The sequence below is a fragment of the Pelophylax lessonae genome (assembly GCF_965119305.1).
Source record: "Pelophylax lessonae genome assembly, chromosome: 3".
Classification (NCBI taxonomy): Eukaryota; Metazoa; Chordata; class Amphibia; order Anura; family Ranidae; genus Pelophylax; species Pelophylax lessonae.
The window spans coordinates 468,244,536-468,503,359 of NC_138770.1; the positions used below are offsets into that span (position 1 = coordinate 468,244,536).

Genomic DNA, 258,824 nt, shown 5'->3' on the forward strand with positions numbered 1-258,824 from the left:
GTAATTTTCATCTTGTTCTGTTTAGTTATACTGACTATTTTCATTTACCTATTAGTCATGACATAAAGTGAAGATCCTGCAAAGGACAGAAGAGTGTAACAGTAGCTCAGGTGTTTACAGTTGAAGAGCTGGCTATCAATCAATTTTTACAAACAGGTCCTTAAAATTAATTTTGGGTGTACAGATGTGTCCACACAGGCAGGGCAGGGCAACTTGTTCTAGAATGAAGGAAAATCCCTGCGCATGCTGGGAGCTTATATAGAGCCCAAAACCACCATACCTTCTTTAGCCAGCCCAAACAACCTCAGCAACCTCACCTAATCAAAACAAATAAAATGTTCCTCATACTGATGGAATCTGGGAAATACATACCTCCCTTCCTTTTATTGGCTCCTTGTCACATCCCCTGCTTCTTGTTTCGACCTTGGAATTGGAACACAGGTTGCCAGGCATGCATGAACCCAGAAGAAGGCATTTGCATTACCAATCGTAACACCATGGCACAGCTGAAGTCTTGGAGGGCCAGGGACCATCTATTAATCTTCCTATTGGTCTTTTCTGTTTTGGGCCATCCACTTTAATGGAACATGAACAGTTATCAGATTCTTTACCCAACAGTTAAATTGTCTACCAAACAGATAAATAGGGCCCTTTTCACAGCTATACACTTTTATGGTGGCATAATATAAGTCCTAGGACTTCAGCTGAACTGAGGTAAACGACAGGGTGTTTTCCCCATTCCAAACCTGAGACAACACATCCAGCATCTGATGCATAGGTCTGAAATACAAAGTCCCTAGAAAAATGTGAAGAAAACAACACTGGCTGACCACACAAGGCCCATTTTAAAAACTCAAAGGCCATTTCTATTTCAGAATTTTTTTTATTCATGACAGACCTTCTCTTTTGTCAAGTTGGTCAAGGAGCATTTTTTGCGGAAATATGGGTTATTATCCACCGGTCATAGCCAGCGATCTTTACCAATGCTTGAAATTTCTTTCTGTTGCTCGGGTATGGACAATTTTAGATGTGTTCAACTTGATCAGGGGTTTTATTATATGCCCATCCAAGATATATTCAGCAAACTGCCAGAATCTGGGACATATAGTTTATGCCTCCCATCCTTGATATAGCTAGATGTTTTTATTTGTCATCATCCAAGACATAACCTGCCTACTCCTGTCTCTGGATATTGGATGGTACTATCAGTGTGACACATTTAGGAACAAAATTTTGTCTGAACGTTTGCACCTAAAATGATATGGTTCCATGCCACCACACATCATTGTACAATGGATGAAAAATGGACCAGGGCAAAAGAAGAGCTGAAATATGCCTACTGTAAATGCCGTACCATTCACAACAGACGTGTCACAATGTTAAAGATTAAAATTGGCAATTACATTGCTTTGACATTAAAAGATTTAACTACTTTTTGGCAATCAATACATTAGCAGCACATTTATTTTACTGTGCTTTAAATTAGGTTACTGCCAACAAGCAGTAAAATCTCTGAAAAAAATTGATTTCTAATCACCAATGTAGTTCCAGTCTAAATCTGCTTTAACATGAAAGGATGAATCACATTAAGGTAAAACATGGTTTTATTAATTTTGTAAAGGAGTCAATGTTTCATTTTTAAAATGCTGACAATATAATTGAAAAGATTCCAAATTTGAACATTTAGTGGTTTATGTAAAATAGCACTTATTTACAGTATTAAACATTACATGTTAAAACATTTTGTGTATTTGTTTGTGATGGTGTGCAGTTTTGCAAAAATCACTAAATAACAGCAAAAGAATAGTGCAAATATACAATGCAGTGTGACACTCCATATTTGTCAAGCCTTGACGGACTGTTCCATAGATAAATACACTGCCAGTAGTACTTGGTCTTTAAAGCAAGTCTCAACCCAAAAAACAAAAATATAATATATTGCAGCTTACCAGTCATGATGGTAAGGTGGCTACATTGTTTTTTTTTTTTTAAGCATTTGTTCCTTTATTTTCACCTGTTAATCCTGTGAAACACACTTTTTGTCCTAAAGTTGCTGGACTCACTCAGTTCACTGCATCTATGAAGGGAGCCATGGTTGTCAACCAGGCTCGACTTGCTTCAAAGTGTATATCTGGCCTAGACTACCTTTTAAATTATGAACAGTGAAACCATAAAATTACAGACTAAAAACGAAATGGGACCTGAGCCGTGACTAACCACTGAAAAGGCCCTAAGGACCGCTGCACATTAGTGAAAATGTCTAGAGATTACCAGAAGATTTTGTATGTAAATAAAGGCATACAGTACTTGCAAACAGGCAAAATAAAATCTGGACATTTACAGAGTTAATTTTTTTTGCTCAAATTTTGCCCAAAGTTGGTTTCCAATTTCATATTCTACCAAAATAATATTAGACGCAGAGACTCCAATCTACAGTAGTTTATGTAATTTGGACTAGTGAGAGAAAATCACAACATACTAAGGCTTTGTGGATATAGTTTAGCTGGGAGAAATACAAAATTAAAGAAAAGATCATTACAAGAAATAACTAAGATTGTGAACGACCTTTGCATCCTGAAGAGGGAAAAGCTGCAGCATGCCGTGGCAAATAATGCTCTTCTCCACATCGCACTGTGGAAAAGTGAGTGCAGTGGACATGATTATATAGAGCCTAATCATTGTATACACTGAAAACAAAGTCCACAGTCCTTGTAAATACAAAATATACCTTAATAACTGTGCTACAAGCAACAGGTCTACAGGCACACATAAACCTTAAGAAAAAGGATTTTAAAAAATCCTAGTCCTACGCAGCAACTAGCATTGGTTGGGACAATACCGTCTTTGATCAGGAGTATGTAATGTACAGCACAGTTTACAAAATGCAAAAGTCACAACTGCTACAATATACAGCACAGCTTATATAGAGTATAGCAGTCAGTGCAATGATATGTATGTGATATGCACTGTGCAGAGTGGTCAGTATAGTGCTCCCTTACATTGGTGGTCAGTGGTGTAGTGACCTATTAAATTCGTGGTCAGTGGTTTAGGGCTCCTTCTGTTGGTGGTAAGTGAAGAAGTACCCACTGATGTAACCATTCCATACAAGTAAAAAAAAGTTACAGATACATCCTGGGTTCTATAGATTTGGATATACATTTTCTTTTACAGGGGGGGCTCAAACCTTTTTCCATATGTGCAGTATTACCTGATTTTTGTTTTACGTTGGTGAAGCCTAACATAATTATAGATGTTTAGTCCTTCTTGCACTGTTTCCCATCTAAGCATATTACTTATGGCTGGAACGTAACTTCCAGTTCAAGGGCTTTCTGGCAGACATAGTTTTTTCTATATATAAAGGGGTTCTTTGTATTGGAATCCTGAGCGAAATACCCACCTATTTCACTGCTATTATATCGTTCACTTTGAAAACAGATCTGTATTAACTTCTTCACACTGACCGCCTCCTGGCCCAGCCCTTTAAGAGTTCTAAAAGCCGGGGTATGGAGGTAAGCATTCGGGTCATGTGATCGGAAAGCTCCCAATCACAAGTGTGCATCAGGAACTTACCAATCCCCACCGCCTACCATGCTGGGAGCAAGCAGCAGGGAGTGCGCTCTCAGCATGGTAAGAAGTTTACACAAGGTCGCATACATGCGGCCGCTCTGCGTTAACGCCCACCCACCGAGAACCCGCAAATATGCACATGGACACGTGAAGTGGTTAACAGGCAAATACATACATTTCAAATAATACATTACAGCTTTTGTGTGTGTAAAAATTGTGGAGAGGGGGGGGGGGGTGTTGAAACATGACTTCTTAACATTCTCTCACATAGCCTTCTGTTCTTCATAAACACCCCTCCCCACACACAATGGGCTGATCTACACCTGGGCAATGGGCTGATCTACACCTTTGTTGCTTCAGAAAAAAGGGGGTGGTGTAAACATAACATTTATATATTTGTTACTTCTGTCTATGTAAATTAAACTTCATTAAAGTGAATATTTGATTCTGGTAAAAAAGTGTAAGCATTCCTAACAGGGTGATCTTGCTTGCTCTCATGTCTAGCAGTGGGAATTCTTTACAGCCTAAAGTCCTAGCAATAAATAGCTTTGGGAGACCAATATGCCTGGCCTCCTGAGCTCAAACGTAGGGGAGCATTACTTTTTGGCTTAACAGGTATGGAGTCCAACACACCCATTTACAAGTTCAAGTTCGTAAGGAGTAGGCAAGCTGCACATTAACCCCCTAGTATTATCTTCAGCTCATAAGGTGTTAAGGTGTAGAAGAATTTGATTCCAACCCATATCAACGCACCAGTCTCTGTATTTGAATCTCAAATTTGGTAAATTTGTTTTTCTGTGTTTAGAATAACTAAAAACATAATGTTATCTTCAATATAATGGCATTTCAGAGTGTGTATATAAATTATTCTGTTATAGAAAAACACTTGCAATTAATGTTAGCTGTAAGCAAAAAACGCATACAGGAAATACAAAAGCACTTAACTTTAAGAGAGCAAATTTTCCAAGGATGAGGGCTGCTCTCCAGGATTTAGGCTGGGAGGGAATATTGGCATCGATGAGCACAGAACAGATATGGGAATTTTTCAAAAAGACTTTATGCAAACTCACTGCAAAGTATATTCCCATGGGTAATACGTTTAAAAGGTTAAAAATAAAACCTATGTGGCTCACAGCAAAAGTTAAAAAAGCTATAGATAAAAAGAAAAGAGCTTTTAAAAAATATAAAAATGAGGGAACACTATCATTGTTTAATTGTTACAAAGAATATAACAGAATATGTAAAAAGGAAATCAGGGACGCAAAAATTCAAAATGAACAACAGATTGCAAAAGATAGTAGGACAAACCCCCAAAAATTCTTCAAATATATTAACAGTAAAAAGGTTAGGTCTGAGCATGTAGGCCTTTTACAAAATAACCAGGAGTGAGTGACTGGGGACAAAGAGAAGGCAAATGTATTAAATACTTTCTTCAGCTCTGTATATACAAAGGAGCATGGGGGAGCTCATGACCATAATGAGGACAGTATTGACACAGCCCCAAATGATCCACAATGGCTCAAAAGTGATATGGTCCAGAAATATTTAGACAGAATAAGGGTGGATAAAGTGCCAGGACCAGATGGCATCCACCCACGCATCCTAAAAGAATTGAGAGCTGTAATTTCTAAGACTTTGTTTCTAATTTTTAGGGACTCGTTAAGGACTGGAATAGTACCACTGGATTGGCGTAGGGCCCATGTGGTACCTATATTTAAAAAGGGATCAAAGTCTTTTGCCAAGTAACTATAGACCTGTTAGTTTAACTTCTATAGTCAGGAAGATATTGGAGAGTTTAATAAAAGACCACATAGATGAGTTCTTGGTGGAAAAAAATATTTTAAGCAACAGACAGCATGGATTCATGAGAGACAGAAGTTGTCAAACAAACCTGATTTCTTTTTATGAGGTGGTAAGTAAAACCTTGGACAGAGGGGTGGCTGTGGACGTAGTATACTTGGATTTTGCAAAAGCGTTTGACACAGTTCCCCACACACGGCTAATGTGTAAGGTAAGGTCTACAGGCTTGGAAAGATCGGTTTGTAATTGGATAGAAAATTGGCTAAAAGATAGAATTCAGAGAGTAGTGTTTAATGATTCTTACTCTGAATGGTCTAAAGTTATCAGTGGTGTACCCCAAGGTTCAGTGTTGGGACCCTTACTTTTTAATATCTTTATAAATGTTATAGGGTCTGGGATTAAAAGTACAATTTCAGTCTTTGCAGATGACACCAAGCTTTGGAGTGGAATAACTTCTTTCCAGGATGTCTCCAACTTACAATCTGACCTCAATGCACTGTTTCATTGGGCAACTATGTGGCAAATGAGGTTTAATGTTGATAAATGTAAAGTTATGCCCTTAGGGGATAAGAATATGCATGCATCATACATACTAGGTGGAGAAGAACTGGGGGAATCCATAGCGGAGAAGGATCTGGGTGTTCTGGTAGATCATAAGCTTAATAATAGCATGCAATGCCAAGCTGCTGTTTCCAAAGCAAGTAAAGTCCTTTCTTGTATTAACAGAGGCATGGACTCTAGAGAGAGAGATATCATTTTGCCCCTGTACAAATCATTAGTAAGACCTCATCTGGAATATGGAGTTCAGTTTTGGGCACCAGTTCTTAAAAAAAATATTGGGGAACTGGAGAAAATGCAGAGAAGGGCAACCAAACTGATAAGAGGCATGGAGGAACTCAGCTATGAGAAAAGATTAGAGGAACTGAATTTATTCTCTCTTGGGAAGAGGAGATTAAGGGGGGATATGATCAACATTTATAAATACATAAGGGGTCCATATAGTGAACTTGGGTTTGAGTTGCTCACTTTAAGGTCAACACAGAGGACAAGGGGGCACTCTTTACGTCTAGAGGAAAACAGATTTCGTCTCCAAATACGGAAAGGTTTCTTCACCATAAGAGCTGTGAAAATGTGGAATAGACTCCCTCCAGAGGTGGTTCTGGCTAGCTCACTAGATTGCTTTGAAAAAGGCCTGGATTCTTTCCTAGGTGTAATATAAATGGGTACTAAATTTTTTTTCAGGTAAAGTTGATCCAGGGATTATCTGATTGCCTCTCGGGGGATCAGGAAGGAATTTTTTTCCCCTGCTGTAGCAAATTGGATCATGCTTTGCTGGGGTTTATTTTCACCTTCCTCTGGATCAACAGCGGGTATAGGATTGTATATATGGGATTGTATGGTAGGGTTTTCAATACTGTTTTTTTTTTTTTTTTTATTGTTGTACCGGATGGACTTGTGTCTTTTTTCAACCTGACTAACTATGTAACTATGTAATCCTGAAAGTAGTAGTCAATAATGGTGCACTAATATCCTTTGTGGCTACAAGAAAAATGAATATTGCCTAACAAAATAGCCTTCTTGAAGTTATGATATCTATTTAACATATAATAGTTAATATATAGCAAAGTGCAGTAGCCCCCCAAAAATCATCTTTTAATAATCCTTGTTGAAATACATGGGTTGCTAACTATTCCTTTTTTCAGCATTATTAAATAAAGGCTTGAGCCTTTCCTTGAATATCAGTGTAATATATTTAATGTAATGTCATTTATTATTTATTTCATCTTAAGCTCATCACATACATAGTCCACATCAAACAAAGAATATCCTTATTTTTCCAGGGTTTTTTTTTTTTTCATTAATACCAACTTGCACATAATCTTGACCTGCATTACAGGTACAATAGCAAATAAAATGAGTGTACGCACAGTTCCAAAAACCTGCGGTCTTCACATTGATAAATTATCCTTTTTGTTTTAGTAAAACAATACCATTTACAGCTATAACTTGAAACATACATATTGCATTTAATATTTGTTTCTATCCAATGGCAGTATTAATCTATTTTTTATGCCAGCACACAGAATTTATAAACAGTTTCATAATACCCATGCTGAACTGACTCTTACCTAACATTTTGTGATCAAAGTAATTGGTATTGTCTATTAAATTGTATTGGTAAACATTACTGTAATCAAAACCCTTTACTATAGTCAAAGCCTTTGATCTAATTCGTTTCCTAAGCTTTCCTGTGAATGAAAATATTCCATGACCTTCCCCTAAGCATTTCAAAAGACTAATAAATCAGAATTTAATCTGTCCTTCTGTATTTAAAGGTGTCAGGCATGACAATAGAAAATGCTATAGCAAGAATTTCTACTACTGCCAACTGGGGCTATCAACCAGCTGAAGGGAATGGAAAAAAACAATGAAAAAAAAGTCTGTAGTCTTCATACAAATATTATTGCATTCAAGTAGAACATTTCAGTCTACTAAATTTTGCACCTCTACACACATCTGGTTAAAATCAAGCCATCTGGTACCACCCATATTTACCCAAATATAGTATTTGAATAGTACTGCGCTATGTAATGGTATTTTCCATATATCACTGCAAGAATGTGTTTACTGCAAAATTATTATGGATTTGCTTCATTGTAATTGTAAATTGTATTGGAACTTTCTTTAACTTTACATCATGTTTTTTTTTTTTTTTTTTTTTACTGAAACAATTAGTTCTTCAAGGCTCATATTCTGCCCATTGTATCCAAAAAGCAATACATTTGAATTATGGATTGACTTAGAATTCAAGGACAAACTGATACACATACTGTGGTCACCCTTCATTGGATGATCTAGTCTAATATCTGTGATATATCATATTCATATTATAAAACCAACAAATATAATGTGTTATCCCTGAAAGCTGGCACATTCTTCCTTAATGAGTATAACTGTGAAACCACCTTTATATAATCTCATAATAATATCCACTATATAACTGTATATTTCTTGTAAACACCATATATAATATAAAATAAAATACGCAGGATATTTAAACTAAGTAGGAATGGAGCAAGTAATGACTCATCCTGTCTTGTGACCTACTGCCTACTGATCTAGCAATCAGCAGTTTAGAATGTGTGAAGTACTAATATATAACCTTCAGCTGCATGGTATGTCATTGGACATTGTAAACCATACTAGTATTGTACTTGACTGGCAACTAGGTCCATTTTACGCTGGCAACATGGTTTGCTGTTTACATTTCTAATCGTTTTGTATCCAGCTTGCATTTGGAATTGGTTTTATATGGGGATTTATTACCCAGATAAAATGTTTTATTATGTATTTTAATAGTACCCATATTTAGGTCAAATATGGTTGAAGCGATCGGTAGATGTTGTGTGACCGATATCGCTAAGTGTGGAGTAATGCAGAGGGGATAGTATGAACGTTCTCGGTCTGCCTCTGCTGACAGTTCTCGGTGTGGAGAAGGATACGAGCCGATGACTATTTCCGGTACACGCGCAACTTCCGGTTTTTCCGGAGGTGGGCGGGTGACGGAGCTCCCTACTTAATAGGACTGCCGTGCCGTATAGCCATGCCCCCGTGAGGAAGTCGGAAATGACGAAACGCCGCGTCGGGGCGTGGCTATACGGCGTCCACTGAACAATTGTACACTGAGGGTGAAGGAGTTTTCGGATAGCGATACAGCATACCAGACTCTGGACTCATTTGTTTTCTGCCTATTTTGATCTACGCTTATGTGAGTGTGATGGTTTATGGTTATTTCAATAAATTGTTATAAACGTTATCACGCTATGGGAGTGCTTTTTATCTCTTTATCCATATGCCAATGAGAGGAGTTATCCGTACAAGAACCAGGATTGCCAGGAGAGAGTTGGTTTTACCCTCATTTAAACCTATGCTGTCTTTGCCTAGTCCATGAGAGTGGTCAGGCATTGTGTTCTGGTGAGTGAGTTTTCTAGCCATATCCCAGCACTGGTGGTGGTGTTACCCTAAGGTGGTCCTATATCAGCACCCTTCAAGGATCCCTCACATTTTATGGACAATTAGAGACTGTTTGGATATGTTTACATATCATTCATCAATGGATGTTTGAAGCACTTCTTTGCACTTTTTTCATATAAGGTTTATCATCCTTTTACTGCGCTACTAAGAGTTCTTTAGAAACTCCTTTGGACTTATTTCTATATTGAACTTTTATTTATTTATAGTATTGTACTTGGCTTTATTAATATATGGTTTTTTTTTATTTATTTTTTAGTCCCAATTGTCATTTAAGAAAATTAAATCTATCAAAATACCAACATTTTAATAGTTTATATGTTTAAACAAAAATGAAATCGAAAACAATTAAATCTAATGGCAAAATTTATGTTCCAAACTTATAGACTTGCGATTTAATGTAAAAGAGTGTAATTTCAATGATACGCCATTCATGTTGTATATCCTCTCCAGTTATGAATTTCATGATTTAAAATGCATGTATTTCCAGGTATTATTAGAAAAGGGAGACACAAAGCTCACTGAACAATGTTTAATAGTTTGTCCAAATTTTTAGTCTTCGGTTTATCGCAGTATTTAGTTGGTTGGCATATTTGAGAGTGAAATCCCTGAATACCAATCCAGAGTAGTGGCTTTATGTCCTTTTTGAAGGAATTTAGCTGAAGATTAAGACAAGCCTAGGATCAATCTTGAGGTGAAGTTTCCTCCAATCCAAGTAACTCTCTCACAAGTCTCTCCCCAAATTGAGCCCGGCTGTACCTTTTTACATAGTAAGCATCAGACATTTTATAGAGGATGTAAGCATTGTTAATAGCAATGCTTATGGCAAACCAAAACACCTGCTGCCAAGTCTTGTTTGGTTTGTGTGAAATAAAATACCTGGAATAAAAAGAAAAATACAGTTTAGGAATATCTATGTAATTAAAACATTCACATAACATTACATTTTTAATACATGGTTTAAAATTCAAGGGGTTGTTTAGACCTTAAATGCAGTCAATATTCCCCCTGCACCATACATGCACAGACCCTTAGCAACATTTTTATGCACCTAGAGCATAATGGTCATTTGAGAAGTGCCAAACTGCAGATTGGACAGCCTCTGTGTGCCTAGTTCATACACAACAGCATTATAGGGTGGAAGAAAAGAGAAAAACAATGTGAGTCACTGTTGAAGGAACAAGTTGCCTCTTTTCCTTTGGGGAGTGGTGCTGGTATTAAGGGCTAGGATAGTATACCTACCTGACCCTCACCTTAATGATAGCCACTGGTCTCCGGGTAAGCTCATACCCTAAGGATATGAGCTGTAGGTTTGTTGTCATAATAAATGCCTGGAAGTACTGGCTAGGACATTAGTATTAATACACTCTCAGTGGCCATCCACACATCCATCTGCAGACATTGAAGCAGCAAATGGACCTACAGTCAGGTCCATAAATATTGGGACATCAACACAATTCTCATCTTTTTGGCTCTATACACCACCACAATGGAGTTTAAATGAAACAAACAAGATGTGCTTTAAATGCAGACTTTCAGCTTTAATTTGAGGGTATGTACATCCAAATAAGGTGAACGGTGTAGGAATTACAACAGTTTTTATATGTGCCTCCCACTTTTTAAGGGACCAAAAGTAATGGGACAATTGGCTAATCAGCTCTTCCATGGCCAGGGGTGTGTTATTGCCTCATTATCCTATTTACAAGGAGCAGATAAAAGGTCCAGAGTTCATTTCAAGTGTGCTATTTGCATTTGGAATCTGTCGCTGTCAACTCTCAATATCAGATCCAAAGAGCTGTCACTATCAGTGAAGCAAGCCATCATTAGGCTGAAAAAACAAAACAAACCCATCAGAGAGATAACATTAGGTGTGGCCAAATCAACTGTTTGGAACATCCTTAAAAAGAAAAAAATGCACCGGTGAGCTCAGCAACACCAAAAGACCCAGAAGACCACGGAAAACAACTGTGGTGGATGACTGAAGAATTCTTTCCCTGGTGAAGAAAAGACCCTTCACAACAGTTGGCCAGATCTAGAACACTCTCCAGGAGGTAGGTGTGTGTCAAAGTCAACAATCAAGCGAAGACTTCACCAGAGTGAATACAGATGGTTCACCACAAGATGTAAACCATTGGTGAGCCTCAAAAACAGGAAGGCCAGATTAGAGTTTTCCAAACAACATCTAAAAAAGCCTTCACAGTTCTGGAACAACATCCTAAGGACAGATGAGACCAAGATCAACTTGTACCAGAGTGATGGGAAGAGAAGAGTATGGAGAAGGAAAGGAACTGCTCATGATCCAAAGCATACCACCTCATCAGTGAAGCATGGTGGTGGTAGTGTCATGGCGTGGGCATGTATGGCTGCCAATGGAACTGGTTCTCTTGTATTTATTGATGATGTGACTGCTGACAAAAGCAGCAGGATGAATTCTGAAGTGTTTCAGGCAATATTATCTGCTCATATTCAGCCAAATGCTGCAGAACTCATTGGACGGCGCTTCACAGTGCAGATGGACAATGACCCGAAGCATACTGCGAAAGCAACCAAAGAGTTTTTTAAGGGAAAGAAGTGGAATGTTATGCAATGCCCAAGTCAATCACGTGACCTGAATCCGATTGAGCATGCATTTCACTTGCTGAAGACAAAACTGAAGGGAAAATGCCCCAAGAACAAGCAGGAACTGAAGACAGTTGCAGTAGAGTCCTGGCAGAGCATCACCAGGGATGAAACCCAGCGTCTGGTGATGTCTATGCATTCCAGACTTCAGGCTGTATTTGACTGCAAAGGATTTGCAACCAAATATTAAAAAGTGAAAGTTTGATTTATGATGGTTAATCTGTCCCATTACTTTTGGTCCCTTAAAAAGTGGGAGGCACATATACAAACTGTTGTAATTCCTACACCGTTCACCTGATTTGGATGTAAATACCCTCAAATTAAAGCTGAAAGTATGCAGTTAGAGCACATCTTGTTTGTTTCATTTCAAATCCATTGTGGTGGTGTATAGAGCCAAAAAGATTAGAATTGTGTTGATGTCCCAATATATATGGACCTGACTGTATATGCTATTGTGAGCTAGGATTAACCCCTCAGAAAAAGTAATTACCAATAGATTTGTAATAGACAAATTACTTAAGGAACTGTAAACTTAAGCAGAACACCGAACTTCACTCCAGCATTTACACATAACAGGTTAATGTATAACAATCATTAAACATATAGCCGCCCTTAACGTATAGCAGCCATCAATGTTTAGCTGCCAAAAGCAGGCATTAAACGCATAGCAGCCATAACACATAGCAGTTATTAATACTGAAGTATTACTATATTATAAGCAGCACAAGGAAGGGATAATATACCACAGACCAATAGCCCTGGCAGGATAACCTACACTAGGCCACTGGTCTGCAAAGGTTAAAAACAGCAAACCCAGGTATTAGAGCATAAACAGTAATCCAAACCTGCAGAGCCAGGCATTGCTGAGTTAATAGGAAAGACTCAACTTTGCACGGCAACACCTGTATATCAGGCCATGCATTAGCAGTACTGCAGACAAAACAACACCGGTGAGGCATCAATGAAACAACTATAGAACTATAAACAGCAAATTAACCTACTTTGGCAGCCTGACATATTAACTGAATAATAATCATGACAGCCTATGGTTTAGCTTACCTACCTGTGCAGCACACATCTCTGACTCTAATGTGATGGGAGAGGCTCTATTCCCAAACAGGTGGCCACCAATACACCCCAGACAGCCGCCCGGGTCGCTAGTACCATGAGCTGGAAATTATCTCAACACCATCTTGCTGCTTCCTGTCAACCGCAAGTCTGCTGGGCACCATCCCCATCCACACATCCATCTAGAAAGGGCAGCCCGCAGTACAGCCACAGAAAGTAGGCAAGGATCCATCTTGGAAGGGGGCAGCCGCCCAAACAACAATGCCAACATTTTGCAAGGGAAACAAAACATGCACAGAGCGCCAGATTAACCAATAGTGTATGGGGCCACAACTCACAAGGGAGGAGAGACTGGATCTGTCCCAACAAACAACAAGGCAGAACTGTTTTACCTGCATCCAGAGACCAGTATCCTGAACCCCAGTGTCTGGACCTGTGGGAGGCGGTGTACACCCGAACGGAGGGAGCTTCGTCACAGGGGAGGCTGAACCTGTGCGGCTGGCCAGACGAATTCCGGCAAGGTGACGGCAAAAATAAAAATCTTCTTTCCATAGTAATAACTAGTTGAGCATTTGAGGAACAAAAAGAGAATGCCACCTTAGGGGAGGCACTAATTTATACAGTATAACCAGTCCAGATTGGGCAAGGGGTGGCGCCTATACCCATACATGTATGCTGTCATGCTTGTGTCAGGAAAATATTCTTGCCATGGGCTCATATACTTTATTTAGATTTACCTTTTTATAATTTTAAATAACTTCAAACGTTACCAGTTTCATTCTTTATGTCATGTTCTTAAAAATAGGAAAATGTTCCAAAAGGAATGAATTATTCAGGCAAGGTACTTAGACTACTTGGACATGCCAAAACATTTCAGTCATAAGACATAGCCATAGTCACTTCAGATGCTGAAAAGGCTTTTGAAAATATAAATCTAAAATGGCTGTTCCAAGTTATGGAAGCACTGGGATTCACTAGATAACTAACACAGTTCTTTTTAAAACATGCATGATTCCCCAACTGCCAGCATTAGCACTCTAGGATGTCTGTCATTTCAATTTATTTTACACAAAGGTACATGCAGGGGTGCCCAATATCTCTAATGCTTTTCAATTTAGCTGTAGAACCACTCTCCAAATACCTGAACTCCATTCCCATACCAGTTATTCACATAGGCACTGTAGAACGTGTTTGCTGTTTTACAAAAGATATCATTTTGTTCCCATCGAGACCCCACAGCTATACAGTAAATCGAAAATATGCAAACTATTTTTGTAGACTACAATAAATTTGAAGGCATATGCATTAACTTTGCAAAGAGTGAAATACTACCTATTAAATGGTAATAGAATCAAAATACTAAAGTGTATCTATGGTCAAAATTTTAAATTATATCTTCATTTCCACACTGAATTTTATATATTTATAGCCTACTTCTTTTAATCTGAATGACTTTGAAGTCTGTAAACTTACTTTGTAAAAAAAACACGTTTAAAATATAACTGAAACGCAAAACATTTTTTTTGTTTTGGATAGATTACAGAGGGATTATAATGCTTGTCAGTTTTTATTGCAGTCTGCGCCCCTGGTAAGGAAATTCTCCCTTTATGTTTGCCCGGTTTATCATTATCATTGACTATTATCATTGAAAGTGAAATAAAAGAAAATCCCCACATTTTGAGTTGTCCCCAGAAAAGTAATAGTGGAAATATAGCAATGTGGACACTAGTTCTGGTGACCTGGGGGTCCCCAAGGAAATCCCTTAATTTGCAGGGATTTCCTCTCACTTCCTGCTTGGCTATGAGATAGGAAGTGAAGGGAAATCTCTGCAATGGGACACAGCTGGCAAAGAAAAATCTGACAGAGGTTATTACCTTCTCTTGCTCGATCCAAAATGAACAAAAAAGGTTTGCCTATAGTTCTACTTTAATTCCTTGCATGCAGCAACACATTCATTATGCCCCGTGAAAGTGCACTGGTGTGTCCCACATTTCACAAAGTCTGCTGTCTGAACAACAGAAAATGCTGAGAGTAGGAGTTTCAGGAGGTGCCTTCAGTACAGCAAAAGTTAGGGACATGCAGTCCTTAGAATTTGAAAGTAAATAACATAAATCAGCAGAGAAGAAGCCGCAGGGAGATTTTTCAAGTAAGTTTATATTAGATTGCAAAAATAATTACGGCTTGAGCATATAGCAATGCTGATGTTAAAAAATTAAAATATATGCTCTAAATTTAGATCTCTTTAAAATTCATTATTGTAACAGAACGCATAACATACCTAGGAGTGAAAATTGGTGAAGGTTTTAGGCTCCATTCTCACAAGTACGACTTGTCTGGCGACTTGTGCGCCCTCAAGTCACCCCAAGTCGCTTGTCATAACAAATGCAATGTAAATGAATGAGAGCCGTCATAATATGCACTACTGAAGTCGCTCCGACTTCAGAAAAGGGTCCTGTACTACTCCAAGGCGACTTGTATCCGACTTGTGCCAATAGACTTCAATGGGAGTCATCTCCAAGTCGGATCCTTATCTTTTGTCAAGCGACTGTGATCTGACTTTCCAGGAAGAAGAAGGAAAATTAGCCAAGCATTCCCCACATTGCAGCCATGCCTACAGTCCCTATATACCATTATCTCTGCCTGGTCTGTGTGAGTGGCACTGGTGGACACAGATAAGTGGCATTGGTGGGCAGTGGCACTGGTAGACACTGATACGTGGCACTGATACATGGCACTGATACATGGCACTGGTGGACACTGATACGTGGCACTGATATGTGGCATTGATACATGGTACTGGTGGACACTGATACGTGGCACTGATACGTGGCACTGGTGGACACTGATATGCGGCACTGGTGGACACTGATTCGTGGCACTGGTGGACACTGATTCGTGGCACTGATATGTGGCACTGGTGGACACTGATTCGTGGCACTGATATGTGCCACTGGTGGACACTGATTTGTGGCACTGATATGTAGCACTGGTGGACACTGATTCGTGGCACTGATACGTGGCACTGGTGGACACTGATTCGTGGCACTGATACGTGGCACTGATATGTGGCACTGGTGGACACTGATTCATGGCACTGATATGCGGCACTGATACGTGGCACTGGTGGACACTGATTCATGGCACTGATAAGTGGCACTGGTGGGCAGTAGCACTGGTGGACACTGATACGTGGAACTGGTGGGCAGTGGCACTGGTGGGCCCATATGTGGCACTGGTGGGCAGGGGCACTGGTGGACACATACGTGGCACTGGTGGGCAGTGGCACTGGTGGACACTGATACGTGGCACTGGTGGGCAGTGGCACTGGTGGACACATACGTGGCACTGATGGATACTGATACGTGGCACTGGTGGGCAATGAGGAAATGAGTAAAAAAAAAAACAGAAAGGGGGAATTAGGTCACAACACATCATATTCTGATTGGCCAAATACAAAGTCTTCTATCATATAAGTCGCTTTAAATAATTCACAAGTCACTCTGAAGTCGCGGTAAAGTCGCTGTAAAAAGTCACTCCGTCATGGGGCGACTTATGGTCGCGGTAGTGTGAACCGAGTCTTACTGTCTAAATCTACACATCTGATATATAAAGTGCTAGAGGTATAGGCTAGGAGAAACCCCTAAATTAATATGACAAGCTTTGCTTGACAATAGAGTTTCCACCAAACAATTTCAATGCTTCTGAAACACAAAGATGCCAATCAACTAAATGACACAATTTTTGTGAATCAAAAAAATAAAAAAAGAATATCTCTTCAAAAACGTGTCAAAGAATGAAAAACCTGAATTTACCTAATCCACCAGTGAATAACCTGGTTTGTTTGCACAGGCATGCAGTGGATTGGAATTCTGAATGAGCAAAGTACCAACCATGGTCATAAAAAAACTTTAACTTCTCCATGGAGCCTGACATCTTTTTTGCTTAGCAAGGTGTCTGGTATGCCACAGAGTTTGGTATACCAAAGGCAATTTGGCTGTTCACTTTGCAAGGCCATTTTCTCTTAGCTAAACTGAACGAGGTGAAGCTTTGCTGACTTCCATCAGGTGATAAATGGTCCTAAAATGGTACAGAAGCAATCAGGTGATAAATGGTCCTCAAATGGTACACAAGCAATCAGGTGACTGGAGTCAATATTGCTGGCAATCAGTTAAAGCGGTTGTATCCTCATCGAAAAAAAAATAAAAAAAACAAACCCTGCAGGACAAAGGCATAATGAGCTAGTATGCATCGCATACTAGCTCATTATGAAATACTTACCTTAAAACGAAGCCCCGACATGGTCCCCCGGACACCACTGAGGGAGCTGTCATGTTCCCTCCGTGTCTCTTCCGGGTTCAGCGGCTCCGGCGCTGTGAGTGGCCATGGCCCCGATGACGTCACTCCCGCGCATGCGCGCAGCAGATCACTTTCTGGCAAGGGCCCGGCAAAGAGCTCTGAAGGTCTACTGGTTTCAGCGGCTGCATGCAGGGCGAATATCTCCTAAACCTTGCAGGTTTAGGAGATATTAATTGTACCTACAGGTAAGCCTTATTATAGGCTGACCTGTAGGTAAAAGGTGATGGATACTTCCGCTTTAAGTTAGAAGTTTTACTCTGACCTCTCCCTGAAGAGGGATAACATATTGTTTCTTATTGCGGCCAGTGCCATCTTAAGAGCATTGAAGGGCCCTGGGCAATGCAGTGCACTGGGGCCCTGCCTACACAATCACACATGAGAATAAAAATGCAAATTATCGATAAGGCGATATTTATTGGTACAGCAGTGCCAGGCTAATGACAGCTTCTAAATTCGGCAGCTGGGTCCGGTGAACACATACACGGACGCAAGTCAGACTCCACTGTCCTGTGTGTGCCTGTTCAGGTGGAGGCGGACAGGCATTCCTGCAGTTGTGGGCTCCCCCTCCATGGCCCAAGTGGCCTGACAGCAGCGCAGGGCCGATAAGCACTTGCCACCTGCTAAGTTCGGTGGCGGGATGCACAAGGGAATCGGAACTAAGGCTTGGCTGGGTCGCTGGGCAGGTGCAGCCCCCTGGGCAACTGCCCAATGTGCCCATTCGGTAAGATGGCCCTGATTGCGGCCTATGATCACTAAGCAAACATGAAATAGGGGTCCCAGGCAGGCAGAAACATTTAGAAATCTAATCATGTAGCTCAAAACTATTAGCCCTGCTTATATCCCTTGATTTAAACTGCAGTTCTAAGAGAATCCAATTGTATTTACTATTCGGTAATTCTTTATATGGCAACAGCAGGGCACAAATTTTATTTCAGTATGAGATCTCTTAAAGTGAAACTCCAGGTAAAATATTTTTATTTTTTTGCTTTGGATGCAGTGAACGTTAAACATCAGTCAATTTTTTACTTAATTTACCATTTATAATATTAATCAATCAGTGTCAAATCAGGGGCAATGCAACTACCATAGATATTTTACACCAAAAACTGTTTTTCTAAATCTCTATATCATTTCTAAACAAGCTGAAAATTAATGGTCCCAAGACTGAATCCTGGCTAAGAATAAGATTATTCTTATATAGTTGGACCATTCAGAGAATGAATCATTGATCACAACTCTCTGGATTTAGTCTTTCATTTACATAATTGATTTTCTAAATCAATACATTTTTATTTGTACATTCAGTATCTCAGGGGAACAGTTACAAAAGCTTGAACAAATGTCAAATACAGTAAATACATGACCATCCCCCTGACAACGTATTGTTTGTCAACAATATCTGTATATAACTTATCAAACACATTACAATTCGACTGATCAATCATAGTGTGGTGCAGAAACCTGCCTGACTAGATACAAATTAGAAGGATACTTTAGGTTGATTCTCATATTAGATAACTTGGGTAAATCTAAAATTAATTTACAGAGACTGTTACGGTCAGATTACAACCCGTATAGTGAGCTTGTTATAAATGCATGGTGCCTACTGTTTCTAACATTTTCTAGCACGCTTATGGTATTTTTGTCATGTCTTTTGTCATGTATGACATTTTTCTATGTATGTTAGTATATTTTCTATATTTCTGAATTTATGAAGGACATAATTAAATGAATATGAAATATTACATGAGTATTTCTCATTTCCAGCCAGTAGGTAGGACTTTCAGGCTGTTCTAAACCGCTGTTTAAAAAAAAAAAACCCAGTGGATGCTTTTACTTATAGTAACTTGGGAAATGACATTTATAAATAAGCCTCATGTGCTTTGTACCAATCCACTGCTACCGAACAGTCTAAAAATTACAATAAATGTCTTAGAAATAACTGACCCCAGCTCTTTGAGCACGTCAGTGTAAACCATTTAGTTATAATGGTTTAGACATATTTATTTGATTAAATTGTTTTGGATTGTGTTACCAACTTCTGAACTGGAAGATTTTCCCCCTTAATGACCAGGCCATTTTTTGCGATTTGGTACTGCGTTACTTTAACGGACAATTGCGCGGTCATGCGACGCTGTATCCAAATAAAATTGATGTCCTTTTTTCCCACAAATAGAGCTTTCCTTTGGAGGTATTTGATCACCTCTGAAATTTTTATTTTTTGCACTATAATCAAAAAAAAAGCGACAATTCTGTGAAAAAATATATATATATATTTTTCACTTTCTGCTATATAATATTCCCATTAAAAAAAAAAATTAAAAAATTAAATTTTTTCATAATTTTAGGCCAATTTGTATTCTGCAACAAATTGTTGGTAAAAAGAATCCCAATAAGCAAATTTTAATTGGTTTGCCCAAAAGTTATCGCATCTACAAACTAGGGGAAAGATTTATGTCATATTTTATTTTTTTTAACTAGTAATGGCAGCGATCTGCGATTTTTAGCAGGACTTCGACATTGCAGCGGACAGATCGGACCCCTAACTGACATTTTTGACACTTTTGGGGGGACCAGTAACATTACTACAGTAATCAGTGCTAAAAGTATGCACTGTAATAATGACACTGGCAGGGAAGGGGTTAACCCAGGGGCGATCAAAGGGATAAATGTGAGCCTAGGGGGTGTTTTATAACTGTGGGGGGGATAGGCTTGTGAAATCAACACAGAGACCTGTGTTCCTAAATAGGAGGTACACAGGAGTTCCGTGTTTATAGCTGAGAGAATAATGGTCTGCTGTGTTTACAACAGCAGACCACCGTTCTCTCTTCACGGGGAGCGATCGCGGGTGCCCAGCGGCAATCGCGGCCACGCCCCCAGGATCGCTCCTGCGAATTGTCATACAGGTACGGCAATTCGTGGGGATCTGCTGCCATATAACTTGGGCGTCTGGTTGGCAAGTGGTTAAAATTGACTTTTTACTGACTTCTCAAGAGATTAAGATGTATGTCAGAAGGGGGCTCTTGAAAAAGTCAGATGATGTAATGAATCAATGTGTGCCTTTACTGCAAATTGTATTTATTTATTTTTTTAAATTAACACTGCTACATGAGAACCTCACTTGACACAGCCTTCAACAATTGAGCTGTAGTTGAGGAAGGTTGAGGAGCTAAACCAGATGGAGGACCTGGTTTTGACCACCCTGGAGAAATGAGAGGCCTACATGCACACCTGGACATTATGAAACACGTTTATCTATTCTGGGGTAGGGAAGTCTCTCATTGAGGTGAATTCTATTGGTTGATGGTGTCCTCACATCTGAATGCAGACAGACTAACTCAGAGCCTACTTTTCTGCCCTAAACACCCCCCCCCCCCCCAAGAACCCTCCCCCTCTCTCTCTCCTCTCTGGTATTCTTCTCCCTGTCTTTTCATATATTTGTAAAAATTTGGCAGTTTTCTATCACTTATAGAGTAATCTTGGAAGTTTACCCGTTTTGGGATTACCTCCTGGAATTATTCTATAACATGCCAGCCTGTAAGCTCTAGAGCAGTGTTTCTCAACTCCGGTCCTCAAGGCACACTAACAGGCCAGATTTTAAGTATTGCCTTGGGGAGATGCAGACTAGAATACTGCAATCACTGAGCAGCAAATGATATTACCTGTGATGTGATTCAGATATCTTGCAAACCTGGCCTGTTAGTGTACCCTGAGGACCGGAGTTGAGAAACACTGCTCTAGAGGACATTTACCCCTGCTCCCTTTACCGGTCCCGTTTTACATTAAAGCTGATATTTATCAGGACCTCTACTTTTTGATGGTTAGTTCAGGTCCTCTTCTTTGTCCTCTTTGACATGAATCCATTGCAATTGTAACTCACTGTCATAGGATCCTTTTTATACTTCCTATTTTTTATATGTATGTATACTTGGAATCTGCCTTTCCTACCCTCTACTATAAATATTTCTAAAAAAAAAAAAAAAAAAAAAAAAAGGTAATCTAATAGAAAAAATTAAATAAATAAATAGACCAGAGGAAGGTAGAAAAAACTCCTATGGTCTAATTTGGTCCAGCGGGAGAAAAAAAGTCCTTCCTGATCCCCCACGAGGCAATCAGATATTCCCTCGATCAATTACCCCTGGTGTCAGTATCTCTAAAAATGAGTATACTGTTATATTTTGCATCCAGGTCATCTTTAAAAACAATCTGGCCAGATCTAGTTCTTGGTTCCATATTGTTACAGCTTTTATAGTAAAGTAGGCTTTCCGTATAGAGGTTTACTTTCCTCCAGACGTAAAGAGTGCTACCTTGTCCTTTGTAATGACCTGAATGACTCTACATCATTTTTACTATATGGACCGCCTACCATTAACTCTCACAGTTATTCTCCTAAAATGTATTATGCATGCATGCTTTTAGCCACCAGGTGCATAACTTTACATTTATCAACATTGAACCTAATTTGCCACATATTTGTCAATTATCATGTATATATGGTTGTTAAAACTTACTGTTAACATATGTTTGGCACGTGGACATCTTGTGTCATAAAATACTTTGGGCTGCTAGCTAATTTCAATTGTAGTGTTATAGTTAAAATAAATGAATAAAAGTATACTGACCTTAAAGTTACTACTTGTTGTCTTTAGGTTTCGTAGAGAAAATATTGCCATTTAGTCACGTTATATGTTCCATGTATAATCATGTTCTGTGTACATCGTATACATCCTATGCGATTGTAGCCATTCAAAGGTGACAACTGCTTTTCTTGATGGCTTGCATTGTGAAGCCAAGGTATTGGATCTGTTTGTGAGTGCAGCAAAGGAGGTTCTTGCCCTCCTGGAACTTTCCAAACAGTAAATCACAGTGCAGATTTATATGGTATCTGCTGAGCTGAGTCTGTTTAAGCACAGTCAAAATTCCTAAACCTTAAACAAAAGGAAGAGGGGCGTGTTTTGCCCAAAACAGGTTAAATTTTTTTCTGTTATGAATTAATTTTATCATTTACTTATTTTGGACTCTTTGATGTTTGTTTGGCACTCTCATTTTATTATATGTCTGCAAATGACATTTGACTGTGTGCTTTATTTGCTTACTGTTTGAAATTGAATCACCAAAATTGGTGGAGAATGAGGGCGCAAACTTGAACCTCGAAGCCACATTATCTATAGAAACAGTGAAATGTTTGTTGCAGACTGTATACCAGTGACATTTAAAGGGTTGGTATACTACTCCAGTGAGCTATGAACAACTAAAATGACCATGTTTGTTTGTGGAGGATATGTTAAAAGCTTCACTCTAGTCCACAACAGCACAAGTGGCTATCAGAGGACATAAAAAGACTAAATGAGCACAACAATAGACTAATGCAGATGGCCCAGCTGAAAATGTAATTACACTACAGACAAACTGCTGGCTGCCTAGGTAGTGGGCAACAAGGAATGAATGGATGTCAAATGGTAGGAAGTGGGGCAGACTGACAACCAGCTGATAGAGATTTATGAATTTTGACTGACCTGGTACAGCAGCTTGTGGCTGGAATGAGGATTGGTCAGTTGTCACCCATAGCAACTCAGTAACAATTAGGTAAGCCACTTCTTTCAAAAAAGTATGTCCCATTATGTGGAGGTCTCTGCATAGCTTGGTGAATAAGCCAGGAGTGGTGAAATGCTTCTAGGAATTATAGTTTGAGATATTAAGAAATATTAAGATTGTGTGTAGATATTTACAAACTGACAGCTTTTGACGGACTACCCACACCAGTAAGCAGACTGAACAGTGGCGGCCGGTGCATAGGGGGCGCCAGGGCGCCGCCCCCCCTAGAAAAAAGAAAAAAAAAATGACAAAACGAGCAATAAAGTTTGAAAAAAAAAATTGCGTTCGCCGCCGCCGCCGGCCGATGTGGAGGCGGGGGGGGGGGGGGTGGGGTTACCACCCAGAAGAGGCGCCGATTGGCTGCCTTCTGGGGGGCGTGGGGGCGTAACCTGGGCACAAGGCACATTGCTTGGAAACCCCCACTTCGTGGATTCCTGGCTGTGATTGGTCCAGCCTCCAGCCTGGACCAATCACAACATCCAGGACATCCGACGCTGACCCCGCTGAGCGCCGCTGACGTCACTCGCGTGCGTCATTCTCAGCAGTGGACCAGACCCGGACGGACGATGGAGTCGGGTGGACACCGGACGGGAGTGACGGCGGCACCGGAGAGGAGACCACCAGCATCTGATCCAGACGACCGGACCAGTCACCTCACCAGGCCGCAGCTCGAGGAGCGGAGGTCATCTGCTGGAAGAAGAGAAGACATCACCACCGGTAAGTGAGTCCTCGTGGTCCTCCTGTCCTGTCAGTCCTCCACTCCAGGCTGAGGCTAGTAGTACTGTTATGCAGTTGCACACTACTAACAATTTATCTACTTGGAAACAATAACTTTAAAAAAAAAAAAACGAATAAACAATAGATGCCTAGCTGGCAAATTGCTAAGGATATCAAAGAAGAAGCATATAAATTTGCTGTATCATGACCATCCATCCATCCAGCCTTTCCACCGCCATCCCCCTCTGCTCTGCCTCATCCCATGACCATCCATCCATCCAGCTTTTCCACCGCCATCCCCCTCTGCTCTGCCTCATCCCATGACCATCCATCCATCCAGCCTTTCCACCGCCATCCCCCTCTGCTCTGCCAAATCCCATGACCATCCCTCCCACTGCCATCCCTCTCTGCCTCATGCCCTCATCCCTCCCACCGCCATCCCTTTGCCTGATCCCATCTCTCCCACCACCATCCCTCTGCCTGATCCCATCTCTCCCACTGCCATCCCTCTGCCTGATCCCATCTCTCCCACCGCCATCCCTCTGCCTGATCCCATCTCTCTCACCTCCATCCCTCTGCCTGATCTCATCCCTCCCACCGCCTGATCCCATCCCGCCCACCTCCATCCCACCGCCTGATCCAATCTCTCCCACCTCCATCCCTCTGCCTGATCCCATCTCTCCCACCTCCATCCCTCTGCCTGATCCCATCTCTCCCACCACCATCCCTCTGCCTGATCCCATCTCTCCCACCACCATCCCTCTGCCTGATCCCATCTCTCCCACTGCCATACCTCTGCAGGGGGCCTGTACGCTTGTCACTGCATTGAAAGGGGGCCTGTATGCTGGTCACTACATTGAAAGGGGGCATGTACGCTGGTCACTACATTTAAAGGGGGCCTGTATACTGGTCACTACATTGAAAGGGGGCCTGTATACTGGTCACTACATTGAAAGGGGGCATGTACGCTGGTCACTACATTGAAAGGGGGCCTGTATACTGGTCACTACATTGAAAGGGGGCATGTACGCTGGTCACTACATTGAAAGGGGGCATGTACGCTGGTCACTACATTGAAAGGGGGCATGTACGCTGGTCACTACATTGAAAGGGGGCATGCACGCTGGTCACTACATTGAAAGGGGGCATGTACGCTAGTCACTACATTGAAAGGGGGCATGTACTGTGTGGTCTGTGCTAGGGGGTCTGTACTGTGGGGTTTGTGCTAGGGGGGTCTGTACTGTGGGGTTTGTGCTAGGGGGTCTGTACTGTGGGGTTTGTGCTAGGGGGTCTGTACTGTGGGGTTTGTGCTAGGGGGTCTGTACTGTGGGGTTTGTGCTAGGGGGTCTGTACTGTGGGATTAGTGCTAGGGGTCTGTACTGTGGGATTAGTGCTATGGGGTCTGTACTGTGGGATTAGTGCTAGGGAGCCTGTACTGTGGGGTTTGTGCTAGGGGGCTTGTACTGTGGGGTTTGTGCTAGGGGGCCTGTACTGTGGGGTTTGTGCTAGGGGGCCTGTACTGTGGGGTTTGTGCTAGGGAACCTGTACTGTGGGGTTTGTGCTAGGGGGTCTGTACTGTGGGGTTTGTGCTAGTGAGTCTGTACTGTGGGGTTTGTACAAGGGGCCTGTACTGTGGGGTTTGTGCCACTCTCAGTCAGTGTATCCCATAATAGGATGTCTCTCACAGTATATCCCATAATAGGGCCCCTGCTCCCTTTTATGGGATATACTAGTACTGATGGAGCCCTTAATATGTGATATATTGGGAGAATTGGTTCACGCAAGCAAAATACAGGGGACAAAATGGGTGGGGTCTATAAGGGGTGTGGCTTCTGAGAAATGGGAGGGGTCAAAATAGAAGGGCGGGGTCTTGCGCCCCCCCATCTTAAAACTTCACCAGCCGCCACTGAGACTGAATCTTGCATTGTGATGACATTAAAAATACTATTTGTACACCAAACTCTATTTCAGATCGGTTTACCTACTACATATCAGAATGTGCAATATTTTCTCTTTCACCATTTTGCTTTCTATTTTGCCGGCTAGTAGCAAATGCTTGTACTGTTCATTTGTTCTAAAGTTCCATGAAGCTTCAGTCACTCAGATCTGTGGCTAGAGACATCAGAGACTGATGACGTCACACATCATTTCACCAACAGATCAAATAGGAAAGCAATGATAAAATCAGAAGCACACGGGGGAAAAGCCAGGATCATTATACTACTGCAAAACACTGAGTATTTAGGCTGTAGGGCTGCCAACTGTCTGGAAATTGACAGACATTTTGTAAAAATCAAAAGATTTGCTCCTAATCTTGGATGTCTGATGAAGTGAGCCAGTGTTTGTAAAAATGACCGACTCTCGCCATCTTTATAGGCATATGAGGATGTGGAGGGATGCTGAGATATGCAATGTACTAGGAATCCGCTTTCTTCTTCCCAGTTCTAGAGAAAACCAGAACTTCAAGCCTCATTCTGGGACTCTCAGGCCTACTGCTGGTTTCCTTTAGAACTAGGAAGAAGAAGAAGAAGAGAGGATTCCTAGAACAGACTAAATGGGGAGCTTTTATAGGTATTATTTGTTTGAGTAAAAATATATGCTGTATACACCATGGGACACAATAAATCAGTACAGAATATTAAAAAAACAAGGTCCCTTAGCTATTTCCTGTACACATACAGTATAGTGGGTCCTCTTCTGTGAGGCTGCATATACCTGTACATGTGATTCAACTGAGAATCCTGGTTCCTGATCACCTAATCGCTGTAAAAAAGCTGTAAAGTCATTAAACACGTGACTTTATTTTGACCCTTGATAAAGTCACGTGTTTTAGTGACGCAATGCGTTGGGAGAAGCCAGGTGACGTAACTTCCGGTCTACGGCCGAGACCGGAAGTATCGGAGGTATACAGCATCGGCGGCTACTGAATTTTTTTTACTTCAACTGTAAGTTTTATATGTTTGTTTTTAAATAAACACCCTTGATATACTTCACTATGAGTACCCATTCATTTCTCTGAGTGTACTGGAGCAGGAGGATAAACACCCAGTAATAAACGAGGCGGACAACATCTATTAAAAGGACATCCTAGAGACCCTAATAGAAGTCCCCACCAGTGGAGGAGGATTAGATATCCTGGTCCAGTGATTATTATCACTAAACGCCTTTAATGGTGTTTTTGGAGGTCTAAGGATATAGCTCACTTCTAGTGACACGTTTTTCAGGAGTTTCACGAAAGTCACTTTCATTTCTGTGAAGAGTCACGAAATTCACCTTTCCTTTCAAGCATTATTTTGCATTTTCCTGCACATGGACTATTTTTAATTATCACCCCACAATTACTAGTATATTATTCATTTATTGATTATCATTTTATTATTGTGGATATTTTTGTCAGCATTATATTGCATCAATCAACATTTTATCGTATATATTTTATGCACCTATGAACATTTTTATTCTTCACTTAAGTCACAAAACTTGTCACTCAAGTCACATATTTGATTTGTATCCACTTACATGCATAGTTACATAGTAGGTGAGGTTGAATAAAGACCATAGTCCATCCAGTTCAACCTGTGTAGGTGTGTGTGGCCGTAATCATCTCTCATACCCTTGAATGTTTTTCTCCTTGAGATGTAAGTCTAAGAGTCTTTTGAAAGCCACCTCTTGTGGTAGAGAATTCCACAATCTTGTAGCCCTAACAGTAAAGAACCCTCCATGTTGCCTGAGGTTAAAACGCTTCTCCTCCAATCGCATTGTATGCCCCTGAGTCCTCATGCAGTCCTTTCGACTGAATAGCTTTTTTTCTATGCTGAGATCACCATTGAGATATTTATAAATTGCTATCATATCCCCTCTCAGGTGTCTCTTCTCCAGGGAGAATAAATCAAGCGATTGCAGACGCTCTTCATAATTAAGGTCCTCCAAACCCCTAATTAGTTTAGTTGCCCTTCTCTGGACTCTCTCCAGCTCCAACACATCCCTCCTGAGGACTGGTGACCAGAACTGGACAGAGTACTCCAGATGTGGTCAGACCAGAGTTTTATAAAGTGGAAGGATTATAGTTTTATCTCTGGAATACATCCTTTTTTTTATGCATGCTAATATTCTGCCGGCTTTGGCCGCTGCTGCTTGACATTGCATGCTATTGCCTAGACTATCCTCTACCAAGACTCCCAGATCTTTCTCCATTTTTGATTCCCCCAAAGGTTCCCCCCCCTATAGTGTATTGTGCTTTTATGTTTTTAGCCCCCAAGTGCAAAACCTTACACTTCTCCACATTAAACCTCATTTGCCATGTCGTAGCCCACTCTGTTATTTTGTCCAGGTCATTCTGTAGGATATCTGCTTCATGCTGTTCAGTTATTGCCCTGCCTAATTTTGTGTCATCTGCAAAACTGACATAGAACTACTGATCCCGTCCTCAATGCTGTTTATGAATAAATTGAACAAAGTTGGTCCCAGGACTGAACCTTGGGGGACCCCACTTACCACCTCAGACCAGTCTGAGTATGCGCTATTTATTACCACCTTTTGGACATGCCCTTTTAGCCAGTTCCGTATCCAAGAGCAAACCCTGCCTGCAGACCTTATTTTATAAATGAAGTGCTTGTGGGGAACTGTATCAAACGCTTTAGCGAAATCCAGGTACACCACATCCACTGGTCTCCCCCTATCTAGCTCACAGCTCACCTCCTCATAGAATGTTAAGAGATTGGTTTGACAAGAACGCCAATTTGTGCTGATTACTGCTGATGATGTTGTTGTCTTTAGCAAACTCTACGATATAGTCCCTTATCATCCCCTCCAGAAGTTTACATACTATCGATGTCAGACTGACAAGCCTATAGATTCCCGGGACATGCCTCTGCCCTTTTTTGAATATCGGTACCACGTTTGCTTTCCTCCAATCCCCTGTCATAATACTGTCAGCAAAGATCGCAAACAGTGGTCTATATATAACCTTACTAAGTTCTTTGAGTACTCTTGGATGTACGCCATCTGGGCCTGGTGATTTATTTGTGTTAATTTTATCCAGCCTTTTCCTCATTTCACCCTCTGTTAGCCATAGTGGCAAGTCCTGTGAATTACTACTAACCATACAGTCATGGTCAGTGTACCCCTCCATTTCATGTGTAAAGACTGACGAGAAAAAAACGTTCAGCACAGTTGCTTTTTCAGTGTCCTCTGTAGCCATCCTCCCATCATCGTTAATTATGTGTGCAACATGCTCTGCCCTAGTTTTTTTGCTGTTGATATATTTAAAGAATTTCTTTGGGTTCTTTTTACTATCCTCCCCTATTTGTCTCTCAAAGTTGATTTTAGCCATTTTGATTTTGTATTTACTTTTCTTATTTGCCTCCTTGTATTGCTCGAAAGCCGATACTGTGCCCTCTGATTTATATTTCTTGAAGGCCATTTTTTTTCCCCTAATAAGTTTTTTAACATTACGGTTTAGCCAGCCAGGTTTGGCTTTGTCTCTTCTGAATGTATTTCCCATAAGAATGCACTGCAAGATGCATTTGTTTAATATGTTCCTAAAGCATTCACATTTTTCCTCCGTGGTCAGTGTTCCCAGGGTTTGGTCCCAGTTTACCCTTTCCATCATTGAGCATAATTTGGGAAAGTTTGCCCTTCTGAAGTTTAGGGTTTTTATGTTCCCCTCTTGCCTTGTTATATTGTTATTTACGCTAAATGTGATCATCCTGTGATCGCTAGAGCCCAGGTTGTCCTGGACTCCAACCTCCGAGATTAGGTCTGGGTCATTGGTGATCAATAGATCCAGGACTGCATTTTCTCTAGTAGAGAATCCGCCAACTGAGACATGTAGTTGTCCTGTAATGTTTCCATGAATAGACGGGCCTTCTGTGAGTGTGTAGTCCCCTCTTCCCAGTCAATGTTGGGATAATTGAAGTCCCCCAATAAGATGACTGATCCCAGTTTTGCCCCTTCATTATTTTGTTTCACCACATTTACACATTGGCACATATATCATAGTGCAACCAAGTTTTTGTGTTATATTTAGCTTTAGGAACCTATTTCTTGGGCCATCATTTAGCAAAACAAGCGCCGATTACCCCCTTCTTCTTCAGAATTCATTTGGAAACACTAAGAAGGTGCAAAGACATGTACAGTTTTACGAACGCATGTCAAAGTTGCAAAAACTGTGTTTAGGCATTAGGATTTGTGTTATTAAAGCGTTACTAAACCCACAACAGTAAAATCAATGTGTATATGCAGTAAAGCATGCTTGTTATACTCACTGTAGAACCTAAGGGGTAAATCCTCTGCATTGTGTAAAAAGGCTGTTTGATCCTGTATGCACAGATCCTCCCTTCCTTCCATTGTTCCCTGATAATTTCCTGATAACAGAGAGCCCAGGAAGGCAGGTTGCACATGTTCAGTTTGGTGTGTATTGCTAGAGAGGTTTTTTTTTTTCCTTGGAAGGTGTGCATGTGATCAGCACAGGACCAATCTGCACTGTTCAGACAGAGGGTCAGGGCTCATAGGATTGTCATAAAACTTCTCCTAAAAGCTTTAACCAGTGCTTCAACCACTGATAGAAGTCATGGGACTGCTCTAACTGCTGATGAGAAAAGGTATTTAGCAGTTTATACTTACAGTCAGTCCCTGGGTTACAAACATCCAACTTACAAAGGACTCCTACTTACAAATGGAGGGAGACAACAGGAAGTGAGGAGAAATCTAGCCCTAGGAAGGGAAATTCCCTCCTGTAAGAGTTCTCATGGGAATAAGGTGGGTCCACTGAAGCTTTATCACTAATCCTTGTCTTCACAACAACCCAAAATCTTCAAAATCCAGTTGTCATAGGGACAGTAAGTGAGGTGAAATCTTCTGAACAGGGGTACAGACAGCAAAATAAATGGTACAGGGGTAGTAACCCTTCCCTATGCTATCCAAAAAACTTAAAAATTATTATTTTGGCTGGGGCTTCACTTAAAAAATTTACCTGTTCCCACTTACAAACAAATTAGACTTAATGAACAAGCCTACAGTCCCTATCTTGTTTGTAACCCGGGGACCGCCTGTACTAAAATAATTGCATTTCCATGTTCTGTGTACTGTGGGAGACCAGATATAGTGAATGCAGGATCCTGAGTTTAGTATCACTTTACCATGTTAGATACACAATCCACTAAAAACATGATGAATAAATGAATACATGCATAAAACACAATTATGCAAAACATGTGAGAAGGTGTGTATCAATTTAAGATAAAGTGCTCAGTAGTATATGGAAATTCACAAAGTCGATTACACTACAAACATAAAAGGAGTATTTCAGTGCTTCCAATAAAGTGCATATACCACCAAAGTGTGTATCCCTTGTGTGTGCCATCGTGCAATAAACTCTATAAATAACTCTGTGGACACAGAATGTGTATTCAAGTGCTTCTACCGTGTATTACACCACCAGCTATGCAGACCTCTTACCAGATACATTTGATCTCCAAATCATTTGATTTTAAGAGCGCTTAACATAGTGAGACTCAACATGGCAATCATATCCATCAGCACATCACTACACCTCAAGAATCACAAAAAAATCTCACATAACGTAGGGTGAAATAGAGATGAACTACATAGAGTAATATTAAAAACCTTTGAAACTTTATTCATGTATAGGTTATACTCACAAAATATAAAAGAACAGCAAGCAAAATAGAAACACTACACCGCTTGGCAGTCACAGGTGTGATGACTTCGTGGACCAGGCCCCACCCAACACATTTCACCCAGCATAGGATGTCATCGGGGAAACGGGATCTTAGGATTTGTTTTACCCTCATCATGAAAGGGTTATGCTGGTCAAAGATGATTAGGTTTTTTTATTCAACCTCTGGGCTGAACAAAAAATGTAATATATTCCTCCATACACAAATGAGGTGAATGAAGGAATCCCCCCTGCCGGGACATTGTATTCTAACAGCAAGACCTGCTGCCATCACAATACACTGGTCAGCGCCTGCAGCCAATTAGCTGCAGCCGCTGATTGACAAAAGTTTTCCAGCATGTCGTTTTGACAGAAGTCAATCAACACTTGACTTATGCTGAGCAGGGATGGCCAAACAGTGCTCGAAATTCAACTGGGTCCTGCTGAGGGGGTACAATTTCAGTTTTACTGTAATGTGCACCAGCTGCTGGAGTTTTCGATTTACACTCTGGTTTTTGAGAAATTCAATTTACAGAGCATGTTATATAAAGCTTTTCTTCCTTCATTTATAAAATAAGTCCTATAAAATAACTTCATTGTGCCAAACATTTCAAAGATTACAGATGAAACAAAGGTGAAACCATGTTCATTGTACACTGCTTTCTTTGTGACTCATACTGCTCTGTCCTGATCATACTCACCTAGAAATCAGCTAGAGAAGGTTTTAAGAAAATAACTCTGCAACAGTCATAGAGTATGAGCACTGCAATGCAGGTTATTTCTAATACTAATAATAGTGATTATAACATGTTTAAATAGTCCATTTTCTCCCTCCATCTCTCTCCCACTCTATTCCTCACTGGTGCCAATTGGCCATTTAATCCCGTTCCACTGACAACACCAACAATGCGGCATTTTTTTTTCCTCCACCACTGTTAGCTCAATATTTCACTGCAGCACACTATATGCTCCACTAGCAAACCCTCCTGTGTACTGCAATGCAACAAGCAAGCCACAACCACTGCCTCCACTTTGACACATCACATGCAATACAATTAATACCCCCATTTCATTGGCCCCCTCTTCCACTCCCAGTCTCACACTCATTGACTTTTAAACTTGCCTTGTATGATAACCAGTGATGCAAAGTGAAGATAAAAATGGCAGACTAGACATCAGTTTTCAGTAATGCATTCAAACCAACCAGTTAACCCTTTATTATTGATTATGATTAAGAATGAATGGATGAAACACTTTTGAGGGGCAGTCCTTCAGGTGGAGGCATACAAGATGTACCATTTGTGCAGTAAAGCTTGGTGATGAAATTATACTACTAGTGAAGAGCCCTTTGCTCTTTAAATAATGTGTCTTGTTAGCCTATATCAAACTGGAAAGATACTTTGGAATTCCACTCCACAATGGCTTATTTTACAGTATAGCAAAAATGTATTTTTATGCATGAACTGATTGAAGTTTACTTACTTGCTATATTTATCATCATATTTACAGATATAGCTGAGATGGGCAGCAAATGCTTCTACTGCCAGAGGACAAGGAATCTCCCCACTTTTCCTTTTTATAATGACTCCTGTAAAGAGAAAGGAAGATAAAGAAAAAAAAAAACAATGACCATTGTAATAAAGGCAAACAAAGAAAGAACTACCCCATAATTTAAATACTTTTCTTCATTTTCCTAAAATAAATCACCTGGCAGCTAAAGAGTTTAGCACATCTCAGAGTGGTAAAATTTGTTGAAAATTTTTTTCCGGTTGGGAAATCACCCTGAAAGTGTCCCAATTTTAATATTGGCCCACCTGGTCAAATGCAATTTGTCACAAAAACAACAGAACTTTTGTAGCCTTTTGGGTCCTCAAGACCCTTACTAGTGTCTCTGGCAATGTTATTCAAGCTATAAATCACTGTTATTTGGAGATTTGCAGCTGTGTCAGTGTGACAATGTGACATGCCAGTATGCTGTGGAGGTGGCCTGTCTAACTGTTGCAATGATTGGATGTGACATGTCAGTGGGTTGACTCATCTATGTGTAGCAGAGTGGTTCTGCAGTAGATGTGCTATTTGCAGGGCCGGAAAGAGGGGTGGGTGGAAGGGACAACTGCCCTGGGTGCAGAGTTGTATAGTAACGAAGTAGAACTACTTCACTACTGTACTTAAGTTTTAAAAGGCGGTATCTGTACTTTACTAGAGTATCATTTTTTTTCTCCTACTTCCACTTTTACTTCAGTACATATTTTCAATGAGTTTATTACTTTTACTCCGATATTTTTTTATGTGCTGCATCATTACTCATTACAATTATAAAAATGTTACGAATCATTCCATTCCAAACCCGCACCACCGCTGACTTTTTTTACTCGAGTCTCACATTCTCTGAGACTCACAAGTCACGACCAATCCCCGACCCGATGCAATGGCTTAGGGGCAGAGCCTCGCCGCCTCTGTCCTCCCTCGGCTCGGCCCGAGTCCCGCCTCCCGCTCGGCTCTCAAGTGCAGTGGTGGTGGCGAGAGAGGAGAGACACCTGCCCGCGGAGTGATCTCTCTGGGCCCTGGCTGGGGGAGGGACTGTGAGTTACTAGAGTCTAGACTACTAGACTGTCTCTGGGCACTGTGCAGCACGGCCGCCCAGCGCAGGAGAACTGGATGGAGGTAGAAATATATTGTTCTTTCAGCAGGGGGGACAGGACTGGGGACTGTGGAGAGAGAGACTGGAGGACTCGAGACAGCCTAAGGTAGGAGAAGTAAGAACTGTCTTGAAGTCAAGTCACTCACTAAGGGGATCAGATCTATTCAATGGGGGGAGGGACCTGCCCTGGCCTGCCCTACTCTAAGGGGGATCTATAATGGGAGGGGGACCCTGGCCTTCTCTAAGGGGGCTCTATAATGGGAGGGGGACCCTGGCCTGCTCTAAGGGGAATCTATAATGGGAGGGGGACACTGGCCTGCTCTAAGGGGAATCTATAATGGGAGGGGGACACTGGCCTGCTCTAAGGGGAATCTATAATGGGAAGGCGACCCTAGCCTGCTTTAAGGGGGCTCTATAATGGGAGGGGGAACCTGGCCTGCTCTAAGGGGAATCTATAATGGGAGGGGGACCCTGGCCTGCTCTAAGGGGGATCTATAATGGGAGGGGGACCCTGGCCTGCTCTAGGGGGATATATAATGGGAGGGGGACCCTGGCCTGCTCTAAGTGGGATCTATAATGGGAGGGGGACCCTGGCCTGCTCTAAGTGGGATCTATAATGGGGGGGGTCCCTGGCCTGCTCTAAGGGGGATCTATAATGGGAGGGGGGCCCTGGCCTACTCTAAGGGGAATCTGTAATGGGAGGGGGACCCTGGCCTGCTCTAAGGGGATCTATAATGGGAGGGGGACCCTGGCCTGCTCTAAGGGGATCTATAATGGGAGGGGGACCCTGGCCTGCTCTAAGGGGGATCTAAAATGGGAGGGGGGCCCTGGCCTTTTGACTACTTTCTTTAATAACTACATAACACAATACTTGTACTTTTACTTTCAGTACTTGAGTAGTAAATTTTAAAATAAACTATTGCAATACTTAAGTACAAAAATGTTGAATACTTTAGTACTTCTACTTAAGTGTGGTGCTTAAAGAGCACTTCAACTTCTGCTCAAGTCACTTTTTTGATAGAGCACTTGTACTTTTACTCAAGTCTGGGTCTCTAGTACTTTATACATCTCTGCCTGGGTGGAATCTTAATTGGGGGGGTGCCTGATGCACTATGCTCATTACATGCGATTAAAATGGCCTGGCTGTCACGCCACCCCATGCCCTAAACTCTGCTACAGCCCTCGCACTGAGCTGAGGTTGCGCCTGTGCACACTGGATGCCTCCTCTATGTAGCTGCAGCCATACCAGTGTTCATATAGGAAAAGGACAATCCCTACCAGGTTTGGCTGCTGTCAAAACTTGCCTGGCTGGATCAGGGCTTGCCCAGTCTGAGTAGCAGTAGAGGAGGGTGAAGCAGGCAGAGAAAGTTCATTACACTGAACAGCAGCTGCACCGATCACTGTCCAGCCTAGCAGAAACCAGAGCTCTCCCCATGCCAGAGTTCTGTCAGAATAGGCAACCAGTCATATTAGGTCACGGAAGTGATTCTGACAGAAAAAAGTGCACAAATTCTTGATTCAAGCCATGGAACCTGCCATTAAGGTGAAGTGCTAAAATGTATTTGTAGAACAAGTTGGGTCAGTGTCAGCAATACCAAATTTGTGTGTCATTCTGTATTCAATGCTTGCAGATTACTGTTTAGTGTCAGTATCCTGCAACTTTGATGCGATCACAGATCAGGACAACTTCACTACTTCCCAAGCTCATTAGAAATCTTTACCGGACATTTACTAAAGGTTATGTGTTTTGCTTGCAAAGGAGGTGATGGTCTGCTAGAGTTAATTTTCATGCCTGTGACCAGTTATTTATTCTTTAATGACAGATTTGTATAAAAAAAAACTCTCTGCAGTGACTCAGTATTAATCATTTTGAGATATCTGTATGTAGCTGCTAATATGTTACCAGAAATCTGGATTTTAGGCTGACTATAGAACACAACATTTAGCCCCAGAGCTTCCCTCTCCCTCTGATAGCCACCATTCACCCTTCAGAGCCACACAGAGCCCCTTAAGCTGGGCACACACAGATCAAAAATTGGCCAGTTCAGTAGGGACTGGCTAAATTTCGATCTGTGTGGAGTGCTACCAGTTTAACAAAAGCTAATTGTTAGATTGACTTCTGTCACACAATCCTGTTGGAAAACCTCCTTCAGTCACATTATAAACACATTATAAAATTATGCCTTCCATAATAAAACCAGCAGTCAGTGTGCCCGCTTTCCCTGAATGAGCAGGATTTCATCTCACTACCGGGCGGTATAGCTTGATACTGTGAAAGTGGGTACACTGACGGCTAATTTTATTTTTGAAGGCATCATTTTATAATGTGTTTGAGTATTTTATATGGTTTTAATAAAATTTGAAGATATAGAGATATTGCACTATTGCTGGCCTTTCTTTTTTTATGGGTGACTGTTGGAAGGAGAGTGTCTTAGAAGATACCATATCCTGAAGCGAGAGTACCATAGGATAAGTTTGGAGTCGTTATTAACCATTTGAGCTTTGCATGCCAATAATCTTGGATGTGAGGCATAGATCGCTGGTGAGTCATGGAATCTGCACAGTGGGAGTGGTGATCACGAGCACTGCATGAAGAGCAATATTATGTGGATCATATATGGACACTATTGGTGATCTATAACATACACTAATGTGAAGGACTTTCTTTAGGACTTTTTTTTTATTTCATTATATATACTTTGTGTATATATAGATATATATCTATATATACACACACTTTTTCTGTGTCATTGCTGTTAATTGTGGTTATAAAAAATGTATTACACATTTATCTCATTTGAAACACTACAGACTGCTGACTGTTATCAATCACATTATTCCCTAAACGACTACAGAATCATGCCCCTCTATATTATGGACAATAGGAAGGGGGCGGGGTTTCATAGTAATATTTTATCGGTGTTGTCCTGATATAGAAGAATAAATGAGTCAGTTCATTTGACTGGAAGTGTGTTACTGGCAGAATCACCAACGGAAAATATAGGAAAATAAAATGAAAACAAATGAAGTCACCTCATCCAATGACTGATAAGCTACAATGTTTTAAATGTTAGTTTTTGGGTTCAGATAAACTTTAACAGGAAAAAAGGGAGCAATTTAAAGGACTTGAATATGTGGGTTTACATATGGTTTACTAGTTATTGATGAATATTGATTATTTAAAAAAATGATTTATTTTGTCTTTTGCAGAACTAAATGTCAACCATCCACATATCTTTTAATTCCAGCTTATTTACCCAACAAAAATTTCTTGTTTTATGGGAACACATTCAGATGCTGGTTTATTTGCTGAAAAATGACTTACCTTTCTGAAATGGAGAGTAAGCATTACTCAGAAAGCGGAAATGCCCTTTATTGTACCAGCAAATAAGGGACATATTTCCTTTCATTCTTATTTCATAGTGTCCTCGTGATTTTGGTACCTCTGTGTTAGTCATCATTGACTGAGGTAGGCCAGTACAGTCACTTTTACGAGAGCTGAGCAATCCACAACAGTAAATTCCTGTTAAAAAATTGAATTATTTTAGAAGATTATGCTAAAATGTACATGATATAGCAGGGTATAGCTTTAGGTATTTCTAAAAAAAAAAAAACACACTACTCCAAAAATTCATAGTAGACTATAATTTTTAAATGTAATAATTTTTGATTTTAAGAAATTTTAGTTTGTTAATAATTATGCAATATCCATTACTATTTCTTACAACTCCAATCGTCATTCTTACCATCACTTCCGTCTCTTTGCCCAAGTCTATAACAATGACCCTCAAAGTTCTTTGCTGTATAAATTACATGTATTGTAAAATCTGATTTCTTAGCCCAGGGTCTGATTTATTAAGCTACATTGGGATCTTTAACTAAAACTGGTATATTTCAGTATTACAAAAGTAAAAAAAAAGAATAAATATATAACATAGAGGGATAACTACAAATGAATGTAAGAAAATATGCATAAGACAACAAAATAAAGAACAAAGGTGTTTAAGAGGTTCATTTCACATGCAAGCAAATGGATAGGTCCAGTTGATAAAAACATTAATACAATGAGGGCTTGTCACCTAAAATGCCTAATAAATGCCTTGCATGATCATGAAAATGTTAAAGTATGCATGCAAAAAACAAACAAAACCAGTTCAGTGTTCAAAAACAGCAACGCAGAAAATGACTTAGCCACACTCCCACTGAAAATGCATTATGCAGCTCCAAACCTCTTTGGTGTGAAAAATTCAGCATTTTTCAAATGGTTTAATTACATTTTTGCATGTTTTTGCTTGCATGATCTAAATTAGAACAAACCAAAATCTCTATGTGAACACAACCTGATATAACTACTATTACCTCATTAGCAAAGAAATCGGTTTTCTTGTAGTCCTCCAAAGCCTCACATTGAAAATGTATGCAACGGCTGTAAATTTGCCAAGAACAGTGCATCCACCAAAAAATTACTGATCATGCAAGAAGCAAATAAATGAGAAAGGCCATCAAGAGTCATATGACATATCTGAATAAGTTACAATCTTCAGTGGGTCTAAGTGGAGGGACTAGGGATACAGTGGCAAAAAGGAAGCTACCATTCCTAACTAAAACCTATCTAACACTTGCCAGAAGACCCATGAAAGACCCTTAAAGTGTATTTCCACTTTTGCAGATTTGAGAAAACCCCAATATATGTTTGTTATGTGTTCTCATTCATACAGCGTGCTTTTTCTTTTTTCATAACTCTTTATACGTTTCCTGGTGAGTATGTCCATATGTTCATTTAGCTTTGTAAATACAGAACATACCCAATTGTGTGTAAGAGAATTTAAAAAACATAAAAATAGGATTTTTTTGTTTGGACATGACTTGATGATTGAAGAGAACACAGTTTCACCTTATTCACTGAGTTAAGTGAAAATCCAGTCTGCAAATCAAATACAGGGCTTTTGTTTCAATAAATCAACCCCAATGACTTTGAACATAGAGTAACTTTATTCCTAGCATGTGCCAGACATCCCTCTACAAAGGGCCTGCCTCAGGAAGTATTTTATTAAGCCTGAATGCCATATTTAACCAGTTGCAGACTCTGGGCATGACACGGCCAAACAAATGTCACCAGTGTACACAGGGCGTGTCTAGTACATCGACTCCTTCTGCCCTGTCCCAGTACTTGGCAATTCAGCTCTAATCTTAATCACAGCTGCATTGCCGAGTACACAGAGTAGGTTGGCAGCAGGAGTTGTAAAAAAAAAAAGCAGTCAGGCAATGTTTAGCAACAATGCTCAGCCGTGAATACAGAAATGAAACATGTTTTCATTTTGCAACTTTCTGTTTATTCATTTATAGATTAAAGGGATGAACTTTGATCTGTAGATTAAGTTAAAACAACCTGACAAGTAACAAAAAAAAATTAAAATAATTAAATGTTTTTTTTTCTGTTGAACCTCTTATTAACCCCTAGTTTACTCTAATCAGCCCTAATTAACTCCTTATTCTCCTTCTCCATTCAATTATAATTTTCCTGGTGATTTTTTTTTTCTATTTTGTTAACTAATATTTAAACTTTTTGTCTGCTTTTGTTTGCTTTGTTCATTAATATGTTTACACTTTTTACAAATATTTACACGTATCGCACTGAAAAAAGAGCAAAATTGAAAAAACCTACTTTACTTCATTTGTAAATATCTTTGCAATGCTTTGTACAAAAATCATAATTTTAGTGTTGCTTTAAACAGGATAAATTACAGAATAAAATACACATTTTTATGTGCAGTAACACTATTTGTTTTTAAACTGACACTGCTCAAAAAAAGAAAAAGCGCCTTTTGTTTAATTTTATTATGTTTAATTGTCCAAGGATTGCAAAAAAAAAAATAAAATACAATTGCTGCAGGACAATATTCACTAAAAGAAAGCCTTATTTTTCCTTAAAAAAAAAAAACAGTATATGTATTACAATGTTATCTTAAGTAGTGACCGATTTGTCACTGAATTTGGGCTCATAGCAGAAATTTGAAAATTGCTCTGGTCCATAAGAGGTGAACAGGTGTCAGAGCCAAAGTGGTTAAATAGCTTTGAAATAGATTTAAATAAGTAAACCTAAAATAAGCTTTTTCCTCTAGTGCTGTATGAACAGCTGTAGGCATCCTGGTACAGGTACGTCGATTCGCGGGAAGTGGTTAAACAGACCTATATGTTGGAACTGGTAAAATGTATTTCTTTAGATCTGTAACACTTAACCACAATATGTGCACAAAAATCAACCTATCAGGCTGATGATAGCCTATCAATAGTACCCATCAGATCTGCCTTGACAGAGACACTGAGGATGATGTACCAAAGCAGGGGTATTGAATTACATTTTATGGAGGTCCGGTTAGTAACATTTTTTTCCAGCAGAGGTCCGAATCGTACGTTTTTGCGAAGACACCTGTACTTCACAGCCCCCCTTATATCACAATCTCGTTCCTACATCAGTTTCCTCAGTCCTTCGCACATCACAGTCCCCCACTTCACTTCACAGTTTTCCCTTCAATGTAGTGTTCTCAAACCCCCTTCACATCACCCCCACCCTTTTCCCAGTAGTGTACTGAATCCCCTTTACATTAAATTTATTCAAAGTAGTTCTCAACCCCCCCTATTAAATCATCACCCCCACAGTACCGTCCTTGCCCCCCCGCACAGCACTGCCGCATTCATATTACCTACGCCCCCTCACATCACAAACCCCCTCTCTACACAGTAGTGTGCTCTGCCCCCTTCACATCATCTGCCCCACCACAGCACTGCTCCCCTTCACATCACCTGCCTCCTCAGCATTGCTCCCCTTCACATTACCCCCCCCCCACACCACTGCCCCTCTTCCCATCACCCACCTCTCCTCACATCACAAATCCCCCCCTCTACACAGTAGTGTGCTCTGCCCCCTTCATATCATCTGCCCTCTTAACATCACCTGCCCCCCTACCCTCCACATTACCCCCCCCCCACAGCACTGCTCCCCTTCACATCACCCACCCCCTATACATCATCCCTCCCCCCAAAGCACTGCTCCCCTTCACATCACCTGCCCCCACACCCCTCCACATGATTGCCACCCTTCATATCACCTGTCCTCACCCCACTTTACATCACCCCTCCCCACAGCACTGCCCCTCTTCACATCACTGGCTCCCTACACATTAACCCCCCCCCACACACACACACACCACTGCCTCTTTCACATCACTCCCCCCCACAGCACTGCCCCCCCAGGATGCAGGGCGGTCCTAACCATCAATCACTTGCTGGTTAATATGAAAAGCAGCCGGCAGCTCTCGCTCTCCTCTAATGCAGAGCTATGCCTCCCAAAGTCAGCTTAATACCAGCACTCAGCCTATTACCGGCCCCCAATGCAGAGCTGTACCTCCCTCGCTCGGCATATTAGTGCCTCGCGACATGCAGAGAATTACAGCAGCCTTGGCTGAATAACAGAAGTGGCTCCTAAATGGCGTGACCGCAGGTCCAGATGGGACAGTGGCTCGGTCTGGATCCGGCCCACGGTCCGCCATTTAGTGATGCTTATAAAGGAATTGAGAATGTTCACACAATAAATGATGTATGGTTCATTTTAGTTAAACAGTCATTGAAAGATAAAAAAAAGTAAATAGGAATTTTCCTTTCACCTGACTGAATAGTTGAAGAGAATCTTCACATAGTTTACTGTGTGAACATTCCCAACTCCTTTGGAGCTCATGCACACTGTATATCAAAGAAGCTGTTACTACAGGCGTTTGAGCTCTGTTTTTTTCCTGCCTGGAAACTCCCTTCAATGTTGGTCAATGTGTCCATGCACACTATGGCTTTTTCAGGAATTTATAGGCATATGCTCTTACAAGCAGAAACCCCCCACTCCTGCTTCAATAACCAATTCATGTATTAGGAAGGTTGTTTTCTTGTATTTAGGGTAGTTTAGTTTATTTTATTGTAGTGTTCTTTGTATTGGTGTTTTTGTTAATTTGTGTACTGTCACCTAAAGTGATTGTAAAGTCTTTTTTTTTTTTTACTTAAAAATAATAGGCATGTTATACTTATCTGCCCTGTGTAGTGTTTTTTGCACAGAGCAGCCCTGATCCTCCTTTTACCAGGTTCCTGGCTTGAACTCCTGGCCCCTTCCTCCTGTTGAGTGCCCCCACAGCAAGCAGCTTGCTATGGAACAAGGAACTGCAGCCTGGCCTCACTCCACCCCCTTTCTCCTCTCATTGGCTGACTGATTTTGACTGAAATCAGTGGGAGCCAATGGCGCCACGCTGCTGTTTCAGCCAATGAAGAGGGGAGTTCCGGTCAGCCAAGACACTTCTGCAACATCACTGGATTCAGATGTGGATCAGGTAAGTATTAGGGGGCTGTTGCATACAGAAGATTTTTTATCTTATTGCATAGAATGCATTAGGATAAAAAAAAAAACCTTCCGCCTTTACAACCCCTTTAAAAAATAATTATTTTACTTCGATATTGAAAATTGATGTTTGTTTTGAATAGAAAACGTACCAACATCCCGATTGAAACTAAATAAAGAAAGATAGTCTGTGTAGGATCTGGGTAAGGGTCCAAACACTGAGACTATATTTCACAAATGAAGAAGGGTTGGGGAGAGAGAGTGTAAAGATAAAAGAGGGAGAAAAGAGAGAAAAGGGAGAGGAAAGGGCAAGGAAAGAGACCAGGAAACACAGGAATGTGGAGAAGAGGGGGGGGGGGGGGGGGAGGAGAAAGGAAATGGGAGAAAAAAAGGAAGGATATAAGGGGGAAAGAAAAAAAGGGGGGAGAGGGCTAGTGGGATTTTTGAGCGGTACTGTAACTCTAGAAGGTAAACAACTGGTTTGTAAAAAATATAAATTTTATTTATACATGATTAAAATCACAAAAAACATACATTTAAGACATAAAGTGAAAATGCAGAAAATATATCAATACATCAAGTTTTGACATACAGGCAATAGTAGGCAGTCAAGCATACAACAAAAACCGGTGATCAATTGAGCACCTGGTATCTACCCAACATGTTTCACGGACAATGGAATCCGCTTCTTCAGGGGTTTTGATATAAGGTATGTTTATTGTTTAGCCTTGAGATTCCTGTATGATAGAAATATACATAAGACATACTGCACATAGATTAATACACAGGGGAGTCTTAGCAAGTGCATGCACACCAGTGTTCCGTGCCTCCTCCACCCCACACACGCAAACGGCCACCACCCAGTGAACGCCTCACCAACGGATGTGGAGGGGATATAGGCATGCATTGAGCAGTAGATAGTGACTAGATAAGATTGTTCGAATTAGGAGGAACAGAGAAGAGAGAGTTTCCTCAAGTGGTAAAAAATACCTGTATAAACATGATGATGGTAAATATTTGCTGCCAGGGATGTCTATAGTGCTGTAGCCAATTGGCATGGCATGGAAAATATCACTCTCTGTGAAGCAGAGGGATTCAAGATTAATAATTGTAATAATAAAGGAGACAGGCCTCCAAGGTTAGGGAGAGATAAAGAAATTGTAGGACTGGGCTTACTAAGCCTTGTGGAGATATCTGTCCTATCATGCCAGACTAGAGGGACACACAGGGGCTGGGGCTCAATTGAAGTGCCGGAAGCCTATGTGAGGGGCTTCAACGTTAGAAGGATAGAATGAACTACTTTCCTGTGGAGGGGAAACCTTCCCCTATCGTCACCAGCATTAAAGCATCTGGGTCAATGAAGAAAAGACAGGGTCAAAGATAGAACTACGGTCAATGTCTGAGTCTGAATAATCGGGCTCCGCACTGCTTACCTGTGTGTGGGTCTGATGGCGGGGACAGCGGCATCTACAATGATGATGCCTGTGTACTGCTTTAAATGCCTCCCCTCAACCCGGCGCGGTGACGCACATCCGGGCGGATGTGACGTCAGTACGTCGAGCCAGGTCCCTAACGGTGCAGTCCGAGGAACGGAGCATGCGCCGTGCTGTGCAATATTCAGCCGCAACAACAGCTGTGCACAGCCACAGACCAGACATGGGCGGGAACATGTTCCCGATGTCTCGGCCAGCCCAGGGACCACACATCCGTTGTGACTGCCAACGTTATCCTTCTAACGTTGAAGCCCCTCACATAGGCTTCCGGCACTTCAATTGAGCCCCAGCCCCTGTGTGTCCCTTTAGTCTGGCATGATAGGACAGATATCTCCACAAGGCTTGGTAAGCCCAGTCCTACAATTTCTTTATCTCTCCCTAACCTTGGAGGCCTGTCTCCTTATTATTACAATTATTAATCTTGAATCTCTCTGCTTCACAAAAAGTGATATTTTCCATGCCATGCCAATTGTCTACAGCACTATAGGCATCCCTGGCAGCAAATATTTACCATCATCACGTTTATACAGGTATTTTTTACCACTTGAGGAAACTCTCTCTTCTCTGTTCCTCCTAATTCGAACAATCTTATCTAGTCACTACCTACTGCTCAATGCATGCCTATATCCCCTCCACATCCGTTGGTGAGGCGTTCACTGGGTGGTGGCCGTTTGCGTGTGTGGGGTGGAGGAGGCACGGAACACTGGTGTGCATGCACTTGCTAAGACTCCCCTGTGTATTAATCTATGTGCAGTATGTCTTATGTATATTTCTATCATACAGGAATCTCAAGGCTAAACAATAAACATACCTTATATCAAAACCCCTGAAGAAGCGGATTCCATTGTCCGTGAAACATGTTGGGTAGATACCAGGTGCTCAATTGATCACCGGTTTTTGTTGTATGCTTGACTGCCTACTATTGCCTGTATGTCAAAACTTGATGTATTGATATATTTTCTGCATTTTCACTTTATGTCTTAAATGTATGTTTTTTGTGATTTTAATCATGTATAAATAAAATTTATATTTTTTACAAACCAGTTGTTTACCTTCTAGAGTTACAGTACCGCTCAAAAATCCCACTAGCCCTCTCCCCCCTTTTCTTCTTTCCCCCTTATATCCTTCCTTTTTTTCTCCCATTTCCTTTCTCCTCCCCCCCCCCCCCTCTTCTCCACGTTCCTGTGTTTCCTGGTCTCTTTCCTTGCCCTTTCCTCTCCCTTTTCTCTCTTTTCTCCCTCTTTTATCTTTACACTCTCTCTCCCCAACCCTTCTTCATTTGTGAAATATAGTCTCAGTGTTTGGACCCTTACCCAGATCCTACACAGACTATCTTTCTTTATTTAATTATTTTACTTCTTTACACAGCCTGTTTTTTTCTGCAAAAGAAAACGTGTAATATAATGATGATAATTTGGTAGATTTTAGCACAAGAACAGGTCCAAAATAGTGGAAAGGAACATAATCCACAAGAACCATTTAAAGCCCATTATATTGTTATTATATTGTTGAAAACTACCAAAAGGAATATTAGTAATTCTTCCTAAATCTGATGTTTGAAAAAATTGTAGGGAAATTACAAAAATTCACTCATCCCAATTTACAGATTTTACAGCACACCAGAAGCATAATGCTTCATAAATGTGATAGAGAACAGCTGGTAAATAGACACTCAAACAGAGACATACAGGTTTCAGTATGCCATTTCCTAAATATGTTTATAAATAGGTCCCTTTCTGAATCGATTTCAGTTTGTAATAAACAATTATTAATGTCTAAACTGAAGTTTAATCAGTTAACCTTTATGATTCTGTAATTTGTATTACGATATTTTAACCCCTTGGCGCCGGCCACATGCAAATATGCGGCCTCTTGGCGCCAAGCAGCCACATAATTGTGTTCATTAGTGCAAATGCAGCTGTGCCGAGAGCGTGCGCCCTGCGCACTTCCGGCACAATTACCAGCAGCTAACGGAAAGCTCACGATCGTTGCTTGCGATCGGAATCTTTCTGATTATATAACACCCATGACAGCCTATCACGGCGGTCACATGTTCATAAACCGCACCCCGCCATCCTAAACACCTTAAAGGGCCAGGAGGTGCTGGCGGCAAGAGATTAAATAATGTGGACTTAAACGGGGTTTCTCTTTTCAGAATAAAAGGAAGCATTTTCCAATGCCATTTCTAGCCCATCCATCCCACTGTGCTTTTCTCTCACGTCCCTTATTCACAGGAGGTTTAAAATCTCATCAGTTTATTTGAATATTTGAAATGATTTTCAGATTCCATTATTTCCTGTAGATGGGTTCAGCATTCACTTCCAGTAGGCCATCTCCCAGAAGCCTTCACTTCCTTGTTGCATCACAGAAGAGTTTGTGATAGGGTGTGTTTACCAATCTGGACCACACCTCCCTCATTACAATACCACCTTCCACCTACTTTCTATACAATCTGATTGTACAATCTGCTTTGGATCTCCCATCAGCTATGTAGTATAATGACCTGTCTGATTTGATACAAATTTAATGGGTTGTTCAGGTGTGTCTTCCTATTCCATAGTTCAGGTAACTCTAAAGAAAATTGTACAATCAGAATGAATAGTGAATGGCCATCTACAAGTACATAGGAGGGAGTGGGAGGAGATACTCTGTTGTCAGGCCTCGTTCATATCGCTAAGTAGCGAAAACTCACATTCCCACATGCGTTTGTTTTGAGTGTTTTGGAGCATTTTCACTCGTCCGCATAGGGCAGCCCATTCACTTGATCACAACAATCGCTCCAGAGAAGCTCAAGAACTTTTCTTGGAGCGGAGCATGGTGCGTTACCGCAGTTCTTGATGCGTTTGCCGCACTTGGGGAGCCTTAAACATGCAATGACAATACAAACACTGCATTTATGAAACGCATGGCAAAACACGCATTTTCTGTGCAGTTTGTCATGCATTCGGAAACACACAGATGTAAATGGAGCCTCATTGTTCTTGTGTAAATGCACCAATTTTACTATCAGGCCCCATTCAGACCTAGAATAGTGGGGGGGGGCTGGGAGCGCATGTTTTTTGGCTCATTTTTACAGTGGCACACATAGGGCAGCCTGTTCATTTCAATGGGCTGCACTACATGTGGCAAATCAGCTCATGGGATAGTTTGGCATGATATGGGTTGCATGTTTTTTTACTGCTTGTTTTGTTGTATTTGTCACTGTTTTTTTTCATGTGGCAAAATATGTGTTTGCTTCTGTGTTTGGTGTGCTGTTAACAATTAGGCCCCATGCACACGGGGCGTTAGAAAAAACGTGCGTCAAAGTTAGTTCTGACGCCGGAAAAAGCAGCTGTAAAAACGTGCTTTCAGTAGCTTTTTCCATTGGCGTTATTGCACGTTTTGCCACGTTGCTTTTAGCAGCGTTTTGTTCTGCCTCCATTCAAAATCAATGGTTCCCTATGGGAGCCTATTGATTTGAATGGAAGTCGCACTGCAAGTCAGATCCGACTTGCGGTGCGACTTGCTGAGAATCTTGAGGGGGAACTCCATGCCAAAATGGGAAAAAAACGGCGTGGGGGTCCCCCCCAGGTTCCAAACCAGGCCCTTCAGGTCTGGTATGGAGTTTGAGGGTAGCCCCACGCCGAAAAAATGGCGTGGGGTCCCCCCCAAATCCATACCAGACCCTTATCCGAGCATGCAGCCCGGCAGGCCAGGAAAGGGGAGGGGACGAGCGAGAAGCCCCACCCCCCTGGACCACACCAGGCCACATGCCCTAAACATGGGGGTTGTTGGTGCTTTGGGGCAGGGGGGGGCTCTGCACCCCCCACCTCAAAGCACCTTGCCCCCATGTTGATGGGGACAAGGGCCTCTTCCCGACAACCCTGGCCGGTGGTTGTGGGGGTCTGCGGGCAGAGGGGGCTCATCGGAATCTGGAAGCCCCCTTTAACAAGGGGGGCCCCCCAGATCCCGGACCCCCTCCCTATGTGAATGGGTATGGGGTACACTGTACCCCTACCCATTCACCCCATAAGAAGCAGTGTATGTAAATAACGACAGAAGTTTTTTAAAGTTTATCAAAAATCTTCATCTGTTCTTCTCTTCTCTAGTCTTCTCCCTCTCCTGGTCTTCTCCCTCTCCTGGTCTTCTGCTCTTTTGCTGTCCGCTCTTCAGCTCTTTTGCTCTCGGCTCTTCTCTTCTCTTCTTTTTCTTCTTCTTCTTCTTCCTTCTTCCTCCGGTCCTCCTCCGACGATGTCTCCGATGATTATGCCGGTCTCCGGTCTCTGCAGCTTGTTATATAGCCATTGTGGGCGTGGCCCCCGATGATGTCACTGGGAGGCCCCGCCCCTTACTCCACAGATGACGTCATCTGTGACATAAGGGGGCGGGGCCTTCCGGTGATGTCACCGAGCGGTCACGCCCCTAATCCGACTTGCGGTGCGACTTCCATTCAAATCAATAGGCTCCCATAGGGAACCATTGATTTTGAATGGAAGAAAAAAAACGTATAACGTGGCTTAACGCACGTTATAAAGAAAGAAAGCTTTTATTTTTTAGAAAAACAAAAGGTGAACTTAGCTAAGGTAAGGCCTTGTTTTGAAAATCAAAGAAAGCTTTTATTTTTTTTAGAAAAACAAAAGGTGAACTTAGCCTTTAAAAATGTGTTTGACAGATTTTTAGGTTTTATTTTCTAGCTTTCCATGCATTCATTTTCTTTACTTTTTTTTACTTTTTTGATCACCTGTTCCAATCTCAACTTGTGTTCTAGATTGCACTTTTGCCTGCTCTCCTTCATTTTACAATTAGTTGCAACAATCTGCTGTTGCTTGTGAAGTGAAACTGGAGCCTTAAGTGGGGTACACACTATAAGAAAATCGGAACGACCGTCTGATTTACCTCGTTGTTTCACGGCAAATCAGAACCGATGAACGAAACAAAGACTTTTTCTTGTTGTTTATTGTTTCTGATTATGCGCAGTTGTTTTTTCTGATTTTTCTTGTACAAAAAAAAATAAAAAATTGTACGAAAACAGTACACATTAAACAAAACTCGTTAGTTTTTTCCATACGAGAAAAATTTTGGAGTTTGCCCCTTTGAGAATTTTCATACAAAAATTCAGAATCAGCTGTGGAAAGTTGTGTACACACTATACGAAAATTCTTTGGACGAAAATGTTTGCCCGATTTTCTTATAGTGTATACTAGCCTTTAGACTGTGAGGAGTCTTGGCAGAAAACAAAACACCCAAACCCCAATGACTACAATTGTCTCCAAATGAATTTGTACAATATCACTGTGGCAAACCAAACAAATAATTGGTAGGACATTTTTTTTTTGTCATTTTTTAAAAAGTTTATTTTTTTTACAGTATGTATATTTTTTGGAACATCAGCAAAAGTGATTACAACATGTATTAAGCATAACGTATTACAATACAAAAGAAGTAACTAGAACTCACAAAATACAAAACAGTCATGATACATACAATATTTTTATATTTTTTGAAATCCAAGCACCTTGAGGCCCCCATCCCCTAATCTGTCTGTTCTGAAAAATCACCAGAACTATTAACGGTGTGTTTTATGTTTGGATTATTCTACCATACTACCATTTTACTGCATCACAGAAGACCTCTTTCCATATTGATATACTTACCGTATAAGCTTTACAAAATATAGAATTTATCAACATATTGCCATACTATTGGATAGTCAGGATCCCATGTGAATATTGTACGCAGGCAAGCCTGGAATAATCCGCGGTAATTCCTCAGTTCACCTTGGCCTTGTTATACAAGGTAATTAGGAATTAGCTTGGAATTTTAGTTATCAGAATCAGTAAGCTTAGGTACCTTTAATTTAGCATAGCTCTAAATTTTCACTACATATTTCATGACAAGTCCAACAAGATCTCTCCACTAGTAACCAATAAATTAACTAAAACTATTTTATCAATCATTTTTAATACATGCAAGGGTCAGAAAAGAACTTGAAACATTTTAATCTTGAAATATTTTTTTTTTTAGATATAATGTAAAAAGTACCTGAGATCTGCCTAAAGGGATATTAAAGTCAACTTTTTAAAAGATTTTTCACATGATGGGAAAATCACTTACAATGAATGCTGCTCCTTGATGCTCTCAGGTTTTTCCTACCTGAAATAATGGGTCCACTGAATGCTGGAACTAATATTTGGTTCTAGTGTGGCTCCCTTCCTTTGCAGGATCCCTCTAGAGTAGTGATCGACCGATATCAGTTTTTCGTTGCCGATACCGATATTTTGGCCAATGCATATTGGTATCGGTCAATATGGGCCGATATTTTCGTACAAAAAAAAAACTTTTTTTTTTAATTTGATAGGTACCTTTGTGGAGGGATCTGGGGGTCTAAAATACCCCAAACCCCTCCCCTGCATGTAAAAGCATTCAAAACGCCAAGTTTAGCTGTTTTAAATGCTGTAATTTTTTTTAACCTGGGTCCAGGCAGTACCCGGAAGTGATGTCACTCATAACATCACTTCCAGGTTTTGCATGGAGACCCGATCAGAGCCGAATGCGGCTTTGATCAGGTCTTTGGCGGCCATGCAGGCTGGTTGCCCGGGTCTCCCGGTGGGATGGGAGACCCGGGCAAGCCGCAGAAGGCGGCGGAGGGGGGGGACGTCCCCTCCCGCTCCTTGTAATGACAGCTGAGCGTCTTCTCAGCTGCATCGGTTGTCATTACAAGACAGCTGACCGTCGACTATGGATGCCGGTACCGGGGTGATGCCTCTAGCTGCAGGCATCACTCCGGTACAAGCACTTTCCCGAAATATTGGCAATATTGGTCATCTTGTTGGCCGATTCCGATATATAGGGGAAAAGTGCATATCGGCCCTCGATATATCGGCTTTGCCGATAATCGGTCGATCTCTAGAGCCACCCTTTCATGCATGCTCCCATGATTGGCATAGAGGTTGATGTGTTGACAGCCCAAGATAAGAAAAAAGAACACAAGGGACTGCCAAACCTTTATGAATACCTCGGCATGTATGCTTGCCAGAGCAAGGCATGATGAGACATACAGTTCCAAAAATGTACTGCATGGAATACAGATTGTTATTTATGTTCGCTCACCTTTTAAAAGTTGGGGAAGATGACAGAGCAAGCTTAATGCCAAAGGTTCAGAAATAGCTGATTTGCACCTATGAACTTTTTAAAAGAAAATATTTTATGTCCTATGGGCAACTGAGCAAAACATATGTAATTAGGCTTTTGCAATGCTTTAAAGCTAAATGCATGCCAAGTACAATAAACAATTATTACAGCAACCACTCACTCCTGCTCATGCTAGGCAACAAATTGTAGTAAATAGAGGCTAGGGATAGATTACAGGCATCAATTTCAGGCAATACGTGAGCTACTAATGTAAGTCAGTACACTGTACAACTGTATTAAAGTCAGGAAGTTTGCTCTGGTATGCCTAATCTTAGCGCTGTGTAATCCCCAGCAGAATAAACTCACACTCCTCTATACAGGACTAATAGAATCTCACTAAATCTGGTGTTCTAAAATCTCCTGCACCATTAAACACAATTTTAAAGTGGTTCTAAAGGTTGAAAGTTTTTTTACTTTCATGCATTCTATGTATGAAGGTAAAAAACCTTCTGTATGCAACTCCCCCTGCAGCCCCCTCTAATACTTACCCGAGCCCAATCCCGACCCAGCAGTGTGCAAGAGAGATACTGCTGTTCCGGGTCTCTGCCCTCTCATTGATTATTGGCTCCGGCTGCTATTATTCACAGCAAGTGAGGAGGGAGAGAGGACCGGGCCAAGCCCCATTCTGTGTGTCTAATGGACAGCAGAGAGGAGCTGATTGCTATGGGGGCACTTGAAGAAGAGGAGGAGCAAGGAGCACCGGCGGGGAACCCAGGAAGAGGAGGATTGGGGCTGCTCTGTGCAAAAACATTGCATAGGATGTTTGTTATTTAAAAAAAAAAGTGAATGCTGCCGATGCTGTGCCTCAGCCAATCAGGAGGAAGAGTCTCAGATGGCTGAGACACTCGTGGATATCACTGGAAAAAGAAGGACTTCAGTTAAGTGCACAGCGTGCAGATCCGTTACCACAGGTGTCGCTTCATTGCCATGCCAATGTTCTGAAATGCAAAGTATCAGTTTATGGTTTTCCTATGACAAGTAGGTCTGTGTTAGCAGCATAGATCCTTGGAACTTTTCTGGACCTTGTGAGGTTAGGTTCTTAAAGGGACCAGATCCGGGCAGGTTATAGCCTATACACACAGGGACACCATCCAGAGCTGACCAGACCACCCAGGGAAACCGAGGGCTGGGACCTGAGGAGTGGGAGAGCCAAGTATTACACACAGGCTTGTTACCCCTGTAGGGGTAGTCACCTCTGGTAAGTGTGGTCCTGGGAGTGCAGGGAGCACCGTTTGACCACCTCATTAAGCACCCCTATGGATTTTTAAAGGCACCTGCACTGAAGTCACCTTGAATATAGCATTTTCGGCACTTTAAGAACTGATTTTAGGATTTAAAAATACCCTAAGGATATTCATTGGATTGTCACGTATATATTGGACAATTTTTTCCCTGCTGAACTTTTGTTATGGCACTTTAGGTCCCCCGCATTACATATATTTTGGAATTTTTCCCTGCTGATTTTATACTGTGAATCCTGTAGGATTTCCTTCTATCCATTAGAGGATTTGTACTAAGAACGAATGTCTTGAATACCTGTGTTTAATATTTTATGCAATTTTTATAGCATTTAGCATTTTATTATATCTTCATTCATTTTCCCTGTCACCTTATTATTTTATCACATATATATTTTATATTTGTGGAAACTATTGAGCACTTTATCACTTTTTGCACAGTTTAAGCACTCTGTCAGTGTTTTGATGTGTATGCGATTTTGGTGAATCGCATTATATCCAATAGTATTCTTTTTCAATCTTTTTTGCACACTTTATTGGATTCATTGCCTAGTATTCTAATTTGTGTAATACCTTTTATGTGGTTTATCTCACCACAATGGATTCTGCACTACTTCACCACTTTATCTACAGGCACTGTCTAGCTTGAGCTATATTTATAACTCTTTTCACTTTTTAAGAAAGCTGAGCCCTAGTTTTGGGGCTATTTTTTTTCTTTCTCTTTTGCACAGTCACTTTCAGCTTTTTAGCCCATTTTCAGGAAATTCTAATTCCTTCTAATTTATCACTTAGTCACTTTCAGGGTCTTAACCCCCTGGTTCAGCACGTGTTTACCTCATTTTATTGATATTTTTAAGATATATCCTGCTATTTGATTCATATTTATTGCATATATTGGTTTTATAGGCAGCGCCATCTACCTCCCCTCCGTCCTTATCAGATGAGCTTTTAACCACCTGACAATCGCCCACAATATATATATACATCATTACTTTGTCCTTAAATACTATTGTTATGGCAGCAAGCTAGCAGCCATAACCTTGATATTTTTTATACTGTGGGCGATTCTGTGCCTACTAAAAGTGGTCCCGGTGGCAGATTTGCAGCGGGATCACTTTTAGAGGCAGCGGGAGAGGTGCCGCCACCGATTCTCGGTTAGCCTGTAACCGATCCGATCCATTCCATGGCTGGGCATGAAGCCGAGCAAGCCCCCACTCAAAGCAAGATAGCCCCCACTTGGCTCTATGCCCTAGGAGAACCTGAGCAACATCCGACATCACTTCCACCTTTTGGCTTTAAAAGGATGATTTTTTCTCTTCTCTTAAAGGCAAAATTACTTTTTTTTCTGGATTTAAAAGTAAATGAGACATCTGAAGTCTTTTTGATGCCAGATCTCTCAATAAAAAGGACCTGTCATGCTTATTTCTATTACAAGGGATATTAACATTCCTTGTAATAGGAATAAAAGTGATACAAATAAAATAAATAAAAAAAATGTGAAGCGCCCTGTGCTTCCGTGGTCGCGCGCAGAAGCGAATGCATACGTAATTGTCAAAAGTATTGACTTGGTATGCTGACACCTTAAGAGTTCCCTTCACACAGATGAGGCTTTATTGATGGGCATTAATGGGGACTGATCAGGCTGCATTGATGGGAACAGGTGAGGTTGCATTCATAGGCACAGGTGAGGTTGCATTGATAGGCACTGGTAAGGGGGCATTGTTGGGCACTGATGAGGCTGCATTGTTGGGCACAGGTGAGGTTTCATTGATGGGCACTGGTGAAGCTGCATTCATGGGCACTGGTGAGGCTGCATTCATAGGCACTGATCAGGCTGTACTGATGGGCACTGGTGAAGTTTCACTGATGGGCACTGATGAGGCAGCACGGATAAGCTTCACTGATGATGCTGCACTGATGGGCACTGATAGGCTACATTGATGGGCACTGATAAGGCTGCACTGATAAAGTTGTTATTAATATTTTTTTTTGTAACTTCTGCATTCATGCAAAAACATTTAACAGTGTCATTTTATGAGATCATTTATGAGGGTGTATTTAGGGGCAGAATTTGGGGCAGGGTAGGGCAACTGATGGCGAAAAACCCTTAACGCCTGTCTAGTAGCTCAGGACTTGAAGTTCTGAGCCCTGTATTTGTACACTGAACAAAATTATAAACTTAACACTTTTGTTTTTGCCCCCAATTTTCATGAACTGAACTCAAAGATCTAAGACTTTTTCTATGTACACAAAAGGCCTAATCCTCTCAAATATTTTTCACAAATCTGTCTAAATCTGTGTTAGTGAGCACTTCTCCTTTGCCGAGATAATCCATCCACCTCACAGGTGTGACATATCAAGATGCTGGTAAGACAGCATGATTATTGCACAGGTGTGCTTTAGGCTGGCCACAATAAAAGGCCACTCTAAAATGTGCAGTGTATTTACTGTCTCCACAAGAAATCTATCTCCTCTAGTCCTCCCACCTCCTCCTCGGCCAATGGCATGGTTTTTGCCTTTTGGCCAATCAGGAAGCGGGTCTCGGACCCTCTTCCTGATTGGCCAGGAGGATGATCCGAGTGACAATAGCGAATTTTCATTCGCTATTGTCACACAATGGGTCGGCTCGGGGCGCACTGCTCTGCGCCCGGGGTCCTCCCTTTTCTGAAGCCTATTAGAGCCTCTGGCTCTAATCAGGTGACTCATAAAAAAAACCCCCATTGAACTCCATGCGTCTGGCGCCCCGCATGTAGATTAAGGGGCCGGACGCATTGATACGGGGGGGGCACACCTGCGCACCGGTCGCCAATGGATGAATACCTTCTACCGAGCACATCTGCAGCAATCATGCACTCTAACAATCTTTGCACCAACCCTTTATTAATTTATTTTACTGTGTGTTGTGTTCCTGGCCCCTTGCTGTCACTATCAATTTTCTTGAGCAGTTTCTTCAAGTTTCTTGATTTTCCGATTCTTATACCTATTGTAAGGGATTAGCTCGGTGGTAGGCGTATGGGTGACCCCTTTGGGGGGGGTCGGCACACAGGGAGATAGCCGAGGAGTGGTTGAAAACAATAGTTTGGTTTATTAGGTCAATTTCTTCAAACAAGTGCATGCAGCAAAAACAGCAAAATAAAATAAAAGACAAAATAAATCCTTGCCTCTGTGGGCGGCTACCTACTCACTCTGGAACCTACCTAAGAAGTCCTCCCAACCTACTGTTGGGCCGACACTGCTGATCCTACAGCAGACACTCAAATGTCCATTTGTTTTCTTTTCACATATAAACATTGTCCATTGAACATGTCCCTTTGTTTTCTTTCACACAGAAACACTTCGTCTTCTCACCTTTGAGACGTCTTCACTCGTTTTTACCCTCCTGAGCGCACACCGCTTCAGGAGGTCTTCCCCATGCTCACTCAGCTTTCAGGGGGCACACAGGACTGTCCTCTACCCACATGGCGTCAGGATGCAGCCGTTTGTCTGCCTTCCTCTCCCAGCCCACACGGCGACAGGAGGCAGCAATCAATAGGACTTTCTCTGAACAAATTATAGAGCCTTAACTCCCTCATTCTGAACAGGTGAAGGCCTTTCAACTTCCTGCTGGCTAGCTCTGTAGCCAACACCCTATAGTATCAGTGAACTTTCTAAATCAGGTGGAAATGTATCTCCTTCCTGTGACTACATTCCCAGATTTACCTGACTTCCTGTCACATACCCCCCCCTCTTGTTTCAACCCTAGGGTTGGGACACAGATTTCCAGGCACGCATGTGTCAAGCACTGCTGACTCACTAATAAGCCTCCTATTATCCTCAAGCTTCCGGATGAAACTGTTTTGTCATCTTCATTGACGGATTTCTCATAAATGCCACACAGTTTGTCTCTCATCTCATATACACATTCTTCAACTGCATTTTTGGCATCATTTTGCTCCTCGTTTCTGTCATCTTCATTGACAGCTTTCTCATAAATGTCAGACAGCTTGTCCCTCATAACCGTCTGTCCAATCCACCATGGAGGACCGTGATCCATAGGTAACTCAATTTTGCTAGTCTTAAAGTCTTCAACATTCTTAAGACGCCTCTCTCTGCAATCAACAAATGATTTCCACAACACTTTGAGAACCTCTGCTTCACTTAGCTTTGTTCCAAGAACTGTCTGTACTTTATCAACTTTCCTTCCATCATCATATGGGTCAAAGGCAACAACACAGTTGAACCCAGCGATCTGGGTGGTATCCATTATAGACCTCCTCTCTGCATCAGTGAAGAAGCATGGAACTGCAACACATTCTTTTACAGGTTTCTTCAATGCACTTTCTGCTGAACTATTTGACCGCTCAAAGTCACCTAGTTCCTTTTCCTATCTGAATTCCACATGGAATGCATCTCAAGATCACGATCAAACTTCTGCCACCCGTCTTTCACCAGTTCCATTTTGGAAACACTCCCTGAAAGGCACTTATTCATTTGCTTCACGTTTTCACCAACAGCCTTAGTTTTCTCCACTAGGTGGCGTTTGCTTTTTTCTCCCAGATTTATATCACTTGCTTTAGTTTTCTCCGCTTTAGTTTTCTCCACTAGGTTTTCAGCCTGAACTGAGAAATCATCACATTTCTTACACAACTCTTTTGTTTGCTGAAGCTCTAATGATACATTTTCCAATGCTTGAAGTTTTTGAAGGAACGGTTTATTCCAAAGGGGTGATTCAAGCCACGTGTCATCACATTTCTGAGGCTCACTCAGGACAGACCCCAAAACACTGATCCTTTTAAAAACTGCATCAGGCACACTATCCCCTCTTTGGGACAGATCCTCTGTTGCCTGGAATTCCTCTTCCAGTTCCTGCAACGGAATCTTCATCTCTTCTACTTGCTGTTCTAAGGCTCGCTTAGACTTTTCTAGCTCCTGAACGCTTTTCACAACATCATCCTTGGAGCTGACCAATTCTTCCATTTCTGTACGCAGCTGTTTGTTAACACTTTCTAGTTCAGCCTTACACTCTAGAGCTTCCTCCAAAGAGCGAGCCAAGAACAGGGCTTTGCTCTCGTTATCACGCACCTCCGTTTCTGCACGGGCGCGTTCTTCTGCATATTTTGCAGACACAGTCTTCTCTTCACCAAGCATCTGATCAAACTTCTTTTTCACATCTTCAACACACTGTAATGAACCAACGCTTTCTTCCATGCGTTTTTTCATATCCGCTATCTGAGCTTGCAATGTTGCGACTTGCTCTGATAGGTTTTTCTTTGCTTCCGCCTCCTCTTTTAATTGTTCCAGGAAGCCATTTTTCTCATCTTCCATTTGTTTGAGCTTTGTGCTAAAACTCAGCCTTTGACACCTCTCTTCCTGTAAGAGTTCCTGCGTGTCTTGCAGCTGCGATTCCAAGATAGAAAAATCTTCCGCAATTTCTCTAGATTTGCTGTCTGCTTGAGAAAGCCGATTTGTGACACTGTCCAACTCAACCTGCAATCGGTTTGCCTTCTCTGACAGCTTAGCACACAATCGGTCACCTTCTGACACCTTGACTTGCGATTCCAGAAGCTGTGCCTCTACTTTTTCCCTCTTATGTTCACAATCTCCTTTTACCTGCATAAGAGCCTTCACCTCATTGGCTAGTTTCTGGGAATGAGACTGTAATTCTGCCACACAGGCTTCTTTCTCCTTTAACTGCTGCTGGAAACGTTGGGCTTCACCTTTCCAACTTTCACAGTCTGCACGTAATTCGTCTACCACATTGCTCAAAGTGGTGAGCTCATACACAGTACTCAGTAATTTAGCCTCTCTTTCACTTTTCTCGTTGTCGCTGAGAGACAATGTCGTTTTCAGAGCGACATTCTGTTCCTGCGACTCCTGCAGGTCTATTTTTGTAACTTCCAAACACTGAAGACTTTTTTCCAGCTGATTACGCAACTCCAACATTTCACACATGCTTTGCTTCTGCAAAGTCTGAATTTCACTTTCCTTTTCCATGAGGATGGTATCTTTCTCCATTATAGTCTCTCTGCGTTTTTGCAACTCGACCAAAAGAAGAGCAGTGGATTCTTCCCACTGTGACACATGAGACTTGAGTAGTTCATTCGTTTCCTGCAAGTTTCTATGCTCCATCTTAACCACTCTACTACCGCTCACAGTAATACTACTGCGGCAGAGTGGCTCGTTCCCGTCCAGTCACGTAGTATTAACGTGACTGGACTCCTCCCCTTCTGGGCGGTGCTTGCGCGCCGCCGGAGGCTCGCTCCCGCTGTTTTCATTCACAGCGGGAGTCGGGCCAGGGGAGGAGCAGCGGCGATCGCCGCTGCTCTTACCCGATCGTCGGGGATCGAGTCTGGAGATCCGCCCGCTGTGTGTAAACACAGCGGGCGGATCTCCATAGTGACAGGGAGTGACAGATCGGACTGTTCAGCATAGCTGGACATCCGATCTGTCCATGAATCACATAGTCACCTCCCCCCCTACACGTCAGTAAGCACCAGGCATACATTAACCCCTCCCTCTCCAATAAAATTAACCCCTTCCCTGCCAGTGTCATTTTTACAGTAACAGTGCATATATATAGCACTGATTACTGCAGTAATGTCACTGGTACCCCCAAAAGTGTCAAAAATGTCAGTCAGGGGTCCGGTCTGTCCGCCGCAATGTCGCAGTCCCGCAAAAAAAATCGCAGATCGCCGCCATTACGCGTTAAAAAAAAAACACCAAAAATGACAGAAATCTTTCCCTTTGTTAGTAAACGCAATAACTTTTGCGCAAACCAATCAAAATACGCTTATTGCGATTTTTTTTACCAAACATATGTAGCATAAAACAAATTGGCCAAAAACTTTTAAAAAAATTGGTTTTTACATCTTTTTTGGGGGGAATTTCATATAAAAAAATGTGAAAAATATTGTTATTTTTTCAAAATAAACGCTCTTTTTTTGTTTATAGCGCAAAAAGTAAAAATCGCACAGGTGATCAAATACCACCAAAAGAAAGCTCTGTTTGTGGGAAAAAAAGGACGTAAATTTCGTTTGGGTACGGCGTCGTACGACCGCGCAATTGTCAGTTGAAGTCGCACAGCGCCGAATCGCAAAAAGTGGCCTGGACGGAAGACAGCAAAATCCTCCGGTTGTAAAGTGGTTAAGCAATTCCACGGCTTGTTCCTTTTCTTCCATTTTCCGTTGCAAGGCATCCAACTCAGCCCTGCACACATACTCGGTTTTCTCCAAACCGATGGTCTCCATTGGCTGCTGGCGTCTCTGTTTCCAGCCTGCCATGCTCTCTTGATGAGCCTTTTGTTGAGCTGCAAAGCTCCGCTGAAAATCTGCATTTGCCTGCTGTTGAGCTGCATTTGCCTGTTGTTGAGCTGTATTTGATATAATCAGTTGTTTCAACATCTCCTCCATTTTGATTTTACTTTTCATCTGAGCACACTGCGTCTCCATAGCAGTTTCATCAGTGTTGCTAGGGACAACACCCTTCCTCTTTAGTAGACTCTCTTTAGGCATGGATGGGGCTGGTTCAGACGGTAACATCCCCTCCATCCACAGAATCCGGTCTCTCATTTCATCTATCTTTGCATTCTTCAGGCGTTTTGAACGCCCCATCTTCAATAACTCCACAAACAAATTTTTCACAGTCCAGCAAACAATTTTCAGACCACTGTCTCTTCAACACATGTAGTTTTTCTCTCTCTTGCAAGATCTCTTTTCCTGCACACACAGTTTGTGCAGTCACTTGCACCAGACACAACAAAGTTCATCAAATAATTTTGAGACCGCTGTCTCTTTAAAACACTTTTTTTTTTCTGTCAGGATCTTCTCTCCTGCACACATAGATTGTGCAATCTCATGCACCAGATAAAGTTCATCAAACATTTGCACTTCCTTGCAGGGATCTCTGCTTATGCCCACTGCATACCTCCACCATATGTAAGGGATTAGCTCGGTGGTAGGCGTATGGGTGACCCCTTTGGGGGGGGTCGGCACACAGGGAGATAGCCGAGGAGTGGTTGAAAACAATAGTTTGGTTTATTAGGTCAATTTCTTCAAACAAGTGCATGCAGCAAAAACAGCAAAATAAAATAAAAGACAAAATAAATCCTTGCCTCTGTGGGCGGCTACCTACTCACTCTGGAACCTACCTAAGAAGTCCTCCCAACCTACTGTTGGGCCGACACTGCTGATCCTACAGCAGACACTCAAATGTCCATTTGTTTTCTTTTCACATATAAACATTGTCCATTGAACATGTCCCTTTGTTTTCTTTCACACAGAAACACTTCGTCTTCTCACCTTTGAGACGTCTTCACTCGTTTTTACCCTCCTGAGCGCACACCGCTTCAGGAGGTCTTCCCCATGCTCACTCAGCTTTCAGGGGGCACACAGGACTGTCCTCTACCCACATGGCGTCAGGATGCAGCCGTTTGTCTGCCTTCCTCTCCCAGCCCACACGGCGACAGGAGGCAGCAATCAATAGGACTTTCTCTGAACAAATTATAGAGCCTTAACTCCCTCATTCTGAACAGGTGAAGGCATTTCAACTTCCTGCTGGCTAGCTCTGTAGCCAACACCCTATAGTATCAGTGAACTTTCTAAATCAGGTGGAAATGTATCTCCTTCCTGTGACTACATTCCCAGATTTACCTGACTTCCTGTCACACTATCTATAGGAGCTCCAATGTCACAGGAGTCAATGTGTTCACCCGTGCATGATTTCCAAAGGGACTAACAGCATTATGAGCCACTTCCTCTGTCTAAAGAACTATTACATGAGACAGCAAGGTAACAAAACAGCATGTGAAGCGCAGAATCAAAAATGAAGTCCAACCTGGGAATGATTCAAAATCTGTATCAGAAAGTAAACATACAAAACACAGGGAGTGATACACAGCAATGCTGAACAATGAACCTGTGAAAGGAAGGAGCTGTCCTTTTAGACATTTTTTTTAGATGAGACATAGATGAGGACAAGACTTATGGTACAATGTCATAAGCACTCCAAATAAATGCATTTCACGTTATTATGAAGACGGCGTCAGGAGTCATAAGAAACAGTAAGGGCCAATCTTCGTATTACACAAGAAATTGTGAGATTGGTGGATTGAAGACAATGCCATCTACCACAGAATTAAGAAAATTAGCAAAGTCCTGGATTACATCTTGGGCACCTGTCCAAATCACAAAGATCTCATCTATATAGCAAATCCAAGTATCGCATTCAAAAAATATCGTCAAGGAAGACGTAGTTTTCCCTAATGATATCCAATGGACAGATTCACATAGAGGGCTGCTTACTGTTGTACTCCTTATTTGGATACAATATTGTTTCTTGGAGTAAAGTGGTTTTTGTCTATGACCAAAGATTGATTGCCATACTCCATTTCTGATGATTACTTGCTGTTTTTTGGCAGCATTATTGCATCATTAAGATAAAAGGGTGTTACACAGGTTGCTATGGGTCTTACCAGGGTATACATGTGCATACTTATTGTTACTATGTCACCTTAAGGAAGGGACCCTGTGAGGCCCTGGAACATCAGTTTCCTATGACTTACGGGACACTGTCTTCAAAATAAATATGTGATATGCACAGTGCTGTATCTTGGCCTAGGCCAAAAAGGCCCAGGCCTAGGGCAGCACTTTTCAGGGGGGGCAGCAAAAAAGCTGCCCCCCCGCACGCAAAAAACAGCCCTGATCCCGGGTTCCACGCGAAAAGGGTCCCCGCCAGCTTGTGCTACACTTTTAGTATAGTGCCAGTCTTATGGGGCGAATTGGGCAGGGTCCAGGAGGCAAGTCCGTCTGGCACTCCCCAAAAAGTGGTCACACTGCTACCTGCCAGTATGATAATACCGGCCGGTGAGGACATTCAGACAGACCGCAGCCCGTCAACCACACTTAATACAAATGGCCTGATGGCTGCCAATGATAATAAGTGTGGCACTGCAGCCTAATGCTCCACTGATGGGACTGTACTGAAAGCCACTGATGAGGCCACACTGATATGCTGCACTAATGAGGCTGCACTGATGGGCAGTAATGAGACTGCACTGATGAGCACTGATAAGGCTGCACTGATAGGCAGTAATGAGGCTGCAATGATGAGCACTGAGAAGGCTGCATTCATGGTCACTGATGAATCTGAACTTATGGGAACTGATGAGGCTGCACTTATGGGCACTGATAGACTGTGGTTGTGGTCTGTGGTTTACAGGTGACAGGATGGGTGTGGCCTTTACAGGAAGGGGTGGGTCATATTTAAATTAGGGGGTACCCAAGCTTAGTCAGGCCTAGGGCAGCACAAAACCTAAATACATCACTGGATATGCATTTAATTTGAGTAGCGGTGAGTTGGTATCTTCACATCTAGTTCTGGCATATCACAATCCATACCAATAACTTTGAGCATCCACCAGTTATTTAAAGCGGAGTTCCACTGGTTTTTGTGTTTATTAAAAGTTAGTAGCTACAAAAAGTGTAGCTACTGAGTTTTAATAAACACGCACTCACCTGTCCCACAGTCCAGCGATGCGCCCGGCGGGAGCCTCGGTTCTCTCCCTCTTCTCCCTGCGGCACCGAAATCACTACTGTGGGCACCCAGCTGTGACAGCTTGCGGCTTCACAGCCAGGTGCGCACTGCACATGCGCGAGTCGCACTAAGCGTCCTGAGTGGACAGGCAATCTTCTAGGACCTGTGACGTGTCCCAGAAGATTGCAGGGAGGGAGAGAGGAGAACTTCCGCTCGAGCCGCCTAGACGGCCCAAGCAGAAGTGGGAGCGGGTACCTGTCAAAACTGATGTAGCACCCTCCTAGAAAGGTGCTAGGAAAAAGCATTTATGTGCTCCATCTGCTTATCAGGGGAGCCTGATCTATTAGTTATGCCTGTTACATGTGTCGAGGTGTGAGTCACTTGGTCTGAGGGATTGTCCCCACTGTATCATGTTGGACAGTGGAGGAAACCTATCCTGTGACACACAGGCTTTTGTGGCAGTCCCAGTGGGAGGGCACCACAGCAGTGCATCCTAGGATTGACCATGAAAACTGCGAGCACATGTGACAGGGCATCTTTGGCAGGAAGCAGAATCCCAGGAGGAGGGCGACGGATGTCTTTCCTCCTGCATGCTGAGGAAAGTGGACACAGGCAGTCGGCCTAGTGAGTCAGGTGTGGAGCTGAGCCCTAGAGGTCCTGGAGAAGCTGACAGTGGAGTTGCAGGAAGAGCCACCTGGAAAAAACTGTGTCCGTGAGTACCAGGGGGCTTGCCAAGGGGTCTGCCCAGGAAGGGGGACCACTCCAGTGAGGTCAGTGGACAGAGGGTCAGCACACACAGTAAGAGTGTAAAGGGGGTGCCAAGTAGAACCCTGCAGAGTGTAAAGGGGTTGACAAGTAGAGCCCTGAAGAGTAATCTACCAAGTAGTTCATCTTTCAAATACTTCACTTCAGTGGCAAGGTGAAGCAGCGGCCTTGCCGCATTCAACATAGCTAGAAGTCCTCAAGTTTGTGCATAATTTACCAAGTTGGAGTATCCCACTCATCCCTTCTCCCATCGCATCATAAAATAAAAACAAAAACCAAATCCCCTGGACTGTTTACTGACTGAGCCAAGGATCTAGAGTCTTAAGAATTCACAAGTTGTTGCTATGGGTAACCCAGGGGAACCCATTTTCAGCAGCTCCCATGGGAGTAGTGCTACACTATGTACACCCACCCCCCCACCCCCCCAAAAAAAAACAAATGATATGCCAAATGTGGCATGTCAGGGGGCGAGGAGGCTTTAAAGCGGAAGTTCTACTTTTTGAAGGTCAAGTTTTATGAGGAGTGTAGCGGCTATGTGAACTTCACATGACAAAAGAGGGCAGAAACAAACACAGACAGGTGATAATGAAGGTTTAGAAGCAGGTAAGAAGCAGTTAAAACAAGGTTGTGAATTGAGACCCTGGTTTATTTATAGTCTAGTCACAAGCAACCATTCTATGTCAGAATATCTAGCAAAGCAACACTACAGAGAACTGGAAAGCGGCACTGAGCTGAGAAAATTTATGTTATCCATGGACTTAAAATACATTCAAGGTCACATTATTAAAATAACACATGCATAGGAGCCATCTTAAATTACCCTTATAATCAGAGTGCTACAAACCTTGTTTTTCAAATTCTTCAAACAAATTGAGGCTTGTGATGCTTGGTCCAGTAAATATGATATAGTTTTTTCCAGGAGCACTTTGACACAAGTTTTTGGCTACCATGCTGTGCAGTTGTGGTTTAAACTTTAATGTGTCAATGCCATCACTACCACTTCCTTCTCTCAGATGAACATAAATCTGTAGATGAAAATGAAATGCATTACTATTTTTACCAATGTTCATGTGACAGCAAATTACGATCACAATAAAATACTAATTCTTCTAAAAAATAAAACGTACTTTGCGCTTATGTTATTAATTTCATAAAGTAAAGCATAAAAAATATTCTTCCCATACTCTTCAAAGCTTTAACTATTAAAAAGCCTACACAAAAAGTGTTTAAGTACAGCAAAAAAAAAAAAAGAATTTTTGTACTTACCGTAAAATCCATTTCTCTGAGTTCATTGACGGACACAACTCTCTATTATTCACAACCACAGGGTTATACTGCCCCCTAAAGGAGTAGGACATTAGGCAAAATAAAGACGCTACGCCTATAAGCAGTCCTAGGTGGTATACATCCCCCCTCTGCTATAGGCCTTCAGTGTAGTAACAAGTAGTGTCAGAAGTATTAAAACTCCATAGAGGGTTGGTTGCTGTGTCCATCAATGTCCATTTTACGGTAAGTACAAACATCCTATTGTCTCTTTCCTTTATTGAAGGACACAGCTTCATTTTTTCTGAACAACAGGGATGTCCCCAAGTAGTACCAAACATGAGGGGTGGGACAACAAATAAATCCAAAGGCTAAACAAAATAGCCAACCAGGTAAATAGGAGCTCATCAAAAAACAACTGGAGCCCAACCTGAACAATACACCCCCAAAAAGGGAACAGACCCCTATAAACTTTGCAGCCAAATAAAGCTGCCGCAGATGCCAACAAATACACCTTGTAGAATTTAGTGAATTTAGTGAAAGTTCTATGTAAATGATTACCCAACAACAAATGATTTAAGTAAAAAAATGCAAAGCAGATAGATTTGCAAAGACCTTGACATAACAGTGTATCTCAGTTAAACTGCTTTACACAATCCTCATTACTTGTACAAACAGTCCTAAATTAGGAAAGTAACCTTACATAGGAACTATTTAAGTACTTGGCTGTAAGGATGCCTTACGTAGCCTTAAATATATTCAAACATTTTTACAAATGGCAAATGTTAAAGCAAAACAGCAAAATACACTGAGGAAAAATGCATATGTTAAACCCAACTGCAGCTTGCAGCTTCTTACATCACAGTCCTTCCACCCTATTTTATTTTTAAAAAAATCCCTAAATACACTTCTTGTTCACCATAAATGGTTGGCAGTCCTTAGTGCAGCACTGAAGGATGTCATGTGATGATGTACAAGCGGTGTTCAGTGCAGCAGTACTATGACCTAAGGCCATTGTGATGTCACACATGTAATTCTTAGTGACTATAGAACTATGTTATCTACATTTAGAGACCAAAGATGGATAGCAAAATCATCTCAGACCCTAGTAATTTGTAAAAACAAATTCTTCCATTCTTCCAAGACTTTAGGTGGATTTAAAGATCTTTAACCAGTTCAACTCTAGAGCAAATTCTTTTTTTTTTTTTTTTGTACACATGTAAAAATCTTAATTTTTGGCAAAAAATGGCTGCACCGTGCCATCTGCTCTATTAAAGTGATTGGCGGCTATACAGTCTCTGCATCACTTTCACTTTGACGTTGGCTAAAGAAAATCCACACAAACTGATGGCTACTACTGCCATCAAACTTGTGATTAAGGCTTCACTGTTTGGACGTAGGTAGACTAAAATTTGTATTTGAAATGTATGCGCCATTGTAATGAGAAAATGATAGGGAACTGAGGGTAAATATATAATCTCTGGAGGAAGGTTCATGGGGTGGGGCTGGGTCGCAGAGTGGCATGCTGCACCTGCTGTAAACTCATCTTTTGCCAGAGCTGTGGACGAGCGGTTACAGCGGTAAGTTGTGGAAGGAAAGGGGTGTGCAGAGAGGAGCTGTAGACAAGGGGTGCAGAGGTAGACTGTGGAGGGAAGGACAAAGGTAAGCTGTGGATGGTTGGGTGCAGAGGTAAGCTGTGGACAGGGGTTCCACATGTGAGTAATATAAATTGCTTTTTTGGAGAGTTTGCTAGAGAAAAGTTTTTTTACTGAGGAAGATTTTTACTTAGTGGGGCGGGACAGCACAGCATACAGAGTTCAGTGGTCAACAGTATGTAATGCCATGGTTGGGATTTTGTAACATACCATGTACATTACATACTTCTGTACATTTCCACCCATACTGCTTCAGACTCCTCACACTCTCCATCAACTAGATCCTCTTTAACATTCACTTTGAGATCACTTCTCACATAGAGACAGACACCACCACCCCTCTGTTTTTCCCTGTCTTTCCAAAAGATAGTATAGCCAAGAATATTAATAGCCCAGTCATGTGAAGAATGAAGCCAAGATTCAGCAATACCAAATGAATCAGTTTTCCTTGTGCACCAGAGCTTCCAACTCACCTATTTAGCTTGGCAGACTTCTGGCATTGGTGAACAAACAATTGAATTCATTGTCACATTTTGCACACTTATTTTGCATATTTTTTATTTTGGTACAAATAGTACCATTTCCAATGGTTGTTTGTAACATGGGAACCTTCTTATCCTCTGCCTAACTCTCCCCCCATCTTTCCCCATTCCGCCCACCAATAGAGGCTGACCCCGTCTGACCTGTCTGCCCCATTATAATCTAATAAACCCTCCCCCCTCCTCCTAGTTTAAATACTCCTCCAGCCTTCCCATAAACCTCTCCCCTAGTACAACAGATCCCCTTCTATTTAGGGGAAAACCATCTCTAGCATATAGGTTACACCCCAATGAAAAGTGAGCCCAGTGCTCTAAAAACCCAAACCCTCTTTCTTACACCAGGTCTTTAGACATTGCATTCAGCTCTCTAATCTCCCCCTGACTTTCCTGTGTTGCGCAATTTTTCAGAGAATATCACCTTGGAGGTCCTTCCTTCAACTTGCAGCCTAGTTCAATAAATTGGTTCTTAAGGTACAGCCAGTGTATACCTCATTGTCTCTTCCACGTTCGGGAGTGCTGGTACTGCGGAGTACCGTTAATTGGAGCTGGGTATTACAGGCTGTACTGGACAAAGGTGGCCAATATGGGAATTCTGTGATGCCGTTCTTGTTGGTCGTGTTGAAAATTGTCTCACAATGCATTGACAGGTTGTCTCCTACTATTGTTCTGTATGAGAGTCACTCTGGAGTACTGTTGGACACGACAGAAGTCTGTGTAGAAGTGCCAGAGGGCACAAGTATATGTGATGTGGTAGGGGTTCTCAATCCAAAGGAGAAATTATGCAAGGATGGTTTAGTGTCAGGACAGTTGCTAGGAGGAGGACATATGCCAGTGAAGTGGGTGGATAGTGAAGTTGCTATGGTAGACAACCACTCTGCTTTGTGCGATTCCTCTCCAGGCACTGCCTTGCATAACACTGGTGAAATGAGTTGTGATAACTGTGTGGATAGTTCTGACAATGAAAAGTGCAAGGCACTGGTAAATGTTGTTGATTTAGTTACCTTGGGGAAACAAGCGGGGCTAATGTTAGAAGGTAAAAAAGTGGCCGTATATAGAACACAGAGAGGGACTAACATAACCCAAATAAAAGTGCCCACACTTATGGTTAAAAAGGTGTTTAAAAATATGACCTCTTCAGAGGTAAAGAGAAAAGTCCTTGGTAAGTTCCCTAGGGCTAAGGTGTTTAGTGTGGTCCCAAAGAAAAGGTGTCACTTTTGGCTGCCAACAGGAAGGCAAGGTCTTGTCCTGCAACGCCACCTTTCTCTTGTACCTCATCAGGGAGCCAGCTATTTCTTCCAGGTTCTTGCAGCCAACCCCCTGATGATACACCCTGTGCATGCACGTGTTCTAGATTGCCCAAAGCCCGGTCAGAAGCCTGAATTGAGAAGGATGGAAGCGCAGACTTCTTTAACAAAAAGCATGACGGTTCCTTGTGCCATTAGGGGTTGAGCCACAGACACTGATTCCCCGGAGATTATATGACAAATGTCTGAGAAATTATGAGTCTAATGGAAGCTGCCCTCACACAGCCGTTCCTCCCTGTCCTATGATTTCAACTACATGCTCCATGCCTATGGAGGTCTGGTAAGCAGCCTTTTTAGAGCACATAGTTGGGTGTTGTGTGCCATCATCTCACATGATCTTCGGTGACGGAATCTTTTGTTTATGGTCTTTTGACTGTTTTCAGATACCAATTCACTCAGTGCTGCTTGTTTGGACTTATATTATATTTTTTCTGCCATCAACAGAATGTTGCTAGCTGCTTAAGAGTGATATATTGTAGTTCCTAAAGACATAGCGTGGATGCCATTTGTGTTTTTGGAAACACACTCATAAAAAGTCATGGGGATACAGGGAAAGTCACCTGATAAGACAGGGTTTGGCCCTTGTGGGTGATAGCTGGCACAGAGGTGCCAAGTTAAAGAAGGTAGGCTGGTGTGTTACGCCCCCCTCGGGGGTTCGAAATAGGGAGGAGGATATGTGGCAGAGCGTTTCCCTGTCAGGGTTTAGGTAGGAGGAGGTTGTGACCCAGAATTCTCAACCAAACGGGTTGAGGGGCTCCAGGAAGCTTGTGACATGAAGAGGAAATTGGCTTTTCAGTTTTCTGGGTTATTTTGGGACCTGGGGCCTGGAGATTTCTAAGTGATCTGGGTGGGATGAAATCTTCAATCCTGGGTCCAGGTATTCAGAACAGCCAGCAAAATAAATTGGTCAGGTGTGTGCTGGGCTTCTGGTAGTAATCGGACCATGGTTCTGAGCTCCACCCTAGCAGACAGGAGGTCTGGCCCAGGAGTCAGGAGGGCTCTATATGAGAGTCAGTGCAGCCAGAGGCTGTTAGCTGTGTGCACCAAGTTGGTCAGTAAACAGTCTGTAGGAGACAGGCAATGGCCTGGAATGTAAGGCCAGAGCAGCAGTACTGCAAGTGCAAGCCAGAATGACTGAATGTTGTTTCTGTTGAAGAAAGGCTGAAAACCCCTGCGAGGGAAACTTATTTTGTGGTTCTGAATTTTCTTTTAATAAAATGGGCAATAAAAGCCCTTAAAAAGAAGACAAACGAGTGGCAGTGTCCTTAAATGCTCTACCTTTGATGCTAGTTCTCACATTAGGAAAAAGCTTTTTTTCACTGAAATAAATCAGATTGAGGTGGTGTACTGTATACAAGCTACTTCTAAAATAAAAAAATTCCATAGCCGAATATTTGCTGTCAGAGAATACTGTTTTAGTAGCTGTCCTTTAATATTGTGCTGTTCCTTAATGCTGAGTATAGATTTAACACATTATCCAAACCTGTAATTGTAAATGTTTTAAATAGGACAGGATTTGGAACATTTGAGGTGCTAGCTATACTTTATCTCTTTTTTAGGAACAGCCTGGATTTTGAAGAGTTCACATGTTCATGACTGTGCTAGCACCGAAGGTGAAAGAAGCAGTGCTTCCATGTGAAGATTTTCTGGGACTTTGAAGGAGGCAAAAAGACATGACCCAAAGCAGGATTTTTTGGGTGGTGAAGCTCTAATGCATCTCTCTGGCATTCACTCATAGCCACTACCCTTCCCTTTACACAGAAGTGACATTCAAAATGATGTTTGCATCTGCTTCAATCAAATACTGAATTTAAATATTTAAAAATAAAATACTGAATATCTAAAGTATAACAGAACTAGAAAAATTCTTGTGAATCTAGGGTAAGCAGATGGCAGAAGGGCTGGGGAAATCATTGAAAAGCTTAGAAAGCATGATTAGGAAGTTAAGCTTTATAAAACCCATTCCACATTACAGGAACATACGACTTCATTTCCTAATATCATGAATTCTCATCATTTAGCGCAAACTATATCAGGTTTATATAACCTTTCACTTTTCAATGTATCTAAAATAATCTCTTTTGTTTTCTGCTGCACTGACCTACATACCAAAACATGACAAAGTCATTTAAATAAAAGAGCTTACAGAATTGCGTATTCTGCTGCAAAGCAACATAAGAGCTCCTGAGTACTATCAGATATATTTTAAATAGGGCACATTTTCTCTGACCAGTATATGTGCCTGAAAACAGGACATATGTATGAAACTATAAAAATAAAATATTTTACCAGTCATAGTTCAGGGGTAGGAAGATTGTATTGATTATGGCTAAATCAACAAGACACAACAACAACACAGCTGTACATTTTTACATATGTGAAATTAGAGGTCTTCATAAACAATTTCTTCATTTAAATAAAAACTTGCTTCAGTAACATTGAAGATTTTAATTGTGTCAGATTGTATTTTGTGTTTGTTTGTGCTACATGCTCATTCCCAAAAAGCCACTTCACAGAGTATGTACAGGTGCATCTCAAAAAATTAGAATATCATCACAAAGGTCATTTATTTTAGTCATCAATTCAAAAACTGAAACTTTCTTCTGGACAACTGTCAAGTCTCTTCTGGACAACTGTCAAGTCAGTAGTCTTCCCCACTATTATGTAACCTACTGAACCAACACTCAGGAGTTCCCACGATGTCAGCAATCTCCTGCAGGATGATGCCATTCGGTGAAATGCACTGAGGTTAAGTACAGTGGCATCACTTCCTGTTTTGTCACGTCCGGCTTGAGGAACACAGGTGGAACCCATGCTGGCACGGAGCGGCGATTCCAAACAAAACAGGTGATTCTGGTGGGTGCCGCTAATAAGCACAAGCACATGTGAGTTTTTACTGATTGTTTTTACCTTTTAGCTCAATAAAAAACGATATTACGTGATTATTCGTTTGTATTTTATATTTTCAGAATTCTGGGAGTTAAACCTCTGCTGCTGATTGGACACCCATCCATGCTGCCATCAAACCCAGGAGGCAATATAGTGTTTTTGGCTGATTCACACTGAAGGGCATTTAAGTTGGCCTTGGAGAAAAGGGAGTCTATTAAAAGTGGTGGGGGTCCTGGTAGCCCTCAGCTATCTGGTGAGTGGCCCATTTGAAAATAGGTGGAGGAGCACTTATAAGGAGCACCTACTGTATATATAAGAGGAATACAGAGCACATATAACACGGGGTGATTGGAAGAATTTGGATTGCTATGGACAATGTTGAAAATTGAAACTGAGCATTATGTTTTTTTGGAATTATTTTGAGTTTGTATATCAATTTTTTGAGTTCACCTAATTTTTTCTTGCACCAAAACATAGCATAATAGGAGTTCATGGTTGATCTAAATCCATTCTTAACAGCGCCTCAACCACTACTCCTACACCTAAGATATTCCTATTGGTTTGTTTGGATGAGGAACTATTTTTACCTGAGACACTAGTACCTATCAATAGATTAGTGGTTATAGCGCATAAGCTTATTGGCAAAGTCATTGTCACCCACTCCTCCGTCATTTGAGGAATGGCGTCTTCAGGTAAATTATACCCTCCTGAAAGAACAACAGTTTTACCGAGATAGGGACACACCGCATACATTTTACAAACTGTGGGAGCCATGGCTAGCGGCGCCTGGTCTAGCTCCATTTTCACTGGTCTCTTTCAGATTGCTGCAAAGTGGATAATCCTGTTGGTGTGATGCAAATAATTTAGGCGTATATTGTTGGGTATTAGCTCAACTTTAAAAGACTCTAAAGATACACACGATAAGAAATTCGGAAGGGAAAATTCGTCCGACGACCAATCTGCCGATTTTCGGATTGTTAGTATGGTGCTTTCGACAGCCGACTCCGACTTTTCGGCTGACAAAATCCTGATGTGCAGGCTATAAAATTTTTGTCCTCCGTCAACACATGTCCAATTTTCGTCTCATTAGTACAGATTTAGATGGGGAAAAATCTTATGAGCAAAACTAGGCATGCTCAGAGACGAAAGAACACATACAAAGCAATCCAACACATGACATCACTTCTGAAGTAGAATTCTGTCATACGGGAAAATTCATATGAAAATAAACTCTTCACTTTCAACATCAGACTAGCATGCCACAAAAAACGGACAACAGATCGTTCGATAATCTGATTGTGTGTACGGGGCTTTACTCAGCAGTTAGGTAGAAGTAAGCTGCCTAATACAATCAATAGATGACTGCTCAAACGCTGAGATGGGACATCCTGGTTTATATAGCCAGTGGAGTTAGAGATACTTGAAGCATTATAGTCATGGTGTGACAGTCATGATGTTAACTAACATATGCTAGTATGCAACCCTATACATATACTCTCTATACTAGTCTATATTCGATTGTATGAGTAGGATTATGCTAATGTAGGGTTGGAAGTCTACATGTCTGTACAATGTATTAGCATGTGAATTGTCAGTTGGTGTATTTTACACCATTATTCTCTTGTTTTATTTGTTTGTTTTTCTTTATGTTTGTTTGGTTGTATGTATGCAAAAAAAAATTCAATAAAAACTATTGTTTAAAAAAAAAAAAAAAACCTACTGAACCAGACAGAGACCCAGTTAAAGGCTCAAGAAACCTTTACATGTGTTCAAAGTTAAATAGCTGATTAGAGTGTGACGCCATGGGGTTTATTTACTAAAGCTAGAGAGGGAAAAATTAGTCACAATTCTGCAGAGAAACCAATCAGCTTTTAATCGCAGCTTGTTTAATTAAGCTTTAGCAATAAAACCTGGCAGCTTATTGGTTTCTCTGCAGAATTGTGACTAATTTTGCCCTCTCTAGCTTTAGTAAATAAACCCCATGAGTCTACAATATTTAACTTTTTCACAATATTCAAATTTTCGGAGAAACTGACATTTGGGTTTTCACTAGCTGTAAGCCATAATCATCAAGATTAAAGAAGAAGAAATGCTTGAAATATATCACTCTGTGTGTAATGAATCTACAGTATATAATATATGGGTTTCCCTTTTTGAATTTAATTACTGAAATAAATTAACTTTTTGATGATATTCTAATTTTTTGAGATGCACCCGTATGAAGTGCACACTGCTGTTATTGAAGCAGTACTCCAGCCAAAAAAAAAAACTTAATAAAAATGAATAGCCCATTCAAAGATAGAATAAGAAAACCAGTTTTCGCTGCAATATTCACCTTCATCAAGGCATTTACCCTGAGTACTTTTTTCTTCCACAAGATACCCTCAGTCCGAAGGCCTGTACACCAAACCAAATCTGTAGAGGAGCCTAGGGTCATCGTTGGACAGGGAGTATGTCATAGGACAGATAATCGGGTAAAAATAGATTTAAAAAATCCCCTCCCCCTTCCCAGGAAGACTGCAGCCTCCCACACCTAAAGGCTGGAAAGCTACACAATATTACGTTTTTGTTTTGGGGTTTAGATACATTTGAGGTTGATTTTCTTAAACTGAAGAGTGCAAAATCTGGTGCAGCTCTGCATGGTAGCTAATCAGCCTTTAACATCAGCTTGTTCAATTAGGCTTTGATAAAAAAAACCAAAAAAAAAAAAAAAAAAAAAACCTGGAAGCTGATTGGTTTCTATACAGAGATGCAACAGATTTTGCACTCCCCAATTTTAGTAAATCAACCCCTTTAGGTTTATGTCTAACAATTGTCTAAACGTGTATTGCTGGTCAGTGTTTTTACCCCCCTTACATTACTGGTCAGTGCTTAAACCCCTCCCTTTGCATTGCTTTACCCCTTTCCAACCCCAAATTGCTGATAACCCACCCTCCCTATGGCTGGCCAATGCTGTTAACTGCTCCACCTCAGCGGGTCTGTTACATGCATTGATCGCCTGCCAAACTGAGGCCAAACAACCATGAATGCAGTGTAACAGAAGTGAAGATGTGCTCCACAACAGTGCCAAACATAGGCCATGCTTCAGCAAAATGTTAAACATAAAGTTGGCTAAGAGTTATACAAACAGGAACCTTGATGGATTTGGCACTGCATCAGAGGTTAAATAATGAAACAGAAGTAGACAAGTCCTTAAAGAGAACATGTGAGGACAAAGATATGGCAGATGATTTGCTTTTAAAATGTCGGGATCTAGAACTCTCATCCTCACTTCACCGCCTAGTAAAGCTGGATACACACTATCCAACTTTTGTGGTTAGATTTCCTTCAGATTTACCTTTTCTTTGTAGTGCAAGGACCTGCCAGATTGCATACAAATTGAAAGTGTTTAGGTTTGACCTCATATTATATGGTTTTGGTAAGTCTAAAGGAAAAAGTCTTCAGAAAATCTTATAGTGTGTATGGCCCTTAAGTCAGCGATCTCGAACTGCCATGCAGCATTGAAGATCAGACTTTCCTAAATTCACTGATTTGTTGCTTGGTTTAGGTTATTGAGTCACTGGGTATTACAACAAATATCTGGACAACATCCCTAGAACCCACACAAATAAGTCAGAATGGCAAATTCCAGATTTCTATCCTGAAAGGATCATTTTGAAAGCAGCCAACTACCGCATTTAAAGGTGTCAAATGTAGCAGTGCCTATGAATCATTCAAGATATGAATTTTATTATTTTAGAAGTAATGTTTATATTCATAATATATGTTTCAATGTGCTACAAAATATCATACAGTGAGGGAAAAAAGTATTTAATCCCTTGCTGATTTTTGATTTTGTTTGCCCTCTGATAAAGAAATGATCAGTCTATAATTTTAATGGTAGGTTTATTTTAACAGTGAGGGACTGAATAACAACAAAAAAATCCAGAAAAACTCATTTAAAAAAGTCATAAATTGATTTTCAAAACATGACTTAGTACTTGGTGGCAAAACACAGAGGTCAGACGTTTCTTGTAGTTGGCCATAAGGTTTGCACACATCTCAGGAGGGATTTGTCCCACTCTTCTTTGCAGATCCTCTCCAAGTAATTAAGGTTTTGAGGCTGACGTTTGGTAACTCGAACCTTCAGCTCCCTCCGCATATTTTCTATGGGATTAAGGTCTGGAGACTCCTTTGTTGCCTTGGCTGCCTGTTTTGGGTCATTGTCATACGGAAATACCAACCCACAACCCATTTTCAATGCCCTGGATGAGGGAAGGAGGTTCTCACCCAAGATTTGACAGGACATGGCCCTGTTCATCGTCTCTTTGATGCGGTGAAGTTGTCCTGTCCCCTTAGCAGAAAAACACCCCCAAAGCATAATGTTTCCACCTCCAGGTTTGACAGTGGGGATGGTGTTCTTGGGGTCATAGGCAGCATTGCTCTACCTCCAAACACGGCAAGTTGAGTTGATTCCAAAGAGCTAGATTTTGGTCTCATCTTACCACAACACTTAAATCCAGTTCTTCTATAAATCATTCAAATGTTCATTAGCAAACTTCAGACAGGCCTGTACATGTGCTTTCTTGAGCAGGGGGGCCTTGCGGGCGCTGCAGGATTTCAGTCCTTCAAGGCCTAATGTGTTACCAATTGTTTTCTTGGTAACTATGGTCCCAGCTGCCTTGAGAATATTGACAAGATTCTTCCTTGTAGTTCTGGGCTGATTCCTCACCATTCTCATAATCATTTAAACTCCACGAGGTGAGATCTTTCATGGAGCATCAGACCGCGGGAGATTGACAGTTATTTCATGTTTCCTCCATTTGCGAATAATCGCAATAACTGTTGTTACTCTCTTACCAAGCTGCTTGACAATGGTCTTGTAGCCCATTCCAGCCTTGTGTAGGTCTACAATCTTGTCCCTGACATCCTTGGACAGCTCTTTGGTCTTGGCCATGGTGGAAAGACTGCAATCTGATTTATTGATTGCTTCTGTGGACAGGTGTCTTTTATACAGGTGACACGCTGGTCTTAAGAGCACTCCCTTCAAGAGAGTGCTATAAGGGCTCTTTCACACGGTCCGCCTCCGCAGGCGGATCCGTGTTGCTCAGCGGGGATCGATCCGCGATCCCCGCTGAGCCGGGCGGATGACAGCTCCGTCTCCGCTTGCAGAGCGGAGAGGGAGGTGTCTCAGCACCCGCTGCCCTCTATGGGGGATCGGAGGAGAGCGGACCGCTTGTCCGCTCTCATCAGATCCCCTCCGATCCGATTACTGAACGGATGGAAAAATAGGGTTTCCATCCGTCCAGATTTCAGCACAGGATCGGATGCGGATGGCAGCGGGTGTCAGCGGAGGTGACCTCCGCTGACACCCGCTGCCCCATAGAGCTGCATGGAGGATCCGATCAGATCCGCCTAAAAAACTGATAGGCGGATCTGATCGGACCGCCCGTGTGAAAGAGCCCTTAATCTCAGCTCGTTACCTGTATAGAAGACACCTGTGAGTCAGAAATCTTGCTGATTGATAGGGGATCGAATACTTGTTTTACTTATTAAATTTCAAACCAATTTATAACTTTTTTGAGTTTAATTTTTCTGGATATTTTAGTTGTTATTCTGTCTCTCACTGTTAAAAAAAAACCTACCAAAAAATTATAGACTGATAATTTTTTTTGTCAGTGAGCAAACGTAGCTTATCAGCAGGGGATTTTTCCCTCACTGTATACATTATTATTATTATTATATCCCGTAGAAGAAAAAAGGATGGGTGTAAAACTAAAAAATTAAACATAATGTAAGTTTGTTTAATGGAGAAGTCCACCCTAACGCTAAAATCTCTAAATCTACAAGCATTAACCACTTAAGACTAACCTATCTAGCCCTGTAAAGAAGAAATCGGTATACATACCTTTTTTGAAGCCGCTCTGGTCCGGTCTCTAGCGGCGGAAGCTCTGCAGAGGAGACAGCCGACAATGGCTGGGTAATGAATGGGAAGTGATGTCACACACAGAGTTACTATTGGGCTTCCGTTGTACACAGCAATCGGTACAGCATGCGAGGAGAGGAGAGAAAATGCAGCTGCACACCTCCTCTGCCTCATCTGTGCCCTATCAGTGCCTCATCTGTGCCCTATCAGTGCCTCATCTGTGCCCTATCAGTGCCTCATCTGTGCCCCATCTGTGCCCTATCAGTGCCTCATCAGTGCCTCATCAGTGCCCCCTCAGTGCCTCATCAGTGCCTAATCAGTGCCTCATCAGTGCCTCATCCGTGCCCCATCAGTGCCTCATCAGTGCCTCATCCATGCCCCATCCATGCCTAATCTGTGCCCCATTCATGCCTAATCTGTGCTACCCATGCCAACTCAGTGCTCATCCGTGCCTCATCTGTGCCACATCCATGCCACATCTGTGCCTGCCCATGCCACCTCAGTGCTCATTCATGCCACGTCCATGCTCATCCATCCCATGTCAGTGCTCATCCATGCCATGTCAGTGCTCATCCGTGCCACATCCATGCCACGTCAGTGCTCATCCATGCCACACCCATGCCACTTCAGTGCTCATCCGTGCCACGTTAGTGGTCATCCGTGCCACATCAATGCCACGTCAGTGCTCATCCATGCCACATCCATGCCACGTCAGTGCTCATCCATGCCACATCAGTGCTCATCCGTGCCACATCAATGCCACGTCAGTGCTCATCCGTGCCACATCCATGCCACGTCAGTGCCACATCCGTGCCACGTCAGTGCCATATCCATGCCACGTCAGTGCCACATCCGTGCCACATCAGTGCCATGTCAGTGCTTATCCATGCCACATCCATGCCACGTCAGTGCTCATCCATGCCACATCCATGCCACGTCAGTGCTCATCCATGCCACGTCAGTGCCACATCAATGCCACATCCATGCCATGTCAGTGCTCATCTGTGCCACATCCATGCCACGTCAGGGTGCTCATCTGTGCCTCATCCATGCCACGTCAGGGCTAATCCATGCCACATCAGTGCTCATCAGTGCTACATCCGTGCCACGTCAGTGCTCATCAGTGCCTCATCCGTGCCACATCAGTGCTCATCAGTTCCACATCCATGCCACGTCAGTGCTCATCAGTGCCACATCCATGCCACATCAGTGCTCATCCATGCCACATCCATGCCAGGTCAGTGCTCATCCATGCCACATCAGTGCCACATCAATGCCATGTCAGTGCTCATCCGTGACACATCCATGCCATGTCAGTGCTCATCCATGCCACATCAATGCCACATCTGTGCCATGTCAGTGCTCATCTGTGCCACATCAATGCCACATCAGGGTGCTCATCTGTGCCTCATCCATGCCACGTCAGTGCTCATCCATGCCACATCCATGCCACGTCAGGGCTAATCCATGCCACATCAGTGCTCATCAGTGCCACATCCATCCCATGTCAGTGCTCATCAGTGCCACATCTATGCCACGTCAGTGCTCATCAGTGCCACATCCATGCCACGTCAGTGCTCATCCGTGCCACATCAGTGCCACATCCATGCCACGTCAGTGCTCATCAGTGCTCATCCGGGCCACATCCATGCCACATCAGTGCCACTACAATGCTTATCAGTGCCCTACAGTGCCTCACAAAATTGTAATGGGAAGTCAGGAAATGACGGTGCTCCCTGCATGTTGGGCCTCTGTATTTGGTCAGGCTGTGGAAAAGTGTCACGCATGTGGTATCGCCATACTCAGGAGGAGTGGCAGAATGTATTTTGGGGTGTCATTTTTTGCTATGTACATGCTATGTGTTAGAAATGTCTTATAAATGGACAACTTTGTGTAAAAAAAATGCGTTTTGGTTTTCTTTCCACATTTTCCAAAAACCTGTGGAAAAAAATGACATGTTCAAAAGACTCATTATGCCTCCTAGATTATCATTTTATGGGGGTTTCCATTGTCCTGGTGCTCCAGGACTTTCAAAAGTGTGATAGGTCATCAGAAAATTATATGTGTAATTTTTGCTTCTAGAACGCCTGACGGTGCTCCTTGGATGTTGGGCCTCTGTATGTGGTCAGGCTGTGGAAAAGTGTCACACATGTGGTATCATCATACTCAGGAGGAGTAGCAGAATGTATTTTGGGGTATAGTTGCAAGTATGCCTATACAGTGTGTAAGAAATAACTTCGTAATATGACCATTTTGTGAAAAATATATATATTTTTTTAAAAAATCTTCATTTTGCAAAGAATTGTGGGGAAAAATTACAACTTCAAAAAACTCACCATGCCTCTTACTAAATACCCTGGAATGTCTACTTTCCAAAAAGGGGTCATTTGGGGGGTATTTGTACTGTCCTGACTTGTTAGGGTCTCAAGAATTAGATAGGCCGTCAGTACTTTAGGTGTGATCAATATTCAATGATTGGTACCATAGCTTGTAGACTCTATAATCTTCACAAATACCAAAAAAGGTATACTTATTTGGGTTATTTTTACTAAAGATATGTAGCAGTATAAATTTTGGCCAAAACTTATGAAGAAAAATGACTAAATTTGCAAAATTTAAAACTGAAACAAAGAAAATTGCATTTTTTTACAAAATTTTCGGTCTTTTTTAATTTATAGCGCAAAAAATTAAAAACCCAATTATGATTAAATACCACCAAAAGAAAGCTCTGTTTGTGTGAAAAAAAGGACGGAAATTTCATATGGGGACAGTGTTGCATGACTGAGTAATTGTCATTCAAAATGTGAGAGCATTGAAATCTGAAAATTGGTCTGGTTAGGAATGGGGTTTAAGTGCCCAGTGGGCAAGTGGTTAATTAATAAATGGTGCCACAAAACATATTAGAAGGTAAATTATAGCAGAAGTAATACAATTTACCAAACAAGATGTGCCCATAATTTTACCATTGCTAAATGTTGTAGGAGCATTACAAATAAGTTAAAGTACTAAGGATAAACAGGATATGACATAAAAGTATCCTTGCCCTTTCTTTTGTTTGTAATTCTGTACAGCCAGTTTTGTTACTTAGGTACACTTTCCATACAGTAAATACCACTAGGCTGGCGAGACACTAAGAATTGATTTACTCAAGGAGTAGAGCATGTTCACTCATTTACCTTTGTTAAATATACAATACCCAATGTGCATGTGCAAGAAATATAAAAAAAACAAAAAACAAAAAAATTGATTTTTGCTTGAACATTGAAAGATTGAAGTCAGCAGATTTTTTAAAAATATACATACATCATATCTGATTTTTTTAAGTGTTTGTGGTATAATTGAAGACACTCTATGCTCTGAAGAACTATTGATACTTTGAAAATGAAATATTTATACTGAGAATACTCCTTTGGCTTATACCTTTAACAAGGGAGCCCCCAGATCCTGGCCCCCCAACCATGTGAATGAGTATGGGATACATTGTACCCCTACTCATTCACCAAAAAGTGTCAAAAATAAATCAACACAGAGACAGTTTTTGACAATTGCTTTATTTTAAAAAAAAAAGTCCCTGAAGTAAATCCAACGTCAATCACGATGAACGCAGCAGCCAACCTCAAAAAAAAAGGTAGACGTCTGCACCAGTTGCTGGCTTCCCGCCAGCTCTTATATAGCTATGGTGCGGAGCCACCCGATGATGTAACTGGGTTGACCCTGCCCCTTTGTGATGTCATAGACCCAGCATGCATTGGTTGATCCATCACAAAAGGCAGGGCCTTGCCCTTTAGGTATTTCATTGTCAAACAGTGGGATTTACACTGGCGGACACTGTTTTTGTTTGGAGACAAGGGCCCCCACACCAGCCAGGGTTGTGGGCAAGAGGCCATTGTTTCAAACAATATGGAGACAAGGTGCTTTGAAGGGGAGGGGGGCAATTCGTGGGTGATGTGACAGCAATTTTTTGGTTTACATTCAGCTGTCAGCAGGGAATCTGTTGAGATCTGATGAGTCATCGGTCATTAAGGATACCGCTGCCAACATCCTGGCCCGCTCCTTAACAACCAGCTATTGTTAAAGCTGCTTAAGAAATTTGTAGCCCATTCTCCATTCATAGAGACTATTTCATTCATAGAAGTTGTAACTCCTCTTCTATGATTGGAGCAGTTGGACAGAAAGGGGGCATAGCCTGGTTCTCTTGTTGAAAGCCTGTGCTAGCTTGTTAGCTGTATTAGCCCCAATTGTACTGGAAGATTACGACAGCAACAATGGGGGGGAGGGTAGGACGTAGGAAGATTTTAAAGAGAAGAGGCATTGTTGTATAATGGTATCAGCCAAATGATCAGACCAGTGGTGATATGCAATTTCTACTTTACTAAATAATGGAGGTCAACATAACATTGCATAGGGGATATCATATGAACAGGGGAGTGCAGTAGAGAACATTATTAACAGTAGGGAAAACAGGAACGGTAGAAATGAAAACAATTCTACAAATGACCAATAGATGGCAGTAGAGTTCCTGAGTTCAGTTCAGCTTCTGAGAGAGAAAGAAGACAGTATCCCTCACATATCCACCCTATGAATGAAGGTTCTGGAAAAGTAATGGCTGGATGCTTTTGTGACTGGCACAGGCATCACACTGGCACTGCTGCCGTTGTCTTTGGTCGGGAGGTTCTGGTGACTGAAGATAGGGCCACCCCACTGTATGGACAGCCTCTCTAAATGGACTGTAGCAAAGTCCTCTTCATTGACTTGGGCTTAGATAGATGCTGCGTGCTCTTGTACTTACTGCAGGTGGCCTGCACACCAGACTTAACGGGGGTGAACCCAGCACCTAGAAACAGTTCACTTGCCCAGTCACCACTGTCCCATCAGGCCGGGTTTCTTTGAGCAAAGGAAGCAGGGAGGAACTGGAATTTATATCCCCTGGGTGTGTCCAAGAGCTCAGGGGATGCTGGGAGCCTGGAGTATTGTGGGAGTTTAAATTAAAAAAGACCTGCAACTGACTGTGGATAAAGGGGCACTCCACCACACTCCCCCCCCCACTTGAACTTGTTATTCCAGGCAAGTTTATAGACCAGTCCTCTTTCGCAAAGTGCTCAGGTGGTTTCCCAAAGTTAGGCCTCTGGGAGCATCTTAAGTGTTGAGTTCCAGGCTTTGCTCCGCTAACAGGTGATGGCACATCCTCACTTTCAGGCATTAAGCCTCTGGGGCATCTCAAGGTTTGAGGTTCAGGTTGTTCTTCAGGACCAAAGGCACATGCTCACTTTCAGGAATTTTTAGCAGACAGTGAGCCAGAGGGCTCCACAGTGGGAGTAAGAACCTGAGCTGGGCAAGCATTGGCCAGCATAGGTGATAAACCATGTGTTAACGTCACCTGCGGGATCAAGTGATGGGGAGCGTACCGCGGAGGTTGTGAACCTAACGGCTGATTGCAGAGGGTCGATGGCTCAGAGAAGCAGCTACACCAGGCCGAAGCCACGATCCTGGACAAGGAGTTAGAGCCTAAGATTCCCCAGGGTGCGGAGTCTAGGAGCCAGCAGGTTTTCAACAGAGCCTCTGATGGTGAGGATGGACTTGGCTGCAGCTGACTCCAGTTCATGGTCTCCAAGCTCACGCTCACGGCTAGCTCTGGTGGATGGGGAGGAAGCAGCAGTCTAGGGCAACAAGGGATAGTTGGGAGAACAAGCCATAGGTCGAGGCAACAAGCAGACTGGGATAGTCAGAAGGATGAGCCGAAGGTCAGGGCAACAAGCAGACAGGGATGGTCAGGCGAACAAGCCAAAGTCGGTACATGGAGATCAGACGTAGAGCACATGGCAAGAAACACTCAGGGAAGCCTTCGCTCAATTGTTGCTCGGGCAAGGTTGGCTTGCAGTGCGTGGGTTAATATAGTGTTTCCTGTTAGAGGCTGGGGTGGAGCCATGGTGAGAGAAGATTACTTAAACACAGGTGTGAGAGCATGGCCCCTAAAGCTGATATAAAGACCATAGAGCAGGGATATGCAAACTGTGGTCCTCCAGCTGTTGCAAAACTACAACTCCCACCATGCCTCTGCCTATGGATGTCATGGGTGTGGCTGTCAGAGTCTCGCTTTGCCTCATGGGACTTGTAGTTCTGCAACATCTGGAGGGCCACAGTTTGCATATCTCTGCCATAGAGATAAGCAGACAATCAGGGCATAAAACATTACTGCAGATTCATGACAGTACCCCCCCCCCCCCCCAATAAGGCCTCTCCGCTTGAGCCCAGGCTTGGAGGGGGACCTTAAATGAAACCTCCTCAAAAGACGAGGCGCAAAGACATCAGATGCAGGGATCCAAGACCTCTCCTCAGGATCAAAACCTTTCCAATGCACAAGGTACTGAAGAATGCCTTTACATAGCCGGAAATCCAGAATTTGCCTAACCTCGTACTCCTGATTATCTTTTGAGACTGGAACCAAAGTAGGCAGAGGACGAGAGAACTTTTTGAGAAGCGTTCAGAAAGGAAACATGAAAGGAGTTTGATATATTGAGGTTTTTAGGGATCTGAAGTTTAAAAAAAACGGGTTTAATTTAGAAATAATACTGTACCGGCCAATGAATCCTGAGGCGAATTTCAGAGAAGGAACCCAGAGCTTAATATTCCTGGTGGAAAGCCAGACTTTGTCTCCTGGCTGTAGAGAAGGCAGCTTACAACTGCGAAGGTCGGCAAAACCTTTGAATTTGTTGGCAGCTGCCCAGAGGGAATCATGAACATCACCCTAAATAGAATTGAATGATTCCTGAACCAAAGCCAAAGCTGGAATGTCCAGAGGACAGGTCATAGGAAGAGGGAGCTGAGGGTGTCTTCCATAAACTGTGAGATGAGGTGTCTTCTGAGAACTGATGGTAGCATTAATATTGTGAGAGAATTCTGCCCTTGGGAATAGAGAGGACCAATCATCATGATGAACAGAGATTAAAGTGCGGAGAAAGACCTCTAACTCCTGATTAACCCTGTCAGTCTGACCATTGCATTGGGGGTGAAAAGAAGAGGAAAAATCCAAGATAATATTGAGGGATTTGCAAAAGGCTCTCCAAAAGCGAGATGTGAATTGAACACCCGTCAGAAACAATATGGGAAGGAACCCAATGGAGGCAGAAGATTTATTAAACAAAAATGGGAACAAGAGCGGGAGCAGAGGAGAGTCCAGGAAGAGGAACGAAATGCGCCATCTTGGAGAAACGATCAATTACTGCCCAAATGACTGTATTATTCTCAGACTATGGAAGATAGATGATAAAGTCCATGGCAATGTGAGACCAGGGCTCCTTAGTACAGGACCAGGGCATGAGAAGACCAGCAAGAGCTTGTGTGCAGACATCACAAACCTAACGTAGTCTTAGACATGCGAACGGAGAGTAGGCCAATCGAGAACCATGTTCCCATCTAAGATCTTTGCTCAGTGGGGATGAAGGTCTTTCCAGGAGGAATACTCCAAAGTGGGAGAATGGCCAAAAATGCATGAGGCAGGAATGATTGGTTCAGGTTCAGAGGTGGGCTCCCCATCCAGGGTGTCAAATGACCTAGAGAGTGCATCAGCCCAACTGTTGCAGGAACCAAGTTTGTACGTAATAGTGAAATTAAAATGGGAAAAGAAAAGACTCCACCCAGCCTGTCTGGGATTCAGATGTTTGGAATTCTGTAAGTACTGCAGATTTTTATAATCAGTGAAATTTGTTATAAAGTGAGAGGAACCCTTCAAGAGATGACATCACTCCTCTAACGCCAATTTAATTGCAAGAAGTTCCCGATCACCAATAGCATCATTTTTCTCTGCCTGAGAAAATCTTTGGGGAAAAAACGCACATGGTTGACATTTTTCCTCAAAGGATTGAAGAAGCACAGATCCCACCCCCATTCAAGAAGCATTCACTTCAATAAAGATTGGCTCCCCAGTATTAGGTCTCCTCGAGGGAGGTCGAGAAACAAAGGCCTATTTTAACTCATGAAATGCAGGGACAGCTTCTGAAGGCCACTCCTTGCCATTCGCACCCTTCATGGTCAAGGCGATAATTGGCGCAGCAATGGAAGAGTAATTCCTAATAAACTGCCTGTAATAGTTTGTGAACCCAAGAAAGCGTTGTGTCGCCTTGAGGATGGCAGGGAGAGGCCAGTTAGTAATGGCCAAAACCTTTCCAGGATCCATACGAAGACCCAAACTAGAGATAAAACAGCCTTAAAACATGACAACAGAATTCCACTTTAATGTTACCTGCTGCATTACACATATGAGCGGTGGCAAAAGGATGGCTTTCATTTTTTGCTGGGCAGCTGATGTTTCTGTGCTGAAAGCACATTCCCAGAACAGAGACCATGCTGTCAAAGACAGTTCTCCGTTCCCACTAAAGATCGGAAGCCAGTGGGACCAGCTCCCGATCATATGATTATTGTGACAGCCAATCACAAGGGTCACTTGATCGTTGATGCTTCAGGCCCCCCCAGCATTGAGATGCTGGGGTTGGTGGGAAGGGGTTAAATCATCCATGTGGAAGGAAAAAGGACAATTAACAAAAATACAAACAAATATATATCCACTGCACATGCCAAAGACATTAAAAGGGGCAACATCATTGTTGGTGTAATACACAATGCATTTGTTTCAGTTTGACCATACAGATGTTACAAAGTTTAAACCATAAGAAAAATGTATTTATAGTTTTGATTTAATCCTTTTAACCACTTTGGTCCTGGAGGATTTGACTGCTCAATAACCAGGCCCTATTTTGAGATTGCGTGACTTTAACAGACAATTGGGTGGTCGTGCGACGCTGTACCCAAACGAAATTGATGTCCTTTTCCCACAAACGGAGCTTTCTTTTGGTGGCATTTGATCACCTTTGTGATTTTTATTTTTTGCGTTATAAACAAAAAAAGAGCGACAATTTTGAAAAAAATTATATTTTGCAAATTTTTTTATATGAAATTCTCAAAAAAAAAAAGTAAAAATCAAAATCTTTAAACATTTTAGGCCAATTTGTTTTCTGCTACATGTTTATGGTAAAAAAAAAAATCGCAATAAGCGTATTTTGATTGGTTTGCGCAAAAGTTATTTTTTTCGGGACTGCGACATTGCGGTGGACAGATCGGACCCCTAACTGACATTTTAGATACTTTTGGGGGTACCAGTGACATTACTACAGTAATCAGTGCTAAAAATGTGCACTGTCACTGTCAAAATGAAACTGGCAGGGAAGGGGTTGACTTTATTGGTGATCAAGGGGATAAGTGTGTCCCTAGGGGCGTGATTCTAACTGTGGGGGGGCGTGGCTTGTGATGTAATCACAGAGACATAAGATCCTACATAGCAGGATCGTATAGCCTCTGTGCTTACATCAGGGAGAATGACAGACGGCTGTGTTTACATCAGTCATCTGTCTTTCTCCTTCTGCAGTGGGAGATCGCGACTGACCGGCGGACATCCGACCCGCCGGTCACTCGCGCGGGGATCTCAGTGAACGAGTGGGGGCGGGAGCGCTTCTCCGGCGGTGCGCGCTCGCCCCCCCACAGGCAGCTGAGCGAGTGAAGTACCCCTACATCACTTTGCAGTGGCTGCCTGCCGCAGTATATCTGCGGTGGGCGGTCGTTATGTGGTTAACTGACAATTGCGCAGTCGTGCGACACTATACCCAAATAAAATTGATGACTTTTTTCCCCACAAATAGAGCTTTCTTTTTGTGGTATTTGATCACCTCTGCAGTTTTTATTTTTTGCGCTATTAACAACGAAAGACCCACAATTTTGAAAAGTTACATTACTTTCTGCTATATAGCATACCCAAAGAGAGCTTGCAATCGGTTCAGGGACAAGAGAACAAAACTTGATCTTGTAGCCAGACCGTTTCGCTTGTCTTGCACCAAGGAGGTCAACGGCCCCGGAAACCAGTGCAGACATCCCCCTACCCCAGGCACTGGAAAGGGCGCACCTTCATACAGAGGGAGCCTTGTCCACAGGTCTGGAGAATCTCGCTCTCAGTTTGTCAGATCAAGGTCGCTTGGACCCTTGTCAGCTAACCCTGAGGGATTAAAAAACTTTTTGTGAGCTGAGAAATATGGGCCACATCTATGACGAGGTTCCTTACCCTCACCAGCCTGCAGAAGAAAAGTACTCTCCCCCTGTGAGATTCTTAATGATGTCATCCAGAGTAGGTCCAAACAGGCGACCTCCCTGAAAAGGAAGATCAGTTAAGGCTTTTTTAGAGGTGTGGTCCGCAGACCAACACTTGAGCCACAAAACACGCCTAAGGACCATTGCCGAAACACAGTCTAGAAACCAGGGGAGCTGCATCCAAAGAGGCATCACAGATAAACTACAGCTTCTGGACCAGTTGGTTGGCCAGCTTAGCAAAGGCAGGGGGGAGCTACTCACCCTCCAGGTAACGGGATAAAAGTTTAGCCCACTCTGTCAGAGTTTGCGACACCAGGGCAATGGTGAAGACTAGCCTAAGTGCCGAACCTGCAACAGTGAACATATTGCGGACCACAGCCTCTGCCTTTCTATCAGCCGGATTCTTAAAGGCTGGCAATTCTTCAACCGGGATCATGGTTGCCTTATTTAACCTGGAAACTGGGGGATCCACCACCGGTGGAACAGTCCACTTTTTAAGGAGGGACTCTTCAAAGGGGTACCTCATTGCAAATCGCTTAGGGACCACAAATCAATGGCAGTTCCCACTCTTTAGCGACAAACCTGTGAAAATAGGAAGGGAAAGGAAACACCTTCACCACAACCGATATCTCGACTGTAGCTTCAGCTGTGTCCTCCATTTTTAAAGTCTCATCTGCAGGCCCAATCAGTGCATCCACCAGCGCCTTTTTGTGTGCGGCTACAGGTGTGGAGGAATTATCCTCACTATCTGAAAAATCAGGGTGCGTGGCCTCAGACCTCTCAGAGTGGGCCATGTCCGCAGCAGCCGAAGCAGATTCAGGATCTGAGGAGACAGATGAGGCAGGGGAAGGTAGAGGGTGCTTTTTACCAGCCCTCCACCCAAAAGCCACCTCCACCTGGGACACAAGGGACTCAAAGACCGCCGTCAGTGTATCAATGGATATTTGGGACCCGGAGGAGCCCACAGCTTCTGAGAGGGGGTCAGGTGGTGAAACGTGCCCCAAAGACTCAATGTGGAATAGGAGGACCCCCACAAAACGTGCAAAAACACTGCTAAGGGACACCTCCACCGCGCTTGTAACACCACCTGGTCACCAGCAACAGAACACCCTGCGATCCTGCAGCAGAGAGAGGAGGACCCCCCCCCCCCAGACTTACCACCCTACGAGACAGTCACTGGCAGCACCAGGATAAAATGTATTCCATGTGATATGTCCAGGAAGGGAAGAGACCCAGGAGTCAGCACCAGGAAACAAGGAGAGGCTCCCAAAGCTGAAATTGCCACCCCACTGTAATGGCCACCACTAATTTCAATGCAAAATGGCCGCTGGACTACACAAACATGGCCGCTGGCCTATGCACAATACAGGCCACAACAAATTGGCGGCTGCACAAGGCTCCCAGGGAACCAGGAGGGATCCCTGGGGCCCAGGCAAGGCATAAAAAAGAAGGGGGGAACCGGGTAGAACCCCTTACCAGGTAAAGTCCCCCCCCCATCTGATTGCCCAGTCCCCAGCAGCGCACCCCCCTGCCCCCGTCACAAGCACAGCATCCTGCTCGAGCCCCAGAAAGCAGCCCAGACTGCCACACTACCCTATGATAGAAGGGGAGAAGAGATGGAGAACTAGATGACCCACATGGAGCAACAAGGCACAGGGGAGGGGTGCCTAACGGGAAGGAGGGGAACCTGGGGGTCCGACCGTCCCAGGGAGGGGCCTGCGTCTACACCAAAACCGTCCAGGGGGAAAGAGGGGACAGCTACTCACTACAGTATACCAGGAACGAGGTGGGCACCTCTCCAGACAGAACCTCCTCACCATCTAAATGGGGGGGGGGGGCACTGTCGGCCAGGAGGAATGCTGCAACGCAGGCCAAGACCCGGTCATATGCAACCTATGTCACCGCCAACCTAGCGCGAAGCTGTGGTCTGCATGCACTCACTGGCCAGACTGAGGTAACCACTGGATCTAGAATAGCTAGCCCATTGTCCAGTCCGGCAGTTGATTGTAGGTCTCACAGGAAAAAAAACAGGAGAAAAAAATCTATACTAAAAATAAAAAAATTGCCAGAACAAGAAATCCCAGCAAGGAACTAGGTCCTTACTCCTGACTAGGAAGAAAACTTACGTACTTATAGTAGAGAGGGAGAGTATACCTCCTGGGACTGCCCATAGACATAATCAAGTTTTTTTTTTTCTGCCTAGTGTCCTACTCCTGTAGGGGGCAGTATAACCCACTGGTCAAGATTTTTTAGGAGCTGTGTCCATCAATGAACGAAAGAGAAACACTTTTTAATTCATTTTTATTATTCCAAGCAAACAAACCCATCCATGTCTCCATGCTTTATTTTGCTGAGAAATCAGTTTGAAAAACACCACCTAGCATTTTTAGAAATGGCTATTTTGAGTAAGGGCAGATGATTAATGTAGCCTTTACTTCCTGGAATCCATTCTCCCTTAGCTCAAGCATGCATGTAAGAGGGTGTGCTTAGCTGTACAAGCCCCTTCTTCCCTGTTCCAGATGAAAGAAAAAAAGTGTCCATGAAGACTCCTGGGATTGGCCTAAACCAAAAACCAGGAAGAAATTTAAAAAAAGACTTTAAAACAAGTAAATATAATATACTGATCTATCTATTTACTAAGGCTAGTAGCATAAGGAATAAAATAAGTTAAGGTTGATTAGTTCCCCTTTAAGCACGCTTAAAATTAAAAGCAAATTAGCACAATGGAAAGCGCATCTAGATTACAAGTCTGAATCTTATCCATAATGTGCCCTGAACAACTATTGTAAACATCCGTTATCTGAATTTGCCTTCAGGTTTCTGAGAACTAGTATTCAATAATGACCTAGGGTCATTGTTGAGTACTAAATTACCCAAGTCAAACATCAAAAGTAAGCAGATGAATTTGCTATGCACAATTTGACATATTCATCGGTCATTAGCTGCTGCAATAAGTTTACTTAGATGCTATAATAGCATTCTGTCATAAAAATTGGGAGAAAATAGGAATATGTTTAACTCGCAGGCAGTGCTGGGGCCTTTTGGTTCAAGTAAAACATTAGAGATACAGGAATGGGATTATTTGACCATGTTACCAGTCAGAGGTGTTAGTTAAAGTAACTGCAAAGGGATATATATATATATAAATTATATATATATATATATATATATATATATATATATATGATATATATATATATGATATATAATATATATATATATATACACGCACACACACATATTATATATATATATATATATATATATATACACACACAAACAGTATCTCACAAAAGTGAGTACACCCCAAAGTTAAAATGCCCGAATTAGGCCCAAAGTGTCAATATTTTGTGTGGCCACCATTATTTTCCAACACTGCCTTAACCTTCTTGGTCACAAGAGCTTCACAGGTTGCCACCGGAGTCCTTTTCCACGCCTCAATGATGACATCACAGAGCTGGTGGATGTTAGAGACCTTGCGCTCCCCCACCTCTCGTTTGAAGATGCCTCACAGATGCTCAATAGGGTTTAGGTCTAGAGACATGCTTGGCCAGTCCATCACTTTTACCATCAGCTTCTTTAGCAAGGCAGTGGTCGTCTTGGATGTGTATTTGGGGTCGTTATGTTGGAATATTGCGGGCCCAGTCTCTGAAGGGAGGGGATCATGCTCTGCTTCAATATGTCACAGTACATGTTGGCATTCATGGTTCCCCCAATGAACTGTAGCTTCCCAGTGCCAGCTGCACTCATGCAGCCCCAGACCATGACACTCCCACCACCATGCTTGACTGTAGGCAAGACACCCTTGTCTTTGCACTCCTCACCTGGTTGCCACCACACACGCTTGACACCATCTGAACCAAATAGGTTTATCTTGGTCTCATCAGACCACAGGACATGGTTCCAGTAATCCATGTTCTAAGTCTGCTTGTCTTCAGCAAACTGTTTGCGGGCATTCTTGTGCATCATCTTTTAGAAGAGGCTTCCTTCTGGGACGACAGCCATGCAGATTAATTTGATGCAATGTGCGGAATATGGTCTGAGCACTGACAGGCTGACCCCCCACCCCTTCAACCTCTGCAGAAATGCTGGCAGCACTCATACGTCTATTTACGTCCAAAGACAACCTCTGGATATGATGCTGAGCATGTGCACTCAACTTCTTTGGTCGACCATGGCAAGGCCTGTTCTGAGTGGAATCTGTCCTGTTAAACCTCTTTATGGTCTTGGCCACCGTGCTACAGCTCAGTTTCAGGGTCTTGGCAATCTTTTTGTAGCCTAGGCCATCTTTATGTAGAGCAACAATTCCTATTTTCAGATCCTCAGAGAGTTCTTTGCCATGAGGTGCCATGTTGAACTTTCAGTGACCAGTATGAGAGAGTGAGAGCGATAACACTAAATTTAACACACCTGCTCCCCATTCACATTCGAGGCCTTGTAACACCAACGAGTCACATGACACCAGGGAGGGAACATGGCAAATTGGGCCCGATTAGGACATTTTAGATTAGGGGTGTACCCACTTTTGTTGCTAGGGGATTAGACATTAATGGCTGTGTGTTGAGTTATTTTGAGGGGACAGCAAATTTACACTGTTATACAAGCTGTACACTTGCTACTTTACATTGCAGCAAAGTGTCATTTCTTCAGTGTTGTCACATGAAAAGATATAATAAAATATTTACAAAAATGTGTGAGGTGTACTCACTTTTGGTGAGCCACCACAGTAAGCGGCTTCCTATGGTGGTGCACCTGCAGGCTCACGTCTAAGCCAGGCTGTGTGCATTTATTGACACACACAGCGTGGCACAGCCCAATGCCCCACTCCCTCCTCACAGCAGCAACAGCCAATGGCTTCCGCTGCTGACTCTGAGCCTGTGAGAGGGGAGAGAGAACCAGTGTTGCTCCAGATGGACACAGTGCTGGATCATCCAAGGTTTGTATTTGGGTGGGGGAATGGTGGGGAGGCAATAACTAGTGGAAGGTTTTTTACCATAAAACGTAACTCCACTTTTATTGAGAAAAAAAAAAAAAAAAGATTCCCTTCTGGATGATCTATGTACTGTAAGTTACAAGGATTTTCACAAACTTTGTTGCAGATTCCTACATCTTGTTATTCTGAAGAAATCCCTGTGTGTTTGTCTGTATCCATGTGGGAAAGTGAATCTAATGGGAGTAGATTCATAATTATCAGTCAGCTGTGCACCTGCAGGGCTCTAATGAGGAAAGCTGCTGGACCTACATCCCTTTAGCCGTGATTTCCTATTGGAAGTATCTCACCAAAAAGTAAATTTTTGTTGCAGGGGATGCCTGAAATCTGAGCCAATCACACAAGCAGGAAATTATGTTTCTGGGGGCGTTCAGTACACATTCTGTATACAGAACACCTACAGGTAGCCATATTGCATTGCATTTTCAAAATATTACAGAGCTACAGAGTTACCCTTTAATGCAGGTAATGGTAGGGTAAAACAACATCCCAGCTTCAGAACCACTTTAAAGTTGACAGTTTTACATTTTCTGCACTGCCTTTGAGGACTAAAAGTTACTACTATAGTATTTTCATAATATGCACACTGTATCTAAAATGCATTTCCATAGTAATCTTCACTATACTGGCTGTCTGCCCAACATAGCACAGCAAAACTTTAAAATGTTGTCACTCCTGCACCACATTCCTGTTGCATTTAGGGTCCAATTTACATTTGCCACAATCAGGGGCAGACTGGCAACTTTCAGCCCAGGGGGCAAGTACAAACCAGAGGCCCATGGGGCAGCAACTTGGTCCCCCTCCCACTCTCCCTCCCCCTATCCTTCTCCTGACCCCCCATTCCAAGCTGAAGCCCTTTTTACAGGTACTCTCTACTCACCGGCTGAACCTGGGTTCCCAACCTGGCCAGCAGGGGGCTGTTGGGGGGAGCTGGGACAGCTTGGTCGGGCTGGCAAGGGGGGGGGGGGGGGGGGAAGGGAAGTCTCAAGTGGGGCATGGAACCGGCTTCTGCTCAGACACAGTTTACACCATCCATGCTGGGGAGGGAGGCTGCGCTCTGTCCTTGTCTTCATCCCGCACTCAGTATGTCAGTGGCAGAGACTTTACTTCTTTTTACCGGGAATCCTTTAGGCATGTCTGTGGCAGAAGTGGTGCAGCCTATTTACAGGACATCAGTGAGGCCCAAGGGACAATTGCCCCCCTGCCCCCTGGCCCAGTCCTCCCCTGGCCACAGTAGAAGTTTATGGGGCTGCCACTGCGATCTCTAATTTAGGGCCTGTTCACAATAGTGCGATGCCAGATATCACATGTGATTTGCACCGCATTGCTGTGCAGATCACATGCAATGTCTGTGTGATGCAATTTCAGTCATACAAACTGTATGGCTATAATCTTATCCCATTAACACTAAAATGGTGCCGGCTGGTTTCCGGCTTTGTACACACACTGCTCAGCAGTCCTGGGAGACTGACCTCCTCGCACTCGTGTTGCTTGCTGCCAGGTGCCCTTGTCCACTCCAGCCCAGGGGGAATATAAGCATTTTATGTACTTTGTTTTTCGGTTATCATTACCAATAAACTGTTAACCCTTTCTATACTGGATGTTCACCTGACTTCCTTATCCATTGCATCCCGGTGTGGTTCATGCGCTGCCTTCCTCATGTACTTTCATCGACTGCCTCCGCCTGGGGATGTGGAAGGCAGGAGAAAAATCTAGGAAGTTTGGTATTCTAAGGCGTAGCAAAAATATCCACCTGAGGATATTCCCAGTGATTGGCGATCTGCTGGAATATGTGTGGGTGCAGGGTCCATTCGTTGTTATAAAAAACTGCTGCTCTGTTGTCCAGGCGTGGAATGACTTTCTGACCTTTGATGTAGGGAGCCAGAGAGGTTAGAGCTAAGAATGCCCCTCTCATCTCTAGTACGTTTGAGACCAGACCCTTGGTGTGGAAGGACCACCTTCCTTGGACCTTGGCTTCCCCACAATTGGCTCCCCACCCTCTTCCGCTGGCATCGGAAGTAATTGTGGTCCAGGAGAGGGAACCTAATTGACGAGGTTTGGAGAGATTCTGGAGTTTTGTCCACCAACGGAGACTTCTGCGCATGCATGTTGTTAGGGAGATGGTCTGCGAGAAGCAATGTTTCTTCCAGAAAGCTTGACTGGAAATACCGAAGATGACAGTTTGACCATGAGACCAAGGGTATGCAGGCTGACATTGTGCCTATTAGGCACAAGCATAGTGCAGCTGTTAAACGATAATTCTCCATGATCCTGGTCATCTTCTGAATGATGGCTTTGGCCTTCAGTGGAGGTAATGATACTGTACCCTGTAGGGTGTTGAACATTGCTCCCAGCTAAATCATCTGTTAAGTTGGTATAAGTTGGCTCTTCTGGTAATTTACGAGCCACCCAACCTGAGTCAAGAATTGTAAAAGAATACTTCTGTGCGAGATGAGTTGGTTCTGGTTGTTAACAAGGAGAAGAAAATTGTCCAGGTAGTGGTATAACCTTAGTCCCTTCTCCCTTAGCGAGGCTAGGGTAGAAACTAGGACTTTTGTGAATATCCAGGGAGACGTGCATAGACCGAATCGTAGGCACTGAAACTGAAGATGGAGGTGACCCACTGCAAATCTCAGGTACTTCTGGAAGGACGGGAGAATTGGAATATGCAGATAGGTATCCTGAAGATCTATTGAAAGTAACCAGTCTCCTGGCTGTACTGCTTGGATTATCGTCTGCAAGGATTCCATCTTGAAACTTTCCGGATAGATCTATGGTTTGAGCTTCTTCAGGTCTATCACCGGCCTCCAAACCGCCTGTTTTCTTTGGGACCAGGAATACAGTAGAAACCGGTGAAATGCTCTGAAGGGGGAACTGCAGTGGTTGCACCCTGCAGTTGGAGTGAAGTTACAAAATGCATTAAAGCTTGTGCCTTCTGCATGGACGCTGGAATTTCTGTTCTTTTGAAGTGTCCTTGAGGAGGCTGATGAGAGAAAGTCAAGAAATGCCCATCTGTTTGCCCAAACTGGTGCAAAATGTTTGAGCCTGCCTCCTACCAGGAGTGTTTGAGCCGGCCTTGTATCAGAAGGACTTTGTAGCATCCTGGGGAGCGGAGAAGGCCTTTTTTTTCTGGCCCTCAGAAAAGAAGACTGGGTACCCTTCCAGGTTTTTCTGGACGTTCGGGTTTTGGCAAGATTGCCTAAAATCTCTGGCTCTAGACTTTTGAAACTTAGAGGAGAAGGTTCTAGATTTTCTTACCCTTCTGTCCCGAGGAAGCAAGCCTGACTTGCCCCCAGTGACTCTGGAGATTGCCTTATTGAGTTTTTCTCCAAACAGTGTGTCGTGATCTGGAGTCAGGCTTGAATACCAATAGCTATAGCAGCTTACACAGGAACCGGCTAGATAGAAACACAGGCAGGTCACTCTGGCAGATGACGAAGGCTCATCTGAGGTTCGACATTGAAGTACTAACCGGTGTTCACCAGTGCTCCTGATGGTGGAGATGGATTTTGCTGTGTGTTAGTACCAGGTCACGGTCTTCAGGATCGCCCCACCAGGTGATCAAACCAGGGTCCAGTAGCAGATATAGCAGGTTGGGATCAAGCAGAAACATAGTCTAGGAGTAGCCAAAGGTCGGTAACGAGAAGTTGCAGGTTGGGATTAGGCAGAAGCACAATCGAGTGACAAGCCAAGTGTAGATAACGAACGGTAGCGAAGATACGGGCGGCTGCAGGAAAGACGAGCAAAATATTGGCTAGTGAAGGCACAATATTTTTGCAAACAGGAAGTGCAGAGACATGGCTTAAATCAGGAAGTTCATGTGAGGAGCAAAGGGTCACAAGGTTCAAGGCAATTAAGATTCACGGCTGGATCATTCAAGGATTTGTCTAGGGAGCTGTCCAGCATTCCAGATGGCTCAATAAGCAGAGTCATTGCCAGGCACAGTGGAGGTCCCAGGTTCAAGTTTAAGCCATAAGGCTCTTTTGGCCATAATTGAATGCAACATTGATCTTGCCGAACAACAAATGGTGTAGATCGCTGCTTCCCCAACGAAGTCTGCGGACATTAACTCATCTAGAGCCTTAATATTGTCTTCTTTTGCACATCTTGACGAATAGCTGGCTTAATATTTTCTGTCCAGGACTTAATTGCAGTAGTAATGTATGCGCCTCTCCAGGAGGTCTTTGAAAGAGGCAGAATCTTCAATAGGAAGAGTAATGTTCTTCGCTAGATGAACTACCGCCACGTCCAGAACTTCTGAGTACGATGGAGCCAGCGGATAAAGCTTGCCAAACTTCGCCAATGTGAACTTTTTTTCTTTCTTCTTCTACTCTTCCTCAATCACTTCTTTGATTTTGGACATCAAAGAAAAGATTGCTTGTTTTTTTTTCGATGTGGGAAATTCCTGCTTGACTTCTGGGAAGGTCCTTCAGGGTCTGCCCATGCGTTCGCGGATTTAACCGCCTCGATAAAAGGCTGAATAAGGGAAAAGCTAAACCCTGCAAACTCTGTTTTCCTAGGAATCATCAGAAGGCTCTTCCTGTGGAGAATCTCTATTCACCTGACGGGAAGATGGAATCGGAGTATTGGCCGCAGAAGGGCCTGTAGTCTTAGGGACAATATTTGTTACGCGAGTCTCCCAAGCTACTGGATGTGCAGGCATCATGGCTGCCAATTCCGAAAATTAATCCTTCATTGTCCTGTTGAATAAATCCACGACTTGCTAGCTTTCATGTTCTTGGTCAGCCGCATATCCCCTGAAGCAGTCCGTACAGACTAATTTATCGGGTAGAGGGGTAAACAGGCCTAGCACCTCTTCCTCACCGAATGTGCAGGGGGAGAAGGAGAACAATAACACCTATGTGATCTTGATCGATCTGAGGATCTATGCCTTGAAGAATGGGACCTGTGGCCTGTACTGCGATCACGTGGGTTGTCTTGGTGCCTGGACGACTTCCTCTACTTTTTTGAGTGAACAGTGCTGAAAAATACAGAAAAATGGCCTAGTAGGCCACAGGCCGTGGCCTAAATTTCTGTGGGTGCCCAGCCGCTTGGAGGCGAGCCCCCACGTAGTTTCCGAATAGTAGGCCGCAAAGTTGCAGCCTAAATTTTCAGCCAGATCCGGCAGCATGAGGCGCTACCTACGGATGCTAAACTATTCGCTCCCCCAGCCCAGAGGACATCCCTGCCCTAGTCACTAAACCCCCCACCCCCCCCCCCCCCATTGCGCACCAGGAAAACACGGTCATCAGCAACTCCAACCAGCCCCCCATTAAGAGCTAGCTCATAACCACCTCACCAAGGAAGGGTGGGCACTTCTCCGGACAGACCACCGCTCCATCGTAATGTGGGTGCTTTTTGCCAGGATGAAATGCTGGGAAGTCAGTTCGTATGCATGTACTATGATAACGATAAGCCCATCATCACAGTAGGATAGGGTAACATGCATAAGTTCTAATGGTTTCAAAACTGAATTATCTATCAGGATGGAGGCAGGTGCCTTGGCCATATCCCTCATCCACCCCCCCCCCCCCCAATGTTTGGCAAATTTACACGACAGCAATGGCAGATTGCAAGGCAGGGCATCCCAAAGAGAATAAGGAGAATTACAGTCTCTTGTCCTTCGGATCCTTAAACACTGGGGTGTTTTTGACAGGAATAGTCAGTGTTTTGTAAAAGCAAGAAATTACTGGGTCCACAAATAATAAAAACCTCCTCAATAGGATATTGCTCAGCAAAACGCTTGAGAGGGGAAAATAGTCTGTCAGGAATAGACCAGTCTCCATACAAAAGAGTATGCAATATCATGTTTGCTGGGAAATGTGTATAGATTATATTTGGAGAATAAGGATATTGTTTAGTGACACTTTAAAATACACCAGGCAAACCACTCACCTGACATATGAAGCCTGTGGAAGAACACTGTCGAACCCAAAGGCTAAATTTCCTCTTTTTCCTTTTACGAAGTTCCCGTTCAGTACAAGTAGCAATAAATACTGGATCTTCATCAATTAAAGGTTCATGAAGCACCTGAAAAACACCAAAAGTGTAATAACATGGACATTAAACTTTAAAAATTGTTTATTAATTCTACAGCATAAACAATACAGTATTACAGTGGTCACCAGCTCAAATAAAGTGTTTTCTTTCAACAGAGGCAAAGACAGCAATTAACAAAAAGCATTAATGTAACAAATAGTTAATGTAATATTTCCTTAAAGTTTTAATAGTGTTATGATTGTTGTACCATATTATTTTTACTTGAAAGTGCTTGTAAACCTCTGAACAAAGCATATCTTTCTATAGTAGGTACTTGCTTCAATCTAAAGCACCGTGTCTTCTCTCTATGCAGTCTCTTCCCTCTGCTATCTAAATGAGTCAGTGATAATAGCTCCCCCCCCCCATCCCCCCCATCCTGCACACAGCAGGCGACTGACAGCGTCAGCTGTGTATATTTCCCTATGATTCTGTGGTTGGTGGGGTATGTCCATTCCCACAATTCAGGTTTCAGGTCTCACTGAACTCTGTGCTCTATCTTTGCAGTGTGTATGACATCAGATACCTGTGCTCTGCCTTCTACTGCTGAGAAAAAGCCTTTCATCTGTGTGTTTTAAGAGGATGTAGAGAAAAAGAGGACTGCATATAAACAGGTACAACTTATGTAGGAGGATTTGTTTCATCCCTGTGTATCATCTGAGACTATTAATTTAGTGAGTATATGTAAGGATTTATGTTTAGGCTTTAAGTTCCTTTATACCCTCTATAAACCACAGCATTTTTTTAATTTCCAAGAACTTTGCTTTACTTAAACCAGAACTCTACCCAAAAGGGGAATTTTGGCTTTAAGTCCTCCTCCTCTCCTTTTCTGCCACATTTGGCATATCATTTTTTGGGAGGGGGAGCAGGTACCTGATTTTTATAACTGGCTGCTCCCACTTCCGCTCAGATTGCCTAGGCAATCCAAGTTGAAGTTCTCCCCCTCCCTCCCCACAGTCTTCTGGGACACGTCAAAGGTCCCAGAAGACTGGGGGATCATTCACAAAGCACAGCACAACTCGGCATGTGCAGTGGGCATGTTTAATCCACAGTTAGGATGCCCGCCCTAGGAAATCGAAGGCTAGTGATGAAGTAGCCCAGGTGAGGATGGTGCTGAATCCCTGGACAGTTAGGTGTTCTTTTATTAAAAGTCAGCAGCTACAGGGTTTGTAGCTGCTGACTTAACTTTTTTTCTTCTTCAAAGAACCTTCTCTTTAAAGTGGTATTAAAGTCTGTTTTTTTGGTTTATTTTTGTTAAAATAAAAAAGAGGTTATACTTACCTGCAATCTGCAACAATATTGCAGAGATGTCCCTTACCTCCTCTTCTGGCGGTTTCCCAACAGCCCTGTCCATTCCTCCCTCCTTAGCAAGCCCATTGCTAAGGGAGTAACCATACGCATGTGCTCCTGACCCAGGCCATGTGCTTCATAAAACCCACACAGCGCCGGTAAGCTAAGCCCTCGCTCCCTCACAGAAGATTGACGGACAGCAGCAGAAGCCAATGCTGCCCTCAGTGTCTCCTGCGAGACCAGGAATTGAGGGGAGCCATGCTGCAGCTGAGACAGAGCTGGAGCAATGACAGGAGGCAGGTAAGTGTTTGGAGAGAGGCGGTACATAGTAAAGGTAGTTTTTTTTTTTTTTTTATCTTAGAATAGATTAGGGATGATTTAAGGTAAAAAAATTTTGGGGGCATTCATTAAAAAAAAAAAACATTTGAGTTTAGAACCACTTTAACCACTTGCCTTCTGTGCACTTAAACACCCTTCCCATCCAGGCCAATTTTCAGCTTTCAGCGCTGTCACATTTTGAATGACAATTGCGCGGTCATGCTACACTGTACCCATTTGAAATTTTTATCATTTTTTTCACACAAATAGAGCTTTCTTTTGGTGGTATTTAATCATCTCTGGGTTTTTTATTTTTTACAAAAAAAAAGAATAAAGGCAAAAAATTTTGAAAAAAAAAAAAGTTTTTCTTATTTTATGCGAGTAAATTTTGAAAATAAATTTTTCTCCTTCACTGATGTGCGCTGATGAGGCGGCACTGATGGGCACTGATAGGCTGCACTGATGGGCACTGATGAGGTGGCACTTATGGGCACTGATGAGGTGGCACTTATGGGCACTGATGAGGAGGTACTAATATGCCGCACTGATGAGCACTGATAGGCGGCACTGATAGGCGGCACTGAGAGGCGGCACTGAGAGGCGGCACTGATGAGCACTGATAGGCGGCACTGCTGGGCAATGATAGGCGGCACTGCTGGGCACTGATAGGCGGCACTGCTGGGCACTGAGAGGTGGCACTGCTGGGCACTGACAGGTGGCACTGCTGGGCACTGAGAGGCGGCACTGAGAGGCGGCACTGATGGGCACTGATAGGCGGCACTGATGGGCACTGGCGGATGGCACTGGACACTGACGGGTGGCACTGATGAGCGGCACTGATGGGCAGCACCATCAGTGCCCACACTCAGTGCCCATAGTGCTGCCAGTCAGTGCTCATCAGTGCCTAGATGAGCAGGCACTGATGGGCACTGACTAGCAGCACTATGGGCACTGATTGTGGGCATTGATGGGGGGCACTGATGGTGGGCACTGTGGGCACTGATGGGGGGGCACCGTGTTTGTGTTTTTACCTTGTGTAATCAGGGCACTGGTGATCGGTGCCCTGATTACATTCTCCTGTGTCCCCGGCGCTGTGAGGCTCCCCCTCCTTCCTCACACTGCAGGCTCCGTGTGAGGAAAGAGCGCCGGCGATGAGAGATGATCTCATATGTTTACATATGAGATCATCGCTCATTGGACGGCCAGATCACGTGGTGAATGGCCGCTGTGATTGGCCATTCACCACGATCTGTGATCGGCCGTGTCCAAGGGACACGGCCGACACAGATTTTCCCCGCAGCGCGCTCGCGGGAGCGCGCTGGGGGCGTGTCACTGGGAGGCCGTTTAAAAACGGCCTCCCGAAAATTTGAGTCCGCGCTGCAGCCGTATATAGGCTGTAGCGCGGATGGGGGGTGGTTAAGATACATACTTCTCCACTTTATTTATTTATTTTTTGACAAAAAGTCGTAAAAATGCATGTTTTCTGTTTATACCAAGGTTACTTTACCAATTGCCAACCGCCCGCCCATATACTGCAGCAGGCTGGCTCAGCTGCCCGAATCGATGTATGGGTACATCGGTTCATGGGAGCGGTGCTGGGGGGCGAGCCTCGATTGTTGCCAGGCACCTGCTATCTCTCCCCGCTGAAAGAGAAGGACGGTCAGCTGTTGTAAACACAGCTGACCATTGTTCTCTTTGAAATGATCACAGAGCGCCTAGGATCCTTCTATATAGTCCCTCCCCCATACAGTTAGAAAACACTTCCCTAGGCTCACACTTAATCCTTTGATCACCACCGAGTTAACCCCTTCCCTGCCAGGGTCATTATTACAGTAACAGTGCATATTTTTAGCAGTGATTACTGTAGTAATGTCACTGGTCCCCCCAAAAGTGTCAAAAATGTCTGTCTGCCGCAATGTCACAGTTTTGCTAAAAATCACAGATCGCCGCCACTACTAGTAAAAAATAAATAAATAAATAAATACATAAAATTACATAAATCTTTCCCCTAGTTTGTAGACGCGATAACTTTTGCAGAAAGCAATTAAAATATTTTTATTGCGATTTTATTTACCAAAAATATGTAGCAGAATACCCATTGGCCTAAAAGGATGAAAAATTTAGATTTTTAATTTTTTTTTTCAGAATTGTCACTCTTTATGGTTTATAGCGCAAAAAATAAAAATCGTACAGGTGATCAAATACCACCAAAAAAAGCTCTATTTGTGGGGAAAAAAAGGACATCAATTTTATTTGGGTACAGCGTCGCACGACTGTACAATTGTCAGTTAAACTAACGCAGTGCCAAATCGCAAAAAATGGCCTGGTCTTTAAGGGGGCAATTCCTTCCGGTCCAGAAGTGGTTAAAAAAATACTTTTGTTGTAAATAAAAAGCATTCATTTTATTTAACTTGTCCTCTTTAAAAAAAATCACACTAAAATTAGGTTTCTGATAAAAAAAAAAAAAAAATGGGATTTTTGGCTTACCATAAAATCCATTTATCTGATGTTCATTGACGGACACAGCTCCTGATCTTCTTAACCATTGGGATATACTGCCCCCTACAAGAGTAGGACACTAGGCAGAGAAAAAGACTGACTTTGCCTATGGGCAGTCCAAGGAGGTATACTCCCCCTCTCTGCTATAGGTTCTCAGTTTTGTTACAAGCAGTGTCAGAAGAATTACAACTCCACAGAGGGGTGGGTGCTGTGTCCGCCCAATGAACATCAGAGAAATAGATTTTACGGTAAGTCAAAAATTTAATTTTATCTTTCGTTCATTGACACACCTCCTGATCTTCCTAACCATTGGGACTCCTGAGAATCTTGACCAGTGGGACGTCCCAAAGCAGTGTCAAACCTGAGGGGTGGCAAATCCACTTTCTAAAATTATGTGAAAGTGCGCACTGACGACCAGATGGCCGCCTTGCAAACCTGCGTCACTGACACCTGATGATCGAAGACCTAGGAGGCACTGAGTGCCCGAATAGAGTGCGCCTTGACAGGGAACGAAGGAACCTGACCCTTGATTGAATAGGCCTGAGTCACCGTCTGTCTGATCCATCTGGAAATGGTCGCAGAGGAAGCAGACAGTCCTTTTCGGAGGCCCATCCGTGAGCACAAATAGTGAGTCTGACTTCCTAAAAGACTCCATAGCTGCCAGGTACACCCAAATTGCCTGAACCACATCAAGGGCATGCAACGCAATTTCCTTAGGATGTTTTGTCCTGGGACACAGGGAAGACAGCACAATGTCTTCATTCAAATGGAAATCAGAGACAACCTTTGGAAGGAACGACGGACAGGGGCGAAGAACCACCTCATCTCTGTGAACCACCCAGTAAGTTGAGCGACAAGATAACGTTGCCAATTCCGCCACCCTGCCCGCAGAGGTGATTGCCACCAAAAAGGCCACCTTCTACGTTTTTCACTTACGATGGTAGATCTTCCTAGAAGTAGACTTCCTAGCTTTCAACAGCGTTGGAATCACCAACTCAGACAAACCTCTATCCTTCAGCACCTGGCTTTCAACAGCGAAGCTGTCAAAACCAGCGACTGTAAAGCAGGATGAAAGATCGGCCCTTGGGACAGCAGATCCTCCCTAAAAAGTAGTCTCCTTTCTGGGGACCGTAAACAGGTTTCAATAAAACCCTTGAAAACGGTACTCTTTCCCCCGTGAGACTCTTAATGATGTCATCCAGGGTAGCTCCAAACAGGCGTTCTATTTGAAAATGTAGATCAGTTAAAGCTTTTTTAGAAGTCTGGTCCGCAGACCAGCATTTGAGCCAAAAGACAAGCCTTAGGACCACTGCCGAAACAGACAGTCTAGCAAGCAGGGGAACTGCATCCAAAGAGGCATCACAGATAAACTGCAGCCCCTGGACCAACTTGTCTGCCAACTCAGCAAAGGTAGGGGGGAGCTGCTCCCCCTCCAGGTTACGGCGTAAAAGTTAAGCCCACTCGGTCAGAGTTTGCAACGCCAGGGCAATGACAAAGACCAGCCTAGGTGCCAAACCAGCAACAGTAAACATATTGTGGGCCACAGCGTCCACCTTCCTGTCAGCCGGATCCCTAAAGGCCAGAGACTCTTCAACCAGAATCATCATTGCCTTATTCAACCTGGAAAGGGGGGGGGGATCTACCATGGGTGGAACAGTCCATTTTTAAGAAGAGACTCAAAGGAGTACCGCATTGCAAATCGCTTAGGGACCACAATGGGCCATCTGCACTCTTTTCCGACAATTCTGTGAAAATAGCAGGGGAAGGAAACACCTTTGCCACTGTAGATGGCTTGCGAGCGCCAAAGGGAACCAATGTCTTCGCCGCAGCTTCGGCTGCGTCCTCTGTTTTTAAAGTCTCACGCGCAGACACAATTAGTGCGTCCGCCGACACCTTTTCGTGCGCAGCTAAAGGAGTGGAGGAATCATCCTCAATATCTGAAAATTCAGGACGCTTGGTCGCAGACCCCGCAGGGTGAGCCACGTCTGCAGTGGCTGAATCAGATTCAGGATCTGAGGAGACAGATGAGGCAGGGAAAGGCAGGGGACGCTTTTTGCAAGCCTGCCACCAAAAAACCACCCCCACCTGGGACACAAAGGTCTCCAGGACCACCGTCAGTGTATCAATAGATGGTTGGGACCCAGAGGGCCACACGCCCTCTTAGAGGGGGTCAGGTGGGGAAATGTGCTCCAAAGACTCCATGAGGAATAAGGGGACCCCGCAAAAAACACTGCTAAGGGACACCCCCGCTGGGAACACTGCCTAATCGCCAGCAACAGAGCACCCTATGAGCCTGCAGCAGAGAGAGGGAGGACCTCACCAGACTCATCACCCCACCAGACAGTTACCGGCAGCACCAGGATAGCACTCCACGTGCGCCATCCAGGAAGGAAAGAGACCCAGGAGTCAGCACCAGGTGATGCGGAGGGGCTCCTACAGCCAAAATTGCCACCCAGAAGACTCCTCTGTAATGACTGCAGTGGATTTAAATGCCGGACTACACAAACAGGGCCACCGGCCTATAGACAATACAGGCTATAACAAAATGGCGGCACCACGTGGCTCCCAGGGACCCAGGAGTGATCCCTGGGGCCCAGGCAAGGCACAAAAAGGAAAGGGGGAACTGGGCAGGAACCCCCCACCAAGTACAGTCCCCCCCCCCCCAGCTGATCACCCAGTTGCCGACGGTGCACGCCCCTCCCATCACCAGTAGAACGGAACGCCCTGCCCCAGCCCCAGAAAACAGCTCAGACACACTACCCCAAGATAGGTACCCCGTGTCCACCTCAAAACCCTCCACGGGAAGAGGGGGGACTGCTACTCACTATACCAGGAACTGGGCGGGCACTGCTCCAGACAGAACCCCTTCGAAATGGGGGGCTGTCGGCCAGAAGGAACGCTGCGACGTGGGCTGAAAATCGGTCGTATGCGACCTCGCAAGACATTTAACTCACAGGCCAGCCTTAATCCGGTGGGGCTACGTTGCAGCTGACCTAGCGCAGAGCTGTGGTCTGCACCTGCTCGCTGGCCAGACTGGGGTGACCACTGGATCTAGATTATCCAGCTCCTTGCCCAGTCCGGCAGCTGATTGTAAAACTCACAGGAAAAAAAAACAGGAGAAAAAAGTCTATTTAAAAGAAAAAAAAGTGCCAGGACCAGAGCTCCAAGCAAGAAACTTGGTCCTTACTCCTGACTAGGTAGAAAAAACTGAGTACCTATAGCACAGAGTACCTCCTGGGACTGCCCATAGGCATAGTTGAGCCTTTTTTTTTTCTGCCTAGTGTCCTACTCCTGTAGAGGGCAGTGTAACCCACTGGTCAAGATTCTAAGGAGCTGTGTCCGTCAATGAACGAAAGAGAAATATCATTTAGTGATAACTTTGTGTACAAAAAAAAAAAAAAAAACTTGTGGCAAAACTCAAAATATTCCATGGACTCAACATGCCTCTCAGCAAATAGCTGGGGGTGTCTACTTTCCAAAAAGGGGTCATTTGGGGGGGGGGGGGTTGTGCTATCTTGGCATTTCAGGGCCTCCGAAACTGTGATAGGTAGTGAGGAAGTGAAATGAGCAATTTACACCCTTAGAAAGCCTGAAGGCGGTGATTGGTTTTTGGGGACCTGTACGCAGATAGACTGCCAAAAAGTTTCACACATGGGGTATCCCCATACTCAGGAGAAGCAACAGAATGTATTATGAGGTGTAATTCCACATATACCTTTGGCATGTGTGAGCAATATATCATTTTAATGACAACTTTGTGTAAAAAAAACTTTTTTTTTTTTGTCATTTGCAAACACTCGTGACAAAAAAAAATTAATATTCAATGGGCTTAACATGCCTCTCAGCAAATTCCTTGGGGTGTTGACTTTCCAAAAAGGGGTAATTTGGGGGAGGGGAGGGGTTGTACTGCCCTGCCATTTTAGCCATTCAAGAAATGAGATAGGCAGTCAGAAAGTAAAAGCTGCATAAATTCCAGTATATACACCATAGTTTGTAGACGCTTTTGCGCAAACCAATAAATATACACTTATTGAGATTTTTTTTATCAAAGACTTATAGCTAAATACATTTTGGCCCAAATGTATGACAAAAATTGAGTTTATTGGATATTTTTTATAAGAAAATCGCAAAAAAATAAAAATCCCAGTGGTTATCAAATACCACCAAAAGAAAGCTCTATTTCAGGGCAAAAAGGACATACATTTAGTTTGGGTACAGCATTGCATTACTGCGCAATTACCAGTTAAAGTTGCGCAGTGCCAAATTGCAAAAAATGGCCTGGTCATTAAGGGGGTAAAACCTTCTGGTCCTTAAGTGTTTAAAGAAAGTGTCTTATAAAAACTGGGAGTAGGTTTTAGAGTTGATTTTCAGTCCATTGCCAACCCAAAAAGGTCCAACTAGCTCATCTTTAACCACTTAAGCCCCGGAAGATTTTACCCCCTTTCTGACCAGGGCCTATTTTGCGATTCGGGACTGCGATGGACAATTACGCGGTCGTGCGACACTGTACCTAAACGAATTTGACGTCCTTTTTTTCCCACAAACAGAGCTTTCTTTTGGTGGTATTTGATCACCTGTGCGATTTTTTGATCATGCGCTATAAACAAAAAAAGAGCGTAAATTTTGCAAAAATAACAATATTTTTCACATTTTTTTATATGAAATTCCCCAAAAAAATGTAAAAATCAAAATTTTTTAACATTTTAGGCCAATTTTTTTTTTTTTACCATATGTTTGGTAAAAAAAAAAAACGCAAAAAGCGTATTTTGATTGGTTTGCGCAGAAGTTATTGTGTTTACTAACAAAGGGAAACATTTTTGTAATTTTTGTTGTTATTTTTTAACGCGTAATGTCGGCGATCTGCGATTTTTTTTTGCGGGACTGCGACATTGGGGCGGACAGATCGGACCCTTGACTGACATTTTTGACACTTTTGGGGTTACCAGTGACATTAGTACAGTAATCAGTGCTATACATATGCACTGTTACTGTAAAAATGACACTGGCAGTGAAGGGGTTAACTTTTTTTGAGAGGGAGGGGTTAAGTGTGTCCCTAGGGGCGTGTTTCTAACTTTGATTGGCTGTGGCTTGATGTCTAAGAACAGTGATCAACGGTCCTACATAGCAGAACCGTTTGATCATCATTCTTACACAGGGAGAACTGACAAGCGGCTTTGTTTACATTAGCCGCCTGACTTTCTCCCGGTGTAACGGACGATCGCGAGTGCCCGGCGGACATCGGGTCCGCCAGGCACACGCGCGGGAGAGCCCCGTGACCGCGCGGGAGCGCACCTCCAGCGGCGCACGGGAGCTCCCTAGAGCCTCACAGGCTAGCGACGTAGCCCTACGTCGCTTTGCCTGTGAGGGGCTGACCGCCGCCGTAAATAGTCGTGCGGCGGTCGGCAAGTGGTTAATAACACCAGCCCATACGAGTATCCCACCTCCAATTTGTTGGCGTCTGAGTCAAAGTGGAGCTTTGTGCCCGTTGCTGATCCAGCCATAGGCCTATCCATCTGGTCCGTCAAGAGTCAGTCTCATCTCATCAGTCCAAAAAACCTTGGGAAAATGTCATTAGATATTTCTTGGTCCAGTCTTGACATTTTAACTTTTGTGTCTTGTTCAGTGGTTTGGGTTTTAGACTTCCTTACCTTGGCCATGTCTCTGAGTATTAAGCACCTTGTATTTCTGGGCAATGTAGATTGCAGTTCTGGAATATGACAGCTCTGGAGGATAATGGGTTCCTGGTAGCTTCACGTTTGATTCTTCTCAATTAAATCTGTTAACTATTTGCATCAAAACGTTTGATGGTTCTGTGATCATGCCCCAATATCTTAGCAATTTCAAGAGTGCATTCCTCTGAAAGTTATGAAATATATACTCCAAAAGGTGTATATTCTTCGCGCCTATGGATGACCTACTTAGCACGCCCGGAAGCCAGGTGGAACGCAAGCCGGTAGTTACCGCTCTCCACGCTACAGGCACCAATACAGCGGGCGCGATCCTCTAGATTTTAACTTTTCTTGTACTGTTTGATTAGCAACATTTAATAAAACCCTTCTTAATGGTACTGCACTATTTGGTGCAATTATTTTTTCCCTAACCGGACCCTGAGGACTCAGCATATCCAGGAAGGGGATCACGGATTGCAGGGGACTACAAAGCCCAGCAGTTGCCATCTCTCAGGCCGAGGAGGCCATCAGGCTCTATAGGTCTTTTCGCCATAAGGTAATTAAGACCCACATTCTCTGGTGAGTTTACATCTTTACTATTTCCTGAAGCCATTTCTTATTATTGGCGGTTGGACCACTGGAGGACCCAGCACATAGCACTTGCACTTTTTTCCTTTTTTGGCACTGAAGTTTACTTTTCTGCACTTAAGTCACATATGAACTTTGATTGGACTCAATCCGGCACTTATTTTGCACATTAATGGCACTTATGTGATTTGAATTATTTATAGTCTGACATTTTATGAATATTTATTGATTTTACACTGCAATATTGTGTGATACACTATTATCCATTTTATGATTTTAGTCACAAATCAACGGTTTTATATATTTATATGTATATTGACTTCACATAATGTATTTAGATTATTGTGAACCCTGGTCCCCAACAGCAAGCGCTATAATAATCCCAATCACTTTGGGTTTTTTTTTTCATTTATTCCTCTGAAAGACTTTTTACAATTTGTGGATTTTTAGAGTCAGTAAAATCTCTTTTTTGCCCATTTTGCCTGAGGAAAATAAGCTACCTAATAATTATGAGGGAACACTGGGAATCGATACTTGTCGATCTGGGCACTGATTTGATCACACAGGCTGTCTTTGATCCTTGTAATGGGGGTCATTGCAATTTGGTAAGAGGCCATTTATTATCTTGGTGGCGGTTCCTGCACTCGGGGCTTTTTCCAAGTTTGAAGTGGTGGACAGTTTCCCTTCTTTATTGGAGCACTCTCTGATGAACTTTTGTTTACTGCACTTTTGTATTTGATCCATTTGAACATTTGTATGGACTGTGGATTCAATTGTGTTAGCGCTGCACCAATCCCATTCTATATTGCTATTTAGATCTGGTATTTCTGATTCTAGATCAGGTGCTGGCTGCTTTCATTTGGTCTGTTGACTTTTTATTCATGTATGTTTTTATCTTTACATTTTAGCGCAGCAATATCCCCATTTTTATAATAATTATGTACACCTTGATGTAAGGTGTTTATGTCCGTAGGCCACACCCTACCTCATTGCACAAATACACATCACCTGATATGATTAAATCCAAAAAGCATTAAAGTTTATACAGCTTGGAGTTGGACAATATGCATAAAAACTATTATTGGTCTAAATACTCAGTCGCCTAATAATTGTGCACACAGTGTACTGAGAGCCGCATGAGGAACTGCTGCTACAATTTGCAAGGGTGCAATTGAATCCCCCTAGATCTGGCTAAGCAGCATTTACTTACCTGGCAGCCCAAGAATTTCTTTAAATGTGCATTTGCCTGGCTTGTCAATGTAGACTGCCATGGCATGTTTTGTTTGCACGGCATCCCGGCGTCCCTACATACGTGCAGACGGGTTTATCGTGGTTTGGAAACCCTCCCCTCTTTTGCTCCATTAGGGCACCATGATCAAATAAAATACATGATACTTCTTGGTGTACTCATGCTTGGTTTATTATACTTACATAGTTAGTTAATCTGATAGAAAAAAGACAAAAGGCCATTCTGTTCCACCCCCCCCCCCCACAAAAAAAATGTGGGGTTAATTGGGGTTCTCAGCCCTTTGTAGGCTCTGAATGCTGGTTTGGAGCTTACACAGTGCTTTTTCTACCCTCCTGGTGTTCAAATTGATCAGCAGAGGAAAAAACGAAGGTGATTCTGTTTTGCTCAGAAGGGGGGCATTAAAGTGAATCTGATGCTTTGTTCTGCAAACAAAAACACCCTACAAAACAGTTGTACACATACACATACCTCCCAACAGTCCCGGATTCCGCGGGACTGTCCCGCAATTTTAAGTAAGTCCCGGGGTCCCGCAGAGCTGGGCAGAAGTCCCGGAACCCAGTGCTGGAACAAGTTCCAACACTGGGTTCCACTCTGGGTTCCACACTGGGTTCCACTCAGTAGTAGTATACTCAGTGGTTGTGTGTGCTCTCACACACAGCATCAAGCAAGGATTACTACATGCAAAGCTTTCTCTTTGTCCCCCCTGCCCCCCTCCTCAGTGCAGACATTAGTTGCTAGGACCGCTGGCGTCCTGGCAACTGATGACACAATGTTCAGGGCGTCCAAGCTCCGCCCCCCGCCTTCCTCTTCCGCTCGGCTCCCACTTTGTGCCTATCAACTCCCTGGTCCGCACTCCGCAGCTCTGCCTCGGGTAAGAAGTCCCTGTAGTTTCTGTCTATGTAAGGGAGCGCCTGGCACCCAGGGCATGATTTGCCCCACGTTTGCTGGTGGGTGCCCTTGGTCCTGGCACCACAACTGCCTGCATTGTTTTGTTTTTTTTCGTTCCGTAGGCTTCTCTCCCTGCCTGTCAGGGCTGTAGCAGGGAGCCGAGTGAAGTGCTGTTAAACTCCTCCTCGGCTCCCTGCTACAGCCCTGACAGTCGGAGTTGAGTGGCACTGCACTGTCACTTCTCTATTCACTGATTGCCGGTCTGATTCTCCTCTCCTTCTCTCTATACAATATCCTGAAGCCAGGCTGTATCTCTTCTCTTCTATGTTCACTGATGATCAGTGAGAGGGGATACAGCCTGGCTTCAGGATATTGTATAGAGAGAAGGAAAGGAGAATCAGATCGGCAATCAGTGAATAGAGAAGTGAGGGGATACAGCTGTGCTCCTGGTCAGTGAATAGGGAGAAGAAGAGATTCACACTGCTGTGGTGAAAAGAGAAGAGAGGGGTGCACTGCAGGCTTCTGACCACTGTAACACCCCCATTGCATGTGTCAGAGGAGGTGGGTCTATTACTGAGTGCTGGTTACTGAGCACAGTCTAATGCTGATGCCTATTGGGATGTCCAGTCATATTTGTACACCCTGTACACTTGTTGTACCAGGACAGTGGAGGCAAGACTACAAAAAATGGAGATTGTTATTCTATCTGGATGTAAAGTAACACTTAAAAGAAGTGTACTCCCCGCGCCTGGCGTTTAAATTAAATAGATAATAATAAAAGGTGAATAATGATAAAAATAATAATAACAGCAGCAGCAGCAGTAGTAAAAAAGTTGTATGAAAGAAATAGACCTATTTGGGCTATCTACAGCGCATGCTAAATTATTGTGCAAACAATATGAAAATATATAATATATGATAGATATTAAATAAATACATGATCCCAATGCTTGATTAATAAAGTGCGAATAATAAAAATTAAAATTTTTAAGCTGAGGGGGGGGGGGAGTGTAGCTGGGGAAGGGATGGAGCTAGGGGGGTGTATGGAGCTAGGGTGGGCATTTGGGGTGTATAGAGCCGGTGAGGGGGTGGATGGAGCTGGGGTGGGCATTTGGGGCGTATAGAGCTGGGGGGGTGGATGGAGCTGGGATGGGCATTTGGGGTTAATAGAGCTGGGGGGGGTGGATGGAGCTGGGGTGGGCATTTGGGGTGTATAGAGCCAGTGAGGGGGTGGATGGAGCTGGGGTGGGCATTTGGGGCGTATAGAGCTGGGGGGGGTGGATGGAGCTGGGATGGGCATTTGGGGTTAATAGAGCTGGGGGGGGGTGGATGGAGCTGGGGTGGGCATTTGGGGTGTATAGAGCTGGGGGGGTGTATGGAGCTGGGGTGGGCATTTGGGATGTATAGAGCTGGGGGGTGGATGGAGCTGGGGTGGCCATTTGGGGTGGATAGAGCTGGGGGGTGGATGGAGCTGGGGTGGGCATTTGGGGTGTATAGAGCTGGGGGGGTGGATGGAGCTGGGATGGGCATTTGGGGTGGATAGAGCTGGGGGTTGGATGGTGGAGAGTCCGACCCCTGCATTCTGTACATTACATACTCCTGTCTCCTGCATTTTGTACATTACACTCTCCTGTACTATATACACAATACTGTACATTATATACTTCTCACCAAAGTCTTCATTGTCTCAACAGTTGCTGGTTGCTATGCAGTCTCTGACTATTTTAATGAAGTTCTTCTTTAAGGTAGGCTGAGCAATCAAAGCATATTTTATAAGTACTAGGAAGTCTGGGTTTTGTTTACCATATACCTTAAGCCCCTCCCACTGCTAAGCAATTGGCCACACCGACAATTTGCAATTTGCAGGTTTTTTCCTCTTTCAGTGTCCCTCATTGCCCAGTTCAAAAGTTGGGAGGTATGCATACATCCTTTTTTAATTTTTTTGCTTTCTAGTTTTCAGTTAAATACTTTAAAATGTTGCAAAGGAAGATTGTATCATAAAAAGATAATAATATAAAAACTAGTTTTACCTGTGTTTGTGAAGGCCTGAAAGTCGAGTCAAAGCCATTCTGCAAAGCATTAAGGAAGGGCTGAATTTTGTACAGCCCATGGGTTGTTTGGCTGGAGCGAAAGGCCACAATGTGGAAGAACTTCAGGATTTTCTCAAATCTTGATTGCGTCATTATAAGAGCAATACTCTTGTTGCTATAAAACCCACCACTCCATATACTGAGCACTGACTCGCAGTGATGAGTGCTGGTTGATATCATATAGCCCAGAAAAGCTTTCATTTCTGCAAGAGTGACATCCACCCAAGCATCATCAGATCCAAACCTCTCCTGGTATTTCTTGGCATACATATTTGTTTGTGTCACCATATTTTTAATGACATTGTCAGGGACAAAGAGCTGAAAAAAATCCATTGCGCTGGAAGCAGGTGGCATTTTACGTGTAGGTCCTGCAAATAAACAGAAATATATATTTCAGAGTTCTTATCCTGGTAATTAAAATAATGAATAAATGTATATACAGTAAAAGAGATAAAAAAGTAAATAACTTCATTTCTGCTTTTGGTTGTTATTTTAAAGCCTAATTGCAGGTTTACTTTTATATTAAATAGATCATTTGATAAATACAAGGCTTAGTCTGACTGGTTAAGGTGGAAAGGCGGGCAGATAGTGTCACAATCTACACCTCAGCCAATCATAAGAAGCCTGGTATTTATTGATAAAATGCCTTTAAAAAACTGGTTTTATATATCCTAAAGCTGAACTTTAGGAATTACCTTACACCAGGGATCCTCAAACTACAGCTCTCCTGTTGCGGAACTACACATCCCATTAGGCATTGTAAAACTCTGACATGTCTCACAGACATGACTAGGCATGGTGGGAATTGTAGTTCCTGAACAACTGGAGGGCCATAGTTTAAAGACCCCTACCTTGGTTACATCTAACTTATTCATATATCACAGGGCTGTTAGGAATTACCTTAGACTGGCCCAGCTTGGTTGCATCTAACTATTCATACATCACAGGGCTGCTGGGGATGTAGAAAATCACTGTAGTAGCCTATGATACATACAATTTGCATTGGTCTCTTCCAAGTGCTGCTTGAGCAATTTGCATTTGTATACTGAACACACAGGGTTGCTCGCTTGGCCATTACAAGGAGTCATCCCCAGGAAGTTTATTTGATGACTTTATTCCCTCATATTGGTGAAGTGTGATTGTATTACCTTGCTCAAGCACCTTACTCTGTGGACTGCATGTACAGTGCCTTGCAAAAGTATTCGCCCCCCTTGAACTTTTCGACCTTTTGCCACATTTCAGGCTTCAAACATAAAGATATAAAACTTTAATTTTTTGTGAAAAATCAACAACAAGTGGGACACAATCATGAAGTGGAACGAAATTTATTGGATATTTCAAACTTTGTTAGCAAATAAAAAACTGAAAAATTGGGCATGCAAAATTATTCAGCCCCTTTACTTTCAGTGCAGCAAACTCTCTCCAGAAGTTCAGTGAGGATCTCTGAATGATCCAACGTTGACCTAAATGACTAATGATGATAAATAGAATCCACCTGTGTGTAATCAAGTCTCCGTATAAATGCACCTGCACTGTGATAGTCTCAGAGGTCCGTTTAAAGCGCAGAGAGCATCATGAAGATCTAGGAACACACCAGGCAGGTCCGAGATACTGTTGTGGAGAAGTTTAAAGCCGGATTTGGATACAAAAAGATTTGCCAAGCTTTAAACATCCCAAGGAGCGCTGTGCAAGCGATAATATTGAAATGGAAGGAGTATCAGACCACTGCAAATCTACGAAGACCTGGCCATCCCTCTAAACTTTCAGCTCATACAAGGAGAAGACTGATCAGAGATGCAACCAAGAGGCCCATGATCACTCTGGATGAACTGCAGAGATCTAAAGCTGAGGTGGGAGACTCTGTCCATAGGACAACAAACAGTCGTATACAGCACAAGTCTGGCCTTTATGGAAGAGTGGCAAGAAGAAAGCCATTTCTTAAAGATATCCATAAAAAGTGTCGTTTAAAGTTTGCCACAAGCCACCTGGGAGACACACCAAACATGTGGAAGAAGGTGCTCTGGTCAGATGAAACCAAAATCGAACTTTTTGGCAACAATGCAAAACGTTATGTTTGGCGTAAAAGGAACACAGCTCATCACCCTGAACACACCATCCCCACTGTCAATCATGGTTTGGGCCTGATTTTCTTCAGCAAGGACAGGGAAGATGGTTAAAATTGATGGGAAGATGGATGGAGCCAAATACAGGACCATTCTGGAAGAAAACCTGATGGAGTCTGCAAAAGACCTGAGACTGGGACGGAGATTTGTCTTCCAACAAGACAATGATCCAAAGCATAAAGCAAAATCTACAATGGAATGGTTCACAAATAAACATATCCAGGTGTTAGAATGGCCAAGACCTGAATCCAATCGAGAATCTGTGGAAAGAACTGAAAACTGCTGTTCACAAACACTCTCCATCCAACCTCACTGAGCTCGAGCTGTTTTGCAAGGAGGAATGGGCAAAAATATCAGTCTCTCGATGTGCAAAACTGATAGAGACATACCCCAAGCGACTTACAGCTGTAATCGCAGCAAAAGGTGGTGCTACAAAGTGTTAACTTAAGGGGGCTGAATAATTTTGAACGCCCCATTTTTTAGTTTTTTATTTGTTAAAAAAGTTTGAAATATCCAATAAATTTCGTTCCACTTCATGATTGTGTCCCACTTGTTGTTGATTCTTCACAAAAGATTACAGTTTTATATCTTTATGTTTGAAGCCCGAAATGTGGCAAAAGGTCGAAAAGTTCAAGGGGGCCGAATACTTTCGCAAGGCACTGTATATCCTTTACTTGCTTAAAGATATACTGCATATTTGAATAAAACAGTTGCCATCTCTAGCACTATCATTGGCATTTAAATTGGTGAACTTACAAATATGTACTATTGTCTGAGAATTTTACCACTGAATGCCTGTATGCATTTCCATCAGTGGAAGATATGCTATTTTTGGGATTTAAAAACCTGTTACCATCAGTGTTGCTGTAACCTTTATCTTTGGACCGCGATACGGGCATTGCATTTTTTCTGAAGATGACCATTAGGTTCCACCATGAGATGTAGACAGGTGCGTGCCATGTTAACTTTCTTGGAATTAAAGCATTTCAGCATATGTATAACCCTTAGATCAGCTCAATATGCATGTGCCTTAGTTTCAAAGATATACTGAGGATTCAGATACTACACTTACTGAGAAAAGCTTTTGCCTTGCTACTTGTGCTTTGCACATGATCCAAAATGTGATCCTAATAATTGTGCTATTATACAACGTACAAGCCTTACCTATACACGCGTTGCTGGATTCATGGATAATATTCTGACTAATTCTCTTTGCTGAGTTTTGCATGATTGTGTCACATCCATCTTTACTTTTCACGTGCTCTGCAATGTGTTATTGACTAAGCAGCTCTATACAAGGGTGTGAGACAATTAATGCAGGCTTTTTTTGTTTAGTGATTGGAATGTTATCACCTTAAAGAGATGTATACTTACCCCCTAGCCATTACTACAAGTGATCGATGGATTGATTAATGAAGATAAGTAATAATCCACAATTGTAGTTTATATTGAGCTGCATTATCTTTAAAGGATGCAGTTAGAATGGCTATGGAGGGTCTTCTCTCTTTTTTGATTGTTTGTTGTTGTTGTGTTGTTTTTAATGATTTATTTTATCTTTGAATCTATATTTCTGCTATTTGTTGGTTGAACTGGATAGACTTGTATCTTTTTTCAACAGGATTAACTCTGTAACTATTTCCAATGAACTTTGATTATGTAGGGATCTGCTGCCCTCTACTGTCTGAATTTTTAAATGCCTTTAAATACTGTACATCATGTATGCACTTCCTGTTCATGGATTGTTGGCTTTGAAACCCTGGAAGGAGGAAGTGGAGAGAAAGTCTCAGCCACATGTCCTGTCCATGCTGCTAAACCCCAAGCCAGAAGGGGACATTATGCAAGTATTCCAATGTTCTAATAGTTTAACTGCAGCTTCTGAGTGCATATCTAAACCCTTGTGGCAGACACAGTATCTCTGTTCTGTTCTTTTTATGATTTCACATGTACCAGATAGCAAGGTCTGTGCTACTGTTTATGTAGTGGTCACTATGGGCTCGGGCATGTATTGATCGAGCCCACCAGAAAGCACTGTACATCACCAATCATAGGCAGCATGTGTATGTGCAGCTGATGGTCAGGAAAAGGCCTCACTGCCTATGATTGGCAGTGTGCAATGACGGATTCCTGGCAGGCTCGATCCGAACACGCCCGACCCCTCGCCAGTGGTCACCATGCAGTATATTGTTAGGTGGAGCTGGTTTTTAAATAAATGGCCTTTCTGGTCTGGAATTCTTTAGCTTAGTTTTAGCTTAAGGCTCAAACAGCATAGGCTAGCACCAGGTTAGGTTTCCATTGGCCACTTTGGGATCATTAGCTTAGAGGTTCGGTCGCATGTCAGATTAGTAACTATTAGGGAGGGACTAAAGCAAAGAGTAGATAGGCTGGCTCTAAGTTCCAGTGCCACATCACAGTTCCTGCCAGTGAGAAGCTGCATTCCAGGCTGCTTGGACAACAGTTGGATGATCTCCCCAGGTCTCTGACACAAAGACAGGCACTGTATCATCCTCAGAGGACCTTGCAACTGGATTTTGCTGCAACATTTATCTGGAGATATCTCTGTTAATAAATATATATATACCCGGGTATAAGTATACAATTTCACCGGGACTCCTATTGGCCCCTTTGCTGATAATACCTGTTTGTACATTGCATGTAGCTTGTATTATTTCCATACTGGTGTGCATCTATATACTTATGGTTAATGTTATATGTTGGTTGCAGTAGTTCCAAATTACTTTATTTCGATTACTGAATAATTTGCGAGAAGGGAATGCCCTCTGTTTACAGGGTGGAGGCAATGTCAACTTTATTATCAAACCCACTTTCTCACAAAACGAAGGTTCTGGTTCTCTTATTTACATAAAGGTTTAGGGCAATATCCTGTTTGGGGAGGGCCATGTCTCATATCCCCCTCATAGCCTTTAATAAAGTTTGTATCTACGTGTATTGAAAATGTTGGCTTGCTCACGGCAACACCCTGAGCATTGCTCTGCTAATCTAACTCATATAATTGAGTTCGATTAGATTTTATTTTACCCATGACAGCCCCATATTTTCTTTGGTGACCTAAAGGTAAACATAATGTTCATTTGCCATTTATATACTAATACACACATTGTTGTGCAACACTCGGTTATTAGTACCATATCCAGGTTTTTTGGGGACTGGTATTCATAAATGAATGATATGCTCAGCTTTACTTTGTAAATAGCCAACACAGAAAATATCTGTGCCCATTTCAATACAAGACAGTATTTAGCCCACTTTAGAAGTTTGTGAATTGCATGCCTTTGCTGAGCATTTGATCTATAAACCTACACAAATCTTTTCCCTTTGCAGATTCCCCGACAAGATTACGATTACCTGCCACATGCACAGGTGCCAGATACACAACCTACATACAGTTTCCGCATAAAAATTCTGCATTTTTCTGACACAGAGCACCACAATGCATTGTAGTGTGTTACCATGTGTGAGGGTGCCCTGCAACACGTGCTTTGGACCTGCGATGTAATGGGCACTGGGGTAACATGCAAAATGAATGGCACTGCAGCTTGCTGATGTGCATTAATGCGCATTGCAGTATTCAGCTAAGCTCAGTGTAGCACCTTTCAGGTACTGTGAGAACTGACATATGAATGATACTAACCTGGACATGCAGAACTGCTTCACTGTACCTCAATACTGTATGAGCACTGCCAGAGGTAAAATTCAAAGTAGTGAAGGAAGACATTTAAACTGGCTTCTGCTATTTAAAAGCCTTGGATTTATTTTGTCACACTTTTTTATGTCTTCTTTGCTGTCTAATCCTTTTCTTTTTTATCTCTGATCTTTAAAATGTATCTAAACTGATCCGAGCAGTTAGAAATACAAATATAAGAGCATTGCTTTGTAAAGGGATTACAATGTCAGTGATCTACTGCAGCTTGTCTACAACGTCTTACTGTCTCCTGCTAAATTTCTACAATCTCTGAATGTTCAATGAATTATATCCAGTCTATAACAATATTTTAGCATTATGATCCCATTAAGAGGGAGGCCAGTTCTAACCGTGGGGCCACCGTTGTAAAGAGCAGGGCTTGTGCACAGGGCTGCTGTTAGAAATCACGGGGCCCCATACAGCCTACTTGACAGGACCCCTTCCCCTGGTCGAAACTGACTGATGAAATAGATTTATCAGTCCCTTTCTCTGTAGCCTCTGCTGCACAGATGAATAAATAGGAAAGGCTCAGAATCTTCCTGCATATTCAGAGCCCAAAGTAGTTGACATATAGTTGACAGTTTACTATGCTTCAGTGATAGTTGGAACAGGAGTGATTGGTACATATCGCTCACTGTGTTCATTCAGGAAAGGAAAGGGCAAGTAAATTATGTATTTTCTGGCATGTATTGGAAAAATTTCTTCATGTACTGGAAAAATGCTAATAAAACGCTAATGCTCGTATAATGCTACTAAAACGATACTACAAGCTGGCACAAAAATGCTATTATCAGTTTTTCATCCAGCATATAAATATAAACATTGGCTTATAAAAAAACGCTAGTGTGCATGGAGTCTAAGAGTCGGTTCACACCACGGTGACACAAAGTCGCCCCGACTTTGAGTCGCCCGTGCAGCACGACTTCATCTTGGCTTGCAAACGACTTCTCATAATAGAAGTCAATGCAAGTTGCTCCGACTTCGCCCAAAAGTAGTGCAGGAAACTTTTTCTAAGTCGGGGGGGCTTGAGTCGCTCTGATTAGAACGGTTCCATTGCACAGCCGCCTGACAAGTCAGAGTAGTGTGAACCGGCTCTAAAACTTCTTTCCTTCTATTTAATACATAACTCTTAGGCTTCATGCACACTGGTTTCTTGTAAGTGCTGTTTATCCTGACAGGAGAAAATCAGCATCATAAACTCACCTAAGCTGCAATTTTTCAAAACAGTTTAGGCGAGTTTAGCAGAGTTTAAAGAGGAAGTAAATTCAAAGACATAATTTGTACCTATAGATAAGCCTATAATAAGGCTTACCTATAGGTACCGTAAATATCTCCTAAACGTGTACTGTTTAGGAGATATTTACATTACATGTAGCCGATGATGTAATTGGCGCACGCACTCTGAAGGAACAGCCACCCTTGCTGTTCCTTCAGATACCTGTGCCGTAAGTGACAGCTCCCCCGCGCATGCCTGGGAGTGACGTCATAGCGGCTCTGGCCTGTCACACAGCTGAAGTCCACGGACCCAGAAGAAACACCGGATAAAGGTGGACCCTGCCTCTAGAGATTACCATTGCATTGCTAGAGGGCTTCATTTTCAGCTAAGTTTCATATAATGTGCTAGTATGCGATGCATACTAGCACATTATGCCTTTACCTTGCAGATCCGGAAAAAAATAAGAAAACAACCAGCGGTTTACAACACCTTTAACAGAGTTTGGAGATTTTAATTAATTCTGGTTATTGAAATACATAAATGCTAAAGTGCTAAATGCGCCTAGCGTTTAGGCACGTTTATGAACGTTTAACAGCGTTCAGCGTTTTTTGCGGTCAAAATTGTCTCTCCTAAATGTGATTTTAGGGCATTTAGAAAACATCCTTTAAACGTCCCTGCTACTAAACTGCTAAAAATGTTCACGTGTGCATGGACACATAGGGTAGCATTAGGGGAGTTTTAGGGCAGAAAAAGAAACACCTAAACTCACAAAAACGTGAATTTAACAGCACCAGTGTGCATGAGGCCTTACAGTGAAAAATAATTCAATAAATTGTTTGCAGCATCAAGCATGATCAAGCTATTTAGTGCTTTGCACGGCAATGTATTAAAAGAAGAGCAGAGGACGTCAAGCTAATGCATGTCCAATTCTTCCAAATTAAATATAAATCAGTGCTACATGGGCAATTGTCTGGATCAAACAGGTTGCAACAAAAAAAGGTTAAAAGTCTGTCAATGATTCCCAGCAATCTCATGCCACAATATAAAATCTAGTTTAAAATGTTGACTTGATCAAAAAAACATAATGTGCTTAATACACTATAATTAATAATTATAATTATAATTATAATTAATATAATTAATATACTCATGATTTAGTGTAATCTAAACCCTTATGTCAAATTATAATACATTCAGCCAAGTAAATTCAAAGTAGAACAAAAGGCAAAATATTTCTGTAAAATAAGGGATAAATATAACCCCTGTCAGTTTTTTTTTTTTTTTTGCCACCTTTGTCCCATTTGGGAGACTTCCCCTCACTTCCTGTTCTATATAGCTCAAACAGGAAGTCAAAAGAAATCCCTCCAAAGTGATGGAATTCTACCAGACTTATCAGAACTAGTGTGCCCTATTGGAAGATTTCCCCTCCATTTTCTGTTCTGGTGATAATCCAAAATTTGGGATTTTCTTTCACTTTCAATCTTGGCAATAAAGGTAAGCAGGATAAATCGAGAGGGGGGAATCTCCATAATAGGGGTACAGACATAAATAGAAACCTGACAGCTGTTCTAATCCCTCTCTACACTATCCAAACTAAGACTGGGTTCACACAGGTTCGGCTGCAGTTTGCTGTCCAGTGTCCTGTTCGTTTGTGTCCACCGAGTCAGGTGCAATTCCGGTGCAAATTTTTCCATGAATTTGCACCTGAACCGGACCCAAAAACGCACAGGACCCTTTTCAAACTCCCACCACAACCCCTTCAGACATGTGTGAACCAGCTCCATTGAACAGTGCTAATTTTGGCAGCAAATTTCAATTTAGTCTTAGTCTTAGGACTAAAATGGCATTTTAGTTTTAGTCCCATTTTAGTCTTCTGCAAGTGTTTTAGTTTTAGTCGTATTTAGTCGACTAAAACGTCCTACATTTTAGTCGACTAAAACGTCCTACATTTTAGTCGACTAAAACTAATTTTAGTCATCTATAATCAAATGGGTGTAGTTCAATTGTAATTTGTAATGCATTATTTAAGCATTTCTCTACAATTTCCAAACTCATTATATACTACTGCTGGTCCTGGAGTGAAAAATCTAATATGTTATTATTTATGGTATTAAGCTTGCATGCACCAATTTTGGCAGCAAATTTCGATTTAGTTTTAGTTATAGTCTTTTGACTAAAATGCCATTTTAGTTTTAGTCATATTTTAGTCATCTGAATTGTTTTAGTTTTAGTCGTATTTTAGTCGATTAAAATTGTGTTAATTTAGTAGACGAAAACGTTTTAGTCGGTTTTAGTCGACGAAATTAACACTGCCATTGAAAGCCGGTCACACACATGTTATGCGAATTGGATGCGGTGCAAAACACATCCAATTCGAATATATATATATGTGAACCCAGCCTACATAGTTAGTTAGGTTGAAAAAAGACCATCTAGCTCAACCAATAAAAAACAAAAAAGAAAACACAACCATACATTCCCATATACATAATCCTATACCCGCAGTTAATCCAGAGGAAGGCGAAAAAACCCCAGCAAAGCATGATCCAATTTGCTACAGCAGGGGAAAAAATTCCTTCCTGATCCCCCGAGAGGCAATATTCCCTGGATCAACTTTACCTAGAAATATTAGTACCCATTTATATTATGTACACCTAGGAACAATTCAGGATTTTTTTTTAAGCAATCTAGTGAAGCTAGCCAGAACCACCTCTGGAGGGAGTCTATTCCACATTTTCACAACTCTTACTGTGAAGAAACCTTTCTGTATTTGGAGACAAAATCTTTTTTCCTCTAGACATAGAGTCCCCCCTTGTCCTCTGTGATGACCTTAAAGTGAACATCTCAACACCAAGATTATTATATGGACCCCTAAAGATTTTGACTTGTGTTATACTTTAAGGCTCTGTTTTCCCACTTAGGCGATTTGAATTCAGATTTCAGAATCTTGGCAAATCACAGGACATTTTTGCAATGTCGTTATTTCTTAATGGCATCCAAAATGCGGTGCGATCTTTGCCGCGATTGTTGATCAACAAAGCGTGCTACAATTACGGCAAAGATCGTAACGCCAAACACTACTGGCTCTGTGCCAAGATTTGGTACATGAGCTTCTTTGGAGTGCTTTTGGAGCGGAGGGAGGCCCATTCAAATGAACGGCGGTGCTTCAAAAACCCTCCACTAAAAAACTGAAAAACGCTAAAAAAAAATGCGCTGTGCTATGTTTAGGTGTGAAAGAAGCCTAAGAAAAAGGTACTATAACCTGAAAATACCTCATGCTACTGCACAGAGCAGTGCATGTTCTAGAATAAAGCATACCAAAGAAAAGCACAAGTAAAATAAGCACACATCCTAGAAAACAAACAGAGGAAACTGACACTAAATATTTGCTTTGGAACAGAAGCACGTCTCACAGAAAGCACTGTAACATCATTTTAGTTGTTTTGCATTTTTTATAACTATATTACCCAGTGCGGTTTCAATGTTTCAACTTTAAATATTTTTAATACATAATAGGGAGCACAACTAGAAATAGTTGGAGCAGGCAGATTTGTATGTGCAGTATGGCTACTAAAGCAAGGTTTATATAGATTTAAATACAATTTTAAAATAAACCCCTCTATTCAAGCAGTTACAACGATCACTGAAATGTATAAAAGCTTTCTTTATATGTGTGAAGCTAATCTGTGGTTCTATCACCTTCTCCATGCTATACAGTGCATCCGGGAAAGTAGTCACAGAGCTTCACTTTTTCCACATTTTGTTATGTTACAGCCTTATTCCAAAATTAATTAAATTCATTATTTTCCTCAAAATTCTACAAACAATACCCCATAATGACAACGTGAAAGAAGTTTGAAATATTTGCAAATTTATAAAAAATAAAAAGCTAAAAAAATGACATGCACAGAAGTATTCACAGCCTTTTCTCAATACTTTATTGAAGCACCTTTGGCACCAATTCCAGCTTCAAGTCTTTTTGAGTATGATGCTACAAGCTTGGCAAACCTATTTTTTGGGCAGTTTCTCCCATTCTTCTTTGCAGGACCTCTCAAGCTCCATCAGGTTGGATGGGGAGCGTTGGTGCACAGTCATTTTCAGATTTCTCCAGAGATGTTCAATTGGGTTTATGTCTGGGCTCTGGCTGGGCCACTCAAGGACATTCACAAAGTTGTCTTGTAGCCACTACTTTGTTATCTTGGCTGTGTGCTTAGGGTCATGGTCCTGTTGAACCTTCGTCCCAGTCTGAGGTCCAGAGCGCTCTGGAGCAGGTTTTCATCAAGGATGGCTCTGTACATTGCTGCATTTATCTTTCCCTAAATCGTGACTTGTTACCCAGTTCTTGCCGCTAAAAAACATCCCCACAGCATGATGCAGCCACCACCATGCTTCACTGTAGGGATGGTATTGGCCAGGTAATGAGCAGTGCCTGGTTTCCTCCAGACATGATGCTTGCCATTCAGACCAAAGAGTTCAATCTTTGTTTAATCAGACCAGAAAATGTTGTTTCTCATGGTCTGAAAGTCCTTCAGGTGCCTTTTGGCAAACCCCAGGCAGGCTGTCATGTGCCTTTTACTGAGGAGTGGCTTCCGTCTGGCCACTCTACCATATAGGCCTGATTGGTGGAGTGCTGCAGAGATGGTTGTTCTTCTGGAAGGTTCTCCTCCCTTCACAGAGAAATGCTGGAGCTCTGTCATAGTGACCATCAGTTTCTTGGTCACCTCCCTGACTAAGGCCCTTCTCCCCCAATCGCTCAGTATGGGCAGGCGGCACACTCTAGGAATGGTCCTGGTGGTTCCCAACTTCTTCCATTTACAGATAATGGAGGCCACTGTGCTCCTTGGGACCTTCAATGCCGCAGAAATTTTTCTGTACCCTTCCCCAGACAATTTATTGGACTTCATGGCTTGGTTTGTGCTCTGGCATGCACTGTTAACAGTGGGACCTTATATAGAAAAGTGTGTGCGTTTCCAAATCATGTCCAGTCAACTGAATTTACAATAGGTGGACTCTAATCAAGATGATCAGTGCATACAGGATGCATCTAAACTCAATTTTGAGTGTCGTAGCAAAGGCTGTGAACACTTATGAACATTTTTTTCATTTTTTATTTTTAATACATTAACAAAGATTTTACAAAGATTTTAAACAAACTTCTTTCAAACTTCTTTCACTTTGTCATTATGGGGTATTGTTTGTAAAGTTTTGAGGATAATAATGAATTTTATCGATTTTGGAATGAGGCTGTAACATAACAAAATGTGGAAAAAAATGAAGTGCTGTAAATACATTACAATACATGTACTGTATGTCCTTGCTTTACCCTGAAGTATGAGACTCCCTGTTCTCTGGATCCATAGAAAAATAGATACATACAATTAGGTTGTTTCTTAAAGAGGTTGTAAACCCCCCAAAAAAAATATAAAACTCTGTAAGACAAAGGCATAATGAGCTAGTATGCATCGCATACTAGCTCATTATGTAATACTTACCTTAGAACGAAGCCCTCACATCGGTGTGTCACCACTGACATTTTCCCCTGGAGTTACTTCCGGGTTTGTGGTCTCCGGGGGTGTGATTTGGCCGGAGCCGCAATGACATATGACGTCAATGACAATGACACCTTACGCGCGTTTCGTCAATGCGTATGACGTCTAAAGACAACATACGCATTGACGAAACACGTGTAAGGTGGAACGCACGCTGCTTACGTCACGGGTGCCTGAGTGGAACGCAAACCGGCATTCACTGCTCTCCACTCACGGGCACCATTACGGCTGGCGGTTTTTTACTATTTCATGTACTGTATACCTACCAATTTTATTAAACATATATTTTTTACGGTAATGCACTATCTGGAGCTTTTTTTATCCTGCATACCCTGACCGGACCCTGTGGATCGAGGCTATCCAGGAGAGGGAATTTCCGAGTACTGTGGTACTACAAAGCCCAGCAGTGTCTACTTTGGCCCTGGTGGCCATATAAGCATACACAGGTCTTAATACCAAAATGTATATAAGACCCACATCATCTGGTGAGTGTGTTCTTCTATTATCCCCCACATTGACACCAAAAAGTACCAGCACTGGAGCATTGGAGGATTCAACACAGAGCACCTGCACCTTTTCCTTTTTTATTGGCACTCAAGATTTACCTGCATATTTTCACCTGAGTCACTTATGAACTATTATTTATGGACTTTTTTTTACCTACACATTTGCACTTGAGTCACTTATTATATGAATTTTTATTGAAAACATACACATTTTTCTGCTTGATTGATATATATATATATATATATATATATATATATATATATATATATTTTTTTTTTTACCTGATTGATTTAATCACTTTAAATATAGCACCACCCTCACCTTTATAATACTGCATTTATTATATCTAAATATTTATTCCTTATACTTTTATTGTGTTATCTACTTTAAGTATTATTTTAAGATCATTTGTTATTCATCACACACTGTGTTATACACATATATATATATACATCCTTGCACATTACTCTATTAAGATATCAGCACCAAGCAATAAAGCAATAAAGGTTTAATGTGTCATATATATTTAACCTCCCTGGCGGTATGATTCTATTGGATTCTAGGTGCTGAAAGCGGTACCATTATTTTGCATGCAATTCTTGTGAATGAGCAGCCCAAACCAACTGTATACATTTATTATATATATATATATATATATATATATATATGTATGTACATATATTATGTATACAAATATATATACACGTATATATATATATATATATATATATATATATATATATATATATATGTATATATATATAATGTATACAGTTGGTTTGGGCTGCTCATTCACAAGAATTACGTATATATATATATATATATATATATATATATTTACATAAAAAGTACAGTAAAACTGCAGGAAAGGGCACTGGGGGGCAATCTAATGTGATTTTTTTTTATTTTGAATGGTATCAGTGTGTTTGGTGTGTTTTTACATTTGAATTTGCCGCCGGTTCCACCCCCCTGCGAACGTCACGTCGCAGGAGACGGAAGCCGGGGGACAGAGACGAACGGGAAGAAGGACCGCCGCTAGACACCGCCGGACACATCGCTGGATCCCGGTGACAAGGTAAGAAACCTCTTTTACAGGATCCAGCGATCTTCCTAGCGGTACCCCGAGTGTGGCTCGGGGTTACCGCTTTTGGCTCTGAAATTTAAGCCCGAGCCACGCTCGGGAATACCGCTAGGAAGGTTAAGGCCTACCACCCCCAAAAAATCTTTTTTAAAACCTTTTGCATTGACAAGCTATTGTCCAGCATTGGTTCACTTAAAGCAAGCGCTATAGCTGGCCCCACTCTCACTACCTCTCACCGTTTCTATAGCAGCTGCATTTTCAATCATCTATTTATTTCTATAAATGATTGCGCATTTCTTTAGAATATACCATAAACCTACCCATAGGCGCGAGGGATATACATATTCAAGTATATTAATTCACATCTCTCTAATTGACAGATTTGCAAGTTAGAGTCAGTTTCTAATTTTTTGTTGTGAAGTACACTGCTAGCTGGAGTGTTCAAGGCAGTTTGCTATCCAAACGAAACACAGGTAGGTTGTTCTAAAATTTGCTCAATAATGGTTAAAAGTAATCCTGAGCTTTTCCCCCATATACGGATAGGCTACATCACAATTTCACTCTCTACTGATGTTGGCAAATGGCATGGTTTGTTCCCTTCATCACTGCGGACAAACAGAGCATTGGTAAAACAGATGCAAAGGCTGAGATTTAGGTTAATCTGTTGCTTTGCCCTGCATGGGTAAAGCACAAATTCACTTTAAATGTTTCTTCCCTAGAAATCTCTTCTAAACTTATAGGACAAGAATAATGTAATATGGTTTTTAACTCTGTTTTTTACAAGAGATTACAAGGGATTTTCACATCACAGGGTGCGTAAAATAAAAATTCACACAGAATGTATAAACTATGACAATTCCTCGAAACACGGACAATTGCAGTACAAATCTAAGAAGAAATAAACTGCATTAAAAGCAAAAAAAAAAAAAAAAAAAAGCGGCCTTCTACTGCACAGTATCAGAGGTAGGGTAGAGTTATATCATAGCATCCCAAATAAGCAGGTCCAAAACATCATGTAGGTTAGCCTTAGTAAGAAGATACATACTGTAATTATTGTTCACTGACATTAAAAGTTACATAGCTACATAGTTAGTCAGGTTGAAAAAAGACACAAGTTCATCGGGTTCAAAAAAAAAAAAAAAACAGTATTGAAAACCCAACCATACAATCCCATATACACAATCCTATACCCGTTGTTGATCCAGAGGAAGGTGAAAATAAAGCCCAGCAAAGCGTGATCCAATTTGCTAAAGCAGGGGAAAAAAATTCCTTCCTGATCCCCCGAGAGGCAATCGGATATTCCCTGGATCAACTTTACCTAAAAAAAAAATATTAGTACCCATTTATATTATGTACAACTAGGAAAGAATCCAGACCTTTTTTAAAGCAATCTAGTGAGCTAGCCAGAACCACCTCTGGAGGAAGTCTATTCCACATTTTCACAGCTCTTACGGTGAAGAAACCTTTCCATATTTGGAGACGAAATCTGTTTTCCTCGAGACGTAAAGAGTGCCCCCTTATCCTCTGTGTTCACCTTAAAGTGAACAACTCAACACCAAGTTCACTATATGGTCCCCTTATGTATTTATACATGTTGATCATATCCCCCCTTAATCTCCTCTTCTCAAGAGAGAATAAATTCAGTTCCTCTAATCTTTTCTCATAGCTGAGGTCCTCCATGCCCCTTATCAGTTTGGTTGCCCTTCTCTGCACTTTCTCCAGTTCCCCGATATCCTTTTTAAGAACTGGTGCCCGAAACTGAATTGCATATTCCAGAAGTGTGGGATGAGTAACGCCATATGTCCCAGACTTTATGGTACTTTCGAAAACACCCCCTTTGATCATATATTACTTAGATAGAATTTGGTTGACTGCATTGAGACATTGGGAGAGCAAGGGGGAGGAGGACTACATCCATTTAAGAATAATTTGATTGCGTGCCAGAGTTTCCCTTAGAAGGATCCTGCCATATCTGGCCAGAGCTTCTCCTCTAGAGGCCCTAATAGAGTGATATTTTAGGGCAAGACCACAATAAGTGTATGAAATTTGCTCCAGGTTGCCAGTGACACTGCTAACTGCAATAAGCAGGCCTTGTCCCAGTCCTTGTCCCAGTCCTTGTCCCAGTCCTTGTCTGTCATAGCTGGAAATTCAGACTGCCATTTGGATGTAACAAATAAGGGTATAGTAACATAGTTATGAAGTTGAAAAAAGAAACCAGTCCATCTAGTTCAACCTATGATGTGTGTGTGTGTGTGTGTGTGTGTGTGTATAAGTGTCTATGTCAATAGTATATTGTATACCCCTGTATGGTGTGGTCCTTAAGGTGCCCATCTAAGGCTGCATTCACACTTGAGCGTAGCGTTTTTTACCGCGATTTTACCGCGATTTTTACCGCGATTTTACCGCAATTTTTTCAGGCGTTTTTCATTGACATCTATCAAAAACGCTGGTAATCAGCCCAAAAAGAAGCTCATGTACTTTTTTCAGCTACAGGCGTTTTGCAAAATGCTCAGATGTGAACAGGGGACATTTAAATTAATGGGGTTTTACTTGTTGGGCGTTTTGGAAGCGTTTCTTTTGAGCGTTTTTGGAGCTGAAAACGCCCAGGTGTGAATGGAGCCTAATAGTTTTTTTTCAACTATCGATGCTCCCTTGCTTGTGTAAGAGAGGGCATAGTACCCAATTAATCGAATAGATGAGATTAGCCTCTTAGGGCCCTGGGACCTTAGTACTCCAATGAGGGGGTGGGTTGATAGCCTAAGACTATGGGATTTAAATTAAATCTGTAAGGCATGCTGGAGCTGTAAATATTTATAAAAAAAACTTGTGAGCAAAGTTATATTGCGCGTGAAAGTGGTCAAGGTGGCGTGAAGCTCCATTGTCGTACATGTCTGCTAGGGTAAGTAGGGCTCACTGTTTCCACAACCCTCAGCTGCAGTATGGACAATTGTCCCCCTCTCATTTCTCACTTTTGGAATTACAGTGCAAGAGGACTGTTGCCTAGCTAGAAATGCCAACAATTTACAAAATGTATTACCATGCTCGAAATAATGCTGGCTTATAAAAAAATATTTTACGTTTAGCATTGATTCTTCTTATAAAGGTGGGATAAATGTTTCAAACATGCTCAGGCATTATGAGAGGGGTCTGATATGAAATCTGCCTAGGCAGTTCTTCATCCTCTTGTCTGGAGGCATGTTTAATGAAGGAAATGGTGGATTTCAATGCCCTGAAAGGCCTTAAAAAGCATCCCAAAACATGCCGTCTATTCAAAAGTCCCCATGAGCTTTCAAGAAGACAGTCAGCTGGTCAGATATACGGTTATTGGATGTTGGATGAAGTTCAGCAGGGCATATTGTTAAGCAGAGCAGGAATGGGGAGTGGTCCTACACTCCTTCGGGGACATAAGTTATGGTAGGTAGGATGTTGTCATTCCCCATTGCTAAATCTATAGGTAAAAGGCTACCAATGTTTAGTATTTAACAGGAATAGACTCTACAGTGGGGATACATTACTCTCCAGAGATCCGATCAGCCAATTTCAGCTAGAAGATGTCTAAGTAGGGGAACCAGAAGAGTAAGTGTGGAGGAAACTCCCATTTGTCCAAGGCCCAATCCAATAACAAACTGAAATCACCCATACAGACATCTGCATCAGGGTATTGAGCCATGAAAATTAGAGCTTTTTTCAAAACATATAATGCGACGGGGCGTTTGGGGAGTTATATATACTCATAATAACAAATGGTAAAGTTCAGAGCTTAGCGTACACAAAGACCTATCTGCCTTATGAGTCGTGGTAAGTTTTATTTATGTTTTTTCTTGGAATCCAAAAAAAATATTAAATTTTTAATTTACTGCAGTAACATAAAGGAAAGCAATAATAATAATAATTATAACAAGACTTAACAAAGATATATTTTATGAAAAAAAGATTAATATCAGTATATGTTCTCTTTTTAGATTTTACTGTCATCTGTTTTGCAAGATGTCGCACTCCCCCAGAACGCATGTTCTTTCCAAACAAGTGAGAACAGTACATTTGTTAATATCTGTTCAAAACAAAATTCTTCTTATTGTCAGGATATTTTTTGATTTTTTTGATCAATATTTAAATATTTGAATAGTTACGGAAAGAGAGCTGGTATGTAAAAGTCTGCAAAAGACCTGAGACTGGGACGGAGATTTGTCTTCCAACAAGACAATGATCCAAAACATAAAGCAAAATCTACAATGCAATGGTTCATACATAAACATATCCAGGTGTTAGAATGGCCAAGTCAAAGTCCAGACCTGAATCCAATCGAGAATCTGTGGAAAGAGCTGAAAACTGCTGTTCACAAACGCTCTCCATCCAACCTCACTGAGCTCGAGCTGTTTTGCAAGGAGGAATGGGCAAAAATGTCAGTCTCTCGATGTGCAAAACTGATAGAGACATACCCCAAGTGACTTACAGCTGTAATCGCAGCAAAAGGTGGCGCTACAAAGTATTAACTTAAGGGGGCTGAATAATTTTGCACGCCAAATTTTTCAGTTTTTTTATTTGTTAAAAAAGTTTGAAATATCCAATAAATTTTGTTCCACTTCATGATTGTGTCCCACTTGTTGATTCTTCACAAAAAATTACAGTTTTATATCTTTATGTTTGAAGCCTGAAATGTGGCAAAAGGTCGAAAAGTTCAAGGGGGCCAAATAGTTTTGCAAGGCACTGTAACTTCAGTTTGTTCAATTGGCCTTTTTTTTTTTGGGGGGGGGGGGGGGAACCTGCATCGCATACTAGCATATTTTGTTCATCTTACCTTAAAACAAAGGTGTCAGCGCTGCAGGGGCTCCCATCTTCACCCGTCTTGCTTTGCGGACTCCAGCTCTGTGACTGGCCAGAGCAGCGATGATGTCACAACGATGCATGCGCAGGACCTGCCGTTCATGGCACAGGGGTCTGAAGGAATGGCATGGATGGCTGTTCCTTCAGAGCACATGCGCCGGTGATGTCACTGGTTGCATGTAATGTATATAATGTATCTCCTAGGGTGCACGTTTAGGGGATATTTACACTACCTATAGGTAAGCCTTATTGTAGGCTTACCTATAGGTAAAAGCAAAAGATGGATGAATATTTTTACTTTAAACTTTGACAAAAAAAAGCGGAAGCAGAACTGCATCAGATTTTTCACTCTCCAGTTTTAGTAAATCAACCCCACTATGACAATCTTAGTCAACTACATGCAACAAAAGCAAGCTAGCATATGGTCATTGATGGATTAGTCCTAGATTAATATTATAGAACTTTAATGTGATCCCTTGAATCTACAAGAAACAAATAATGGTTTAAAGCCCCCAAAAAAGCAGCCTGCAAAACAAGAACAATGCTATCCACCTTTTCTACTGCCCATTTCTCATCTCTTCATTTTCCTGCAGAGCTACAGCCACTACATCACTACAGGAACCAGTTGTGGCAGATGGAACCACAGCATGTGGCTTGGAACGCAGGCATCCGATACACCTGGAAGTTTTAAACATGAAGATTCTGCTGGAGCTCTGATCCAGAGAACGGGCAAAAACAGTGACTTTTAAAAGCACATTATATTAAAGCAGTATTAAACCCAAAAGCAAGCATTTATTATATTGCTACTTACCAGTTCTTAGATATGATGGCTGCATTCGTTTTCTTTTTTAGGCTTTCTTTCCTCTATTTTTATATTGTGATCCAGCCAGTGAGTTTGTTGTTTTTCAAAAGAACAAGCTCTCTTCTTACAATGGTCAACTTTAACTTATTTAAGTAAAACCTTTATAACAAAATCCCAAGGGAAAAAAAAATTGCTTGCTGTAGCTGCGTATAAAGTATTAGCTGGAGTTCAGCTTCAATTTGTTATTGTAGCTAATTCTGCTACAACACCCCCCCCCCCCCTTTTTAACTAAACTGACAATGCTGTCCAAAGGTGCCCCTGTACTTCTTCATCCAGAGAAGGGACACTGTAATACAGGAGGTGTGTTACTGGCCAGATCATCAAGTGAAAACCGAGAGAAAAAGCCCAAGAAAAGAAAACTTTTGAAGCCCCCACATCTAATGATAGGTAAGCTGCAATATAGTAAATTTTTGGTTCTGAGAGTAATACCCCTTTAAATATAAAGTGAGCAATTAAGATAATAAAACAGATTTCACTAGAAAAAAAAAAAGGTAAAAATGTATCAGTTTTTCTCTCAGTATTAGAGCCCATTCACACTAGCGTGACTTGTCAGGCAACTTGTCAGCCTGACAAGTCGCGCTCCCTCGCGGTCCATTGACCGCTACAGGACCCGTTCTAGTAGGAGCGACACAAGTCGCTCCGACTTAGAAAAAGGGTCCTGTACTATTTCGGGGCGACCTCGGAGCGACTTGCATAGACTTTCATTATGTGAAGTCCCTGCAAGTCGCTCCGAAGTCGTGGTGCACTGTAATGCACAAGTCGCCCCTGAAGTATTAAGGAGTCGTGTCGCGCTAATGTGAACCGGCTCTTAAAGTATACTAAGAGGCCCATTTATAAGGAGAGGAGAGAGGGAAGAGTGTCTCGTCTCGGTCAGTTCATTCTTTCACTGTAACTACTTGAGTGACTTTAATTAAATTCAATCTTATGTAACGCCTCCCTCCAACCTCCAGAGGCCTGGCGGGAACCCCCAGAGAAAGGGAGGGCTGACATTCCTCCTCAGGGTGGAGGTTACTAGAAATGGTGGTGGTGTACAAGGTAGAAAAATGGGGCGCCAGTAGCTTTTATGCTTGAACAAAGAGAAGTTTATTTCTCACAACAGGAAAAATATGGGAGAGAGGGGTAGGGCACAGGACACGCATATGTTGGCCATACACTTATAGAATTTAGTTTAATTTTCTAATCGTTCGTGCGGTCATATCGATGTCCATTTGCGACTGTAGTGACAGGAAAATTTGAAGGGGCAGGAAGGAAAACTTTTCTTGATCAATGAATTTTCGGGCAGTGTATGTGGTTATCTCTCAGAAAATACATTCGTTTTAAAACCGAACATTAAAAGCAAAAGACAATTTTCGAACGACGTTTGTACATTCATATGTAGCACCCTCCTAGGTAGGTGCTAGGAAAACGCATTTGGTGGCTCTTTTCTGTTTATCAGGGGAGCTGATCTATTAGTTTAGCCTGTCACATGTTTCCAGGTGTGATTTATTGGGTCTAAGGGAGTGTCCCCACTGTATCCAATAAGGGAGCTTGTTGGACAGTAGAGGAAACCTAACTAGTAGCACACCAGGGTTTATGGCTGTCTCAGTGGGTGGGCATTGCTGCAATGCATCCTGGAATTGGCAATAAATCTGAAGGGAGCATGTGACAGGGCATCTTTGGCGGGAAGCAAAGTCCCAGGAGGAGGCAGACGGCTGGTCTCTCCTCCTGCAGGTGTGAGGAAGGTGATTCAGGCAGTCGGCCTAGTGAACCGGGAGTGGAGCTGAGCTGCAGAGGATCCAGAGTGCTGACAAGTGGAGCTGCTGGCAGGGCCGGTGCTTCCACTAGGCAAACTAGGCAGCCGCCTAGGGCGCATTGCCACCTAGCGGTGCAGCCACGAGTCAGCATTCTCTCTCCATCATGAATGATTCTTGGGAGCTGAGGTGAGGTGCGGCAGTGGGGGATGAAGAAGGGACAGAGGAAGATGCCAGGTGTCTGGGGCAATGGCGGAACTACTAGGCCCTGGATTTCCACCATTGTTGGGGGGGGGGGGCCCAAGAGGCAGGAAGGGAGCCCAACGGAGTGCTGCCTGCATAATGATCCTCTTCATCTGGAGCTGAGCGGCCTAAACCCTGGGCAGGACGTGACTCTCTACACTGAGCTGGTGGGCAGCTGTTCATTTCCCTGGGTCAGTATTAAGCAGGGAGCGGAGGAGAGCTGAACCTGAGCCGGAGCTCGGCACTGGAGGGCGGCACCTTTACTGGAGCAGAAGCGACGAGGTACCGGAATGGTCTGAGGAGGTTGGTGATGAAGGATGTGCGGCGCTCTCTGACTGCTGCTTCTCCCTCCACCAGGAGCCAGTTGGAGCTGTGGTGAGCACTATGGCCCAGGAGAGGAGCGTCCTGGGAGAAGGAATTTAGCAGGATCACAGTGAAGGAGGGCAGAGTGCGGGCCACTCTCTTCGTACTGCCCAGTGAGTGTCCCCAGAACAGGGGATCAGGGTCCCTGGGTGTGACATGGAGGATCCCTGGTGTGAAAGAGAATTGGGGTCACCAGGTGTGCCATGGGGAATCGGAGTCATAAAGGTGTGACATGGGGGATAGGGGTCACTAGTGTAAGAGGGGTTTGGGGTCACCAGGTGTTCAATGAGGAATTGTGACCCCTTGGTATGCCATGGGGGATTGAGGTCCCCAGGTGTGACATGGAGGAACATCATGGTCCCCAGGTGTGACATGGAGGAACATCAGGGTCCCCAGGTGTGACATGGAGGAGCATCAGGGGCCCCAGGTGTGACATAGAGGAACATTGGGGTCACTGGGTATAACAGCACGACATGGAGGAACACAGGGGTCCCTGGGTGTGACATGGAGGAACATCAGGGTCAGTGGGTATGACAGCACAATGTGGAGAAATATTGGGGTCCCAGAATGTGACATGGGGAAACATTAGGGTCCCTGGGTGTGACATAGGGGGACATCAGGGTCCCCGGGTGTGACATGGAGGAATATGGGGGGTCACTGGGTATGAAAGATTTACATGGAGGAACCATCAGATCAGGGTCATTGAATATGACATAGAGGAGTTTTTAAACCCTTCCCTTTTTGTTTTATTTTTTTTTTGGGGGGGGGGGGGCGCGAGTAGCTGGTCTCGCCTAGGGCGTAAAATAGTCTAGCACCGGCCCTGGCTGCTGGCAGAATCATCTTGGGAAAAACAGTATCGTGAGTACCAGGAGATCTGCCAGGGGGTCTGCCTAGGAGAGGGGACCACTCCAGAGAAGTCAGGGGATCAAGGAGCTAGCTCACACAAGGAGTGTATCAGTAAAGGGGGTGCCGTGTAGTTGACCCTGAAGATTAGGAACAAAAAGGGGGTGCCAGGAAGGACCCTGAAGTTGTTCTGCAGTACAGTCCAGTTTACCTCATGATACAATGTACCTCAGAAAGATCATTCAGTCCTGCGTCCCAGCTTGTGACAAACTGAAGCAGCGGCCTAGCCGTGACTAGCGTTACTCAGCGTTACTCAGCGTTAATCAGCATTTTCATGCCGTCCCTGCCTATTGTGCATAGTGTATAAGGTTGGAGTATCCACTCATTCCCTTCTCCTATCCAAGTTCCCAATAAAAACACAAAAACCAAAGCTACCAGACTGTTTCCTGACTGAGCTAAAACACTTGGGAAAAATGTCAAACTGTCATGTTGTTGCTAATGGTAACCCAGGGGAACCCGTAACCAGCAGCTCCCAAGGGAGTAGTGCTACATATAGAATGTTCAAAGAATTTTTGTACAAATGTTCTACGAACATTCTCGTCCAAAAAATATGTGTATGGCCAGCATTAGACAAATGCAGTACAGCAAAAAACTAGCAGAACGGCAGACTCCTTAGGCAAAAATGTAGAAAAGGTAGACAGCAGCACAAAAAAAGAGCCTTAAGCTGGAACCAGCAATCTGTACATTGTAGCATCTCCTATTGCAACAAAACTCAACTCACAGAAGATGCAGGAACTCTGTGGATGATTCCACCTTAATGCTTTCCCAGGCTCTCCATGGTTTCCCGGTTCATGGCAGAGTAACCTCTGGTACTTCATCTTAGGTCTTCCTCCTTTCCTGTAGGGATGCACCGTTCCGATATTAGGATCGGATATCGGCGCCGATATGGCCATAATAGCTGGATCGGGGGATCGGTAAAATGAACAGATCCAGGGGCCGATCCGGTTTTGCTCTTTACATAGCTGTGAGGGAGCAGAGAACAGCTGTCAAAGAAAAAAAAAAAAAAAAAAGAGCCTCATGCAAATGCCTGTCAGTCTCCAGGTCAAGTAAACACAATAAATACAATGTATCTTTTCATTCCGTCTGCCGGAGGAGGGAAGTTTAACCTCTTAAATGCACAATTGTTATAAGGTATCTGCCGATACCGATCCGGAAGTATTATTTTGTTATAAGCTCACCAAACAGTACTTCCGGATGGGACTCGCGATCGGCGATTTCACAAAGCAAAAGATCGGCATCGTGATCGGGACCAAAAAAGTCGGATCGGTGCATCCTTACTTTCCTGCATGTTCTTCCTTGCAGAACCTTGAGCACTTGGCTAGGCCTCAGGCTTCAGGCCTACCCAGCAGCAGCTGTTCCTCACACAGTACCCATAAAAAGGACCAAGATCACCTGACTTCCTCCAAATAAATACTTTCTCCCAGCATGCTCAGCGATCAGTATGATTGGCTGAGAAAAGTATACACATCCTAAACCTAGATTTACTGTAATTCATCACACTAATGCCAAAGGTAACAGTGCTACCTACTGACAAAAGGGAGAAACCAAAGCTAAACCAGGCCTAGGAGGAAACACATTTGATCACAAAGACTACAATATAGCCAGGCTAGCTACCACCTAGCACAGCTAAATTTATTAGCAGCCCTGTTTAGGACAAGGGTGCTACACCTAATACTGGGATGAAGGTCTGCACAATAACCACTGCAATGGTTAATTCAATACCACCTACTGTAAGAAATACATCTACTACTACAGTGAGGGTGACATGTAGTGGTGCTATGAGGTTTGCTTAGCAATGCTTAAATCAGCAAGTGATGAAGGTCAGAAAGGCATTGCATTTTATTACTTGGGATACTAAAAAAAAATTGTAAAAACACGCTACCTTTTACACAGAAATTATGTGGTAAATACAAATATGCCTCAAAACAGAAGCTTTTGACAAGAAAATATATCCCTAAATTCAAAACAGAATCAGTAAGCCGTACACTATGACAAATAGGACTTGAAGGATATCATTTTGACATTATTTAAAGCGAAAGTTTAATCTGCTTAGGCTTTGCCTTCCCAGGTTCCTCATTTTCCCTCTCATCAACATTAAAATGCAATTAATAAAAAAGACCTTTCTATTTCATTACATACCTTATTTAAGGCTCAGTGACATCATCACTGGGTCTAGGTCTTTGTACCTCTTTATACTACGTGGGTAGATCACAGCTGGTGGGATTGCCAGCATGGTGCTGTACAAGGCTTCCTGAAAACAAGAAGCTGTGGTAAAACTCACAATTGATGCTGTGCCTTAATGACTGAAAGACCTGAAATCCAATTAATAAAAGGGGTGGCCTATGCACAGTAAGGATGTGGAGGAAAGAGCCAGATGACAAAGGGTGTCTTCCTGCCAAGCAAGTCTTATTTGATTTGCAGCAGCTTCTAATGCACACAGTGAGAAACTTACAATGTGCCATGATATCAAAGTAGGGTATTTTAGTACAGCACAGAAGCCTCCACTGGGTTTCTGGAGGGCAAGACTCTTCATAGGGTGACAAGGTATAACCCTAGGACAATATCATAAATGTTTGAAGGACATATGCACAGACAGAAGGTAAGGCTGGATTTTAAAAGTTTTAGTCACAAGTCCATCTAGTTCAACCAATAAAAAGGGAAAGAAAAAATCATACAATCCTATTCCCACAGTTGATCCAGAGGAAGGTAAATAACCCCAGCAAAGCATGATCCAATTTGCTCCAGTGAGGGGAAAAAATCCTTACCGATCCCACAAGAGGCAATCGGATATTCCCTGAATCAACTTTACCTATAAATGTTAGTATCCAGTTAGATTATGCACATTTAGGAAAGAATCCAGTCCTTTTTTAAAGCAATCTACTGAGCAGACCAGAACCACCTCTGGAGGAAGTCTATTCCACATTATCAAAGCTCTTACTGTGAGGAAACCTTTCTGTATTTGGAAGTTAAGGCTTCATGTACACACAGACTAGGTTGGCCGCCAACAGTGGGAAAATGGAGGAAATTCACACTGCGATTTTACCAAGATTTTGCTGCGTTTTGCAGCCAGTGGTCAAAACGTTCCTATCCTGAATAAGGTTCTTCCGTGCTCAGTTCAGCGAGGTTAGGGGAGGCTGAACCTCCCCTAACCACAGCACCTTCTAAGCTCTTGTAAAAGCCTATGTGTACATCTACATGTAGGCTTTTACTGAGTTGAGTTTAGGAGCTTTAGCAAAAAAAAGTCCAAAAGCTCCTAAACTTAAGTTTAGAAGCTGTGGTGTACATGAGCTCTAAATCTCTTTTCCTGTAGACGTAAAGAGTGCCAAAAATTTGGTTCTTCTAATCGTTCCTCATAGCTGAGCTCCTGCATTCCCCGATATCCTTTTTGAGAACTGGTGCCCAAAACTGAACTGCAGATTCCAGATGAGGTCTTACTAATGATTTGTACAGGACAAAATGATATCTCTCTCTCTGCAGCCCATGCCTCCTAATACAAGAAAAATTTTTGCTTGCTTTGGAAACCGCAGCTTGGCATTGCATGCTATTATTAAGCTTATGATCTACCAGAACACCCAGATCCTTCTCCGCCATTGATTTCCCATGTTGTACTCCTCTGAGTATTTATAATGCATGCATATTCTTTGCCCCCAAGTGCATAAGTTTACCTTTGTCAACATTAAACCTCATTTGTAAAAAGAAAATATAACTGCGCTAACTACTGAAACACAGCAGCAACTTAAATTGTGACAAGCAAAGTAAGTATGTAAAGGGCTAAGTTGCGCTAATGAGTACTGAATCTACAGATAAATGTCAGATAAAGCACAATATTGATAGTCCACAATGGTAACAAATCTGTATCCAAATGACAGGCACAGTCCAAAATATACGATTCCAGTATCAGATGATTAGACCAACGTTCATATCTCCTTACCAGAAAGCAGAATGGAGTTCGCCCAAAAACTCAAATCGGATCAGTACACCCAGCCTTCAATCGATGTGTTCAGATAATCCTCACATCCACAGGTGGTGGTCATATATAAAAGAAAAATTGACACTCCATAGCATAATACTATTACATCACCCAGAGGAGTGCACACCGTCACCAGATGGCTGATAGTATGAAGCACCAGCACCCTTAAGTCCCAAATGCTTACCAGATAGTGAATATTTATATGTGATAAGTAGGAATGGAAATGACACACAGAGACCTCTCCCGACACCACTGCCTCTTACCAGATTGTAATAGGTGAGAGCCACACAGTCTGTCGTCCAGTCCTCGGAGCCAATAGCTCTAACGGTCCCTCCAAAGTAAGACAGGTTCTCCCAGACTACAATGGGTTAAGCCACTCTCCCCAGAAGCCAATCCTTGGAGTAGGTGTCGCCGGGAGAAGATTCTTAGGCTGACTCAATCGTGTATCCAATATAGTGTAAATCAAAAACAAAAGCACTACATAGTGCATTACCAAAAACACTTTAATGGAAAAAAAAGACAGCAACTTACAGAATGAGAATAAAATTCAGCGAGGATAAAGGCAAGCCGCCGGCCGGTCGGCTCCTCCGCCCGTCCTATTCAAACACTCGTTCACACAAGCAGGTGACGTCAGCATGCCGCGACCGATGCACGTTTCGTCAAATGTGACGTTTTCAAGGTACGGGCGGCGCGCTGACGCCACCGCTTATGTGCAAAAGACAAGTACCCCATGTGATCCACCCGAGCGGCTCGAACCGCCATGTTAGATAAGGGAAAAACAGCCACAATGTCCATCACTGAAGAGGCTGCTGCCGTACATGTCATATAATATAAAAAATATAGAAAAAACATAGATATCGAAAATATTAACTCAAAAAGCAGGAGCTAAATGGAGTTTTATAATCGGATTTAAAATGAGTGGTATAAATAGCGCCATCTGCTGGCAAGCACAGATGGCGTCTTGATGTCAATATTTTGAGTTATGTGGAAACCAAGCACCTGTACAATGGTGCCACAAACCATCATAGGTATGTAACAGAAGCCAAATTTCATAATCACACGGTCCAAAATTAATTAAAATATATAAATATATGAATATGGGACAAAAAATTATTAAAACACCCACTCAAAGGTCCAATGGAACCACCTAATGATAAATACAGGTGTTCATTGAACCAACTCCCACCAAAGTGGTGTCGACCTCATCAGATAAATCCAATCCGCATGACACACACACACACACTAATGGTTAAACCATAATTAAGTACAAGAATGTACTAGCATCTAAATTAATATAAATCCAAGTAAATTAAAAAAATTAAAAGAATTAAAAGAAGATGTCCCTCCCTACTAAAAGTTAGAAATCAATAGGGAATGGGCCCATCATATCAAATCCCTTGGTCCCTAAGCTGTGTCAATAAAAGCGTTGCCGTCGGTATCAACATTGAGTCCGTACGGCTTATATGTTCTGACCCTATGGATCCAGGACATCTCCATCCTGGAAATACTCCGTACCAGGGGCTCACCCCTCCAATTGGGGGTAAACTTATCAATCCCCAAGAATAACATATTCATAGGGTCTTTGTTATGGGTTGTCAAAAAATGTTTCGAAACAGAGTGCCTGTCAAAACCTTTGCGAATGTTAGCAATGTGCTCATTGAGCCGAACATTCAAAGGGCGCTTGGTCCGCCCTATATATTGTAACCCGCACGGGCACTGGAGCAGATATACCACTCCAGTGGTCGTGCAGGAAACAAAGGGGCTTATTTTAAAGGTTTTACCATTACTGGTAGAAACAAATTCTTTGGTGTTCTTTTTTCTAATGCAATTCAATCGACAAACCTGGCATCTATTGCATTTGTAAAACCCCTTCAGTTGTTCAAAAAACGTAGGTTGTTTAACCGGAGGCTCAATAATATTAGGAGCAACCAGATCACGAAGGTTAGGTGTCCCTTTGAAAATGACACGTGGTTTTTCTACCAAAATGTTTTTCAAGACGGGGAACCAATTTTTCCCGCTAAGGGATAATATATGCCCAGAGGACGAGGGATCTTCTAGTTCTCAAGCATCACAACCTCGTAAGGTTGTTGATACTGGTGCTCCCCTCCCGGGTACGCAACAACTAGGCCAAAGCTACCCAGGATGGGGTTTTCCCATGGTGCATCAAGGCACCAAAAGACAGGCAGACCAAAACGAGGAACCAGAGGAGGGAGAAGGATCCAACTCAAAAAAAGTAAGGATGTAGCAGGAGTTGGCATCTTTAATCTAAGTAAGGCTGTCTTGTCTGAGCCCGAGAAAAGGATTCTAGACAAGGGTTTGAAATTTGCACCCCCTAGGACCCTCAATAAATTTGAAACCTACATGGATGTGCACAAATTCATCAGGAGGGTTAATATTAAGTGTTATATGGCTAGTAATCCCATTAAAGAAAACCGCATAACATCTGAGTTTTATCACTCAGGGTTGGCGAACGCTTCTTTATTTAACCCCCTGGGATCTTTGGCCCCTTCTATCAAGGTGTTTAGGGACATTGTACTTAGAGACCTCGAGTCTATGAAAGTGCACAAATGTAGATTGAATAGAGACTTGCAGGATGGACTAGATTCCTTATGTAAAAATAAGGAACTAGTTGTTAGACCTGCGGATAAGGGTGGAGCTATAGTCGTTCTGGATAGATGCGATTATTTGCAGGAGATGCATCGCATCCTAGACGATGGCTCCACCTACTCCGTCCTACCAAAGGATCCTAAGGGTCTTTACAAACGGGAATTGGAGAGTATTGTAGACAGGGGACGCCAACTTAACATTCTTAACAAGAAGTAGTCATCTTTTCTTGTGCCGAAATGTCCGCGTACCCCTGTCATATATTACTTGCCAAAGATCCATAAAAGTCTGACTTCCCCCCCGGGACGTCCCATCGTCAGTGGCATTGACTCTGTGATGTCCCGGGTGGGGAAATATATTGACTTTTATTTGTAACCTCTAGTACAAAGGATGCCTTCCTATATTCGGGACACCAGGCAGGTTATCAACACTCTTTCCAACTTTACTCCTACTAGAGGCATGTGGATGGTGACGGCAGATGTGTCGTCACTATACACAATCATTCCCCACGAGTTGGGTCTGGATGCAGTCAATATGTATCTGAATAGGGAATCGGGCCTACCCAATCCACAGATTTCATTTATAATAGAACTATTAGTGTTTGCAACCAAGCATAATTATTTTTGGTTCGGTGGACTGTTCTACCAACAAGACACTGGGGTTGCAATGGGCGCTAAATATGCCCCGTCCTTGGCCAATTTGTTCATGGCCCAATGGGAGGAGGATGTCATCTATGGCCACAGCAGACCGCAGTTGGTGCTGTGGGCCAGATATATAGATGACATCCTCCTCCTGTGGGATGGCAAGAGTCAGATTTGATCGACTTTCTTGAATCCCTAAATAATAACACTAGAGGTATTCATTTAAATTACGAGATAAGCCAGAACAATATCACCTTTTTGGACTTGTCAATTTCGATTCTTAATGGCAGGTTCATTACAAAGACGCATTTCAAAGCCACCGACAGGAACTCGTATATCCCGGTGGACAGTTGTCACCATGAGTCCTGGTTGAAAGCGGTCCCTAAGGGGCAATTAATGCGTCTACGGCGTAATTGTTTGGAACATGGCGAGTTCCTGGCTCAGGCACGGGTCCTCACAGAGAGGTTCCTGGAGAAGGGCTACGACCATGGCACTCTAACTGAGTCCTTAGAGACTGTCAGCAGGATGGATAGATCAGATCTGTTGAGGCCTAGTGTTCGGGAGGGAGGTGCTGATGTTAATGTCTGCCCATCTTTCATCACAACCTTTTCCAACCGATACATGGGCATTAAAAAAATCATTCAGCGCCACTGGCACATCCTGCAGAATGACCCCGTCTTGAAAAACATTTTGGTAGAAAAACCACGTGTCATTTTCAAAGGGACACCTAACCTTCGTGATCTGGTTGCTCCTAATATTATTGAGCCTCCGGTTAAACAACCTACGTTTTTTGAACAACTGAAGGGGTTTTACAAATGCAATAGATGCCAGGTTTGTCGATTGAATTGCATTAGAAAAAAGAACACCAAAGAATTTGTTTCTACCAGTAATGGTAAAACCTTTAAAATAAGCCCCTTTGTTTCCTGCACGACCACTGGAGTGGTATATCTGCTCCAGTGCCCGTGCGGGTTACAATATATAGGGCGGACCAAGCGCCCTTTGAATGTTCGGCTCAATGAGCACATTGCTAACATTCGCAAAGGTTTTGACAGGCACTCTGTTTCGAAACATTTTTTGACAACCCATAACAAAGACCCTATGAATATGTTATTCTTGGGGATTGATAAGTTTACCCCCAATTGGAGGGGTGAGCCCCTGGTACGGAGTATTTCCAGGATGGAGATGTCCTGGATCCATAGGGTCAGAACATATAAGCCGTACGGACTCAATGTTGATACCGACGTCAACGCTTTTATTGACACAGCTTAGGGACCAAGGGATTTGATATGATGGGCCCATTCCCTATTGATTTCTAACTTTTAGTAGGGAGGGACATCTTCTTTTAATTCTTTTAATTTTTTTAATTTACTTGGATTTATATTAATTTAGATGCTAGTACATTCTTGTACTTAATTATGGTTTAACCATTAGTGTGTGTGTGTGTCATGCGGATTGGATTTATCTGATGAGGTCGACACCACATTGGTGGGAGTTGGTTCAATGAACACCTGTATTTATCATTAGGTGGTTCCATTGGACCTTTGAGTGGGTGTTTTAATAATTTTTTGTCCCATATTCATATATTTATATATTTTAATTAATTTTGGACCGTGTGATTATGAAATTTGGCTCCTGTTACATACCTATGATGGTTTGTGGCACCATTGTACAGGTGCTTGGTTTCCACATAACTCAAAATATTGACATCAAGACGCCATCTGTGCTTGCCAGCAGATGGCGCTATTTATACCACTCATTTTAAATCCGATTATAAAACTCCATTTAGCTCCTGCTTTTTGAGTTAATATTTTCGATATCTATGTTTTTTCTATATTTTTTATATTATATGACATGTACGGCAGCAGCCTCTTCAGTGATGGACATTGTGGCTGTTTTTCCCTTATCTAACATGGCGGTTTGAGCCGCTCGAGTGGATCACATGGGGTACTTGTCTTTTGCACATAAGCGGTGGCGTCAGCGCGCCGCCCGTACCTTGAAAATGTCACATTTGACGAAACGTGCGTCGGTCGCGGCGTGCTGACGTCACCTGCTTGTGTGAACGAGTGTTTGAATAGGACGGGCGGAGGAGCCGACCGGCCGGCGGCTTGCCTTTATCCTCGCTGAATTTTATTCTCATTCTGTAAGTTGCTGTCTATTTTTTCCATTAAAGTGTTTTTGGTAATGCACTATGTAGTGCTTTTGTTTTTGATTTACACTATATTGGATACACGATTGAGTCAGCCTAAGAATCTTCTCCCGGCGACACCTACTCCAAGGATTGGCTTCTGGGGAGAGTGGCTTAACCCATTGTAGTCTGGGAGAACCTGTCTTACTTTGGAGGGACCGTTAGAGCTATTGGCTCCGAGGACTGGACGACAGACTGTGTGGCTCTCACCTATTACAATCTGGTAAGAGGCAGTGGTGTCGGGAGAGGTCTCTGTGTGTCACTTCCATTCCTACTTATCACATATAAATATTCACTATCTGGTAAGCATTTGGGACTTAAGGGTGCTGGTGCTTCATACTATCAGCAATCTGGTGACGGTGTGCACTCCTCTGGGTGATGTAATAGTATTCAACAGTATTATGCTATGCAGTGTCAATTTTTCCTTTATATATGACCACCACCTGTGGATGTGAGGATTATCTGAACACATCGATTGAAGGCTGGGTATACTGATCCGATTTGAGTTTTTGGGCGAACTCCATTCTGCTTTCTGGTAAGGAGATATGAACGTTGGTCTAATCATCTGATACTGGAATCGTATATTTTGGACTGTGCCTGTCATTTGGATACAGATTTGTTACCATTGTGGACTATCAATATTGTGCTTTATCTGACATTTATCTGTAAATTCAGTACTCATTAGCGCAACTTAGCCCTTTACATTAAACCTCATTTGCCACATAGTTGCTAAATTAAACTGTGCATTGAGGTCGGCTTGCAACCCTAGATCATTCAGAGTAAGAATTCTTACTTTAATAGTAATGAATTCTATCTTTTAGCCAGTTTTTTATCCATTTACAAACTGATTTTTCCAGACCTGTAGACTTTACCTTACACATTAGCCGTGTGTGGGGAACTGTGTCAAACCTTTTTGCTGTCAAACTTTTTTGCAAAATTCAAGTATACTACATCCACAGCCACTCCTTTGTCTAATATTTCACTTACCGCCTCCTCATAAAAAGAAATCAGGTTTGTTTGACAACTTCTGTCTTTCATGAATCTATGCTGTCTGTTGCTTAAAATATTTCTTTCTAGCAGGAACTCATCTATGTGGTCTTTTATTAAACTCTCCAATATCTTCCCGACTATAGAAGTTAAACTAACAGGTCTATAGTTACTTGGTAAAGACTTTGATCCCTTCTTAAACATAGGCACCACATTGGCCCTACGCCAATCCAGTGGTACTATTCCAGTCCTTAACGAGTACCTAAAAATTAGAAACAAAGGCTTTGAAATTACAGCGCTCAATTATTTTAGGATGCGTGGGTGGATGCCATCTGGTCCAGGTGCTTTATTCACCTTTATTTTGTCTAAATATTTCTGGACCATATCAATTTTGAGCCATTGTGGTTCATTTGGGGCTGTGTCAATACCATCATCATTATGGTCATGAGCTCCCCCATGCTCCTTTGTATACACAGAACTGAAGAAGGCATTTCATAAATTTGCCTTCTCTTTGTCCCCAGTCACCCACTCCTACATGCTCAGACCTGACCTTTTTATTATTAATATATTATGCTTATGGAGAAAATGCAGTCTTTACAAATTGGCAAGCAAAGCAACTTTTTTCAGCTTTGCACCCTGAACAGCTCTAGGAGCTATTTGGATTTCTCAACATAGATTTAATAGCAACTCACAATTGGACTGATGGACTACAATCTGCTTCCCATCCCTAAACCTTAGTGCAACAGACATCTTTCCAAAGGCCACAAAGCTCAGAGGCCTAAACGTCAAGATACATACGAACCCATGGGAGATTTAATGATGTTGTGTGAGTAAAGAACTTCCATGCCTTTTGTTTCTCCTGATACACAGATTTCCTTCATCTGTAATCCAGTATGACCCTAACCCAGGTCCGATTGTTGTACAAGTAACTCACTCATTCACTCCTAAACTTGCATAGTTGCAGAAATTCAACCTGGAACTAATCTACCTGTTCTTTGGACAGATTGACAAATACTCTGAGCAATGGTATGCCTTTCTTACTACAATTACAACTACATGGGTACCAACAAACATAACCCAAGAGATAGGGAATCCCGTCTTTCTCCTTGGCATACAAGATGTCCAATTCAAAGCTCTCCTTAGAGCAAATACCGATTGACAGGGTTCATAATTGTGGCAATCACAAAAGAATTGACAAAATACAGGCAATGACAGGTCCTTCATTGGATTTCTGGAGGGCAACAAAACTTAACTACTTTATAGGGTGATATCATTTTAGGACAATAACATATACCCACATGCAAAAAAAATCCTCAATGAGCGTATTTTTAACCGCTTTAAGACCGGAAGATTTTACCCCATTCCTGACCAGGCTATATTTTGCGATTCGGCACTGCGTTAATTTAACGGACAATTGCGCGGTCATGCGACGCTGTACCCAAATTAAATTTATGTCCTTTTTTTCCCCACAAATAGAGCTTTCCTTTGGTGGTATTTGATCACGTGCGCGATTTTTAATTTTTGAAAAAAAGAGCGAAACTTTTGAAAAAAAAAAAAAAAACATATTTTTTACATTCTGATATATAACATTCCCAAAAAAAAAAATTTAAAAATCTAAATTTTTTAACATTTTAGGCCCATTTGTTTTCTGCTACATATTTTTGGTAAAAAAAAATCCCAATAAGCGTATTTTGATTGGTTTGCGCAAAAGTTATTGCGTTTACTAACTACGGCAAAGATTTGTCATTTTTATTGTTTATTTTTTTACTAGTAATGGCGGCGATCTGCGATTTTTTTTGCGGGACTGCGACATTGCGGCGGACAGATCAGACCCCTAACTGACATTTTTGACACTTTTGGGGGTACCAGTGACATTACCACAGTAATCAGTGCTATAAATATGCACTGTTGCTGTAATAATGACACTGGCAGGGAAGGGGTTAACTTTATTGGTGATCTAGGGGTTAAATGTATGCCTCATGCTTACTGAAGTGTGTGGGGGGAGGGGATTGTGTGACATAGACACAGATCGCAGGTTCAGCTATGCTGAATCCTGTAATCTGTGACTGTCTGTCACATAGGAGATCCACCCACTTTGTTTACACAAGTGGGAGGATTTCCACACTCGATCCCAGAAGATCGGGGAAGAGCGGCGGTGATCACCGCCTCTCCTCCCCTGGCCCGACTCCCGCTGTGTCTGAATACAGCGGGAGCGAGCCTCCGTCGGTGCGCGCGCGCCGCCGAGAGGGGGGCGTTGTCCAGCGACGTAGGTCTACATCGCTGGACGATAATGAGCCACTTTGCCGCAGTACCCTCAGCGTGAGCGGTCGGCAAGTGGTTAAGGATATATGCACAGACCTGAATATACTATGCCATATCCTATATCTGAAACATCCCTGATCTTTATTCTCTTGAATCCTTTATTAGTGCCGATTCACTTGGCGCAATGCGGGAACCCCGCAAATCCACTGGCAGGCAGTTCACACTGCCATATGCGAACTGCTGGGAGTGTCAATACAAAGTTAATGATGCCTCCAGATTAGTTTGCATATCGCAGTGCGAACTGTCAGTTCGGACAGGAATCAGATCGCATAGGTGTGAACACCCATGCAATCCGATTCTGGTGCGGACCAAAAAAAAGGGTCCTGTGCGACTTTGGTCCGACTGCGATGCAAACTCAGCCATGCAATCTGTATGGCTGAATTCGCATCACACAGGCATCAGATGTGATTTGCACAGCAGTGCGGCGCAAATCACATGCAATGTCAGACAACACATGTGTGTGAACCAGCACTTAAACAGAAGGAGGAACTAGGCAGAACATTCACACAGAAGCAAAAGAGTTAGATTCTCCACTTTATTCACAAACCTTTATTCATCAACCTCAAATGCAATCCAATAATCTGGATTTAAAATAGTGACCAGATGGTACAGAGAACCATCTATATTTCATAAAATATTCCCCCACACTTCTTCACAATGTCAGAGATGCACACACTCCCACGGAATGATGTTACATGTTTTTTTGCAATTCCCTCTTTTTAAGGCCTTTTGGGACAAAGTAAGAAAAATGATAATCAAACTGACAGATACCGACCTCTAGAACAGGACCCTGCAGCATATATTTATACTGTACATTTAAATCCACTGCCTAAAGTTAAATATAAAAAATTATTAATAGTACATTTTATAAATTATTAATTTAAACAGAGCCAGCCAGAAACAGAATCCCTCCAACATTAAAACTCTGGTTATGTAGAGAACAAAATAAAAATGTTTTTATACCCCGTATTTTAAACCTAATAAAAAGTTGTTCAGGGGAGTACAGGTAAGGGTATGGAGATATGGATGAAGTACATTTTTAGGAAATAGAAAAATAAGGGGGAAGGAGAATCTGAGGAGGGGATAAAGTACTTAATAATGGTGTGGTAAGCTATGGATGGGGCGGGAGTAGGCTGGGAAGGAGAAAGTGGAGAAGAAAGACAAAGGGAAAAAAAGGAGGGGATGAAAGTTATAAAAAATAAGGCCTCATTTAGACATGCAGTTGGGGGTGGTGGTGGCAAAAATGCGCAGTTGAGCTGCATTTTTACCAAAGCCTAACCCCCCAACCTTAAGCTGTAATATGCAGTGGATGGGGGTATTGATAAATCGCTTTACTTCTCACCCACTGCAAAAATGACCCGACATGTAGCGCCCACCGAACATGAAAAATTCGTGCAAATGGGATGGAGTTATAAGTGGGGTCAGCGGCCATTTGTGAGTACTGTTGGGAAGGAGTTGCGGCGCGTTTATTGGCAAACTGGAGTTAAAACAGGTGGTAAGGAGGAGTCACATCTCTTCCTTACCACCAGTCCGTCGCCTCTGAAAAGCGATCTGTAAGCCTTTTTCAACCAGTGTGCCCAGGCACTCTAGGGTGCCTTCAGGCATGGGCGTCCACAGAACCTTTTTCAGGGGGGGCGCATCATTTTAAGATCACCCATGCTCCGCCCCATTTTCGCCCCCATAGATCCCCCTTTAGAGCACGCCAGGTCAGGATCCCCATAGACCCCCTTTGGAGCAGGTCAGGCCAGGGTCCCCCATAGATCTCCCTTTAGAGCACTGCCCCCATAGATCCCCCCTTTAGAACAGGGTCCCCATAGATCCACCTTTATAACAGGCTAGGCCAGGGTCCCCCATAGATCCCCCTTTAGAGCAGGCCAGGGTCCCTATAGATCCCTATTTAGTCTTACCTTTTCACCTATATTCCCCATGCTACCAGGTTTTCCTGCACCACCAGGTACTCCAGGCTCTCCCTGCAAAGAATATATATATATATATATATATATATATATATATATATTTAGCCAATATGACCCCCTTTAGAGCAGGCCAAGATCCCCATAAATCCTTTTTAGAGCAGGCCAGGTACCCGTAGATCCTCCTTTAGAGAAGGCCAGGCCAGGGTCCCCCATAGATCCCCTTTAGAGCAGGGTCTGCAGCGTCCCACTCATGACACGTGGGAACTGCAAATGTATTACTACTTTGTCATTGCTATATTTTGCATGTGCATTGCTACACCTGTTTAATCCCTGTTCATAGGCTGGTCAAGTGTGCTTCATACTTCCCACCACAAGATGGGGATAGCACCACTCTGGGATATCTATCCCAGCTCAGGTTTATCTGTGGTCAGTTGTTGAGTTCAGGAAGTCAGTGTACAGAGAGGAGCCCCATGTAGAGGTTAGAGAAGGTCAGTCCAGAGAAGGGACAAATTGGAACTGCTTAAATCAAAGGGTAAAAGCCACCAAACGGCAGCAACTGACCTTAGCCATTGGCAACCTCACCAAATTTCACTGGATTCTAAAGGGACCAGAAACAAGTAAGCATTATACTGAACCACAGCCTGAGTCAAGACCTACCAAAACCTATTAACAGTGGATCAGCAGAATTCCTCTATTTACCCAGAGACTGTATTCTATCTGGATGTTTATGCTGCAATCAAAACCAGTCACAGTAAAAGTTGTGAGTTGTATCCTACCACTGTCTACCTCATTCTTCACTATTGCTATTACAACTGGTTGTACCACCATTAACCGTACTGGCGTCACGACAAATACCATCAAGGGACCCAGCCACCTCAAGCACTCTAAACACCCCTGTCATCATGGGCACCTCAACCACCATCTTGGCTGGTGTTTCCCTATCACAGAGCGTTCCCCGGAGGATTTCGTGCTGTCTTCCTCTTCACTGTGCGACCAGCCCAGGGAGGCTTTCTGCTAACCGTGAGTAAACCGATGAACTGTATTATTGCTGTCTCTCATCGGCCCACCGTGCACCTCACGTGTCGCCCCTGTGGTTCTGGCTCGTCGCAGGTCCCCACAGATCCCCTTTAGAGCCGGCCAGACCAGGGTCCCCCATAGATCCCCCTTTAGAGCAGGGTCCCCATAGATTCCCCTCCTAAAGCGGGCCAGGGAATTTCCAGGGGGGGGGGGGGGTTGCACTTGCCCATGCCTTCAGGTTTCTTTCGGAGTGCCCTGGCAAAATGCCTAAAAATTGGCCAAAATGGTATCCAAGTAAATAGGTGGATAAAACCTGCCTTTTATTTACATAAAGCCACAGGTTTTCATTGTGCATTATTACAACTTTACATCCACCAACGTGCTAACAACCAAGGAAGTCATTGGTTGATAAGGAGGATGTTGGGCACCCACACAGCCAGGGGCGGACTGAGGGGTCGGGCACTTCGGACGTGGTCCGAGGGCCCGGCCGGAAAGCCAGGAAGGGGGGGCCCGGCCGGCAAGGGGGCCCGCCCGCCGCCCAGTATAAAATTAACTCACCCGGCCAGCGATAAGTAGTGGGAGGAGGGGAGGGGCCCGGCGATGATTCGATGTGAAGAGGGGAGCTGGGGAGGGGCCCGGCGGCGGCGCTACTTCTGTGTGAGGTGAGGTGGGGAGGGGCCCGGCGGCCGTTGCTGCTTCAGCGCTGGATTTCCATTTGTGATGGCTATGCCGGCCAGATGGGAGCTCATTGCCCGAGTCCTTACCGGTAGGGGATTCCAGCTGCAGGAGTTCATTCAATTTCTGAGAGAGGTGGAGGGAGAATACAGGCCAGTGGTATATCAACTTAGCGGCACTCCATGTGTTTAGTGACAGGTGTGTTTAGTGTGTGGGAAGATAAGTTAGCATGGTTTTGTAAGATGTCAGGAGGGACTTGTGTGCAGGGACTTGAGGAGAGGGATTGAGATGGCAAGGAAGGAAAGGGATGGGGTGAGAGCAGTGTTTGCAGGCCAGTATTGCTGCTGTGTGCCTGTAGCCAGTGTAAATCACTCCATAGCCTTTATGTGATATCCAGCTCAACTCAATGGTCTCATCTGAGGAATAATGTGTACATTTGCATTATCCCACACAATTTTAATAAAAATATATGAATCATATATTTTTCATATATTTTTATTAAAATTGTGTGGGATAATGCAAATGCACACATTATTCCTCACAGGAGAGACCATTAAGTGGAGCTGGATTTCACATCGAGGCCATATGTTACAATAACTATTCACAATCAAACAGAAACCGCCAGGGATCGTCAGTATGCGCCGCCAACATGCACCCGCACACAGGACACCATGGAAATACAGCGCTCCCCCCCAAAATTTTGAGCACCAGCCGCCACTGGTAAGAGGAGCCAACTTGGCCTAGATATCAGAGAGCTATGTTGTGTTGTTTTACTGTGGGTGTGGCTGGAGGCGGGGTGTGGGTGTGGATGGAGGCATGGCAATGGTGTGGCTGGAGGCGGAACATGGGTGGGGCCTGGAAGGGGCCCTTGATTTATTTTGCCCGGGGGCCCTGAGGGTTCTCAGTCCGCCCCTGCACACAGCATCATTGTTTGAACCTCCCCTGCCTCTCTCTTTCAGCACCGGGGTCACATTAGCTGAATGAGGGAGAGAAACACTGCAATACAGTACAAATGTGAAAGGCTGGGTTCACACTATTGCAAATCAAATGCAGGATTCCCTGCATCCAATTCGCATGTCAGGAGTTTGTGACTGGCTCTCTATGGAGTCGGTTCACATATCTCCGCTCTGTGTGAACCCAGCCTTAATGTCTATTTCCTTAGGAAGAATAAATCCCCTCTATTGTTGTGTGAATGTCGCTGTATTATGTAAAACTATTAGGCTTTCACGCCATCCGCTTTCAGCGCACTGGATTTTAAAGGACATGTGACTCAAAAACCACACCAAAAATGCATCGCTGGTGCATTTTTTTCAGTGTTTTCCATTGCTTTTAATAGGATGGTGCGTTTTTGGTGTATTTTTTTAAACTCTCCAAACAAGCTCCAAAAATGCTGTAAGCAGGATTTTTTTTCACAGCACCGCCACAGTGTGAACACATTCATTGATTTTAAAGGGAAGCATTTTTCATGAGCTTTAAAGATGTTTTCTTTAATGCAAAAGTGCTTAAAAAGTGTGAATGCAGCCTTCGTTGAGTTTTTTACATTTTCGAACGTGGTGCCTCAAGATTGTCAAGGGGTGCCTTGACTGAAAAAAGATTAAAAATACTGCTCTATACGATTTTATTGATGTACAAGGAAAATGTTACCAATGTGACTTTTTATCTCTGCGCTGAAAATTTCATGTGTATCCACTTCATGTGTTCCTATTTCATCTGCACGTCTTTTACCTACTAGCCGACCGCTCACGTTGCTGCTACTGCAGCAGATCGGTTCGGCTGGGTCCAGCGACGTAGACCTACGTCGCTGGACTCCTCCCTCTCTCGGCGCCGCACGCGCGCCGCCGTAGGCTCGCTCCCACTGTATTCAGACACAGTGGGAGTCGGGCCAGGGGAGGAGAGGCGGGGAAAGAGTGAGGAAATCCACCCGTTTGTGTAAACAAAGCAGGCGGATCTTCTCTGTGACAGACAGGGACAGATTACAAGATTCAGCATAGCTGAACCTGCGATCTGTGTCTGTGTCACACAAACCCCTCCCCACACACACGTCAGTAAGCATGAGGCACACATTTAACCCCTTGATCACCAACAGTGTTAACCCCTTCCCTGCCATTGTCATTATTACAGTAACAGTGCATATTTATAGCACTGATTACTGTAGTAATGCCACTGGTCCCCCCAAAAGTGTCAAAAATCTCAGTTAGGGGTCCGATCTGTCCGCCGCAATGTCGCAGTCCCGCTAAAAATCGCAGATCGCCGCCATTACTAGTAAAAAAAAAATAAACAATAAAAATGACAAATCTTTCCCGTAGTTAATAAACGTGATAACTTTTGCGCAAACCAATCAAAATACGCTTATTGTGATTTTTTTACCAAAAATATGTAGCAGAAAACTAAAATATTAAAAAATTTTGATTTGGAAAATTTTTTTGGAAATGTTATATATCAGAATGTGAAAAATATTGTTTTTTTTTTTCCAAAATTGTCGCTCTTTTTTTCAAAAATTAAAAATTGCACAGGTGACCAAATACCACCAAAAGAAAGCTCTCTTTGTGGGGAAAAAAAAGGATGTATATGTAATTTGGGTACAGCTTCGCACGACCGCGCAATTGCCTGTTAAAGTAACGCAGTGCCGAATCGCAAAATATGGCCTGGTCAGGAAGGGGGTAAAATCTTCTAGTTTAAAGTGGTTAAAAATACGCTCATTGAGAATTTTATTGTCAAAGACATGTAGCTAAATACATTTTGGCCTAAATATATGACAAAAATGTAATATTTTGGATATTTTTTAACTGTCAAATTAGAAAATGTCAATTTTTCGCAAAATTTTCGCACATTTTTTTATTAATATCGCAAAAAATGAAAAGCGCAGAGGTAATCAAATACCACCAAAAGAAAGCTCTGTTTGTGGGAAAAAAAGGACGTAAATTTTGTTTGGGTACAGCATTGCATGACCGCGCAATTGTCAGTTAAATTCGCGCAGTGCCAAGTGGAAAAAAGTGGCCTGAACGTTAAACAGGAAAATCCTCCGGGACTAAAGTGGTTAATTGTGGTGATGATGCTTTCTTGAATTTTAAACATTAAGAGCCGTTCACATATGTGCAGGGCTGGTTTCAGTGCAATTTTTCTATAGAGTCCGGTGCGGTTTTGTTAACTGGTTCAGGTGCGACTCAGGTGCAAATTTGTTAAGCGTATGACGCTTGAAATTGCACCCGAACCAGAATGAAAATCGTACAGGACTCTTTTGAAAAACGCACTGCGGTCTGCATGCAAATATGTCAACCGGCTCCATGGAAAGATGGTTTGGTTCACATGTCATGCGAATTGGATGCGGTTTAAAATGTATTCAATTCGCATATACTGTATGTCACGTGTCAAACACAAGGCGCGGGGGCCGAATCTGGCCTGCCAGGCCATTTAATGTGGCCCTCGCACCTCTCCTGCAGCTGCAGCACTCCCCCCCCCCCCTCATCTCCATTCCACCTTGCCTCAGCAATAAGCAGCAGAGAGGATGACAGAAATTCCCTACCAGATTCTGTGCATCTCCGTGCAGAGGCTTGTCTCCCCCCCCCCCCCCCCCATCTCAGCAGTCACATCAGAGATCCCACAGAACCTATACCTCTCTTTGCGGCCACAGCACCCCCTCGTCTCCTCCTCCCCTGGTCTTAGCATTCAGCAGACTCCAGCAGCTGACTCCAGCCCTCTTCTGGTCCTCCTCCAGACCCTGCACTTCCTGCTACCCAGCCCCAGCCCCTTCCTTCTCAGCAGCAGCATAAGGTAAGGGGGGTGCACTGTGATGTAAGGGAGGGCAGGGGGCTTGACTTCTGATGGTAGGGGGCTCTTGGGATCTGATGTAAGGGGGGAAGGGGGGGGGGGTACTCTGGTCATCTAGTCTTACTGATACAACCGGCCCTTTGAAGGTAATCAAAACTGCTAATGCGGCCCGCGATGAAACAAAGTTTGACACCCCTGCTGTATGTGAACAGAGCTTGTTATATTTGTTATGTGCAAATACAATAATAAAGGATAAAAATGGAAAACATTTTTTTATTTATTATAGAGTAGTGCCGCTTATCAGTCATTGATGTGATGGCAGTATTAGTATCCATTTTCCAGGCGAAAAATATTTTTGGCAAAAACCGAAAATACCTATAGATAATGTCAGAAATGATGCAGTGTCTTTTTTCACTTACTTGGAGATGAACTGGAAGCAAAAACAATGTCATATTTCTTACATAAACTAATAAACCTATTAACCTTCCCTCCCCATCTCTCTTGTAAAGAAGATTAGCTAACGCTTATCCTACCTGAGCCCATGTGTTGTTCTTGGGATTACTTGCTGAAAAGGGAAAACTAACACGGGCACCTCATCTAACAACTGTTAAGCTGCAACATTTAACATTTTTGCTTTTGTGTTTAGATACAGCATATCTCCCAACCATTTGAGATGGAAATGAGGGACACCTATTAGCAAAAGTATGTAGGCACACAATACCCCCCCCCCCCCCAGCCACGGACCCTTAACCACTTTACCGCTGCTCACTAGAGCTCTACTGTGGCAAAGTGGTTCGATAACGTCTGGCGCCATAGACCTACGTCGCCAGACATTCCCCTCTCTCGGCGGCGCGCGTGCCGCCGGAAGCTCGCTCCCGCTGTATTCAGTCACAGTGGGAGTCGGGCCAGGGGAGGAGCAGCGGTGATCGCCGCTGCTCTTCCCCGATCGTCTGGGAATCGAGTCTGGAGATCCGCCCGCCTGTGTACACAAAGCGGGCGGATCTCCTAAGTGACAGACAGTGACAGATTGCAGGGTTCAGCATAGCTGAAGCTGCGATCTGTCCCTATGTCACTCAGTCACCTCCCCCCACACATGTCAGTAAGCACCAGGCATACATTAACCCCTCCCTCTCCAATAAAATTAACCCCTTCCCTGCCAGTGTCATTTTTACAGTAACAGTGCATATTTATAGCACTGATTACTGTAGTAATGCCACTGGTACCCCCAAAAGTGTCAAAAATGTCAGTCAAGGGTCCGATCTGTCCGCCACAATGTCGCAGTCCCGCAAAAAAAATCGCAGATCGCCATTAAAAAAAAACACCAAAAACGACAGAAATCTTTCCCTTAGTTAGTAAACGCAATAACTTTTGCGCAAACCAATCAAAATACGCTTATTGCAATTTTTTTTACCAAAAATATGTAGCAGAAAACAAATTGGCATAAAATGATAAAAAATTTAGATTTTTACATTTTTTTTTGGGGGGGGGGGGGAATTTTATATAAAAAAAATTGAAAAATATTGTTATTTTTTCAAAATTGTCGCTTTTGTTTTGTTTATAGCGCAAAAAGTAATAATCGCACAGGTGATCAAATACCACCAAAAGAAAGCTTTATTTGTGGGAAAAAAAGGACGTACATTTTGTTTGGGTACGGCGTTGCATGACTGCGCAATTGTCAGTTAAATCTCACATTCCCGAATCGCAAAAAGTGGCCCAGACTTAAGACAGCAAAATCCTCCGGTGGTAAAGTGGTTAAAGGAGAAATACACATACAAAAAAGATTAGTTGAAGCCACAAGTGCTTTTTTTTTTTTTAACCACTACTATTTCTTTATATTGGCTTTTGAAATATATAAAAGCAACCATTGAGAAATTGGGTGAAAGGTTTAGGACTGGGAACGCTTTTTGAAAGATAAATAGTGCATTTTTTATACAACTATATAGATCACACCAAATGAGGGACAAATGAGGAGGAAAGAGGGAAATCTTATGCCTCGTACACAGGCAACGATTATCGGACGATCGATCGTCCGACTTTTGTCCAGAGTTGTGTTTTGTTGGTTGGAATGTGCGTAGACTGCACACAAATTTTCTCGGCCAACAAAAATCAACTTCAGAAGTGATGTCATGTTCTGGTTTACTTTCCGTGTGTTTTATCTTCTCTGAGCATGCCCAGTCTTGCTCATCAGATTTTTGTCTGCCGAAATCTGTACTGACTGACGGAAAATCGGCCAACAAAAATTTTATAGCCTGCACACCAGATTTTATTCGGCCGAAAAGTCGGAGTCGGTTGTCGAAAGCATCATACTAACAAGCCGAAAATCGGCCGATCGGACGGTGTCCGAAAATTCCGGGCCAATAATCGATGCGTGTGTACGAGGCATTAGTCACTGAATCAATTGCTTTAAATTGATAGTGGTCTATACCAGAATTGTACTCCAAAATGTTGTAGATCTGAAACTTATTAAAGCATTCAGCAGTCCAAAGCAATTACAAGAATGAATAGGAGGGCTCATGTATATAGGCCCGGATACATGGGTATGGGGCCGCCCCGCCCTCCAAAAAAAAAATATATATATATATTTTACCTCAAAACATTCCTAAACCTTGTGAACAGCCTTCCCAGAAGAGTTGAAGCTGTTATAGCATCAAAGGGTGGGACAATTCAATATTAAACCCTACAGACTAAGACTGGGATGCCATTAAAGTTCATGTGTGTGTAAAGGCAGGTATCCCAATACTTTTGACAATATAGTGTATGATCTATCAAGAACGGGAGTATGAGTTTTAAATGGATGAACCTTGTTTGGTCATATTTGTCTTCTGGGTCACAGAAGTGCTTTCCTGTGATTAGCCCACAGCAGGCTGATGTCACAAGGCTCTGGAAGGATCCTGACCATATTGTCAGGATCCACCCAGATGCCTGATTGACAGTTGGCTCTGGCTCTCAGAGTAAGGCTAAGGGGCTGGGGGGGATGTTGCACTGAGAAGTTTTTTGTTTACCTTCATGCACAGAATGTTTGAAGGTAATAAACCTTGAGCCTTTAGAACTACTTTAACAGCTAGCTAAAATTATAAACATGTTATTCTTAGTCCCCGTTCACACTGGGGCATCATAGACTTCAATGTTATGAAGTCCTTGCCGGCCGCTCCGAGGTCGCGGGGCACTGCTCGCACCGCGACCTCGGAGGTCGCCCCGGGAAGTCGGATCGCCCCAGTGTGAACGGGGCCTTACCTCCTCTGTGCAGTGGTTTTGCACAGAGCAGCCCAAATCCTCCTCTTCTCAGGTCCCTGGCTGGAGCATCTGGCCTCTCCCTCCCATTGAGTGTCCCCACAGCAAGCAGCCTGCTATGGGGGCACCCGAGCCGAGCCACAACTCTGTGTGTCCATTTAGACACGGAGCTGCCATTTGGCTCGCGGCCCTCTCTCTTATTTGAGTTTGATTAACAGTCGCAAGAACCATAGATGCTGCTGCTGTGTCTCAGCCAATTAGGAAAGAGAGAGAGTCCTGGATGGCTGAGGCACTTGTGGACATTGCTAGATGGAGATGGGGCTCAGGTAAGTATTATGGTAGCTGCTGCACACAGAAGGCTTTTTTGCATTAAGATAGAAAAATCTTCTGACTTTACAACCACTTTATTGCAAAAGTCAACGTATAAAATATTATACATAGGTACAGCATGCCCCAGAAAATGTGGAATCCATGGCTGGAATCGGCTAAGGCTTCCTGCTAGGAAGTGCTCTCTTTGAAAACAACTCCTCAGGGTACTGTTTCTATGAACTTCTTGGGCTATGTAACGTGCTTGGGGGGAAAGGGGAGGCACATGTGTGTGTGTACGAGTGTGTGTTTACGGTTTAATGTAAACTGGTGTTCTGTTTGTTCTCTCTATTTGTTTTGCTTGTGAACCGAGCCGCACTATGCCATTACTTGTATCATCTAATTATGCACACAGCGTTCCATCTTTAATGTACAGCATTTTGTTCAGTGTTGTACCAGGCTTTGTATGTACTTTGTGTTTTTCCTATGCAAAGAAAATCGAAATAAACACCTTTAAAAAAATACTAAATAGTTCACAATGCATAAAATAAAAAAAAAATGATTTTGACATTTAAAAACCATCTAGCAGACTAGGCCGAAAAGGGTGATTTTCAGGCCTTACACCCATACTATCACTGGTAAAACAAATCTAGCAGACTAGGCCGAAAAGGGTGATTTTCAGGCCTTACACCCATACTATCACTGGTAAAACAAATCTAGCAGACTAGGCCGAAAAGGTTGATTTTCTGGCCTTACACCCATACTATCACTGGTAAAACAAATCTAGCAGACTAGGCCGAAAAGGGTGATTTTCAGGCCTTACACCCATACTATCACTGGTAAAACAAATCTAGCAGACTAGGCCGAAAAGGGTGATTTTCAGGCCTTACACCCATACTATCACTGGTAAAACAAATCTAGCAGACTAGGCCGAAAAGGTTGATTTTCTGGCCTTACACCCATACTATCACTGGTAAAACAAATCTAGCAGACTAGGCCGAAAAGGGTGATTTTCTGGCCTTACACCCATACTATCACTGGTAAAACAAATCTAGCAGACTAGGCCGAAAAGGGTGATTTTCAGGCCTTACACCCATACTATCACTGGTAAAACAAATCTAGCAGACCAGGCCGAAAAGGGTGATTTTCAGGCCTTACACCCATACTATCACTGGTAAAACAAATCTAGCAGACCAGGCCGAAAAGGGTGATTTTCAGGCCTTACACCCATACTATCACTGGTAAAACAAATCTAGCAGACTAGGCCAAAAAGGGGCGATTTTCAGGCCTTACACCCATACTATCACTGGTAAAACAAAGAAATTTTCTTTTTTTCAATAAAAAAGCACAAGAGCATATGACAATTATGGCATCTAATAGTCCACATGGCTTCTGAAACCAAAAGTATCTTCCTTGTCCATTACCATTACAACACAGAAATAATCTAGCTGCCCATTTGACCCAAGAAAAATTGGAGGCTTCTATAACTTCGTTCCCAGACAAAAAGACTAAATGGCTTAAATTTGTTCCTCATCTATTATACCACTGTTGAGAACATACTTGGTGGACACATTTAATGATGCATACGAGCAAACTGCTGAACTCCCACCCTTAAGGCAGCAGGTGATGATAGTTTTACCCCTGAAAGCAAACAGAACCCCTGTTCTCCAACTCCATATTGCCTTATATCATTAATAAATACAGATGCTAAGCTACTGGCCAAAGTCATGCCAACCTGCCTTAACAATTACATTGGAATCATATTGGGCAGTAATAAAAAGGGTTCGTCCCAATTTTCACACAGTAATGTGGGGCAGAGAGTAACGGCCTGTGGAGCTATAGCAGACATCTTCGTCAGTATGTGGCTCTATGGCTACATTTGTCATTTCTGATCCACAATAACTGATTTCATTAAATGTCAGCTGGCATTTCCCTAAACCTTTAACCCAAAAATATGTTTACTCGGCTTGTTGGAAAAGCTGCCATTCCATGCGGCTGTTAAAAAGCTTCTTAAGCTGGATACACACTATACAATTGTCTTTAGATTTTTTCCTTGAGATTAACCAAAACCATATAATATGAGGTCAAACCTAAACACTTGCAATCTGTGTGCAATCAGACAGGCCCCTTCACTACATAGTAAAGGAAATCGAACAACAAAAGTTGTATAGTGTGTATCCAGCTTTAGATTTCCGCTCTTCTTCCCCAAGAAACTTTCTCCTCAAGTGGAAAAAGACCTTGCCTTGTTCTCTAGAAGAATGGTTTCTTTGAATAATACTAACCTACCTCCTTATAAACTGACATACAGTATGAACGTATCATTGAATTTGGAAAAATTTGATAAGATCTGGGGACTTTGGATCTCATCACCCCACAAATTTCCCTCACTACACTTTGTTTCCTTCCCTTTCCCGTTTTGTAACTAATCCATTTTAATCACTGTTGCCATGTGATGTCCGATTTCTGAATTTAATACTTTGGGCCGTAGACCAAAATCAGAGGTCCAGACCATTTATGTTTCTTTATTGTAATGATTTCTTAATCGTTTTTCTTTTTTTGTATGGTCATCTTTATTGTAGAATTTAATAAAAAGTACCTACTATACAAGAAAGACTGCTAGTATTGCAAAATAATATTTTGCTATGAAAAGCAGCAAGAAGAACAGAGTATCTGATTAGCGGAATATAGGGCAATACAATGTGGAAATGATATGGGAGTGTTTAAAAAACTTAAAAAAATTCACCATAGTGCAGGATGGACTCTCTTTAGCCTACATCATAGGATCACAAACAACTTTATACCATGCATTTATGCTTTATGCTAAAGTCCATATACCAAGTCAAAACAGAAAGGCTACATAAGCCCTAAAACCAGAATAACAAAGAAAATACTGTGGTGTTAAGCCAAAATCCAGATACAGTATCTCACAAAAGTGAGTACACCCCTCACATTTTTGTAACTATTTTATTATATCTTTTCATGTGACAACACTGAAGAAATTACACTTTGCTACAATGTGGTGAGTATACAGCTTGTATAACAGTGTAAATTTGCTGTCCCCTCAAAATAACTGAACACACAGCCATTAATGTTTAAACCGCTGGCAACAAAAGTGAGTACACCCCTAAGTGAAAATGTCCACATTGGCCCCAATTAGCCATTTTCCCTCCCCAGAGTCATGTGACTCGTTAGTGTTCAAAGGTCTCAGATGTGAATTGGTGTTATCGCTCTTACTCTCTCATACTGGTCACTGGAAGTTCAACATGGCACCTCATGGCAAAATACTCTCTGAGGATCTGAAAAAAAGAATTGTTGCTCTACATAAAGCTGGCCTAGGCTATAAGAAGATTGCTAAGACCCTGAAACTGAGCTGCAGCATGGTGGCCGAGACCATACAGCGGTTTAACAGGACAGGTTCCATTCAGAACAGGCCTCGCCATGGTCGACCAAAGAAGTTGAGTGCACATGCCCAGCGTCATATCCAGAGGTTGTCTTTAGGAAAGAGAGGTATGAGTGCTGCAGAGGTTGAAGGGTGGTGGGGGTAAGCCTGTCAGTGCTCAGACCATACGCCGCGCACTGCATCAAATTGGTCTGCATTGCTGTCATCCCAGAAGGAAGCCTCTTCTAAAGATGATGCACAGAAAAGCCTGCAAATAGTTTGCTGAAGACAAGCAGACTAAGGACATGGATTACTGGAACCATGTCCTATGGTCTAATGGAACCAAGATAGACTTATTTGGTTCAGATGGTGTCAAGCATGCTTGATGGCAACCAGGTGAGGAGTACAAAGACAAGTGTGTCTTGCTTACAGTCAAGCATGTTGGTGGGAGTGTCATAGTCTGAGGCTGCATGAGTGCTGCCGGCACTGGGGAGCTACAGTTCACTGAGGGAACCATGAATGCCAACATGTACTGTGACATACTGAAGCAGAGCATGATCCCTCTCCCTTTGGAGACTGGGACGCAGGGCAGTATTTCAACATGATAATGACCCCAAACACACCTCCAAGACGACCACTGCCTTGCTAAAGAAGCTAAGGGTAAAGGTGATGAACTAGCCAAGCATGTCTCCAGATCTAAACCCTATTGAGCATCTGTGGGGCATCCTCAAACGGAAGGTGGAGAAGCAGAAGGTCTCTAACATCCAGAGTGGAAGAGGACTCCAGTGGCAACGAGGGGAAGCTCTGGTGAACTCTATGCCCAAGAGGGTTAAGGCAGTGCTGGAAAATAATGGTGGCCACACAAAATATTGGATTGGCCCAATTTGAATATTTTTACTTAGTGGTGTACTCCCTTTGGTTGCTTGCGGTTTAGACGTTAATGGCTGTATGTTGAGTTTTTTTGAGGTGACAGCAAATTTACACTGTTATACAAGCTGTAATCTCACTACTTTACATTGTAGCAAAGTTTCATTTCTTCAGCGTTGTCACATGTTAAGATATAATAAAATATTTACAAAAATGTGAGGGGTGTACTCACTTTTGTGAAATACTGTACATATGACATTTTAGTAATGGCCAGGAAACATTGATGTATCTGAGCTTTTTGTGCCTCCCTTCCCCTGGTTTATTACACAGAAGTCAATAAGAGAATTCCATAAGCTGCTAAGCCACTTTTCTGGCATTCATCTCTCTTGATAATGTATTGCACAAATTTCATGAAGCATCTGCAACACTTTTAGTTCTGACAATGACTCATGCACCAAATTCAGGTAGCTCTACAATGCGCCACTTTTACATTGTGGCGCAATGAATGCACCATATTCAATATAAATTACTGACAGGTGATTAAGACCAGCTCTCATTTGGCGCACAGAGAGAGACAGTGCAAACAGGCTTTGCGAAAGTGTCTTGTGTGCATTATAAAAGTGGCGCAGCATCTGTCAAATTCAAATACAAGTTCTTAGACGGGTTCATGAATTTGACACATGCTGCACCACATTTAGAATAAATTCTTTCAGAAAATCTGTACCATTTTTATGATTTCCAGAGAGTAGAAGCTAAGGGATCTACAAGCTGAGGTCTTCAGGCATGGACCCTAACTTTTGTTCTTGGATTGAAAACTGATTACAAGGGTGGTCCAAAGGGTAGTGATAAATAAAGTCTACTCAGTCTGGTCTAGAGTGGTGAGTGGGGTAATTGGGGTACCCCGAGGCTCTGTCTTCGATCCAATTCTGTTTAATTTATTCATAAATTATATAGAGAATGGGATAAATAGCTCAATCTCAGTTTTTGCAGATTACACAAAAAAAGGAGTGCAATAACTTCACATCAGGATAGAGAAATTTTACAGAAAGACCTGAACAAAATAATGAGGTGGGCAACTACATGGCAAATGAGGTTTAATATGGAGAAATATAAGGTAATGCACTTGGGGGCTAAAAACATAAATGCAAACTACTCACTAGGGGAAGAAACCTATAGGGCAATCAAGGATGGAGAAAGATCTGTGTGTCCTAGTAGATGACAGACTGTGCAATAGCATGCAATGTCAAGCTGCAGCTTCCAAAGCCGGAAGAATTTTATCATGCATAAACAAGGGGATATACTCCACAGAAAATCCTGCCACTTTATAAAACTCTGGTCAGGCCAAATCTGGAGTATTCCGTCCAGTTCTGGTCACCAGTCCTCAGAAGTGATGTACTGGAGCTGGAGAGAGGTCAAAGAAGGGCAACAAAATAATAAGGGGACTGGATGACCTCAATTATGAGGAACAACTACAAGCATTAAATGTATTCTTGCTGGAGAAGAGAAGTTTGAGAGGAGATATGATAGCGGTAAACAAATACCTCAATTTTGATCCCAGCGTAGGAAAAAAAAACTATCCAGTCCCAAAGAGTGTATGAGGACACAGGGTCAAACAATGAGATTGGAGGAGAAGCGGTTTAACCTTAAGCTGAGCAGGGATTTTTTCACTGTCAGGACGATAAGGATGTGGAACTCTCTTCCACAATTAGTGGTGTCAGCGGGGAGTATTGATATTTTTAAAAGACTCTTGGATGTGCATCTTTAAGAACATTTCACAAAGGGATATGGGAAATGATTATCCACACTGACACACGTACACCTACACAGGTTGAACTGGATGGATTTTTGTCTTTATTTAACTATGTAACTATACTGTATATGCCTTTTCAGGACCGGTGTGGTTTTTACCCTCTTTTTTTCTTAATTTCCATTAAGGACATATGAGTTCCAGTGCGATTTTGATGCATTTTGCTGCATTCCAGATGAGTTCCATACAGAAAAAATGCAGCATGCTTTACCTTTGCTCACTGCACTGGAACACACTGCACTGGTGTGAGCTAGGGCCTTTGCAATCCATGTTAAACCACGTCCATGCATTTTTGATGCAGAAATAAATGCACCAGAGTGCATCTGGTGTAAACCAGCCCTTAAGCATTTTAATATAGAAATAGGTTTAAGTCAAAACAGAATTTACTCAGAGCTGACTCTCCTGCCCTTCCCAATCCCAGCCCTGAGTGTATATGCAATTATAATAATTAAGCAGTGAGTGTATTGTACAAGTACTACTGTATGTTGCTGTGTGTACATGTTTATGAAATCAGATCCTGTGTTTATGTGTAGTATAAACAGTAGAAATGTGAGGAAAGCAGTAACATACACTGCCTGGCCAAAAAAAAAAAAAAAAAAGTAATCACAATCATAAGGTCACACACTCTAATATTTTGTTGGGTTTGATTACGGCACGCATTCGCTGTGGCATTGTTTCAATAATTTTCTGCAATGTCACAAGATTTATTTCCATCCAGTGTTACATTCATTTTTCCCCAAGATCTTGTATTGATGATGGGAGAGTCGGACCACTGCACAAAGCCTTCTCCAGCACATCCCAAAGATTCTCAATGGGGTTAAGTTCTGGACTCTGTGGTGGCCAATCTATGTGTGAAAATGATGTCTCATGCTCCCTGAACCACTCTTTCAAAATCTGAGCCCAATGATTGTTATCTTAGAATATGCCCGTGCCATCAGGGAAGAAAAAATCCATTGATGGAATAACCTGGTGATTCAGTATATTCAGGTAGTCAGCTGACCTCATTCTTTGGGCACATGCAGTAACTATCCAATAGGATAGTTACTGCATGCTTAGTTTAGTTAGTTGCTTAGTTAATTCCAGGTGGCGACTTTTTTTTTTTGGCCAGGCAGTATATTAACCACTTGCCGTCTGCTCACTAGTGCTCTACTGCGGCAAAGTGGTTCGTAGATCTACGTCGCCAGACACTCCCCTTTCTCGGCGGCGCGCGCGCCGCTGGAGGCTCGCTCCCACTGTATTCAGTCACAGCGGGAGTCGGGCCAGGGGAGGAGCAGGATCTAGTGTGGAGATTTACACAAGCGGGCGGACAGGCAGTGACAGATTGCAGGGTTCAGCATAGCTGAACATGCGATCTGTCCCTGTGTCACTCAGTCACCTCCCCCCACACGTCAGTAAGCACCAGGCATACATTAACCCCTCCCTCTCCAATAAAATTAACCCCTTCCCTGCCAGTGTCATTTTTACAGTAACAGTGCATATATATAGCACTGATTACTGCAGTAATGTCACTGGTACCCCCAAATGTGTCAAAAATGTCAGTCAAGGGTCCGATCTGTCCATCGCAATGTCGCAGTCCCGAAAAAAAAAAACGCAGATAGCCGCCATTACTCGTTAAAAAAAAAAACACCAAAAATGACAGAAACATTTCCCTTAAAACGCAATAACTTTTGCGCAAACCAATCAAAATACGCTTAATGTGATTTTTTTTACCAAACATAGGTAGCAGAAAACAAATTGGCCAAAAATGTAAAAAAATTTTGATTTTTACATTTGTTTTGGGGGAATTTTATATAAAAAAAATGTGAAAAATATTGTTATTTTTTCAAAATTTACGCTCTTTTTTTGTTTATAGCGCAAAAAGTAAAAATCGCACAGGTGATCAAATACCACCAAAAGAAAGCTCTATTTGTGGGAAAAAAAGGACGTACATTTAGTTTGGGTACGGCGACGCACGACCGCGCAATTGTCAGTTAAAGTCGCACAGTGCCGAATCGCAAAAAGTGGCCCAGACGTAAGACAGTAAAATCCTCCGGTGGTAAAGTGGTTAAACATGTACTGTGTGAGCAGTGAGTGCAGTACACATGTAGTATGCAGCAGTGTGTACATGTGTAGTAAGTGGCAGTGAGAGTGGTGGTACATTCAGAATCATGTGATCAAGATATTTATCCATAGCAAACCACACAAAGAGCTCACTCTTCCTCCCACCTCATGTTCAATCTCTCCTCTGCCTTCTCCTCTGGCAGCACAGGCCCAGCTAAGTCCTACTGCTGCCCTGATCTCTCTCCACTTCCTGCCACCCTCTGCCCTTTCTGCTCTTAGCCCCTCCTTTCCAGTGTCATAGAATTCCCTGGCCCTATGGTTCTCCACTACCCTTTTTCTGCCTGCCCAGGCCTACTTTATCTGCTTGCTACTATAAGGAAGAACTGAGGGAAGAGCATGAGGACACAAGGTCAGGCCACCTCAATGGAATGATAATCAGCTCCAAATATATGGCAGCAATAAAGATGGGGTGGGGGGGAGAAATTTGGATAGAATGTAGAAGGATATCAAAGGCATCACAACAAGGTGGTTGCAATAGAGCATGGAACATTCAAACATCTAGAACGGTGAGACCCAATCTTAGTGAGACTGGGGCTTGCTAAATTTCTACTAAATCTTCCATACCCCAACAATAAAAAGAAGTTTATACTTTTAAGATAAAAGTATGAGAATGCAAAATATGGTGTTTGCTAGACAGTAGGAGGGAGAATGCTCTGGCATAAGTAATAAGTATGAGGAAAAGATGCCCTGACGTTGGGATTAATGGGAGAAAAACTACAGGGGCCTTTGAAGCATGCTACTGGCTCCGGGTGGAGGGATGGGGGTTCTAGGGGGGGGGGGGGTTAGGTGACTCTGCAGCAGTCTTCGTGGTCCTCTTAGGGATTGGGGTTCTGAAGGGGGCAGCTGTGGGGGATAACATTTCTGGTCTCTCCAGGGGGCTGAGGGTTTTTCAGGGGCATTGTGAGACACTGTTAATGGAATGATAGTAGCGCTGAAACACTATATAAGAGTTCCTGAAATAGACAGTGGATGTCCACTAAATAAACAGTGTGGTAAAAACTTAGTCCTCACAGTCTTTAATTGACTAATACCATAAGTCTATTAACGGGTGAATATAAACATCAATCCTCCTTCCAGATCTTCAATAAACATGAAAGTCCAATGTTATTGACGGTAGTTGTTGGGTAAGTATTGCAAACCTCCGTGTAATCTGGTCGGGTCACCACAAATCCACCATCAAGTGCAGGGGGACAATAAGAAATGGCCACTCACCGGATAGATATGCTCACCTACTCTCATAAGTGAGCACCACTCGCATAATGATCACAAATCCACATGTCACCATAGGATAGGTTGAATCAAGCAAGAGATGGTTCCCAATCCAGTATAGTGTCCCTTTTTCTGCCAATGTCTCCCAAATATGTGGAAAATAAACAGATATCTCCACTAGTGAAATACGTCTCATAAAGCTTTATTCCAAAGTAAAACAACACATAATGCACTCACTTGTAGTTGGATAAATCACAGCATCTCTCATAAAGGCAGTATCGGGACCCCTTCTCCTCATCCGATATGGCTCCACGCCAGATCGGGTAGTTCCGGATGTCCTTTGCTGCCGTAAACTTCGATTGGGTGCGTCGTCTGGCCACGCCCAACGCGTTTCGTCACTTCCTGACTTCAACTGGGGGCGCGGCCAGAACGACGCATCCATCCTCTTTATGCTCCGCAATCACAGCGTCGCAACCAATGATAGAGCAAACAGGTCAACCGGAAAGACATCATGCCGACTTCCGCCGGAAGGTAAACAAACCATGGACAGTTCCCCCGTCTATTATTGATTACCCACCACCTCTGCGGACACCTGGCAATATGGAAACTACGCCCATAGATCTAAATAACCCAGACCAATTCCTACAAGGATTCTAGTCTGATCGGGTGACCTGTTACTCATAAACGAACGGGTACTGCCGATAATTGTTACATTACCAGACAAATAGCCCGATCTAAATATGTCATATACCCACAGTGCAAATAGCTGCGATATTAAGCACAACACAATAAAATCATGAATATGCATATACCTGTGTATATCAATACAATATATAGTAAGACATATTTAAAATATATAAAAATATATAAAAGGAGAGTATACTAAAGCTCAGGTTAAAATCAAATGTTTAAAACTATTTAAACAAATTTTAAAATCACATATAGGAGCCTAAACTATATCATGAAATGGAATGTCATAAGATTGGCAGATATGACTGCTAGTAACTGAAGCCATAAATAGGGATATCCATGTAGGGATAAAATATATAGACACAAGATAAACTTAATAGACACTAGATAAAATTAGATAAAATTAAGAGTCACTGATAAAACAGTTAATGTCTAATTCGATGTTTAACCCCACCGGGGCAAGGGATTGGGTCAGGAATATCCACTTCGTTTCGCATTTCGAAAGCTCCCTGACCCAATTAGCCCCTCGCCACGGTGGAGTGACTCGTTCAATGCCCCAGAACATTAATTCACTCGGGTCCATTTGATGGTACTGTCTGAAGTGGGCTGGTACGTTATGTTCCCTTTTGCCATTGATAATATTGGTAATGTGTTCCCCAACCCGAACCTTCATTGTTCGTTTGGTCCTCCCAATATATACCAATTTGCATGGGCACATGAGCCCATATACCACATGGGTAGTATCACACGTGATAAAAGATTTGATTTTAAAAACCTTATCAATGGCAGGGACAGAGAAAGACTCGCGTCTTCTCAGGTTGGTTGGGGCAAGGGAACACGCCCTACAGTGTCCACACGTGAAAGACCCTTTACGGTCTGGGAAAAAAGAAATCTTAGGTGGTTCTATCACCTTTTTTACCACCCGGTCGCCAAAGTTTGGAGCCCTCCGGTAAATGAAGGATGGCTTGCTTGGTAGGGCTGGGCCCAGGGTTTTATCCATCAACAATATTGGCCAATGCTGTTTGAATATAGCCTCTACCTTTTTATAATCGTTGGAGAAGTCAGAGAGAAAACTCCACTGTTTGGGGTCATTCTCTGGTTCTCCACCTCTGACTCTAGAGTTTAGAGGTCTTGGTGCTTCCAGGATTTTGGTAATTTCCTTATCCAGCCCAGACCTTTCATAGCCCTTGGCCACAAATCTCTCCTTCAGAATTTCAACCTGGTCACAGTAGTCATTAGTGGATGTACAATTTCGTCTTACACGTAAGAACTGGCCCCTGGGGATGTTCTTAAGCCAGTTCGGATGATGTCCGCTTTGAATGGCCAGATAGCTGTTTCTATCTGTGGGTTTAAAGAACACCTTAGTTGATAAGGAATTCCCTTCCCTTTTGATAGTAACATCAAGGAAGTGGATCTCACTCTGACTATAATTAAAATCCAGTTTGATGTTATTCTGGTTTCTATTCAAATGTTGCATGAAGGTGATGAGATTCTGTTCCGATCCTTCCCAGATGAAAATGATGTCATCTATGAAACGACGGTAATATTTCAACTCTGGTCTGCTGGTATTGAATACAAATTTGTCCTCCCATTCTGCCATAAAGATGTTTGCTAGGCTGGGTGCAAATTTGGCGCCCATGGCCACGCCAGTTCTCTGGCTGAAAAACTTGCTGTCGTACCAAAAATAATTATGGCCTAGGCAGAAATCCAGGGCTCTCCTGATAAAGACCTTCTGCTCCCATGGTAAATCCTCCCTTTGACTCATAGCCCAGTTAAGGGCCAATAGAGCATCATCGTGCTGGATGATGGCGTAGAGGGACGACACGTCGGCCGTCACCAGGAAGGCCGACGAGTCGTCCCCCAACAACACATCACCCAGAGACAAAAGCAGGTCAGCTGTATCTTTAAGAAATGCCCTAGTTCTTAGTACGCTGGTCTGCAGGAATTTGTCCAGGTATTGGCCCAATCTGGCGTTGACTGACCCTATTCCATTCACAATTGGTCTCGGAGGTGGATTTTCCGGATTCTTGTGAATTTTGGGTAGTGTATATAAAATGGGAATACGGCACGCACTGGGGAGTAAATAATTCTTCTCCTTCTTGGTCAATACTCCATCCCTAACACCCAAGCCCACCAGGATTTCCAAATCCTTCACAAACTTTGCAGTGGGGTCGCCTGGTAATTTGGTGTAAGTGAGATCATCGCTTAACATGGCCTGTATTTGGTTGTGATAAAATGTTTCATTCATAATCACAATGCCCCCGCCCTTATCTGCAGGGCGTATGATTATCTCCTTCCTGGACTCTAATGCTTCTAGGCCCTCTTGTATATGTTTATACTTCCTCTCTATTTCATAACCAGGTTGTAGAGATTGAAGGTCACGTAACACCAGGTTTTTGAAAACATCCAAACACTGGTTACTTTGAGGCGGTGGATTGAACACTGATTTGTTACGTAATCCACTGTTAACAACCATGCCTCCCCTGGTGTTACTGACGGACGTAATAGGGTTATTTAGAAAATGTTTCTTTATGTTCAACTTTCTCATATATTTATGTGTGTCCACATACGTGTTGAACTTATTAATAACTCTTTTAGGGGCACATTTAAGTCCTTGATCTAGAATATGGAGTTCATTATCATTCAGGCTGGTATCACTGATGTTAAAGATGCCTACATTCACCAGTCCCTTCTTCGTTTTTTTGAGCTGTAACTTTCGTCCGGCCCGTACTCCTCGATATTTTCTCTGTGGGATTGGCGGTCGGATTGGTGACCCCGGTTGTACGGCCGGTGTCTCCCTCTCCCCCTGCCCCGCCCTAAAAAAGGCTGACTGGGGTAATTTTGGGGTGTTCTTGGTTCTGGATTTTCATTCCCTCCATTTGGTCTATTGGTCAGAGCTGAATAATGATTATGGGTAGGTAAGCCTACTGATTGTAGGTTCCCCCGAGTAACCCCCCGTCTGTTCCTATTATTATTGGTATTATGCTTATTTTCCTTATTAGCTCCTTTAATCGGTGGGCCCGTCCATTCCGTGATAGCTCTCACGGTAGGTCGGGGCAGCAACACCTTTGGTCTAACGACCGGAGCGGCAGCCTGGGGGGCAGAATTATCTCCAATGGAAGTCTGGGGAACAGGCAGTGGTTCACTAGTCCCCCCACTAGCGCTAGCTTCCATAGGAGCCTCTGTCTCAGGGGCTGTGACCGTCACAGTAATAGGTAAAGTGGCCTGCCAAACAAAAACTTGACCACTCCTAAAATCTTGTTGGTCCCTAGTGAATTTCTTTACCTTCTTCAGATGAGTTTCCTTGTCAATCTTATCGAGTTTGGTTTTCATAGTATTATTAAATTCCCTAATCTCCGGGATATCCCCTTTGGCTTCAATTTTTGTTTGTAATTCAGAGATTTTATTATTTAAAATTTGCATTTTCAATTTCTTCCTTTTCAATATTAAAGTTTGTAATTCCAAACCTGCTTGGTTAAAAAACCTATACCATTCTGATGTGGACAGCTCGTCGTGTAACCCATCCTGAGGTGCCACATCCCACCTGAGGCCTCTGCTTACAATCCCTTCTGAGATGTACGCTTCTAATGTGGTGATGTCCCACCAGGCTCTCACCTGCTTCTCCAGAGTAAAGGAGAGAGTTTTGAGAATGGCACTGACATCCTCATCCACTGGTGTGACATGTTTTATAGAGAAAATGTTTTTAAGGTCAAGCTGTCTTGTACTAAGAAACTTGATGGCTTCCATAGCAGCGGAGTGAAAAAAATGTAATGATAAAATAATAATCCTCAGTTCCCGCCCAAACTGTGTGACTATCTCCGAGCTTTAGGATGCACCAGCACCTGCTGGAAATAAACTGATAACCCTGAAGCTGCTACTTGAACAAATATAAATATTTGGTAACAATGTTAATGGAATGATAGTAGCGCTGAAACACTATATAAGAGTTCCTGAAATAGACAGTGGATGTCCACTAAATAAACAGTGTGGTAAAAACTTAGTCCTCACAGTCTTTAATTGACTAATACCATAAGTCTATTAACGGGTGAATATAAACATCAATCCTCCTTCCAGATCTTCAATAAACATGAAAGTCCAATGTTATTGACGGTAGTTGTTGGGTAAGTATTGCAAACCTCCGTGTAATCTGGTCGGGTCACCACAAATCCACCACCAAGTGCAGGGGGACAATAAGAAATGGCCACTCACCGGATAGATATGCTCACCTACTCTCATAAGTGAGCACCACTCGCATAATGATCACAAATCCACATGTCACCATAGGATAGGTTGAATCAAGCAAGAGATGGTTCCCAATCCAGTATAGTGTCCCTTTTTCTGCCAATGTCTCCCAAATATGTGGAAAATAAACAGATATCTCCACTAGTGCAATACGTCTCATAAAGCTTTATTCCAAAGTAAAACAACACATAATGCACTCACTTGCAGTTGGATAAATCACAGCATCTCTCATAAAGGCAGTATCGGGACCCCTTCTCCTCATCCGATATGGCTCCACGACAGATCGGGTAGTTCCGGATGTCCTTTGCTGCCGTAAACTTCGATTGGGGGCGTCGTCTGGCCACGCCCCGAGGCGTTTCGTCACTTCCTGACTTCAACTGGGGGCGCGGCCAGAACGACGCATCCATCCTCTTTATGCTCCGCAATCACAGCGTCGCAACCAATGATAGAGCAAACAGGTCAACCGGAAAGACATCATGCCGACTTCCGCCGGAAGGTAAACAAACCATGGACAGTTCCCCCGTCTATTATTGATTACCCACCACCTCTGCGGACACCTGGCAATATGGAAACTACGCCCATAGATCTAAATATATATTTTAAATATGTCTTACTATATATTGTATTGATATACACAGGTATATGCATATTCATGATTTTATTGTGTTGTGCTTAATATCGCAGCTATTTGCACTGTGGGTATATGACATATTTAGATCGGGCTATTTGTCTGGTAATGTAACAATTATCGGCAGTACCCGTTCGTTTATGAGTAACAGGTCACCCGATCAGACTAGAATCCTTGTAGGAATTGGTCTGGGTTATTTAGATCTATGGGCGTAGTTTCCATATTGCCAGGTGTCCGCAGAGGTGGTGGGTAATCAATAATAGACGGGGGAACTGTCCATGGTTTGTTTATCTTCCGGCGGAAGTCGGCATGATGTCTTTCCGGTTGACCTGTTTGCTCTATCATTGGTTGCGACACTGTGATTGCGGAGCATAAAGAGGATGGATGCGTCGTTCTGGCCGCGCCCCCAGTTGAAGTCAGGAAGTGACGAAACGCGTCGGGGCGTGGCCAGACGACGCACCCAATCGAAGTTTACGGCAGCAAAGGACATCCGGAACTACCCGATCTGGCGTGGAGCCATATCGGATGAGGAGAAGGGGTCCCGATACTGCCTTTATGAGAGATGCTGTGATTTATCCAACTACAAGTGAGTGCATTATGTGTTGTTTTACTTTGGAATAAAGCTTTATGAGACGTATTGCACTAGTGGAGATATCTGTTTATTTTCCACATATTTGGGAGACATTGGCAGAAAAAGGGACACTATACTGGATTGGGAACCATCTCTTGCTTGATTCAACCTATCCTATGGTGACATGTGGATTTGTGATCATTATGCGAGTGGTGCTCACTTATTAAGGTGGGTGAGCATATCTATCCAGTGAGTGGCCATTTCTTATTGTCCCCCTGCACTTGGTGGTGGATTTGTGGTGACCCGACCAGATTACACGGAGGTTTGCAATACTTACCCAACAACTACCGTCAATAACATTGGACTTTCATGTTTATTGAAGATCTGGAAGGAGGATTGATGTTTATATTCACCCGTTAATAGACTTATGGTATTAGTCAATTAAAGACTGTGAGGACTAAGTTTTTACCACACTGTTTATTTAGTGGACATCCACTGTCTATTTCAGGAACTCTTATATAGTGTTTCAGCGCTACTATCATTCCATTAACATTGTTACCAAATATTTATATTTGTTCAAGTAGCAGCTTCAGGGTTATCAGTTTATTTCCAGCAGGTGCTGGTGCATCCTAAAGCGCGGAGATAGTCACACAGTTTGGGCGGGAACTGAGGATTATTATTTTATCATTGTGAGACACTGTTGGAGGTTGGGGACACTATGGAGGGCTGGGGGCTAAGCAGCAGGCCAGGGGCACTGTGGGGGGCTAAGTGGCTCTTTAGGAAGTTAAAAGGCACTGTGGGAGCTTGAGAGGCACTGCAGACTACAGTGGGAGGTTGGGGGGGGGGGCAATATGGAAGGTTAGTAAACACTATGGGAGCTGGGGAGCACTGTGAGAGGTTAGAGGATCTCCAGCTAGCTTGAGGCTCCCAGGGGCTGGAGAAGGCACAATGGGGGCTGAATGCAGCAAATATTATACTTTCCCTCTTTGCTCCCCTTGCGTCAGCCCTACCTCAGTAAGGGCACATGCTGGCAAGGGAAACTTCTTCCTCTCCCTAGTCATGTAATTGTTTACATGATGGGGGAGAGTAAGTATGGGACTTCACTCCCCAGTAGGAGACTCTTCTAGTGGCAGGTCTGGAAGGGATCTCCTTCGGATGCCAAACAGAACTTGGGCACTTAGCATTCCAGCACAGGATGTCCACTGCCACTCTGCAGCCCCATAGTCTACCAGGAGAATTAAGGAAAATATGATGCCTACAAAGTCTAATTGGGAGGATGAGGCCTACATAGCCCAAAATCTAGTGGGAAGATGATGCCCTACTTAGCTGGCTGCAAAGTCAACAAACTAATGTCAGGAAAATGCCTAGTATACAGCCAACAGAATGATGATGTCATAAAGCATATAGCCCTACCTAACCCATGGCCTAGTGGGAAGATATTATCCTTGTATATAGTCCTACACAGCCTATATCCCAGTGGATTGAGTAAGCCATTTATGCAGCTTTACTAGAAAAAATGAAGTTAGTGGTATGAGGTCTTTATAGTGTTCAATCTAGGGAACTAATGCCATAAGAAGCCAAAAGAGATGATCTTCCCAATCCTACTACTCTCTTTTCCCAAATGACAATTCCACTACTCTACCCTTTACAAAAACACTAAAACCTAAACTATAGAAATTCTCCCGTCTGTAGTACTTGCCACAATCTGCCATTTGGGACTGATAAACAATGAGCAGGTATACCTTTTTTAAATCTTCACTTCCTGTCCCACTGGTTAGATGGGTCATTTTTACTTTCTGTCTTAGTAGTTAGATAACCAATCTTAGTTCATGAGCTATTGCGGAAGGTTAAATAGAAAAATGCAACAAAAAAATTATTCCTGCTATTAAAAAAAAAAAATGATTTATAAGAAATAAAACCTTGTGGTGGTTAAATGCCCATTTAATGAAAAATAAATACTATGAAGATTGCTCATCTCTATAATATTTTTGCACGTGAAATGGCTATTTTGGTGAGAAAATCTTCATGAGACAGAACAAATGTTTTTGCTCTTTGTAAAAGGCGGCAAAACCAATTTGTCATAATTTACAGTATTTTCAAAATACAATTTTGTTTGGAAATGCAAATACAGGTATATATAAAATGAAACACAAATGAAAAATTTCCACGAAAATGGTTGGGCTGCTTGGATGTTTGTGAAAAAATGTTGCTAAATTCATAAACAAAAGGATTGCTTCATTTAGAAATCTGTATTATAAGATTAGCGCATTCCAAAATTCTAACAAACTAATGTTCTAATCTTTTTCCACAAAATAATTAAATGCTGGGTTTAAAAAAAAACAAAAAAAGATATGCCAACCACTTGTCAAAAAAACAATCTGCACACAATTTCACAAACAGATTAATGAGCAACCCATATGGGCAGACACCCACACATTTCAAAGAAATAAAATGCTACAGAAATGTGAAACATATCACTTTAATTATATTATTACAGTTCAATGACAGCATGATATTGGTGTATATAATTCTATAGAATAACAGGAAACGTTAAAGCGAACCTTCACCCCGAAGACAGTGTGTGGGCACATGGCTCCAGTCCCCCCTCTCTCCCACATTTATATAGGCGAGAATGACAATGCACATGCATGCACAGATGTACTAAAGGGTTCTGCCAGGCTTCGGGATCTGGCAGGGACCTTCAGAACATCTGTGTATGTGCCGCACAATAAGAAATGGCAGCGCCGATGGATGTGGGGTGGAGGGGAACAGTAATTAAAGGGATTGAAGTTCCATTTTAATTAAACTGCATAAGTTATGGGAATGAATACGCTAAATCAATTTTATGTGTAATTTATTCAGGTATATCATCTTTGACTGTTGGCAGTGCTTTAATGAAGATCTAATGTTTGTCTATTCAAATATCCTGAAAAAGTCATATGCAAATTTATGGCTCTGTTTAAGACTCGCTCCTCTTATACATGGACAATCTGGGTGCTAGTTACCCGTGCCCATCTCCACTCCCCATCAAAAATATCAGCCGCACTCCATGCTTAGCTTCTCTTGCAATATTTTTTGACTGACAAGGTGACTGCATACAACATATCTCCACCTGAAAACCAACCTTGACCTGTTTCACCACCCAAAGCTTGCTCACAAAGAAAGAGGAAGTCTAGGAGTGGTGAAATGTTTGTTGGGCTTGGATGCAGATTACCATTACTATAATTTTTTATATAAAATATTTTTGGCTCACTTTTTTTGCTCACGAGTCCTTACGATTAACTTTCCCTAATCAGGACCCTTTGCACCATAGCACTTTAGAGCAATTATTTATTCACTGTTATTGTTAGTTTTGTGGATAACATCCATTTCACTGGTCTATCCTAGGACCTTTTTCACTTATTATATTTTTTCTGGCCAGCTACTCTATTGGTTTTGGAATCACCTACACTCCTACTTTCTATACTCACCTCTATTGGCATCATTGCACGGTCACATCACCGTATTATTCTTAGCTGAAATATTGATTTGTTTCAGCCATTCACCTTTCTTTGTGAATAATAAACAGTTCACTGGCCAGTATTTTCATTTTATTCGGCCATCTTTAACACAGATCACTTTGTATATTTTCTTTTTTATATATATAATTTTTTTTGTGTGAGTATTCTACTTATACACTGTTTACACTACTGCACTTTATATTTATACGATTTATTATATTTATCTGAAATATTTATATGTAGTCATTTTTTGTGGATAAACTCTCATCATCTATTGCAATATTTATATCTATATTTTACATACACCTATAGGCAGCGCCAGTCAACTCACCATTTTTATATTCCCCAAATATTGACTTTTTAGTCTATATTTTTGAGGTAGGCAGCAGCCTTCCAACCTATCTCTCCATAGCGTGGACACTACCACTTACCACTACTAGGAGTGGTGAAATGTGTCAAGGAAGGTTGGTTTCAAGTGGAGACATGTTGCATGCAGTCACCTTGCTGACAATACAATATATGTATAAAATTAAATAAGTGCGCAGGATCAGTAGTGTGAATAGCTGCAACCTTCGAACCAAATGGTGATAAAAATGTGTAGAAAAGAAATCAGGTGTGCTAAAATTCACTGGTGTCACAAATCAGGAAAAGGTTTGACACTATAATGAGTGTCCCCATATACCTGTGATGTGTTTCCAAAATTGATGTGCACTTGAACGGGTGTACAGTAAATACTATACACCCTGGTGCATATACTTGGGTGTGTTATGGTGAATAGGTGATGATAAATGGATAATGTGATACCAACATAAACCAACAAAGTGCACAAGTAATTCAAAGAAAAAGTGTCCAATATTTCAATGGTTGCCACCTCAGTGTATAGTCCATATACATATAAAAGTGTATAAAGTCCCAATCGTCCCCTCACAGGCTAAAGTAAAATCCACTCTGTGGGTTCCTCTAGATCCGTGGGGTGCAGATGGGTTCCACCACCTTTGTGGGGATTAGCCCCCTACCATAGAGAAAAGAGGTTAAGGACGGATAATCAGCCCAGTAGTGTCTTGGGAATTCAGGGAGGTCAGATAGTAAGTGTGGCCTCTTACCAGATCGCTCAAACCAAAAGGCGACTGTCTCACTGATCTTTCGGTGTCTCAACCCAATCCCGGTCCACTCTTGTTCTGGGTGTTACTCTCCGCACAGGTGAGGGCTTCCACGTGTATCTCACAGAAACAGAATCAGACCATAGCGCAGTACCTTTGACAATTTATTAAAACAAAAGTATCCAGTGCACTTACAGTTAGATGTTAACTAATGGACACAGGAAACCGATACTGTTACAGAGGAGCGCCGCATTGTCATCGCAAGTTGCCGAGGACCGCACTGCAGGCGGCCACGGCCTCTCCAATATCGGTATCGGTTTCCTGTGTCCATTAGTTAACATCTAACTGTAAGTGCACTGGATACTTTTGTTTTAATAAATTGTCAAAGGTACTGCGCTATGGTCTGATTCTGTTTCTGTGAGATACACGTGGAAGCCCTCACCTGTGCGGAGAGTAACACCCAGAACAAGAGTGGACCGGGATTGGGTTGAGACACCGAAAGATCAGTGAGACAGTCGCCTTTTGGTTTGAGCGATCTGGTAAGAGGCCACACTGTCACGGAACCATGAACCAGACGTACAACAACAGATAAGTGAAAATAAGAAAGCTTTATTGAAAAACAAGCTGTAAAACAAAAGTCCAAACGGATGGCGAAACTGATGCAGAGTCTTTTGCGAAGCCAGGGGTCAGGAACCAGCAGGGTAGTCAGACGAAGCCAGGATCAGGAACCAGCAGGGTAGTCAGACGAAGCCAGGATCAGGAACCAGCAGGGTAGTCAGACGAAGCCAGGAACAGGAACCAGAAGCAGCAGCAGTCTTAGAAGCATGTGAACACAGGAGGACCAAGCAGGGAACTGAAGCCACAGACCTCCTATATATATGAGCTAGGCATCCAGCTCCTCCCAGTGGGAAGGAGGAGCCGCAGGGTGGGAGGCTACAAAAAACCCAGAAACCAAGATGGCCACCAGCACATGTCAAACGAAGGAGAACAGCAAGAAGGTAAGACCATGACAGTACCTCCCCCTCAAGGGCCCCTCCTCCGCGGAGTAAAGAACGGTTTCTGAGGGAAGCGTGCGTGGAAGGCTCGGAGCAAGGCAGGAGCATGGACATCTGCGGAGGGAACCCAGGAACGCTCCTCTGGACCATAACCACGCCAATGAACCAAAAACTGCACCCGACCGCGGACCAGGCGTGAGTCCAGGATATTGCTCACCTCATACTCCTCATGATTGCCCACTCGGACCGGACGAGGCCGAGGAACCAAGGAAGTGAAACGATTACACACCAGTGGCTTTAACAGGGAGACATGAAACACGTTGGAGATCCGCATGCCAGGAGGAAGCGCAAGGGCATAGGCTACCGGGTTTACCCTGCGAAGCACTCGGAAGGGACCAACAAAGCGAGGCGCCAGCTTGGGAGTGGGCACTCGAAGGTTGAGGTTGCGGGTGGACAACCATACACGGTCTCCGGCCTGGTAGGAAGGAGCAGGCGCTCGTCTGCGATCAGCCTGGAGTCTCTGGCGCTGCGCAGAGACCTCAAGGGACCTCTGGATCTGTACCCAAGAAGCACGTAGGACGGAAAGGTGATCCTCCACAGCCGGAATATCCTGGGGAGAGAATACCTCCGTTAACACGGCAGGTTGGAACCCATAGTTGGCCATGAAGGGAGATGTCCCAGAGGAAGAGTTCACCGCCGTGTTCCTGGCAAACTCAGCCCAAGGCAGGAGGTCAACCCAATTGTCTTGGTGATCGGAGACATAGCAACGAAGGAATTGCTCCAAGGCCTGATTGGATGGTTCTGGCGCAACAACCGGAGCAGCAGTAGGAGCGGGCCCAGGAGCGACAACCGACCCATCGGCAACGGGAGCGAAATGAGCCGTGCGTTCAAGCAGGGTTTGCAACGCTACGGCGAACTGACCCAACAGGTGATCCTGCTGATCAAGTCTGGCAACCAGCGAGGGTAGTGAGGATGGCCCTGTACCGTCAGAATTCATGGCCTGTGGTACCGTGCGTTCAAGCAGGGTTTGCAACGCCACGGCGAACCGACCCAACAGGTGATCCTGCTGATCAAGTCTGGCAACCAGCGTGGGTAGCGAGGATGGCCCTGTACCGTCAGAATTCATGGCTTGGTCCTAATGTCACGGAACCATGAACCAGACGTACAACAACAGATAAGTGAAAATAAGAAAGCTTTATTGAAAAACAAGCTGTAAAACAAAAGTCCAAACGGATGGCGAAACTGATGCAGATTCTTTTGCGAAGCCAGGGGTCAGGAACCAGCAGGGTAGTCAGACGAAGCCAGGATCAGGAACCAGCAGGGTAGTCAGACGAAGCCAGGATCAGGAACCAGCAGGGTAGTCAGACGAAGCCAGGAACCAGAAGCAGCAGCAGTCTTAGAAGCATGTGAACACAGGAGGACCAAGCAGGGAACTGAAGCCACAGACCTCCTATATATATGAGCTAGGCATCCAGCTCCTCCCAGTGGGAAGGAGGAGCCGCAGGGTGAGAGGCTACAAGAAACCCAGAAACCAAGATGGCCGCCAGCACATGTCAAACGAAGGAGAACAGCAAGAAGGTAAGACCATGACACACACTTACTATCTGATTATTTCACGGTGACCTCCCTGAATTCCCAAGACACTACTGGGCTGATTATCCGTCCTTAACCTCTTTTCTCTATGGTAGGGGGCTAATCCCCACAAAGGTGGTGGAACCCATCTGCACCCCACGGATCTAGAGGAACCCACAGAGTGGATTTTAAAGCCTGTGAGGGGACGATTGGGACTTTATACACTTTTATATGTATATGGACTATACACTGAGGTGGCAACCATTGAAATATTGGACACTTTTTCTTTGAATTACTTGTGCACTTTGTTGGTTTATGTTGGTATCACATTATCCATTTATCATCACCTATTCACCATAACACACCCAAGTATATGCACCAGGGTGTATAGTATTTACTGTACACCCGTTCAAGTGCACATCAATTTTGGAAACACATCACAGGTATATGGGGGACACTCATTATAGTGTCACACCTTTTCCTGATTTGTGACACCAGTGAATTTTAGCGCACCTGACAATACAATATAGCAAGAGGAGCTAAGTGTGGAGAGCAGCTGATAATTTTTCATATCTTTGAGGCTAAAAAAGTCAACAATTTGCATGTGGTTTACCGTCCATAGCTCACTTATACTCCCCACCCATCGACAGCTTACCTCTGCATGCCCAATCTATTGCTCTTCGCTGCACCCTCATCCTCAGCTAACCACTGCACCCATGTGCTCAGTGCAGCACTTCTGCACCCCCTCTCAACACTAGCTTACCTCTTTTTTACCACTCATGGAGTTCAATCATGGCTTACACTGGTGCACATGCTGCTGCCTGCTCATACACTTTTGGCCACATAGTGTATTTTTACTCCTACAAAGATGGTAGGACTTCTAGGTGACTATGGCACTGGTTTATATAATTGGTATAACGGTAAATATCTGTGATCAAACAAGGTTTAATAACCCGTATGAATGAGTGCTCTCACCCACAGCTTGGTCAGTTAGGGAGGTCTGCTGATGGCATAGACTTCACACAGTTTATGTCCGCAGATGGGATAAGGGTGCCTAAAGAATTTTTTAATTAAAAACAAAATGCAGTGAGAGATCTGCTCATCTTTGTTTAAAGGGATTTAAGTTAGTGTATCCTCTAAAGCTTTTTCATAGTTGAAGTTTCGGGTTGTTTAAGAATGAAAGTGCAGAGGCAGGACTGGTTGAGTATCACAGCATATGAAATAGAAACCAAAGACATTGTTGAGAATCTAATTAAAGAGGTCAAGTTGATATTAACAACAAACTGTAGTCATACCAGGATCATAGGCAAGTATTAGCATGATCTCTAGACAGGCTGGCTGCAGACAGATTAGAGACCAAGTTAGTAGCTGAGTTGTCAGAAGCACCTACAGTATGATACTGGGAACATATAGGAGCTGGGGGAATGTATGGTTGAGGCAATATTGGTTAAACAAGGACAACAATACTAACCTATACAATGCACCAGCACTGGCCTCATAATGACAAAGTCTCTAAACAGCCACTAGCAAAAAAGAGACATGACACAGGTGTAGAGGCTGTGAAGACACAGTCTAGTATCAAGTGCAAGTAGCAAGAGATTGGCAAATTAAGGGTGGCCATAGACAGTTCATTTTTTTTTCAATCAGCCATGGACTGATAAAAAAAAGATCAATGGATTCCCATATCCACATACTGTATGTACGGTGGACAGAGGAATCCCAATGTATGTTGTGATCATTAAAAATGCCCATCTAATTGTTTTTTTAAACTACCGACGCTCCCTGCTGATATCACTGATTGTGGAAGATAATTGCACATCCTTACCGCTCTGACAATAAAGAACCTTCTACGCAGTTTAAGGTTAAACCGCTTCTCTTCCAGTTTCAATGAATGGCTGCATGTCTTTTTAAACTGCCTCCCACTGAAAAGTTTTTTCCCTATTTTGGGTCACCAGTAAGGTATTTGTATAATGCTATCATATCTCCCCTCAAGCGTCTCTTCTCCAAAGAGAATAAGTTCAATGCTTGTAGTCTTTCCTCATAGCTGAGATCCTCTAGTCCCTTTACTGGCTTTATCGCCCTTCTCTGAAATCTTTTCAGTTCCAGCACATCCTTCTTGAGGACTTGGGCCCAGAACTGGGTGGCATACTCAAGATGCGGCCAGACCAGAGTCTTGTAGAGTGGGAGAATTATTGTTTTATCCCTGGAGTAAATCCCTTTTTTAATGCATGCTAATATTCTGTTCGCTTTGCTTGCAGCAGCTTGGCATTGCATGCCATTGCTGAGCCTGTCATCTACTATGACCCCCAGGTCCTTTTCCATCCTGGATTCCCAGAGGTTCTCCCCCCTAGCAAGTAACTTGCGTTCATATTTTTTGCACCCAAATGTATTGCCTTACATTTTTCAACATTAAACCTTTTTTGCCATGTAATTGCCCACCCTATTATTTTATTTAGGTCTTCTTGTAAGGTTTCCACACAATGCGCAGAAGGTATTGCCCTGCCTAGCTTTATATCATCTGCAAAAACTGAGATTGAGTTATTTATCCCAACCTGTATATCATTTATGATTAAATTAAACAGAATTGGTCCCAAGACAGATCCCTAGGGGACCTCACTTACCACACCTAACCATTCTGAGCACTCGCTATTTATCACCACCCTTTAGACCTGCCCCTATATCCAGTTCTCTATACAGGTACTCAACCTATGGTCCATGCCAACAGACCACAGTTTGTAAAGTAAACGTTTGTGGGGAACTGTATCAAATGCCCTTGCAGAATCCAGATACACCACATCCACATGCCTTCCTTTATCTAGATGGCAGCTCACTTCTTCATAGAATGTTAATAGATTGGTCTGGCAAGAATAACCCTTCATAAATATATGCTGATTACCACTAATGATACTGTTTGCATTAGAAAAATCTTGGATATAGTCCCTTATCTTCCCCTCCAATAGTTTACAGACTGTTGATGTTAGACTGACTGGCCTGTAGTTTCCAGGGATATATCGCTGCCCTTTTTTAACCACTTCCATACCGAGTCATGTAAAATGACGTCGGCAAAGTGGTTGTCTAGATCCGGGCCGCCGTCATATGACGTCGGCCCGTTCTAGCTGCTACTGCGCGCCCCCGGCGGCGCGCAGCGGCGCGATCAGGGATGAGGCTCGTCCCTCGGACATAGCCCATCCCTGATCAAGGTAAACAGCCAATAGAAATTGGCTGTTTACCACGTGATCGGCTGTGTCAATCACAGCCGATCACATGAGCGGCTCCAGCACAAGCCGCTCGTTCTCTCTGCAATGCGCGCCCCCGGGGGCGCGCAGAGCAGCGATCGGGGACGAGGCTCGTCCCTCGGACAGAGTCGATCCCCGATCTAGGTAAAGAGCCAATGAAATTGGCTCTTTACCACGTGACCGGCTGTGTCCAATCACAGCCGGTCACAAATGTCAACAGAGAACACGGTAACTAGCTGTCACCGTGTTCTCCTCCTCACACACTGATCCTGTGTGAGGAAGAGAGTGTGGTAACAGCTAGTTACCAAATACAGTGCACCCCAAACACACTGATTGCCCCCCCCCAATAAAGAGCACCTGTCACTAGCCCATCAAAGTACCCGAGTACCTGTCACCAGCCCATCAGGTACTCAGATGACAGGTACTTGGGTACTCTGATGGGCTGGTGACAGGTATTCGGGTACTCTGATGACAGGTACTCTGATGACGGATACTCTGATGACAGGTACTCGGGTACTCTGACGGGTACTCGGGTACTCTGATGACAGGTACTCGGGTACTCTGATGACAGGTACTCGGGTACTCTGATGACGGGTACTCGGGTACTCTGATGACGGGTACTCTGATGACAGGTACTCGGGTACTCTGATGACGGGTACTCGGGTACTCTGATGACGGGTACTCGGGTACTCTGACAGGTACTCGGGTACTCTGATGACAGGTACTCGGGTACTCTGATGACGGGTACTCGGGTACTCTGACAGGTACTCGGGTACTCTGATGACAGGTACTCGGGTACTCTGATGACGGGTACTCGGGTACTCTGATGACAGGTACTCGGGTACTCTGATGATAGGTACTCGGGTACTTTGAGTACCTGTCAACGGAGTACCCGTCATCAGAGTACCTGAGTACCTGTCACCTACCCATCAGAGTACCTGAGTACCTCCCACCTGCTCATCAGAGTACCTGACGCCTGAATTACCCAAGTACTTGCCGCCTGCTCATCAGTACCCATCACTACTCATCAGTACTCATCAGTACCTATCACGTATCAGTACTGATCATCAGTACCCATCAGTACAGTATCACCTATCACCTATCAGTCAGTGAGTACTACTCATCAGTACCTATCACCTGCCTGTCACCTGCCCATCAGAGTACCCGAGTACCTGTCACCTGCCTATCGGAGTACCCGAGTACCTGCCACCTGCTCATCAGTACCAGAGTACCTGTCACCTGCCCAACAAAGTACCCGAGTACCTGTCACCCTTCATACAGCCACAATGTCCAAGTCCAAAAAGGTTTATATACGTCCTCCGTTTAAACCTAAATACCGGTGTTATGGCAGCAGATAGCTGCCATAACCCTGGTATTTTTTTAAACGGTGGACGGTTGGCTTTCCGATAACGGAGGTCCCAGTGGCGGATTCGCCGTGGGATCACCCTTCCGGGATGGCGGAAGAGGCGCCCCCCCCCCTCCCGACGCGTTCCGGTCCTTTTCCCCGCTTACCGGACCCGCCGGCAGCGGGGAAAACGATCCGGTCCCGAATCCTCACAGACAGGATGTCGAGTGAGGGCAAGCTTGCCCTCACTTGACTCTATGGTCTTGGAGGACGGGAGCTACGGAAAATGTTGTTGCCTAGCAACCGGTTTAAAGGTCCTTTTTTTTTTTTTTTTTCATTTTATATTATAATTATTTTTTTTTTTTTTTCTATCTTTTAGTGTACTTGTGAGATCTGAGAACTTTTTGACCCCAGATCTCACAAAAAAGAGGTCCTGTCGTGCCTATTTCTATTACGAGGAATATTTACATTTCTTTTAATAGAAATAAAAATGATCAATTTTTTTTTTTTTTTAAACGGTGTAAAAATAAAAAATAATAAATAAAATAAATAGTAAAAAAAAAAAAATTAAAGCGCCCTGTCCCCGTTAGCTCGCGCGCAGAAGCGAATGCATACAGAAACCCCGCCCACATATGTAAACGGTGTTCAAACCACACATGTGAGGTATCGCCGCGATTGTTAGAGCAAGGGGAATAATTGGAGCCCTAGACCTCCTCTGTAACTCAAAGATCGCAACCTGTAGAAATTTTTTAATTGTCGCCTATGGGGATTTTTAAGTACCAAAGTTTGTCACCATTCCGTGAGCGTGCGCAATTTTGAAACATGACATGTTGGGTATCTATTTACTCGGCGTAACATTATCTTTCACATTATGGAAAAAAATTTGGATAACTTTACTGGTTTCTTATTTTTTAATTAAAAAAAGTGAATTTTTTCCAAAAAAATTGCGTTTGGAAGACCGCTACGCAAATACGGTGTGATAAAAAATATTGCAATAATCTCCATTTTATTCTCTAGGGTCTCTGCTAAAAAAAAATATATAATGTTTGGGGGTTCTAAGCAGTTTTCTAGCAAAACAACTGATTTTAGCTTGTAAACACCAAATGTCAAAAATAGGCCTAGGCAAGTGGCTAGGATGCATGATGATGCTCCTTGGATGTTAGGCCCCTCTATATGGCTAGGCTGTGAAAAAGTCTCACACATGTGGTATTGCCATACTCAGGAGGAGTGGAAGAATGTATTTTGGGGTGTCATTTTTGCTGTGTACATGCTATGTGTTAGGAATATCCTATAAATTGACAACTTTGTGTAAAAAAAAAAAAGTTTTCATTTTTTTCCCACATTTTCCAAAAACCTGTGGAAAAAAATGATATGTTCAAACGACCCATAATGCCTCATAGAATATACGTTGGAGTGTTTGCTTTCCAAAATGGGGTCGTTTTGTGGACTTTTCCATTGTATTGGTGCTCTAGGGCCTTGAAAAGTATGATAGGTAGTAAGAAAGTTTTATGTGTATTTATGCTCCTAGAACGCCTGAATGTGCTTCTTGGACGTGGAGTCTCTTTTTGTGGCCAGGCTGTGTAAAAGTCTCACACATGTGGTATCGCCATACTCGGAAGGAGTAGCAGAATGTATTTTTGGGTGTAATTTTTGCTGTGTACATGCTATGTGTTAGAAATAGCTTATAAATTGACAACTTTGTGGGAAAAAAAAGAAAAAAAAAATGTTTTCTTCATTTTCCCAAGAATTGTGGGAAAAAATTACAACTTCAAAAAACTCACCATGCCTCTTACTAAATACCTTGGACTGTCTACTTTACAAAAAGGGGTCATTTGGTCGGTATTTGTACTGTCCTGACATTTCAGGGCCTCAAGAAAGGAGATAGGCAGTCAGTACATCTGGTGTGATCAATTTTCAGTAATTGGTACCATAGCTTCTAGACTCAATAACTTTCACACAGACTAAATAATATACACTAATTTGGGTTAATTTTACCAGAGACATGTAGCAGTATACATTTTGGCCCAAATGTATGAAGAAAAATTTATTTTTTGCAAAATTTCATAATTGAAACTAAAAAAAAGTGTTTTTTTTTCAAAAGTTTTGCTCTTTTTTTGCATACATCACGAAAAAAAAAAAACCCCAGTTGTGATCAAATACCACTGAAAAGAAAGCTCTATTTGTGTGGAAAAAATGATAAAAATTTTGTTTGGTTACAGTGTAGCATGACTGAGCAATTGTCATTCAAAGTGTGAGAGTGCTGAAAGCTGAAAATTGGTCTGGGCAGGAAGGGGGTCTAACTGCTCTGTATGGAAGCGGTTAAATATTGGTACCACGTTGGCTTTTCTCCAATCAGCTGGTACCATTCCAGTCAGTAAACTCCATTAAAATTAGGAACAATGGTCTAGTTATCACCAGTTTATTTTTACTAAAATTATTGCTTTTCCATGTTCTGTGTACTGTGGGTGACCATATATAGTAAATGCCAGGTCCTGGGTTTAGTAACACTTTAAGTAACAGTAAACTCTGGTTAAAAAAAAAAAAAAAAAATCTATTCAAGCATGTATTCTTAATTAAAGAAGCCTCCTCCAGATCTCCAAATTCTTTTTTTTTTTTTTTTTGCGGTTTTGATGTGACTTTCTGCTAGAGGGTAGCTGTGTTTATTCCCCATAGGCCCATTGTATGTAGGAACATAGCCACATTTTCTTGCTTGCTCTCCGAGATAGACAAGGGAATTTGGGATTTATACTGTGCATAGACAGGGCACATGATCACAACTAATGTGCACTGCTGTTGTTAAAAAGAAAAAAAAAAAAGGATAATAAAAAAAATTGATATTGAATAACTATTTTTTTATTGTGGTTGTATAAATTAGAAGAATACTGGAATCACATTTTGTTGATGCTAAATCTATAGGTAAACATACACAGGGCCCTGCTGAATAGTAATTTTTTTTATTGTGGAGTATCTCTAAAAAAGCGACTTTTGTGTATACTGTATATAGAAATGTTTTGTAATACCTTAGAGATGAACACTGAGTAATTAGCTTAGTTTGGCATTAAGATATAAAGTCCTATCCATTTTGTTCCTCCCTGAAAAAAAATCATTGTCATATCTGCTCTCTTCCCCTTTACACACACAAGAAGAGATTACTGTGACACTGTTGGGTGACAATAAAACAATACCTTAAAAAAGAAAAGCATGGTGCCTCTAGAAAATAAAGATAAAGATGACAGGCTCACCTGGCCTAAGATCACAGCCTGATGTACTAAACACTGGAGTATGGAGTATGTACCCAGATGAGCTGTCCTTACTACATCTAAAAAGTGCATAATAGTAATACCCTCTCTTGTGCCAATTCATTCAGTTGATATGGGCCTATGACTTATTACAAAAAAAGTGACTGTGGTACAACGCGGCTGTGGCTCGTGTTCCTCGCTACTCCTGACACCTACATTTTTATTTATTTTAAATAACCAAGTACTATTTGAGCGGCTGCATTACATTTTGTTTAACCTTTTACCTTATTTTTACCTAACCTTATATTTATTTTACCTTATTTTTAACTTTTTTTTGTATTTTACATTATTCATCCTTGTGAGGTCTGAAGGACATGCAGCCTCAAGAACACAGAATAAACACCTGCGGCCCCATACTGCTCCCCTTTCTCAGGGAAGGTTAGTTCACTTGACACCCAAAAGTGGAACTTCCATTTTAAGCACTCCTCACCTCCCTACATGCTACATTTGGCATGTCATTTTTTCTGTGGTGGAGCGGGTACCTAGTTTTGACAGGTACCCGCTCCCACTTCCGCTCAGCCCGTATAGGTGGCTTGAGCAGAAGTTCCCCTCCCCCCTCCCTTCCTGCAATCTTCTGGGACACATGACAGGTCCCATAAGATTGCCCGGCCACTGAGGAAGCGCAGCGCGACTCGCGCATGCGCAATGCCCACACTTGTGATGCCGGCGCTGGGGTGAGGCGAGAGAGAGGAGCGAGGCTTCGGGTGGCCGCATTTCTGGATCGTGGGACAGGTGAGTGTGTGTTTATTAAAAGTCAGCAGCTACACTTTTTGTAGCTACTGACTTTAATAAACCTAAAAACGACTTGAACTCCGCTTTAAAATATAGTGTTGGGTGACAAGACTTATTGCATATGCATTTGACCACCCGTAAAAGTCTAGATTCTTATATGCCTTTAAAGTGGTTGTAAAGGCTGAACATGTTTTACCTTCAAGCACGAGAGCGGTGGCTGTCCCAGGTCTCTCCCACCTCATTGGCTGAGACACAGCAGTGACGCTATTAGCTCCCGCTGTTGTCAATCACAGCAAGTGGGGAGAGGGTGAGGGGTGTGGCTGAGCCAAGCTCTGTGTGTCCTATAGACATACAGAGAAGGCTTGGGAGCGAGTATGCATGAGTGCCCCCAGAACAATGGAGGCATTGGGTAATGAGGGGGCCAGGAGCGCCGGTGGGGGAACTGGAGAAGAAGAGGATCGGAGTTGCTCTGTGCAAAACCACTGCACAGAGCAGGTAAGTATAGCATGTTTGGAATTAAAAAAAAAACACAAGAGCCTTTAATATCACTTTAAAGCAAAGATAATCAAATGCTGACTTTGCCACATGTATTTTGTTGTGTAAAATGAAGATTGAGCAACAAGAATAAATCATTAAGATTTAAAATGAAAGTCTCTTGGTAGTTTTGTAGAATGGAACTAGGTCACTAGATAAAATACATTCTATATCACTGTATAAAAAAAAAAGATGTTTGTGATTTGTTTGAGGATCCACTCACAAATTATCAATTCACGGCTATTAATTTGAAAAGCTGTAAATGTGACATTCACCAAATTATAATATCACATACAGTATGAAGCCTCTCTTACAGTGAGTGCTTGGTGAATGTCACATTCAAGCTTTACACACACACATATATACTGTATATATATATATATATATATATATATATATAACCATATACTCACACACACACACATATATATATATATATATATATACAATAAAACCTTGGATTGCGAGCATAATTCGTTCCGGAAACATGCTTGTAATCCAAAGCACTCTTGTATCAAAGCGAATTTCCCCATAAGAAATAATGGAAACTCAGATGATTCGTTCCACAACCATTTATTCATAAGTCCTTCAATTTATAGTCCATATAAAAAGATTATAGCATTGCAATAGGTTGTGTAACCATAAAATGTCCATCCACAAATAGCCACTTTCACAAGGGGATTAGAAGCAAAATCCAGCAGGAGCTACAGAGTATCAAAGAGAAGAGAGGCGCCTCTAAGTGTAGCAATATGGTTCCATTTAATGAAGGTACAACATTTAGCAACTCACATGGTTGATGAATAAAACAGGCACATCTAAGTATGCAGGCAATCGGGGTAAAGCTGTCCACATAGACCATCTTCTGCACCACCGACTGCCATTCTGTAATCCTGACCGGGAAGACCACCCTGCAGTAAAGCGATCTGAAAGCGAGGGGCAGCATGGAAGGGATGATGTAGATGGCTGTGCAGAAGATGGTCTATGTGGACAGCTTTACCCCTGATGCCTGCATCCTTAGATGTGCCTGTTCCAATCATCAACCATGGGAGTTACTAAATGTTGTACCTTCATTAAATTTAACCATATTGCTACACTTAGAGGCGCCTCTCTTCTCTTTTATACTCAGCTGTGACTTGAGGCTACTTGTATATCAAGACATCGCTTGTATATCAAGTCAAAATTTATTTGAAAATTTTGCTTGTCTTGCAAAGCGCTCTTAAACCAAGTTACTCTCAAACCAAGGTTTTACTGTATATATATATATATATAGGGCCAGAAGGTAGGTGTAGTTGCAATCATATATTCTTAGACCTTGAAGGAAAAAGGAAAATCTTCATATTTCATGAAGAAGTTTTTGGTGGATATGCAATTACTTTGTTATTACTAAGTCGGATATTGGCCCTGTTCACCAAAAAAAGACCACAGAAATTTTTATATTTCAGTTAGGGCTCTTTCACACGGCCGCTCCGATTTTTTTTTCCGCTGCGGTACTTTTTTTTTTTTTCTCATGGACACGGATGACACTGGTGTCATCCGTTCCGTATGTCAGCAAATCATCCCATCCGTTTGCGGATGATATATGTATGTCTATGGGGATTGTGGATGTCAGCGGATAACACTGCTGACATCCGATTTTGCATCTGTTCCGTTTTTTAAACAGAAGAAAAATAGGGTTCTGTTCCATTCCAAAAAACGGAACAGAACTGAAAGGAAGAAAATCGGATGTCAGCGGATGGTCATCTGCTGACATCCGCAATGCCATTGACATGCATTATGTCAGTTTTTCATCCGCAAACAGATGGGGTGATATACGGACATACGGAGCGGCCATGTGAAAGAGCCCTTACGGTCCTACTGATTCGGTAAGCCCCCGTTCACACCGGGGTGACCTGTCAGGCGACCTGGTCGCCTGGCAGGTCGCCGTAGGTCGCCTGGCATAGAGAAGCTGTGGACCCGTTCTAATAGGAGCGACACAAGTCGCTCCGACTTAGGAAAAGGGTCCGGAGCTTCTTTGGGGCGACCCAGAGCGACCTGCATAGACTTCAATGTTATGAAGTCCGTGCCGGCCGCTCCGAGGTCGCGGTGCGAGCAGCGTGCCGCGACCTGTGAGGTCGCCCCGGGAAGTCGGATCGCCCCAGTGTGAACGGGGCCTTATGCAATCATGTTTACTTTTGATATCAAATTGATACATACATTTTTACAGGACCCCAGCAAATTTATTTTGGTCGTTTTTTTTTCAAAGAATAATTGAATTCTAGATTTAGTTTTGATTTGATTTGTTCTGCTCTGTTACAAACACCAGCAAATGACTGTTAAATGTCACATTCACTGCCTTAAAAATGAATAACTGAATATTTGTGTGTAAATCCTTAAGACACTTCATTATGCTTCTGGTACACACCATGGTGCTTATTTAAAAATTAAAAACAGCAGAACATTTTTTATTTTAAGCTTTGTTCCACATGAGAATATGAAACAAATAAACAAACAAAATGAAAACATAATTCCTTTGGGTCTCGTCCACGTGTGCAGTAAAGGAAAGTTGATCTACATTTTTACTGCCCCCCACCATGGCCTCCTAACTGCAAGCAAACATGGTGGCCACTCAGATTCATACAAATTGCCGCAGCGGCATCATGGTGTGTCACATATATACAGAATACCATGTTTGATAGGCGGTACCGTCTACCAAGTCAATGGGATCATGTCAAAACCTTGTCAAATACTGCAGTGTATTGCAGTGAGGTATATTAATGTTAAAATCTGCCTTGGGATTGGAAAAAAAACAGGAGGAGCCAGTATTGCCTCCTGAACACCGGTAAATCCTCTCCAAACCACCTCTGAAAAGTTATTCATATTCAGAAGGCATGCTTAGCTGTTCCTAACAAGTGGATTACAATGTAATGAGGTTGTTACACTGTATTTACTAGTGATTATTGTAACCTGCTTTTCCACTGATTACTGGATAGCATGTCCTACATATAAAGCGATATCTTGGTTGTCAAACGTACAATAGGCCTTAGCTGCTGCACCTGCCACAATGCTTTCAGTGGGGGGGGGGGGGGGGGGCATTGTAGAGCATGTTAGGTATGCTTTTCATCACTACAGGGCATACATGCATATAATAAAAGGCGAACTTTGTACATCCTTAGTCATTAAGTAATCTATTTTTTACAATTCAAACATGTTTGGTAAAAATGAACACTCCTCAAAAATACTATTTATAGCAAATCAATACCATTTAAATAAAAAAAGATTGCCTTTGAAGAGTTTCAATTATGCAGCGGCCATGAGCCCTGCCATTCTTTACTGCATTACACGCTGTGTTCCCCATTTGGCTCCCTGTTCCTGTAGACTGTGACTGGCAGCTGGCTCTACACTGCTGGCTGGGGTATGCTAGCCTATCACAGGCTGACTACAGGCACACTGTGCAAAGGACAACATTCGGGGGTACTCATTGATAAAGAAAGTAAACAATATGACTATGCTACCATGGACCTGCTTCTGTTTTAACCACTTCAGCCTCAGAAGGTTTTGCCCACTTAATGACCAGGCTATTTTTTGCCATTCGGCACTGTGCTACTTTAACTACTTCCAAACAGGAAGATTTTCCCCCTTAATGGCCAGGCCATATTTTGCGATTCAGCACTGCGTTACTTTAACGGACCATTGAGCGATCGTGCGACGCTGTACCAAAATAAAATTGATGTCCTTTTTTCCCACAAATAGAGCTTTCTTTTAGTGGTATTCGATCACCTGTGTGATTTTTATTTTTTTTGCGCTAGAAACAAATAATGAGCGACAATTCTGAAAAAAAAAAAAAAACAATATTTTTCACATTCTGCTATATAACATTCCCAATAAAAATAAAACGTGAACATCTAATTTTTTCATTCTTTTAGGCCAACTTGTATTCTGCTACATATTTTTGGTAAAAAAAATCCCAACAACGTACTTTGATTGGTTTGCGCGGAAGTTATCGTGTCTACAAACTAGGGGAAAGATTTAGGTCATTTTTATTTATTTTATTCTAGTAATGGCTGCGTTTTAGCGATTTTTAGTGGGACTTTGACATTGCGGCGGACAGATCGCACCCCTAAAATTGTTGACACTTTTGGGGGGACCAATGACATTACTACAGTAATCAGTGATAAAAATATGCACTGTTACTGTACTAATGTCACTGGCAGGGAAGGGGTTACCCAGGGGCGATCAAAGGGTTAAGTGTGAGCCTAGGGGGTGCTTTCTAACTGTATGGGGAGGGACTTGTGGAATTAACACAGAGACCCGTGATCCTAAATAGGAGGATCAAAGGTGCTCTGTGTTCATTCCAGAGAGAACAACGGTCTGCTGTGTTTACTGCTGTGTGTAGCACTCCTTTAATTGTTAATAAATGTTACATTGCTACACTTAGATCGGCGCCCGGTCTTCTCTCTTCTTGTCTTGGATCCTACAGGGTTACTTCACCCTCCACTGGAGGCGGCCATCAAAGTGCATAGCAAGCCACACTGGACTCCTTTTACTGAAGCCAACCTTGCCATATTTGCTTTTTGCATAGATACTGCATGCAGTTCTGACTATCTGATTGCGCCAATCTCTCCCCTCCTCCGTGTTTACAACAGCAGACCATCGTTGTCTCTCCGCAAGGAGCGTTCGCAGGTGCCCGGAGGCAATCGTGGCCGCCGGCCCCGTGGATCAGCTTCCTCGCTGCCTAATAGGGACATGTGTGCGCCTTCCATGGCGCGCGCGCGCCCCCAGGAACGCTCCCACGAACGACATACCTATACGTCGGTTCGCGCAGCCGAGCCAGCCTGCCGCAGTAAACCTGCGGTGGGCAATCGGCAAGTGGTTAAGTGTGTAAATATGGTCCCAAACTTTTATATTTAGGTTTGCATACATTTTAATTCACACATTTCTGCCTTCTAATATGTTTAATGCTTTACAAAGCCCAAGTATAATACAGCTAACCCACTGTCCAGTTTTCTATTGTATTCTTCATAACACAAAAGAAGACTTGTTTGACAGCATACTTATCTTTCATAAATCCATCCACGGTATCGCTTTTTGTTCACACATTCTTGAATGTTATCTCTTACCAAACACTCAAATATCTTTCCTAAAACAGATGTTAAACGTACAGTTCTAAGGTTACTGGGTGAAAATTGTGATACTTTTTTTGAAATGTATAATTGCATCTGCTTTAGGCTATCATTAAAGTGTATATAAAGCCATTTTTTCCCCTTTTTGGACAGCGTATGGGGGGGGGGGGGGGTAAAAACTGCTGTCATTCTTTTTTTTTTGCCATACATGTCTTCACTTCTTGTTCTGTAGATTCAACAGAAAGTGAGAGCATACAGAGTATACAGAATATTCCCAATACAGTATGAGGGAAATCCCTTCTTAGACAGTTGTATCCCCATGGCAAGATTTATTCCCTGCCTGATGGCAACTGCACATTTTGGGTTTACCCTCACATGTATTTACAGTGACATTGGTAAAAATTCCAGTAAAAGAGAATGAATCTCCTAGGGGGCACAGACAGAAATAAAAACCTGAAAGTAGTTTTAGCTCCTCCCCCCTCTATCCAAATCTAAAAAAAGTTTTGCCTTCAGTTATACTTTACCCTCTTGCCGACCGCCCCACGTACATTTACTACCGGGCAGCGGCTCCACTGTGCAGAATCACGTACCTGTATCTGATTCTGCACTTCCAGGTCTGGGGCGTGCACGTGCGCCGCCACCGACCCGCTCCCACTGTGACTGGACACAGTGAGAGCCAATCAGCAGGTCCGGTGGACAATGCAGATCGCCGTTCTGTCAATAGGGAAGGTAGGGAGCTTGTGCGTCTGCTAAGCAGGAACACGGATCTCTGCATTCCCACAGTACAAGCACCTCCCCCACAGTTAGTAAACACTACCTAGGCACACATTTAACCCTTTGATTGCCCCTGATGTTAACCTCTTCCCTGCCAGTGTCAAACTAATGAAGAAATTTGATTTGTGAAATTTTTTTATTGGATATTTTAGAGCAGAAAGTAAAAAAATATTGTTTTGTTTTTTTTTTTTTTTTTCTAAATTTGTCTTTTTTAATTTATAGCACAATAAAAATGCAGAGGTGTTTAAATACCACCAAAAGAAAACTCTATTCTTGGAGAGAAAAGGACATACATTTTATTTGGGTACAGCGTCGACCGACCGCACAATTGTCAGTTAAAGTAACGCAGTGCCGTATCACAAACAATGGTCCCACCAACTACTAGTGGAGGACAAGTTCCAACATGAGCCCTTGAGAATTAAGAGTGTAATTTCCTCCAAAAGTAAAGGACTACAAGTCCCAGTATGAACCCCTGAGATCTCACGGGTTCATGCTGTCATCTGTACTCTTTCACTAGTCTGGGGGGACGGGGTTTAATACATCCTCCCCCTTGAGGGGTTCATGCTGGGACCTGTAGTCCTTCATTCTTGGGGGAGGTCACACTCTTAAATCTCAGGGGCTCATGTTGGAACTTGTCCTCTACTAGTAGTGGGTGGGGGTGGGGGCGGGGGTATCATGTCCTCAACTCTATGGGGTTCATGCTGGGACCAGATGTGTCCCAGTATGAATCCCTGAGAACTATCCTTTTGACCTCTTCCTCTCATTCCTCTGCGGGTGTCATCTGCTGCTAGCTCATGTTTCCTAATGACACACGTTTTAATTCATCCGCCTTACCTCAGGCAGGTGAAGGGGGACTCTTTAGACATGCTCTCATCTCTCTTCCCTCAAGCTCTGAGAGGCGCATGCAGCCATGCTTGAGAAGATGGAGGGAGGAGGTAGATGGAGCCAAAATTCACTAGGAGCGGTGGAGGAATAAGTTAAATCCTCCTCTGCTCTAAATGCTGGGGCCTTGGCCTCGCTCTCTTCCTCGTGGTGTCACTGGTTGCTAAACGCCAGGAGACCAGCAATTCTAGCAGCCAGTGCAGGCAGTAGAGGCCAGTGGTGCAATGGCCGGAACAAATACTGAAGCACTGTGTGTGTAAATGGGAGCCGCTGTTGCCGAATGTAAGTTTGAGTGCCACTTGAGCTTCAGCTCACGGCACCTGGGCGCCGTGCACCCTGTACACCTGCCCAGGATCGGCCCTAAATGACACCATAAAGGTAGGAAATCTCTGCAAAAACGTATAAAACAATCAAAACAAGCAGAAGGATTGAGAGTTTCCAATGAACAATGGTTGTACTCCTTTAAAACTTAGTGGATAGTTCTGGATAAAGGCATTGCAGTATAAAAGGTGCACCTGATATTTATATATATTGTATACTGTATGTACACAGATGTTATCTACTGTGAATACACTGTCTCCCAGCCATACGGCATAATGAATGACCTTCCTCCTCACAAACTGAAAGGCACTTCTTCATTCTCAATGTCTGGGAACTAGCACATGCACAGGATAGCAGAAACACAGGCTTCTAAAATGGGAGTGCAAGCCAGCTATGGGTAGGGATTGAGCATTCAGACTTAAGGTCTGTAATTTATTTACAGAGTAAAGTTGGCAGGGAATATGGATCTATAATGCAGTATTAAACCCAAAAACAAAAATGTAATATATTGAAGCTTATCAATACTTACATGTGGTGGCTGCATTTGTTTTCTTTTTTAGGCTTTCTTTCCTTTATTTCATCTGGTGATCTGGCCGGTGATATACTTCCTGTCCTAGGGCTTGTTCAAATGCCCTAAGACAGATGCCCTCCTGACCACCCACCTGCCTGACCACTCACCTGCCTAAACACTAGCAAACAATTTAGGGGTGTACACATGCTTTGGGTGCAGGGGGCCGCACCAAAATCCCACAGCAACCATATGCAATGCATGCACACAGCAACCATATGCAAAGCATGCACACAGCAACCATATGCAATGCATGCACACAGCAACCATATGCAATGCATGCACACAGCAACCATATGCAATGCATGCACACAGCAACCATATGCAATTTTGGTACAGCAATTATAGGGTTAAATCAAAAACCTCTGAAAAGCAATCCGAGCATAGATGCCTTTTCAGAGGATCAGTAGTGTCTGCTGCATTTGCGAATAGGCCTTTAGGGTGTCTGCATTCTGGATATTGTTTGGGGTCTTTTTGACCCTAGATCTCTCCATGGAGAGGACCTGTTATCAATATTTTTATTACAAGGTATGTTTACATTCCGTATAAAAGGAATAAAAGTGATTATAAAAAAAAAAAAAATTAAAGGGACAGTGTAAAAATAATAATAATTAAAAAAAATTCAAATTTAAAGCGCCCCCATACCTCTATTCTCACGTGCACAAGTGAATGCATACGCAGGTTGCGCACACTTAGGTTGCAAAGGTTAGAGCGAGAGAAATAATTCTAGTGCTAAACCTCCTCTGTAACTCTAAACGGGTAACCTGTAAAAAAATGTAAATTGTCACCTATGGAGATTTTTAGTTACCGTCGTTTTGCGCCATTCCACGAGTGTGCACAATTTTAAAGTGTGACATGCTGGGTATCTATTTACTCATCTTTCATAATTTACAAAAAAACTGGGGTATATATTGTGTTTTTTTTTTAATTGATTAAAGTGTAGTTTTTCCCCCAAAAAATGGTTCGAAAAACCTCTGCGCAAATCCAGTGTGACATAAAGAATTGCAACAATCGCAATTTTATTCCTTAGGGTCTCTGCTAAAAAATTTTTTAGAATGTTTGGGTGTTAAAAGTAAAAAAGATACTGATTTATATTTGTAAACAAAAAGTGCCAGAAAAGGCTTGGTCTTCAAGTGGTTAAAGTAAGCTGAAAAAGAGCAGACTGGTTGGATCACCAGGTAAAATTAAAGGAAAAGAAAACAAATGCAGCCATCACATTACTGATAAACTTAAATCCAAAGGAGAAGTATAGCCAATGCTATTTTTTGGTCAAACGTCCCTTGTTATTTCATCACTCAGCTAGTCCAGGCTCTGCAGGGATTCTGACAATAATGTTGGGATCCATCCAAATTTTTGTTATTCTTGTATTTTTTTTTTTTTTTATTCCTGCAGTTTTGATACATTTTTGTTTTTATACTGCTTTAAGCCCTGAAAGGCACTTATCCTTAAGACCCCGTTCACATAGGGGCGACGCTACTTGCTGGGGCGACCTGTGAAGTCGCGGTACACAGAATGCACCGCGACCTCGGCGCGACATGCACGGACTTCATATCATTGAAGTCTATGCAGGTTGCCTCCGGGTCGCCCCAAAGAAGCTCCGGACCCTTTTTCTAAGTCGGAGCGACTTGTGTCGCTCCTATTAGAACGGGTCCTGTGCTAATCTATGGCAGGCGACCCATCGCGACTTGTCAGGCGACCAAGTCGCCTGACAAGTCGGGCTAGTGTGAACCGGGTCTAAAGCTCCATTCACAACAGTTTCAAAACACTGCAAAACGCGGGACATATTTGCGATGCCATTACTTCCCAATGGCAACTCATTTTGCCACGACTGTTGTGTGGTAAAGCGGCATTTGTCGCTCAAAAAGGAACTTGAGCCTATTTTAGGCAATAGCGTCGCGCGTCTGTCCGTTCTCACCCTATCCCATCTGATCCAATCCGCTGGACGGATGGAAAATAGGGTTTCCATCCATCCAGATTTGACGGATCGGATGTCAGCGGACATGTCTCCATTGACATCCGATGCCCCATAGAGATGCATGGGGCATCCGTTCAGATCTGCCCAAAAAAACGGACAGGCGGATCTGAACGGTCTGCTAGTGTGAAAGGGACCTTAGGTCTCATGCACAATGGATGTTTTTACAGCGGCTGTTTTGGGCTTCAAGTGTTTTTTTTTTTTTCTGCAGCCAGTAAACTCCCCAGCATGTTATCCTATGTGTCCATACACACCTAGGCTTTTATCAGCAGTTTTTGGCAGGGGCGTTTTCTGGCGGGAAAAAAAACCCAAAACTCGTGGGTTTGAAGAGGAGTTTTTCAGCTGTATAAATGTTCTAACTCTGAAAAACGCTGAAAAGCGTGGCTATTTTGCGTTTATGAGCATTTTTGCGCAAACGCTAAAAAAGCTAATGCAAAAATGCTGCTAAACACTAAAAAAACTCACGTTTTTACAGCAGCATTCTACAGCTAAAGCTACTGGCGTTTTTCTAATGTTCAGAGTACACAAGGCCAAAATGTTACTAATATGGAACAAAGTTTCAAAGGCCTTTTTTTTAAAATTAAAATTGTATCCTTCTATCATTCCTTAACATTGAGCAAAGGCCTTGCCACTGTGTCCTATTCTGTACCCAGTCCTGGGTTACATTTCACTTCTCTACTGTACAATTGCCTCTTTACTGTTTTCATATTCAAAGAACCCTTACAAGGAAAATATAGTTATTTATCAAAGCCAAATAATGCCTATCTATCTCTCCAGTACTTGGGTTCATGTTGATGCAGTTCAGTCAGTGGTTCTAAAGCCAAAAGGTTTTTCTTTTCTCTTAACACATTCTATGCATTAGGATAAAAAAAAACCTTCTGTGTGCAGCAGCCCCCCTCAGCCCCCCTAATACTTACCTGAGCCCATCTTGATCCAGCGATGTTGCACAAGAGCCTTTGCTGTCAGGGGACTCTCTCTCATTGGCTGAGACAACAGCGAGCAACATTGGCTGCAGCTGCTTTCAATCAAAGCCAGTGGGCCAATGAGAAGATAGAGGGGGCAGGGCCAAGCAGGGGCTCCGTGTCTGTATGAACACACTGAGCTGTGACTTGGCTCGGGTGCCCCCATAGCAAGCTGCTTGCTGGGTGGGCAGTCAGCAGGAGGGAGGGGTCTGGAGTGCCAGCCAGGGACTTGAGAAAAGGAGGATCGGGGCTGCCCTTTGCAAAACCACTGCCTAGAGCAGGTAAGAGCCGGTTCACACTGGGGCGACTTGTCAGGCGACCTGGCCGCCTGACAATTCGCCGTGGGTCGCCTGCCATAGATTAGCACAGGACCCGTTCTAATAGGAGCGACACAAGTCGCTCCGACTTAGAAAAAGGGTCCTGTACTACTTTGGGGCGACCTGGAGCGACCTGCATTGACTTCAATGATATGAAGTCCGTGCATGCCGCCCCGAGGTCGCGGTGCGCGCTGTGCACCGCGACTTCACAGGTCGCCCCAGGAAGTCGGGTCGCTCCTATGTGAACCGGCTCTTAGTATAACATGTTTGTTATTTTTAAACAAAAAAAAAAAACAAAAAGAGACTTTAATATCACTTTAAAACAGGGATGGGATGGACAATACTGCAAGAGTGGGGACAACTGTGCAGGAAAAGCTGCTTCAATAGAAAGGACATGTGTCATTGATAATGTGTTCAAACAAGGGAGGCGATTTCCCTTATTGATGAGAAAGCTAGAATATTTAGGTCCCAGGATCCTTTGGGCTTAGCTCCCCATCAGGTTAAATATATGAAATGTATGCACATGGATATTTTTCCTGTAAACAATAAACCTAGGTTCACACTTATGCTGTGCGATTTGACTAAGGTTTTTGGTAGGATTTCAAGGATAATGTCCAGTGCGACTTCATGCAGGTTCAGGTGCAATTCCAATGCGATTTGGAAACATCTGCGATTCTCTCTCTCTCGCTCTACATTTGGAAATCAGCTCAGAAAGACACTTTGGCCTGCTAGAAATTGCACTAGAATTGCATTGCCTTTGAACACCTATGCGTTTTCTATGCAGTTTCCATTAGACTCCATAAGGATGAAAATCGCGCCACACCAAAAAGATCCTTTTACCACTTGCCAAGCACCCGCCGCAGTTTTACTGCAGCAGGCTGTCTCGGCCGCACGAAACGACATAGTCCTATGTCGGCCGCGCGCGTGGTGCCCCTTCACTAGGCAGCGGGAATACCGATCCACGGGACCGGTGGCCGCGATTGCCGCCAGGCACCCGTGATCGTTCCCCGCTAAGAGAGGAGGACGGGCAGCTGTTGTAAACACAGCTGACCATTCTTCTCACTGAAATGATCACAGAGCTCCTGTGCATCCTTCTATATAGGATCACAGGTCTCTATGATCATTTCACAAGCCCCACCCCCATACAGTTAGAAAACACTATAGTAGGCTCACACTTAACCCTTTGATCACCAGTGTGTTAACCTCTTCCCTGCCAGTGTCATTATTACAGTAACAGTGCATATTTTTAGCACTGATTACTGTGTTAATGTCACTGGCCCCCCCCCCCCCCCAAAAGTGAAAAAAATGTCAGTTAGGGGTCCGATCTGTCCGCCGTAATGTCGCAGTCCCGCTAAAAACCGCAGATCGCTGCCATTACTAGTAAAAAATAAAAATTACATAAATCTTTCCCCTAGTTTGTAGATGCGATAACTTTTGCGCAAACCAATCAAAATACGCTTATTGCGATTTTTTTTTTTAACAAAAATATGTAGCAGAATACAAATTTTCAGAATTGTTGCATTTTTTTGTTTAGAGCGCAAAAAAAAAAAAAAAAAAAAAAAAAATCGCACAGGTGATCAAATACCACCAAAAGAAAGCTCTATTTGTGGGGAAAAAAAGAACATCAATTTTATTTAGGTACAGCGTTGCATGACTGCGCAAATTTCCATCAAATAACGCAGTGCCGAATCGCAAAAAACAGCCTGGTCATTAAGGGGGCAAATCCTTCCGGTCCAGAACTGGTTAAAAAAGGATATCATTTGCATAGTTGCCAACATTTAAAAAAAATTTCCAGGGACACTTTGCAGCACAGCTATCAATCACCACACCCACTTCCCTGAAGCTCCACCCACTCTGTTTAATAATCTCGCCTACTTATCAGATTATAGAGTCTATTCAATATAGAGAGAATTATAGGAGATTAAAAAAGGGAATTTCAAATTTAAGGCCACAGTAGCAGAGCTGGAATAATTCTCCCATTCAGCTGCACTTCTTCTGCGTAACATTTATGGGCAGCCCGATTAACAGGCGCTTCCAGGGACAATATAAATTACCTGCTGGGACTGTCCCTGGAAAAAAGGGACAGTTGGCAAGTATGTATTTGGACTGCATTTATGTGAATGGCCACCATAGAAAGTTATGATATTTCACTTGTCATGTGATTACGTGTATTGTGTGAACCAGGGCTAGATAAGTAAAGCCGTTGCCTATGTCCTCCTAGGCCTCCCGGCAGCTGCAGTACCCTCTAACCTACCACAATGCCCCCAACCTCCCACAATGCCCCCCCCCCCCAAGTCTTTGCAGTGCCCTCTAGTTTCCTAAGGGTCCCCTGAAAATCCCCAAGCCTCCTAGAGAGATCAAGCTCTCTCCAGAGACCATATTAGCCACAGTTACTCCAGCCCCTCCAGAAACCTCATTCCCTACAGCAGGGGTCTCCAAACTGCAGCCCGAGGGCCAGATGTGGCCCTTTGCTAGTCTTTATCTGGCCCTCGGGGCACTATTCCTCCCACTGATATGAGGCACTATTCTTATAATTCTTCCACCAATACCAATGATGGGATACTATTCCCCCTACTAATGGGGACACTGTTCCTTTTTCCTATTGACCACCAAACCTAAGGCCATATTTATTCTCCTTGATGCCGAGCCCAGGACATTTACTGCCCTGCGGGCCACAATCCGGCCCTCCGAAAGTCTGAAGGATAATAAACTGGCCATTTGTTTAAAATATTTGGAGATCCCTGCCCTACAGGGCCACCAAGTTGGCTACAGAGTCTCCAACCCTCTCTAGAACCCTTATTCTGCAACAGTGACATCCACCCCTATCTACCTAGTTTGCATTCCAAAACTTGTGTATAATAATAATAATAAATTAATCTTTTTTTTTTTGCTGTTAGGGCATGGAAAATATTGGAAGAAAGACATTTCTAAATGCATATAAGTACATGTAATTTCTTCTCAATTATGTCATTAACCTCCATTTAGGTGCAGTCAGTGGACACAATGGCAAAAAAAAAAAAAAAAAAAAAACAATGGCAGGGTTTACAACCCTTACCTACTATATCCAAATCTAAAAATAGAGCTTTGGCTTTAGGCTGGCGTCACATTTAACTGTGTCTGCTTTCGTCAATTTTTTTAGTGCATTTTTTAACATGTATAAACCAAAAGGTGCCGCACAATCAAAGTGCCATAAATCTAAACATGTTTAATAGTGTATTTTACACAATTTTATTATTGTGATGGAGCAGCCCAGAGGTATGAATGGGCTCTTTGAATTCAATGCATTTTTGTGCATTCCAAAGCATACATTATCATGCAAAGGTTTGAATCAAGCCAAATGCTTCGTACACACGATCAGATAATCATACGATCACTTTCGAATTGATAATCTGATCATTAGTACACATCTTTGGACAGCCAATCACGGCATTTCGTCCAAAAAAATCCAAAGGGACAAAAACTTTTGTCGTATGATAGCCTAGCGAACAACAATCGTTTAATCAGTACAATATATGTCTGCTAAAAATCGATAGACAAAGACCGCACATGATCAGAAACACTAAAATAATCATGAAAAAGCCTGGCTACCATTGTTTTTGTTTTGCACTATCCAATACGTAGCTATGCAACCAAGCTTTTCCAGAATCATAGGGAAAAAAAATCATACAATTAGTACACATTGTTGAATTTGATACAAGTATCATGCAACAAAATGTGTACGATAAGGCGTCCGATTATCTGATCGTGTGTACGAGGCATAAGATACACTTTAACCGGTTGCCGACCGCCGCACGACTAAATACTGCGGCGGTCAGCCCCGGCCAGGCAGAGTGATGTATGGGTACGTCACTCGCCTGTCACTGACTTGTGAGCCAATTGCAGGCGGGTGCGCGCCCGCCCCGGCTCGTTCACTGACAAGTCAGTGCGTGTGACCGGCGGACCCGATCATCCGCCAGTCACTCACGATCGCTCCGGTGAAGGGAGAAAGTCAGGCGGCTTATGTAAACAAGCCGCCTGTCATTCTCCCTGGTGTAAAAATGAAGATCAGACGGTTCTACTATGTAGGACCGTTGATCTTTGTTTTTACACCAATAGCCATGTCCCTTTACAGTTAGAATCACGCCCCTAGGACACACTTAACCCCTCCCTCTCCAATACAGTTAACCCCTTCCCTGCCAGTGTCATTTTTACAGTAACAGTGCATATGTATAGCACTGATTACTGCAGTAATGTCACTGGTAACGCCAAAAGTGTCAAAAATGTCAGTCAAGGGTCCGATCTGTCCGCTGCAATGTCGCAGTACCGCAAAAAAATCGCAGATCGCCGCCATTTCGCGTTAAAAAAGAAAACACCAAAAATGACAAAAATCTTTCCCTTTGTTAGTAAACGCAATAACTTTTGCGCAAACCAATCAAAATACGCTTTTTGCTATTTTTTTTACCAAACATATGTAGCATAAAACAAATTGGCCGAAAATGTTAAAAAATTTTGATTTTTACATTTTTTGGGGGGGAATTTCATATAAAAAAAATTTGAAAAATATTGTTATTTTTGCAAAATTGACGCTCTTTTTTTGTTTATAGCGCATGATCAAAAAATCGCACAGGTGATCAAATACCACCAAAAGAAAGCTCTGTTTGTGGGAAAAAAAGGACGTCAAATTCGTTTAGGTACAGCGTCGCACGACCGCGCAATGGTCCGTTAACGTCACGCAGTGCCGAATCGCAAAATACCCCCTGGTCTTTTAGCAGCCAAATCCTCCGGGGCTTAAGTGGTTAACTACAACTGCAGAGAAAATGTCAATTTGAGACAAGGTAAAAGAAAGGACCAAATACTGAACATCTTCACAAAAAGGAAGCTAAGTAAGTTGTACGCTGCCATTTGTTTATGTCTAATATTTATTCAGAGCCAGGAAAACTGACCATCTTTTATATATATGTATATTCCTTTAATAAAGATATATATATACTCCTTTAGCAAACAAGCCAAAAAGCCAATCTTGCGGTGCTAATACAAATGAAATTACAAATGCAAATACAAATGCAAATCCAATACAAATACAAAGGAAAAAAGTGACAGGTGTCTTTTATGATGAGCCCAATATACAGAGATATGTATAATCTCAGCACAACTCACACACACAACACCCACCTTGGACTGGATAAACCTTTTCAGCCTTTTCTAATATACAACTATGACATACAGATGATTATTACTAGAAATGACAACTAAACCACTGAGTACCGAGTCACACACATGCGATGCGGGACACCTGCAAATCCACTGCAGGTTCCCGCATCGCATTTAACTCGCAGGCAGTTCACACACTGACAAATTCGAATTGCTGGGGGTGTCAATACAAAGTTAACAAAACCCCCAGATCAGTTCGCAGATCGCAGTGCGAACTGTCAGTTCAGACATGAATCGGATTGCATGGGTGTTCACACCCATGCGATCCGATTCTGGGGTCCTGTGCGTGTTGTATCCGAATGCGATGTGAATTCAGCCATGCAATCTGTATGGCTGAATTCGCATCGCACAGACATCTCATGTGATTTGCAGAGCAGTGCGCTCCGCATCACATGCGATGTCTGACATCGCATATAGTGAACCGGCTCTAAACCATAATCTGGCAGCTGTTTATGAAAAATGTACTAAATCATGACTGCTAGCAATAACAAACTCTCAATTTGGTTTGCTGCCCTTCATCAAGAACATTGCACTACAGGTGAGCAACACCATATAAATCAGCACAGTGTCAATTTTGAGTTTGCCATTTAAAAGCACAATCATTTAAAGTGTGTGCAGACCTAAACAAGGAACATTAGGATTTTGCTCCCTTTTGGTGTGTGAAATATAACATTAAAGTTGTAGTAAACTGTGTTACACCATTTGTACCTACAGGTAAGCCTATAATAAGCCTTACCTGTAGATACTGTGAATATCTCCTAAACTTGCACAGTTTAGGAGATATTCAAAGCGTATGCAGCTGATGACATCATTGGCGCATGCGCTCTGAAGGTCCGGCTTACAGTGCCGTGCTGCAAACCACGGCTCCTCTGCGCATTCGCGGGAGTGAGGTCATCACTTCCCCGGCCACTAATGTAGCCATAGGCTGCAAAGCCGGAAGGAAGACCAGGGGAAGATGTCAGTCGTCTCAGCAGTGACATCATGGCGCTGGAGGGCTTCGTTCTATGGTAAGTCTATCATAATGTGCTAGTATGTGATGCATACTAGCACATTATGACATTGCCATGCAGGGAAATAATTTTTTTTTTTTTAACCACCCGTGTGTGGTTTACTACCGCCTTAAGGCTCATTCACACTTGCTTTAATCTTTGAAAAATATTCTGCATTCGTATCGCACTGTGAAGAGCATTTCACAGGTAGTGAGGAGGTGATACCTCCTCACCTCCTGCTTTAACCCCCTGAACTCTGAGTGAGCGTGCACACAGTTGCGGGGCACTTGCAGAGCGGGGCAATTCACTTGAATGGGTTGCCCTTGGGAAATCAAAGCATTGTGGCTGTGTCATGTGTCCTGGCAGTTAAAGAGGGAGTGCTTGGGGGATTGTAAAAATCTGGCTCAAGCATGGGGTTTTACGCCCCCCCTCAACTGCAAGTGTGAATGAGCCCTAAAAGTGTTTCACACTAGAATGCTGTGTGGGAAACCCGCATTCTTTGCCGGTTTCCCGCACCGAATTCCAATTGCACTGCAGCAGGTGTCAGTGAAAAGTTAAGGACAACCCTAACGCAGGTCGCAAACGCAGTGTGTTGGTACCAGAAAGTACCATTCCACATTTAGGCTCCATTCACATATAGGCGTCTGGGATCGCGGGTAGAATTGCCACGATTCTGCCCGCGATCCAGAACTATTGCAAGTCGTGGGGCTCCCGTGCGATTCCCGTGACTTGCAATGGCACCCCAAACGTGGCGCAATTTTGCCGGTAAAATCGGGAAAACAGAATTGCGGAATGTCTGTCACCCAAAAGAAGTTCTTGTACTTTTTGGGGCGACAGGTGTTCCGCTATTCTGTTAGTGCCATTTTATCGCGATTCCTCAGGCGACAATCGTGGCAAAATCGCAATGCGTTTGGGGTGCCATTGAAAGTCATGGGATTCGCACGAGCGCCCCGCAACTTGCGATGGTTCAGGATCACGGGCAGAATCGTGGCAATTCTGTCCGCGATCCAACACGCCCGTATGTGAATGGAGCCTATTTGCGGTGTGGTGCAGTGCGGACCGGTACGATTTCAGTGCATTCAAAATGGGCTGAAATTGCACTACACAGAACTAAATGTGAATCGCACAGGAATCACACAGTGTTCCTGTGCGATTCGCATGCAGTTCCCAGTGTGAATGAATTCTTAATTAGTGCACAAATACATGTTGGTCCTACAAGAAATCCAGGGCTGTCCAGTACACAATTTAGTCTCCATCTCCGCCATATGCTATGTAGACTAGGAGGGGAAGGTGTTCTACAGTCATGGCAATCTTACATACTAGGGGGATAACGCTGCTCCATAGCTACAGTACAGTCAATGAGTGGGGTCAATCTAAAGAGGGACACACACTTTTCTAAGTTCGACCCACGCCTGCTGAAATGGCTGCAATTCAGTCTGTAGATGGCCGTTGGCACCCAACCCCCCCGAAAAATTTTTAACTGACTTTACTGTCAAAGAAGCCAGTACCAAACATTCTCGGACCAAAAATGTATGCATCCAATCAGATGCTAGCACTGCTCAGGTCTTTTTCAATTGCTGGAGCATCAGCTGATGAATACAATAGTCGTCATCTGAATTTCCTCTATCCATGCTACTTGGCATGGACGGGGGAGTTGATGGATTTCGCATGGTCTACTTTATAAATAGACTCCTTTAACTTTTGCCTTATTGGAACCACGCAGTGTAAATTTCGTCAATTTTTTAAATTACAATCGACTAAAATTCAGCTAAAACAATTCAGATGACTAAAATGCGACTAAAACTAAAATAGCATTTTAGACATAAGGATATGGCTACAGCTAAATGGAAATTTGATGTAAAAATGAACACTGGTTATAAATCACAACGGCTAAATTTGTGTCTGTAGTGCAAGTTTAAACCTTAATACCATAAATGATAATATGTTATTAGATTTTTACTCCAGGAGTATATAATGAGTTTGGAAATTCTAGAGAAATGCTTAAACAATGCCATACAATTTTACTAAACCCATTGGATTTTAGTTGGGTAAAATTATTTTAATCGACTAAAATGTAAGGGAGATTTTAGTAGACTAAAATATGACTAAAGCAATTCAGATGACGATCAAAACAAAAATGGTATTTTAGTCAAAAGACTGACTGAAACTATATAGAAATTTGATGCCAAATTGAACACTGGAACCATGTCTAAATGAAATGAATAAAAGGTATCACATGGCTTTCCTGAAATGCTAAAAATACCAAATAAATGTATCATGAATACATTTCAGGCCTATAAAGCCCCTTTCACATGGGCTTTCCGATCCGCCTGTCAGCTTTTCAGTGTGACCTGATCGGATGCTCCCTGCACCCGTATGGAGTGGCGGATGACATCTCCGCTGACACCCGCTGCTATCCAATCCGATCCTGTCTGCGGAAATCCAGACAGATGGAAACCCTATTTTCCATCCGTTTGGAGGATCGGATCAGATAGGATCGGATGAGAATGGACAGGCGGTCCGTTCTCATCCGATCCCCCATAGAGGAGAGCAGGGATCTGACAGCTTTGTCTCTGCACACAGAGCAGAGACAGAGCGGTCATCCTCCTGCTCAGTGGGGATAGGCGGATCGATCCCCGCTGAGCAAAACTGACTCCATCGGGCACACTGCCCGTGTGAAAGGGGTCTAATGCCAGTTTCCTGGCCTGACCAAAGACAACAAAACTGAAGATTTACAACTTTATTTTAGCTATTCTTATATCTAAACACTTGTACAGGAGGCCATACATTAAAGTGTTTCTCAATGCAATATTTTTTTTTTTTTTTTTTACAAAAATAAAAAACATGTTATACTTACCTGCTCTGTGCAATAGGTGTGCACAGAGCTGCCCCGATCCTGGCTCCTTCCCCCTGCTGAATGCCCCCAATAGCAAGCTTCTTGCTATGGGGGCACCAGGGCTGGTGCTAGACTATTTTGCACCCTAGGCAAGACAGCTACTTGCACCCCCCCTCCCCAAAAAAAAAACCTGTACACATTGCCCCCCTTCCTGTCATAATGCTTCCCCTTTTAACCCCACTCTCCCCTTCCTGTACACAGTGCCCCCCTTTACCCTACACCCATTCATATACACACTGCCCCTCTTTAACCCTGCACACTCCTTCATATACAAAGTGCCCCCCTCTCTAGAGGTGACATCCACTGGGGATGAGGAGGTGACAGGATAGGAATGTGGCACTGGCCATGGCTGTGCCCTAGGTGGCTGCGCCCTAGGCGGCTGCCTAGTTTGCCTAGTGGTAGCACCCACCCTGGGTTGCACTCAAGCAGGCTCACTACTCAGCTGCGCTCCAGTGAATTGATATTGTCCATTCATACATGGTGCGTGTCTCGGCCCGCCCTCCCACTCTCTCCTCATTGGCTCACTGGCTGTGATGAACAGCCACTGCTCTCATGCACATTGCTGGATAGAGATGGGGCTCAGGTAGGTATAAGTGGGTTTAGTGGGAAGCTGCACTCAGGTTTTTTGCCTTAATGCATGCAATGCATTGAGGTAAAAAAAAAAAAACCTTGAGCCTATAGAACCACTTTAAATACATAAAGTTTACTAACCTGTTATTCTGCATGCTTTGTGAAAAATAAAGTTAGCTTATTTTTAGCTCAAAACACTAATCTCTTGTAGGTTGGTCATTCTCAGCCAGGGTCCCTCCAGAGTTTCTATGGGCTCTATGAGCTGTGGTTGATTGACCTTCCATCTGGTGCCCACATAGTCTGAGGCCCAGTGCCACTTAGCAGAGTCACCTGCATGACCCCAATGATCTTTTTCCCTGTGAAGGTGGCATTCTACCCATCACTTTAAGTGTGTATGGGGGGGGGGGGGGGGGTTATTCTTTCCACTGACCCAGTAGATTAAGTTTAGCAGGAGTTCTGGGGGAAGGGGGAATATTTTTTTCCACTGACCCAGTAGATTAAGTTTTGCAAGCGATCCTGGAGACCGGAAAATATTTTAAGGGTTCCCCAGGGGTAAAAAGGCTGATCTATTGGGAGACACAGCTGTTAGCTGCACAAAGTCTTATAGATCAACAGGTCAAAGATTTCATTTTGGTAGAAATAAGTACAACCAGCAGGCATATACTTGTAGCACACCATACTAGAATTATATTTTCATTTAAAGCATTATAGCATGGTCATAACTAGAACCATGCAGGGATGAAAATCCCATGTGAGCATGTTTGATCCTCCACTCACATAGTACAAGGTATGATCTGGATTAATAGTGATAGAAGAATTATCTGCAGGCTATTTCCTACCGCTTGTCTCCTTGAAGCTAGGGGAGGATACATCTTGAAGGGTGTGTGACCATCCCTCCTCCTCCTTCAGGTCTTCTCCAAGCCTTGCTTGTGTCTTCTGGCCCCATTCACCTTCATCCTCAGGGTTCTCTTTAGCCTTAGGTATCCCCCCATCTTCAGCTTTGCCCTTCCTCTTTGGTCTGCTCCTTCCTTGGCATGATAGGTTGTGTTTCCCCAATTTCAGATCAGCTGCCTCTGGCCTGGATGTCAAGTTGTTGGGATCAGCCAACAATCCAGAAGCTGTCTGCTTCTCTACATCCCCTTCTATAAAGCTAGGTGGGTCTTCTCCACATCCCCCATCCTCATCCTCATCAGAGCCACCTTTGCTGGAAGAATGGGAGTCTGGGGAGGTACTATAAAAGGGGTTACCGCTGCTGTCTTCTCCTGACTCCCCAAAAAGGTCATCAGAAATCTGGAGGCTCTCATAGCGGGATCGGGCAGCTTCCAGCAAGGAGAGCCCCATCTTCTTCCTATTACCGGGGACACTTCCCGGGGACTCGGATACCATCATCATCCTGTACCGTCTGCTGTTCCCTGCCTTCTACAATCTGTACAGATGACAGAAGCGGGGCAGGGAGATGGGAGTGACTGTGCATTGTAGGGATTGGGAAGGAAGACAGCTCCTCTCCTCTCCTCTCCCCTCCCTGCCTTGGCAGATCCGCCTTTTCTTCTCCAGCCTCCTTCCTCTAAGGGCGATCCTTTACAAGTCAATGTATGGGGGCTGCACACAGCGATCGCATCCTACATTTCATGCTGGAAAGGAGGACATCTCACATTTTCAGGCCATTCTTTAAAAAAAGAAAGAAATCAAAGCCATTGCTCAGGGTACCATTGTTGCATCCCTGGCACCCCTGTAGACGTGCAGGCGCCTGGCTCCTCCCTGGTGGGTACCCCTGAGAGGTGTCTGGATGTACTGGGCAACCAGTGGTGGCATCGACTCAGCAGACTTCCCAGGGAGCCAAATATTTCTACTCATCTCATCACTGTTATTGTTTGGCCATTGTTTATAAATACAACCGTCTGAAGACACAAAAGAGATACATTCCAAATAAAAAAATAGAATTTATTGTAGTTTACCAATCCTAAGGGCTCTTTCACACGGGCGATCCGATCAGATCCGCCTGTCAGTTTTTTAGGCGGATCTGATCGGATCCTCCATGCAGCTTTATGGGGCAGCGGATGTCAGCGGAGACACCTCCGCTGACACCCGCTGCCATCCGTATCCGATCCTGTCCGTGAAATCTGGACGGATGGAAACCCTACATTTCCATCTGTTCAGGGATCGGATCGGATGAGAGCGAACAGACGGTCCGCTCTCATCCGATCCCCCATAGAGAGCAGCGGGAGCTGTGACACCTCCCTCTCCGCACTGCAAGCAGAGACAGAGCTGTCATCCGCTGGCTCAGCGGGGATCGGCGGATCGATCCCCGCTGAGCAGCACGGATACGCCTATGGAGGCGGACCGTGTGAAAGAGCCCTAAAGCAGGTATAAAGTAGGGATCGACCGATTATCGGCAAAGCCGATATATCGGGGGCCGATATGCACTTTCCCCGATATATCAGAATCGGCCCCCATTAGATTGTAAGCTCTTCTGAGCAGGGCCCTCTTAACCTCCCTGGCGGTATGATTATGTCAGGAATTATGTACCAAAAGCAGTAACATTTTTTGATATTTATAATTTATAATATATATATACAGTAAAACCTTGGTTTGAGAGTAACTTGGTTTAAGAGCTCTTTGCAAGACAAGCACATTTTTCAAATAAATTTTGACTTGATATACAAGCGATGTCTTGATATACAAGTAGCCTCAAGTCACAGCTAAGTATAAAAGAGAAGAGAGGCCCCTCTAAGTGTAGTAATATGGTTACATTTAATGAAGGTACAACATTTAGCAACTCACATGGTTGATGATTGGAACAGGCACATCTAAGGATGCAGGCATCAGGGGTAAAGCTGTCCACATAAACCATCCTCCGCACCAACACCTACGTCATCCCTTCCATGCTGCCCCTCGCTTTCAGATCGCTTTACTGCGGGGTGGTCTTCCCGGTCAGGATTACAGACTGGCAGCTGGCGGTGCAGAAGATAGTCTATGTGGACAGCTTTACCCCTGATGCCTGCATACTTAGATGTGATGGTTTTATTCATCAACCATGTGAGTTGCTAAATGTTGAACCTTCATTAAATGAAACCATATTGCTACACTTAGAGGCGCCTCTCTTCTCTTTGATAAGAGGCGCCTCTCTTCTCTGTAGCTCCTGCTAGATTTTGCCTCTAATCCCCTTATGGAAGCGGCTATTTGTGGATGGACATTTTATGGTTACACAACCTATTGCAATGCTATAATATTTTTATATGGACTATAAACTGAAGGATTTATGAAATGGTTGGGGAACGAATCATCTGAGTTTCCATTATTTGTTATGGGGAAATTTGATTTGATATAAGAGTGCTTTGGATTACAAGCATGTTTCCGGAACAAATTATACTCGCAATCCAAGGTTTTATTGTATTATAAAATATAAATATTATATTAATAATAAATATATTATAAAATATAAAATATATTATAAAATATAAATGTTATAATATATATAATATATTAATAATATAATTTATAATTTACAATTTATAATATTTGATATTTTTCTGATACTAAGGTGATATCCTGTCAGATTACATTGTATCACCTCCTTTTTATGTGTTTGTGTTGGTGCAACATTTGAATTTCCCTCCCAGTTCCGCTCCCATGCACCATTGCTGCTGCAGGGAACGGAACCAGGAAGTCATCAGAGCAACGGACGGTGCGTCGGGGATCTCGGCTGCGATCACAGCAATGGGAGATCATCGCTGGATCGCCAGGAGAAGGTAAGGAACCCCACTGCAGGCTCTGCACATCTACCCCGAGCGTGACTCAGGGATACCGATCCTAGCATGAAAAAACCACCCCGAGTCACGCTCGGGGCTACCGCTAAGGGAGTTAATCCTCTTGTATTTTATTGTATTGTATATGTACTGTCTCCTTCTAATATTGTAAAGTGCTGCGTAAACTGCTGGCACTATAGAAATCCTTGATAATAATAATAATAATAATAATAATAATAATAATAAAGGTTACCAATATTGCCGATATTTCGGGAAAGTGCTTGTATGGGAGTGATGCCTGCAGCTAGAGGCATCACCCTGGTATCGGCATCCATAGCCGACGGTCGGCTGTCTTGTAATGACAACTGATGCAGCTGAGAAGCCCCTCAGGTGTCATTACAAGGCGGTTCCCCCCCTCTCCCGCCAGCTTCAGTGGCTTGCCCGGGTCTCCCGTCCCACCGGGAGACCCGGACAACCAACCTGCACAGCCGGCGAAGACCCGATCAAAGCCGCATTCGGCACTTCCGGGTACTGGCATGGCGCCAGATTTTAAAAAAATGAAGTGTTCAAAACAGCCAAACTTGGCGTTTTGAATGCTTTTTAAGTGCAAAGGAGGGGTTTGGGATCTTTTAGATCCCCAGATCCCTCCACAACAGTACTTGTCAAGAAAAATATATATATATATATATATATTTTTTTTTAAATGTACAAAAATATCGGCCAATATCGGGCGATACTGATATTCAAAGGCCAAAATATCGGTATCGGCAATAAAAAAATCAGTCGATCACTAGTATAAAGCCTAAACATTTTAAAACTAATGCTGGCCATACACTAGCGAAAAATCATTCGAAAATCTGTCATTTGGTCCGTTTGTTCGTTTTTCGTCCAGTTAATGGGCACGAATAGAAAATCGGTTTTAACTTTTCAGAGCCAAAAAATCGAAGTTTGGAAAATTCTGCCGAAAGAACGATAAATTGAAAGGTATAATGTGTTTCTCGCCCGATCTGTTTCACTAGGTATATGTGACAAACTGAATGGAAAACGGATTCATTTATGTCCATTGAACGATTTATCGTTCAAAATTTGGTCATTACACGATGGCACAATCGTCTGCTCTCACGGCCAATTTTTCGTTTTTCAAAAATGAGTTTGAACGATTTTTCGGCTAATGTATTACCAGCTTAAGTTGGGTTCACACTTGTGCTATCACACCACATTGCTGTGCAGATCACATGCGATGTCTGTGCGATGCAAATTCAGCCATACAAACTGTTTGGCTGAAATCGCATTTGCACCAAAATGGTGCAGGACCCTTGGCATCGGATTGCATGGGTGTTCACATCTATGTGACATGATTCTTGCACCATTTGACAGTTCAAATTGCGATTTCTGAACTGATCTGGGGGTGTCATTAACTTTACATTTACACCCCTCAGCAGTTCGCAGATGTCAGTGTGAACCAGTGTGCGAATCAGGTACGATGCAGGAACTGGCACTAAATCGCAGGGTTTCCGGCATCGCATTAGTGTGAACCAGGACTTAAAGTGTCACTAAACCCAGGACCGTCCATTCACTATATCTGGTCCCCCCACAGTACACAGAACATGGAATATACTGTATATATAATAATAAATATCTTTTCTCATTAGCAATATATAGCAGTCTTGTGATTTCTATCAGTGCCTGGTTAAAGCTTGTAGGAGGGGATTTCATACTGCACTGGCTGTCATATGTAGATACAATACCCCTGACTCTCTGTCTGGACAATGCTGATTGGCCCTGTGCTGATCATATGCACTCTCCCAAGAAAAAAAAAAAAACCCTCTCTAGCAATACACAATAAACTGAGCATGTGCAGGCTGACTCCGCTAACTCTGTCTTATCCGGACATGTTATGGGGACAATGCAAGAAGATGAGGAACTGTGCATACAGGATCAAACAGTCTTTTTACAAAATGCAGAGGATTAAACCCTTAGGTTCCACAGTGAGTATAACTGTATAACAAGCATGCTTTACTGCATATACAGACTGATCTTAATGGTGTGGGTTTAGTAACACTTTAAAGTGTTATTAAACCCACAACAGTAAAATCAGTCTGTATATGCAGCAAAACATGCTTGTTATACTCACTGTGGAGGCTAAGAGGTCAATACTCTGCATTGTATAAAAGGGCTGTTTGATCCTGTCTTCTCTTCTCTGCTGGAAATCCCTTCATTTTTTTTTATCTGCGTCCGCTCTTCCAGGGCTCCTTACCATTAAGACCAGTTATAGGTGGAGGCGGTGACCACTTTTTGCATGCTGGAAATCTCTTCGGTTTTTTTACCTGCGTCCGCCCTTCCAGTGCTCCTTACCATTGGGACCAGTTATAGGTGGAGGCGGTGACCACTTTTTGCATTATCTATATTGAGCCAGGCAACGCACTGACACCTTTGCCGCCATTGTGCGATGTGCTGGGTGTTCAGTGTGACCCTGTGCCTTTAAGGAGGGGTGGGCTCCCTCTAGTCACCTGTCCTCCATCTATCCCATTAGATGAATGTGCTCTCGTTGTAGAGACTCTTTAAATTGTAGAGTTAGGGACTGCAGATTACAGGGTGCCTTGCCGGGGCGTGCAGCTTACACATGTATTTGCAAATGTGTGCAACCAAACCCGTGTTTTTAACGCATACTGTTAGACAGTTCAATTCGGCTGGTTGGTAAGTTGTGACTGGAAATCTCTTTGTTTGTTTTTTTTAATCTTCTCTGATCCTCCCCTTCTTCCACAGTCCCCAAACCATCTCCTGATATTACAGAGCCTCCCAGCTCACTCATCGCCCACTGCCAATGAGGAGGGAGGAGCCACTGCTTTCGTGCACATCACTGGATCAGATCAGGCTCAGGTAAGAAAAAGGGGGGGGGGGGCTGGGGGGATCCTGCAGCACAGAAGGTTTTTTTACCTTAATGCATAGAATGCATTAAAGGGTAACTGCACTTCCGTGGGGAAATAAAGAAAAAACAATGTAACGCATACAATTGCGACATATATCATATTGTAATCAAATGTTTTTAAAACTTACCTTTCCTTTTCAATCTGCAGCTGTTGTAATTTTCTAAAAATGTAATGCAATATGGCTACCTAGTGCTATTCTGTACACAGAATGTGTACTGACCACACCCCAGAAACATCATTTTCTGCTTGTGTGATTGGCTCATCAATTTTCCCAGAAGTCTACCTAAGATACAAGTCAGATATCAGGCATCCACTGCAACAAAAATGTCATTTTTGGTGAGATACTTCCAATAGGAACACATCTAAAGGGATGCAGGCCCAGCAGATTTCCTCATTAGAGCCCTGCAGCTGCTACAGCTGATAGATAATTATGAAACCACTCCCATTTGACTCACTCAGCACAGAGACACAGAGAAACAAACAATGATTTCTTCAGAATAACAAAAGGTTGGAATCTGCAACAAAGTTTGTTAAAATCCCTGCAATGTACAGAGATCACCCAGAGGGGAATGTTTTTTTCTCAACAAAAGTGGAGTTACGCTTTAAAGTAGAAAATAAACCTAAGGCTTTAGAACCACTTTAGCAATGGGGCATAATTCCTGCCACTAAAGGCCGTACACATGATAAGAAAATCTGAAGGGAAATTTCGTCCGACGACCGATCTGCCGATTTTCGGATTGTTAGTATGGTGCTTTCGACAGCCAACTCCGACTTTTCGGCTGACAAAATTCTGATGTGCAGGCTATAAAATTTTTGTTGTCCGTAATACAACATCCGATTTTCGTCTCATTAGTACAGATTTCGACAGAAAAAAATCTTAAGAGCATAGGCGTGCGCACGGGGTGTGCCGGGTGTGCCTGGGCACACCCTAATCACCCTGTGTCTGTTAGTGTAGGGCCGGCTGTCTCCCGAGATCTCCATCTTTGGCACTTAGGGTAGTGAAATACTTGGCGGAGAGGCGGCTCTGCTGTTGGCTCCAGCAGACAGTGAGGCTTACCAGAGCCGCTCAGTGTGTGTGACACTGTCAGGTAATATTACTGCTTGCAGGGGGAAAGAAAGACCAGCTGTCAAAACTCAGGGGTGATGTCGGGGGAGGGCGGGACCGAACAGCTATCAAACACCAGCCAATGGGATGGGGTCTGGGCCGCAGCTTCGTTTATGTGGCTCCGCCCCTTTCTTAAGCAGCCCAATCATTGGCTGGTGTTTGACAGCTACTTGATCCCGCCCACCCCGACATCACCTTGACAGCTGGGCTTTCTCCCTGAAAGCAGCTACATTACATGACAGTGTCACACACACAGTGGGGTACCAATGGGGGGGCGGGGGGGCACGCACTGTGGGGTGTCAGCCAGCGTGCTCTGAGATCCCCCATCGCAGTGTGAAGGCAGCTGCAGTGGCAGCTCCTTCAGTCTGTGCTGCTAGGGGGGGCGGAGCCGGGGCAGGAACAAGGGGGCGGAGCTGCGGCGGGAAGAAGTGGCGGAGCCTCGGCGGGAAGAAGGTGAGTGCATGCCTATTGCCCAAGTGTGTGTGCTGGATAGGATGGGGATGGGGAAGCTGCATATAGAGGAATTCATCTTTCCCTATTCTTTCTGCAGCTGCTGAATAACTGATTCTCCTCCTCTCCCTCCTGCAGGAAGAATAGGGAAAGATCAATTCATCTATATGTAGCTGCCCCATCCCCCTCCTATACAACTTCTTTTGCTAGCCCCCCGGTGCTCCTAATCCCCCCACCACCAGACCCCCCTGTTCTTTAGCACCCCCCCATGCTCTTCAGCTCCCCACAGTGCTTTTCATCTCCCTCCCCCCTATGCTCCCTGTCTCCCCCCCAGTGCTCTCCACTCCCTGGTTTTCCTTGCCCGCCCCCCAAGTGCTCCCTGTCCCCCCCAGTGCTCTCTGCACCCCCCTGGTTTTCCCTGCCCACCCCCCAAGTGCTCCCTGCCCCCCCCAGTGTTCTCCATCCCCCTGGTTTTCCCTGCTTGCCCCCCCAGTGCTCTCCACCCCCTGCGCCTTCCAACCCCCCTATAATGCTTTCCAAACCCAAACCCCCTCTTAATTCTCTCCAGCCCCCCCCCCCCCAACCGTGCCCTTCACCTCCTCCAGTGCTCTCTGCTTCCCCGGTGCTCTCCGGCCCCCCTAGTGCTCTTCTATCTTCTATCATGTCCTCAGTCTCTGAGCATCTCCTGTATCATATCTGCAGTCTCTGAGCATCTCCTGTATCATATCTGCAGTCTCTGAGCATCTCCTATATCATATCCTCAGTCTCTGACCATCTACTGTATCACGTCTGCAGTCTCTGGCCATCTCCTGTATCACGTCTGCAGTCTCTGACCATCTCCTGTATCACGTCTGCAGTCTCTGACCATCTACTGTATCATGTCTGTAGTCTCTGACCATCTCCTGTATCATGTCTGCAGTTTCTGACCATCTACTGTATCATGTCTGTAGTCTCTGACCATCTCCTGTATCATGTCTGCAGTCTCTGACCATCTCCTGTATCATGTCTGCAGTCTTTGACCATCTCCTGTATCACATCTGCAGTCTCTGACCATCTCCTTTATCATGTCTGCAGTCTTTGACCATCTCCTGTATCATGTCTGCAGTCTTTGACCATCTCCTGTATCATGTCTGCAGTCTCTGACCATCTCCTGTATCATGTCTGTAGTCTCTGACCATCTCCTGTATCATGTCTGCAGTCTTTGACCATCTCCTGTATCACATCTGCAGTCTCTGACCATCTCCTTTATCATGTCTGTAGTCTCTGACCATCTCCTGTATCATGTCTGTAGTCTCTGACCATCTCCTGTATCATGTCCTCAGTCTCTGACCATCTCCTGTATCATGTCTGCAGTCTCTGACCATCTCCTGTATCATGTCTGCAGTCTCTGACCATCTCCTGTATCATGTCTGTAGTCTCTGAATATCTCCTTTGCTAATAATATTAGCTATCTACCTATGCTGAAGGTAGGACTGTGCAGGGGAGGTAGAGAGTGCAAAAGGGGGAATTGTGATTAGAGAGACGGGGGCAGACTGCAAGGGGCACTGTGATGGGGGGCTGTGAATTTTGTGCAATAAATATTCTTGAAAACATTACAAATTTTTGTGGGTGTTTTTACATTTTAAAGTTGGGGGGGTGCCAGATATAGGATCCGCCCAGGGTGCCAAATGCTCTAGGTACGCCACTGCACACACACTGAGCGGCTCTTGCAAGTCTCACTGTCTGCTGAATGTGAAACTCCCCTCTCCCCTGTTAGTGTCCATAAGTGGTGCCCAGTAGTGTCACCTATCAGTGCCCAGTAGTGCCACCTCATCAGTGCCCACCAGTGCCACCCATCAGTGCCAACCATTGCCGCCTCATCAGTGCCCATTAGTGACATCTAACAGTGCCTATCAGTGCTTCCTATCAGTGCCACCAATCAGTGCCCACCAATGCCGCCTATCAGTAGCCATCAGTGATGCCTATTAGTGCCCAGCAGTGCTGCCAATCAGTGCTGCCTATCAGTGCCACCTATCAGTTCCCATCAGTGCTGCCAATAAGTGCCACCTCTCAGTGCTGCCAATCAGTGCCCATCAGTGCAGCCTCATCAGTGCCAGTCAGTGCTGAGAACAAGTGCCTATTAGTGCTGCCTATCAGTCCATATCAGTGCCTCACATGTAATTTCACCTGTAATACACATCAAAAGGAAAATAAGGCATACATCTTTTTCAAAACTTAGCAGTGATGGTGGAACCCCTCTACAGCCTCTACAGATATTTGCCATACAATTTAACTTAAGTGCAAAAACTTTTTAGTTGGAAGGTTCACACCAGTAGAGCACTTTGGAATTTTTATTTTTTTGATTGTTACACTTAATTTTATATGTTTTAGTTACTATTATAATGTAAATTATTGCACTTGAAGTTAATTTTACACCACCCATGCTAAGTCCATGTCTTTATGGACCTTGCTTTGTGCACTGGTGCGCAGTCATGTTGGAACAGGAAGGGGCCATCCCACAAATTTGGGAGCATAAAATTGTCCAAAATGTCTTGGTATGCTGATGCCCTAAGAGTCTAAGGGGCCAAGCCCAACCCCTGAAAAACACCCCACACTATAATCCCCCCTCCACCAAATGATTTGGACCAATGCACAAAGCAAGGACCATAAAGACATGGATGAGTGAGTTTGAGGTGGAGGAACTTGACTGGCCTGCACAGAGTCCTGACCTCAACCCGATAGAACACCTTTGGGATGAATTAGAGCAAAGACTGCGAGCCAGGCCTTCTCGTCCAACATCTGTGCCTGACGTCACTAATTTGCTTCTGGAAGAATGGTCAAACGTTCCCATAGACACACTCCTAAACCTTGTGGACAGCCTTCCCTGAAGAGTTGATGCTGGCATAGCTGCAAAGGTTGGGCCAACTCAATATTGAAGCCCACGGACTAAGACTGGGATGCCATTAAAGTTCATGTGTGTGTAAAGGCAGGCGTCCCAATACTTTTGACATGTGTGTATATATATATATATATATATATATATATACACGCATGTGTGTTTGAGCTTTGGGGTGCACACCCTAATGCAATAGGCTGCGCACGCCTATGCTTAAGAGCAAGACTAGGCATGCTCAGAGATGAAAGAACACATACAAAGCAATCCAACACATGACATCACTTCTGAAGTAGAATCCTGTCATAGGGGAAAATTCGTATGAAAATAACCTCTACACTTTCCACATCAGACTAGCATGCCACAAAAAACGTACAACAGATCGTTCGATAATCTAATCGTGTGTACGGGGCTTAAAATCAACTATGGGGTGCTATTCATCCCACTACTAAAACTAATGATGGGGCACTATTCCTCCCACTGACACCAATAACGGGGCACTATACCTCTCATGGACACCAATGATGGGCATTGTTACTGATGCCAGGACATTTTCAACTCCAACTGGCCACAGTCCGGCCCCGCTAAAATTTAAAGGATTGTAAACTGGTCCTTTATTTAGAAATTTTGGAGACCCCTGCCTACTAGTATCTACTTATGGTGACAGTAGAGTGAGAGAAAAATGGTGACAGGGGAGTGATCTCCAGCTGATTCAATGCCTCAGCTCTGTTCCTGTGTGCAAGAGAGTAAAGACTGCAGAAAAATAGGTACAATTTATGTAGGAGGATCTATTTAATCTCTGTGTATCCCCTGAGGCCAGTCACTTCACTGGGTGTATCTAAGGCTGCATTCACATGTCAGCGTATGATCGCGGGCAGAACCGCCGCGGTTCCGCCCGCGATTCGGAGATTTATTGCAAATCGCGGGACGCCTAGCGTTGCCCGTTGATTTGCAATAGCCCCCCAAATGCTGAGCGATGTTGCCGCGATTTACGCCCGCCGAATCGCGGCAACATTGCGCAAACAAAATCGCGGGACGCAATACGCTCCAAAGAAGCTCTTGTACTTTTTTGGTCCTGTCACATCAGACAACGGCAGCTTTAGAGGAGCATAGTTGCCAACATTCTCTAAAAAATTTTAGGGACACTATTTTTGATGCAGGCGGGGTATTATTTCAATTAGGGGTGGGCATTCATTTGTAGGGGTGGCTTTGCAGGAGAGAAAAAATGCAGCTCGCTATGGGCGTAGTTTCAATTACGCTGAATATTGGGTGTGACTTAAAGGGTGTGCGGTTAAATAAAATCTGAGATGCCTTAGGCTGGGTTCACATATATGCAAATTGGTGCATTTTTAACTGCATCCAATTCGCATAACATGTGACTGTGCCTGGCTTTTAGTGGAGCCGGGTTCACACATTTAGGGAAAAATTCACACCTTAATTGCACCTGAACCGGTAAACAGAAACACACCGGACGCCGGAGTCGCATATATGTGAACCCAGCCACATATAGTGGAGAATGTGGTAATATATAGGGAAAGAAAAAGAGGGATGGAGCGAGAGAGAGGGAAGTAGAAAGTAAGAAAGAAAGAAGGGTGGACTTTATGCAACTTGGATTCTGTGCCTCTCCACTCTTCCTCCAGACTCTGGGACCCTGATTTCCAAATGAAATGCAAAATTTTCCCCTCTCTGTGATGATTTGGGGAGCCATGTCATCTGCTGGTGTTGGTCCTCTGTGTTTTATCAAGTCCAAAGTCAGCACAGCCCTCTACCAGAAAATTCTAGAGCTCTTCATGCTTCCCTCCGCTGACCAGCTTTATGGAGATGCTGATTTCATTTTTCAGCAGGGCTTGGCACCTGCCCACATTGCCAAAACTACCAATACCTGGTTTAATGATCATGGTATCACTGTGCTTGGTTAGCCAGCAAACTTGCCTGACCTAAACCCCATAGAGAATCCATGGGGAATATGAGTTTTTGAATTACTGAAATAAATTAACTTTTTCATGATATTCTAATTTTATGAGATGCACCTGTAGTCCTAAGCCCCCCATCCAGGCTTGGATGATGGGGACCTCTGAAACAGCACTGCAATAGTGCCCTGTTATTACTGGTCCCCTGCCACCTCCACTTACTGATTGTGTACTCTTCCCTCTCCTGAGAGGACCTCACCAGCAGCCATCTAATAGATAGTGTCTATGTCTAAGCAATAACATGGACACCTGAAGAAAGACTGGTCCAGGAAATAAACAGAAAAGGAGAGGACTCTTTTAATAAAGGGATCAGTTTGAGGGGGTGGAAGGCTAGGGGACATTTTTGTCCCAGATGGAGCTTTTGGAGTTTTATTTTATTAGGCTTTTTCTCCTTTTTTTCACCTAGTTGTAGAGCCCATAACAAACTTCTTGTCTTATGCCTCGTACACACGCGTCGATAATTGGCCGTGAATTTTCGGCCAACGTCCGGTCGGCCGATTTTCGGCTTGTTAGTATGATGCTTCCGACAACCGACTCCGACTTTTCAGCCGAAAAAAATCTGGTGTGCAGGCTATAAAATTTTTGTTGGCCGTCAACACAACGGCCGATTTTCCGTCAGTCAGTACAGATTTCGGCAGACAAAAATCTGATGAGCAAGACTGGGCATGCTCAGAGAAGAAAAAACACACGGAAAGTAAACCAGCACATGACATCACTTCAGAAGTAGATTTTTGTCAGGCGAGAAAATTTGTGTGCAGTCTAGGCACATTCCAACCAACAAAACACCACTCTGGACAAAAGTCGGACGATCGGTCGGCCGATATTCGTTGCGTGTGTACGAGGCATTAGGGTGTCTCTACTCTGGATGGAGGAGAAATGGAAACTTCTGGACAGCAGCACTATCGATCTAGGGAGAATAAAGATACACAGGCAGATTCAGCCCACATTCACACCTGAGCGTTTTGTAGCTTGAAGCTCCAAAACACTTGACAAGCTATATGCTATCCTTGCAAACAGACCCAATTCACATTTGAGCACTCAGGTGTCTGTAGATACATGAGCTACTTTAGAATAGGGCATTTCTGGTAGTAGGAGGGTTGCCTGTCCCTATGGACCCTCTTATTTTTCTTTTGGGTATAACTGACAATCTTTAAGAGTCCTGAAATATCAAACTGCTCATATTCTGTTCTGCTTTTTATGAAGGACGGGCGATAATGTTAAAATGGAAATCCTCTTTCCACCCACTATAGAGGAGTTGAAGTCGACAATACAATATTAAGGTAGTCACAATTGTCCTAAAAATGTAATACGTTATGAGCAAACTGGATAGATGCACAATGCATTCTAACTACATGCACTACCATGCATTGCGGTGCACTATGGGTATGCATTTATGCATGAATGGCATCAATGGGTTGCCTTAAAGACCATTTCCACATCTGCAGCAAAATTTAGATATAACTGAGAAATACTTGCAGTCAGCCATGGCACCTTCTTCTCAAAACATTGAAATAGTATGAAATAATTCAAACATAATAGGATTTTCACACATTTCAGCAAAAGCAGAAATACACTTTAAAGCAACACACCTTAAAGCATGACATGCCAATTGTTACCCCCCAAAGGATCACCCTGGTGTGAATGTGTAAAGCCAAAACTATAGTAGTGAGTAGTGACTATTTATAAACCCTATATAAAAGGAAATAAATTACTTTAGCTATGCTTCAACATTGTGGGGCAACTGAATTTAGTGTATACAATACAGGCAGTATTTTTGGAGGATCAGAAAGTGCCATGCACATCTCAGGGGATACCAGAGATGCCTTCATTCATTTTATGCTTCGTAAAACAACGTTTGACCCTCCTGAACAAGGGAACTATCCAGCTGCTGTAGTACTGAAACTGACAAGACCAAATATGAAATTCAAACGTAAGCTGCATCTGCAAACGTCAAACTGCTACAGTCTGTGATGCCTCTAAATAAATAAAAGGTAATAATAGTAATGGGTTAGTGGGTTATTTACCAAGCAATGTTCTTTACTAATAGATACACCTGCTGTCAGTGCTGTATAAACTGCATATAACATCAGCTACATACAACATACAGTACATTGCTGTGTTCTGGCAGCGGTATAGGGACTTCCCACCTGCTGCCATAACAAAATTGAGTTGGGCTGAGGGCTGCTAACTCATTCACAGGAAGCCCTGTATTATCATTGAATACAAGGCTTCCTCTGACTGGCTGAGGTAGCGATTGTGATGTCATCTACCCGCCTTTTCATCTCAGCCAAACAGAAGATGCCTTGTATTCATTGATAAAATACAAGGCTTCCTGGCAATGGCTGATCAGCACTCAGCCTGACTCAATTTTGTTCCCGCAGTGGATGGGAAGTCCTCGTACTGCTGCCGGAAAACACAGCACTGTGCTGATGCTACATACAGTTTACACAGCGCTGACAGCTGGTGTAGCTATTAAAGCGGAGTTCCAGCCGTTTCTGTGTTTATTAAAAGTCAGCAGCTACAAAAAGTGTAGCTGCTGACTTTTACATAAACACACACTCACCTGTCCCAGGATCCAGGGATGCGGCTGCCCGAAGCCTCGCTCCTCTCCTTCTCCTCTTGGCAGCGCCAGCATCACTAGTGTGGACACCTGGCTTCACAGCTGGGTGTGCATTGCGCATGCGCAAGTCACGCTGCACTTCTTGAATGGTTGGCAAACTTCTGGGACTTATGATGTGTCCCAGAAGATTGCAGGGAGGGAGGGGAAGAGGAGAACTTCTGCTCGAGCCACCCAGGCAGCCCGAGTAGAAGTGGGAGCAGGTACCTGTCAAAACTAGGTATCTGCCCCCCCCCCCCCCCCCAGAAAAATGTGGCATGTCAGGGGGTCAGGAATACCTAAAGCGGAAGTTCCACTTTTGGGTGGAACTCTGCTTTAATAAGTGAAACAGGTTAATTGGACCAGCTTGGCCCGAGCAGAAGTGGGAGCAGGTACCTGTCAAAACTAGGTACCTGCTCCCCCCCCCCCCTCCAGAAAAATAGGACATGCCATTTGGCATGTCAGGGGGTCAGGAATACTTAAAGCGGAAGTTACACTTTTGTTTGGAACTCTGCTTTAATAAATGAAATAGGTTCATTGGACCAGTTTGGCTCAAACAAACTATTTAACCAGTTGACTTCCGGAAGATTTTACCCTCTTCATGACCAAGTCATTTTTTTCTGTGCTACGTTACCTGGCAATTGCTTGGTCATGAAACACTGTACCCAAATAAAATTGATATCATTTTTTTTTTTTTTTTTCACACAAGAAGAGCTTTCTTTTGGTGGTATTTGATAACCACATTTTTTTTTTTTTTTTTATTATGTAAATGAAAAAAGACCGACAATTAAAAAAAAAAAAAAAAAAACAACAATATTTTTTACTTTCTGTTATAAAACTTGTCCAATAAAATCACATTTCTTCATAAATTTAGGCCAAAATGTATGCTGCTACATATCTTTGGTAAAAACAAAACTGTGTTTTTGGGGACACTAGTATAGTTCTGATCAAGAGACTGCACTGTACAGACTCTATATTAGTAATGGTGCTGATCAGTGACTTATAGTGTGACTGCGATAGTGTGGTGGGAATCTAGTGCTAACTGACACTGTTAGTGACACTTATACAGTGATCAGGTATACTACTGTTCACTGTACTAATGACACTGGCTGTTTGAAAGGAGTGATCAGGATTGCAATCAAGGAATTAACTGTGTGCTCTCAAGTGTATTCAAGTGTACAGCATGTATGCTGCTTTGACTGGCTGGGTCTCTCCTTGCTTTCAGTTCTGAAAAGTAACTGATAGCAGGGAGAAATCCAGCTAAAATCAGTGTGTTGTTTTTACAAACACAGAGATCCCTGTGCTGTGATTGGCCACATCAGATGAGCAGGTATAGAGCCAAAATCATTGGCTGTAACCTGCTGTGTCCAATCACAGCATATACCAGCAGGGGGCATGTGCGCCTCTAAATCTGAAAGTTCACCGCAACGTATGGGTACATCGTGATGCCTGTGGGAGCTAGCAGCCATTAGTAAATGTACTGTACGTGGTCGGCAAAGGATTAAAGTGAAAGTAAGCATGGAGTTAGGATTCTATTGTGTATAAGTAAAAAAATGTACCTTTTGTCTGGAATTCCTCCTTAAAAACAGAAGTACACTTGCTGGGATGTGCGGGTGCCTAGCCACTCCTGTGCCTCCAGCCTCATAATTGTAAGTTTGTATTGTGAATTTAAGGTAATGCTGCATCTGACGAGAAGATTTGGAATAAGATTTGGTCACTAATGTGCTGCTTACTGTTTTTCTTGCTAGAGGCTCTGGCATAAGGAAGCAAAGATCTTCTTGTAATAAAATGACTGCTCTCACACAAACAGTGCAGAACAAGTAATAGTAAGTCGTTAATGGGAGAAGATCGGCTGCAGGAAGGCTACAGGCAATATTAGTGATTGGTCCTTTGCCCTTTGTCTGCCTACATTTAGGCGCAGCTTCCAGTGTTCAGTTAAAGGGGAATTCTGGGCTTTACTTAACTACTCATAAAACTGTCCCCTCCCCTCCTAACACCTATACTTACTAACCTAAAAAAAATATTTTTATACTTGCATATTTTCAGGCTGCTGTGGTCTGGTCACATGATCTCCCCTGTGTCAGCCTGCGATGGCTGCAGGGGGAGGAGAAAGCACTCCAACAACAGCTAGTAAAGCATTGAGCAGTGACGTCACCCATAGGTTTCAATGGCCCATCCGTTGTCAGCGCTCCTTCCTCTCCCCTGCTGCAGCATTGGCTGACACAGGGGAGCTGGATCACGTAACCTTCTTACGCATCTTTTTTTACACAGGTTAGTAAGTATAGTTATTAGGAAGGGGACAGTTTTAGAAATAGTTAGATAAAGGCCAGAATTCCACTTTAAGGTCCCTTTCCTACTCTTCAGTTGCCGTGATGTACAATATGGGCTCATTTACTTCAGTCCATGCAGGCTGCTGTTTGTTGTGTAGCAGTAGTGAGAAGTGATGCCAGTTGTTGTTACATTTTATTCATCTCTATGCACCAAGTGGATAAAAGTTAAACAATGCCTTATTGTCCTAATGTCTGAACACAGTTTTGCAACTTTAACGCACTACTTATTGTATCCAGATTAATTATACCTTGCTTTTTTTCCAAGACAAATTGGGCTCTCATTTGGTGGTAATTAGTAATGGATCTAGTGATTTTTTTTTCTTTGTTATCAAAGGCAAACTGGCACAAAATAGTAAAAAAATATTAGCAGTTTATTTCCTGCTAATAACAGGACCTACCACCAAAGAACAATTCTAAACAAATTCCCCTGCTCCTGCCGATCCCCGCAACATCACATATGTGTATATTATTTGTTACATGTACCCACAGAAGGGCCCAGAAACAATAGTGCACGTTTTTTACATAGTTACATAGTTAATGAGGTCGAAAAAAAGAATCAGTCCATCCAGTTCAACCTATGATGTGTGTGTGTGTTTGCTGTTAACCGTACATTGTATACCCCTGTATGTTGTGGTCTTTAAGGTGCCCATCTAATAGTTTTTTGAAACTATTGATGCTCCCTGCTGATACCACTGTTTGTGGAAGAGAATTCCACATCCCCACTGCTCTGACAGTAAAGAACCCCTTACGTTTTTTAAGGTTAAACCATTTTTCCTCTAGTTTTAGTGAGTGGCCACGTGTCTTATTGTATTCCTTATGCTAAGATCACCAGTACGGTATTACATTGATATCATCAATTGTAATCATTGTACATTGAGTCCATTGATATCATATCCCCTCTCAATCGTCTCTTCTCCAGAGAGAAAAAGTTCAGTGCTTGTAGTCTTCCTCATAGCTGATGTTCTCCATTCCCCTAATTATCTTTGTTGCCCTTCTCTGGACTTTCTCTAGTTCCAGCACATCCTTCCTGAGGACCGGTGCCCAGAACTGGATGGCATACTCCAGATATGGCCAGACCAAAGTGTTTTGCTTTTTTTTTTATCCTACCTTAACCACACAGACACTGATACTTATTTCAAAAGTGCTTTTTTTTTTTTAACCAACTTGAAATACACTGACCCTGACCTTTTGCCCCTACGTTGACTCTAATCGTGACCTTTGACCCTAACCTTAACACTTTTTTTGTTTACAATTTTCTGCTGTTATTGATAAAATTGAATGTATCTTTTTCTCCAGTCAAGACTAGTAAAACCACAGGGATGGGCTATACAGTATCTGATGACTGTGATAGCCAATCACAGGCTATCACAGCAATCAGGTGATCCAGAATGGTCTTCCTGGTTCCTTAAGCCTCGTACACACGCAACGATTATCGGCCGACCGATCGTCCGACTTTTGTCCAAGTTGTGTTTTGTTGGTTGTAATGTGCCTAGACTGCACACAAATTTTCTCGGCCAACAAAAATCTACTTCAGAAGTGATGTCATGTGTTGGTTTGTTTTCTTTGTGTTTTTTCTTCACTGAGCATGCCCAGACTTGCTCATCAGATTTTTCCCTGACGAAATCTGTACTGACTGCACGAAAATCGGCCGTGGTGTTGACGGCCAACAAAAATTTTATAGCCTGCACACCAGATTTTTTTTGGCCGAAAAGTCGGAGTTGGTTGTCGGAAGCATCATACTAAAGCTTGATACACACTATCCAACTTTTGTGGTTAGATTTCCTTCAGATTTACCTTTTCTATGTAGTGCAAGGGCCTGCCAGATTGCATACAAATTGAAAGTGTTTAGGTTTGACCTTATATTATATGGTTTTGGTAAGTTTAAAGGAAAAAGTCTTCAGAAAATCTTATAGTGTGTATGGCCCATAACAAGCCGAAAATCGGCAGATCGGACGTTGGCCGAAAATTCCCTGCCAATTTTCGACGCGTGTGTACGGGGCATTATCGTTAGTATGAATCTTGTAGCGGTCTATGACAGCTCGGTCCCTGTGTTAGGAGCGTGCTGTGCAGCAGGCTCTCAGCAAAAACACAGTATCAAATATATGCAGCCCCATGGATACAAAAAACCTTTTCTGGGGTTGCATTTATGCGTATCCTCAACTAGAAGGGGTTACTGCAGGTCACACAGTGTAAAGGAGCCCTATAACACTAAAGCCCCGTACACACGTACCGATTGTCGGCCGTAAATATTTGGCCGACGACCGATCGGCCGATTGTAGGCTTGTTAGTATGATGCTTCCGACAGCCGACAGCGCATTTTCGGCTGAACAGAATCTATCGTGCAGGCATTAAAATTTTTGTTGGTCAACACCAGAACGGCCGATTGTTCGCCAGTCAGTACAGATTTCGGCCGACAGACAGCAGATTAGCAAGACTGGGCATGCTCAGAAAAGAAAAAAGACAAGGAAAGTTAGCCATCACATGACATCACTTCTGCAGTCGGCTGTTGTTGGCCGACAAAATTCGTGTGCAGTCTTTTGCAGTTTTCAACAGACACGACAGCCCTGGACAAAAGATGGCCGATCGTTTGGCCGACGATCGCTACGTGTGTACAGGGCTTTAGTGCCCTTCAGACACCCAACACGTCATAATAGTAGTGGACAATGCACTCACACTGCAACACACCACAAAGCACATGCTCTGCATTGTGGTGTGCTGTGTTACAAACAAAAAAGGGTAACATATGATTTTTCATGCTTTAAGGTGTACTGCCAGATTTTAATGGGCTGATTTAGCGCAATATGCCTCAATGCAAAAAAATGTACATGCAATAACGTACCTTATACTGTCAATGAGAGATAAAAAAATGTTTTGGTTTTTTTTCATCGGGTGTTCTAATCACAGTAAAATGCAATAAGGTCGTTGCGATTTATTAATGCAGATTACAAAAACGATTTTGTTTAATACATTTACAAGAATCAGCGCAAATAAATAATTTTGACCAATACTGTTGCACTGCTCAAACTGTTCTGCATTTTTAAAATGAAAAAAAAAACTCTCATTAAAGAGTTATTTAACCTATACTGTACAACCTATGCATAATCTATTATGTATTTGGAAAGGCCTGTCTTTTTAATTCTGCAGACGCATAATTTTAGAAAACTGCAAAAAAACAAATGCTGCTTCCTTGTAACCATGGCAACCATTGCAACATTCATGTAGTACTTTACACTGTGTGATTTTATTTCATGCTCATGAAATTGGCTCTCTGCTTTTCCCAGCAGTTTTACTCTAATCAAAACACTGGTTCAAATCAAGAGATTATAGCAGCCAGACTCTCACAATCAGTAATCAGGAAGCAAGCAGTAATTGAAATTCATGTCTTCGTTTTTACAATACACTGGGAGGTATGACTCTGCAACAAAGTTTGCTGAAAATCATTGCAACGTATATAACAATCCTGGAGTTGGTTTTGTTCTTAGCAAACAGGGAACTACCCTTTAGATAAGCCAAATGCCCCGTACACACGTGCAGATTATCTGAAGACTTTTGTCTGCAGACTTACCAAAACCATATAATATGAGGTCAAACCTAAACACTTTCAATTTGTATGCAATCCGGCAGGCCCTTGCACTACATAGAAAAGGTAAATCTGAAGACAAAAGTCTTCAGATAATCTGCAAGTGTGTACGGGGCATTACTCTGATGACCGAGCATCAGTTTCTTGGTGCGAAACCAAATGTTTGTTATTGAGTAGGGGTGAGTGAATAAAACTTGGAGGGTATTAAGTGTAGGACAATAGCTGCAAATATTCTTTAGTGGCTGGACAGTAGCAGCTTGATAAGATTGCATTGTAAGTAGGAGAGATGAGGCAGGCTTTGTCTTGAAAAAAACATTAGAGTGCATTATTTCAGAGAAATAGCCACAAATATTATATAGTAGCTGTACAATAGTTGGTTAGGCTGCAATAAAACAGGGAGAGATGAGTCAAGTTTTATCTTGAAATACAAATTAGAGAGTGTTATTTGAGAGACATGATCCACAAGTGTTGTACAGTGGCTTGCCAAAATGAATGGCGCTTGGTAAGGTATAAAGCGAAAAACAAGGTAGGTTTTACCTTGAAATAAAGCTACATTGGTCACAAGCACTGATTTAACCACTTAAGCCCCAGAAGATTTTACCCCCTTCCTGACCAGGGCCTATTTTGCGATTCGGCACTGCGTGACTTAAACGGACAATTGCACAGTCATGCGACGCTGTACGCAAATGAAATTGAGGTCCTTTAGAGCTTTCTTTTGGTGGTATTTGATCACTTGTGCGATTTTTTGATCATGCGCTATAAAACAAAAAAAGAACGACAATTTTGCAAAAATAACAATATTTTTCACATTTTTTTTATATGAAATTCCCCCCAAAAAATGTAAAAATCTAAATTTTTTATATTTTTGGTAAAAAAAAATCGTAATAAGCGTATTTTGATTGGTTTGCGCAAAAGTTATTGTGTTTACTAAGAGAAAGATTTTTGTCATTTTATTGTTTTTTTTTAACGAGTAATGGCGGCGATCTGCGTTTTTTTTTGCGGGACTGCGACATTGCGGCGGACAGATCGGACCCCTGACTGACATTTTTGGGAGTACCAGTGACATTACTACAGTAATCAGTGCTATACATATGCACTGTTACTGTAAAAATGACACTGGCGGGGAAGGGGTTAACTTTATTGGAGAAGGAGGGGTTAAGTGTGTCCCTAGGGGCGTGATTCTAACTGTAAAGGGATGTGGCTGTTTGTGTAACTACAGAGATATACGATCCTACATAGCAGGACCGTATGATCTCTGCACTTACACAAGGGAGAATGACAGGCGGCTTTGTTTACATTAGCCGCCTGCCTTTCTCCCTCTGTACCGGACGATTGCGAGTGACCGGCGGACATCGGGTCACACACGCAGACATATTAGGGAGCGATCGGGGGGGAGCGCGCCTCCGGCGGCGCGCGCTCGCCCCCTAGAGGCTTATAGGCTAGCGACGTAGCCCTACGTCACTTTGCCTGTGAGGGGCTGACTGCCGCCGTAAATAGTTGTGCAGCAGTCGGCAAGTGGTTAAGCTGCAAACACTGAGTCGCAACACAGGATTTAGGGGCCTTTCACATGGGCTTTCTGCCCGGCGGACTCCGTTTTGCTCAGCGGGGATCAATCGAGGCAGATGACAGCTCCTTTTTCTCTCTGTGTGCAGAGATGGACCTGTCAGAACCCGCTCTCCTGTATGGGAGATCGGATGAAAACGTACCGATCCAATCCTCCAGACGGATGGAAAATAGAGTTTCCATTGTCTGGATTTCACAGATCAGGATCGGATCAGAGAGCAGCGGGTGTCACAGAGATTTCACAGCTGACATCCACTGCCTCAAAGGGATGCATGGAGCATCCGATCAGGTCCGCCTGAAAAACTGACAGGCGGACCTGATCGGAAAGCCTGTGTAAAAGGGGCATAAAGCCTCGTATACGCAATCAGATTATCAGACGATCTTTCTTCCGTTTTTTGTTACATGCTAGTCTCATATAGAAAGTGAAGAGGTTACTTTCATACAAAAATTCCCGTACGACAGAATTCTAGTTCAGAAGTGATGTCATGTGTTGAATTGTTTTGTATGTGTTCTTTCATTTCTGAGCATGCCTAGTCTTGCTCTTACGATTTTTCTGACGAAAAGTGTACTGATTAAATGAAAATCGGACGCTGTGTTGACGTATGATAAAAATTTTATAGCCTGCACATCCAGGTTTTGTTGTCCGAAAATTCGTAATCGGCTGTCGAAAGCACCATACTGAAAACCCAAAAATCGGCAGATCGTTCGTCGGACACATTTTTACTTCTGATTTTCGTATCGTGTGTATGGGCCTTTACACTGCAGCAAACATTAGACATTAGGCAGCTAAGGTTGAAACATTATGTGGCACCTGTACAGTTCTGGAGCACTGGAAAGGGCCGCAAACTTAAAGAAGAAAAGCAAGATTTATCCTGCAGCAAAAATTAGAAATGTGGCAGCTGAGGAATTTTTACAGTGCTGGAGCACTGAAATGAGCCACAAACTTCAGGGCGCAATGCAGGTTTGCTACCATTAGTCTAATCCGGGTCCTCACTTCTGAGAGTGTCTGCATCAGCTTGGACCTGATGTAGTCAGCAATCATGTGCTGCCTTGCCGCTGTGGTTTAAAAAAAATTTGCTGCTGCCTTTGGAAGAATCACCTGTCCACCGCAAAAAGGAATAAATAAATGTGGATTGTAACAAGCAGCTTATTAAAGTATTACTTTTTTAGAAGTCAGTTTTAACTAAAAGTTTATATCGAGTTACACAAGTTATACAGCTGGTACAGCCAGGCAAATGAACAATGTCTCTTCACATTTCTGTGTCTGAAGGGGATTTCACAGTGCACTGTCTCTCTTCCAGAGTTGTATAAAGTACTCGAAACCCATACTTGAGTAGAAGTAGAAGTGCTCAATCAAAAAGTGACTTGAGTAGAAGTACTAAAGTATTCAACATTTTTTGTACTTAAGTATTGCAAGTAGTTTTTTTTTTAAATTTTGCTACTCAAGTACTGAAAGTTAAAGTACCAGTAGTTTTGAAAAAAAAATTGCTACTCAAGTACTGAAAGTAAAATTAAAAAAAAAAAAAAAATTACAAGTACTGTGTTATGTAGTTATTAAAGAAAGAAGTCAAAAGTTTGATCATCATATTGTTTTTTTTATTATTTCAAATGCAGCTTTTATTTATAAATACAGTAGCATTTATTTATGCGCTGATAATACACATGTTTTGAGCTTCATGAAACCTGCCATCTACTGTTCTGGCAGTGGTAATTTTTATAATAGTAACGAGTAACTATGCAGCACAAAAAAAAATATCAGAGTAGAAGTATTGAAATCATCGAAAAAATGTAGTGAAGTAAAAGTGGAAGTAGGAGAAAAAAATTCTACTCTAGGAAAGTACAGATACCGCCTTTCGGTACTTAAGTACAGTAGTGAAGTAGTTCTACTTAGTTACTATACATCTCTGCTCTATTCTAACGCTGTCATGGCTTCGTGTAACCATCAAGTCTCCCACTGAAAATGAACCCTAGAGGTAAGCATTCATTCTCTGGGGCTCAACTAACTGATGCCGGTATTTCAATAGAACACACTGGTTGCTCACTATACTGAATATTAGCATAATAGAACAGAATAGAATAGAATAATAGCCGCAAGCTGAATAAAAAAAAAAAGGATCTCGATTGATGTGGATGAAGAATTCCCTGCCAGAAAAAGTGTGTGGTATGCCCACCACCCACTTCTAATGTTGGGCATACATGTAATGTTCTTTTTTTTTTTGTTCAGCCCTAACAGATTCCCCAATTCACATCGATCAATGTAGATGAAGAAATCTCTGCCAAAAAAAGTAGAAAAAATATATACCGAAGCATAGGGGCGATCCACTCACTGACCACCCCAGACCCTATATACATTCTTTTTTTTTAACTGCGGATGAGAAATCTCCTTGAGAAGTGCTGCAAATACTGAAGTATGTATTCTGAAATCACACCCTGCTGCTGTCAGAATAAACAAATCAGTGCTACACAAACGCTTACGGTACAAACTAAGGAATATAGGTATGGACCATAGGGTGAGTACCTGGATAAAGAACTGGCTCCAGGGGAGAGTCCAGAGGGTGGTGATTAATGGGGATTACTCGGATTGGGCGGGTGTGGAAAGTGGGGTCCCCCAAGGTTCTGCCCTGGGACCAATCCTGTTTAATTTATTCATAAATGATCTAGAGGAGGGGATATCTAGTACAATCTCAGTATTTGCGGATGATACTAAACTAAGCATGCCAATATCTTTGAGACAGGATGTGGAAACCTTACAAGCGGACCTGAACAAAATAATGGGGTGGGCAACTACATGGCAGATGAGGTTTAATGTTGAGAAATGTAAAGCAATGTACTTGGGCGTCAGAAACACGAAAGAAAGCTACTCACTAGGGGGGAAACCTCTGGGTGAATCTAAGATGGAAAAGGACCTGGGGGTTCTGGTGGACAACAGGCTTGGCAGTGGCATGCAATGCCAAGCCGCTGCAAGCAAAGCCATCAGAATACTGGCATGTATAAAAAAGGGGATTCACTCAAGAAATAAAGAGATTATTCTCACACTCTACAAGACTCTGGTCCGGCCACATCTGGAGTATGCTGTCCAGTTCTGGGCACCGGTCCTCAGGAAGGACGTGCTGGAACTGGAGAGAGTCCAGAGAAGGGCAACAAAAATAATTAGGGGAATGGAGGGCATCGGCTATGAGGAAAGACTACAAGCACTGAACTTATTCTCTCTGGAGAAGAGACGATTGAGGGGGGATATGATATCAATGTACAAATATTGTACTGGCGACCCTAGCATAAGGAACAAACTTTTTAGAGAAAAGGAATACAATAAGACACGTGGCCACTCACTAAAACAGTTTAACCTTAAAATACGTAAGGGGTTCTTAACTGTCAGAGCAGTAAGGATGTGGAATTCTCTTCCACAAGCAGTGGTATCAGCAGGGAGCATCGATAGTTTCAAAAAACTATTAGATGGGCACCTTAAAGACCACAACATACAGGGGTATACAATGTACGGTTAACAGAAAACACACACACACATCATAGGTTGAACTGGATGGACTGATGTCTTTTTTAAACCTCACAAACTAGGTAACTATGTAGCTGAATGGCATTCCTATAAAGCAAACAACAGTTAACCATAAAACACAGTAACTACAGAACATTAGCTCAATAAAACAACTTTTTTTATTGAAATATGTACCATAAAAATTAAAAATATATATGCCGAATTATAGGAGTGATCTGCCCACTAACCACCCCAGGCCCCTAATGTTTTACGCATGTACAGTATCTCACAAAAGTGAGTACGCCCCTCACATTTTTGTAAATATTTTATTCTATGTTTTCATATGACAACATTGAAGAAATCATACTTTTCTTCAATGTAAAGTAGTGAGTGTACAGCTTGTATAACCGTGTAAATTTGCTGTACCCTCAAAATAACTCAACACACAGCAATTAATGTCTAAGCCGCTGGCAACAAAAGCGAGTACACCCCAAAGTGCAAATGTCCAAATTGGGCTCTAAGTGTCAATATTTTCCAGCACTGCCTTAATCCTCTTGGGCATGGAGTTCATCAGAGCTTCACAGGTTGCCACTGGAGTCCTCTTCCATTCCTCCATGATGACATCACGGAGCTGGTGGAAGTTAGAGACTTTGCGCTCCTCCACCTTCCGTTTGAGGATGCCCCACAGATGCTCAATAGGATTTAGGTCTAGAGACATGCTTGGCCAGTCCATCACCGTTACCCTAAGCTTCTTTAGCAAGGCAGTGGTCATCTTGGAGGTATGTTTGGGGTCGTTATGTTGGAACTGCACTGCAGCCCAGACTCCGAAGGGAGGGGGATCATGCTCTGCTTCAGTATGTCACAGTACATGTTGGCATTCATGGTTCCCTCAATGAACTGAAGCTCCCCAGTGCCGGCAGCACTCATGCAGCCACAGACCATGACACCCCACCACCATGCTTGACGGTAGGCAAGGCACACTTGTCTTTGTACTCCTCACCTGGTTTCCGCCACACACGCTTGAACACCATTTGAACCGAATAGGTTTATCTTGGTCTCATCAGACCACAGGACATGGTTCCAATAACCCATGTCCTTAGTCTGCTTGTCTTCAGCAATCTGTTTGCGGGCTTTCTTGTGCATCATCTTTAGGAGAGGCTTCCTTCTGGGAAGACAGCCGTGCAGACCAATTTGATGCAGTGTGCGGCGTATGGTCTGAGCACTGACAGGTAAACCCTCCACCTCTTCAACCTCTGCAGAAATGCAGCAGCATTGCAGCAGCATTGCAGCATATGTCTATTTCCCAAAGACAACCTCTGAATATGACACTGAGCAAGTGCACTCAACTTCTTTGGTTGACCATGGCGAGGCCTGTCCTCAGTGGAACCTGTCCTGTTAAACCGCTGTATGGTCTTGGCCACCGTGCTGCGGCTCAGTTTTGAGGTCTTGCCAATCATCCTATAGCCTAGGCCATCTTTATGTAGAGCAACAATTCTTTTTTTCAGATCCTCAGAGAGTTCTTTGTCATGAGGTACCATGTTGAACTTCCATTGACCAGTATGAAAGAGTGAGAGAGATAACACCAAATTTAACACACCTGCTCCCCAGTCACACCTGAGATCTTGTAACACTAATGAGTCACATGACACTGGGAAGAAAAATGGCTAATTGGGCCCTGACAGAGAGTTGGTGGCAAGCCTGACGTGCAGAGGGTGGCCTCACAGGATCCAGATGAAGGGACACAGACAAGTCCCCTTGGTGGAAGACACAGGCTAGCCTGAAGTGCAGAATCAAAGTGCCAACTGGTTTTCACCAGAGACTCAGATGGTGAGGATGGACTTTGCTGCGCGTATAGCACCAGGTCGCAGTCCTCAGGGTCGCCCCACCAGGGCTGAGCGAATCCAGATCCGATGGCAGATAAACAGACAAGGATGATGGTCACAGGACAAGCCGAGGTCAGGGCGGGCAGCAGACAAGCGAGGTAAGAGACAAGCCGGGAGGTTAATCAGGAACACAGCAGGTTTAAGGATCAGGAGGTACAGGAGAATCTGCAGACAAGACAGCAAAGTATGAGTGTTCCTGCTACCCTTAACTAGGCCATTTGGGCGCCAACTGCAATAGCTATTGTGTATGCACATCGCGCATGCGCACTCGCCTGTTCGCCGCTAAACGGGTAGATAGGTGTTCGCGCATGCACACTCCAGTGCGCTTCTGTAGTGCCATAGAAGAGTATCTAGTGCATTTCTGACAACCTCCGGGTGCCCAATAGAATCCTCTTTTGCGGATGGCTGTGGAAGAAAGCTTGGATTCGTTTCTTAGCATGGATGTTCCATTCAGGTTCCCAGGAATTTTCCTCTGGGCCATAACCCTTCCACTTGATGAGAAATTGTATCTGGCTTCCTCTTTTCCTACAGTCCACGATAGCCTCTACCTCATACTGCTCATCACCATTAACGATCACAGGTTCGGGTGGTTCCGAACTTCTGGCAGGGAAGGAGTTGGGAACTGCAGGTTTTAACAAGGAGACGTGAAATACCGGGTGAATCTTAAGTGAGTCAGGTAAAGAAAGTTCATAAGAAACCTCATTAGGTTTCCTTTTGACCCGGAAAAGGCCCAATCTACCTGGGTGCCAGTTTCTTTGAAGGGCAAGCTAAGCAGAGGTTAGTAGTACAAAGCCATACCTGGTCACCAAGTTTAAGGATCAACTCCCCTCTCCTTTTCTTGTTGAAGATCCCGTTAGACAGTCTGTGCCTTGATTATCGCTTAAGAGTAAGAAAATCCATGGTGTTCTGTACTGCTGGAACTGTGGGTTCGAAAGAAACATCAGGCAAGAAGGATGGGTGAAAGCCATAGTTTACAAGGAACGGAGATTATCCTGTAGCAGAATGTTTGGCATTGTTTGTCATTTGTTGAAGTAAATTCTGCCAATGGTAGTAGTAACACCAAATCATTCTGAACAAAAGTGGTGAAGCAACGGATGTATTGCTCTAATGGCTGGTTGGTCCTCTCGGTTTATCCATTCGTCTGAGGGTGGTAAGAAGATGACATGGACAACCCAATTTTTAACCACTTGCCGACCGCCGCACGACTATTTACTGCGGTAGTCAGCCCCGTACAGGCAAACCGACGTAGGGCTACGTTGGTTGCCTATGAGCCTCTAGGGGGCGAGCGCGTGAGTGACCGGCGGCTCCGATGTCCGCCAGTCACCCGCGATCTCCCGGTGGAGAGGGAGAAAGGCAGGTGGCTAATGTAAACAAAGCCGCCTGTCATTCTCCCTGATCTAATTGCAGAGACTACACCAGTGATGGCGAACCTTGGCACCCCAGATGTTTGGGAACTACATTTCCCATTAAGCTCAGCTACACTGCAGAGTGCATGAGCATCATAGGAAATGTAGTTCCAAAACATCTGGGGTGCCAAGGTTCACCATCACAGTATGTCTCTGTGGTTACATCACTAGCCACGCTAGTGGCTTTACAATTAGAATCACGCCCCTAGGGACACACTTAACCCCTTGATCACTAATAAAGTTAACCCCTTCCCTGCCAGTGTCATTTTTACAGTAACAGTGCATATGTATGGCACTGATTACTGTAGTAATGTCACTGGTACCCCCAAAAGTATCAAAAATGTTAGTCAGGGGTCCGATCTGTCCGCCGCAATGTCGCAGTCCCGCAAAAAAAAAATCGCAGATTGCCGCCATTACTAGTTAAAAAAAAAAAAACAAAAATGACAAAAATCTTTCCCGTAGTTAGTAAACGCAATAACTTTTGCGCAAACCAATCAAAATAAGCTTATTGTGATTTTTTTTTACCAAACATATGTAGCAGAAAACAAATTGGCCTAAAATGTTAAAACATTTAGATTTTTACAAATTTTTTGGGGGGAATTTCATATAAAAAAAAATTTGAAAAATATTGTTATTTTTTCAAAATTGTTGCTCTTTTTTTGTTTTTGTAGCGCAAAAAGTAAAAATCGCACAAGGTGATCAAATACCACCAAAAGAAGGCTCTGTTTGTGGGAAAAAGGACGTCAATTTCGTTTGGGTACAGCATCGCACGACCGCGCACTTGTCTGTTAAAGTCACGCAGTGCTGAATTGCAAAATAGGGCCTGGTCATTGAGCAGGAAAATCCTCCGGGGTTTAAGTGGTTAATACTCCGCACAATGTTTTCTAGAAGCAGGAGGTAAACTGACCCCCCTGTCTGAAACGATATTGGTAGGGACCCCATGAAGCCTTACAATCTCTTTGATGAAAACGTCCGCAGTCTCTTTGGCTGTGGGAGTACTCCTGAGTGGCAAGAAGTGGGCCATTTTAGACAGACGGTCGACGACCACAAAAATAGCAGAACAACCCTCTGAAGGAGGAAGTTCCACTATGAAATCCATGGCAATCATTCTCCAAGGCCTGTCAGGAACTGGAAGTGGCCTAAGTAGGCCCCATGACTTACTTCTGGCAGACTTGCTCCGGGAACAAACGGTCCATGAGTTTACGTACTTCCTGCAACTTTTCTCTAGATCCGGCCACCAGAACGTACGTTGCAGCAGGTCAAGAGTCTTATGAACACCGAAGTGACCCACCCGAGGGTGGTCATGACATAACCCTAGAACTGACACTCAGATATCCTCTGGGACAAAGATCTTGTTTCCAAACCACAGCAACCCGTCCTTAGGTACCAGCGATAATCCAGGAAGGCAGGTAATATTCCTGCAAGCTTATTTAAAGTGAGCCATCAGGTTGGTCTGCAGAAGTAAGAAGCTACTTTCTGACAGAATGGTGTCATGTACCGGGGTTTCCTTGGGGTCGTCAAACATGCGGGAAAGTGCGTCCGGCTTAACATTTTTTGATCCAGAAGAAGGTGGTCTGGGCTTCAGACAGGGCCGACCTTAGGTGTTCAGATGCCCTGTGCATGCTAATCCTGTTGCGCCCCCCCCCCATCCTCACCTCTCGCCCCCCTAAACATGGCTGTATCTATTGAAAAACTATTTAAGAGTATAATTGCTAATTGTGCAGCAGCAAGATAAAAACAGGGAAAAAATAACAACAATTAGTATTTACCCTAAAATGATATATAAATATGTCACCCAAATCTGTTTCTGTTGTAAAAAGTGCACAGTGCAAAATTAATAATTAAATCTGCATGGCTACTACAGTATACATATCATATACCACTACTAGATAAATAACAATTAAATATTCATAACCTCTTCAATGGGCAAAAAATGAATCAACATAGCATGATTCCATAAAATACATTGGCTTTTATTTAAGTCTGGTGAGTCAGTTTGCGGTGATTGGTGGAAGCAGCACATAGGGTGCTTTTTTGGCGCACACCTTCCGTTGAAAATTTGTCACCATAAATATTTATTTGCACTTTTTTGCACATTTTCTTGCACCTTTTTGGCACTTAATTGGACTTTTCTTGGAAATGTTTTATGTTCACTAGGAACTTAGCTCCCCCTAACATTAGAGACCCCACCACGGAGCCCCCTTACATCAGAGACCCCCCACAGAGCCCCCCTTACATCAGAGACCCTTACAGAGCCCCCCTTACATCAGAGACCCCACACAGAGCCCTCCCTTACATCAGAGACCCCCCACAGAGCCCCCCTTACATCAGAGACCCTTACAGAGCCCCCCTTACATCAGAGACCCCCCACAGAGCCCTCGCTTACATCTGAGACCCCCCATAGAGCCCCCCTTACATCAGAGACCCCCCACAGAGCCCCCCTTACATCAGAGACCCCCCACAGATCCCCCCTTTACATCAGAGACCCCCCACAGACCCCCCTTACATCAGAGACCCCCCACAGACCCCCCTTACATCAGAGACCCCCTCACAGACCCCCCTTACATCAGAGACACCCCACAGACCCCGCTTACATCAGAGACCCCCCACAGAGCCCCCCTTACATGTTTGCACAACAAAAATCGTGCATGTTGGAGTCCAGCCATACACACCATGGGATTCAAACCAAACGACCGCATATATATATATATATATATATATATATATATATATATATATGTATAGATCTCAATAAAGAGAATCCAAACCTATAAAAAGAGTAAAACGCGTTTTGTTCAAAGAAGAAGATCTTTAGTAAAAATTCATGGTTAAAAAAATACATTGTATGACAACCATATAAAACTTCAAAGAACAAGAACATGTGTATATATATATATATATATATATATATATATATATATATATATAAATCGGTCGCTGATTATTCCCATGGGTGTGGATGCATAATGAAATAGCATCCCCAAACTCCTAGCAGTAAAGAAAATTCACTGCCCAAAAAGACAACCCATTCTAGATACGGATCGATCATTTTCTTAATAACCTCATATAATGAATATTTTATCTTGCCAAAAAAGAAGAAAATATAAACTTAAGAGGACAACAAGGCTGTATTGTATGACATGCATATATACATGTACATAAAGGAAGAGAAAACAGGGAAGAGGGAAAACGAGCCCAAGATATAGCCCAAAATGTATGAGACCTATAAAAATGGAGGAAGTACCAGGAGGAGGTAAAGATAATGAAGAGAAGATATATACATAAATATCTATGGAAAATCCACCACCTACATCAATGAGTAGTCTATTGGATATTACTCAAAATAATGTGAGACATCCCATTCGCAGTTCATCCCTTGCGGGATGCGAGTATCCAAATGGAATATCCAATATACTTCTCTTCTGCACAATCGTTTAAAGAGGTCACCCCCTCTGAATGGGAGTTTAACTCTTTCCACCACTTGAACCTGTAGTAAACTAATGTCACCGCTGTGTAAACTATTGAAATGTCTGGCTATGTTAGTGGATTTTTTAGTTATAATCGCACTCGAATGCTCTCTGAATCTTTCCCGCAATTTGCGGGTTGTGCATCCCACATATTGCATAACGCACATTTTACAAGTGATGACATATACTACATTGTATAGAACAGGGGGGGCGTAAGGATAGTGGGACTTTATATGAGGTAGGTTTCTATTGCAGATATCCAAATGAAAATAAAAATAAAATAGTTTCAGAATATTGGTTTATTTCTTGCTGCACGATAAAAGAATGGATCATGCAGCAATAATCAATAAATAGAATAAATAGAATCTCACATATTCACAGTACAGATACAGACAATCCAGGTATGGACATACAAGAGGTAGTAAAGGAAATGTCTTGCTAGGCATATACACATAATAAATAGATATATAATAGCAGATACAAATATCATACAAAGGCATATATATATATCAAATACATAGCAAGAATACATCCAGTGGCTCATGGGCTCTTTCATACATATTACGTAATCCATGTCCTGATAAATCTTCATATTTCATATTTTATGGCTCTACGCGTTTCGTGGAGTTATCATCCACTCTTCAGGAGTTTAGTACAAATTTTCTGTAAATAAGGGCTAGTTTAGACTAAAAAGATCATATATGGATAAAGGAAACACACCGATAAGTTCCCTCAAAAAAAAAGGGGGAAGAGAAAAAAACAAAGTGCAAGGCATACTACATTGCTGGTATTGCAATTAAAAAATTGCTTCAAATGTATAACTTTATTATTAGAGGAGGAGGTAACCATTCGGCCCTCCAGAATGTGTGGGCAGCTGGAACAGTCCCTGGTACAGCATTTATAATTGCCCATACAATGTAACCACGTACTGTAGTTTGAGGTTTAGTGGTGGAATGAAACAAACTAGGTGAAAGAATGGCATCTAAAGAGCGAGCTCGCTTGGGAATAAAACTGATACCATTCTCTAATATTTTCATTTGAGTTTCATCCTCAAACAAGACAGGCAAATACTTGTTAACCACATCCCTTATTTTATAAAAATCCTGACTGAAAGTGGTTACTAATGTGGGTTTATCAGTACGTTTATCCTGTTGTTTGTGTTTTGTTGAAAGGAACTCTCTCCTTTTTTTATTTTTAGCAATATTTAACCACTTTGCCACTGCTCACTAGAGTTCTACTGCGGCAAAGTGGTTCGTTATCGTCTGGCGACGTAGACCTACGTTGCCAAACACTCCCCTTTCTCGGCGGCGCGCGCCAGGGGAGGAGCAGCGGTGATCGCCGCTGCTCTTCCCCAATCGTCGGGGGAATCGAGTCTGAAGATCCGCCCGCTTGTGTAAACAGAGTGGGCGGATCTCCTAAGTGACAGGCATGGTCAGATTGCAGGGTTCAGCATAGAACTCCCACCACACATCACCAGTGGGTGGCGCAGACTCAAGATCGGATTGACTGGATGATTTCCGGAACTGCGCATGCGCAGTTCTCACCTGAGCCCGAAGCAGCCATTTTTACTGGCACTTGCTGGCTCCTACGGGCATTTACGGGCAGCCTTAACCACTTTGCCGCTGCTCACTAGAGCTCTACTGTGGCAAAGTGGCTCTTGTAGGTCTGACGACGTAGACCTACGTCGCCAGACACTCCCCCTTCTCGGCGGCCCGGAGTCGGGCCAGGGGAGGAGTGGCGGTGATCACCGCCGCTCTTCCCCGATCGTCGGGGAATCGAGTCTGGAGATCCGCCCGCTTGTGCAAACAAAGCGGGTGGATCTCCTAAGTGACAGGCAGGGTCAGATTGCAGGGTTCAGCATAGCTGAACCTGCGATCCGTCCCTGTGTCACTCAGTCACCTCCCCCCACACACGTCAGTAAGCACCAGGCATACATTAACCCCTCCCTCTCCAATAAAATTAACCCCTTCCCTGCCAGTGTAATTTTTACAGTAACAGTGCATATGTATAGCACTGATTACTGTAGTAATGTCACTGGTACCCCCAAAAGTGTCAAAAATGTCAGTCAAGGGTCCGATCTGTCCGCCACAATGTCGCAGTCCCTCAAAAAAAAATCACAGATCGCCGCTATTACTCGTTAAAAAAAAAACACCAAAAATTACAGAAATCTTTCCCTTAGTTAGTAAACGCAATAACTTTTGTGCAAACCAATCAAAATACGCTTATTATGATTTTTTTTTTTTATCAAACATAGGTAGCAGAAAACAAATTGGCCAAAAATGTAAAAAAATTTAGATTTTTACATTTTTTTGGGGGGAATTTCATATAAAAAAATGTGAAAATATTATTTTTTCAAAATTTATGCTATTTTTCTGTTTATAGCGCAAAAAGTAAAAATCGCACAGGTGATCAAATACCACTAAAAGAAAGCGGCGTTGCATGACCGCGCAATTGTCAGTTAAAGTGGCACAGTGCCGAATCGCAAAAAGTGGCCCAGGCGTAAGACAGCAAAATCCTCCGGTGGTAAAGTGGTTAAAGCACGCGTGAGCATCCAAACAGGATAGCCCCTTTCTCTAAACCTCAAAAATAGGGCTTCTGACTCTCTCTGGAAATCAACCTCTTCACTACATATACGGCGCAATCGAATAAACTGGCCGACCGGTATACCCTTGATAGTATGTACCGGATGGTTCGATTGGGCCATAAGGAGGGTGTTTCCAGCTCGGGGCTTTCTGTAAAGACTAGTGACAACCCGATCTGTGGAGGCAGTGAGCAGCACATCCAAAAAACAAACTTGGTCATCATTCATGACACCCGTACAAGATAGATTTTTTTCATTAGAATTCGGGTAAGCCAAAAATGACTCAAGGCTACCCACATCACGATCACAAATAAACAGCAGATCATCAATATAACGAAAAAATAAATGTATGTGCTGTCTAAATGGATTTCTATCTCCAAAGATGTGGGACCACTCCCACCAACCCATGAAGAGGTTGGCAAGTGAGGGCGAAAATTTAGCCCCCATCGCAGCCCCACATCTCTGGAGATAGAAAGAGCCATCAAAAGAAAAATAATTATGTGATAGAAGGTAGCCTAATACATCTAGAATGTAGCCAATTTTGATAGAGGACAGAGCAGAGAAATGTTCCAAATAAAAAGAAACGGAAGAGATAGCAAGATGATGTGGGATACTTGAATATAGGCTAGCTATATCGCAGGTGTACTCCTTTTTCCATGTGAATTCCTGCATGATGGTTAAAAGATGCTTTGTGTCTTTCAAAAAACTCGGTAAAGACATAACTAATGGTTGCAATTGACCATCTAGCCATTGTCCCAATTTTTCATTTAAGGACCCTATGCCTGCCACAATGGGTCTGCCCATCAATGGGTCAAGACCCTTGTGTGTCTTCGGGAGGTGGTGAAAGATTGGTACAATAGGATGCATAGGTATAAGTGTCTCTGCCTCACTAATGCTGAAGATGCCCAAATAGACGCCCCTCTGAATCAACTCATACAGGACACCTCTAAAAGAAATGGTTGGATCCCCACCAAATACAGTGTAAGTATTGACATCAGAAAGCTAACTTAGGGCCTCATCCCGATACTTGTAGGTGTCCATAACGACAACCGCTCCACCTTTATCGGAGTTTTTTATAATTATGGAATAATCACTCTGTAGATCCCGAAGGGCATACCTTTCTTCCTGTGTCAGATTGTCACCATGGACACCAACAGCATCAGGATGAGTACCTTTTTTCACTTGTAGTAAATCCCTCTCCACACATTTCTGGAACCTGTCCATACTAGGTGTACGTGCGTGGACTTGGTAAAAATCTGATTTATTTCTAATATCAACTTTAATTATATCTTCATTTCAACTTGTGCTGTCATTCTCCAAGGTCAGATCTGTTAAATCCCTAAGGGAACATAGTTCACGAAATGAAAAGTGATCCAAAGACTCCTCCTGTATAGACTCAATCATAGGACCATCCTGAGTGATCTCGTTCTCTGTGGAAAAATGTCTTTTAATTGTGATGTTTCTAATGAGCCGGTTGACATCCAAAAGCATCCCAATCAAATCAAAATCCTGGGATGGGCAAAAACCCAGACCTCTAGATAAAAGAGACTTTTCCCCCAGCGTTAAAGTGCGTTGTGACACATTTATGACATTTATCAGTTCCTGCGTGCCTGGGGTCTGAGAGAGTATGCTCCTCCTAGCCCCCCCCCCCTTCTTTTCTGGCCTCCTCTCCTTGTTTCTTCCTCCATTCTTTTTGTTGCGTGCCCACTTGGTCTTTTGTTTCCCGTTTTTTGGAATCGCTGGCGTGCTTGTAGCAGAACCAGCCTGCCAATCCAATTGATCTATTGAGTTATCAGACATTGTATCATCAAAATACTCGTTATCGGTGTCTGAAAAACTTACTCTTTTTTTGGTATTGTTGTAATTATTTGTGCGTTGGTGTCTACTCCAAGTTTTATAGTTTTTCCAGGTATAGACATTATCGGTATCGTAGTCGCATTTGTCACGCAGCATTTTTTCCTTCTTACCGGACACTATATTTCTTTCCAGACTAGTCATCTTATCATCCAATTTTTTGTCCATATCTGTAAACTGTGTCAATGTTTTTAATGGTAGCAAATCCTGTTGGATATCTTGTATTTCCTTTTGTAATTTGTCTATTTCTTTAGTTTTGGACTCGATGATCAAACCCATCAGAGTACGTGAGCATAAGGACAAAGCATCCGTCCATTCGGTCTTTAAGTCCTTATTAAAGAGATCAAAAGTGGCACCTCTAATGACCTCAAAACAACCAACCAAACAAGGAAGTTTGGACAGTTATGTCATACGAAACATGTCAAGTGATTATGCTTTTTTTTTGTAATTATGTCCTGTATGTCATTGATATCTTTGCTAAGTTTTTTTAATACCAATTCTTTCATGATTTATCTGCAATTGTAGTTCTATGGCACCATAAAAATCCCCCATGGCCCTATATCTCCTTCTTCCACTCTTTTCTAACAAGTTTAGATATGAATGATTTGAATCTCAAATTTACCCATTCTGTTCATCCCCGATCAGTTTCCTTTCTCGACCTCGTAATTTCATTGCAAGCGGATGGCACTATTGCTACGAACTTATATAGGAAACCTAGCACTGGAAATACTATACTGTGCGCAGCAAGTGCCCATCCCGCCCCCTTGGTAAGAAGCATACCGTATGCCCAATTTCTTAGGCTACGTAGAAATTGCTCCTCGGAATCGGACTTTAAAATACAAGCTGATAACCTTCAATCCAGACTTTTAGAACGTGGGTATACACGCTCTACTTTAAGAAAGGCGTTCAATAGAGCCTCTAAATATACAAGAGCTTCTCTCCTATATAAAACACCTAATCCCAAGACCCTAGACACTGTCAGAGTAATCACCCAATATTCTGGGAATGAGGGAGCTTTACGTGGCCTTCTGCAAAAACACTGGCACTTATTAACCAGCGATTATACACAGAAAATACATCAAAACCACACCTGAAATAACATGCAGAAGAGCAACTTCGTTGCACGACCAATTTGTATCTAGCCATTACAATCCTCAATTTATCACCAACCCCCTACCAAAAGGTACCTTTAAATGCCGTACATGTGCACGCTGCCCTTGGGTTAGACAGGCCAAAGGGATAATCTTACCTAATGGCAAATGGTACTCCTCTAAATGTTACGCCGACTGCACCACACTGTCAGGCTTATTTGGGGAGATTAAATAAGAGAAGAAATGAAATATTTCATATTTTGTTCTACATAGAAATATTAAGCGGTGACATCCATTTTTGTTAGGTTACTGAAAGGTTAAATCTCCTTTAACAAAAAGTGTCTATTCAGGAAATTCTTAAACAGGTTTACCCAAACATGCTGTGTTGACCTAAGGTAATAAATAGTCTGTTTAACTTTCTTTAAGATAAAGTCTAAGACGCTATACCAAGGTAAACTTATCTGTGTGTGGGACCATAAAACACAAGTCAGTATTTTCTGTGTTTAGACCCATTTAAAAATAAGATTTACAGATACGTTATAATCTTATATGTAACAGAATATTAACAATGAAGTATATATATATATATGAATAACATACATAGATATGTATGTAAACCTTCTATATTAAAGTTGTTCCATATTCTTGCTAAGGTAAAGTTTTACTAATATGATGACTCATCATTACATGTCAAGAAAGAAAGACTTCATGTTAATCCTTTGTAAGTGAGAAAGTATCATAAAACATTTCTAACCTTGCCAGACTCTAGAAAGTCTGAGATGGTAAGCTCTTTGTCAATATAAGGTGCAAATTTTATTTGTGGGTAAATTATGCTGTAATATTGCTATATGCTGAAGCTCGGAGCAATACAACACTGCCATCTCTGGTGACTGACTGCTACTAATTGAAGTCTTAGGTTGAAAAGTAATTTCCAATATATATAAATATATATATTAATAATAGATTATTTTTGAATGGTGTTACCAGATTTAATCCTTTATTTAGATACATGGTGGATATTAAATGGACATGTATTAGATGAGAGTATGGACAAGTTTTTATGATGATTACTCTTAAATATAAAGAAATCATCATTTAATTTTAATATACTGGTTAGAGGTGTTGACCAATGACATCACCAGTTAATGAATAAGTTGTCCCAACCAATGGGGATATGTTACTCCCTCTGGGTTTAACTTATGGTAATTTTAATAGTCCTTTGTTCTATACCATATAAAAAGGAAAACCCAGATGAGAGAGAGACACATGACACATTACATAATATACATTACACATACAACACACACGCTACTACAGCCATGCATAGACTCATCTATACAGACTCCATTTTGCTCCATCATGTATCTGAAACTTTGAGGAATGCCAAACGAAACTCCTCCCTAACTGGCCACCATCTTGGAAAGGCAGCCATCTTAAGGACTCTGGGTAACGACCATTCTAAGCTAGCAGCCATTTTAAATATGGTAAATATGCCTTTCTAATTATTTGATTATTATTCAATATTGTTTATGTACTTCCTTACATGTTTTACATTGCAGGCTAAAGGGTAACGAGATTACAGTCCCAGCCGTATTAACCATATGTAGATTTTTCTCTAAGAGCTGATTTTTGCTTTTTATACATTTTTATTAATATCAGATTTAGCGCATATTGGCGTATTAGTCTCACGTTTTGCATAGCCTATTCTCGCTTCATCTGCAGTGGAGTGACTATCAAGCTGTGCATTGCGCAGACAATTGTGGTCTGATTATATAGAACATTCATTTATGGTTTATACTCTACCTGGAGAAAACGTAATCTTGCTTTATTTTTACTTTCATTATTGAGCTACACATCACATTGCATTTATTGTTTGACGTTCATATTTTATGTAAAGTAATCTTTTTGTGTCATCTCAAGTTTGATCATTTATCGTGAATACATGTCTCGTGAATAAATATTCTTATATATTCCATTCTGTAGACTGTTTTCACTAAGATTGGTATATGCGTTTAAAAAAAATTAATCAATAAAAAGAATTCCCTACATATTGATTTGTGGAAATAAGTGGAGATTCTCCTACCGCACAGATCTTTGCTTATTGACATAAAAAGACACTGTTATATTCAGAGCAGTATAAATATTCTGACAACACAGAGGGTCATCTATTTAATGACCTGCTGTTGTGGTGCGTTTTATGTCGGAAAGACTATAAGACAGTTTGGCCAAAGAATCGGTGACCACCTATATTGTGCCGGAGGGGGCAATACTTACCAGTGTTACCAGACACATTGGATTGCACCATAAATTTGATAATAATGCTGTTTCCTTCTTTGTGCTAGAGGTGGTCCCCCAGGATCCACGTGGGGATAGACAAATTCTGCACAGAGAGACTCTGTGGATTGAACGCCTTAACACCACAACTTCTCCGGGCATTAATGAAATGTTCACTTACAAATACTTTCTATAAGTGTTTATGGCTTTAATATAGCTTCCTCTATATCCTTCCTTTCTTTTTTTTATATGTGTCCATGTTGTTTAGGTGGCTCCTATGTCCATGTTTTGGCTTTTTAGTTTCTGGTCTTTTGTTTTTGCAATGGCCATGTCCCGGAACACAATCGTTGACACAGAACTATAGGTGGGTACAAATGTACCCTAAATAATATTTAGTTCTGTCCTTTTATTGGTTAATTATATTAATAAAATGTTTTCGTTTTTCCTTTTTTTCTATTACATTTATAATGTTTTTTTCTTCTTCATGGTCTTTATTATTCCTTTATATTTGAATATTCTTATTTTTGTGTGTCTTTTGTCACTATATAATAAGTGGTAACAATGATAACCTGTGTCCTATCAATATGTTTACAGGGTTCACGTCACGCACATTGACAACATTAGGTGTAATTCACCATTTCCGAAATTTATACCAGTGTGCCATTTCCTCCATTTTCCACCTCCGTCCACCAGGGGGAGTCTTTGGCTGCCTGTGACCCTTCCAGGCGGGTGTGCTCTGTCAGGAGGGGTGGCGACGGGATCTGGGACGTTTATTCGCCTCTCCTCTCGCCGCCTCCCCTGGTCCATCTAGCTGTGGAGTTTTTCACTCCGCAATAGCTGCTGATGTTCAGTGCGCATGCGCGATTTGACAGCCGCCATCCGGTGATTGGCCAATGATCGGATTGTTTGCCCTATAAAGCCGTCGCCCATTACCTGATCAAACACCGACGGTCTCTTTGATGCAAGTTCTCCTACCAGGTACACCACTTAATATGACACTCCTGTTGATCTCTAATTACTTATATGCTGCTGGTCTTTTATGGACAGCTTAGCTAACAGCGTTTTTCCTATGTCTTTTTTTTGCTTTTTGCAGTGCTCTATTTGACCCAACAAGAAAATAATACCATTCATTTTAAGCTAAGTATTGTGATATGCACATTTGTAGCAATATATCCAATCCTTTAACAATACAGGAGACCCTTTTTCTCTGAACTATATAAATCTCTAGTACTCCTGTGGAGATTGCATCTGACCGTTTGGGAGTTTTATTCAGCCATTCTTTTTTGAATATGACAATTTTCAAGACCCCCTTCCTCTTTGTGGGTATGAATACAATCGATTCAAGATGTATACACCTATTTATCCACCTATCTCTATTTAATTCATCATATACAATTAACTTTAATTATCTTACTTTAGATTTTCTGATTGTGGTCATGAAACCCTAAAAAGTGGATTCTGTCTTTTAAACATGAGTATTAGTGGACATACTACTCTTTAATCTACAAACAAAACCCAAGTGCCTTTAACAATTTAGGTGGGAATCATTATATATAATTGTGGACACTATACACATCTACCATTTCCTGTTTCTTTTCTATATCTTGATCAATATACTGTATATAAATATATATATATATATATATATATATGCATGCTCTTTTGGTGACTTTTTGTGGCTACACCACACCCGCCTGGGGGGTTATTTGATGCGGCCTTTCTGCTCCCTCTTGTCACAACACCATTGGTGGAGGTGGTACTTTGGTGGTTTGGCACAATTTGGCGGTTTCTTTTTTGGTTTTGTTGTCGCTGTGTACTACTGTGATTTATTTAACAATTGACGCTGTATGTTTATTGTTTCAGCTTATTTTTCTATACATCAAACTTCTGAAGAAGCGGTTCAATAACCGCCAAACATGTCAAGTGCTCAGATGGACACTCCCCTGCTACTCAGCAATAGGGATGTACTGCCATTATATATCTAGCCCATGTTCCATCGTCAATTGATGTATCACTATTATGATTATGCTTTTTTTCTGTAATTTTTTCCTGTATGCAGGGCCGCTGATAGGGGGGACCACCAGCCCTCTTGTAGGGGGCCCAGACACACAGGGGGGCCCACACAGGGAGGGGGATTAGTGATGGACAACAAATACAGAAATCTTCCTCCAGCACCTAAATCTGATCTCTGTCCCTCTCCCTGCTATCAGCTTTTATCTGCTGAGAAAGAGACAGTCATCCCTCACTAATCCCCCTCCCTGTGTGGGCCCCCCTCCCAGCACTGACTCTGTTTGCTCTGCTCCTGAGTTTATCTATAACTTTGTTTCTCTCCCTCTGTCTCTCTGATCCCAGTGCTCCAACTTCCCAGCATGTAAATTTTTCTTCTTTGTTTTTATTTATAAACATCGTTTTTTCTTTTAGATTTAGCAGGAATTATGTGAGTCATGGCGTTGTTGTGTCTGCTGATAGTGATTTTGTTGTCATTATAGCTAAATATATCTTTAATATTTTCTTGGGGGGGGGGGGCTCTGCCAGGTAGTCTGTACAGGGCCCCGTGATTTCTAACAGCAGCCCTGCCTGTATGTCATTGATATCTTTGCTAAGTTTTTAACTTTAATACCAATTCTTTCGTGATTTATCTGCAATTGTAGTTCTATGGCACCATAAAAATCCCCCATGGCCCTATAAAACCTTAATTAACTGTGCCACTACCCGTGTCATATATAGCATTATCTGTCCTTGTGACAAAATGTATATAGGCAAGACAAAGAGACAATGGCGAGTACGCATAAGTGAACACCTAAGGGATATAAAGAAAAAAGAACCTGAGAGTCCCCTGGCCCAACATTTCCTACAGTTTCATGATTCAAAGTTGGATGGTCTTAAGGTGAAGGGTATCTTCGCTCTTAGAATAAGCCCCGAGGTGGGGTGACTTTGACAAAATCCTATTGAAAAAAGAAAAATTTGGGATTTATAAATTAAATACACTTTGTCCCCTTGGACTGAATAAGGAAATTAATTTACAAGTTTTTTTTTTAGATTAAATCACTGTTGTATATAAATTTCCTTCTCCCCCTTTTTCTTTTTTTTTGCTAGCTTCTAGTCTTTACCTGCAAGTTATTTTTATCACTTTATTATAGGATTTTGCCAAAGTATACATGTTTGTGTCGTTTTCCTAGAACAGTTGTCCCCTTTAAATCTGCAAGACTTGCTTAATTGATAGGTGTATTTAAGGCACTGATAGCTAGGTGGCGCCACGTCCTGACGAAGCTGATTGGTCAGTGAAACGCGTTGACGTCACGCCACTTACCTGCTGTGGCTTGTCTGGAGCCTATGTAGCTTTTGAGCTGAACCCAGAGATGAGAGTTGAGCGGTGGTTTCAACTACTGCAACTGCCTTGCTGGGGCTGGACAGGTCTGACATCCCTGTCGGCATTGAGGTGCTCTGTGGTGCACTATTGTTTCATCTCAATTGTTGCATGGCTTCCATACTCTGCCTGGACACCACAGACTAGCTATTGACCTCCCCTCAAGTCAAGCTGTGAATCGGGATGAAGTGATTAGCGGCACCTAGCTGTGCAACTATTGCATATGGAGGATGTGGAGAGTGTGAGGGCTCCGGTGTTGCCGACACCCTATCTCTGACTTTCCATATTGCAGACTCTTATTTTCCATATGCTGGAGTATGTGCACACATTTTCATCCTTGGATGGATTGAGCCTGAATCAATAGTAAGCCTGTAAGCCCTGGATATTATTTATTTATTCGTTTGCTATAGACATTTATGTAAGGCTCCTGTTTACAGCAGGTGGCACGCTGACCCTTGATTAAAGCATGACTGGCTTTCAAGGCCAACTAGAATCTGTTACAATATAGGATTCTTTCTTATATGCTCTATGGACTGCCACTATTGCAACGTATGCCCGGAGTGTATTACTTGGCGCTTACAAGGTTGAGGCGACGTATATCATCTCTCAAGAGTTTTTCCTGCCAAGTTATCCTGCTCTATATGCTTTAATGCTATCCTGAACTCTTATGACTCTTTATATCAGGAGCCCATCTTAGTCAGAACCCGGGCTGATTTATCTCTTTCACCTGAGGACACTCGGCTTCTGTGTTGGAGAGTAAGAACATTGACTGTAATTACTTCACCTCAATCTAGTCTGTTTACCAGGTGCTGTGAAATGTCCTGGAATTTGCACTCGGGGATTTTTGTATATGTGATGCTGTTATTTCATTTTAAGTTTATTTCCGTTTAAAAAGTCATCCATGATACATTTGGACTGTCGGATTGTCAATATCCTAATGCATCACTTCCTTCCTTTTGACAATGTATCTAGATTTACTCTCCTGAAGTTCTTCTCCACATTCGTTAACTTTTTTGAGTGTACTGTGTATATGTAGTCTTGAAGACCATCCCTATTAGTGGGTACCCATGATGTCTCACTAGCCTGCTGTACAGACCACAGTGCCTTGTATTCCTGGCTCTGTGGACATTTCCTGTGTTGGTCTGTCTGTGAAGGCTTGTCAGATATTGTTATTTAGCTCCTTTCTATTTGGGTGGCTGTCTTGGTGGTCCTCTCTTTGCCAATCTCTGGATGTGCCCACCGCCATCCCTTGGATAGGTAGGACCTGGCTCTCTGTATATCGGCTCGTGTATGGAGACTTTCCAATACTGCTATAGCTTTCTACCCAGTCGGGTCGGCTTCTCCTGCAATATCGGCGGTATATCTGTGGTATGCTAGGCTCCCATGTGACCCGGTTTTTATGTCATATGTCATATTAATGCTAGTGTGTGTTGTTACGACTCATAACCAGCTGAGATTGATCCATTGTTTCTTGTATTAACACACTTATTCTATTTTCCATTGCTCTAACGGTGTGCTTCAGTGGTATGCCAGGTTTAGTCCCTGTTCACACTGGGGCGACCTGTGAGGCGACCTGGTCGCCTCACAGGTCGCCTTCCATAGGGAAGCTGCGGACCCGTTCTAATAGGAGCGACACAAGTCGCTCCGACTTAGAAAAAGGGTCCGGAGCTACTTTGGGGCGACCCGGAGCGACCTGCATAGACTTCAATGTTATGAAGTCCGTGCCGGACACTCGCTCGCACCGCGACCTCGGAGGTCGCCCCTGGAAGTCAGATCGCCCCAGTGTGAACGGGGCCTTACTGTCATACTAATGATAGTGTGTGTTGATACTACTCACAACCAGCTGAGATTGATACATTGTTTTTTGTACTAACACACTTCTCTTTCTATTGCTCTGACGGTGTGCTCCAGTGGTATGAGTGGTGTGCATGTACTGTTTTAATGGTTTTGTAGTTCTAACATGGTGACAAGGTGGAAGGTTTCTTTGCTTCTCATTACCATGTGCTTTTTTTTTCCATTGATTATTTAATAAACATTTTTACTTTTTATTGACTTGGTAATTTTTGGAAATTTAGTGTAACTATACCCCGTTTACTCAAATATGGCGCTTTAGGGGCAACACTCTCTCCTTGCTGTCTCTGTTTTTTCTTATATTTTCTCACATTTATCCCCTTGATCACCCACAGGGTTAACCTCTCCCCTGCCAATGGCATTATTACAGTAACAGTGCATATTTTTAGCACTGATTACTGTAGTATTGTCACTGGTATCC

The 258,824-nt window shown here is 42.8% G+C and overlaps 1 protein-coding gene across 1 annotated transcript; it reads right to left on the minus strand.

Moving 5' to 3' along the window:
- Positions 1 to 9,917: 9,917 nt before the first annotated feature.
- On the minus strand, positions 9,918 to 213,471 carry PGBD5 (piggyBac transposable element derived 5). Its single transcript, XM_082251819.1, has 7 exons — positions 212,837 to 213,471; positions 112,869 to 113,296; positions 98,197 to 98,331; positions 64,470 to 64,650; positions 37,399 to 37,596; positions 32,915 to 33,020; positions 9,918 to 10,278 (listed from the first exon to the last, which is right to left on the minus strand). The coding sequence occupies exons 1-7, from the start codon at positions 213,387 to 213,389 to the stop codon at positions 10,083 to 10,085; spliced, it is 1,797 nt and encodes a 598-aa protein (XP_082107945.1). The 5' UTR covers positions 213,390 to 213,471; the 3' UTR covers positions 9,918 to 10,082.
- Positions 213,472 to 258,824: the final 45,353 nt, after the last annotated feature.

Bases quoted from the DNA above. Each gene is read 5' to 3' on its own strand.
- PGBD5 (XM_082251819.1), bottom strand. From the start codon at position 213,389: ATGATGATGGTATCCGAGTCCCCGGGAAGTGTCCCCGGTAATAGGAAG. The intron at 98,332-112,868 runs GTAAAACTAGTT...GGTGTTTTTCAG, and splicing joins TCAGGCCTTCACAAACACAG to GTGCTTCATGAACCTTTAAT. The intron at 64,651-98,196 runs GTGAGTGGTTTG...TTTCATCTACAG, and splicing joins CCACAGGCTTCATATGTCAG to ATTTATGTTCATCTGAGAGA.